The sequence below is a fragment of the Lathyrus oleraceus genome, chromosome 3 (genome assembly GCF_024323335.1).
Source record: "Lathyrus oleraceus cultivar Zhongwan6 chromosome 3, CAAS_Psat_ZW6_1.0, whole genome shotgun sequence".
Lineage (NCBI taxonomy): Eukaryota > Viridiplantae > Streptophyta > Magnoliopsida > Fabales > Fabaceae > Lathyrus > Lathyrus oleraceus.
In genome coordinates, this window is record NC_066581.1 from 311,855,031 (window position 1) to 312,143,388 (window position 288,358).

The 288,358-nt window shown below is 38.8% G+C and overlaps 1 protein-coding gene across 1 annotated transcript; it reads right to left on the bottom strand.

The window, feature by feature from the left end:
- Positions 1-7,494: 7,494 nt before the first annotated feature.
- LOC127131031 (uncharacterized) lies at positions 7,495-141,189 on the bottom strand. Its single transcript, XM_051059975.1, has 5 exons — positions 141,150-141,189; positions 139,136-139,453; positions 138,041-139,021; positions 137,750-137,980; positions 7,495-7,682 (listed from the first exon to the last, which is right to left on the bottom strand). Exons 1-5 carry the CDS (start codon positions 141,187-141,189, stop codon positions 7,495-7,497), a joined length of 1,758 nt encoding a protein of 585 aa, XP_050915932.1.
- Between the last annotated feature and the right edge of the window lie 147,169 nt (positions 141,190-288,358).

Below are 288,358 nucleotides of genomic sequence, written 5' to 3' on the forward strand. Positions count from 1 at the left end.
TAACCAATAATGGTCTATGATTGTAAACTTTATATTATTTATTTGAAGATGAGTACCCTAGGAATATTCTTTCATCAGACTTAACATCAAATTTAGCAAGACTGTTGTCGCAACTGGTGCGAAAAAAAACAACCGGCGAGGAAAAAGAAAACAGAAGAGTCGCCACCGTTCATTATTTATCCCAAAGGAGGGAAAGGAAACGATCGAAGAAAACCTGAAGAAAAGGAAAAGACAAGGTCTCGCAACCAAATCTAGGGTTCGGGAGTCGATTATGCGAAGGGAAGGTATTAGCACCCCTACGCATTCGTAGTACTCTACGGGATCCACTCTTGTTGTTCTAGTCTAAAGGGTGTAGGTATATCTAAAGTACTATTTACTAAAAGAAAGGGTTAAAAGAAAATGACTCGCAAGGATGTCGCATCCACTGCCTACGTATCTCATCTGAGCATGAGAATTAGAGTCTGCGTAGCTCGGCTACCTATGGGTTAAAGAGAAGTGTGCTCGATAAGACATCGCGTCTTATGCCTACGTATCTCATCTGGAATGAGAAACAGAGCAAAACGTAGTTCAGCTTACTACGGTAAGAAGGGTCTCGATTGCAACTAGGGCAAGAGAAAGGGAAGGTCTCGATCGCAACGAGGGCGAGAGACGAGAATCGCAACAAGGGCGAAAGCAAACAAGGACTAGTTGTTAGTTGTCAGTCAAAACTCGGCAAGACATCGCATCTCGTGCCTACGTATCTCATCTGAACATGAGAATCAGAGTTTTCGTAGTTCGACTAACTAAGGGTTAAGGATTGCCATTTGAACATGGACTTACAAAAGAGGACACCAACTGTGTCAAAGGAAAGTGGGCAATGTGTTCAACGTCCTAGCAGTAGGTGTCGCAGCTCGCTGAATCGAGTCTTAGACAGTTACCTCTCTGCAATAGAACGGACTATCATGCCACAAGATCGGAGACGCACGGAAGGTCTAAAAGTGAGGAAGCTCTGCCCTAGAGTTGTCATGCAATATGGACCTATGTGTTAGGATTTACAAAGGGAACATCTACCTAATGTTAGCATGCGAAGGATAAGGGAATTCTACCTATGTTATCATACAATAGGGTTCTACCTATTGGGTGCTACCTAAACGGAACAAGAGTCGACGGATGGAGCAAGGAGATGAGCCACAGATAAGGGTAGATGGCGATGCCTGAGGCAATCGACTTACAGGAGGTAGATGGCGATGTCTGAAGCAATCGACTTACGAGAGAAATGGCGATGCGTGAAGCAATCGACTTACAAGAGGATGAATGAATACGTGCTGGTTCTGTTAAGTTTTGAAAATGATTACTCGACGTTGGATCGAGTTTTTGATCTTGTTTTGAAATGGTTATCGAATGTTCATTTTAATTCTTGCATTAACAGATGAATAAAGAATGAAAGAATAAATATTATACACTTCATGGGAGAGGGGTACATTTCTTATGAATGGGGATGGTTCATGGCCATTAAACAATAAGAATATACGCCTCATACATCATACAAGTAGGCAACAATTATCAATCACATCAGATAGGTAAACAGGTATGATCAAATCAAAGAATTAAAGAATGAAATAATGGAGCATTAACAATGCATGGGAGTATGAACATGTTAAACAATTAAGCAATAGTAAGCATGGATGAAAGAAACAAATGCAATAGATAACAGATGAATCAGACAGATGAAAATATGTACCAAAGGGGTTCACTGAATAATTAAATCAGAAAATGAGGTAAGGACCAAATAAAATCAAGATGAAAGGCCTCTAATACATGGCATATGAGATGAACAAGGGAGGATCAAAAGATCTCTTCAATTGCCATAAGCAATCCCTAAGTCAAACATCGATTATAAATAAGTCAACTGAAAATTCAAGTAAACCTAAAAAATATGAAATAAGTAGCAAATTAATCAAGAAAATTATGAAAAAATAAACTAAATAAGATGGGGTCAGGACATCATCATCCCCCAAAACGATTTTAAAATAATGAAAATTGGTACATAAATTAATTAAAATAAAACAGAAGTCAAATAAAAAGTCAACCAACCAAACTAGGTCAAAAATAAATCCACCATAAATTGAAAATGGGAAATAAAATTCCAAGAAAAGGTCAGGTTGACCATGGGACATTGGTCAACCTTCATCTCAAAAATCAAAAGCTAAAAATAATTTTAAGACATAAAAATAAAATCAAGAAAAAAAGTGTGTTAAAATGGACCATTTGGAATAAATAATTAAAATAAAATATTAGTATTAAATAAATACGAAAATAAAAATTAAATAAAATTAAATAAGACATTAAGAAATGTGAAAAATATTTTTGGGTATTTTTATGAATGAAGAAAATATTTTAAAATAATTAAAATCTAAACTGAAAAATAAATGTGAATTGAAAAAGAAAATGAAAGGAGAAAGTATTTGTGCTGATGGGCCTTGAAACATGGAGGTGTGAAAAGCAAACTAGCGCTGGCCCAGTCCAAATCATTAAATCCAGGTGTGACACAACCAAATAACATTTTAATTAAATAATTCACGTGACATGGTATCAATAGGGCAACTCCACTTAAAACACTAAAAGACAAAAAAAACAATGGATGGCCAGGATTAGAAGATGCATGATGGATCTAACGGTTCGTAATCATCTTCTTCCACAAAACTTGGAACCCTAATGCCATGCATGCAGCCACGAAAATGTGCAGTGGTTTTTTTTTCAATTTTCCACTCAAGAATGCAATCGCTATAGTGCACCAAATGCCACGAAATAAAAACCAAAGTTCAAGTATGAAATGTGTAGATTATCATGGTGATTTGTTTTAGTAAAAATAATGGCTTAATCATGGAGAAAAGTTGACCACAAGAGGTCAACATGGACACTGGCTAATGGAAAAAATTCAGCATGTATAAATTAATAACAAGAACACAAGCATGTGATGAAACAAACATGAGCATGGTAAGCAAGCATAGATATATCAAAACATGGCCATGGAAGAGATGATTACCTAGTGGAAAATAGAAGTGGAATGGAATCTGATATGTGATGAAGCTTTGTCTCCTTGCCACGAAATTCCAATGCTTCTTTTAGGTTTTAGGGTTTGCCTCTTTTAAATATGATGAATCCAATCTTTGAATGGGCTTTGACACAATTGTTATCCATAAGAATAAAAGTGTGAAGTGAGGTGTAGAAAGCATGGCATGTGGAATGTATTATTTTGGGCCAAACTTAAGTGAATGGATGTCCAATGCATGGCCAAATGAGGTAAAAACGTGACTGGTTTGTGTAGCATGGTTTGGCAAGCAAGAAAACATTCCAAGGTGGTGACTTTATGGCCATGTAACTTGATGCTCAAGTCACCAATTGGAGAAATAATGCAAACAGTAACAAGATATCATGGAGCTTAGCATCTTTCATGTTGAGCACAAGTTGAGATGATGAATGGAAGAAGGTGAAAAATGGGCCTCAAGTTCAGGTTTCATCATGCAAAACTGGTTGGGCCAGTTTGGCCTAAATGCTGCCTAGAAAATCAAGTCATGATGCCAACTTTAAGTGAATGCATCTCTCAAACCATGGATCCAAATGAGATGATTTCAAAAGGATGTGAAAGAGGGCATGGCAAGGTACAATTGTTGTGAAGAAAGTATTTTCAAATGATGCCTTGAAGTGCAAGAAAACTGGCCACGAAGTCTTGACAAACTTTGAAGATTTTGAGACTTAGAAATTTTTCTAAGTGTCCTAAAAATATGTCTCACTTTGACCAAGCATAACTTTCTCAATTTTACTCCAAATGGAGCAAACTTTATATCTCTAGAAAGCTTGGAACAAGAGGAACAACTTTAATGTTGGAGAAATTTTCAAATGGAGCTTTTATCTTGATGGAAAATGGGCTTAAAGTAAGTGCAACAATCATGAAAACTTGCCATAAATGGAAAGTCAACCATTTCCAAATTAAGCAACTTTTTCAATTCCTGATTAAATGATGAATCCATGATCCAACCTTGATCAAATTTCACATGTAGGACCCTCTAGGCATGAATTTTGAGATTCCACTCTCAAAATGTCAGGGGTTGACTTTTCTGCCCCCACAATTGACTTTTCCCAAATTGTCTGATTCCCGATTCCATTGATCAATTAAAGCACCTCTGGCTCAAATAAAGAGCTGATTTTTTGTATGTAGACCCTTGTGGACATATGGAGGGCCATGGAAAAGAGTTTCACCCAAGGAATCAGAAATAAACTGATTCTATACCAAACCCTAATTTTAGGGCAAAAATGATCAGGAACTGATTGCACCGCTTGCCAATGGATCTTTCTGAGATAATTGTGAGTCTTCCTAAGCCAAGATGCCTCTATAATCATGACATGGATAAGCCCATCTAATTCCAACCAAACATTTCCTGTTGCAGGTAGCCAAGAAACCCTAATCTCCTGATTAAATCCAGATGAACACTCTGATAGCTCTGAATCCTTCATTGATGAACTGAGGATCATAATAAGATACCTGGACCCCCTTGAGACCCTTGAGACTTGTATATTTAGAAAATGAAGTCCAATTCTCAATCTTGCTTTGTGTGGGCTCCTTCTGTTAAGGAGTGATCAATCAAAATCTGATTTCCATGTCACTAATGCAGTATCCAATGAGTATGACCTAGTATGATGTCAATGAAATGTAAAACAAAATACCATGTTTCCAAGAAAAAATGAAGGGTAGATTTTGGGGTGTTACAACTGTCCTTTCCTTTATTTAAAATGAAACATTTGCAACCGAAAATGAGAAAGTAGGAAATGTTTCGTTTCCTACCTGTAAGTAGCCCATAGGGTGTGTTCTCTAGGATTTATCGAATGACTACCCTATTGATGACATGGCATGCAGTATTAATCGCATCCTCCCAAAAGTACTTATGCAAGCTAATTTCACTTATCATGGTCTGAGCCAATTCTTCTAAAACTCAATTTTTACACTCAACAACACTATTTTGTTACAGAGTTCTCGTCCATGAAAAGTTATGAGCAATCCCATTTTCGTTACAAAAGTTTTGAAATTTATGGCTTACAAACTCACCATCCTAATCATTATGGAGTCTGATAATTTTCAAACTAAATTGATTTTGGACAAGCTTAGAAAAAATAACAAAAACCTGAAAAGTTTCATCCTTATGAGTTAAAAACAACTTCCAAGTGAACCTAGAGTAGTCATCCATGATTACAAACTCATAATAATTACATCCTAAACTTCTTGTCCTCGAAGAGCCAAACAAGTCTATATGGAGAAGCTCGAGAGGTTCTGATGTTGAAACAACCTTTTTTTAATTAAACGACACTCTCCTTTGCTTTCTCATTTTGGCAAGCATCACATGGTTTTTCTTTTGAAAATTTAATTTTTAGAAGACCAATCACTAGATTCTTTGATATTATTTTATTGATTAAGTTAAAATTCACATGGCTTAAATGCATATGTCATAACCAAGAATCTTCACTCTTGGTGACTAAGCATTTAGATCCATGCATTAACACATCATCCAAATCAAGCATATATATGTTATCAATCTTAGAACCCTTAAACACAATGTCTCTACTTGCCTTATGCTCAATTAAGCGACTTAAGGTATCAAAAACCATGGAGTACCTTTTGTCGCATAATGGACTAATGCTAAGTAGATTGTGTTTAAGACTTTTAACTAAAAGCATACATTGTATGGTGATTGTGAAGGGATTTACCACAACACCTTCTCCTAAATTTTTACCTCTTGTGTTGTCCCCATACGTGACGTGATCGCTTTCTTTTTCATCGAACTTGATGAACATCAGGGCGTCTCCTGTCATGTGTTTTGAGCATCCGCTATCTAGGAACCATAACCTTTGCGCAGAGATAAGACTTTCCCGTAGACAATCAAATAGGCAACTTAGGTACCCAACTTGTGGGTACTTTGAGGTTATTTAAGAAACACTTAGGTATCCATGTCATTTTAGAACTAGGAACTTGGACATTCCTATTACGATAAAGAGGCCTAATGTGACCCTTATCACCACAATAATGACATACAACTTTAGATGAATTATTTTTTCTATTTCTTCTAGTAACATGGGGGTTCTTCTTAATTTTTTTACCTCTATCACTTAGGAAGTGAAATTAGTAGTAGATAGTGAAATAAAATGTGTTAATTTTCCTTTGAGATTTTCAATTTTAGATTTTAAAATTGGACAAGTAACGCATTCTACTTTTTCTACCTTTTTCAAATAAAGTGTTAGAAACATTAAAACGGTCACCAACTAGAGATGTATGCGCCTCTTTTAAGGAATCCAAAGTGCTATTAAGATCATTAATCTCCTTTTTTCAAGTTTTAAAATTATTTTCTTTTGGAGATAAATTTTCTTAAAATCATTTAAATAATTCATATACATATCATCAAACGCTTTCGACAATTCTCTTTATGAAGGATCATTTTCAGGATCAGAAGTATATACTTGTGAGTATTCACTTTTCTTTCGTTCCATTAAACATAAGTTAGCACATTCATCATCCGATTTTGAGCATGAATTTGAAGATAAGCTCTCATCCTCTTCTTCCCATGCGATATAGGTTCTTTAATGTCTTTCAACACTTTTGAAATTTTTCTTGATCATTTTTTATTTGACACGTATTTCACATTTTTCAAAATCATGAATATTGCATGAGATCAAACTAGATTTAATTAGTCTATTCATAATACTAATACCAATGTGTGCTAATCTAGAATGCCATAAAGAAATAGATTCAAGCATATAAGCAGAATTAGAAATTTCATTAATAATATTATCGGTAGTACAAAGTTTGATCATTCCTTCAGCGAAATATCCTTTTCCTAAAAATGCACCATTACGGGTCAATATTAGTTTGCCCGATTCATATACAAACTTAATACTCGGTTTTCCCAACAAGTCCCCACTAACAAGGTTCCTATTCATGTCGGGGATATAGAGTACATTGAAAAGAGTGACTTTCTTTCCAAAAGTGAAATTTAGTTCGACAAATCCCTTTCCAACGACTCTAGATCGTACTTCATTTCCCATCTGCATTTGTTGTCTATCATTTACTTCGGAATAGGTTTTAAATGCTGTTTTTTCATAAGAAACATGCACAGTAGCACATGTATCATACCACCATCCTTGCACTTTTCCTTTGATTTACATAATCTCGCTTACCGTAGCAATTATGTCATCATTTGCATGAACAACATTAACTTCGTTTTTGAACTTGTTATGCCTGCAATCTCGAGCAAAGTGGCCTGGTTTGCCACACACATAGCAGCCTCCTTTTAGTACTTTTGGTCCGCTAGAGTTCTTGAACTTGTTATGTTCCTTCTTAGGGCCAAGATAGTTCTTCATGTCATCATGTTTCCTCTTTCCTTTTGCAATTACACCATTGGCTTTAGAGTATCTAGCGGACTCTGACTTTTCTCTATCATTCGTCTCCTCCTCGATTCAAAGGTGTTTTTAAAGTTTCTCCAACGAGAAATCCTCAGAACTATGCAATAATTTCTTCATGTATCCTTTCCACGAAGGTGGCAATTTTGCAATGATTGCACCAACTTGGAAAGCTGCTAGAATGTCTATTTTTACAACTTTTATTTTATTCACGAGAACTTGTAACTCTTGTACTTGTCCAATAATAGGCTTGGAGTCTAAAATTTTAAAGTCAAAGTATTTAAAGATTAAAAACTTTTTCGTGCATTCCTCTTCAACCTTGAATTAGAATTTGAGTGCTTTTCAAATCTCTATTGCATATTGAGTATCTGCGTACAGATCCTAGAGACGATTAGATAATGTGTTTAGAATATGTCCACAACATAACAATTCATCTTCTTTTCGTTTCTTTCCTTCCTACTTGACTTCATCAGTGTCATCCTCGGTTGGTTCTGGAATTAGTGTTAAGTCAGGATCTAAGACATAGTGAATATTCAAGGCAGTCAATAGAACTGTCATCTTGTTTTGCCAACGCGTGAAGTTTGTTCCATTGAAACGATCCAACTTGACAAGGTCCTACTTCATCACTTTGATGCTTGAAACTGAAGCATCAGTGACCATGATTTGAGATACTATAAGACTGTTAGATAATGCTTCTAAATTGAATAGATCCAGGATGGAATCGTGTAGGGAACAATTTCCTTATAGTATTTCAAGCACTCTTAAATGTCTTAGAATTTCTATGCAGGAATACTCAGCCTATACTCGAGTTTGCACAAGACGGATGAAAAATCAAATGTAGTGAAGAGAATTTGGAATTTTTCTGAAGAAGATATGTGTTTTTTGACGTAATTTCTGAATTCAGAATAACTTATTTATAGGTCACATTTGTGTTGTTTCACAAGGTTGTGATCCTTGATGAAACAACATCTGTTCAGCAACACTTTTTACCAATAGTTGTGTTTTTTCGCCTATAACAATATTTTCTAATAATTGCATGTGCTCAAGTGCCGCCTACAAGCCGTCACTAACGCCTCTACACCCATGCCCTCAGACCCGGTCCCAGAGCCAGAGTCAATGTCTCCGGTGGCGACACCAACGATTGGGTGTATGGAAGAGACAAATGGCATAATACTTGAGACCACCACACTTGTTCATATGACACTTTATCCTTTTTTTTTTCCTTTTGTTGAGTTAATGAACATAACTCTTTATAATGACTTTTAATAGAAGTGTCACTTCCTATGCGAAACTATTTCTCAAGTATTTATTGATATTTACTCACTTTCACTTCTTTTTTTAATTATTTTGGAACACACTTTATGGATAAAAAATGTATGACCAATTTTTTAGTAATGCTTTTATTAATGTTGTCTTAGTTATCTGTTCTATTGTTGTCGTGATTATATTTTTGTTTGATAATTATGTTTGTTGTGTACTTTGATTGTAGTAGAATAAGATGATAATGTCTGTTGTTTACTTTGGATGTAGTAGAATAAGAGGTGTGGGTTACATTAAATAGTACATATCTTTGGATGTAGTAGAATAAGATCATTAGCCAAAGTAATTTACTACCATTGTCTAAAGTTGTAAGACAAGAGACTTATATTTACTCACTATTTTATCCTACTGACTCACCTCTAATTTACGCCTAAAAACAACCTACAGTTGTCGCGGACTCACTCTTTTCTCCTACTGTCTCACTCCTTCACTATACACATTCTTCTTTGTCTACTGTCAACCAACAAACACATACATATAACATTGTTTATCTTCATTAATTTAAAGAAGATGAATATTACAAGCAGACCTCGAGATCTCTTTAAAGTAGGTTAAAGCTCTAGGTCAGGTTTGCTCGTAGCAGCAACTGATAGATTTACTAAGGATTAAAGGTTGAGGAACTGTAAACCAAATTGATTCTACAAAAACTACAACAGAGAATATGATTCATAATCTAAATAAAACCTTTTGTAAACAACATTCTTTAAGAATTTCTATAAAATTCTAAATATGAATAGAGTAAAAAATAAATATTAATGAGGTTTATCCTATCATTTAAACCAAACAAATATTGGGTAAAAGGAATATGTCACTATCAATAGGAGAAAATCTCAATAACCAAAATCATACAAAAATGGGCATCATGAAACACAAACTCACTATCTGCAACATCTTTGGAAATTCCAATCCGTTCCAACTTTCAATCAATGAAAAATATGATTTAAGATCCATTCGAGTGGAAATAACTACTTTAAAAAGTGGGGGTTTTAAAATGTCACTTATTTATTCAATTTATGAAGGTTTATAAAAATCTATTTAAAATAACCGCCGCAATCAAATGTATTTTTTTTGTAGTGACGAGGTGGGGGAGAACGACACTTCAACAACCAGGACAATGATATACTAGCGGCGAGGAGAGTAAGGAATGTACGAAAGAGAAAATAGAGATAGGAGAGTAAAGGTTGGTGAAGAGATATAGCGCAGAGAGAAACACGAGAGAGAAACAAGAAAAATTTACTCCAAAATAATAATAAGGGCACGAAATGGTAAAAAAAAGTAGTATTTTACTTCTAATTGTGGGGATTTAAAACTTCCCTAAAATAAGGACGTATTTATCCCGCTATGTGTATAATATTACTTTTTAATTCAATTTATAAGGATTATTATACACCTCCTCAAAATAGCTGCCTCAATCTAGTGTATTTTTTTTAGTGTTAGGTTTTAATTGACAGGTTAGAGAAGAGACGTTTTGTGAAAGATTGAGAGGTTGAGTGATCGGAACCCAAGGAGAAGGGACATTTTGTAAAAGAGGAACTTGTGAAATTGTAATATAGAAGATAGAATTTCCACGAAAATGCAAGGGTGGTTAATAAAAAAAATATCGCGTGAACTGAGAGAATGGAATAAGGTTGTGCGATGAGAGAATGAAGTTGAATGATGTGCGACGAAAGAATGGAGTTGTATGATGTGTGATGAGAGAATGGAGTTGTGTGATGTGCGATGAGAGAATGGAGTTGTTCGATGAAGATTTTGGGTTTAAGATAGAAAGGGGTGTTTTGATGGAAGAGAATAAAAAACTTATGGTTTGTTAAGTGTTTAGATTAGTTCATTTACACAATATTAACTTAAGAAAATTTACACTCGTTATTCACTTAACTAATTACTAGAATTAATACTTTGGATTATAAAATTAAATAATATTTTAGTCCATCAAAATTTACACCCGTTTTATATTTAACAGGAGTAATAGATATTTGATTATAATAATATTTTGAATTAACATCCATTTTAAAAATAATAGAGTGTCTTTGTCACGTGCTAATACTTAAAATGACACTTTAGTTACAAAATTGCCATCGTATTTCTTATTTACACTCAATTTTAGTATAATAGGTGTAAATTTTTAAAGTTATATTCTTCTTTTTGCACTAGTGGGGATGAATTGTTAAACTCTAACTTTGTCTCAAATAAGTTGAGTATCTTTGTCTTGTCCTTATTCTTATATTGGAATAAATTTTCTTTAAATAAAAATGGTCTCTTTCCCCAAATTCATAATTTGGGTCAAACCCAAATAATAAAGTAAAATAATTTCAAAAAACTCAATTGAACTATTACTTGTTATAGTTCATACTTGTTTCCTATCAAAACTAGATCGATCACAAGTGTTGCATGAACATTAACACATATACCGAGTCCATACAAATAACATGTAGAACGAGAAAACCTTTTGCCTATAATGCTAGCTGTGATTGAACAATACTTTTAAAAGACACAAACTTTGAATCCTACTACTGTTAGATTTTTGTGAGCACTTGAATGAGTGACTAACACCTTAGCACAAAATTTCTATTTATATAACCACTTATGGGCACCATTGTAAGACCCCAATTTTGACCCTAATATCCCTCATGTAATTTCATCATAAGCATTAGCATTGGGATCATACCTTGGCATCCTCCTTACCCCTCTTTCATTGGGTTTGTCTTGGGAGAGATCACCAAGCACTTTGTGACAGTATCATACTTGTATATTATCATTTTACTAACCAAAATACCAAAAATATGTCTTTGCATTTGCCTAACTCTTTTGTAGGTAGGACATGATCTCCATTGGTCTATCAAGTCCATATATAGGGTTTGAGACCCTCATGACAAAGAGCACAACCATGAATTGATCCAAGAATGGTTATGAGCATCATATATGAGTTTCATTGATTCCTATATGTTATATTGATCAAGTTTTCTTCAAGAGTTTGAGGGTGATTTGCCTTGGAAACCCTAGTTTGACTGGGTATCCTGAGTAACTTCTCCAACAAGCTATCTCACCAATTGATCAAATTTCTCAAGGGGCACTTCAAAATTCATCATCTTATGCATATATGATCTACCATGAGCCAAGAAAATCAAAAGAATTGAAGGTTAGCAAATTGGTTGAAGGTGGTTGGCCAGATGAATTCATCTGATCAAAACTAGGTCTCCCTAGACCATATCTCCTACAATTTTCACCATATGAAAATGATTCCATGTTGAGACCTAGAGCTAGTTTTGCTTGGAAAATCATTTTCTATGTTGAAACATTATAGGTCATTTTGTCTAAACCTTAATTTGAAAGTCAACTTCCCAAGACCATAACTTTCTCAATTTTTATGAGATGAAAGATTCCCAAGTTGCACAATCAAATTCAAGGTGTATACTTCAACTTTGATGTTTGTAGTGAGAGTTAATTCAACTATTTTGAGCATGTGATATGAGGTTAAATTATAGGTCACTTTTGGTCTATACCATTGAACGAGTGATTTTTCCAAACTTCAAAAATACATAACTCTATCATTTCAAATCCAAATGACATGATATTGTGACCATTTTAAAGGTTTTTGAAATATCTACAACTTTGATAAAGACACTTGTCTTATTTTAAGCTCACACAAAAAGTTAATCAAGGTGGAATATTGAGATATATGACTTGACACTTAGAAAAAATTTCAACATGTTGAAATTTCCAAACTTCCACCTCAAAATTCTTCATGTTCCAAGCTCCAAATGAAAAAGTGTTGAACATAAAAGTTGTTTCTCTTGATCTAACCTTTCCAAAAAGTCCAATTTCATCCATTTTGGACAAGAGTTGCTAGGGCTGCGCATGGCTGGAACATTGCATCATCATTTGGAAAAGATCAAACTTCAAGCTTCCATATACATTTGCCTTGCATTCCAAGTTGATTTCAGACTTACTCTCGCTCAATTATGGATTAAATGGAATAATCTCATGGGCATGTACACGCCCATACACAAATGCATCATTCATTGCCAATTTTGGAAACTTATTTGGAAGGTGCAAATATCATGTGATTCAGCTATAAATAGAGCTCCCTATGCTCAGAATTAAAAAACCCTTCGCGCCATATTTGATCCCAAACACCAAACCCTTCCATTTGAGAGGATAATCCTGAGAATTTCCTTTGGAAATTGAGTTTGAATCTCATTGTTTTGAGATTTGTGACATCTCCCCAGCAGAGTCGCCACTTTTCTGTAGCGGTGTATTCGTCGCTATATGATCTATCGATTAAATCATAAGCTAAGATATACATTGAAATTTCGAGTCGCCACCGCACTTTTATTTATCCAAAGGACTGGCTAAAAAGCGAACAAAAGCCTAAGAAGTTTTACACGTAGAAAACTAATAAAAAGATCAGAGATTCTGGGTAAGGGGTAAATTACGCAACGGGAAGGTGTTAGGCACCCACTACGTCCTAGGTACTCCTAGGGAGCCCTTTTCACACTTGTTATGCTAAATTGTTATTTGTTATGACAAAAAGATTGTGCAAACATGATTGGGATGGTGAGAAAAGAATATACATTTTATTATTGGGTTATTGGGTTTGAACGGATAAACCCGCTGCCTACGTACCTTCCATCAAAGGTAAGGATCAAAACGCCGTAGTTCGGCTAAAAGATTTCCAAAAGTTGGTGGATTCAGTTTTAAACACAAGCACTGAGGCTTTTCTTTATCAATGGGAGAACACTCGACCAAAAACAACATCCACCATGCGAGGATAGCTTCGACGTACTTGAGGGGTTAGCCCTGTTTTCAGTACGGAAGTCTTACTGTCGACTCACTAAGGATAGGCAAGATTTACATCAACCACAAAGATAATTGAAGCCTATGGCTAATGTGAAAAGATTAACAATGGACAAAGCCAAAACAAGTGAATGAGTGAAGTTAATTGATTGTGATTATGAAAGTGAGAGTCAAAGTATGATTAAGATTGATTCAAAAGAAGTTAATTGATTGTGATTATGAAAGAAGTATTATGAAAGTGAATGAGTGAAGTTAATTGATTGTGATTATGAAAGTGAGAGTTAATTGATTGTGATTAAGATTTTTTTTTTTGTAATCCCCAGTTTGACTGGTCTGCTGATTCTCATGATACAGCTGAATGAGCTTCCTTTGTGCTCAAGAAGGCGGGTAATCTCGTCAGGAATCCCCTTCAACATCATCCTCCTCTGCCTCAGATACAAGGAATTCAAGATTGGGAGATGGCGTTGGATCATTATGTTCAATGGGTTTAGAAATCCCTGCATAATGATTCTGGATAATGAAAAGCTTTTGAATTTAAACAAGCAAATCATTTATGCAGATGAAAAATGTTTGCTTTTGTTTTTCATGGTTTTTTGTGATCACTGATTTCATGCAAAAAGCAAAAAGTGAAAACAAATGGAAAAACAAATGTTTGACAATGCATTAATTGAATGAAAACATCATTGTATTAAATGCTGCCAACAATGTCATCACTTCTCCTCTTGGCATGGGAGAAGGGTTTTGAACAAAGTGAACAAATCACGCTGACTTATGAATGACCGTAGGAACATCCACAGCGACCCAATTGTGGCAGACACCACCAGGAATGACGAAATTGTTCAGGTCTTCTGCATCATCTTCAATGATAGCAGCAGCCTCTTCTTCAGGCTGATCGTCATGGATGAATCCTCCACTTGCGAACAAACCTTGCTCATTAAGTGCCCCAGAACGGTAGCCAATGCCAACCCGGGATTGGTTAACCAGGAATAAATCCATCAACAGGAATAAATCCATCAAAAGCACTTAGGCTGGCAAAATCCTCCTCGAATTCACAACTCTCTTGCTCAGGATGATCCATCAATCTGGCAGAGTTGGCTCTGGTATAGTACCGGCGAAGTGCGTCTTCAAAATAAATGAAGATCGCAGGGTCAGACCACAGGACGGGAGACCGGAACAAAACACCTGTTTATGCAAATGATGCATGAAGTGTTTGTGCATATGCTTGTTTTTTATTTCAAAGAAACTCGAGGGTTTTACTTGCAAACTTTGAAATATTTAAGCATTGTGATCATATATGAGAATATCTCATCAGATATATCAGGTGAAAAAAAATTTCCCGGTTTTTCCATGTTTGAAAATTTTTGCAAATAAACTCCTTTGAGTTCCTTGAAAATTTTCTTTTTTTTTTGATGATATGGATGTAGATGAATGCGTGAATGCATGAATGCAACAAACACACTCAAGGATCAAGCAAGACACACCAGACAAAGGTCGTGGGAAAGCTCATTGTATCCCTAATATCAATCATCCATTTTGGCGGATTTAGGTTTTCACCTTATCGACACCCAAGTTCCATTGATATTAACGGTACGTGAACCGGTTCAAACATCCCTAATATCAACCAGCCGCTTTGATGGATTTTAGGTTTTACACCTTATCCGGGATCCATTGATATTAACAATGTTTGAACGACTCAACCACGAATCACGGGTTTGCTGAGAGTCACGAGCATGGAGTCTCGGTTAAGAACCACCCAAAAGGAGTGTACTAGGGTTTAAACCTGCCAGACATGTTCTACCAGAGGTTCCCATAATCATCGTTCCATCTTTCGAATATTATCGGAGGAACGAATACTCGTATTCCAAGAATATTCTCAAGAGAAACTCTTACGAGTGTAGTATCGCGTAACAATCGCATCAGAACTGACATCTGAACGACCTCCGCACTACGGTCCTAAAAATAGGCCAAGATGGGTTTGGTAAACTAAGGTCCTTGGCTTCTGCGGAACATGATTGAAAGAATAATGCCTAACCACAAATAACTTGTGTGACATTATTAATTCAACATGACCTCCACCAAGTGAATGGACTCGCAAGTCAACTGGCTAAGGAATACTCCACACCAGTCAACAAGACTATGCCATTCTCCTATCCTAGAGTGCACTCGAGTTCGGGTATAGAACTCATCTCACAGATCACCAAAGCAAACAGCAATATGTATATCAAGCAATTCACACATTACAATCAATACAGTGATCCCAAATTGTACAAAAATATGTCATATAACAAATAATAATATCATACAACAATGGTGAAAAGTAGGCAATACCACCAAGGATTCTGGTGAGATTTCCCCAGCAGAGTCGCCACTTTTCTGTGACATCTCCCCAGCAGAGTCGCCACTTTTCTGTGACATCTCCCCAGCAGAGTCGCCACTTTTCTGTGACACCTCCCCAGCAGAGTCGCCACTTTTCTGTGACACCTCCCCAGCAGAGTCGCCACTTTTCTGTGACATCTCCCCAGCAGAGTCGCCACTTTTCTGTAGCGGTGTATTCGTCGCTATATGATCTATCGATTAAATCATAAGCTAAGAGATACATTGAAATTTCGAGTCGCCACCGCACTTTTATTTATCCAAAGGACTGGCTAAAAAGCGAACAAAAGCCTAAGAAGTTTTACACGTAGAAAACTAATAAAAAGATCAGAGATTCTGGGTAAGGGGTAAATTACGCAACGGGAAGGTGTTAGGCACCCACTACGTCCTAGGTACTCCTAGGGAGCCCTTTTCACACTTGTTATGCTAAATTGTTATTTGTTATGACAAAAAGATTGTGCAAACATGATTGGGATGGTGAGAAAAGAATATACATTTTATTATTGGGTTATTGGGTTTGAACGGATAAACCCGCTGCCTACGTACCTTCCATCAAAGGTAAGGATCAAAACGCCGTAGTTCGGCTAAAAGATTTCCAAAAGTTGGTGGATTCAGTTTTAAACACAAGCACTGAGGCTTTTCTTTATCAATGGGAGAACACTCGACCAAAAACAACATCCACCATGCGAGGATAGCTTCGACGTACTTGAGGGGTTAGCCCTGTTTTCAGTACGGAAGTCTTACTGTCGACTCACTAAGGATAGGCAAGATTTACATCAACCACAAAGATAATTGAAGCCTATGGCTAATGTGAAAAGATTAACAATGGACAAAGCCAAAACAAGTGAATGAGTGAAGTTAATTGATTGTGATTATGAAAGTGAGAGTCAAAGTATGATTAAGATTGATTCAAAAGAAGTATTATGAAATGGGATTTGAAAAAAAGTCAAGGACTTGGGTCCAGGTTTTTAGTTTGAAAACATGAAGATGTTTGCACAATATCTATGTTAAGTTTGAAATCAAAGTGTGAAAAGGATTAGGACATAATGAATGATGAATGGATGAAGATGGATCGTAAAACTTCTTAGAAGGTTCACTTCTTGAAATCATATGGGAGATGATTCAAGTGTGTCCTTTGGAATAGGCAATGGATAATAATAAACAAACAAAGCAAAGAAAGGCGGATATCGGATGCCAATCAATGGTCTTATACCAATCTCCTAAAACAAAACGGGATATCAGAGGCCACTCTATGGACTTACACTAATCTCCACAGGCAAAGAAATAAAAGCGGATACCGGATACCAATAGATGGATTTACACCAGTCTCCTAAAACAGAACAGGATATCAGAAGCCACTCAATGGACTTACACCAATCTCCTCAAAAGAAAAACAAAGATGAGAAATGGAAGTTAACTGCCAATCTGTCTGGACTTAGGTTAACTTCACAGTATGGTCCTAGGAAATCCAATGCCACATTGCAGGGACTTACAATGGATCCTCACGTACAAGAACAAAAGCAACACATGGTCATAGGAATGCAAATGCCAACTTGCAGGGACTTACAGTTGCAACCTCGCATAAACGGAGAAAGTAAAACATGGATGTCAGATGCCAATCTGTCTGGACTTACTCTAACATACACAGTATGATCCTAGGAAAACAAATGCCAACTTGCAGGGACTTACAGTTGTAACCTCACATACAAACAGATAAACCAACTTATGATCACAGGAAAAGCAGATGCCAACTTACAGGGACTTATAACTGCAACCTCTCATACAAATCAAACAGATCAAATTATGATCACAGGACAACAGATGCCAACTTACAGGGACTTATAACTGTATCCTCACATACAAACAGATAAAACAGAAGATATGAGTGACCAATGAGGTCTTACACTCTATCCTTCCATATCATAGGAGCAAATGCCAAAGCAATGGACTTTCAATTGTCCTCAATGGGCAAACAACAATGATAAAAGTCACACAGACAAATGGTATGATCATGCACTAATGGCAATTGATGATGATGATAAATGCATAACATACAGGCAAACAAGTGCACATGAAGCAATCAATCAATCAATGAATATCAGACAGCACACTCTATAGCCAAAACAATGGGGGCTCACACAAGAGGGTTTGACTTTGAAAGTCCACTGTAATTGGTAAAGGTCGCTCTTAACCTTGCCATTGAGAGGCTAAGGTGAAGCAGATGAAAAGGAGATGAGGGGTGTGCCTCATTGCTTCTATCTCAGATCAGAGAGAGCATCAAAGAAAGTGTGGGAGCTCAGAAAGACGGAGCTCTCTGCACATTATTGACTCGATTAGATCTTGGGATCTCAATGCTTCAACCATGTAATGGGAGCAAAGAGAGGACACACTGAATAGTGGGGGATAGATTGCTTATCCCTACCTTCCACCAATTGCCTTACTTGAAGGACTTTTCCTGCTTGGGACAAATATAAACAAACACAGGCATTGCCTCTTAAGGAGGACTTCAGACAGTTTGCCCGGTCAAATAACAGACCGGGTCTCCAGACTACATGAAGAAGAAAGGTTTATACCTCAAAGCAAATGCTAAATAGCAAAGCTAGCAAGTTCAAAGAACTTAAGCAACTAAAGTACCTGAAAAAGTCAAACCAATTAGTAAACAGCTCAACAGTCAAAATCAAAAGGAAATGAACCAATAGTCAACCACAGAGGGACCAATTGTGCAAGGCACAAAGACTCAAGCATATGAGTCACCTACAAAACAGAGGTTAGCACATTAAACAATCAAACTAAAACACATTTGAATGATCCTCAAGGCATTGGTGCTTAACCTGAAACAGATGAACTCAACATAAGCTTAGAAGACCACTAGGACTAGCCTAGGGTCAAAGATGAAAGAAAAAAGTCAAGGCAGCAAGGAAAAGTCAACCCAAACCAATTCTAAACATTCAAGAAGCATTCTCAATTGGATTCATAATTATATCATGCATCAATGTCATTTCATATGCAAAAGGATGCAAAGCATGGCAAGAAGGAGCACAAATAGGTCAACAGCAAGACCTCTTTCAAAAGTCAACCCAAACAATCTCAAAAATCATGAAATAAATCACACTCAATCCTAACATCTAGCATGGCAAGCATGTCAAATTTCATTGCATTTGGATGAGAGGAAGGCAGTCAAGTAAAATCATGAAGTCAAACCAAATTCAAGTAAGCATGATGAAAGTCAACAAGCATGGGTCAACTTCAAAAAATCATATCAATTTGAAAACAGAAGAGAAATGAATGAGATTAACACCAATGCAAAGCTTGAGATGTCTAGTTATCACATATGGAATTTCATGGTCATACAATAAGATTTGAGAATTTCACAAAAGATTTGGCAACATGTATCACATAAAGTCAACAAATGACTAAGCATGGAAGAAAATTCACAATCAAATGGAAAACAGCATGATTAATTCCAAGAAAATTCATACACAAACTAGACATGTGATAGATGATTCATGCAAAATTTGGGGTCATTTGGATGTAGGGAAGCATGTGAACAAAAATTGGGAAAATGCATGTTCATGTTGTGACACCAAATGCAACACATAACTTCAAAAAATTGTAACTCACAAACCACAAATGATAAATGCACAAACTTTATATGGAAATGAAGGTCAATGTGTCTAGTTTCACCACAAAAAATTTCAGGCTCATTGGATGCAACATGAGTATTTCACAAAAGGAATGGCACGATGTATCATTTATGCATACATGTCAAGAAAATAATTATCAATTAAAATCCAGCCAATGGAAAATTAATTAAAAATCACAATCAAATACTAGACACATTCATGAGTATGAGGAAAAAATTTCATAATTTTTGGATGAAATGTGAAAGAGAAATTAATTGTGGAAGTTGGATGAATAAATGAAGCAACATGAGCAAACAACATGGTGAGCAAGTCAACTAATGGTCAACGCAGTGGCATTAGTGTAATTCTGGGCTCACTAAACCAAACTGTGCGTTTTGGCCCTGCAAAACGAAATGTTTTGATTGGCTCTCAGCCAATAAAACAGTAACCAGCCAATCCATTTCAGAGTTCTGGGTTTCTAAAAAAAAACCCTAGGGTTCAAGCATACAGCAGGGCATGGCAACTATCGATCATGAACAACAAACAACAAAACAGCATCAATGATCAATCATGGCAAGGTAACATCATCATTAAGCAATATCAACCAACAACAAAACAAGCATATTCATGGGAAGTTCTGGAAATGATAGGGTTTACACAGCAGTATGCATCTTCATCCTCTCTAAGCAAAATTCGACCAACAACAGAACAAGCACATTCATGAGAAAATTCTGGAAATGCTAGGGTTTCAACATCAGTCATCATCATCAAGCAATTAATTACAATAAAAATCCAGCAACAGCACATAAACAGCATGGCTTTCGAACTCATGATTCAATCATCAGTATTAACAAAAAAATTCGAAAGAAAAAAGTGCATCAACAGCATGGCAATGGCATAATGAACATCATGCAGCAAAAATAAACAACACACACATGTATGAAGCTGGGATTTCTGGAGAAAAATAACAGGGTTCATCATGGCAGGGTTTAGCAGCAAGGCAATGGTTCAAACTCATGATTCAACAACAATCGACATTCTAATCCTCATGGCAATGAGACAATAATAATCATGCAACAACAGACAAACAAATAACCCAAACACAATCCATGTAAATGTGCTGGAAAAACAAATAGGGTCCACCATAACAGAAGCATATGTTCATCACCTTCATGCAATCAAGAAATTCGAAATGCCCAGAAATGCAAACTAAACACACTAATAGCTTCAACAAACATCAGGCAGCATAAATCTAACAATGGTTCTCATTGAATCAATAACATATGAGCAAATCGATTGGAAACAACTTCAAGCATGAAAAATGAAAACCATGTTTCTCTCAGCATAACCAACCATTTCAAACCATTTAAAGTTCATGACAATCAGCACAACACAAACTAGCTAAAGCATATCATGGCATAGAGAATGAAGAGATCGAGATTTTTACTTGGTTATGAAGAAAATATGAAACAGGGTCGTGTTGAGTGATTCAGGTGTAAACAGATGATGCTTGTGCTTTGTAGTGATGGATGATGAAGCTTTTCTAGCTCAGCAAGGCATGAAGGTGTCCAAACCACAAGCTGCCATTGTTGTATGCTTGAAGATGCAGAACGAAAGGGAAGGTTCAGCTGGGATTTTTTTGCTCGAATAAGCCTACAAATGCTATCTAGATGATGGAACCATGAAGAAAGTTCGAAGGTTTTTGAGAGTTCTATGCAGGAATTCTGTTTTTGCCAAAATGCCAAATGAGAGAGTCAGAGGTTTTTCTGGTCGTGGCTGCTAAAAACTAGGGTTGGAAGTGACAGAAATATTGCTTATATGTGACTGTTTAATGTCCCTTAATCAAGTCTTAAGCTCAGTTAGCTTAAATGAAGTAAAATGTAAATTTGCTAATCTTGTACCAAAGATAATATGGAGGTGGTATGGTACACGAATGGGCCTGGAAAGGCTGCAGAAGGACAACATGTTTGCTGTTTTTTGGTTGCACATGAAAGGCTGTACCTTGCTTTGTTTACATGAAGCCATTTTGCAAAGTTTCCAATTTTGTACCTTATGCCAAAAATAGTGATATGATAATGGTATGTGCATGATTTTAGGCTTTGAGCAAGTTTCAAATATGATTTAAAACATTTCCCAATTGGCCAAAGTGAGAAAAAGTCCATAATTCAAAAAGTCAAACTTGAGTCAAACTTGATTTTAAAAGAAATAGGTCCAAAAATGCCATTTTGAATGGTAAGGTTTTGATGAGTGAAATTTATATTTTGGAAAGAGGATGAAAAATGTGGTTTGTAGGAAAAAACCCCACCAAATTTGGCCTTATGGTTTGAGAGATATGGCTCTTTGAAGTTCACAAATTTCTGAAAATGAATTGATCATATCTTGACAACCACACATGGGATTTGAGAGTTCTTGGACTTTTTGAAAATGGGAGAACAAGATCTTCAACTTTCATGTTTGGCAAAAATTCATTTGAAGCTTGTATCATGATGTAAGTTGAGGATCAAGAAGTTTCCATTTTTGGCAGTTGAAATTACAGGTCCACTTTCTATTTCTGGAAAATTTCTGTTTGACTTGATTTTCTTCCATGATGAGGTTGAACATGATAGATGAGGCTTATATAAGCATGAATGAACTCCTTCAAATCAATTCTATCCATCAAATCATTGATTAAATCCACAGTTGACCAAGTTTGACTTTTCTAGACTTTTCTAGGGTTTTGGATGACTGAAGCACTTCTGATGAATTCCAAACCCTAATTCCTTGAGAACTTGACTTCACATGATGTCCCAAGTTGTATGAACTCTTGATTATTGATCATGGTGCCCAAATTCTGCAAGAATGGCCACCATCCACTGCTTTGACTGACTGTTGACTGTCTTTGACCTAATTGCTTCATCTGCAATCAACAAGGTTAAACTGACAATATTTTTGTACTTTTTGGTTAGTGGACATATGAAAAGCAAAGATATACAAATGCAAGACATGCTTGGTGATCAAGAAACAACCCACAAGGCAAACCACCCACTAGGAGGACAGCTAGGGTATGCAATGATCCTTGAGGTTATGATATGATATGACATGGGCCATGAGGGATCTTAGGGCCAAAATTGGGGTCTTACAGATGCCCCTATTTAAGGTCATTCTAGCCGGAGAAGTGAAGTTTAGAAATCTTCATCTCGACGCGGTAGAATGGGCTTAAATAACAGTAATGAGACAAATTTTGGTCCCTAAGAGACCTCATGATGCAAATGTATGCATGTAAAAGACACAAATTCTGTGGGGAGTATGATTCACACAGAAGAAAAGACGATCCATCGGAGTAATGCACTCACCAGGAACAGAGACTCTGACAAGACTCTATGGGGATAATAAAAGAAAAAGAAATGTGTGAACAATACACGACTCCAAACTGGGGAAGATAAAACTGACATAACGCGAACAAGACACGACTCTGATTAGGAGAACAGAAAACAGACAGGAGAACTCACTGGGGAGTGAAGGACTCACACTGGGAAAGAATTCCAAAGGAAAATAAATCCATTGGAGAGACACAAGCTGACTCCTGGAGGAGAAGCAAAAAGAAAACTTCACTGAGGAAGCAACAAACAAATGAGATGTTACCGGGCATAAGGGTAACAACACAGGAAAATCTGACTCCACAGGGGGACCGAGGTCATAATAGGGAGCAGAAAGGAGGGAACACCAAGGATACCGGGTTGTAGGCATGTAACAGGTGACCGACCAAAGACGTGAATTGGTGTGTGTTCCAAAACACTCATCATCCTGAAGGGAGCGAAAGCAAACTTGTTTATAGGATGGATATTCAATTCCACAAGGAATATGAATCTTACTCTGAGGGGAAAGCAACAAAGGATTGACCCAAGAGTGAATGAGACATATTATTCATTACCGGCAGACCGTGAATAATATACTCGAAAGGAAAATTATCCTGAACCGGTTACTGGGTTGTTTATAGGATAAAATCCGAAGACGTGAATTGGTCTGTGTTCCAAGACACTCATCATCCAAAACGCAAACTGGTTAAAGGATGGGCAAAAAAACGTGAATTGGTGTGTGTTCCAAAACACTCATCATCCGAAAGAAAGCTAGAACAGCAGACTTGTTTAAAGGATGGCTGAAAAAACATGAATTGGTGTGTGTTCCAAAACACTCATCATCCGAAAGAAAGCTAGAACAGCAGACTTGTTTAAAGGATGGCTGAAAAACGTGAATTGGTGTGTGTTCCAAAACACTCATCATCCGAAAGAAAGCTAGAACAGCAGACTTGTTTAAAGGATGGCTGAAAAAACGTGAATTGGTGTGTGTTCCAAAACACTCATCATCCGAAAGAAAGCTAGAACAGCAGACTTGTTTAAAGGATGGCTGAAAAAACGTGAATTGGTGTGTGTTCCAAAACACTCATCATCCGAAAGAAAGCTAGAACAGCAGACTTGTTTAAAGGATGGCTGAAAAAACGTGAATTGGTGTGTGTTCCAAAACACTCATCATCCGAAAGAAAGCTAGAACAGCAGACTTGTTTAAAGGATGGACAAAAAAGCGTGAATTGGTGTGTGTTCCAAGACACTCATCATCCGAAAGAAAGCTAGAACAGCAGACTTGTTTAAAGGATGGACAAAAAAGCGTGAATTGGTGTGTGTTCCAAGACACTCATCATCCGAAAGAAAGCTAGAACAGCAGACTTGTTTATAGGATGGACATTCGATTCCACAAGGAATGTGAATCTTACTCGACTGGGGAAGATCAACAAAGGACTCCAACCAAAGAGCGCATGAGACATATTATTCATAGCCGTCAAAACGTGAATAATATACTCGAAAGGAAAATTATCCTGAACCGGGTTGTAGGTTGTTTATAGGATAAGATCCGAAATCGTGAATTGGTTTGTGTTCCAAAACACTCATCATCCGAAACACGAATTGGTTAAAGGATGGCTATTCGATTCTACAAAGAATACGAATCTTGCTCAGTTGGGGAAAATCAACAAAGGATTCCAACTAAAGAGCGCATGAGACATATTATTCATAGCCGTCAAAACGTGAATAATAAACTCGCATGGAAGATTATCCTTAACCGGGTTGTAGGTTGTTTATAGGATAAGATCCGAAAAGAAAGGCATCGGGATACCAGGAGAGGTATATAATGATGACCAATCAAAAGGAGCAACAGACATTACCGACAAAAGGGTAAATGAAAGGCGAGCTGCTGAGGATAATTTGCAAGCATCCGGCAATTATCGACAGAAGACTAGCTGGGGATGCACTGGTAAACAACCAATGATCCGGGGAACAAATCACTAGCGTACGGTGAAAAGACCCACTGGGGATAAAATTGCTAGCATACGGCAATTATCCACAAAAGACTTGCTGAGGATATAAGTGCTGATCTGAGCAACTTATACAAGCAAAGGAAAATCATCATCAAATATTGAATGAAGATAACCACAAAAATTAGGGTTTACATCTACCGAATACGGGGTAGAAGACCAACAACTCCGCATGGGGATAGAACAAATCACAAATCCGCACGGGAAACCCAAAATAGGGTTTATAACAAACCACCAACTGCTGAAGAGCAGGAAAATAGGATTTACAACTACCGGGTAGTAGGTAGAAAACCAAAAACTCTGGCTGGAGAATAAAAGGTGTATAACCACAAATTCTGTCAAGAAAGCCAGGAAAAGTAGGACTTATAACTACCGGTATGAGGGTAGAGGCCCAAAAACATTCCGCTGGGGAACAACCCACTGGGAAGCACAAGACGTTTGACAAATAGCCAATTCGGGAATGATCCGAAAAGACCGACTGAATCAAGACACGTCCTAATGAGGATGTAACTCAAAATAGGAAAATCCATCCCAATATATGTGTTGGGAGGAAACGGAAGAAACCGTCATCCACGAGGATATATCTCAGTGGGGAACTGCAGAAGGAAAAACAACATTTTCTGCTTATGGGGTTGACTCTATATGGAGAGATTTATAACACCCGACATCTACTTGGGGAGATCTGTAAAGAGATCTATATCACCATAGCAGGAGACACGACAAACAAAAGATATATGGCGAGAAATGCGACATGAATATCTGAATGTTTATGAATATGCATGAATATGCGTGAGTTATGTTTGATGAATGCTGACAAAACAGAAAATTCTAACACAACCAGGTTCGGGAACAAAACGTCCGGCATTATACTTCCAGGGGAAAAACCAGCTGGAGAGCCAATCTGCGGAGATCTGCATGCTGTAAAGCAAAGATCTGCAGGTACTGCTGAAGAAGCAGAGAATCAGAGATATCAGGAAACAACCCAATCAGGGCACAGAAAGTCGCAACGGGCGAAACGGCCACCAAGACGAATCTGTAGGGGAACAAGAGAAAACCCAAGATATCTGCAGGGGATCCCAGTGTCAACTGAGAAACAAAAAGTGCATAAGCACGAACTGCTGTAGAAGCAAATCCACATAACTCCGCTGGGGGAACAGCCCACTGAGGGAGATTGATATCATCCAAATGGAATCCAACTGCATAAGCAATTCTACTGGGGAAAACCGTCGGCTACTCTCTTGGGACCAAACCACTGAGGGAGGACAGATCGAACAAGTAGATTCTGCAACGAACCAATCCACTTGGGGAGGATATACATAGCAAACTGATCACAACAAGTAGATTCTGCAATACAAGCCACTCTACTGGGGATCACAAACCGTCAGGAAATTAATCCGTTCACCGGAGGCTGAAGCCATCTGACCATACTAGGGATTGAAGGAGCAATCAACAGGCAAAACTGCCACAACAAACATTCTGCAGACTAAGCTGAGGAAAAGATGGTTGCGATACTGGGATGTCAACCCAAATCAAACAACGAGTAGGAAAATAAATCCTGCTCTGCTGAAGAGAACAACTCTGACGGAGAGATAGCAACAATTCCGCAGACGACTTCGCCGGGGAAAGGGTATAGTACCGGGTATCAAACCACTGACTTACCGAGTCTTCAAAAAAACGATCGTGCTGAGGAAACAGACAAATCCTGCTGGCACACTGCATGGGGAAAAGCGGTAACAACTCCACTTGCAACCCTGGTGGGGATATCAATAACAGCTCTACTCGCGACTCCGAGGGGAGTATCAATCAATGGCTATACTCATGACTGCTGAGGAGACAAATAAAGTCTGGGGATCTGACCCACTGGAGAAAGTAACGGGGCACCAAGATAACAAACCATCAACCGCCGAAACTTCTACAAGAAACACCCATGCTAGGGGAAAACTGCTGCTGGAGAAAACGGAGTCTTCAACAACAAATCACTTGCGACTGTACTGGGGAACAGCCCCAACAACCACTCTGTCTGAGGAACAACCCCAACAAAGATCTGAAGAAAGAAGATACCACCAAACCAGGAATATGAACGAATGTCTTACCTGTTGGGAATCATGCCACCCTCGGGAGAGCACTGAGATATTCTTGAGTATCCTTTCAATCTTGTGAATGTTCACTTTGTTTAAAACAAAAATTTTGAAAAAATTGATTTGTTTAAAACAATGACATTTTATCAATTTAAAACATGCAAAACATTTGTTGAATTGAAACAAATAAGAGTGCAAATAAATTGGATAAAAAGCTCAAATTGATTTGATAGAATGGTAGTCCGCAAATGGCAAGACTCCATAGATCTTGTACAAATTTGAAATCAGTGATATATATTGGAAGAGGGCTACATTGAACATAATGATCCTTTCTCTACCAATTTGAATCTCGATGTATCCGAAGCTTCGGTTGACGACGAATCGAGAATCTTCTGACGAAATGACGACTGATGAACAGAAAGTCTTGTCAGGGTGCAGTTACTTGCCAAATCCCTAATTTTTGCCTAGATTGCCCCAGAGTGAGGTACTCAATCTAGCGGGATGCAAATATATTCTTTTTTCCAAGTCTCTAATTTTTGCCTGGATTACCCTTGCGGGTTCTCCACCGAGACGCTCATTTTTGCCTAAGCCGCCCTTTCGGGTTTTCAACTTAGCGAGCTAATTTGTTTTTTTTTTTTTTTTTTTTTTTCATTTGCATATACTTTTTTTTTAGGCAAAGTATCTCTTGACTGCATCTGAATTCACAGGACGAGTGAAATCCTCCCCATCCATTGTTGTAAGCATCAAAGCACCGCCTGAAAAGGCTCTCTTAACAACATATGGACCCTCGTAGTTTGGAGTCCACTTGCCCCTGGAATCGGGCGCGAAAGACAAAACTTTCTTGAGCACAAGGTCACCTTCTCGGAACACACGAGGTTTGACCTTCTTGTCGAATGCTTTCTTCATTCTCTGTTGATATAACTGACCATGGCACATGGCAGTTAACCGCTTTTCTTCAATCAAATTCAGTTGGTCGTAACGACTCTGAATCCATTCAGCATCAGTCAACTAGGGACTTGAGGGTATAATTTTTCTTTTTCTTTTGAAAAAATCTTGAAAAAATTTTTGCTGATTTTTGATTTTTCATCTTTTTCACCCTCTTTTTCTCTTTTTTCTTTGATTGATTTTTTTTTTTTTTTTTTTTTTTTTTTTTTTTTTTTTTGTAATCCCCAGTTTGACTGGTCTGCTGATTCTCATGATACAGCTGAATGAGCTTCCTTTGTGCTCAAGAAGGCGGGTAATCTCGTCAGGAATCCCCTTCAACATCATCCTCCTCTGCCTCAGATACAAGGAATTCAAGATTGGGAGATGGCGTTGGATCATTATGTTCAATGGGTTTAGAAATCCCTGCATAATGATTCTGGATAATGAAAAGCTTTTGAATTTAAACAAGCAAATCATTTATGCAGATGAAAAATGTTTGCTTTTGTTTTTCATGGTTTTTTGTGATCACTGATTTCATGCAAAAAGCAAAAAGTGAAAACAAATGGAAAAACAAATGTTTGACAATGCATTAATTGAATGAAAACATCATTGTATTAAATGCTGCCAACAATGTCATCACTTCTCCTCTTGGCATGGGAGAAGGGTTTTGAACAAAGTGAACAAATCACGCTGACTTATGAATGACCGTAGGAACATCCACAGCGACCCAATTGTGGCAGACACCACCAGGAATGACGAAATTGTTCAGGTCTTCTGCATCATCTTCAATGATAGCAGCAGCCTCTTCTTCAGGCTGATCGTCATGGATGAATCCTCCACTTGCGAACAAACCTTGCTCATTAAGTGCCCCAGAACGGTAGCCAATGCCAACCCGGGATTGGTTAACCAGGAATAAATCCATCAACAGGAATAAATCCATCAAAAGCACTTAGGCTGGCAAAATCCTCCTCGAATTCACAACTCTCTTGCTCAGGATGATCCATCAATCTGGCAGAGTTGGCTCTGGTATAGTACCGGCGAAGTGCGTCTTCAAAATAAATGAAGATCGCAGGGTCAGACCACAGGACGGGAGACCGGAACAAAACACCTGTTTATGCAAATGATGCATGAAGTGTTTGTGCATATGCTTGTTTTTTATTTCAAAGAAACTCGAGGGTTTTACTTGCAAACTTTGAAATATTTAAGCATTGTGATCATATATGAGAATATCTCATCAGATATATCAGGTGAAAAAAAATTTCCCGGTTTTTCCATGTTTGAAAATTTTTGCAAATAAACTCCTTTGAGTTCCTTGAAAATTTTCTTTTTTTTTTGATGATATGGATGTAGATGAATGCGTGAATGCATGAATGCAACAAACACACTCAAGGATCAAGCAAGACACACCAGACAAAGGTCGTGGGAAAGCTCATTGTATCCCTAATATCAATCATCCATTTTGGCGGATTTAGGTTTTCACCTTATCGACACCCAAGTTCCATTGATATTAACGGTACGTGAACCGGTTCAAACATCCCTAATATCAACCAGCCGCTTTGATGGATTTTAGGTTTTACACCTTATCCGGGATCCATTGATATTAACAATGTTTGAACGACTCAACCACGAATCACGGGTTTGCTGAGAGTCACGAGCATGGAGTCTCGGTTAAGAACCACCCAAAAGGAGTGTACTAGGGTTTAAACCTGCCAGACATGTTCTACCAGAGGTTCCCATAATCATCGTTCCATCTTTCGAATATTATCGGAGGAACGAATACTCGTATTCCAAGAATATTCTCAAGAGAAACTCTTACGAGTGTAGTATCGCGTAACAATCGCATCAGAACTGACATCTGAACGACCTCCGCACTACGGTCCTAAAAATAGGCCAAGATGGGTTTGGTAAACTAAGGTCCTTGGCTTCTGCGGAACATGATTGAAAGAATAATGCCTAACCACAAATAACTTGTGTGACATTATTAATTCAACATGACCTCCACCAAGTGAATGGACTCGCAAGTCAACTGGCTAAGGAATACTCCACACCAGTCAACAAGACTATGCCATTCTCCTATCCTAGAGTGCACTCGAGTTCGGGTATAGAACTCATCTCACAGATCACCAAAGCAAACAGCAATATGTATATCAAGCAATTCACACATTACAATCAATACAGTGATCCCAAATTGTACAAAAATATGTCATATAACAAATAATAATATCATACAACAATGGTGAAAAGTAGGCAATACCACCAAGGATTCTGGTGAGATTTCCCCAGCAGAGTCGCCACTTTTCTGTGACATCTCCCCAGCAGAGTCGCCACTTTTCTGTGACATCTCCCCAGCAGAGTCGCCACTTTTCTGTGACACCTCCCCAGCAGAGTCGCCACTTTTCTGTGACACCTCCCCAGCAGAGTCGCCACTTTTCTGTGACATCTCCCCAGCAGAGTCGCCACTTTTCTGTAGCGGTGTATTCGTCGCTATATGATCTATCGATTAAATCATAAGCTAAGAGATACATTGAAATTTCGAGTCGCCACCGCACTTTTATTTATCCAAAGGACTGGCTAAAAAGCGAACAAAAGCCTAAGAAGTTTTACACGTAGAAAACTAATAAAAAGATCAGAGATTCTGGGTAAGGGGTAAATTACGCAACGGGAAGGTGTTAGGCACCCACTACGTCCTAGGTACTCCTAGGGAGCCCTTTTCACACTTGTTATGCTAAATTGTTATTTGTTATGACAAAAAGATTGTGCAAACATGATTGGGATGGTGAGAAAAGAATATACATTTTATTATTGGGTTATTGGGTTTGAACGGATAAACCCGCTGCCTACGTACCTTCCATCAAAGGTAAGGATCAAAACGCCGTAGTTCGGCTAAAAGATTTCCAAAAGTTGGTGGATTCAGTTTTAAACACAAGCACTGAGGCTTTTCTTTATCAATGGGAGAACACTCGACCAAAAACAACATCCACCATGCGAGGATAGCTTCGACGTACTTGAGGGGTTAGCCCTGTTTTCAGTACGGAAGTCTTACTGTCGACTCACTAAGGATAGGCAAGATTTACATCAACCACAAAGATAATTGAAGCCTATGGCTAATGTGAAAAGATTAACAATGGACAAAGCCAAAACAAGTGAATGAGTGAAGTTAATTGATTGTGATTATGAAAGTGAGAGTCAAAGTATGATTAAGATTGATTCAAAAGAAGTATTATGAAATGGGATTTGAAAAAAAGTCAAGGACTTGGGTCCAGGTTTTTAGTTTGAAAACATGAAGATGTTTGCACAATATCTATGTTAAGTTTGAAATCAAAGTGTGAAAAGGATTAGGACATAATGAATGATGAATGGATGAAGATGGATCGTAAAACTTCTTAGAAGGTTCACTTCTTGAAATCATATGGGAGATGATTCAAGTGTGTCCTTTGGAATAGGCAATGGATAATAATAAACAAACAAAGCAAAGAAAGGCGGATATCGGATGCCAATCAATGGTCTTATACCAATCTCCTAAAACAAAACGGGATATCAGAGGCCACTCTATGGACTTACACTAATCTCCACAGGCAAAGAAATAAAAGCGGATACCGGATACCAATAGATGGATTTACACCAGTCTCCTAAAACAGAACAGGATATCAGAAGCCACTCAATGGACTTACACCAATCTCCTCAAAAGAAAAACAAAGATGAGAAATGGAAGTTAACTGCCAATCTGTCTGGACTTAGGTTAACTTCACAGTATGGTCCTAGGAAATCCAATGCCACATTGCAGGGACTTACAATGGATCCTCACGTACAAGAACAAAAGCAACACATGGTCATAGGAATGCAAATGCCAACTTGCAGGGACTTACAGTTGCAACCTCGCATAAACGGAGAAAGTAAAACATGGATGTCAGATGCCAATCTGTCTGGACTTACTCTAACATACACAGTATGATCCTAGGAAAACAAATGCCAACTTGCAGGGACTTACAGTTGTAACCTCACATACAAACAGATAAACCAACTTATGATCACAGGAAAAGCAGATGCCAACTTACAGGGACTTATAACTGCAACCTCTCATACAAATCAAACAGATCAAATTATGATCACAGGACAACAGATGCCAACTTACAGGGACTTATAACTGTATCCTCACATACAAACAGATAAAACAGAAGATATGAGTGACCAATGAGGTCTTACACTCTATCCTTCCATATCATAGGAGCAAATGCCAAAGCAATGGACTTTCAATTGTCCTCAATGGGCAAACAACAATGATAAAAGTCACACAGACAAATGGTATGATCATGCACTAATGGCAATTGATGATGATGATAAATGCATAACATACAGGCAAACAAGTGCACATGAAGCAATCAATCAATCAATGAATATCAGACAGCACACTCTATAGCCAAAACAATGGGGGCTCACACAAGAGGGTTTGACTTTGAAAGTCCACTGTAATTGGTAAAGGTCGCTCTTAACCTTGCCATTGAGAGGCTAAGGTGAAGCAGATGAAAAGGAGATGAGGGGTGTGCCTCATTGCTTCTATCTCAGATCAGAGAGAGCATCAAAGAAAGTGTGGGAGCTCAGAAAGACGGAGCTCTCTGCACATTATTGACTCGATTAGATCTTGGGATCTCAATGCTTCAACCATGTAATGGGAGCAAAGAGAGGACACACTGAATAGTGGGGGATAGATTGCTTATCCCTACCTTCCACCAATTGCCTTACTTGAAGGACTTTTCCTGCTTGGGACAAATATAAACAAACACAGGCATTGCCTCTTAAGGAGGACTTCAGACAGTTTGCCCGGTCAAATAACAGACCGGGTCTCCAGACTACATGAAGAAGAAAGGTTTATACCTCAAAGCAAATGCTAAATAGCAAAGCTAGCAAGTTCAAAGAACTTAAGCAACTAAAGTACCTGAAAAAGTCAAACCAATTAGTAAACAGCTCAACAGTCAAAATCAAAAGGAAATGAACCAATAGTCAACCACAGAGGGACCAATTGTGCAAGGCACAAAGACTCAAGCATATGAGTCACCTACAAAACAGAGGTTAGCACATTAAACAATCAAACTAAAACACATTTGAATGATCCTCAAGGCATTGGTGCTTAACCTGAAACAGATGAACTCAACATAAGCTTAGAAGACCACTAGGACTAGCCTAGGGTCAAAGATGAAAGAAAAAAGTCAAGGCAGCAAGGAAAAGTCAACCCAAACCAAGTCTAAACATTCAAGAAGCATTCTCAATTGGATTCATAATTATATCATGCATCAATGTCATTTCATATGCAAAAGGATGCAAAGCATGGCAAGAAGGAGCACAAATAGGTCAACAGCAAGACCTCTTTCAAAAGTCAACCCAAACAATCTCAAAAATCATGAAATAAATCACACTCAATCCTAACATCTAGCATGGCAAGCATGTCAAATTTCATTGCATTTGGATGAGAGGAAGGCAGTCAAGTAAAATCATGAAGTCAAACCAAATTCAAGTAAGCATGATGAAAGTCAACAAGCATGGGTCAACTTCAAAAAATCATATCAATTTGAAAACAGAAGAGAAATGAATGAGATTAACACCAATGCAAAGCTTGAGATGTCTAGTTATCACATATGGAATTTCATGGTCATACAATAAGATTTGAGAATTTCACAAAAGATTTGGCAACATGTATCACATAAAGTCAACAAATGACTAAGCATGGAAGAAAATTCACAATCAAATGGAAAACAGCATGATTAATTCCAAGAAAATTCATACACAAACTAGACATGTGATAGATGATTCATGCAAAATTTGGGGTCATTTGGATGTAGGGAAGCATGTGAACAAAAATTGGGAAAATGCATGTTCATGTTGTGACACCAAATGCAACACATAACTTCAAAAAATTGTAACTCACAAACCACAAATGATAAATGCACAAACTTTATATGGAAATGAAGGTCAATGTGTCTAGTTTCACCACAAAAAATTTCAGGCTCATTGGATGCAACATGAGTATTTCACAAAAGGAATGGCACGATGTATCATTTATGCATACATGTCAAGAAAATAATTATCAATTAAAATCCAGCCAATGGAAAATTAATTAAAAATCACAATCAAATACTAGACACATTCATGAGTATGAGGAAAAAATTTCATAATTTTTGGATGAAATGTGAAAGAGAAATTAATTGTGGAAGTTGGATGAATAAATGAAGCAACATGAGCAAACAACATGGTGAGCAAGTCAACTAATGGTCAACGCAGTGGCATTAGTGTAATTCTGGGCTCACTAAACCAAACTGTGCGTTTTGGCCCTGCAAAACGAAATGTTTTGATTGGCTCTCAGCCAATAAAACAGTAACCAGCCAATCCATTTCAGAGTTCTGGGTTTCTAAAAAAAAACCCTAGGGTTCAAGCATACAGCAGGGCATGGCAACTATCGATCATGAACAACAAACAACAAAACAGCATCAATGATCAATCATGGCAAGGTAACATCATCATTAAGCAATATCAACCAACAACAAAACAAGCATATTCATGGGAAGTTCTGGAAATGATAGGGTTTACACAGCAGTATGCATCTTCATCCTCTCTAAGCAAAATTCGACCAACAACAGAACAAGCACATTCATGAGAAAATTCTGGAAATGCTAGGGTTTCAACATCAGTCATCATCATCAAGCAATTAATTACAATAAAAATCCAGCAACAGCACATAAACAGCATGGCTTTCGAACTCATGATTCAATCATCAGTATTAACAAAAAAATTCGAAAGAAAAAAGTGCATCAACAGCATGGCAATGGCATAATGAACATCATGCAGCAAAAATAAACAACACACACATGTATGAAGCTGGGATTTCTGGAGAAAAATAACAGGGTTCATCATGGCAGGGTTTAGCAGCAAGGCAATGGTTCAAACTCATGATTCAACAACAATCGACATTCTAATCCTCATGGCAATGAGACAATAATAATCATGCAACAACAGACAAACAAATAACCCAAACACAATCCATGTAAATGTGCTGGAAAAACAAATAGGGTCCACCATAACAGAAGCATATGTTCATCACCTTCATGCAATCAAGAAATTCGAAATGCCCAGAAATGCAAACTAAACACACTAATAGCTTCAACAAACATCAGGCAACATAAATCTAACAATGGTTCTCATTGAATCAATAACATATGAGCAAATCGATTGGAAACAACTTCAAGCATGAAAAATGAAAACCATGTTTCTCTCAGCATAACCAACCATTTCAAACCATTTAAAGTTCATGACAATCAGCACAACACAAACTAGCTAAAGCATATCATGGCATAGAGAATGAAGAGATCGAGATTTTTACTTGGTTATGAAGAAAATATGAAACAGGGTCGTGTTGAGTGATTCAGGTGTAAACAGATGATGCTTGTGCTTTGTAGTGATGGATGATGAAGCTTTTCTAGCTCAGCAAGGCATGAAGGTGTCCAAACCACAAGCTGCCATTGTTGTATGCTTGAAGATGCAGAACGAAAGGGAAGGTTCAGCTGGGATTTTTTTGCTCGAATAAGCCTACAAATGCTATCTAGATGATGGAACCATGAAGAAAGTTCGAAGGTTTTTGAGAGTTCTATGCAGGAATTCTGTTTTTGCCAAAATGCCAAATGAGAGAGTCAGAGGTTTTTCTGGTCGTGGCTGCTAAAAACTAGGGTTGGAAGTGACAGAAATATTGCTTATATGTGACTGTTTAATGTCCCTTAATCAAGTCTTAAGCTCAGTTAGCTTAAATGAAGTAAAATGTAAATTTGCTAATCTTGTACCAAAGATAATATGGAGGTGGTATGGTACACGAATGGGCCTGGAAAGGCTGCAGAAGGACAACATGTTTGCTGTTTTTTGGTTGCACATGAAAGGCTGTACCTTGCTTTGTTTACATGAAGCCATTTTGCAAAGTTTCCAATTTTGTACCTTATGCCAAAAATAGTGATATGATAATGGTATGTGCATGATTTTAGGCTTTGAGCAAGTTTCAAATATGATTTAAAACATTTCCCAATTGGCCAAAGTGAGAAAAAGTCCATAATTCAAAAAGTCAAACTTGAGTCAAACTTGATTTTAAAAGAAATAGGTCCAAAAATGCCATTTTGAATGGTAAGGTTTTGATGAGTGAAATTTATATTTTTGGAAAGAGGATGAAAAATGTGGTTTGTAGGAAAAAACCCCACCAAATTTGGCCTTATGGTTTGAGAGATATGGCTCTTTGAAGTTCACAAATTTCTGAAAATGAATTGATCATATCTTGACAACCACACATGGGATTTGAGAGTTCTTGGACTTTTTGAAAATGGGAGAACAAGATCTTCAACTTTCATGTTTGGCAAAAATTCATTTGAAGCTTGTATCATGATGTAAGTTGAGGATCAAGAAGTTTCCATTTTTGGCAGTTGAAATTACAGGTCCACTTTCTATTTCTGGAAAATTTCTGTTTGACTTGATTTTCTTCCATGATGAGGTTGAACATGATAGATGAGGCTTATATAAGCATGAATGAACTCCTTCAAATCAATTCTATCCATCAAATCATTGATTAAATCCACAGTTGACCAAGTTTGACTTTTCTAGACTTTTCTAGGGTTTTGGATGACTGAAGCACTTCTGATGAATTCCAAACCCTAATTCCTTGAGAACTTGACTTCACATGATGTCCCAAGTTGTATGAACTCTTGATTATTGATCATGGTGCCCAAATTCTGCAAGAATGGCCACCATCCACTGCTTTGACTGACTGTTGACTGTCTTTGACCTAATTGCTTCATCTGCAATCAACAAGGTTAAACTGACAATATTTTTGTACTTTTTGGTTAGTGGACATATGAAAAGCAAAGATATACAAATGCAAGACATGCTTGGTGATCAAGAAACAACCCACAAGGCAAACCACCCACTAGGAGGACAGCTAGGGTATGCAATGATCCTTGAGGTTATGATATGATATGACATGGGCCATGAGGGATCTTAGGGCCAAAATTGGGGTCTTACAAGATTCAAAACTCTAGGGATCCAAGACCTTTTGTGCATTTTAAGCTACTTCTGCAAGCATCCTAAGCAAGATCAAGAACGAGCCAAAGCAAGAACAAGTGAATCCAGACCTACATTGAAGGTATTTTCCAGAAAATTTCATCTCCTCGATTTTCTCCCAATTTCACTCAATTCTCTTGGATCCTTGGTTGTCTGAAGTCCTACCAATGTAGGCAAGAAGATTGAGTTGCTTAGAGGTCAAATCGAAGCAACTCAGTTGACACACCTCAAAATTCAACTCCTCATATCTTTCTATATATGTGGAGTTAGATAAAATTGAGGTCAGATTCGTGCTCTACGCTATTTTTTCTTTCAGATCATGTCCTTCTTTTTCATTTATGATGTGGTGATGAATGGACCAGTCCGCCCAAGGTCGCCTGAGAAGACGACCGGCGCTTTGCTCCGGCAATGACATGGCACGGTCCAGAGCCATAAAATGGATTCAAAATGTTTTAATCATGAGCGTACATATTGATTACCAAGCGTGTGGATGTTTGACTCAGGTGCATCATGAAACGATGCGCTCAACCACTTGATCTGCCACCTCAATTAATGAGGAAGATCAAGTGATCCACATTTTTTTTGTTTTTTTATTTTAATTTTTATTCCTTTGATTTTCATTAATTCATATTTATTTTAATATTGATCAAAAAATTATGAGAGTTTCACCAAAAAATTTCCTCATCCATATTCTGAATTAAAAAAAAATTGGATTATTATTAATATTTTTCATGATTTAATTGATTTTGCATTTATTTTTAATTATTTAAAAATACTTTTAAGTCTTTGAAAATTCTGAAATTTTTTCTCCAAGGTCCTTTGAATTTGTTTGTCATATGATAAATCTCATGGCCATTTATTTGGTGTTTTGATGAGGTTTTAGGAATTTGACAAACCATATTTAATTTAAATGCATTATTTTAGTATTTTTAATTTGAATAAATGCCAAATAATTTTGTTGACCAATTGTGATAACTTGTTTGTGTTTGACTCTTGTTGTTGGGCCTTGGTCAAGATTGATTTTGACTTTGTCAAGTTAATATCATTGGATTTAGGGGATTGATGGAATCTACATTCCATCTCCCAAAATGAATGGATGATATTAATTTGGTAAAAGTCCTCCTTTGATCAATTTGAGTTTTGATCAATTCCCTTCCCCCTTCATCTCATTCCCCTTCTTTATGCATTCATCTCATTTGGCCTATGATATCTCAAAGTCCTAAAGCTAGTTGATTGAAAAATTAACATGAGTATGGATGAGATTAGACCACCTTTTTTGCATATTCTTTTTGTGTGTGGTATGTTTCATGAGCATAATCCATTAGGCTATGTCTCTAACATGCATTAACACCAAAATTCTATTGTCCGGCCTCAAATAGTTGTGACTTCTACATAAGTCCAATTACGATTGCTTAACATAACGCTAAATTTGTGACATAAAAGGCATAACATTCTAGTTAGTGAGATTGTAAGTCTCCCCTCTTTCATGGTATTCTGTGGAAACTTGGCTTTTTTTCCTTCCTTTGGAAGTTGTCTTGGCTCAAGGATCCATGCTTGTGATAAGTGGGTTGAGTGTTCTCCAAAGAATGTCTTAAAATGAAAAGCAAAAGCAAAACAATACTAACTTCTAACCCATTAACAACTAACTTTTAATTTCAAGCCATTTACTTTAATGTCATTTAACTCTGGCCTTTATTCATTTGCCATTGTTCATATCGTTCTAATTGTTTATGTTAATGCAATTTTCACTTTGTCCACTTGGACCATATTGTGTGATCTTTCTTGTTTGTATATACTTTGTTTGTTTGTGTGGTCTTTGACCATTAATATACATAATAACAACAAAAAACCCTAAAAAAACTTTTGTGTGGACTGTTGGCTTGATCTTGGACAAATGAACTTAGAATTTAGGTAACATTCCTATGCTAGAGGACTTGGTCAATGCCAACTTATTGAGAAACCAAGTGCTTGCAGTTTGAAACTTCATCTGATACATCATTCAAGATCCCTCTGAGTTCATCTGCAACATGATCATTGTGAAGCTGTTATTTTGAACCTATGACTTGTGGAATCCATCTGTTACATGGGCTAATCTGAAGAGGATCATGGAATGGATAAAGCTTGGATGTGGATATCTTTATTTGATGCCTTTTCTCTTTAAGATAATATAATTGTGCATTTGTGTGTTACTTGATTCTAAAAAGTCCAAGGGAATTCTGGGTTTCTATTGACATTCTTGTCTATTGGATTGCTGCCCATTTGGTCAGATCTTTTCAACTCTTAACTTTTAATTTTGTGCATAGGATTAGTCCCTTCATCTTCTCCCCATTTCTTTAATTTCAAAATTTCTCCCTCCTTTTTCAAAATCTTCTTTGATTGAACTTATTTTGTTCTAAACTTTGGCCTTATGCCATTGCATTTTCAAACTTCTTTTCTTAAATTAAATTTGTAAATAAACTTAACTATACTTGACTTAAACTTTCAAAAAATCCAAAAAGAACTAACTAATTCAAACCATTTTTAGGCCTTTGTGCCTTTCAAACTTAATTTTTGTTAAAAGCAATGAATCCACTTTGAAATTTGTATCACAAACTACGAGGTTTTGATCCCTTATTTTTATGTTGGTACGTAGGCATAAGTCCGAAGGGCTTGTCAAACACAAAAATATAATTAACGAATTCTTTTCTCACCCCCCCCCCCCCATTCTATTTGTATGTAAGCATGATTTTGTACCAAATACATATGCACATAAAAAGGGCTCACTAGGAGTACCTAGGACACTTTGGGTGCTAACACCTTCCCTCTGTGTAACCAACCCCCTTACCTGTAATCTCAGACATTTTATTAGTTTTGATTTGAAAACTTCTTACTATCGAGTTTTGTTCGTACTTTTTCCATTTTCCATTGGAAACAATAAAAGCGCGATGGCGACTCTTGTTATTTGATGTCTAGCTTATCCATAGCTTGATGATCATGAATTTACCGCTACAGAAATTAAGTGGCGACTCTGTTGGGGAGTAGTCTCCAATGGGTTTAGCCTACTTTTTGTGTGTATATATTTGTATATATGTGATGTTTGTATATATGTATGTGTGATATAATCTGCTTGTTGTTCATGGTGATCTCTGAATGGTGAGATAAGTTTTAACCCGAACTTGAGTGCAATTAAGATAGGAGGATGGTATAGTCATGTTCGACTTGTGTGGAGTAGTTCTTAACAATTTGGCTTGAGATCCATATGCTCAGTGGAGACTCTTTTGGATTTGGAAATGTCACACAAGTATTTGGGGTTAGGCATTACTATCTCTAATTTGGGTCTGAGAAGTTGAGGACTGTAGAACATTTACCCCATCTTGGCCTATTTAGGACGTAGTGCGGAAACTGTTCAAGTGTAGACTTGATAACAGTTGTTACGCGATACTACACTCAGGCGAGTTTCTCTTGAGAATATTATGGGTCGATGAGTCAGTCATCTTAACCTGTAATATCCGATAGATGGAACTAAGACTCTGGGAACTTTTTAGAACATGATCTACAGGTTTTATCCTTAGTTCACTCCTTTGGGATGGTTCTTACCCAAACTCCATGCTCGTGACTTACAACAAACCCTTGATTCTTGGTTGATCCAATCAAGTCTTGTAAATATCAATGGAACTTCGGTGTTGATAAGGTATAAACCATAATCCATCAAAATGGATGATTGATCTTGACAATGACTTGATTCATCCCTTGACCTTTATTTTCCTTGTGTGTGATCCCTTATTTGTGATTGTTGCATTCATGCGCATCATAACATTCATCACACGAAAATTTCAAGGAACTAAGGTATCATTTGCAAATATTTTCAGACCATGGATTATGGACGAAGGAACACTAAGAAGTACAGTTTCAGATGTCCCAACTTGAAAGAGTTAAGGAAGCTAGCATCTTTTTTATTAGATCCCTTGGACTTCCAACAACGTCATAGGAAGCTTTTGTCTATCTTGTTTGCTGATGTGGTTGAACGACTCTTGAGTGTATTGGTGCAGTTCTATGATCCTCTCTACCGTTGTTTCACTTTCCCAAATTTTCAGCTTGTGCCTACCTTGGAGGAGTATTCTCATCTTTTGGGGATACCTGTTTCTAGTATAGTACCTTTTAATGGATTGGAGGAGATTCCCCGATCTAGTATTATGCTGAAGCTCTTCACTTGAAGAAGTCTGAGATAGAGGCTCATTGGGTGAAGAAAGGAGGATTGTTTGGGTTTCCATTTAATTTCCTCATCAAGGAAGCTCCTTCTTTTGCTCAAGCTGGTAGTGTGGATGCTTTTGAAGCTATCTTTATGTTGCTCATTTTATGGATTAGTTTTGTTCCCTAACATCGACGGTTTTGTTGATGTTAATGCCATTAGACTTTTCTTGATTGAGAATCATGTGCCTACTTTGTTGGGTGATATGTATTTCTCTTTGCATCTAAGGAATTCTAAGGGTGGTGGAACTATTGTCTGTTGTATTCCTCTTCTGTACACGTGGTTTATTTCGCACTTGCCTCAGACGCCTGCTTCTGTCGAGAACAAACAATGTCTAAGGTGGTCTCATAGACTTATGTCTCTCACTAACGATGATATAGTTATGTATGATCCATCTTTAAGCAGTTTAGAGATTATTGATAGTTGTGGTGAATTCTCTAATGTGCCTCTCATTGGTACACAAGGAGGAATTAACTACAACCCTGCTTTGGCTCGTCGTCAACTTGGGTTCCCCTTGAGAGACAAACCTAATAGCACTTTGTTAAAAGGTCTTTTCTATCAATAGGGTAAAGATCCCCAACATTTGAAGCAGAAGATTGTGCATGCTTGGCATAATGTGCATAGGAAAGGAAGATCCGATCTTGGTCCATGCAATTGTGTAGCTTTAGAAGCTTACACTCTTTGGGTGAAGAAAAGAGCTTTGGAGTTGAAGATGCCTTATCCTTGTGAAAAACCTATGTCTATGGTTGTGGTTGAGACATTAACTCTCCCTAACCAAGATGTAGAGGAGTTGGAAGACGCGCTCGCCAAGATGAAGCAAGAGAAGGATATGTGGGAAGAGCGTTTCCATGCTTTGAGCAAGAAGCATGAAGAGTTGCAGTTGGAGTCTAAGGACAAAGATGCACTTATTGAGCTACTTGAAGACCGAGTGACGAAGAGACAAAGAGAGCCAGAGGTTTCATCTTCTACCATGCCTCAGCCTTTCGTTGCTTGGAAGAAGATTGTTGATCATCTTGTTCTTAAGAAGACTCAAATGAAGGCTTCTTTTGAGACCGAGATCCGTCACATTCGAAGGAAGTACGCGTCTTCAGTCAGATCTTCTGACGTTGTTAGGGATCCTTAGGATGACTAGTCTCCTTTTCTCTTGTATTTTTCATTTGGTTTCTGAAATTGTACTCAGTGTAATCCTTCCAATTATATAAATGAAAAGAGATTTTTGGTCATATAAAAATTATTGCAATTATTGATATGTATATATATATATATATATATATATATATATATATATATATATATATATATATATATATATATGTTTGCAAATGATATAGTAAGTTCCTTGAAAGTAAAATAAATAAACAAGCATTGCATTTCATGCATCATTTGCATAAGCAGGTTTCTCTTTCGCCAGATATCTCATTGGTGTTTCTTCTTTGCTTTAGCCAAACTGACTCACCGGTACAACACCCGCGCCAATCATCTTAGAATTATGGAGCATCTAGAGAAAGAGAACAGAGAGCTGAAGGATGAGATCGCCAGCCTGATTGCCATGATGGAGTCAGTTCTTGCTGCTCAGAGTCAATCTTCTCCAACGCCCGCAACTCCTCCTGCGAGGACAGTTATTTCAGAAGTGGCTACATCTACCATGCCTGCTGCTACCGCCCATTTTGCACCCACTATGCCTGCCGGATTCCCGTGGGGAATTCCGTCCAACTTCATGCCTGAAGGCCTCACGCCTACATTTTCTTCCATGCCGACTGTAATACCCCAAAATTTACCCTTCTTTTTTTCCTGGAAGCATGGGATTATGTCTTACATTTCATTAGCATCATACTAGGTCATACTCATTGCATACTGCATTAGTGATTTGGGAATCAGTTTTTGATTGACCACTCCTTAACCAGAGGGAGCCCACACAAAGCAAGACTGGGAATTGAACTTTATTCTCCAAATATACAAGTCTCAAGGTGGTCCAGGTATCTTATGGTGGTCTACAGTTCATCAATGGAGGATTCAGAGCTCCCAGAGTGTGCATCTGGATTTAATCAGAAATTAGGGTTTCATGGCTACCTGCAACAGGCAATGTTTGGTTGGAAGAAAAAGGGGATCTTTCATGTCATGATTAGAGAGGCATCTTGGCCTAAGAAGGTTCACAATTATCTCAGAAAGATCCATTGGCAATCAGTGCAATCAGTTCCTGATCATTTTGCCCTAAAACTAGGGTTTGGTATAAAATCGGTTTATTTCTGATTCCTTGGGTGAAACTCTTTTTCATGGCCCTCCATATGTCCACAGGGGTCTACATACAAAAAATCAGCTCTTTATTTGAGCCAGAGGTGCTTCAATTGATCAATGGAATCGGGAATCAGACAGTTTGAGAAAAGTCAACTGTGGGGCCAAAAAAGTCAACTCCTGACATTTTGAAAGTGGAGTCTCAAAATTCATGCCTAAGGGAGCCTACATGTGAAATTTGATCAATTTTGGATCATGGATTCATCATTTAATCAGGAGTTGGAAAAGTTACTAAATTTAGAAATAGTTGACTTTCCATTTAGGGCAAGTTTTATGATTGTTACACCCACTTTAAGCCCATTTTCCATCAAGATTCAAGCTCCAGTTGAACATTTCTCCAACATGAAAGTTGTTCCTCTTGTTCCAAGCTTTCTAGAGATATAAAGTTTGTTCCATTTGGATTAAAATTGACAATGTTATGCTTGGTCAAAATGAGACATTATTTTAGGACACTTAGAAACTTTTCTAAGTCCAAAATCTGCAAAATTTGTCAAGACTTCTTGGCCAGATTTCTTGCATTTCAAGGAATCTTTTGAAAATACTTTCTTCATGACAATTGTACCTTGCCATGTCCTATTTCACATCCTTTTGGAATCATCCCATTTGGATCATTGGTTTGAGAGATGCACTCATCTAAAGTTGGCATCATGAACTGAATTTCTAGGCAGCATTTAGGCCAAACTGGCCCAACCTGTTGGCATGATGAAACCTGCACTTTATGGCCATTTTTCACCTCTTTCCACTCATCATTTCAACTTGTGTTCAAAATGAAAGATGTTAAGCTCCATGCACTCTTCCTACTGTTTGCATTGCCTTGTCATTTGATCATGTATTCATCAAGATACATAGTCCTAAAGTCACCCTCTTGAACTTATTTTCAAGCCATGCCCTGCTGCAGCCAGACCATAAAATCGACCGGCCACATGCTTTTCCTCATTTGGTCATGTACTTTTGTTGTCCACCCACTTAAGTTTTGCCACAATTAGAGCTTGCTTTCACCACCTCACCTTTTGTATCATATTGCACATAAACAAAACAAACATTGGCAAGCCCATTAGACACTTCAAATCCAACATATTTAAGGCACATAAACCCTAATATGAAGAGGGTGGATGCAAAACTTCAGAGCAAGGCAAGCAAAGGCAAGTTGGAAAGTTCAAGATCCATTTCTCTCCTCTTCTATTGCACAAGCATCAAAGCATCTTCCTTCTTCCTTCCATTCCTCCACTATCAAGAGGCAGTGGACCTTGCATCCACTAGGTAAACCTTTACTCACTCTCTTCCATGGCCATATTCATGCTTTCTCATCATGTTATCCATGCTCACCATGCTTACTTCATGTTATTTTTCCATTATGCCATGCTTGTTTCATGTTGATTTTCCATGTTAATACTATGCCATGATTGTCTATGAACCCCTCAACATGAGGCATTGCCATTAAGCTTGAAGTTGTGATGTTGTTTTCTGTCCATATCCGTGTTCATATGCTTGTCTTGTTGCTCACTTTTCTTCATGCTAAGGCCATTATTTTCACTGAAACAAAACACCATGATGTTCTACTCATTGCATACTTAAACTTTGCTTTTTACTTCGTGCCATTCCATGAACCATAGCGTGAGCATTGTTGTGTGGAAGATGGAAGAGATTTACTGTTTTTCACGCGTTTCCCAGCTGCATGACGCTAGGGTTTTACATTTCATGTAGGAGACGATACGTGTCGTCTTCGTAGCCGTCAAATCGCATGCGCTGCTTGTAATCTCGTCCGCCCATTCGCTTTTGGCATTTAGTGACTTAATGAGCTTTCACCGATCGATGCACATGTCACATGAATTTTAAATATTAAAATGTTCACTTAAATAATGTCACGCCTGGACTATTATCTTTTGGGTTGGGCTTCAGTGCTAGCGCTATCTACACCCCCTGCATTCATGGCCCATTACCAAGTCCTTCCATTTTTTATTTTCATTCTTTTATTCTTATTTTATTTTTCTGTTTTGTTTTTTAATTAATAAAAATATTTTCTTTATTCATAAAAATACCAAAAAAATACTTTTCACATTTCTTAATGTTTTATTTAATTTTTATTTTCATATTTATTTAATGTTAATATTTTATTTTAATTATTTATTTCAAATGGACCATTTTAACACACTTATTTTTATTAATTTTGTTTTCATGACTTAAAATTATTTTTAGAGTCTGATTTTTGGGATGAGGATTGACCAATGTCTCATGGTCAACCTGACCTATTCTTGGAATTTTATTTCTCATTTTCAATTTATTTTGGATTTATTTTTGACCTATTTTGTTTGGTTGACTTTTTATTTGACTTCTGTTGTATTTTTTATTAATTTATACACTAATTCACATTATTTTTAAAATATTTTTGGGGGATGATAATGTCCTGACCCCACCTTAGTTAGTTTAATTTTTCATAATTTTCTTGATTAATTTGCTATTTATTCCATATTTTTTAAGTTGACTTGACTTTTCAGTTGACTTTTCTATGATTGATGTTTGACTTAGGGATTACTTATGGCAATTGAAGAGATCTTTTGATCCTCCCTTATTCATCTCATATGCCATGTATTAGAGGCCTTTCATCTTGATTTTATTTGACCCTTGCATCATTTCCCGATTAAATTATTTAGTGATCCTTTGTGTGCATAGTTTCACCTGTCTGATTCATCTGATATTTTTCATACTTGTTTCTTTCATCCATGCTTCTATTGTTTGATTGCTTAACATGTCTATACTTCTCATGCATTGTCTAATGTTTCATTATTTCATTCTTTAATTCTTTGATTTGATCATATACTTGATTGCTTATCTAATTGTTTGATAACTGTGGCCTACTTGTATGATGTATGAGGCATATATTCTTATTTGTTTGATTGCCATGAACAATCCCCATTCATAACAAATGTACCCCTCTCCCATAAAGTGTATAATGTTTATTCTTTCATTCTTTATTCATCTGTTAATATAAAAATTAAAACGAACATCCGATAACCATTTCAAAACAAGATCAAAACTTCGATCCAATGTCGAGTAATCATTTTTAAAACTTAACAGAACCAACACGTATTCATCCATCCTTTTGTAAGTCGATTGCTTCATGCATCGCCATCTACCTGTAAGTCGATTGCTTCATGCATCGCCATCTACCCTTATCCTGTGACTCCTCTCTTTGCTCCATCTGTGGACTTTTGTTCCGTTTAGGTAACACCCCTTAGGTAGAACCCTTTGTATGATAACATAGGTAGAATTCCCTTATCCTTTGCATGCTAACATTAGGTAGATTTTCCCATTTGTAAATCCTAACACATAGGTCCACATTGCATGACAACTCTAGGGCAGAGCTTCCCCATTTCTTAGACCTTTCGTGCGTCTCCGATCTTGTGGCATGTCAGTCCGTTCTATTGCAAGGAGGTAACTGCCTAAGACTCGATTCAGCGAGCTGTGACACCCATTGCTAGGACGTGAACACATTGCCCACTCTCCTTTGACACAACTGGTGTCCTCCTTTGTAAGTCCATGTTCAGATGACAATCCTTAACCCCTAGTTAGTCGAACTACGACAACTCTGATTCTCATTCCAAATGAGATACATACGCACAAGATGTGATGTCTTTCCGAGTTTCGACTGACAACTAACAACTAATCCTTGTTTTCTTTCGCCCTTGTTGCAATTCTTTTCTCTCGCCCTCGTTGCGATCGAGACTTTCCCTTTCTCTTGCCCTAGTTGCAATCGAGACCCTTGTTCCCGTAGTTAGCTGAATTACGTTTTGCTCTGATTCTCATTCCAGATGAGATACGTAGGGATAAGACGCGATGTCTTAGCGGGCACACTTCTCCTTAACCCATAGGTAGCCGAGCTACGAAGACTCTGATTCTCATATTCAAATGGGATACGTATGTAGTGGATGCAACATCCGTGCGAGTCATTTTCTTTTGACCCTCTTTTAGTAAATAGTACCTTAGATAAACACACACCCTTTAGACGAGAACAACAAGAGTGGATCTCGTAGAATACTACGGATGCGTAGGGGTGCTAATACCTTCCCTTCGCATAATCGACTCCCGAACCCAAGATTTGGTTGCGAGACCTTGTCTTTTTCTTTCCTTTTTCTTCAGGTTTTCTTCGAGCGTTTCCTTCCCCTCCTTTGGGATAAATAACGCACGGTGGCGACTCTTCTGTCATTTCTTTTCTCGCCGGTTGTTTTTTTTCGCATCATTTTTTAGGTTGCGACAGCTGGCGACTCTGCTGGGGACCCGGTTTCCCTATGCGAGTCCCTCCTAGCTTTTGTAGTTTTTTGTTTGTTGGGTGTTTATTCTTTTGTACAGTTATTTACTTTCAACATTTATCTGCTTTATCTTATTGCATTTGTGTACATATCATTGCTTGTATCTGTTGGCTCTGTGGGGGGTTGATTGTTTGTTGGGGTGGGATGTTTTATGAGAGATAAGCCCACTACCCAGGCTTGAGCGTACACACAGGTTTTAGAATGGATAGTCATGAGGCTTGCATAGCATGTTGCTACGTTAAGTCGATCATGAAGACCCACACCTAGACGAGGTTTCTTTTGGATATATTTTGTCCTGTGGGTGTTCCATAACGACAAATGTTCCTCTAGAAATCGTCGACTCTGGTGACCATTTCCCGAGGACTCAGTCGAGGCCTCTCCTCCGAGACGTGATTATGTTAGCTCTGGTGGGTGCATTCTCGCTGCTCAATCCGAGGACCCCGAGGCTGGAAACTTGCTTTAGGATGTCCTGTTGAGGGGAGTCAATGGAGGTCTTTTATCCCGTAATAATGCCAAACCTTCAGTGGTAAACGTATTATTCTCGACTGAAGGGCTGAAGCTGATGAATTTCTGTTCCTAGAACCTACCAGTGAGGCGCGGGCTAAATTCAGGAAACCTTAACCTTCAACCAATCCGGTTTTCTAGAGCAGAGCTTTGATCTCGTATTATATTCCTCAGTGGGTTTCTCTTCCGACAGTGCAACCGGACAGTTGGTCAAGCAGATACAGCAATCCTGATTTCCATGTCACTGCATTGCATCACATCATTTTTCATTTATATCATTTAACACATGTTTATCTATGACTAGGGGTTTATATCTTCTTCTTGATTCTGGTCGGGGTTCTCTGGTTCTCCTAAGATGGATATTGGAAAAAAGAGACACGTCGCCTATAAGTTTCCCGTGGTTTGTTTGGATCCCATTCAATAGCTGATGAAGTTAATGGATCACGATTCTCTAGAAAGATTCCGGAAGGATTACGGTTTGATTCTAAGTTTCGTCACGGTTCTCTCCAAAGATCAACATGATGATCTCTTTACATTGTTGCAGTTCTATGACCCTCCATTGAGATGTTTCACATTCCCAGATTATATTTTGGTCCCTACTTTGGAGGAGGTTGCCAGTTTTCTGAGAGTTCCTATCAAGCCGCAGTTCTGAGTTTCCGCCCGATCTCAGCATGGTTGCTTCAGCCACGTATTTGGGGAAATCAGTCTTGAAGTCTAATATGTGTCAGAAGGGAGGAGTCAGTGGTTTTCATTTGAGTTTCTTAGTGGGAGAAGCCAAGAAGAAGCTTGAAGTTGGTGATTGGAGGGGTTTCAATGTTGTGTTGGCTCTTTGCGTATACGGGATTGTCCTGTTCCCTAATGTTGCAAAATTTGTGGACATAGACACAATACGCCTCTTCGTGTTGGGAAATCCAGTGCCGACCTTGTTGGGAGATTTCTTTCATTCAGTGCATCACAGGAATGAGAATAGAAAAGGAGGATTGGTGAATTGTTGTGCGCCCTTGTTTTATAAGTGGTTCAGTTCCCACCTACCCAAGTCAGGAGCGTTCGTTGATCTCAAGGACTCGTTGAGTTGGTCGAAGAGACTAATGGGGATAAGAGCTAAAGATATTGCTTGGTGGTCAGATCAGAACTTGCTTCGGGCGGATATTATTCACAGTTGTGGGAACTTCCCGAATGTACTATTGGTAGGAAGAAGAGGAGGTATCAACTATAATCCTTCTCTAGCAGTCAGACAGTTTGGATATGGCTGTTTTTCCATTCGTCATCTGATCTGACTGTGTCCCGTAAGGCAGCTGAGGCCTGGCTCAAGGTGATCAAGAGAGGAAGGACTGTGCTTGGAAAAGGAGATTGCAGGACCTATCCTCAGTATGAAGATTGGCTTCAGGGAAGAGTTGAAGAGTTTGGTCTGCCGTTTCCTATTGAAGAACCCTTGTATCCACCAAATCCTGAGCAGTCAACAACGGTGAGCCGAGAGGAGTATGATAAATTGAAGAATGCCATGGAGGAACTTCAAACTGAAAACTTGGAGTTGAGTGTGAAATTGCAAGACTGTATGCACTTGTACCATGAGGCAGAATATCAGAAGGGGGAAGCTGTTAGATTGCAAGAGGAAGCAGAGAAGAAATTAGTTATGGAGGTGGATTTCTTCAGGAAGACAGACAAAGCCTTAGGGTCATCTAGTTCTGAGTTGAGGCGAGTCAAGCAGCAGTTAACAGATGCCCATGGTAAGTTAGTTGGGTGGCAAGAGCAATGGAATGCATTTTCAGCTTCTCGGAAGGCAAAAGAGGAGGAGATGGTGGCTCAATTGACTGGTCAGATGGAGAAGTTGAAGACTCAGCTGAAGGAGAAGAACAATGAGCTTCTGTGCGCCCGTTCAACCAATGGTTACATCACGAATCAACTCGACAACACTCAAGAACAGGTTGAAGAACTCAAAGTGCTGGCGGGTTTGAAGAAGTCTAAACTTGAAGAGGTATTCGGAGAGGATGATGAGAATTACTACATAGAGCACATCAACAAATTGGATGAGGTTATTCATAAGAGGAATTTGCTTATCCGACGTTTGACAGAATCTCCAGATCATCCTGACACGGTGGCACTACTGGATGAAGTGAGGAGCAGTCCTTATGGGTTGTACACAAGAGGCTGATTCCTGATTCTTTTTCCTCTTTCTGCTTGTTGTGTTGTAGGGATGACCCACAGGCTTGTTGTGGGAATCCTCTTTTGATGTACTGTTGGCCAAGGCCCTTCCCTTTGAACTCATTTATATGATGGTTTTCCTTTATTGCATCTCGGTCTCAGAAGCTTATCCACGACTCGATCTTCTTGCACTATTTACCTGATGTGAGACTGGAATCAAGGGGGCAGAATACCCTTTGGAATTGATAAACATGTCATTGCATTTGCACATTCATTAGCATGTCTTGCATAATAGGTACCGCAATGGTGTTCTAATTTTGTTTGAACTTTCACCAGCAGGATAGCTGAATCAGGCATTCACCGGTACGGTACCCGCAGAAATCAACAGAGAGCAATGGAAGGCCTACAAGAAGAGCTCGCCGAGATGAGGATCCGCATGAACCAATTCAAGGATGTGGTTCAAGGAGTGGCTCAAGGACAGCAAGAGCTCATACAGATGATGCAGAGGAATCCTGCCACTACTCAACCAGAGACGATAATTGATCCTCCGGTTGGAGAAGTTAACAGACCCAGTGGACCGGGTCCTATCCCGATCCCACGTGCCAACCCTGATCAACAACCCATTCATGATGATCAGGAGGATCAGTTCACCTTGATGCTGGAGGACTTTGGCATGGGCCATGGCATGGACCCCATGTTTAGAAGATTGGAGGAGAGGCTGAAGGTTGTGGAAGGACAGAATACTCTTGGGGTTGATGTTGCTGATTTGGGGCTGGTCCCAGGCGTGAGAGTTCCGCCAAAATTCAGAGTTCCGATATTTGACAAATACAATGGCAATTCTTGCCCAAAGACTCATGTGCAAGCCTACTTCCGCAAGATGGTTGCATACTCCGACAACGAGAAGCTGCTCATGTACTTTTTCCAGGATAGTCTAGCTGGGGCATCCTTGGAATGGTATATGAGGCTGGACAGAGCCCACATCCGTTGCTGGAGAGACTTGGCTGAGGCCTTTGTAAAGCAATATCAGTACAACGCAGACATGGCGCCTGACAGAACCCAACTTCAGAATCTGTCTCTCAAGAGCAATGAGTGCTTCAGAGAATATGCTCAACGCTGGAGAGAGACAGCTTCTCGTGTTCAACCTCCTATGTTGGAGAAGGAGATGGCCAACATGTTCATGAACACTCTGCCCGGACCTTACTTGGAGCGTCTGGTGGGTTGCAACGCCTCCAATTTCGCTGATGTAGTCTCTACCGGTGAGAGGGTGGAGAACTATTTGAAGACATGCAAGATCCAGAGTGGGGTTGGATCATCATCAGGGGTGAAGAAGCCGTTCATTGAAGGGCGGAAACGGAGAGAGGGGGATGCAAATGTTGTGTCTTCTTATCAGAGCAGAGGTAACCGAAGGAGCAGTTTTCAGAATTACCATCAACAACCTTATGTTGCAGCTGTGACCATTCCGGCTGCAGCACCGGTGCAATAACAATAACCTCAGCGTCAACAAAATCAATACCAACAACAACAGGGTAACAGACTTGCTTATCAACAAAGACAGAGGATGTTGGACAGGCGCTTCGACACTCTTCCGATGTCGTACGCCCAATTGCTTCCCAACCTTCAACAATTGCAACTTGTGCAGTTATGCACTTTGGCTCCTCCTATTGGCAGGCTTCTAGTGGGTTATGACGCCAATGCTAGGTGTGAGTTCCACTTTGGGGCACCTGGCCACACTATTGAGAACTGCAAAGCTTTTAAGCACGTAGTTCAGGACCTTATTGATTCGAAGGCCATTAACTTTGCGCCGGCTCCCAATGTTGTCAACAATCCTATGCCGCAGCATGGTTGAGCAAATGCTAACATGGTTGAAGGAGAAGTCAAATTAGTTAAGGATGTGTTGAAACTGAAGACTCCGCTGTTAGAAATTAAAGAATACTTGCTAAAGGAAGATGTTTTCCCCGGTTGCGGGAGCGGTTGTTTGGGTTGTGTTGCACAGAGCGGGAGTTGTGTGAGATTGCAGTAGGGTATCCAGACCTTGCTTGACAATGGTGTCCTTCAAGCTGAAGACCTATCTGCCCAAAGGTCTGTTGAAGGGGTTGTTGAGAATGCAGATGTTGATCCTCTCTTTCCTGAAGATGCTGAAGAATTTACAGATGTTGTTCCTACTGATTTTGTAATTCCCAATGACGTAATTAATTTTTCTGATGTTGTTGCTGATATTCCAAACATTGTGCTTGATTCTGATGTACTTGTAGGACTTGATTCCGATGTTTCGGATGTTTGTACTTCAGTAAATAAGAGTTCTGAGTATGACTGTGACGTTGCCACTATCACAATTTTCTACCCAACTGCTCAGATCAGTGTGCCAGAAGTGCAACCGGTACCACCAGTGCGACCGCATCAATCCACTATGACCATCACGACCCCTGGTCCTTTACCTTTCACCAGCGAAAGGGTCATTCCTTGGCATTACGGGGGGAGTGTGTACACGCACGATCATAGAGTGGAGTAGCCACTGAAAGTAGAAGAGGTGCAAGATCAAAAGTCTGAACCTGGAGTTGAGGTAAAAGATCCCGTAGTGGACAATGTTGGTGGAATCGGGCGATTCACCAGAAGTGGTAGACTGTTCTCACCACCGGCTACCCAACCTGATAGTGTTGACGCCGCGGCGAAAGCCAAGGGCAAGCAAGCTGTGAATGAGGGTACCTCTGCACCCCAGGCTGGCTCAGAGCCTACTTTCACGAAGGATGTGGACGAGCTCTTGAGAATTATAAAGAAAAGCGACTACAAGGTAGTCGATCAGTTAATTCAGACGCCGTCCAAGATATCCATTTTACCACTCCTGCTGTGTTCGGAGGCACACGGGGAGGCACTGCTGAAAGTCCTAAATGCTGCATATGTGCCTCAAGAGATCTCAGTAAACCAATTAGAAGGGGTCGTTGCAAATGTTCATGCAAGCAACGGGTTGGGTTTTACTGATTCTAACTTGACACCAGCTGGACGCAATCATAACAAGGCTTTGCACATTTCGATGGAATGCAAAGACACTGTGTTATCACATGTTCTGGTGGATACAGGTTCCTCTCTCAATGTGCTACCCAAGAGAGCCTTGTCAAGGTTAGAAGTGGAAGGTTTGATCTTGAAGCCTTCCGATCTTGTAGTGAGAGCCTTCGATGGTTCTAAGAGGTCGGTGTTCGGGGAGGTAGAATTGCCAATTCTGATTGGGTCGCAAACCTTCAACACCGTCTTCTATGTGATGGATATCAGTCCCTCGTACAGCTGCCTGCTAGGGAATCCTTGGATCCACAAAGCTGGGGCAGTCTCCTCAACTTTGCATCAAAAGATAAAGTTCCCGGTCAACGGACGAATTATCATTGTCTGTGGCGAGGAGGACATTCTGGTCAGTAACCTGTCTACATTCAAGTACGTAGAGGTAGAAGGTGAAATTCATGAGACCCTGTGCCAAGCCTTCGAGGCAGTTCAGGTCAAGGACGCAACTCCGGTGGAAGAGGTTAAAGTGGGTGCCTCTATCTCGGCCTTCAAGCAGGCACAAGCCGTGGTGAATTCAGGTGTTGCCCCCGGTTGGAGACGTCTGTTGGAGTTACCAATGAAAGAAGACAAGTTCGGGATTGGGTATCAGCCAGCTCTGACTTCTACAACTTCAACGCCTCAGACTCGTCAGGGGCCGATTACTTTCTCCAGTGCTGGCATCATTCAGTATGGCCAGATATCTGCAATCAACGAAGAAGATAGGGATAGTGATTGCGACATTGACAACTGGGTGCGTCCAAGGATCCCGGGTGAAGTCATCGATAATTAGTCTTCTGAAGAGATTGTCCAAGTCACTCTTCTTGAAGAGTAATTTTTCTTGTTTGTTCATGCATGTCCAAGTCTCACGTTCTGCCCAGGGCGTAATGACTCATTGTAGGGCTCATCTATGTGACTACTTGCATTTTTTTTATCATAAATAAAGGACGTCTTTTTGCATTCAAATATTTTGTTCACTGTCTTTTTATTTTTGCAGTTTTCAAAATTCAAAAACCAAAAAAATATATTTGGCAATGTTTTGTTAGTTTGCACTTTTTGTTCACACTCATATGCACATACCATCACTCATGCAGATGCACGTCACCGGATCCTATTGAAAACAGTTCTGCTATGACTTGCTTCGACTTTGAAAATCCGATCTTTCAAGCTGAAGAGGAAGGTGATGAAGACTGTGAACTCCCTGAAGAACTTTCCAGATTGTTAAAACAGGAGGAAAGGGTCATTCAACCGCATCAAGAGTCTGTTGAAGTGATTAATCTCGGCAACGAGGACGCCAAGAGAGAAATCAAGATAAGGGTTGCTTTGGAAGATGATGTGAAGAAGGGGTTGATTGAACTGCTGCGAGAGTATGTTGACGTCTTCGATTGGTCTTATCAGGACATGCCAGGGCTGGACACAGACATTGTGGTACACCGTCTTCCCCTCAAAGAGGATTGTCCTCCGGTCAAGCAAAAGCTCAGAAGAACGAGACCAGAGATGGCTGTCAAGATAAAGGAAGAGGTGCAAAAATAGTTGGATGCAGGGTTTCTAGCAGTTACCAATTATCCGCCATGGGTTGCAAATATCGTTCCCGTACCTAAGAAGGATGGAAAGGTACGGATGTGTGTTGACTATCGGGATCTGAACAGAGCTAGTCCTAAAGATGATTTCCCATTATCTCACATCGACGTTTTGGTGGATAACACAGCTCAGTTCTCGGTATTCTCCTTCATGGATGGATTTTCTGGCTATAATCAAATTAAGATGGCACCAGAAGACATGGAGAAGACAACTTTCATAACCCCATGGGGAACCTTCTGCTACAAGGTGATGTCGTTTGGTCTGAAAAACGCTGGGGCAACATATCAACGAGCTATGATAACTCTTTTCCATGATATGATTCATCATGAAATCGAGGTTTATGTTGACGATATGATTGCCAAATCTCAGACGGAAGACGAGCATTTGGTGAATCTGCAGAAACTGTTTGAGCATTTGAGGAAATTCAAGCTGAGGCTTAATCCGAACAAGTGCACTTTCAGGGTGAGATCTAGAAAGCTGCTGGGTTTTATTGTTAGCAAAAATGGGATTGAGGTGGATCCTGACAAAGTGAAAGCGATACAAGAAATGCCTGAGCCAAGAACAGAAAAACAAGTTTGTGGTTTCTTAGGGAGGTTGAACTACATTGCAAGATGCATCTCTCACCTAACAGCCACGTGTGAGCCAATTTTCAAGTTGTTAAGGAAAGATCAGGCTATCAGGTGGAATGATGATTGCCAAAGGGCTTTCGAGAAGATAAAAGAGTATTTACAGAATCCTCCTATCCTCATGCCTCCAGTCCCAAATAGACCGCTAATTATGTACTTGACAGTACTTGACAATTCCATGGGTTGTGTTCTCGGTCAACATGACGAGACAGGTAGGAAGGAGCATGCCATCTACTACCTGAGTAAAAAATTCACAGATTGCGAGTCAAGATACTCAATGCTTGAAAAGACATGTTGTGCCCTTGCATGGGCTGCTAAGCGATTGAGACAATACATGCTGACTCACACAACCTTACTGATCTCCAAGATGGATCCAGTCAAGTATATATTCGAGAAGCCAGCTCTCACCGGAAGGGTTGCTCATTGGCAAATGGTACTGACAGAGTACGACATCCAGTATACATCCCAGAAAGCCATCAAGGGGAGTATTCTGTCAGACTATCTTGCTCAACAACCGATTGAAGACTATGAGCCAATGAAGTTTGATTTTCCAGATGAAGATATCATGTTCCTCAGGATGAAAGACTGTGAAGAGCCAGTTGTTGAGGAGGGACCTGATCCATATGAGAAGTGGACTTTAACGTTTGATGGGGCCGTCAATGCCAAAGGAAGTGGAATTGGTGCTATCATTACTACTCCGAAAGGCGCCCACATGCCTTTCACCGCTCGTCTGACTTTTGAGTGCACCAATAATGAAGCTGAGTACGAGGCCTGCATCTTGGGTATTGAGCAAGCCATTGACTTGAGAATCAAGACTTTGGACATTTTCGGAGATTCAGCTCTGGTGATCAATCAAGTGAATGGTGATTGGAATACTCTCCAGCCTACTCTGGTCCCCTACAGAGATTATACGAGAAGACTGTTGACTTTCTTCACAACAGTAAAGTTGTATCATATACCTCGTGACGAAAACTAGATGGCAGATGCTCTTGCTACTCTATCCTCCATGATCAAGGTGATTCGGTGGAACCAGGTTCCCAGGATCGATGTTATGCGCCTTGACAGGGCCGCGTATGTGTTTGCTGCTGAAGTGGTAGTTGATGACAAGCCCTGGTATCAAGACATCAAGTGCTTTTTGAAGAATCAAGAGTACCCCGCAGGGGCATCCAACAATGATAGAAAGACTTTGAGAAGATTGGCAGGCAGTTTCTTCTTGAACAAAGACGATGTGCTGTATAAGAGGAACTTCGACATGGTTTTGCTCAGATGCGTGGATAGACACGAAGCAGACATGTTAATGCAAGAAGTTCACGAAGGCTCCTTCGGTACTCATGACGGCGGACATGCAATGGCCAAGAAATTGTTGAGAGCGGGTTATTACTGGATGACCATGGAATCTGATTGTTTCAAATATGCTCGGAAGTGTCATAAATGCCAGATTTATGCTGATAAGGTGCATGTGCCGCCAAATCCTTTGAATGTGATGTCTTCGCCGTGGCCGTTTGCTATGTGGGGCATTGATATGATTGGAAAGATTGAACCGACTGCTTCCAATAGGCATCGCTTCATCCTTGTTGCCATCGACTATTTCACCAAGTGGGTCGAAGCAGCGTCATTTGCGAAGGTCACCAGACATGTGGTTAACCGATTCATTAAGAAAGAAACCATTTGTCGTTATGGGATTCCCGAAAGAATCATTACTGCTAATGGTTCTAATCTCAATAACAAAATGATAAAGGAGTTGTGCAAGAACTTCAACATTCAGCATCACAATTCTTCCCTTTATCGTCCTAAGATGAACGGTGTTGTTGAGGCAGCAAATAAGAACATAAAGAAGATTGTGCAGAAGATGGTCGTTACATACAGAGATTGGCATGAGATGCTACCCTTCGCCTTGCATGGGTATCGTACTTCAGTACGTACGTCGACCGGGGCAACCCCTTACTCCCTTGTGTATTGTATGGAAGCAGTCCTACCTGTTGAAGTGGAGATTCCTTCTCTAAGAGTCCTATTGGATGTCAAGTTAGACGAAGTTGATTGGATTCGGACGAGGTTCAATGAGTTGAGTCTTATCGAAGAGAAGCGAATGGAAGCCATTTGTCATGGGCAGTTGTATCAGAGTCGGATGAAGAGAGCCTTTGATCAGAAAGTGCGTCCTCGATGCTTCCAAGTCGGAGATTTGGTGTTGAAAAGGATCCTTCCTTCTCAGATAGATCACAGGGGCAAGTGGACTCCTAACTATGAGGGGCCATATATTATCGCCAAGATTTTTGATGGTGGGGCCTTAATGCTCGCAACTATGGATGGTGAAAACTTCACTTCCCCTGTGAACTCATACGCAGTTAAAAAATACTTCGCATAAAATAAGACCCGCTGGACAATAAAAAAAATAGTCCAGGCAAAAATGGGCATCCCGGCGAACCAAGAAAATGAAAAAGGTTCGGGAAAAAGTTAGGGATTAAAAATGAAAAGATTGTACACCCGGTAAGTTGAAAACCTAAAAAGGCAACTTAGGCAAAAATGGGTATCCCGGTGGATTGAAAACCCGAAAGGTTGATCCAAGCAAAAGTTAGGGATTAAGCGAATGATTGTGTTCTGAATAGTTCTGAATCTCATCTCATGTCGATAACTGGAAACTTTCGAAGGATAGGAAACAGTCCAATCACCCTTTTTCAGAAAGCTGATCATCCGGAGGATCTTGAAGACGAGCGAGTCATAGCAGAATTGGAACCCGATAGAAATCCATTTCACATTGCCATTAGATTAATTTCTGTCTTTTATCTTTTATGCAATTGCCTCTTTCCAGGGATTGCTTCCTGATGTAAATGCCTATTCAGAGGTCATTCAATCAATAAAATCATGTTATTCAGTACATCACTGTGTTCATTTTCATTTTTACTGTTTTGTTTGCAAAAATGACGTTCGAATTTTTGATAAACATTGCATCATGAAACATAAGAGCTTTACAGGTACGTGCTCAATAAACATTTAAAATTGCTGTAAATTTTAAGTGCCTTGGATCGTCTATTCAGAACAGGTACACTCGGGACATTTCCTTAATGTTCCTAGCAGATGATCGCGGATGTTTCTCTTCAACAGTTGGTATCTGGTATCTTATCCCTGCAGAGCTGGTCCAAGCGTTGGATTCTTCAATCCCCAACAGTTTCTCACTACTGCACTTCCCAAGCTTTTGTTTCAGACTATACACTCCCCAGTAGAGTTGACAGTGCCAGACTGCATATCCCCAGCGGAGTTGACAGTGCCAAACTGTATCTTCCCAACAGAAGCGGCTACTCCTCAGAGTTCGATGCCAGATCGATGATCTCGACGCTAGATTTATGGTCTCTTCCCGTGAAGCAGAATCTCGGTACCGTATCGGAGCTTGCTTCCCCTGCTGAGTCGTCTCTCTCGCAGATTATGGTTGCCAGAACCACCGTCGCTTTCCTCAGCAACAAGCTTTCAGTGCCATTCTCTCCCCAGTCAGAGTTTCGGAATTTTGTTATTGCCAAAACACCGCGTGGCCGGTTATTTCCCCACAGAGTTCATTGTGATGTGTATCTTAAACGGCATTGCCAAGGTCCAGAAGATTGTGATCATTTCCCCAGCAGAATTCCTTGCCTCGGCTTGGCATTCTCCCCGGCATTTCACATCCCTGCATGTAGAATCATATTGCATTGCATCCTCCCAAATCGCGTAGCATTTCCATTTTCATGGAGCATTACGCTATTGAAAAATTCAAACACACGCATAAGACATTCTCGGTATCCCAAGTGATAATCCATAATTTCGAAGGTTGTTCATGACTTTTCTTTCATTATTCACAGCAGGGGTCGTTGACCCACGTGCCGCCTCAAGTATCATTTTCCCTATTTCTGCCGATGCTGACAGGCATGAAAGTTTTTCGGTATTCAGACCGAAGTGGCATTCAGGCCAATTTTCCGATGTTCAGACCGAAGAAGTTTCCGACGTTCAGGTCGATGCAACTTGTGGTATTCAGGCCAATTTCCGGTATTCAAACCGAAGTGGCATTCAGGCCAGTTTTCCGATGTTCAGATCGAAGAAGTTTCCGATGTTCAGGTCGACGCAACTTGTGGCATTAAGGCCAGTTTTCGGTATTCAAACCGAAGTGGCATTCAGGCCATTTTTCCGATGTTCAGATCGAAGAAGTTTCCGATGTTCAGGTCGACGCAACTTGTGGCATTCAGGCCAGTTTTCCGATGTTCAGATTGAAGAAGTTTCTGACGTTCAGGTCGATGCAACTCGTGGCATTCAGGGCAGTTTCCAGTATTCAGACCGAAGTGGCATTTAGGCCAGTTTCTCGGTTTTAAGACCGATGTTTGATAATCTCGTATCTTCCAATGCTCAGATCAAAGTCATTTCCAGTATTCAGACTGATGAACGACATTTAGGCCATGGTCATTTTTGTGTTACCATTTATTTTGGTATTCAAGCTAACATTCCTTTTTCAGTGTTTAGACCGATTCTCACTGTACCAGATGGATTCTTTTTCAAGACCACCTCTTTGCCGATTCTGACAGGCATTGTTACTTCATTTCACTTCAGTGTAAATTTTCGAGCTTTTTATTGTATTCAATCCCTTGACACCTCGAAAGTGCGAAAGCCGTTGCTATCTTCCTTTCAGGTCTCCAGTTGATTGAGTAGGGGCAGCTGTAATACCCCAAAATTTACCCTTCTTTTTTTCATGGAAGCATGGGATTATGTCTTACATTTCATTAGCATCATACTAGGTCCTACTCATTGCATACTGCATTAGTGATTTGGGAATCAGTTTTTGATTGACCACTCCTTAACCAGAGGGAGCCCACACAAAGCAAGACTGAGAATTGAACTTCATTCTCCAAATATACAAGTCTCAAGGTGGTCCAGGTATCTTATGGTGGTCTATAGTTCATCAATGGAGGATTCAGAGCTCCCAGAGTGTTCATCTGGATTTAATCAGAAATTAGGGTTTCATGGCTACCTGGACCAGGCAATGTTTGGTTGGAAGAAAAGGGGGCTCATTCATGTCATGATTAGAGAGGCATCTTGGCCTAAGAAGGTTCACAATTATCTCAGAAAGATCCATTGGCAATCAGTGCAATCAGTTCCTGATCATTTTGCCCTAAAACTAGGGTTTGGTATAAAATCGGTTTATTTCTGATTCCTTGGGTGAAACTCTTTTTCATGGCCCTCCATATGTCCATAAGGGTCTACATACAAAAAATCAGCTCTTTATTTGAGCCATAGGTGCTTCAATTGATCAATGGAATCGGGAATCAGACAGTTTGAGAAAAGTCAACTGTGGGGCCAGAAAAGTCAACTCCTGACATTTTGAAAGTGGAGCCTCAAAATTCATGCCTAAGGGAGCCTACATGTGAAATTTGATCAAGTTTGAATCATGGATTCATCATTTAATCAGGAGTTGGAAAAGTTACTAAATTTAGAAATAGTTGACTTTCCATTTAGGGCAAGTTTTATGATTGTTACACCCACTTTAAGCCCATTTTCCTTCAAGATTCAAGCTCCATTTGAACATTTCTCCAACATGAAAGTTGTTCCTCTTGTTCCAAGATTTCTAGAGATATAAAGTTTGTTCCATTTGGATTAAAATTGACAAAGTTATGCTTGGTCAAAATGAGACATTATTTTAGGACACTTAGAAACTTTTCTAAGTCCAAAATCTACAAAATTTGTCAAGACTTCTTGGCCAGATTTCTTGCATTTCAAGGCATCTTTTGAAAATACTTTCTTCATGACAATTGTACCTTGCCATGTCCTCTTTCACATCCTTTTGGAATCATCCCATTTGGATCATTGGTTTGAGAGATGCACTCATCTAAAGTTGGCATCATGAACTGAATTTCTAGGCAGCATTTAGGCCAAACTGGCCCAACCTGTTGGCATGATGAAACCTGCACTTTATGGCCATTTTTCACCTCTTTCCACTCATCATTTCTAGGCAGCATTTAGGCCAAACTGGCCCAACCTGTTTGCATTGCCTTGTCATTTGGTCATGTATTCATCAAGATACATAGTCCTAAAGTCACCCTCTTGAACTTATTTTCAAGCCATGCCCTGCTGCAGCCAAACCATAAAATCGACCAGCCACATGCTTTTCCTCATTTGGTCATGTACTTTTGTTGTCCACCCACTTAAGTTTTTCCATAATTAGAGCTTGCTTTCACCACCTCACCTTTTGTATCATATTGCACATAAACAAAACAAACATTGGCAAGCCCTTTAGACACTTCAAATCCAACATATTTAAGGCACATAAACCCTAATCTGAAGAGGGTGGATGCAAAACTTCAGAGCAAGGCAAGCAAAGACAAGTTGGCAAGTTCAAGATCCATTTCTCTCCTCTTCTATTGCACAAACATCAAAGCATCTTCCTTCTTCCTTCCATTCCTCCACTATCAAGAGGCAGTGGACCTTGCATCCACTAGGTAAACCTTTACTCACTCTCTTCCATGGCCATATTCATGCTTTCTCATCATGTTATCCATGTTCACCATGCTTACTTCATGTTATTTTTCCATTATGCCATGCTTGTTTCATGTTGATTTTCCATGTTAATACTATGCCATGATTGTCTATGAACCCCTCAACATGAGGCATTGCCATTAAGCTTGAAGTTGTGATGTTGTTTTCTGTCCATATCCGTGTTCATATGCTTGTCTTTTTATTTTCATATTTATTTAATTTTAATATTTTATTTCAATTATTTATTTCAAATGGACCATTTTAACACACTTATTTTTATTAATTTTGTTTTCATGACTTAAAATTATTTTTAGAGTCTGAGTTTTGGGATGAGGATTGACCAATGTCTCATGATCAACCTGACCTTTTCTTGGAATTTTATTTCTCATTTTCAATTTATTTTGGATTTATTTTTGACCTAGTTTGTTTGGTTGACTTTTTGATTTGACTTCTGTTGTATTTTAATTAATTTATACACTAATTCACATTATTTTTAAAATCTTTTTGGGGGATAATGATGTCCTGACCCCACCTTAGTTTGTTTAATTTTTCATGATTTTCTTGATTAATTTTCTATTTATTCCATATTTTTTTAAGTTGACTTGACTTTTCAGTTGACTTTTCTATGATTGATGTTTGACTTAGGGATTGCTTATGGAAATTGAAGAGATTTTTTGATCCTCCCTTGTTCATCTCATATGCCATGTATTAGAGGCCTTTCATCTTGATTTTATTTGATCCTTGCATCATTTCCCGATTAAATTATTCATTGATCCTTTGTGTGCATAGTTTCACCTGTCTGATTCATCTGATATTTTTCATACTTGTTTCTTTCATCCATGCTTCTATTGTTTGATTGCTTAACATGTCTATACTTCTCATGCATTGCCTAATGTTTCATTATTTCATTCTTTAATTCTTTGATTTGATCATATACTTGATTGCTTATCTGATTGTTTGATAACTGTGGCCTACTTGTATGATGTATGAGGCATATATTCTTATTTGCTTGATTGCCATGAACAATCCCCATTCATAACAAATGTACCCCTCTCCCATAAAGTGTATAATGTTTATTCTTTCATTCTTTATTCATCTGTTAATACAAAAATTAAAACGAACATCCGATAACCATTTCAAAACAAGATCAAAACCTCGATCCAACGTCGAGTAATCATTTTCAAAACTTAACAGAATCAACACGTATTCATCCATCTTTTTGTAAGTCGATTGCTTCATGCATCGCCATCTACCTGTAAGTCGATTGCTTCGTGCATCACCATCTACCCTTATCCCGTGACTCCTCTCTTTGCTCCATCTGTCGACTTTTGTTCCGTTTAGGTAACACCCCTTAGGTAGAACCCTTTGTATGATAACATAGGTAGAATTCCCTTATCCTTTGCATGCTAACATTAGGTAGATTTTCCCATTTGTAAATCCTAACACATAGGTCCACATTGCATGACAACTCTAGGGCAGAGCTTCCCCGCTTTTTAGACCTTCCGTGCATTTCCGATCTTGTGGGATGTCAGTCCGTTCTATTGCAAGGAGGTAACTGCCTAAGACTCGATTCAGCGAGCTGCGACACCCATTGCTAGGACGTGAACACATTGCCCACTCTCCTTTGACATAACTGGTGTCCTCCTTTGTAAGTCCATGTTCAGATGGCAATCCTTAACCCCTAGTTAGTCGAACTACGACAACTCTGATTCTCATTCCAGATGAGATACGTAGGCATGAGATGCGATGTCTTGTCGAGTTTCGACTGACAACTAATAACTAATCCTTGTTTGCTTTCGCCCTTTTTGCGATTCTTTTCTCTCGCCCTCGTTGCGATCGAGACTTTCCCTTTCTCTTGCCCTAGTTGCAATCGAGACCCTTGTTCCCGTAGTTAGCTGAACTACGTTTTGCTCTGATTCTCATTCCAGATGAGATACGTAGGCATAAGACCCGATGTCTTAGCGAGCGCACTTCTCCTTAACCCATAGGTAGCCGAGCTACGAAGACTCTGATTCTCGTATTTAGATGAGATACGTATGCAGTGGATGCGACATCCGTTCGAGTCATTTTCTTTTGACCCTCTTTTAGTAAATAGTACCTTAGATAAACACACACCCTTTAGACGAGAACAACAAGAGTGGATCCCGTAGAGTACTACGGATGCGTAGGGGTGCTAATACCTTCCCTTCGCATAATCGACTCCCAAACCCAAGATTTGGTTGCGAGACCTTGTCTTTTCCTTTCCTTTTTCTTCAGGTTTTCTTCGAGCGTTTTCTTCCCCTCCTTTGGGATAAATAACGCACGGTGGCGACTCTTCTATCATTTCTTTTCTCGCCGGTTGTTTTTTTTCGCATCATTTTTTAGGTTGCGACACTGACATCTAGCCCGGTCATGTCCGTGCCACCTCCTATTGTGCACACCTTACCTCGAGTAGAGGAAACCATTTATCACTCCGAGTCGTCTGAGGATCCGGATGTCTACGAGAAAATGGATGAAATGAAGGATCAGTTTCTTGAGCTGTGCAAGGAATTGAAGACGCTGAGAGGTAAGGATTTGTTTGGAAAGAGTGTTGTTGAGTTGTGTTTAGTGCCCAACGTCAAGATCCGGTGAAGTTCAAAGTGCCTGACTTTGAAAAGTATAAAGGGAATACTTATCCGCTAAGTCATCTAGTGATGTGTGCTCGCAAGATGTCTACTTAGACCGATAATGATCAATTGTTGATCCATTATTTCCAAGGCAGTTTGACCGGTGATGCGCTACGTTGGTATATGGGGTTGGATAGTGCAAGCATTCGCACTTTCAATAATCTGGGAGAGGCTTTTGTAAAGCAGTATAAGTACAACATGGACATGGCACCTGATAGAGACCAGATGAGGTCTATGTCTCAGAAAGATAAGGAGACATTCAAAGAGTATGCGCAGAGATGAAGGGAACTTGCTGCCCAGATCACTCCTCCTTTGGAGGAAAAAGAGATGACAAAGATCTTTCTGAAAACTCTGAGTTTATTTTATTATGAACGAATGATTGCTAGTGCCCCCAGTGACTTTACCGAAATGGTAAACATGGGGATGAGGCTTGAGGAAGGAGTTCGAGAGGGACGTTTATCGAAAGATGAGGCATCGACAAGCAAGAGATATGGCAACAGTTTCAGCAAGAAGAAGGACAACGAAGTGAATGCAATTTCAAGTGGGAAGCAGGGGAGGCCTCAGATTAGAAGGAATCAATCATCCTGTCAACATCACCATCAAGTATCTTCCATTATCCCGGTATTTTCTAATCAACAATCAACACCAGTTCAACAACCACAACGTCAACAACAACAACCGCAACAACGATCAAACACCTACAATAACAACAATACCAACAACAATCATCATCGACAAAACTTTGAGAGGAAGAAGGTCTCTTTTGACCTGATTCCTATGTCTTACGCAGAACTCTGCCCATCCTTGGTTCTCAAGAACCTGATTCAACCGAGAAACCCGCCACAAATTCCAGAACCACTTCCATGGTGGTATAAACCTGAGCTCCGTTGTGCTTTTCATCAAGGAGCACCCGGACATGATATTGAGAACTGTTATCCGCTCAAGTATAAGGTTCAGAAGCTGATGAAGAGTGGAATGGTGTCCTTCGAGGACCGTGCGCCGAATGTGAAAGCAAATCCTTTGCCCGCTCATGGGAACTCTTCTGTGAATATGGTGGATGGTTGTCCTGGAAAGTTCAAAGTTTTTGATGTGTGGTTTATCCGAAGATCCTTGGTGCAGATGCATAAGGATGTTTGTTTGGTAAGTGATTGTGAGCACGATCGTGATGGTTGTGCTGTTTGTAGTGTTAACTCGAGGGGTTGTGAAGTTGTGAAAAGGGACATCCAGCGACTGATGGATGAAGGCATGATTCAAATTGTTCAATCCCGTTATGTAGATGACGATGTAAATGTCATAGTGCCCATTTTTAAGCAGTCAGAGAGATTGGTAATCCAATACGACATCAGCAACAGTAACAGTGTCAACAATAGATCAGTATCGCCGTTGGTAATACGTTTAGCGGGCCCAGTCCCATATTCATCTGATAAAGTTGTATCGTATCAGTATAATGTTACAATGATAGAGGGTGGTCAAGAGGTTCTGTTGCCGACGACTATCTCTGTGGTGAGCATTGCTGATGTTACCAAGGTGACCCGCATTGGTCGTGTGTTTGGGTCGGTGTTCCCAAAGGATAAGGAAGAATCAATTGTGAGTAAGAAGGTGGAAGTTGTAGTGGGAAATTCATGATCATCAAGCTATTGACAAGCTAGAGATCAAATAACAAGAGTCGCCACCGCGCTTTTATTGTTTCCAAGGGAAAAGGGAAAAAGTACGAACAAAACCCAAAAAGTAAGAAGTTTTCAAATAAAAACTAATAAAAGTCAGAGATCACAGGTAAGGGGGTTGGTTACACAGATGGAAGGTGTTAGCACCCAAAGTGTCCTAGGTACTCCTAAGGAGCCCTTTTTGTGTGCATATGTATTTTGTACAAAGTGATGTTTACAAACAAATAGAATGGGGGGATGAGAAAGAATTCATTAATTGTATTTTTGTGTTTGACAAGACCTTCAGTCTTGTGCCTACATACCAACATAAAAATGAGGGATCAAAACCTCGTAGTTCGTGATACAAATTTCAAAATGGATGCATTGATTTTAACAAAATTTTAAGTTTGAAAGGCACAAAGGCCTAAAATGGTTTGAATGAGTTAGTTCTTTTTGGCTTTTTGAAAGTTTAAGTCAAGTATAGTTAAGTTTATTTATAAGTTTGATTTAGAAAAGAAGTTTGAAAATGCAATGGCATAAGGCTAAAGTTTCTATCTTTTTGCAAAAAGTGGTCAAAGTTTAGAACAAAGCCAGTTCACACAAAGAAGATTTTGAAAAATGGAGGGAGAGATTTTGAAATTAAAGAAATGGGGAGAAGATGAAGAGACTATCCTATGCACAAAATTTAAAAGTTTAGAGTTGAAAAGATCTGACCAAGTGGGTAGCAATCCAATAGACAAGAATGTCAATAGAAACCCAGAATTGCCTTGGACTTTTAGAATCAAGCAATACACAAATGCACAATTATATTATCTTGAAAAGAAAGGCATCAAATAAATATGGCCTCATCCAAGCTTATCCGTTCCATGATCTTCTTCAAAATAGCCAATGCAACAGATGAATTCCACAAGTCACAAGTTCAAAATAATAGCTTCATAATGATCATGTTGCAGATGAACTCAGAGAGGTCTTCAAAGATGTATCAGATGAATTTCAAATTGCAAGCACTTGGTTCTTCAATTAGTTGCCATTGGCCAAGCCCATTAGCATAAGAAGGTTGCCTAGATTCTAAGTCCATTTGTCCAAGATCAAGCCAACAGTCCACTCAAAAGTTTTTTAGGGTTTTTGTTATTATTATGTACATTAATGGTCAAAGACCACACAAACAAGCAAAGTATACACAAACAAAATATATCACACAATATGGTCCAAATGGACAAAGTGAAAATTGCATTAACATAAACAATTAGAATGATATGAACAATGGCAAATGAAATAGAGTGCTAAAAGTAAATTGCATTAAAGTAAAGGCTTGAAATTAAAATTTAGTAGTTAATAGGTTAAGAGTTAGTATTGTTTTGCTTTTGCTTTTCATTTCAAGACATTCTTTGGAGAACACTCAACCCACTCATCACAAGCATGGATCATTGAACCAAAACATCTTCCAAAGGAAGGAAATAAGGCCAAGTTTCCACACAATACCATGAAAGAGGGGAGACTTACAATCTCACTAACTAGAATATTTATGCCTTTTATGTCACAAATTTAGCGTTATGTTAAGCAATCGTAATTGGACTTATGTAGAAGTCATAACTATTTGAGGTCGGGCAATAGAATTTTGGTGTTAATGCATGTTAGAGACATAGTATAATGGATTATGCTCATGAAACATACCACACACAAAAAGAATATGCAAAAGGTGTGGCCTAATCTCATCCATACTCATGTCAATTTTTCAATCAACTAGCATTAGGACTTTGAGATATCATACGCCAAATGGAATGAAGGAATGAAGAAGAGGAATGAGATAAAGTGGGAGGGGGATGAATGAAATCACAAATTGGTCAAAGGAGGACTTTTACCAAATTAATATCATTCATTCATTTTGGGAGATGAAATGTACATTTCATCAATCCCCTAAATCCAATGATATTAATTTGACAAAGTCAAATCAACCTTGACCAAGGCCCAACAACAAGAGTCAAACATAAACAAAGTCATCACAATTGGTCAACAAATTTATTTGGCATTTATTCAATTAAAAAAATATTAAAATAGTGCATTTAAATTAAATATGGTTTGTCCGATTCCTAAAATCTCATCAAAACATCAAAGAAATGGCCATGAGATTTATCATAGGTCAAACAAGGTCAAAGGACTTTGGAGAAAAAAATTCATAATTTTTGGACATTTAAAAATATTTTTAAACAATTAAAAATAAATGAAAAATCAATTAATTCATGAAAAATATTAATAATGATCCAAAAAATAATTTTAATTCAGAATATGAAAGAGAAAAATATTTGAATTTTTTTTATGAAAGTCCCATATTTTTTGGATCAATATTGAATTTAATATGAATTATTGAAAATAAAGCAAATAAAATGAAAATTCAGAAAATCAAAAATACGTGGACCATCTGATCTCCCTCATTAATTGAGGTGGCAGATCAGATGGTCCCTAGCGCGCGTTCCATGTGGTCATTAGTCAACTGCGTTGCACATGTGGTAATCAAAACCAACGCCTAAGATTAAAACAAAATGAATGGATCATGTGGTTTAGAGACTTGCCAACACATCGCCGGAGCCAGAGCTCCGATCTTCTTCTCCGGTGGATCTCACCAGACTGGTCCACCATCAACCATCACCAAAATTAAAAACAAGGACATGATCGTAAAGTAAAAATGGCACTGAGCTCGAATCTGGCCTCAATTCACTCTAACTCCAAGTATATTAAGAGATACATGGAGTTGAAATTTAAGGTACATGAACTGAGTTGCTTCGATTTGGCCTCAAAGCAACTCAATCTTCTTGCCTACATTGGTAGGACTTTAGACAACCAAAGAATCAATAGAACTGAGCAAGAATTTGAGAGAATCGAAGAGTTCAAAATTTCTGGAAAATACCTTCAATGGAGGTCTGGATTCAACTGGTCTTGATCTTGCTTGTGCTTGGTCTCACTCCACTTGCTTGCAGAAGAAGGATTAGATGCTTCAAAGGTTGTGGATTCCTGGAGATTTGAATTTCAAAACAGTGGAAATTTAACCTCAAATTCAAAAGAATTTCTCAGGCTTATCCTTTGCAAAGTGAGAATTTAAGATGGGGGATCAAAGCTGGCGCAAATTTGTGTCCATTTCTGAGCAATTTAAGGTCTATTTATAGCCAAAACAGTTGATAATTGCACCCTTCAAATCACTTTCCAATTTTGGCAAATGGTGATGCAAGGGTGCATGGGCGCGCACATGCCCATGAAATCTTTGCTTGAGGTCCACAAATGAATGTTGGATAGTCTGAATTGAGCTTGGATTGCAAGGCAAGTGTGCATTGATGTTTGAAGTTTGATCATTGCCAATTGATGTCACCCTGTTCATGCCATGTGTAGCCTATGCACTCCTTGTCCAAAATGAATGAATTTGAGCTCTTTGGAAAGGTGAGATCAAGAGGAACAACTTTCATGTTCAACATTTTTATTATTTGGAGATTGGAACTTGGAGAAATTTGAGGTGGAAGTTTTTTAAATTTTTGACATATCAAATTTTTTCTAAGTGTCAAGCCATATGTTTCAATATTCCATCTTGCTTAACTTTTTATATGAGCTCAAAATGAGAAAAGTGCCTTCATCAAAGTTGTAGATATCTCAAATACCTTCAAAATGGACACCAATTGCATGTCATTTGGATTTGAAATGATAGAGTTATGCATTTTTGAAGTTTGGAAAAATCACTTGACCAATGGTATAGGTCAAAAGTGACCTATAATGTAACCTCATATCACATGCTCAGAAAAGTTGAATTAGCTCCCACTCCAAACATAAAAGTTAAATTAGACACATTGAATTTCATTTTTCAACTTGGAAATATTTCATCTCATAAAAATTGAGCAAGTTATGGCCTTGGGAAGCTGACTTTCAAATTAGGGTTTAGACAAAATGACTTATGATGTTTCAACATAGAAAATGATTTTCCAAGCAAAACTAGCTCTAGGTCTCTACATAAAAGTTGTTTGGAATGTCATTTAGAGTAAGTTTTATCTTGGAATCATTTTCATATAGTGAAAAGTGTAGGAGATAGGGTCTAGGGAGACCCAGTTTTGATCAGATGAATCCATCTGGCCAACCACCATCAACCAACTTGCTAACTTCCAATTCTCTTGACTTTATTGGCTCATGGTAGTTCATATATGCATATGATGATGAATTTTGAAGTGTCACTTGATAAATTTGATCAATTGGTGAGATAGCTTGTTGGAGAAGTTACTCAAGGTACCCAGTCAAACTAGGGTTTCCAAGGCAAATCACCCTCAAACTCTTGAAGAAAACTTGATCAATATAACATGTAGAGATCATTGGGAATCATATATGATGTTCATGACCATTCTTGAATCAATTATTGGTTGTGCTCTTTGTTCATGAGGGTCTTAAACCCTAGATGTGAACTTGATGAATCAATGAGATCACGCCCTTCCTATAAAAGAGTTAGACAAATGCAAAGACATATTCTTGGTATTTTGGTTAGTAAAATGATAAAATACGAGTATGATATAATCACAAAGTGCTTGGTGATCTCTCCCAAAACAAACCCAATGAAAATGGGTAAGGAGAATGCCAAGATATGATCCCAATGCTAATGCTTATGATGGAATTGCATGAGGGATCTTAGGGTCAAAATTGGGGTCTTACAGAAGTGCCTGTTGAAGATCCAGTTGGTGTTTCAAAGTGTAAGTTTGGTGAATCCAGCAATTTGAACGCTAACGATGATGATGAGGTACTTTGGTTGATCAAGAGAAGTGAGTTTAATGTGGTGGAGCAGCTGCTCCAAACCCCCTCAAAAATGTCAGTGTTGTCTCTGCTCATGAATTCTGAAGTGCACAGAGAAGCACTGCAAAGAGTTCTAGAATAAGCTTTTGTAGAACATTATACTATAATGGACCAATTCGATCATATTGTGGCTAACATCACTTCTTGCAATAATCTTAGCTTCTGTGATGAAGAACTCCCTGAGGAGGGAAGAAATCATAAGAAGAAGATTGTGGAAGAAGGCAATGTTGATCAGTGGGGGTGCATGGTAGAGGTCTCCAACAACAAAGGCAGAACCAGTTTGGGGTTCCAGAAAAGTTCATCAACTGCAAGGTTTGAAGATATGCAACTTAGCTTCCGTAGCGGAGGGTTCATTCATGGTAATGAACAACACTTAGCTTCTGTGCTAGAAGATGATGAAGAGGAAGACTGCACCAATTTTGTGATGCATGGAAAGGCTTGCGACAATTGGACTGCTGTTGATATTCCTATTATTTTGCATCGATCTAAGTAATTGCTTTTATATGTTTTTAAAATCCTTCTCTTATGCCTAAGGGAGAAGTGAACATTGTTTGGGCATTTTCAAATTGATCATTAATAAAATTAATTCTATTCATCCATATCTATGATGTTTATTTTTACTTTTTGCTTTATTATGAAAATGGTAATCACAAAAAACATAAATAAACAATATAATTGTCCATCTGCATAATATTTGGGTCACAAATTCACTTCTCTAAAATCAAAATATCAAATCATTGTGCAGGTTGGTTCCTAACCCCATTGAATACAATGATCCTTCTCCTTCTCAAAATTTTAAATTCCATGTGTTTGAAGCCGAGGAGGAAAGTGATGAAGAAGTGAGTGATGAATTATCTCGTCTTCTTGAGCAAGATGAAAAGAGCATTTAGCCGTTCGAAGATGATAACACTGAAATTTACCGTATTTTCGACTCCAATTTCACATGCATTCTAGTTGTTTTATTGTTATTTTGTTGTGTTATTGCTATGTTTTCCTTTGTTTTCAAGGTTTTACTTTAATCGGAGCCCCGATCGTGAAAAGGAGTGAAAAAGAGCTAAAAACCCTAAAATTCAGCATTTTGTACTTGTGGCCTACCCCATGGCTGGCGCCATAGACCCTGCCATGACGTGTCCAAGCTCAACTTCTCTCAACTTCCACGTTCCCCACTACTTCCACTAAGGCTCCTCAGATTGGCCTTGTGGTGGGCGCCATGGCCTTGTGGCGGGCGCGATGGCCTTGTGGCGGGCGCCACAAGAGGAAAAGTTTTCCCTCCCATTTTCAAGTTGAAGGGCATCCTTTTCATTTCCATCTTTTTACTTGCTTATAAATAGAAACTCGAAATCACTTTTACAATCATCCAAACTTAGAGCAGAGGCAAACTCAGAGCAAATTTGTTTCACTTAGGCATATATTCAGTATTATAAAGTGGTAATCGCTTCACATTGGAGTGTTACCACAATTGTGTAATCGAGTCTGTGATAGAGTCTGTAATCGAGTTTGGAGCACTTTGGAAGGAAGTTAATCCTGCCGCCATTTTCATTTCCGCTTTGCAATTTATTCAACCCTCCGATTGGAGCAGGTTTTTATTACTTGTCTTTATCTTATTTATTTTCTCGCACTCGTTTTACTTTATTTATTTTCCCGCACTCGCTTTACTTTATTTATTTTCCCGCACTCGCTTTACTTTATTTATTTTCCCGCACTCGCTTTACTTTATTTATTTTCCCGCACTCGCTTTAAATTATTTATTTCCTCGCACTCGCTTTAAATTATTTATTTTCTCGCACTCGCACTACTTTTATTTAAATTAATGCACTTTTACTTTACCATGTTGTCGCAACCTGAAAAATACAGTGCGCGAAGAAACAACCGGCGAAAGAAAATGACAGAAGAGTCGCCACCGTGCGTTATTTATCCCAAAGGAGGGAAAGGAAACGCTCGAAGTAAACCTGAAAAGAGGAAAGGAAAAGACAAGGTCTCGCAACCAAATCTTGGGTTCGGGAGTCGGTTATGCGAAGGGAAGGTATTAGCACCCCTACGCATCCGTAGTACTCTACGAGATCCACTTTTGTAGTTCTTGTCTAAAGGGTGTGAGTTTATCTTGTGCTGTTTACCAAAAAAAGGGGTTAAATGAAAATGACTCGCGCGGATGTCGCATCCACTGCATACGTATCTCATCTGAATAGGAGAATCAGAGTCTTCGTAGCTCGGCTGACCTATGGGTTGGGGGGATGTGTGCTCGCTAAGACATCGCGTCTTATGCCTACGTATCTCATCTGGAATGAGAATCAGAGCAAGCCGTAGTTCGGCTAACTACGGGGTTATGGATTGGGTTTTGGACGAACGACGTCACTACGCAATCTAACGGATGCTCGACCTTTGGAGACTTACTCGCCTGTAGTAGAAGGAGTTAATGTGTTGCTTTGGGTTTTAGGGTTTGGGATGCTTGTAAGACCCCAATTTTGGCCCTAAGATCCCTCATGGCCCATATCATATCATATCATGGCCTCAAGGATCATTGCATGCCCTAGCTTCCCTCCTAGTGGGTGGGATACCTTGTGAGTGTGGTTCTTGATCACCAAGCATGTTTTGAATTTGTATATCTTTGCTTTTCATATGTTTACTAACCAAAAAGTACAAAAATATTGTCATCTAACCTTGTTACTTGCAGTTGAAGCAATCATCAGCCAATTAGGTCAAAGTCAGTCAAAAGTCAGTCATTGCAGTGGATGGTGACCATTCTTGCAGAATTTGGGCACCATGATCAATAATCAAGAGTTCATATGACTTGGGACATCATTTGAAGTCAAGGTCTCAAGGAATTAGGGTTTGGAATTCATTAGAAGTGGTTCAATCATGCAAAACCCTAGAAAAGTCAACAGGAAGTCAAACTTGGTCAACTGTGGATTTAATCAGTGATTTGATGGATGGAATTGATTTGAAGGAGTTCATTCATGCCTATACAAGCCTCATATATCATGTCAAATACCATCATGGAAGAATTTGGAGCAAAATCAGAAATTTCCCAAAATAGAAAGTTGACCTGTAATTCAATTTGCCAAAAATGGAAACTTCTTGATCTTAATCTTGCATCATGATACAAGCTTCAAATGAATTTTTGCCCAACATGAAAGTTGAAGATCTTGTTCTCCCATTTTCAAAAAGTCCAAGAACACCCAAATCCCATGTATGGTTGGCAAGATATGATCGATTCATTTTCACAAAATCATGAACTTCAAAGGGCCATATCTCATGAACCACAAGGCCAATTTTAGTGGGGTTTTTTTCCTACAAGCTCCATTTGTTCCCCTCTTTCCAAAAATGCATTCATCCTTTACCAAAACCTCACCATGCAAAATGCCATTTTTGGACTTGACTTTATTAATTTCAAGTGGTGCAAAAGGTTGACTTTTTGATTTAGCATTTTTTAACACTTGTGACCAATTGGGAATTGTTTGGAATGGTATTTGCAACTTGTCCAAGGCCCAAATTCGTGCAGACCTTACACCCTCCATGAACCATGTTGGAAAATTAGCAAAAGTTGCAATTCACTTCATTTAAGTTAACCTTGCTTAGCATTTGTTTAACCAACCTTAAACAGTGATATATAACTTCATTTTCTGTGATTCTAAACCCTAGCTGCAGCCATCTAACAACGGTTTTCTCTCATTCTCTCAAATCACCATTTTCACCAAATTGCAATTTCTGACCAAAAGCTTCAAACCACTCGAGCAACTCTTGATTGTGTCATCACTTGGCCAACATTTGAGAGCCTTTTGCAGCATCAAATACCAACTGTAGTAGCAGCTCGTGTTCTGTTTCTCCAAGACTCCTCCAATGGCAAATCGAGATTTGGAGGATTCCGAGCATCATTGAGCTAAGTTTCTGCAAGTATACATCATTATCAACCATCAACTTCATCTGTATCGAGCTACATCACCAAAATAACAACTGCTCCACTCCTTTCTTCAAAATCAAGTACCATTAGTTGCTTAAGTTCTTTGAACTTGCTTTGCTTTGCTATTTAGCAATTTGCTTTGAGGTAATCCCTCTTTCTTCATGTAGTCTGGAGACCCGGCCTGTTATTTGGCCGGGCAAACTGTCTGAAGTCCTCCTTAAGAGGCAATGCTTGTGTGTGTTTAATTTTGTCCCAAGCAGGAAAAGTCCTTCAAATAAGGCAATTGGTAGATCAAAGGGATAAGCAACCTATCCCCTACTATTCAGTGAGTCTTCTCCTTGCTCCCATTACATGGTTGTAGCATTGAGATCAAAACCCAAGATCTATAGAGTCAATAATGTGGAAAGAGCTCCATCTTTCTGAGCTCCCACACTTTCTGAAATGCTCTCCCTGATCAGGGATAAGAGCAATGAGGCACACCCCTCATCTCCTTTCATCTGCTTCACCTTAGCCTCTCAATGGCAAGGTTAAGAGCAACCTTTGACCCTATTCCAGTTGGCTTCAATGCCTAACCCTTTGTGTGAGCCTCATTGTATGGTTATAGTGTGTGCTGTTTGATTCTCATTGATTGATTTGATTATCTCATATGCACATATTTGCTTGTATGCTGTATGCATTTATCATCATTAATTGCTCATCAATGCATAATCATCTCATTTGTCTTTGTGACATTATCATTGTTGTTTACCCATTGAGGACAATTGTAAGACCATTCATTGGCCATTGCTCCTATGATATGGAAGTGAGTATAAGACCATCACCTTGGCCACTCATTTTATCTTTGCCTGATGCATTTGATTGTGTGTGAGGAAGCAATTGTAAGTCCCTGTAAGTTGGCATTTGCTTTCCCATGATCATTTGTTACTTTGTTTGATTGTATGTGAGGATACAATTATAAGTCCCTGTAAGTTGGCATTTGTATTCCTAAGACCATACTGTGGAGGTTAGAGTAAGCCCAGATAAATTGGCATCTGACATTCATGTTCTGCTTCTGTTTGTTTATGTGAGGTTGCAATTGTAAGTCCCTGTAAGTTGGCATTTGCTTTCCTGTGATCATAAGTTGGTTTGTTGTTTATATGTGAGGTTGCAATTGTAAGTCCCTGTAAGTTGGCATTTGCTTTCCTATGATCATGTGTTGCTTCTGTTCTTGTATGTGAGGATCCATTGTAAGTCCCTGTAATGTGGCATTGGTTTTCCTATGAGCATATGTGGAGTTAACCTAAGTCCAGATAGATTGGCAGTTGACTTCCATATTTCATCTTTGTTTTCTTTTGAGGAGATTAGTGTAAGACCATTGAGTGGCCTCTGATATCCCGTTCTGTTTTAGGAGATTGGTATAAGCCCAGTGATTGGCATCCGATATCCGCTTTTGTTGACTTTCTTGTTTGTTTGTTATTATCCATTGCTATTCCAAAGGACACACTTGAATCATCCCCTATATGATTTCAAGAGGTGAACCTTCTAAGAAGTTTTACGATCCATCTCCATCCATTCATCCTCATTATGTCCTAAACCTTTTCACACTTTGATTCCAAACTTGACATAGTTATTGTGCAAACTTCTTCATGTTTTCTAACTAAAAACCTGGACTCAAGTCCTTGACTCTTTTTTCAAAATCCATTTCATAACACTTCTTTCGAATCAATCTTAATCATACTTTGACTCTCATTTTTCATAATCACAATCAATTAACTTCACTCATTCACTTGTTTTGGCTTTGTCCATTGTTAATCTTTTCATGCATTAGCCATAGGTTTCAATTATCTTTGTGGTTGATGTAAATATTGCCTATCCTTAGTGAGTCGACTATAAGACTTCCGTACTGAAAACAGGGTTAACCCCTCTAGTGCGTCGAAGCTATCCTCACATGGTGGATGTTGGTCTTGGTCGAGTTTTCTCCCATTGATAATGAAAAGCCTCAGTGCTTGTGTTTAAAATTGAATCCACCAACTTTTGGAAATCTTTTAGCCGAACTACGGCGTTTTGATCCTTACCTTTGATGGAAGGTACGTAGGCAGCGGGTTCATCCGTTCAAACCCAATAAAAAATTGTATATTCTTTTCTCATCATCCCAATCATGTTTGCACAATGTTTATGTCATAACAAATAACAATTTTATACAACAAGTGTGAAAAGGGCTCCCTAGGAGTACCTAGGACGTAGTGGGTGCCTAACACCTTCCCATTGCGTAATTTACCCCTTACCCAGACTCTCTGATCTTTTTATTAGTTTTCTACGTGTAAAACTTCTTAGGCTTTTGTTCGCTTTTTAGCCAGTCCTTTGGATAAATAAAAGTGCGGTGGCGACTCGAAAATCATTGTATCTCTTGCTTATGATTTAATCAATAAATCATATAGCGACGAATACACCGCTACAGAAAAGTGGCGACTTCACTGGGGATACTCTCACCAGAATCCTTGGTGGTATTGCCTACTTTTCACCTTTGTTGTGCTATATTATTATTTGTTATATGACATATTTTTGTACAATTTGGGATCACTGTATTGATTGTAATGTGTGAATTGCTTGATATACAATTGCTTGTTTGCTTTGGTGATCTGTGAGATGAGTTCTATACCCGAACTCGAGTGCACTCTAGGATAGGAGAATGGCATAGTCTTGTCGACTGGTGTGGAGTATTCCTTAGCCAGTTGACTTGCGAGCCCATTCACTTGGTGGAGGTCATGTTGAACTAATAATGTCACACAAGTTATTTGTGGTTAGGCATTATTCTTTCAATCATGTTCCGCAGAAGCCAAGGACCATAGTTTACCAAACCCATCTTGGCCTATTTTTTAGGACCGTAGTACGGAGATCGTTCAGATGTCAGTTCTGATACGATTGTTACGCGATACTACACTCATAAGAGTTTCTCTTGAGAATATTCTTGGAATACGAGTATTCGTTCCTCCGATAATATTCGAAAGATGGAACGATGATTATGGGAACCTCTGGTAGAACATGTCTGGCAGGTTTAAACCCTAGTACACTCCCTTTGGGTGGTTCTTAACCGAGACTCCATGCTCGTGACTCTCAACAAACCCGTGATTCGTGGTTGAGTCGTTCAAACATTGTTAATATCAATGGATCCCGGATCAGGGGTAAAACCTAAAATCCACCAAAGCGGCTGGTTGATATTAAGGATGTTAGAACCGGTTCATGTACCGTTAATATCAATGGAACTTGGGTGTCGATAAGGTGAAAACCTAAATCCACCAAAATGGATGATTGATATTAGGGATATAATGAGCTTTCCCACGACCTTTGTTTGGCGTGCCTTGCTTGATCCTTGAGTGTGTTTGTTGCATTCATGCATCCATACATTCATCTGCATCCATGTCATCAGAAAAAAGAAAATTTTCAAGGAACTCAAAGGAGTTTATTTGCAAAAATTTTCAAAACATGAAAAAACCGGGAAAATTTTTTCACCTGATATATCTGATGAGATATTCTCATGTATGATCAAAATGCTTAAATATTTCAAAGTTTGCAAATAAAACCCTCGAGTTCCTTTGAAATAAAAAACAAGCATGTGCACAAACACTTCATGCATCATTTGCATAAGCAGGTGCTTTGTTCCGGTCTCCCGTCCTGTGGTCTGACCTTGCGATCTTCATTTATTTTGAAGACGCACTTTGCCGGTGTTATACCAGAGCCATCTCTGCCAGATTGATGGATCATCCCGAGCAAGGGAATTGTGAATTCAGAGAGGATTTTGCCAGCCTTAGTGCTATTGATGGATTTATTCCTGTTGATGGATTTATTCCTGGTTAACCAATCCCGGGCTGGCATTGGCTACTGTTCTGGGGCATGTAATGAGCAAGGTCTGTTCACAAGTGGAGGATTCATCCATGATGATCAACCTGAAGAAGAGGCCGCTGCTATTCTTGAAGAGGACGCAGAAGACCTGAACAATTTCATCATTCCTGGTGGTGTCTGCCACAATTGGGTCGCTGTAGATGTTCCTACGGTCATTCATAAGTCAGCGTGATTTGTTCACTTTGTTTAAAACCCTTCTCCCATGCCAAAAGGAGAAGTGATGACATTGTTGGCAGCATTTAATACAATGATGTTTTCATTCAATTAATGCATCGTCAAACATTTGTTTTTCCATTTGTTTTCACTTTTTGCTTTTTGCATGAAATCAGTGATCACAAAAAAACCCTGAAAAACAAAAACAACATTTTTTCATCTGCATAAATGATTTGCTTGTTTAAATATCAAAAGCTTTTCATTATCCAGAATCATTATGCAGGGACTTCTAAACCCATTGAACATAATGATCCAACGCCATCTCCCAATCTTGAATTCCTTGTATCTGAGGCAGAGGAAGATGATGTTGAAAGGGATTCCTGATGAGATTACCCACCTTCTTGAGCACGAAAAAGAAGCTCATTCAGCTGTATCATGAAAATCAGCAAAACAGTCAAACTGGGGCATTGCATAATGCAATCAATCAATCAAAAATCAAAAATCAGGAAAAAAAAATTCAAAATTTTTCCAAAGGAAAAAAGAAAAAATTATACCCTCAAGTCCCTAGTTGACTGATGCTGAATGGATTCAGAGTCGTTATGACCAGTTGAATTTGATCGAAGAGAAGCGTTTAACTGCCATGTGTCATGGTCAGTTGTATCAGCAGAGAATAAAGAAAGCATTTGATAAGAAGGTCAAGCCTCGTGTGTTCCGAGAAGGTGACCTCGTGCTCAAGAAAGTCTTGTCTTTTGCGCCCGATTCCAGGGGCAAGTGGACTCCAAACTACGAGGGTCCATATGTTGTTAAGAGAGCCTTTTCAGGCGGAGCTTTGTTGCTCACAACAATGGATGGGGAGGATTTCACTCGTCCTGTGAATTCAGATGCAGTTAAGAGATACTTTGCTTAGAAAAAAAAGTATATGCAAATGAAAAAACAGAATAGCTCGCTAAGTTGAAAACCCGAAAGGGCGGCTTAGGCAAAAATGAGCGTCTCGGTGGAGAACCCGCAAGGGTAATCCAGGCAAAAATTAGAGACTTGGAAAAAAAAGAGAATATTTGCATCCCGCTAGATTGAGTACCTCACCCTGGGGCAATCTAGGCAAAAATTAGGGATTTGGCAAGTAACTGCATCCTGACAAGACTTTCTGGTTCATCAGTCGTCATTTCGTCAGAAGATTCTCGATTCGTCGTCAGCCGAAGCTTCGGATACATCGAGATTCAAATTGGTAGAGAAAGGATCATTATGTTCAATGTAGCCCTCTTCCAATATATATCACTGATTTCAAATTTGTACAGATCTATGGAGTCTTGCCATTTGCAGGCTACCATTCCATCAAATCAATTTGAGCTTTTTATCCAATTTTTTGCACTCTTATTTGTTTCAATTCAACAAATGTTTTGCATGTTTTAAATTGATAAAATGTCATTGTTTTAAACAAATCGAGTTTTTCAAAATTTTTGTTTTAAACAAAGTGAACGTTCACAAGATTGAAAGGATACTCAAGAATATCTCAGTGCTCTCCCGAGGGTGGCATGATTTCCAACAGGTAAGACATTTATTCATATTCCTGGTTTGGTGGTATCTTCTTTCTTCAGATCTTTGTTGGGGTTGTTCCTCAAACAGAGTTGTTGGTGGGGTTGTTCCCCAGTATAGTCGCAAGCAGAGTGTTGTTGAAGACCTCGCTTTCTCCAGCAGCAGTTTTCCCAGCATGGGTATTTTCTTGTGAAGTTTCGACGGTTGATGGTTTGTCATCTTGGTGCCCCGTCATTTTCTCCAGTGGGTCGACAGCCCCAGACTTTATTTGTCTCCTCAGCAGTCATGAGTAGAGCTGTTATTGATATCCCCATCGGATTCGCGAGCAGAGTTGTTGTCACTCTTCCCAGTGCAGTAGCCAGCGGAATCGTCTGTTTCCTCAGCACGATCGTTTTCCTTTGAAGACTCGGTAAGTCAGCGGTTTGATACCCGATACTTTACCCTTTTCCCCGGCGAAGTCGTCCGCGGATTTGTTGCTATCTCTCCGTCAGAGTTTTTCTCCTCAGCAGAGCAGGATTTATTTTCCTACTCGATGTTTGTTTGGGTTGACGCCCCAGTATTACATCCATCTTTTCCTCAGCTTAGTCTGTAGAGTGTTTGTTGTGGCAGTTTTTGCCTGCTGAATACTCCTTCAATCCCCAGTACGGTCGGATGATGGCTCTAGCATCCCGAGAACGGATTGATTTCCTGACTGTTTGTGATCCCCAGTAGAGTGGCTTATATTGCAGAATCTACTTGTTGTGATCAGTTTGCTATGTATATTCTTCCCGAGTAGAGTGGTTTATCGCAGAATATACTTGTCTGATCTGTCCTCCCTCAGTGGTCTTGTTCCCCAAGAGAGTAGCCGACAGTTTTCCCCAATAGAGTTGCTTATGCAGTTAGATTCTATTTGGATGATACCATTCTCCCTCAGTGGGTTATTCCCCAGTGGAATTATGTGGAGTTGCTCCTACAGCAGTTTGTGCTTGTGCAATGCACCTTTTGTTTCTCAATTGACACTGAGATCCCCTGCAGATATCTTGGGTTTTCTCTTGTTCTCCAACAGATTCGTCTTTGTGGCTACCTTTTGCCTGTTGTGACTTTCTGTGCCCTGATTGGGTTATCTACTGATCCATCACTCAGAGATTTGGTTTCCCGATATCTTTGACCCTCTGCTTCTTCAGCAGTGCCTGCAGATCTTGGCTTTTCAGCATGTAGATCTCCGCAGATTGGCTCTCCAGCTGGTTTTTCCTCTGGAAGTATAATACCGGGTGTTTGATTCCTGAACCTGTTTGTGTCAGAACTGTCTGTTTTGTCAGCATTCATCAAACATAAATCACGCATGATTCATGCATATTCATAAACATTCAGATATTCATGTTGCATTTCTCGCCATATATCTTTTGTTTGTCGTGTCTCCTGCTATGGTGATATAGATCTCTTTACAGGTCTCCCCAAGCAGATGTCGGGTGTTATAAAATCTCTCCATATAGAGTCAGCCCATAAGCAGAAAATGTTTGTCTTTCTTTCTGCAGTTCCCCACTGAGATATATCCTCGTGGATGACGGTTTCTTCCGTTTCCTCCCAACACATATATTGGGATGGATGCTCCTATTTGAGTTATATCCTCATTAGGACGTGTATTGATTCAGTCTGCCTTTTCGGATTATTCCCGAATTGGCTATTTGTCAAATGTCTTGTGCTTCCCAGTGGGTTGTTCCCCAGTGGAGTAGTTTTGGGCCTCTACCTACGAACCGGTAGCTATAAGTCCTATTCTTCCTGGTTGTCTTGACAGAATTTGTGGTTATACACCTTTTATTCTCCAGCCAGAGTTTTGGTTTTCTACCCTCATACTGGTAGTCGTAAATCCTATTTTCCTGCTCTCCAGCAGTTTGTGGTTTGTTAAACCCTATTTTGGTTTTCCGTGCGGATTTGTGACTTGTTCTATCCCCACGTGGTGTTTTTGGTCTTCTACCCCGTATTCGGTAGATGTAAACCCTAATTTTGTGGTTATCTTCATCTAGTCTTTGATGTTGATTTTCCTTTGCTTGGATAAGTTGCTCAGATAAGCACTTATATCCCTAGCAAGTCTTTTGTGGATAATTGCCGTATGCTAGCAATTTTATCCCCAGCGGGTCCTTTCACCTTTTGTCAGTGATTGTGTTCCCCGGATCATTGATTTCCATCAATGCATCCTCAGCAGATCTCCTTTCATTTACCCTCTTGTTGGTAATGTCTGTTGCTCCCTTTGAATGGTCATCATTATATACCTAGTTTGGTATCCCGATGCCTTTCTTTTCGGTTGATTTATCCTTTATTAACCCAGTAACCGGTTGTGGATAATCTTCCATGCGAGTATATTATTCACGGTCTGCCGGTAATGAATAATATGTCTCATGCGCTCTTTAGTTGGAATCCTTTGTTGATTTTCCCCAGCTGAGCAAGATTCGTATTCTTTGTAGAATCGAATATCCATCCTCTAACCAGTTTGTGTTTTGGATGATGAGTGTTTTGGAAGTGAAATCCAATTCACGTTTTCGGTAGATCACCTATTATATACCCAGTAACCGGTATCTCTGGTGTTTCTTACCCTGCGAGTATATTATTCACGGTCTGCCGGTAATGAATAATATGTCTCATGCGCTCTTTAGTTGGAATCCTTTGTTGATTTTCCCCAGCTGAGCAAGATTCGTATTCTTTGTAGAATCGAATATCCATCCTCTAACCAGTTTGTGTTTTGGATGATGAGTGTTTTGGAAGTGAAATCCAATTCACGTTTTCGGTAGATCACCTATTATATACCCAGTAACCGGTATCCCTGGTGTTTCTTACCATGCGAGTGTATTATTCACGGTCTGCCGGTAATGAATAATATGTCTCATGCGCTCTTTGGTCGGAATCCTTTGTTGATCTTCCCCAGTCGAGTAAGGTTTGTATTCCTTATGGAATCGAACATCCATCCTATAAACAAGTCTGCTGTTCTAGCTCTCTTCAGGATGATGAGTGTTTTGGAAGTGAAAACCAATTCACGTTTCGGTCGGTCACCTATTATATACCCAGTAACCGGTATCCCTGGTGTTCCTTCCTTTCTGCTCCCTATTATGACTTTGGTCCCCTGTGGAGTCAGATTTTTCCTGAGTTATGTACCTTTTCCAGGTCTTTCTCAGATGTTTGGTTGATTGATATCTCTCACCCTTATACCGGTCTTAGATATTCATTCTTCCTGAGTTTGTTACCCTTATGCCGGTAACACCTCATTTTCTTGTGCTTCCCTAGTGGAACTTCTTTTTGCTGCTCCCCAGGAGTCAGCTTGTGTCTCTCCAATGGATTTATTTTCCTTTGGAATTCTTTTCCCCAGTGTGAGTCCTTCACTCCCCAGTGAGGTTTCCAGTCTGTTTTCTGTTTTTTCTAATCAGAGTCGTGTCTTGTTCACGTTGTGTCAGTTATGTCTATCCCCAACTAGAGTCTTGTTAGAGTCTCTGTTCCTGGTGAGTGTACTACTCCGATGGATCGTCTTTTCTTCTGTGTGAATCATATTCCCCACAGAATTTGTGTCTTTTGCATACATACATTTGCATCATGAGGTCTCTTAGGGACCAAAATTTGTCTCATTACTGTTATTTAAGCCCATTCTACCGCGTCGAGATGAAGATTTCTAAACTTCACTTCTCCGGCTAGAATGACCTTAAATAGGGGCATCTGTAAGACCCCAATTTTGGCCCTAAGATCCCTCATGGCCCATATCATATCATATCATGGCCTCAAGGATCATTGCATGCCCTAGCTTCCCTCCTAGTGGGTGGGATACCTTGTGAGTGTGGTTCTTGATCACCAAGCATGTTTTGAATTTGTATATCTTTGCTTTTCATATGTTTACTAACCAAAAAGTACAAAAATATTGTCATCTAACCTTGTTACTTGCAGTTGAAGCAATCATCAGCCAATTAGGTCAAAGTCAGTCAAAAGTCAGTCATTGCAGTGGATGGTGACCATTCTTGCAGAATTTGGGCACCATGATCAATAATCAAGAGTTCATATGACTTGGGACATCATTTGAAGTCAAGGTCTCAAGGAATTAGGGTTTGGAATTCATTAGAAGTGGTTCAATCATGCAAAACCCTAGAAAAGTCAACAGGAAGTCAAACTTGGTCAACTGTGGATTTAATCAGTGATTTGATGGATGGAATTGATTTGAAGGAGTTCATTCATGCCTATACAAGCCTCATATATCATGTCAAATACCATCATGGAAGAATTTGGAGCAAAATCAGAAATTTCCCAAAATAGAAAGTTGACCTGTAATTCAATTTGCCAAAAATGGAAACTTCTTGATCTTAATCTTGCATCATGATACAAGCTTCAAATGAATTTTTGCCCAACATGAAAGTTGAAGATCTTGTTCTCCCATTTTCAAAAAGTCCAAGAACACCCAAATCCCATGTATGGTTGGCAAGATATGATCGATTCATTTTCACAAAATCATGAACTTCAAAGGGCCATATCTCATGAACCACAAGGCCAATTTTAGTGGGGTTTTTTTCCTACAAGCTCCATTTGTTCCCCTCTTTCCAAAAATGCATTCATCCTTTACCAAAACCTCACCATGCAAAATGCCATTTTTGGACTTGACTTTATTAATTTCAAGTGGTGCAAAAGGTTGACTTTTTGATTTAGCATTTTTTAACACTTGTGACCAATTGGGAATTGTTTGGAATGGTATTTGCAACTTGTCCAAGGCCCAAATTCGTGCAGACCTTACACCCTCCATGAACCATGTTGGAAAATTAGCAAAAGTTGCAATTCACTTCATTTAAGTTAACCTTGCTTAGCATTTGTTTAACCAACCTTAAACAGTGATATATAACTTCATTTTCTGTGATTCTAAACCCTAGCTGCAGCCATCTAACAACGGTTTTCTCTCATTCTCTCAAATCACCATTTTCACCAAATTGCAATTTCTGACCAAAAGCTTCAAACCACTCGAGCAACTCTTGATTGTGTCATCACTTGGCCAACATTTGAGAGCCTTTTGCAGCATCAAATACCAACTGTAGTAGCAGCTCGTGTTCTGTTTCTCCAAGACTCCTCCAATGGCAAATCGAGATTTGGAGGATTCCGAGCATCATTGAGCTAAGTTTCTGCAAGTATACATCATTATCAACCATCAACTTCATCTGTATCGAGCTACATCACCAAAATAACAACTGCTCCACTCCTTTCTTCAAAATCAAGTACCATTAGTTGCTTAAGTTCTTTGAACTTGCTTTGCTTTGCTATTTAGCAATTTGCTTTGAGGTAATCCCTCTTTCTTCATGTAGTCTGGAGACCCGGCCTGTTATTTGGCCGGGCAAACTGTCTGAAGTCCTCCTTAAGAGGCAATGCTTGTGTGTGTTTAATTTTGTCCCAAGCAGGAAAAGTCCTTCAAATAAGGCAATTGGTAGATCAAAGGGATAAGCAACCTATCCCCTACTATTCAGTGAGTCTTCTCCTTGCTCCCATTACATGGTTGTAGCATTGAGATCAAAACCCAAGATCTATAGAGTCAATAATGTGGAAAGAGCTCCATCTTTCTGAGCTCCCACACTTTCTGAAATGCTCTCCCTGATCAGGGATAAGAGCAATGAGGCACACCCCTCATCTCCTTTCATCTGCTTCACCTTAGCCTCTCAATGGCAAGGTTAAGAGCAACCTTTGACCCTATTCCAGTTGGCTTCAATGCCTAACCCTTTGTGTGAGCCTCATTGTATGGTTATAGTGTGTGCTGTTTGATTCTCATTGATTGATTTGATTATCTCATATGCACATATTTGCTTGTATGCTGTATGCATTTATCATCATTAATTGCTCATCAATGCATAATCATCTCATTTGTCTTTGTGACATTATCATTGTTGTTTACCCATTGAGGACAATTGTAAGACCATTCATTGGCCATTGCTCCTATGATATGGAAGTGAGTATAAGACCATCACCTTGGCCACTCATTTTATCTTTGCCTGATGCATTTGATTGTGTGTGAGGAAGCAATTGTAAGTCCCTGTAAGTTGGCATTTGCTTTCCCATGATCATTTGTTACTTTGTTTGATTGTATGTGAGGATACAATTATAAGTCCCTGTAAGTTGGCATTTGTATTCCTAGGACCATACTGTGGAGGTTAGAGTAAGCCCAGATAAATTGGCATCTGACATTCATGTTCTGCTTCTGTTTGTTTATGTGAGGTTGCAATTGTAAGTCCCTGTAAGTTGGCATTTGCTTTCCTGTGATCATAAGTTGGTTTGTTGTTTATATGTGAGGTTGCAATTGTAAGTCCCTGTAAGTTGGCATTTGCTTTCCTATGATCATGTGTTGCTTCTGTTCTTGTATGTGAGGATCCATTGTAAGTCCCTGTAATGTGGCATTGGTTTTCCTATGAGCATATGTGGAGTTAACCTAAGTCCAGATAGATTGGCAGTTGACTTCCATATTTCATCTTTGTTTTCTTTTGAGGAGATTAGTGTAAGACCATTGAGTGGCCTCTGATATCCCGTTCTGTTTTAGGAGATTGGTATAAGCCCAGTGATTGGCATCCGATATCCGCTTTTGTTGACTTTCTTGTTTGTTTGTTATTATCCATTGCTATTCCAAAGGACACACTTGAATCATCCCCTATATGATTTCAAGAGGTGAACCTTCTAAGAAGTTTTACGATCCATCTCCATCCATTCATCCTCATTATGTCCTAAACCTTTTCACACTTTGATTCCAAACTTGACATAGTTATTGTGCAAACTTCTTCATGTTTTCTAACTAAAAACCTGGACTCAAGTCCTTGACTCTTTTTTCAAAATCCATTTCATAACACTTCTTTCGAATCAATCTTAATCATACTTTGACTCTCATTTTTCATAATCACAATCAATTAACTTCACTCATTCACTTGTTTTGGCTTTGTCCATTGTTAATCTTTTCATGCATTAGCCATAGGTTTCAATTATCTTTGTGGTTGATGTAAATCTTGCCTATCCTTAGTGAGTCGACTATAAGACTTCCGTACTGAAAACAGGGTTAACCCCTATAGTGCGTCGAAGCTATCCTCACATGGTGGATGTTGGTCTTGGTCGAGTTTTCTCCCATTGATAATGAAAAGCCTCAGTGCTTGTGTTTAAAATTGAATCCACCAACTTTTGGAAATCTTTTAGCCGAACTACGGCGTTTTGATCCTTACCTTTGATGGAAGGTACGTAGGCAGCGGGTTCATCCGTTCAAACCCAATAAAAAATTGTATATTCTTTTCTCATCATCCTAATCATGTTTGCACAATGTTTATGTCATAACAAATAACAATTTTATACAACAAGTGTGAAAAGGGCTCCCTAGGAGTACCTAGGACGTAGTGGGTGCCTAACACCTTCCCATTGCGTAATTTACCCCTTACCCAGACTCTCTGATCTTTTTATTAGTTTTCTACGTGTAAAACTTCTTAGGCTTTTGTTCGCTTTTTAGCCAGTCCTTTGGATAAATAAAAGTGCGGTGGCGACTCGAAAATCATTGTATCTCTTGCTTATGATTTAATCAATAAATCATATAGCGACGAATACACCGCTACAATGCTCAAGGGCAAAAAGGCAGTCCTTGACGAAGGAACCGCGCTACCTGCAGGGATACGAACACATACAAAACAAACATGTATAAAGTAAATGTGCCAACAAGGGGGCTCAAAAGTAAATAAACAAAAGAAAACAAATGCCTCCTATCGAGGTCTTCCAGCTAAGAAAGCGATAAAATGCGGAAAAGGGGTAAAAGTACCACACAGATGAAGATATGAAGTAACAGCAATTAAAGGAGTAAGAAACCCAGGGATCTCCCAAGCTAATGCCATCAAAGAAAGGTGAGTCAGTACAGGTAATCGGAATGAACCTCCAGGGGGTATCCCACAAATAAAGTGGGAAAACCACGCAAACCATCTCTGCAAGAGTCTGTGAGCCCTCACAAAAACTCAACAAAAGGGTTAGTGAAACACGATAAGCATTTTTTTCATGGATAACAGTATGGTTTCAGAAACCTCAAACCCTGTGGCATACATTTCAGAAATCATGTGATTAAACATTCAAGGCATATTTTTCACTCATTCATGCATAATTAAACCCGTGGGCAAAAACATAATGAAATTCATCCATCATACCTCATACATTCAGATGATCCAATTTAAGAGCATAAAATTATGGGAATGAGGCAAACCTGATGGGAGAGACCGGTTGAAATCAAATGGCATGGCAGGGTTTGCAAGGCAATGTTAGGGTTTGCGTGAGATGAAAGTGTGTGAGTCAGATTGAATTTTTCAGAGCTGCCTGGGGGTTGCTCTGAGTTCTCTGTCAGGTTTCTCTCCAGGTTTTGTCAAGGGTTTTGTTTCAAGGAAACCTCAGAGTATTTTGCTTCTCTTCCTTTTTCTGTCTGATCTCCCTCTTTTATATCCTGATTTTCATGGCTTTGTGGGCTCAAATGAGAGAGGTCCAAGTCCAAGTTTTTCTATTATATTTTATTTATTTTTTTATTATTATTTTTATTTATTTATGTTTTTTTTGTAAAAATATTTTATTTTTTTTTTTTTTTTTTTTTTTTTTTTTTTTTTTTTTTTATTTTTATTTTAATTTTTAATTTTTTTTAATTTTTTTTAAAAAAAAATTCTTGGATCTAATTCTGATTGACATGATGAAATGCAATATGAAATGCTAAATGAATGCATGAATGAGGAGGGCAAATTTTGGGGTGTTACAGCTGCCCCTATTCAATCATCAGCTAACCCGAGTAGGATGAAAGCGAACAGCTTATCAGACAAACGGGGTGAGCTGTGATTGAATACCAAAGACAGACCGAAAATTTGCGCTCCGAGAACACCACAAAAACGCGGAAATACACCGCGCTGTTTATTTTTCTTCCGATCCTCTGGCTGGATCTGAATCAGTCTTCTGGCTTAATCTGGAGTTTCGATCCTCTGGCTGAACCTATACTCAATTTAGTCCTCTGGTTGGATATTAATTTTGATCCTCGGGCTGGATACGATTTTGATCTTCTGGCTAGATCTTCTTCGATCTTCTGGCTAGATCTCCTTCGTTTCGATTCTCTGGCTGAATCTATTTCCTTTGATTCTCTGGCTGAATCTACTTCGATCTTCTGGCTAGATCTGAATTGTTTCGATTCTCTGGCTGAATCTATTTCCGGTCTTCGGGCTAGACCTGACTTCGATCTTCTGGCTAGATCTTCTTCGATCTTCTGGCTAGATCTCCTTTGTTTCGATTCTCTGGCTGAATCTATTTTCTTTGATTCTCTGGCTGAATCTACTTCGATCTTCTGGCTAGATCTGAATTGTTTCGATTCTCTGGCTGAATCTATTTCCGGTCTTCGGGCTAGACCTGACTTCGATCTTCTGGCTAGATCTGGATTGTTTTGATGATAAATTCCCATCATTAGGATCCCGCATCTGAGGCATGCGCTGGTTGACCCTCTTTTGAAATCTACACCCAACCTTTATATTAGATATGCAGCTTCGAGAATATTCCACTTTTGGGCTTCGTACATATTCTTCGGGCTAGAACATGTTGTAACGACTCCTCAATTAGACTTGGGCTTGCTGGGGAAATAAAGCTTGTAGGCGACTTCACTGGAGAATCTTCAAATTAAGCCTTAGGCTGGCTTACTGGAACACGATTCTCAGGCTGAATCTTCGAAATGACCCTCAGGCTGAATCTTCGAAATGACCCTCAGGCTGGATCACTGGAACACGATTCTCAAGCTGAATCTTCAAAATGACCCTCAGGCTGGATCATTGGAACACGATTCTCAGGCTGAATCTTCAAAACGACCCTCAGGCTGGATCACTCACGCTTGATCCTCTGGCTGGATCTCATGACCTTGGTTGTAAAGTAATTCTTCAGTCTGCTTGGAAGAACCTGTTTATCAGCTTATGTGCATGCTTGATATGATATGCATGCAAATGCAAATGTTATGCATGGTGTAAAAAGAAATCTGCTTGGGGAAGCAAACTCCGGTAGGGAACAGATCGTTGTATCAATCCTTGAACGCTCTGTGGGGAATGATCCGTCTGCCGGGACCAATGAGCCACCAAAAATAAATTGGCTGCTTGAAAAGTTGACCTTGCGGGGGGAGTATCAACTATGGAAACTTTGTTCGGCGAGGCTCTGTGAGGAGAGTCTGTGGGGAAAACACTTCCTGGGGAAATGTCGTAGGAAACGACCTTTGCTGGGGATATGAACTTGCTAATCGCCCTCAAGCTGGGGATTAACAAATCTGTTAAAAATAATCTGCTGGGGAATGAGATGAACACTGGGAACACCACCCTCTCATCTGTTGGTTATGCGACCACTCCGTTGTTGCTAGGAAGATACAGTCTGACACTGTCAACTCCGCTAGGGATATATAGTCTGGATACTGTCAACTCTGCTGGGGAACATGCTCTGCTGAGGAGAGACTTTGTCAACCGCTTGGGGATGAGGATTCGTGACTTGGCATCCAGTTCCTGTGACCTGCAACCAAAAAATACACGTATGCCTCGGGGGAATTACTCGGTTTGAATTCACCGTCCGGGATTAAGCACATTCAAAGCAATTTTAAATGTTTTCCTGTGCAAATCATCTGCAAAAGCCACCATTATGTTCATATGCAATATGTTTTATCAAAAATTCGGACATTTTTGCAAACAAACTGATAAATGAAAAATAAAGAGGCTCTTTAACTGAATTATTCGACTCTTACTGGGGAGAAAATTTGTGCCAGGAATAGGCGGGGGTATCAGGAAGCTGATCCCTGAAAAGAGGTGATCGCTATAAAAAGAGAACTATCCTAATGGCAATGGGGATACGGGGTCCCACCGAGTTTCGACTCTGTTATGGCTCGTATGTCCTCAAGACGCTCTGCTCATCTTGCTTTCTGAAGTGGATGATTAGTCGATCTTTAACCTTCGAAGATTGCCGGATTGAATGAAACGGTGATATAACACTGATGAACTCAGATCACAGTCATTCGCTTATTCCCTAACTTTTGCCTGGATCGCCCCCTTTTCGGGTTTTCAATCCACCGGGATACCCATTTTTGCCTGAGCCGCCCTTTTGGGTTTTCGACTCACCGGGTGTACTCTTTTTTATATCCCTAATTTTTGCCCGAACCTCTTTATTCTTTTTTTTTTTGGTTCGTCGGGATGCCCTTTTTTTGCCTGGACTATTCTTTTTATCGTCCAGCGGGTCTATTTTATGCGAAGTATTTTTTTTTAACTGCGTCTGAGTTAATAGGGGACGGGAATCTTTCGCCATCCATGGTTGTTAGCATCAAAGCTCCTCCATAGAAAATCCTTTTAACCACGTACGGACCCTCATAGTTCGGTGTCCATTTGCCCCTATGATCTGTGTTGGGAGGAAAAAATCTTTTGAGTACCAATTCACAGACTTGATACCCTCGAGGGCGCACTTTCTGACCAAATGCTTTCTTCATTCGTCTCTGACCGAGATACGTCAATTCTGGGTACGTAGTTCCAGCATAACACCTTAATCATCGAAGACAAGGTAAACAAAGCATCAGCAAATTGGTTTTCTTCAAAAGAAAGTCAACAATCTTCTCGTGTAGTCTCTGTAAGGAGCCAGATGAGGCTGAGGTGTATACCATTTCCCGTTGGTTTGATTGATGACCAAAGTTGAATCCCCGTATACATCCAGGGTTTTAATCTGTATATTGACGGCTTCCTCAAGTCTTAGGATACAAGCTTCGTATTTGGCTTCATTGTTGGTGCAGGGAAAAGTTATTCTGGCACCAAATGGCATATGAACCCCCTTCCGGTGTGATCAACACTACACCAACTCCGCGACCATTGACGTGGACCGCCCCATCAAACATCATAACCCATTTGGATTCAGGGTCAGGCCCCTCCTCCGGGAGTGGTTCCTCTCAATCTTTCGATTTGAGAAACATGATGTCCTCATCAGGAAAGTCAAACCTCATAGGTTGGTAATTATCAATCGGTTGCTCTGCAAGATAGTCTGACAAGACACTTCCCTTGATGGCTTTTTGTGAAGTGTATTGGATGTCATACTCTGTCAGTATCATTTGTCACCTAGTAACCTTTCCGGTAAGTGCTGGCTTTTCAAAAATATACTTGACTGGATCCATTTTTGATATCAATAGAGTCGTGTGAGTCAACATATACTGTCTTAGTCGGCGAGCATCCCATGCCAAAGCGCGGCAAGTTTTCTCGAGCAATGAGTATCTTTGTTCACAGTCGGTAAACTTTTGCTAAGGTAGTATATTGCATGCTCTTTTCGACCTGACTCGTCATGCTGACCGAGCACACAACCCATTGACCTTTCTAACACAGTCAAGTACATGATTAACGGTCTTTCCTCTCGGCCTGTAGACTTGCCCCGATCTTGATCTCTTTCTTGTCGTCTGCGGTACCGATGTTGACGGTCTCAATCACCTCCTGATAAGGTGTAATAGCTCGGTCCTCCTGTTTCAACAATCTGGCTAACCCTTCAGGCAATTCACAATCTTCCTCAACCCCTTCTTCGGCTTAATAGATAGGATTGTCGAAGTCATACTTGGCCATAGCAGTGTCGTTAGTAGTGAGATCCGGGTGGTCAGCTCTGCATGAAGGAGGATCATGTTTTACCTTAGAATGAGATATTTTTTTTGGAAAGAAAGAAAAAACGAAAAAAGAAACATTGCCACTTTTTTTTGTAAAAGTAGAAAAAAAACTTAAAGAGAGAGAACACAAAATTGTTTGCAAAAGCCGTCCTTTATTGATGATAAAAATAATTGCGAAATGTAACTAAATGGATGGCCCTACAAATGAGCCGTTACAGCTTGGGCAAAGTGTAAGACTTTATTATGCATGTAATAAAGGAAAACAATAAAAATCACTCTTTCAGTAGAGTAACCCGGACGGTTTTTTCAGACGACCAATTGTCGAGCTTTTCTCCCGGGACACACGGGCGAATCCAGCTATCTAAGTCACAGTTGCTGTCAGCCTTGTCTTCATCTGCAGCATTGACGATGTGGGGAGAAACCAAACCCCCGCTGGAGAGAGTACCGGTTTCATTCTTCTGAGATCCCGGAGCATACCCCAATCCAAACTTGTCTTCTTTGATGACTGGCTCCACAAATTTGCCCCAGCCTTGGGCATCACCAGCTTTAACCACTTCGACAACTTGCTTGTATGAAGAAATAGAAGTCCCAACCTTCTCAAACTCAGGTGAAAAGACAGCTTCGGGCGCGACCTCATTGATGTTTATGGCTTCGAAGCCCTGACACAGCATCTCGTGCATCTCGCCGTCCATCTCTACATACTTAAATGTAGACAGGTGGCTAACAAAAATATCCTCTTCACCACAGACAGTGACGACCTGACCTTCTAGTTCATATTTGAGCTTCTGGTGGAGGGTAGAAGTAACAGCACCGGCAACATGAATCCAAGGCCGACCTAGCAGACAGCTGTAGGCAGGCTGGATATCCATCACATAAAAGGTGCTCTTGAAGACCTGCGGTCCAATCTTAACTGGCAACTCAACTTCGCCAAAGACAACTCTCTTATGTAAGAACAAAAATTGTTCTACAACAGATTCCTTGATTTTGATGATAACAAAGGATGAAACCAAAAATGGCACCCTAACGAAAAGTTTCTAAGTGTGCAGGGTTCTAAAGAAAGAAGGAAGAAATTTGATGATGTCATCAGATACAGAACCAGATCAGATACAAATTATCAGAAGATAAGAAGCATCTGAAGTAGAAACACGTTTGAGAAAGTCTAACTCTGAGCAAAACAGCAAAGTATCAGAAGCATCTGAACAAGAAGTAAGCTCTAGAAGTTCTGACTCTGATCAACGTTATCTCTAAACTCCAGAACTTATCAGCGCTATCTGAAGAATCCATCAGAATCCAAAAGAGATCAACATCAGAAGCAAGACTCCAAGATTTTCAGATACACGAAGACTCTGATCATAAAATTGCTAATTATGAAAGAGTAACGTTAAAGTCAAGTAAAGATTTGCAAATGGATTTCCTAAAACAGAAAGAGACGTTAATCTCCAATTTCAATAAAGAAGATACTATATGTGGTAAGTAGTCATTTCAAGGAGAGAAAGTTATCCTGCAGAAGCTATTTAAGTGATGGCGTAAATTCATTTTAATATCCACCAGTTTCAACCACTACTTCTCTTCTATATAAAGGACTGCAAATCAACATTCAGGATAGAACATATACAAGGAAAAATTATACTGAAACATCAACGCTCAAGAAAACACTCTTGCTCTCTAAATCTTCACGAAGCTGTTGCTTATAACGTGAATCACTTTGTTCTTACTATTGTAATATTTGCTTTCTTAGAAGCACTTTAGATTACATAAATCTTTTATCTATTGTTTGTTTATTTCCTCAAGTGACTCTGTGTAGTCTGTATACTTGAGAGGACTAAGAGATCCTTCTCTTAGACGTTGTTTGTAATCAATCTTTCAAGATTAATGGATTAAGTCCTTGTTGAAGGCGAAATCACCTTGGCCGGGTGGACTGGAGTAGCTTTGTGTTATAAGCGAACCAGTATAAAATCCTTGTGTGATTTTCTTTTTGAAAAAGCGCTTATTTTCCAAACAATTCAAACCCCCCCTTTCTTGTTTTTCTCACCTTCAATTGGTATCAGAGCTCCGGCTCTGTTATTGATTTTCTAATCAAACACTTAACAGTGTAGAGAGATCCAGTACGAGAAAAACTATGGCCCACTCAAATGAAAAAGATAGTTACAATGCTAAGCCTCCTGTTTTTGATGGAGAGAAGTTTGACTACTGGAAAGATAGAATTGAAAGTTTCTTTCTGGGATATGATGCTGAACTCTGGGACATTGTCACAGATGGATACAAACCTCCTGTCACAGAGGATGGAGCTGAAGTTCCCAGAAGTAAGATGTCAGATGATCAGAAACGAGTTTTCAAGAATCATCACAAGGCCAGAACCATACTCCTAAATGCTATATCTTACAACGAGTATGAAAAGATCACCAACAGAGAAACAGCCAAAGACATACTTGACTCTCTGAGGATGACTCATGAAGGAAACTCTCAAGTCAAAGAGACAAAGGCTCTGGCGCTTATCCAGAAATATGAAGCCTTCAAAATGGAGGATGATGAAGCCATAGAGGCAATGTTCTCTAGATTCCAAACTCTGATTGCAGGTCTCAAGGTTCTAGACAAAGGATACACAACTGCAGACCATGTCAAAAAGATAGTCAGAAGTCTGCCAAAGAAATGGAGACCTATGGTTACTGCTCTGAAGCTGTCAAAGGATCTGAACAATATTAGCCTTGAAGAACTTGTCAGTTCTCTCAGAAGCCATGAGATAGAACTAGAGGAAGATGAGCCTCAGAAAAGGAACAAGTCTGTAGCATTGAAGTCCAGACCTGAAAGACGCAAACCTGACAGAACTAAAGCTCTCCAGGCAGAAACTGAAGATACTGATGACTCTGAACTAGAAGATTCTGATGATGAAGAAGAATTATCCCTACTAACCAGAAGAGTTAAGCAACTCTGGAAAAAGAGGAACAACAACTTCAGAAGACCAAGACCCAGAGGGGATCGATCAGAATCAACTTCAAAAGGTAAATCTAACAAAGATATTACCTGTTATGAATGTAAAGAAACAGGTCATTACAGGAATGAATGCCCCAAGCTAAAGAAAGACAACTCTAGAAAAGAAAGCTTCAAGAAAAATACCTTCAGGACAAAGAAAGGACTGATGGCTACCTGGGATGATAGTGAATCTGGATCATCAGAATCTGACTCTGATGAACAGGCCAATGTGGCACTTATGGCTACCACATCCAGGAGTAGCTCAGATGAAGAATCTGAAGAGGTATTTTCTGAACTTTCTCGATCTGATCTAGAATCTTGTTTGTCAGAAACTCTTAGCTCATATCAGAAATTAAAACAAAAGTTTAAAAACATTAAAGGCTGTCTTAAAGCAAAATTTGAAGAATGTAGTGAACTTGAGATGACAATTCTAGCACGAGAAGATACAATCAGATCTTTAACACTAGAAAGAGATGGAGCAAAAATAAAAAGCTTAGAATTAGAAGAAGCGTTGTCTCAAGCACCACAAACTTCAAATAAAATAATTTATAAATACGAAGAAGCCTTTCAAGAATTTCTGAAAAATGGGATAGATAGGAGTATTATGGCATCCATGATTTATGGAGTAAGTCAGAACAATAAAAAGGGAATTGGGTATGATCCTAAGGAAGATAAAACTTCTACCAGTGACCAACTTAAATCTCCCTTTTCATATCATTACACACACACACAAGAACAAAAATTTAAAAATGCTAGAAAACCCAAAGTTATAAGAAACTCTGGGAAAACTAATCTGAAAGGACCCAAGAGATTCTGGGTACCAAAAGATAAGATTGTGTATGTTGCAGATATCCTATGCAGCAAAGTTCAGACACCAGTCATGGTACCTGGACTCTGGATGCTCGCGACACATGACGGGAAGAAAGTCTATGTTCCAAAGTCTGGAACTTAAAGACGCTGGATTTGTAGGCTTCGGAGGAGATCAGAAAGGAAGGATCAGAGGCTCCGAAACTATTGGTAATGGTACTCTTCCCTCTATATCTGATGTTCTTTATGTAGAAGAATTAATGCATAACTTATTATCCATAAGTCAATTAAGTGATAACGGTTATGATGTAATCTTTAATCAAAAAACATGTAAAGCCATTAATCAAAACGATGGCTCTGTCCTTTTCACAGGCAAGAGGAAAAACAACATTTATAAAATTAATCTTTCTGATTTAAAAGAACAAAATGTTAAATGTCTGATGTCGGTTCACGAAGAGCAATGGGTATGGCATAGACGCTTGGGCCACATTAGCATGAGGAAACTTTCTCAGCTAACTAAACTCGAGTTAGTCAGAGGCCTACCTAAACTGAAGTTTTCTTCAGATGCTCTGTGTGAAGCATGTCAGAAAGGAAAATTTTCAAAAACATCCTTTAAAAAGAAAAATGTTGTTTCTACCTCTAAGCCTCTGGAACTTCTTCACATTGACTTATTTGGTCCTGTGAAAACAGCATCAGTTAATGGAAAGAAGTATGGACTAGTCATTGTTGATGATTATAGTCGCTGGACATGGGTAAAATTCCTAAAGCACAAGAGTGAGTCTCACTCTGTATTCACTAGTTTCTGCTCCAAAGTGCAAAAAGAATTTGATGCTAAAATTGTTAGAGTCAGAAGTGATCATGGTGGAGAATTTGAAAACAAAGATTTTGAAGAATTATTTGACTCTAATGGAATATCCCATGATTTCTCCTGCCCTAGAACTCCACAACAAAATGGAGTTGTAGAGAGGAAGAATAGGACACTCCAAGAGATGGCCAGAACCATGATCAATGAAACTAATGTGGCAAAGCATTTTTGGGCAGAAGCTGTAAATACAGCGTGTTACATTCAGAATAGAATCTCTATAAGATCCATTCTGGAAAAGACTCCCTATGAACTGTGTAAAGGAAGAAAACCAAACATTTCATATTTTCATCCTTTTGGATGTTCTTGCTTTATTTTAAACACTAAAGAACATCTGAACAAGTTTGATTCCAAAGCACAGAAAGGTATTATGTTAGGATACTCAGAACGCTCTAAAGGCTACAGAGTATACAACACAGAAACCAAAATTGTGGAAGAATCAATTCATGTCAGATTTGATGATAAGCTTGACCCTGAAAAGTCAAAGCTAGTTGAAGATTTTGCAGATTTAGAAATCACCCTTGCAGGTTCTGATAAAGCTCCAGAAGCAACTGTCACTCAGAACTCTGAAGAAATTAAAACCCCAGAAATCCCAAAGAAAGTTAAAAGTCGTATCAACGTATCTGAAGATTTGATTCTGGGAAACAAGGACGAACCTGTCAGAACCAGATCTACCTTCAGAACCTCTGAAGATACTCCTCTGGGACTAGTGTCTCTGATTGAGCCTATGTCCTGTGATGAAGCACTTCAAGATAACGACTGGGTTTCAGCCATGCAAGAAGAATTAGATCAATTCACAAAGAATGATGTCTGGGATCTTGTTCCAAAGCCCAGAGGCACTCACGTTATTGGAACCAGATGGGTATTCAGAAACAAGCTGAATGAGAAAGGAGAAGTCATCAGAAACAAAGCTCGACTGGTAGCTCAAGGTTATAGTCAACAAGAAGAAGTTACATATGTTCATCAAAGCAAATATATTAAAGATGTTCTGAAGAAATTTGATATGGCTGACTGCAACTCTGCAAAAACTCCAATGCATCCAACATGCATTCTTGAAAAAGAAGAAGTAAGCGCAAAGGTTATTCAGAAGCTCTATCGAGGTATGATAGGCTCTCTTCTCTATCTGACTGCTACTCGTCCTGATATTCTCTTTAGTGTCTGTCTCTGTGCCAGATTCCAATCAGATCCTAGAGAATCTCATTTAACAGCAGTTAAGAGAATTCTTAAGTATCTGAAAGGAACTCCTAACCTGGGCCTGATGTATAAGAAAACATCAGAGTATAGACTTTCTGGTTACTGTGATGCAGATTATGCAGGAGATAGACTAGAACGAAAAAGCACATCTGGAAATTGCCAGCTTCTGGGAAATAATCTAATCTCCTGGGCTAGCAAAAGACAGTCAACTATCGCTCTATCAACTGCAGAAGCAGAATATATCTCAGCATCACTGTGCACAACTCAGATGCTCTGGATGAAGCATCAGTTAGAAGATCTACAAATTTTTGAGAGTAACATTCCTATCTTCTGTGATAATACTGCTGCCATTTGTCTAAGTAAGAATCCCATTCTACATTCCAGAGCTAAACACATTGAAATAAAACATCATTTTATCAGAGACTATGTTCAGAAAGGGATAGTAACATTAAAGTTCATTGATACAGATCATCAATGGGCAGATATCTTTACTAAGCCTCTAGCTGAAGATAGATTTCTTTTTATCTTAGAAAATCTGAACATTCAAAACTGTCCAGAATGAAGTGTGGCTCTGAAAATGTAAAATGAGACTCTGATGTAAACAAATGTATTTCTGCCTCTGACTATGATACTTCTACTAGTTAAGAAGATATCTGAGTTAGAAATCTCCAGGAACCAATCCTTTGGTATTCCTGAAGATCAGATACATCAACACGTGGAGCACCTAGCGTCCAACCTTAGAACTTCTAGACAGCTGTCCAGAAGAAGATCAAAGGTGAAACGTTTGAGATCTCCTCGAGCAGTGTGCATACTGTTGGGATTAGACATTCATTAAGTAATCTTAATCATTTCTCCCCCAAGCGTGCTTACTTGAGCTCTGTGCTAACGCAATTTTGTGTGTCGTTTTGCATGTGTTTTAACTTAGGGTATTTAAACACTTTTCTCACTTTTCACACACTTATCACTCTCACTCACTCTAAAACCCTAAACCTCTCTGAAGCATTCTCTGAAAACTCCTCATCTTCATCTTCTTATTCACCATGGACGCTCAACAATAAGAAGTTTTTAACTTTTCTCAACAAATGGAATCAAGCTCAACTGCTCAAACTTCAAGCATTCCAACTCCAACTGTTACAGGAGTCTCCATCACCCCAGTTTACAAAGAACCCCATGTTCTTGACCGTGCACCCCACATTAACCTAGCAACTCCCTTTGAGGGCCTGGATGTGTTATGTGAAACATTGGTGGATTTCGACAACTTAAGGAGAAATGGCGTTGATCTTACTGAAGAACTTCGTCAACAAGGTTGGGGAAACTACTTCCAAAGGCTCTATGGCCCTGTTTACCCACTTCTCATCAAGGAGTTCTGGAGATTTGCAGATGCTGATGATCATTTCATCGTCTCCTATGTTTTGGGGGTAAAAATAGTAATTACTGAAGAGTCAATTGCTTCCTTGTTGAACATGGAGAAAGATGGAGGAAAAAGGATTTACAACATCAACCCAAGATCAAGGCGCGTTGCTGAAGTAATCAATCCAACCATCTTCAAACCCAACACTGAAGGAAATCCTTCAAAGAACAAAGAGCTGCATCAGAACCTCAGAGTGTGGCTCAAGATCATTCTGGGAACTATTCACCACCGCCCAGCCTCTAACTCCTCTGATTACATCAATGCAGATCAGAAGTGCATTCTGTATTGCATTCAGAAGGGTGTGAAGATCTGCCTTCCTGCACTTCTCTTCAGATATCTCAGAGATTCTGTAAGGGAAACCAGAAACAACATGAAGCCCAGATCCTACATCCCTCTGGGAAGGCTCATATCTGATGTCTTCATTGAGAATGGGTTGGTAGATCATCTGGAGAAAGCCAAGCTGATGCAAGATCTGGCAATAGATACTGGGAAGCCTCTGAACGCCAGAAATCTCAAGAGTATGGGAATAATAAAGAAGATTCAAGTCAGACCTACGCTGGACACATCCTGGGATTCCTTGAAAGATCAGAGGAAGTTGCCTCATGGTCTTGCTAGGTTCTACAAGAATGAACCCAGAGATGCGGTTGCTATCTATCTTAATCGTCTGCTGGATGAAGGTGTTGACATCTCTGACTTCAGCCTCGACGATTGTCTAGATTCAGAAGAAGACTTCGTCAGATACAAGAGAGGTCTCTCTGAGAAGAAGATAACATCACAGGCAAAGAAGGCAAGACTTGGAGAATCCTCTGGAAGCAGATCTCCAGCTCCTCTGCAAATTTCTACTGGTACGTCTGTTCCTCCTCTTTCCTCTGAACCTCTGATGGTTTCCTCTACTCCTTCCTCTAATCCTCTCCCAACACCACCTATTTATACAACCTCTGAAATCCCACCTTCAACCACCAGAACCTCACAACCTTCACCAATTTTAAATATCGCCCGTACATTCATACCTCCTTCTGAACCTGAACAAATGAACCAAAGCACTTCCTCTTCATCATCTTCAGAACCAGAATCACCACCATACCTTTCTATCTCCTCTGACCAAGAATACTCTGACCCTGACTCTCCAACCTTAGCCCAAATTCATGCTCAAAACCTTGCTTCACAACAACAAACACAAACACAATCTGAAGCAACTTCACCTCCACCAGAACAAACAACCAACATTAATTCTGAAGACCAACCCTCTGAAACTCAACCCTCTGACCTCCACACCTCTGATATCCCACCTTCAAACATCTCCGCTGAATCTGAACCATTAGACTTAAACCCTCTTTACGCTTCACCCCAAAGATCTGAACCTCAACCTGAATCAGAAACTGAACCAGAACCTCTAACTCTAAATCTCAGCCCTCCAACATCTCCACCTCATACCTCTGAACCTGACCTTTCTATACCTACCCTTGAGGAAGCCATCATGTTGGTCACAGGGGCTTCAGTACAAAAGGTCAAGTCTCTGACCACTAACTCTGAAGTCAATGATGATCCTGACTCTGTAAGGACGCACTGGAACAGAGTCATTGGCTGGATGACCTCTGAGGCTTTTAGACTGAAGAACATCTCTGAACAAGTCAGAAATGGCTACATCAGAGATGCTGAGGAAAGACTCCAGGAAAGACTTGCACGCAAAGCTGAAGCCAGAAGGCTAGAGGAAGAGAGATTAGCAAGAGAAGCTGAAGAAGAGGCTAGAAGGCTGGAAGAAGAAAGAGCAAGGGAAGCTGAAATCCTAAGGTTAAAGGAAGCTGAAGCTAAGGCTCTGGCGGATGCAGAAGCACAAGCTGCTGCTGAAGCTGAAGCACAGGCTGCTGCTGAAGCACAGCAGGCTCTGACTCTGGGGGAGTCCTCTTCTGTTATCCCTATGGTTCTTCAGACTCTGAAAGAACTTAAGCAAGATCAGAATGAACTCCGTGCCAGAATGGATAAGCAAGATACTGTCAACGACAACATTCAGAACATGCTGGCTATGTTGCTTCAGAGAATGCCTCCGCCTCCGAACCCTTAGACACTTAGGATTTTATTTTCTTGCTTGCCCGTTGTTTTGTTTTGCTTTCTCTGAATCTGATGTTTTCCTGTTCTTGTTGCCTTTGTGCTTTCATCTGAATACAATGTTTTTCTCTTCAATTATTTATTTTTGCTATGTCTTTTTGATTCTGACAAAAAGGGGGAGAAGTCATTAATAGCTCTGATGAAAATATTGTCTAAATACCTTAAGCATTCTGCAACATATTTTTCTTAAAAATAAATTTATCTAACCTGGACTTAAGAAATTGTAGAAGGTATCAAGAAACCTCTTTACTTAGAAGCTCTGGTAAGAACTTCTGAACTCCCTAGCACTATCTCAGGGGGAGCTCTTATCTATCTGATCTGATATTATTCATGTTTCATCTGCTAATTAAGTTTGTTTTGTCATCATCAAAAAGGGGGAGATTGTAAGAACAAAAATTGTTCTACAACAGATTCCTTGATTTTGATGATAACAAAGGATGAAACCAAAAATGGCATCCTAACGAAAAGTTTCTAAGTGTGCAGGGTTCTAAAGAAAGAAGGAAGAAATCTGATGATGTCATCAGATACAGAACCAAATCAGATACAAATTATCAGAAGATAAGAAGCATCTGAAGTAGAAACACGTTTGAGAAAGTCTAACTCTGAGCAAAACAGCAAAGTATCAGAAGCATCTGAACAAGAAGTAAGCTCTAGAAGTTCTGACTCTGATCAACGCTATCTCTAAACTCCAGAACTTATCAGCGCTATCTGAAGAATCCATCAGAATCCAAAAGAGATCAACATCAGAAGCAAGACTCCAAGATTTTCAGATACACGAAGACTCTGATCATAAAATTGCTAATTATGAAAGAGTAACGTTAAAGTCAAGTAAAGATTTGCAAATGGATTTCCTAAAACAGAAAGAGACGTTAATCTCCAATTTCAATAAAGAAGATACTATATGTGGTAAGTAGTCATTTCAAGGAGAGAAAGTTATCCTGCAGAAGCTATTTAAGTGATGGCGTAAATTCATTTTAATATCCACCAGTTTCAACCACTACTTCTCTTCTATATAAAGGACTGCAAATCAACATTCAGGATAGAACATATACAAGGAAAAATTATACTGAAACATCAACGCTCAAGAAAACACTCTTGCTCTCTAAATCTTCACGAAGCTGTTGCTTATAACGTGAATCACTTTGTTCTTACTATTGTAATATTTGCTTTCTTAGAAGCACTTTAGATTACATAAATCTTTTATCTATTGTTTGTTTATTTCCTCAAGTGACTCTATGTAGTCTGTATACTTGAGAGGACTAAGAGATCCTTCTCTTAGACGTTGTTTGTAATCAATCTTTCAAGATTAGTGGATTAAGTCCTTGTTGAAGGCGAAATCACCTTGGCCGGGTGGACTGGAGTAGCTTTGTGTTATAAGCGAACCAGTATAAAATCCTTGTGTGATTTTCTTTTTGAAAAAGCGCTTATTTTCCAAACAATTCAAACCCCCCCTTTCTTGTTTTTCTCACCTTCATCTTAGAGCCATCAAAAGCCCTCACAACTAAGTTACTTGGCCTCAGGATGGTGTCATCGCAATCCAACTTCATTAAGGCTTTCTTTGGAAGAACATTCAGAGAAGAGCCTGTATCAACCAAAACATGGGAAAGCATCACCCCTTTGCACTCCATTGTGATATGCAAGGCTTTGTTGTGATTCCTGCCCTCAGATGTCAGGTCATTATCGGTGAAACCTAGCCCCCGGCTAACGTTTACATTGGAAACTACCGACTCCAGCTGGTTAACAGTTATCTCCGGTGGAACATATGCCATATTCAGTACTTTCAACAAGGCTGCTCTGTGCGCCTCAGAGCACATCAATAGTGAGAGAATGGAGATCTTTGAGGGTGTCTGATTTAGTTGGTCGACTACCTTGTAGTCACTTTTCTTGATAATCCTCATAAACTCATCCACTTCTTTCTCGAATGCGGTCTTAGGAGGATCTTCCTCAGTAGTAACCTTTTCGGCGGCCATCTGTTTCCCTTTAGCCTTGGCAGCTGTCTCAGCTTCAGTATTCGCGCGTAATGTTGATGGTGCAAATAGGCGTCCACTGCGAGTGAAGCCACCAACCCCTCCAACATTGTCTACAGCGGAGCTACCAATGTCAATGTCTTCTTCGTTAACTTTCTGCCCCTAACAGTAGATATCAGCCCCATAGTGCCACGGGATAGCACTGTCTTTCTCATACGGAACGGGTCCTGGTATTGTGATGGTGATCGGACTAACCAAAGTCGGTTGAGGGTTGTCAGAGTAAATTGTAACTGGTGCTGAACTTTCGATGTTCACCGCTGCTGGTTCTGTACTTTTTGGGAAATATATTGTTGTCGGAGCGAGTCTCTCGGGAACATATATTTCTTCAGGAGTGAAATAAAATGTCACCGTCGATACATCATTCTTCACTGGACGGGCCTGATCGAACTGAAGACAACCTTCATCTATCAGTTGCTGAATACCCCTTCTCAAACTGTCACATCCGTTTTCGGCAGCTTGACAATTTTTGCATTCTTCCCCACAGCCCGGGAAAATCTGTCCTTTCAGAAGTCGGTCTTTAACCACCGATAGCGAAGTCTTCACCTTAGTCACATCAGAAACCAAATTCAAAGTTTCCCCACTATCAACAGCATTAATCCTCTGCCCGTCGTGAGCCGGCATCGGGTTCTGGATAACATTAGGCACCGGAGCAAAATTGATAGCCTGGGCATCTCTCAAATCATGTACCTTTAACTGGAGAGCCTTGCAATTATCTGTAGTATGGCCAGGTGCGTTGGAGTGAAAAGCACATCTGGCGTTGACATCATAACCTCTAGGCAAATTATTGGGATCGATTGGTGGGGCCAGAGTTCTCAACGTAACCAGATTCATGTCAATCAGCTTGGGAAGTAATACTGAATAAGGCATTGGGATTGGCTCGATGACCCGGTCCGTCTGCCTTGGACGTTGTTGATAGTGTCTCTGCTGACCCGGATTACCTCCTTGTTGTTGATTGTTGTACCTGGGTTGTTGTTGCGGATGATATTGCGGTTGAGGAACGGGTGTTGGAATAGTGTCTGCGGCCACTTGATCTTGATAATAATTAGGGCGTCCTCTACCCCTGCCTCTGCCGGCATACACAACGTTTGCCTCGCCTTCTTTTCTTCACTGACCGTTACCAGCAAACGGTCTCTTGGGACCTGATGAGTTGGAAGCACTATTGTCTTGAATTCGGCCCATCTTCAACAGACTCTCGATTCTTTCTCCAGCAATTACTATCTCTGCAAAGCTGATTGACGGGCAAGCAGTCAATCTCTCAATATAATTGCCTTGAAGAGTGTTCATGAACATGTCCGCCATCTCCCTTTCAGACATAGGGGGTTGGACGGACGCAGCAATCTGTCTCCAACGCTGAGCATACTCTCTAAAGGTTTCCTTGGCAGTCTGAGACATACCTTGCAACAAGGTCCGATTTGGAGCCATGTCCAAGTTGTATTGATATTGCTTGACAAAAGCCTCTGCCAAGTCTTTCCAGCTCTTGATGGTAGTACGAGACAAATGAGAATACCATTCACGAGAAGCTCCAGTTAGGTTGTCTTCAAAATAGTACATCCACAACTTTTCATCTTCCGTGTGAGCTCCCAACCTTCCCAGATAAGATTGGAGATGAGTGCGTGGGCAAGAAGCCCCGTTGTATTTCTCAAAAGTAGGGGGTTTGAACTTGTGAGGAATCCTTACTCCCTGAACCAGACCAAGATTTGTGACATCAAAGCCTAAGGAATTTTGAGACTCCAAATATTTGAGCTTCTCAGCAAGCTCATCCATACGACGAGTGGTCTCGAGGGCCTCGTCGTGCAAAGAAAATTGATCATACTGATAATCTTCAGTAACGGGGCGCCCGTTAATCCGAATTCCTTGATTCACATTGTACCTTCCGCCAATACCATTTCCAACATTCCCTGTGTTGCCAACATTACCCGGGTTTCCATCAGCATTTGCGTTACCCGCGTTACCAGTGTTCACAGGGTTATCAGCGTTCCCAGGGTTACCAGGGTTTCCCTCAGCATTTGGTATCTCCACCTCCGGATCGGGTCTCGGTTGCTCAACCAATTCCCTCAGCTTTTCCTGGCCTTCTGCCATACCAGTCATCAATGTCATGAACTGATCCATCCTTTCACGCATATCAGCCAGCTCTTTCTGTACTTGGTCCATCGCTAGCTGTGGACGATTTTCCTTTGTCGGGTACCTGTGGACTCGCTTGGGACCAATAACTGCCTGATACAGGGAACAAACATTAGACACTGCGGTGACACCTGCAAAACAGACAAGGGTTAATATGCATGGTATACGATGCACTGCTTGTTCAGTTTTAAGGCACCCACATTTTGAAAGGGAATACCCTGCAAATGAATAAGCATGAGATGTTGGATGCAAATATGCAGATGATGTTATGCAATGCAAAGGCATGTCAATCAGAATTGATGGACCCGCTTGAACATCTGGAGAGAAATTCACCGAGGAATATAATACAAGACCAAAACTCTGCTCCAGAAAACTGGGTTGGTTGGAGGTTAAGGTTTTCTGAATTTAGCCCGCCCCTCACTGGTAGGTTCTAAGAACAGAAGTTCGTCAGCTTCAGCCCTTCAGTCATGAATAATACGTTTACCACTGAAGGTTTGGTATTATTACGGGACAAAAGACCTCCATTGACTCCCCTCAACAGGACATCCTAATAGCAAGTTCCCAGTCTCGGGATCCTCGGATTGAGCAGCGAGAATGCGCCCACCAGATCTAACATAATCACGTCTCGGAGGAGAGGCCTCGACTGAGTTCTCGGGAAATGGTCACCAGAGTCGACGATTTCTAGAGGAACATCCTACCGTTACGGAACACCCGTAAGACATAATATATCCAAAAGAAACCTCGTCTGGGTGTGGTTCTTCACGAACGACTTAACGTAGCAACACGCCACGCAAGCCTCATGATTATCCACTCTAAAACCTGTGTGTCCACTCAAGCCTGGGTAATGGGCTTATCTCTCATAGAACACCCCATCCCAACAAACAAATAAACAGATCCAACAGATACAACAGATGCATGCAAGCAGGTAAGCAAATAAATGTACAAAAACATGAACACCCAATAAACAAGAAATCACACAAGCTAGGAGGGACTCGCTTAGGGAAGATGGACCAACAAGAGGTCAACTTCTTTCAATCCCCAGCAAAGTCGCCAGTTGTCGCAACCTGAAAAATACAGTGCGCGAAGAAACAACCGGCGAAAGAAAATGACAGAAGAGTCGCCACCGTGCGTTATTTATCCCAAAGGAGGGAAAGGAAACGCTCGAAGTAAACCTGAAAAGAGGAAAGGAAAAGACAAGGTCTCGCAACCAAATCTTGGGTTCGGGAGTCGGTTATGCGAAGGGAAGGTATTAGCACCCCTACGCATCCGTAGTACTCTACGGGATCCACTTTTGTAGTTCTTGTCTAAAGGGTGTGAGTTTATCTTGTGTTGTTTACCAAAAAAAGGGGTTAAATGAAAATGACTCGCGCGGATGTCGCATCCACTGCATACGTATCTCATCTGAATAGGAGAATCAGAGTCTTCGTAGCTCGGCTGACCTATGGGTTGGGGGGATGTGTGCTCGCTAAGACATCGCGTCTTATGCCTACGTATCTCATCTGGAATGAGAATCAGAGCAAGCCGTAGTTCGGCTAACTACGGGGTTATGGATTGGGTTTTGGACGAACGACGTCACTACGCAATCTACCGGATGCTCGACCTTTGGAGAGTCACTCGCCTGTAGTAGAAGGAGTTAACGTGTTGCTTTGGGTTTTAGGGTTTGGGATGCTCAAGGGCAAAAAGGCAGTCCTTGACGAAGGAACCGCGCTACCTGCAGGGATACGAACACATACAAAACAAACATGTATATAGTAAATGTGCCAACAAGGGGGCTCAGAAGTAAATAAACAAAAGAAAACAAATGCCTCCTATCGAGGTCTTCCAGCTAAGAAAGCGATAAAATGCGGAAAAGGGGTAAAAGTACCACATGGATGAAGATCCGAAGTAACAGCAATTAAAGGAGTAAGAAACCCAGGGATCTCCCAAGCTAATGCCATCAAAGAAAGGTGAGTCAGTACAGGTAATCGGAATGAACCTCCAGGGGGTATCCCACAAATAAAGTGGGAAAACCACGCAAACCATCTCTGCAAGAGTCTGTGAGCCCTCACAAAAACTCAACAAAAGGGTTAGTGAAACACGATAAGCATTTTTTTTATGGATAACAGTATAGTTTCAGAAACCTCAAACCCTGTGGCATACATTTCAGAAATCATGTGATTAAACATTTAAGGCATAGGTTTCACCCATTCATGCATAATTAAACCCGTGGGCAAAAACATAATGAAATTCATCCATCATACCTCATACATTCAGATGATCCAAATTAAGAGCATAAAATTATGGGAATGAGGCAAACCTGATGGGAGAGACCGGTTGAAATCAAATGGCACGACTGGGTTTGCAAGGCAATGTTAGGGTTTGCGTGAGATGAAAGTGTGTGAGTCAGATTGAATTTTTCAGAGCTGCCTGGGGGTTGCTCTGAGTTCTCTGTCAGGTTTCTCTCCAGGTTTTGTCAAGGGTTTTGTTTCAAGGAAACCTCAGAGTATTTTGCTTCTCTTCCTTTTTCTGTCTGATCTCCCTCTTTTATAACCTGATTTTCATGGCTTTGTGGGCTCAAATGAGAGAGGTCCAAGTCCAAGTTTTTCTATTATATTTTATTTATTTATTTATTATTATTTTTATTTATTTATTTATTTTTTGTAAAAAATTATTATTATTTTTTTTTTTTAAAATTTTTTTAAAAAAAATTTCTTGGATCTAATTCTGATTGACATGATGAAATGCAATATGAAATGCTAAATGAATGCATGAATGAGGAGGGCAAATTTTGGGGTGTTACACATGTCTAACTAAATCTATAAGGTTAGAATGTAAGTATCGTAATTGAACCGATAATCCGTACAATTGTTCGTAGAAATACTTAAGAGTTATTTTAACTTTCAACTTAAGTTTTCCCGCACTTCAATTCCGTTGGGTAAGATCGAAAGTCGTCCAACGTCTATCTAAACTTAATTGTTTTTAACTATTTAAAAAACAGTGAAAGCGCTTTGTTTAGTTCATTAGGAGCTTTTAACTTAAGAAGAAAGAGATTTTAAAACTATTTTCGGACGCGTTTATAAGTTTAGAGTCTGGTTCGTGAGAACCTCTTTTGGTTAAGAAATCCAGGTTATAATACTTTTCAACTTAGTCAAGGTACTATATTTCTTAAAAATGGGTTTACTACTCTAACGCAATGCGCGCCTTTTTATAAGTGACAATAAGGGGGTTTTATTAGGGAGTACAACTCGGTTATGAATACGCGAAAGCGACAGTTCCTGTTAAATTAGTTCTTTTCAAAGTAGGAAACACTGCCCATAAGTAGCTCTATTAGCAAGTACTTGGATTATTAATTGATTACGTGAATTACATTCGACCCTGTCTTTATTAATTAATCTTTATTCAGCACTTTACTTTTCATTGCACACTCCAAAAATACTTATTTTGATTTCCTTTGATAAACACCATAACAATAGATAACGATAGATTGACACTTGGTCTCTGTGGATTCGACAATCTTTTATATTACTCTGACGCGTTCGTATACTTGCGAAACACCGCATCAGAAGAGCAGGTCGAGTTAGTTAATTTGGGTTCCGAGGATGATGTGAAGGAAGTCAAGATTGGGTATCGACCGTGTCCAGATGTCAAGAAGAGGTTGATTGATCTTCTTCGAGAGTATTCAGATGTGTTTGCTTGGTCCTATCAAGACATGCCTGGTTTGGATTCTGAGATTGTGGAGCATAGATTGCCATTGAAGCCAGAATGTTCGCCAATCAAGCAGAAGTTGAGAAGAACGCATCATGATATGGCTGTAAAGATCAAAAAGGAAGTGCAGAAGCAGATTGATGTCGGTTTCCTTGTAACCGTTGAGTATTCGCAATGGGTGGCCAATATTGTGCCTATGCCCAAGAAAGATGGAAAAGTGCGCATGTGTGTTGATTATAGAGATTTGAATAAAGGCAGTCCAAAAGATGATTTCCCTCTTCCACACATTGATGTGTTGGTAGACAATACTGCTAAATTCAAAGTCTTTTCGTTTATGGATAAATTTTCCGAATATAATCAGATTAAGATGGCACCCGAAGATATGGAGAAGACCATATTCATTACACTTTGGGGAACATTCTGTTATAGAGTGATGCCTTTCGGTCTAAAGAATGCTGGTGCAACTTACCAAAGAGCAATGACTACTCTTTTTCATGATATGATGCATAAAGATATTGAAGTTTATGTCGATGACATGATTGCTAAATCAATTGATGAAGAGGAACATGTTGAGCATTTCTTGAAACTTTTCCAGCATTTGAGAAAGTATAAACTCCGCTTGAATCCCAATAAGTGTACTTTTGGTGTTCGTTCTAGTAAGTTGTTGGGCTTTATTGTCAGTTGAAAGGGTATTGAAGTTGATCCTGCCAAGGTCAAAGCAATACAAGAGATGCCTACGCCCAAAACTGAGAAGAAAGTTAGAGGTTTTCTCGGCCGTTTGAATTATATTTCCAGATTGATTTCCCACATGATTTCCACATGTGCGCCTATATTCAAGCTTCTTCAGAAAGATCAGTCTTGTGATTGGACCGAAGACTGCCAAAAAGCTTTTGACAGTATCAAGGAATATTTGCTTGAACCTCCGATTTTGTCTCCACCTGTTGAAGGAAGATCGTTGATCGTGTATTTGATTGTGCTTGAAGATAGTATGGGTTGTGTTCTTGGTCAGCAAGATGAGACTGGGAAGAAAGAATTTGCGATCTACTACCTCAGTAAGAAGTTCATCGACTGTGAGACTCGATATTCTATGCTTGAGAAGACTTATTGCGCATTGGCTTGGGCTGCTAAGCGTCTGCGTCAGTATATGTTGAATCATACAACTTGGTTGATATCCAAAATGGATCCGATCAAGTATATATTTGAGAAGCCTGCTTTAACTGGGAGGATTTCCCGTTGGCAAATGTTGTTATCAGAGTATGATATCGAATATTGATCTCAGAAAGCGATCAAAGGTAGTATCTTGGTTGATCATTTGGCTCACCAACCAATTGAAGATTACCAGCCAGTACAGTATGACTTTCCTGATGAAGAGATTTTTTACTTGAAAATGAAAGATTGTGATGAACCATTGCTTGAAGAAGGGCCATAACCTGGTACCCGTTGGGGCATGGTATTTGATGGAGCTATTAATAAATATGGAAATGGCATTGGGGCAGTGATCATTACTCCTCAAGGCACGCATCTACCATTTACAGCCAGATTGACTTTCAAGTGTACAAACAACATGGCAGAATATGAAGCTTGCATTATGGGGCTTGAAGAGGCCATGAATCTCAGAATCAAGTATTTGTATGTCTTTGGAGATTCAGCTTTGGTTGTGAATCAGATCAAAGGTGAATGGGAAACAAATCAATCCGGTTTAATACCTTATAGTGATTATGCGAGGAGGATTTCAAATTTCTTTACAAAGGTTGAGTTTCATCATATCCCTCGAGATGAAAACCGGATGGCAAATGCTCTTTCAACGTTGGCATCAATGATTGTGGTAAAGTATTGGAATGAAGTTCCTAATTTATCTGTGATGCGTCTTGATAGGCCAGCTCATGTGTTTGTTGTTGAAGAGATCAAAGACAAGAAGTCGTGGTATTACAACATCAAGTGTTTCCTCCAAAGTCAGATTTACCCGCTTGGGGCATCTTTGAAAGATAAGAAGACTTTGAAAAGATTAGCCGGTAATTTCTACTTGAATGGTGATATACTGTACAAGAGAAACTTCAACATGGTTTTGCTCATATGCGTGGATAGACACGAAGTAGACTTGTTGATGACTGAAGTGTATGAAGGTTCCTTTGGTACTCATTCTAATGGACATGCAATGGAGAAGAAGATGTTGCGAGCGGGTTACTATTAGCTGACAATGGAATCTGACTGTTGCAAATTTGTGAAGAAATGCCACAAGTGTCAAATATATACTGATAAGATTCATGTTCCTCCGACACTCTTGAATGTTATCTCTTCCCCATGGCCTTTCTCCATGTGGGGAATTGATATGATTGGGATGATTGAGCCCAAAGCTTCGAATGGACATCGTTTCATTTTGGTGGCAATTGACTACTTCACAAAATAGGTTGAAGCGGCATCGTATGCAAATGTAACCAAGCAAGTTGTTGTAAGGTTTATCAAGAATCAGATCATATGTCGTTATGGTATGCCAAATAAGATCATTACTGATAATGGATCGAACTTGAATAACAATATGGTGGAAGCTCTTTGCAAAGACTTCAAGATTGCACATCATAATTCTTCTCCCTACAGACCTAAGATGAAATAGGTTGTTGAAGCTGCAAACAAGAACATTAAGAAGATTATTCATAAGATGTTTGTCACATACAAGGATTGGCATGAGATGCTCCCGTTTGCTTTGCATGGGTATCGTACATCCGTCCGCACTTCAACAGCGGTAACCCCTTTCTCTCTTGTGTATGGTATGGAAGCAGTGCTCCCCGTAGAGGTTAAGATTCCTTTGCATGGTTAAGATTCCTTCATTATGGTATGGAAGCCAAGTTGACGGAAGCTGAATGGTGTCAGACCAGATTTGATCAGCTGAATTTGATTGAAGATAAGAGATTGACTGCCGTGTGTCATGATCAGTTTTATCAATAAAGGATGAAGAAAGCTTTTGATAAGAAGGTCAAACCTCGTATGTTTAGAGAAGGTGACCTTATGCTCAAGAAGATTTTGTCGTTCAAACCAGATTCTAGGGGAAAATGGACTCCTAATTATGAAGGCCCATATGTTGTTAAGAGAACCTTTCCAGGCGGTGCTTTGATTCTTACAACTATGGATGGTGAAGAGTTCACTCGTCCTGTGAACGCAGATGCAGTCAAGAAATACTTCGCCTAAAAAGAAAAGAACAGCTCGCTAAGTTGAAAACCCGAAAGGGCGGCTTAGGCAAAAAAGAGCGTCTTGGTGGATTGAAAACCCGAAAGGGCGATCCGGGCAAAAATTAGAGACATAAAAACAGAAAAATTTCCCGATAAGTTGAGTACCCCACCTTGGGGAAACTTATGCAAAAATTAGGGATTATGGCAAGTAACTGCAGTCTGCGGATCGTCCGGTTTTGGAGAGAGTTTGCTGAGCAAAAGGGTTGACGTCAATTCATTATCCCAGCAGCGGTCAAAAGCACAGAGAATATCAAGAGTTGGTAGAAGGACTAAGGATCATTTGTATTCAATATAGCCCTCTTCCATGTAAATTACCATTTTCAACTTTGTAAAAATTCATGGAGTCTTGTCATTTACAGACTACCATCCCATTAAATAAAGTTGAGCTTTTATCCCATTGTTTCTACTCTTATTTACTTCAGCCAATAGTTTAAATTTTATTATGATCATTTTGGAAAATTAAATTTTTTTAATCAAAATCATTTTTTCTCAAAAACATATAAAAGCAAGAATTTTTCAAAGCAATTAAAAAAGAAGTATCAACAGCACTTCAAGAGAAATGAGTCCTCAAGTGCGAAACATTAGAGGTTCTCCTAGCAGTCAATCCCTTGGGTATCCCTAGTTGTTTGTGTAGTTCCGGTCCCTCTGTGGAGTGTTAGTTCCCTAGCAGAGTTCCGATTCTTTTTTCCAGCTAAGTTGGTTGATTCAGTACCTTGCGGCGTGTTATTTCCCGACAGTGTTTCTATATTTCCCCAACAAGGTTGATCTTCAGCAGAGTAAGATCTTTTCCCCAGTAGATTGCAGTGGTTTCCCCACCAGTCGCCATCCAACTCGCTCCCAGTCAGAGTTTCCTCCTAGTTTCTGAGCAGCTATTTTGTGTTTATCTTCTGCATGGTTGTCTCCCATTTAATACGGTGTTGACCTAAAATTCCCTGCAGACTCGACAACTTCTCCTCTCCTCAGCAGATCTCCTCCCTCGGCTAGATATGAGCCTTTGGTTTGTGATTTCTCTGTTCTCCAGCAGTTGTCTCCCTCTTTTTGTGGATTGACCGGGGATTGTAATGATGATTCAAATTCTTTGCGACACCTTTGTATCCTTTGTGATCGTTTTGTCAGCATAATCATCATATACATATACATTCATATAATTTCATAATTGCATATTTGCATCTTCATATTTGATTAGAGATTATCATTCTCTGTATGGCGGTACTTTATCCCCATACAAATTTCGGTGTCTGTCCTCCCTCAATTATAGAGTGTCAGCCCCGTAGGCAGAAAGACTTTAACCTTTCTCCTCCTCCCCACTGAGTTTATTTTCTCGTGGATGATTATTGCTTCAGTTTCATTTCCAATTGTTTATCTGGATGGAATCACTCCCCTTGAGTTATATCCTCATTGGGTTGAGTCTTGATTGATTGTTTCTGTCTAGCTTTTACCTAGATAGATGCTTCGAGTCTCCTAAGAGTTTATTACCCAGTAACTGGTAATATTCTTCTTAGTTTGTTACATCTTGCCCAATACCCAGCAAAAGTACCCTTGTTTTCTCCTCAGTGGAGTCCCTGGTGGATCTATTCCCCAGAAAGTATATCCTTGTTATGTTCATCCTAACCGATGACGGATATCTTTCTCTCCCCTACCTGAGTTTATCCTTGATATGATCATCCTAACCGATGACGGATATTCTCACCTTTGGTATTCTACCCAGTAAAAAGGTAGTTGTAATCCCTATTCTTGTTCCCCAGAGAGTTCATCCTTGATATGTTCATCCTAACTGATGACGGGTTTCCATATCTTTGCGGTCTTCTACCTAGTAACCGGTAGGTTTAAACCCTGATTTTGTCCCCTTTGTAGAGTTAATCCTTAATATGTTCATCCTAACCGATGACAGATTTTCTCTTTAATGGTATTCTATCCAGTAACCGATAGATGTAATTCCTATTTTCTCCCCTCTCAGAGTCTATCCTTGATATGTTCACTTTAACTGGTGACAGATTTTCTCTTTGATGGTCTTCTATCCAGCATTCGATAGATGTAATTCCTACTTTTTGTTCATTTGGTTTATCCTTGATATGTTCATCCTAACCGATGACGGGTATCCTCCTTGACATTTCCCAGGAAAGTCTATCATTGATATGTTCATCTTAACCGATGACGGATTTTCTTCCCCGTTGAGTTTATCCTTGATATGTTCATCATAACCGATGACGGATACTCTCACCTTTGGTCTTCTAACCAGTAACTGGTAGTTGTAAATCCTATTTTCTGCATTTTTCCCCAGCAAGGCTATTCTTACCCAGTAACAATTAATGAATATTCCCTTCTGTCGGTGCCCAGCGAGTTATCCTTGATATGTTCATCCTAACCAATGATGGATGTTCTCTCTGTCAGATCTTTATTATCTCCTCACCCAGTAACAGGTAGTAGATAATAGATTTCTTCTCCTCCTTTGTTCAAGTTTATTGCTTCCCCAGTTGAATTGAGTGTGCGTTTTTCCTTAGTGAAATCGCTTTTCCTGCATGATTCAAGTATTTCAGTTTTATCCTGACTTGCTCGTATCCCCTGCGGATGTTGTTGTTTCCCTGGCTGAGTCTTTCCATGTTTGTATGGAATTCCTCGAGTCCCCCAGTAGTTTTAAGTCGTAGTCTGGCCTACGCATAACTCCTTTTTCCCCCTAGAGTCTCTGTCTCCCCAGTGAGTTTTCCTTACGGAATATGTTATACTCATGTGAACTTTCGGTCTCTCTGATTTCTTTTCCTTTGTGGCAATATTTCCCCACAGAGAATTAACGTTTGCATTCATACCATTTATATCATGAGGTCTCTTAGGGACCAACATTTGTTTCTATATGTTGTTATTTAAGCCCATTCTACTAAGTCGACATGAAGATTTTAACCTTCGCCTCCTCAATCAGAATGTCCTTAAATAGGGGCAGCTGTAAGACCCCAATTTTGACCCTAAGATCCCTCATGCAATTTCATCATAAGCATTAGCATTGGGATCATACCTTGGCATCATCCTTACCCCTCTTTCATTGGGTTTGTTTTGGGAGAGATCACCAAGCACTTTGTGACAGTATCATACTTGTATATTATCATTTTACTAACCAAAATACCAAAAATATGTCTTTGCATTTGCCTAACTCTTTTGTAGGTAGGGCATGATCTCCATTGGTCTATCAAGTCCATATCTAGGGTATGAGACCCTCATGACAAAGAGCACAACCATGAATTGATCCGAGAATGGTTATGAGCATCATATATGAGTTCCATTGATTCCTATATGTTATATTGATCAAGTTTTCTTCAAGAGTTTGTGGGTGATTTTCCTTGGAAACCCTAGTTTGACTGGGTATCCTGAGTAACTTCTCCAATAAGCTATCTCACCAATTGATCAAATTTCTCAAGGGGAACTTCAAAATTCATCATCTTATGCATATATGATCTATCATGAGCCAAGAAAGTCAAAAGAATTGAAGGTTAGCAAGTTGGTTGATGGTGGTTGGCGAGATGAATTCATCTGATCAAAACTGGGTCTCCCTAGACAATATCTCCTACAATTTTCACCATATGAAAATGATTCCATGTTGAGACCTAGAGCTATTTTTTCTTGGAAAATCATTTTCTATGTTGAAACATTATAGGTCATTTTGTCTAAACCCTAATTTGAAAGTCAACTTCCCAAGGTCATAACTTGCTCAATTTTTATGAGATGAAAGATTTCCAAGTTGCACAATCAAATTCAAGGTGTCTACTTAAACTTTGATGTTTGTAGTGAGAGCTAATTTAACTTTTTTGAGCATGTGATATGAGGTTACATTATAGGTCACTTTTGGCCTATACCATTGAACGAGTGATTTTCCAAACTATGCATAACTCTATCATTTCAAATCCAAATGACATGATATTGGTGACCATTTTGAAGGTATTTGAAATAGATACAACTTTGATGAAGAAACTTGTCTCATTTGAAGCTCACACAAAAAGTTAAGCAAGGTGGAATATTGAGATATATGGTTTGACACTTAGAAAAATGTTCAACATGTTGAAATTTCCAAACTTCCACCTCAAAGTTCTTCATGTTCCAAGCTCCAAATGAAAAAGTGTTGAACATAAAAGTTGTTCCTCTTGATCTAACCTTTCCAAAAAGTCCAATTTCATCCATTTTGGACAAGATTTGCTAGGGATGCGCATGGCTGGAACATTGCATCATCATTTAGAAAAGATCAAACTTCACGCTTCCATATACATTTTCCTTGCATTCCAAGTTGATTTCAGACTTACTCACACTCAATTATGGATCAAATGGAATGATATCATAGGCATGTACATGCCCATGCACACATGCATCACTCATTGCCAATTTTGGAAACTTATTTGGAAGGTGCAAATATCATGTGATTCAGCTATAAATAGAGCTTCCTATGCTCAGAATTCAAAACCCCTTCGCGCCAACTTTGATCCCAAACACCAAACCCTTCCATTTGAGAGGATAATCCTGAGAATTTCCTTTGGAAATTGAGTTTGAATCTCACTGTTTTGAGATTTAAAACTCTAGGGATCCAAGACCTTTTGTGCATTCTAAGCTACTTGTGCAAGCATCCTGAGCAAGATCAAGCACGAGCCAAAGCAAGAACAAGTGAATCCAAACCTGCATTGAAGGTATTTTCAATAAAATTTCATCTCTTCGATTCTCTCCCAATTCCACTCAATTCTCTTGGATCCTTGGTTGTCTGAAGTCCTACCAATGTAGGCAAGAAGATTGAGTTGCTTAGAGGTCAAATCGAAGCAACTCAGTTGACACACCTCAAAATCCAACTCCTCATATCTTTCTATATATGTGGAGTTAGTTAAATTTGAGGTCAGATTCGTGCTCTACGCCATTTTTTCTTTCAGATCATGTCCTCCTTTTTCATTTATGATGTGGTGATGAATGGACCAATCCGGCCAAGGTCGCCTGAGAAGACGACCGGCGCTTTGCTCTGGCAATGATGTGGCACGATCCAGAGCCATTAGATGGATTCAAAATGTTTTAATAATGAGCGTACATATTGATTACCAAGCATGTGGATGTTTGACTCAGGCGCATCATGGAACGCTGCGCTCAACCACTTGATCTGCCACCTCAATTAATGAGGCAGATCAAGTGGTCCACGTTTTTTTGATTTTTTGATTTTAATTTTTATTCATTTGATTTTCATTAATTCATATTAATTTTAATATTGATCCAAAAAATATGAGAGTTTCACCAAAAAATTTCAAAAAATTTCCTCTTTCATATTCTAAATTAAAATTATTTTTTGGATCATTATTAATATTTTCATGATTTAATTGATTTTTCATTTATTTTTAAATATTTAAAAATCTCATGGCCATTTATTTAGTGTTTTGATGAGTGTAGCACCTCAAATTTGCACCTGCCTCTTGTACATACACTTTCATATTAGGTCATTAACATAACATAGTCCACTGCATAGCATTGCATTGTCCTTTGCCCAAGTGCAAGTCCTCTGACAAAATTAGGTCAAACTGGTCAGGAGATCAGTCAATCAAGCAAGCAAGTGCATTTCTCAAGGAGGCAAGGCCCTAGGGTTGGTCCCAACATGTTCACATGACCTAGGGGTCCTTTTGAAGTGTTTTGGTCAAGGATTGGGTGCTCAGAAGTCATCAGTCATTGTTCAATCCACCAGAAACCCTAGACAGTCAACTATGGTCAACTGTGGTCAACTGTGCCTGATTTTATGGATTTGAAGGTGTGAGATGGTTTGAAAGGCTTCATTCATGTCCAAACAAGTCTCATTTGACATTTCAAAGATCAAGATTGGAGAAAGTAAAGTCAGACAAAAAGTTTCCTAAAATGGTAGGTGACCTGTAATTGGAAACTGCCAAAAATAGAAAGTTTTTCTCCTCAAATTTACATCATCATACAAGCTTCAAATGAAATTTTGTCCAACATGAAAGTTGAAGATCTTGCTCTCACCTTTCCAAAAAGTCCAAGAACACTCATTTCTCATTTATGGTTGGCAAGTTATGATCAAATCATTTTCAGAAATTTTTGAACTTCAAAGTGGCATATCTTCCAAACCATTTGGCCAAATTGAGTGAGGTTTTTTGCTACAAGTCACATTTGATATGCTCTATCCAATTTCTTCATCACATTTCACCAAAAATCATCCACTCAAAATGGCCTTTTTCAAGTGCATTGAATTTAAAAAGGGAGAGGTGAAAAATTGACTTTCAAATTAAGCCTTGCCTACACATTCTACCAATTGCAAATGATCAAAAACCAAATTTGGGATATGTTTAGGCCCACTTTCGCACTGTAGCATGCCATGCACATGCAACTTGAGTGTTTTTACCAATTAACCAAAACACCTTCATTTAAGCTAATTTCATTTACCATCTTATTAACCAAGCTTAGGCATTGTTAATCAGAGTATATATGACTTGTTTCAGATTGAAAAACCCTAGCCACTGTTGACAAAACTCAGATTCAAACCTTTTCTCTCAAAAAACTCTCAACTCTTCACTTGGATTTTTTTCTGAAAATTGCCAAAGAATTCGTGCTCTTGTGCATTGGTCCATCATCTACAAACCTTTTTAAAGCTTTTGCAAGGATAGATTCATAACTGTAGAGCTGGAACCGCACTGTTGCATTTAAATACCTACCATGGCAGTCGAGCTTTGGAGCTAGAATCAAGGCAACTGAGCTTGCAATACTTGTCCATTCATCATCTGGAGCGTCAAGGCACTGCTGTTTCAACTCATCACGGCCAAAGAACTCCAGAATCAACACTGTTCTTCCAATCAGGTGAATTTTCGAACCTTGCCATTGTCAAAATCATGATATGCTTGTTAAAGATCTTTCCATGCTGGTTGCAATGAACTTTGAATCGTGAAAAACCATTGAGATTTGAGAGAGAAATGTTGAATTGAAATTTGGTGGTCAAATGTTGTTTTGCTCTTTTCTTACATGTTAGCTCGAGTTAGTGAAAATTAAGGTTGGATTAGTAATGAGCGTTGTGAGATGATTTGAATAATGTATTCGCTTCCAAAATCTGGGAAAAATGTTCATCACGACGATGAACATGTTGGCTGTTGTTTAAACCCTAAATTTGTGAACCCAGAACTTTGTTTGATCTCCAAAACCCGCGCCCTGCATGCGTTTCATGTTTACTGGGCCATGCACCAATTAGAGCAAGACACGCCCTTAAGTGAAACGCGGCGTTTCACTTAAAGGGCCGGTTAATTACAAAAACGCCACTGACCGTGTTACATTTAATTTATTTCATTTCTTTTTTTTATTATTATTTCACTTGGCATGGCAAACTTAGAAAATTCATAAGTCACTCATTTTTAATCCAAATTGGATGGGATTTTTTGTGAAATACTCCTCATGATCTCTAGTTTATTATGATAATTTTTCCAGATTTTTTGCACGTGTGGATTTTTAAATGTGCTAGGGTTTGTTCATGTGTGTCCATTTTGTGTATGCTTTGCCAATTTGCTTGTGAAATGATGATACATAATCCAATGCCTCTCAAATATTTTGTGCTTAAACTAGACATGTTCATGGTGATTTTGGTATAGAGTTTGCAATTTTATCATTGCTGGTTGTGGAGATATGATTTTTTGAATAGGGGTGTGACAATTTGTGTCACACCATTCATGTCCAACTTCATGATTTTAATTGCCATGCTTATTGAACTCAAAATGGTCTGGATTTTTGCATGAAGACACTTGTGTATGTTGATAATGCTTGTGAATTGTTCTGGAATTTTTGAATTCATTTCCTATTTGTTTGATAATTTCTCCCCTGTTTGACCAAATTGTTGACCTCTTGTGACACATGATGTTATTTGATTTGTGAAATTCTAATGTTTAATTGGATGGACTTGAAATTTGATATGTGAATTGTAGACATCTTAAAGTTTGTCATGGTTTTAGTCCCATTCATTTATCATATGTTGTTTCTGTTTTATGATTAATTGAAGTTGGTGCATGTTTTGATGCTTTGTATGAGTTTGCTTAAGCTTGCCTTGACTTTCTGATTTTCATTGACCTACTTCCCTTGATCCAAATGAGATGAAATTTGATATGCCTATCATGTTATCGATGATGATTGATCATGAATTATTTGAAGATTTTTTGAAATGTTTGTGATTGGATTTGAGTTGAATCATTCTGTTGACTTCTATGAGCTCTTATATGACATGCTTTGTGTTATTTTGATCATGAAATGATAATGATGAATGATATGAATGTGAAACCACTTGGGCTTGTTTCTTGATTGATTTATCTTGACTTTGGACACTTTTCACTTGCTGTTTTAAATTTTTTATCTCCTTTTGACCCTAGGCTTGTCCTAGTGGTCTTGTTGCTCATGTTTAAGTTTGGTTTTTCAGGTTAAAAAGCAAATGCTTCAAAGGGATTAATGCAAGTTGATTGAGTTTGATTGTTTATCATGACTAACTTTGACTTTGTTTTGTAGGTTTTAAAACTTGGTCTTATGCCTCATGGCTTGCACTTGTGTGCATTGTGATTGTTGTTTGACTGTATAGACTAACTGTTGACTTTTGCTGTTTAATGTTGGTTTGTCTGAGTACTGATTGTATTTGATTGATTTCAGGTACATTAGTTGCTTTAGTTATATTGAGAACTTTCTTTGCTTTGCTTAAAAGCATTTGCATTGAGGTATAATATTCTAACTCCATGTAGTCTGGAAGACCTGGCCTGTTACTTGGCCAGGCACCTGTCTGAAGTCCTCCTTAAGAGGCAATGTTTGTGTTTGTTTACATTTATCCTTGTACATACTCAAAGACCTCCTAAGTGAAGAGGCATTGGCAGATATAAGGGATGTGCAATCCATCCCCTGCTATTCTGTGTGTCATCTGCTTTGCTCACACCACTGTGTTGATGCATTACAGATATTAACCCAAGATCATTGTACATTGAGTCAGTGTCATATGTGTAGAAGGGTTCCCACTTTCTGAACCCACACATTCTTGTCTTAAGCTCTCCCAGGCCAGGGATAAGAGCTGTGAAGTCTCATCTTCACTCACCCTTCATCAGCTTCACCCTAACTCTCAATGTTAGGGTTAAGAGCTAACATTATCCTGTTACAGTGGTTTGTTTGTTGAGGTTGATATGACCCCTCGACTAAAACCTAACCTTGATTGAGCCCATTTGATTGCATATAGTGTGTGCTATTTGTGCTTATGTGTTTGCTTTAGCTTGCTTCCTGTGCAAGATTGGTTTGCTTTAGCCTGTGCAAGATAGGTTTGGTTTGGCTTGCTTCCTGTGCAAGTCATGTTTAGGATAGGCTTGCTTCCTGTGCAAGTTAGCTAGAAACCTTAACTTAGGGATGAATTTGCATGATAACATCTAGGCTCGAGTCGTAGTCTCCCTAGTTGTGTCTCCCTCTGTTATCTGGTTAGGCTAGTCCTGTGTCCCTTCGTAGGGGAACTACGTCGCCCTGATCCTCATACCAGATGAGGTACGTAGGCAGGAGATGAGCTGATCTCTCCGGGCGCCCTTTTCTTTTTCAACCCCTTTGTGTGTGTTTGGAGTCTGACGTAAGTCCAGCGATTGGCAGTTGGTTTCCTGTGTCTTGTTTGCTTGTTGGAGTCTGACGTAAGTCCAGCGATTGGCAGTCGGTTTCCTGTGTTGTTTTGTTTGTGTGTGCGTTAGCCGAGCTACGAATGCTCTGATTCTCCTTCGTCCAAGGAGATACGTATGCATAGGATGCGATATCCTAGCGAGCATGTGTCGTTTCCCCAGTCCGAACTACTTCGACTCTGATGTCTATGCTTGATAGACTAAGTAGGCCCAGGATGCGACATCCTGCCGAGTCAGCCTTGTTTGTTTTCTTGTGTCTCTTTCAGCCAGTGTGTGTGTGTTTGAGCAGTGTTTTAGCAACCATTTTCCTTCCTATTGTGCGTGGATCCCGTCGAGTACGACGGATGCGTAGGGGTGCTAATACCTTCCCTTCGCATAACCGACTCCCGATCCCATTCTCTTTGGTCGCGAGACCATGTTCTTTCCAGGTTTACTCTGAGCGTTTCCTTTCCCTCTTTTAGGATAAATAACGCATGGTGGCGGCTCTGTTGTTCTTGTTTCCCGCCGGTTTTTCGCGTAATGCGACAATGAGGTTTTAGGAATTTGACAAACCATATTTAATTTAAATGCATTATTTTAGTATATTTAATTTGAATAAATGCCAAATAATTTTGTTGACTAATTGTGATGACTTGTTTGTGTTTGAATCTTGTTGTTGGGCCTTGGCAAGGTTGATTTTGACTTTGTCAAGTTAATATCATTGGATTTAGGGGATTAATGGAATGTACATTCCATCTCCCAAAATGAATTGATGATATTAATTTGGTAAAACTCCTCCTTTGATCAATTTGAGTTTTGATCCATTCCCTTCCCTCTTCATCTCATTCCCCTTCTTTATGCATTCATCTCATTTGGCCTATGATATCTCAAAGTCCTAAAGCTAGTTGATTGAAAAATTAACATGAGTATGGATGAGATTAGGCCACCTTTTTTGCATATTCTTTTTGTGTGTGGTATGTTTCCTGAGCATAGTCCATTATGCTATGTCTCTAACATGCATTAACACCAAAATTCTATTGCCCGAGCTCAAATAGTTGTGACTTCTACATAAGTCCAATTACGATTGCTTAACATAGCGCTAAATTTGTGACATAAAAGGCATAGCATTCTAGTTAGTGAGATTGTAAGTCTCCCGTCTTTCATGGTATTGTGTGGAAACTTGGCCTTTTTTCCTTCCTTTGGAAGATGTATTGGCTCAAGGATCCATGCTTGTGATAAGTGGGTTGAGTGTTCTCCAAAGAATGTCTTAAAATGAAAAGCAAAAGCAAAACAATACTAACTTCTAACCCATTAACAACTAACTTTTAATTTCAAGCCATTTATTTTAATGTCATTTAACTCTAGCCTTTATTCATTTTCCATTGTTCATATCGTTCTAATTGTTTATGTTAATGCAATTTTCATTTGTCCACTTGGACCATATTGTGTGATATTTCTTGTTTGTATATACTTTTCTTGTTTGTGTGGTCTTTGACCATTAATGTAAATCATAACAACAAAAAACCCTAAAAAAACTTTTGTGTGGACTGTTGGCTTGATCTTGGACAAATGGACTTAGAATTTAGGCAACATTCCTATGCTAGAGGACTTGGCCAATGGCAACTTATTGAGAAACCAAGTGCTTGCAATTTAAAACTTCATCTTATACATCATTCAAGATCCCTCTGAGCTCATCTGCAACATGATCATTGTGAAGTTGTTATTTTAAACCTGTGACTTGTGGAATCCATTTGTTACATGGGCTAATCTGAAGAGGATCATGGAATGGCTAAATCTTGGATGTGGATATATTTATTTGATGCCTTTGCTCTTCAAGATAATATAATTGTGCATTTGTGTGTTGCTTGATTCTAAAAAGTCCAAGGGAATTCTGGGTTTCCATTGACATTCTTGTCTATTGGATTGCTACCCATTTGGTCAGATCTTTTCAACTCTTAACTTTTAATTTTGTGCATAGGATTAGTCCCTTCATCTTCTCCCCATTTCTATAATTTCAAAATCTCTCCCTCCTTTTTCAAAATCTTCTTTGATTGAACTTATTTTGTTCTAAACTTTGACCACTTTGCAAAAAGATAGAAACTTTGGCCTTATGCCATTGCATTTTCAAACTTCTTTTCTTAAATCAAATTTGTAAATAAGCTTAACTATACTTGACTTAAACTTTCAAAAAATCCAAAAAGAACTAACTCATTCAAACCATTTTTAGGCCTTTGTGCCTTTCAAACTTAACTTTTGTTAAAAGCAATGAATCCACTTTGAAATTTGTATCACGAACTACGAGATTTTAATCCCTCATTTTTATGTTGGTACGTAGGCGCAAGTCCGAAGGGCTTGTCAAACACAAAAATATAATTAATGAATTGTTTTCTCACCCCCCCCCCTCCCCCATTCTATTTGTTTGTAAACATCATTTTGTACTAAATACATATGCACACAAAAAGGGCTCCCTAGGAGTACCTAGGACACTTTGGGTTCTAACACCTTCCCTCTATGTAACTAACCCACTGACCTGTAATCTCTGAAATTTTATTAGTTTTGATTTGAAAACTTCTTACTATTGGGTTTTGTTCGTACTTTTTCCCTTTTCCCTTGGAAACAATAAAAGGCGACTCTTGTTATTTGATGTCTAGCTTATCCATAGCTTGATGATCATGAATTTACCGCTACAACCATAACTTACATTGTGTCATGGATCTTACATTTGTGATGGTACATCATAAGAGTGCACCACCGAATCATAAATGAATCATATTCATTTATGTAATCTCTCATATATCTCTGCTTATGTGTGTGACCCTGTAGACTCTAGTAGTGTTGTCAATGATATAAAATCACATATTTAAACAAAAAGAAATATCTAGAAATATATTACTACTAAACAAGTTACAAGAATGTCATATGATAGGATTTAACATTTATTTGATAATGATAATGTGTATAATTACCCTTTTGAATTTAAATTTATATTAAACAGCTAACATAATATGTATCACCCTTGTATAGTCAAATATTATATTCTTTGATATTCGAGTATACTTAGTAACAATAAATAAATGCAATATGTCATATAGACTTATTTAAGCATGATTGAGAATTTTATAGTCATAATTGACCAAGGCCCTCGTAGATGTTATTTTTGCATATATAGGACGGGAAAATATCATCTAGGTAATTCATGTCTCTCTACATTATTCATGGAATGCTCAATTAACATATTTTATAATATCCTTTGAAATTTTGCCTCATAAAGATCAGATGTCGTATATGATGTCAGAACACCAGGATGTCGAAGTCAATGTCTAGACATCGTAACGACACAAACAACAATAACCAACTTAAAGTAAATTGCAGTAAGTAAATAACACAAGGTATTGTTAACCCAGTTCGGTGCAATGTCACCTACATCTGGGGGCATCCAAGCCAAGAAGGAAATCCACTATAATAGTATTAGTTTGAAGTCATATGCAAACAACCTCCGGTTTACAGACTTCGCACCTAATTGATACACGTGATATTTCTATCTAAGACTCTTCTAGATATGATACCCCTCACACTTCCTCTCAATCATTCAACCCGTGATAATAAAGAAAACAAATAAAAAGGATACACACTCCAATAAACAGAATCCACTCGTGCTTAAAAGCTTATGAGTGATTCACAAATACAACTCAACTATCATTCCAGGTCTATCATCAAGGTGATACAAGAGTGGTTCACAAGCAACAACGAACAGACTAAAACCTAATTCGCATTATCACACAAAATAACAGAGCTTCTTAGGTTTAGAGTCTTCCTTTTTAAATAGCCTGAGAGTCGTATGGGCTTGATGAACAAATCGGGCTAATCAAATAGCATATCCAAAACGATCTTCAGCGTAAATCAAGGAACATAATATAATGTTTCCTTAAATGTTTTGACATTCATTATTAGGAAACAAAGCAAAGCTTGAACCAACCTTTGTTGCTTTTAGAAACATACGCTTCTTGGACCACAGTATAATCATATCTTCAGCAAATCTTCAGAGATATCACGCTTGAAACAAATCTTCCAAGAATACGAAACAAGGCACGCTACGATGTCGTACCAACCTATCAAGACATCTTGCCCAACATCCTGCTAGAACACTTATTTTAATAAAATGCAGCCAATTACAATACAACCAACCTAACAATCTCCCTATTTGGCAAATTTTGACTAAAACAACCTTTGTATAACTCATCTTGCATAAACCAAAAAATTGCATAAACAACCAAGAACATAAGGGATACACTAACATACTCATCTTGAAAGAAGGTAACATTTCAGCATCACCTCAATAGAACGTCTTCAAAAAAAATAATGCATAGTGAAAAAGAAAATTTCACCAAGACACGTCAAAGGCATACGTAGCATAAAAAGATAAGACTCGGCCTCATAGAGCACACTATCAGAGAGAAATAAACTCTCACAAACTGAACCTTCTGTAGAGAAAAGTAAATTCTCACAGACAGGATGTCAAGACATCGGATATAACCCCTAATGCAACCATACATCAAGCACACGAACTAGCACTATATTATCATGACATCATTAAGCTAGATAAGAGAAAACATGCTCCCCCTAAATATTAGATCAGAACCAAATATTACTCCCCCTCTAGTAGTACTCCCCCTTAAAGAAAAAACGACAAATAATGAAATCTACCAAAACTACACCCTGTTTTTAGCCATAATCTTGACAAAACAACCATGCATTTATCAGGACCAACAAAAAAAGTAGTAGCAGAGCATACATAGTTATAAGTTACATACCATATGCGCTCAAGGTGCACAATTATCCAAAGCATATCCCACAAAAGACAAAAAGAACACATTAAATTTCAGAATTGCCATTTGTTTCCTCATCTTTGTCACCATCAACAACATTTCTGAAATTCTGGTATCAGATATAAGATGTCGAAAGTAATGTTACGACACTGATATCTGCTAACACACAATGGATAAGATAAACAAAATGGTAAAGCAAATAACACAAGCAATTGTTAACCCAGTTCGGTGCAACTCACCTACGTCTGGGGGCTACCAAGCCAGGAAGGAAATTCACTAAAATAGAATTAGTTCAAAGACTCTCCGTATACTTCAACAAGTTACAGTCTTTCTCACCTAATCTCTACCCGTGCAACTTCTACCTAAGCACTCTTAGATATGAGAACCCACTCACTTCCCTTACAATCACACACCAGTGATTTTAAACAACACTCCCTTGTGAAAAGAAAATACTTTTCAATTACACACTCTTGATTTTACTTCACAGTTTCAATCAAGAAGACACACTCTTGATCTTGCTTCACAGCTTTGATCAAGAAGACACACACTCTTGCTTAACAGCTTTAGAGTGACAAATTACAACCACAAATCAGTCCAATTCAATCATCAATGGATGACTTGAATGACCTACAAGTCTTACGACTAAACAGACACAAACCCTAGCTCTCTCTCTATATTTCGCTTAGTCTTGGTTGTGTGTTCAAACAGGTTTTCTAAGTCCCTTTTTATAGAAGCTCTCAGCTGGGCTTGGACATCTTGAAAACCCTAAATCTATTTTCCAATCAAATCTTTTTATAACAGCTATATAGATCTCCTTGAAAAATAAGTAAATCTGGTTGTAATCCATGATTGAATGCGCCAGCTAGCCATATCTTCAATCATCCAAAGATTGTCATTAATTGTGCAATCACAAAACACCAGACATTCATACTGAATGTTCTGTGTACAGGATGTCATGACGTCGGGTCTGACATCCTGGAAAAATCCTGCATAATCCAATAATTCCTTTTATAACTTCCAGCAGGTACAGCCATATCAGATGCCATGACATTGTGTATGTCATCTGAAACAATCCTGCATGAACATGTCTTTCATTTAAGCTCCAGCAGGTACATCCATATCAGAAGCCTTGTCATTGTATGTGGCATTCTGAAACAATCCTGCATGCACATGATCTTGAACTCCAGCAGGTACATAGGATATCTTATGTTAAGACATCACACATGACATCTTGTGAACACTCTTTGTTTTACCAAAATTGCTGCCAACACTTAGAATCAACAAACTCCCCCTTTGGTAAATTTTGGCTAAAACATATATTTATCCTTTTTGTTCACAAGGCAAACTATCAGCAGTTAAACAACATAACAAAAGTTTAATCAGCAGCAGAAGCAAAACAATTACTAGTTATGGCTACTAGTAATACACACACGCACAAGGGTACTTCTCCTCCCCCTAAATCTGTGCAACAAACAACAGAATTACTAGTTATGGATGCAACTAGTAAGACACACAAATGCACAATGCACAAGGTTACTTCTTCTCCCCCTAAATCTGTGCATTCATCAAATAACAGCTGTTGTAACTCCAGCACCTGTACCAGCCAGAATGTCATCCTGACATCTGCTTCAACATCAACACATGTGCACCATATCAGACACTGTAACTCCAACACCTGTACCAGCCAGAATGTCATCCTAACATCTTCTTCAACATCAACACCTGTGCACCATATCAGACATCCTGTTTGACATCTGTAAACAGAACAACATTCTGTTGTAGCACCTGTGCACTTCTTTCAATAATAGTTATCCTTCTGTCCAGCCACATCCAACTTCCATAATAGCTTCCATATCAAGCACTTCTCCCCCTTTTTAGTCAAAATTGACCAAAGGTGACCTTATAACTTCAATCTTTCAAACATCAGCATCCGAATAGCTTCCTTGCCACAACACAGTTTTCCCAGGCAGAAATATCCTCTGGGATAACCACACACTCCTTTGCTTGCTATAGGTTCTCATGAACACAGATCCCCAACTTCCCCCTTAAACATTCAAATTGATTGGCATCCAAGGCTTTAGTGAAAATGTCAGCTAATTGCTTTTCAGTAGTAACATGCTCCAGAGTTATGATCTTCTCTTCTACTAGTTCTCTGATAAAGTGATGATGAATGTCAATGTGCTTTGTCCTGCTATGTTGAATAGGATTTTTGGAAATATTTATGGCACTCAGGTTATCACAGTATAATGTCATGACTTATTGTGTGACATTGTATTCAGACAACATATGCTTCATCCATACCAGTTGAGAATAACTACTCCCAGCTGCTATGTATTCAGCTTCAGCAGTGGATAGAGATACACAGTTTTGTTTCTTGCTAAACCATGAAATCAGATTGTTTCCCAAAAAGAAGCATCCCCCAGATGTGCTTTTCCTATCATCAGCACTTCCAGCCCAGTCAGCATCACAGAACCCAGTCAACATGGATCCAGATCCATGAGTATACAACATCCCATAGTCACTGGTGCCATTGACATATTTCAGTATTCTTTTCACTTGGTTTATGTGACTGACTTTTGGTTCAGCTTGATACCTAGCACAAACACCTACAGCAAATGCAATGTCAGGTCTGCTTGCTGTGAGATATAGGAGACTTCCTATCATGCTTCTGTATAGACTCTGATCTACACTGACACCATTTTCGTCTTTGGAGATTTTCACATGAGTATGAGCAGGTGTCCTTTTATGGCTTGCATTTTCCATTCCAAACTTCTTCACAATGTTCTTGGCATACTTACTTTGAGATAGAAAGATAGAGTCTTCCATCTGTTTGACTTGTAGTCCAAGAAAGTAGGTCAGTTCTCCAACAAGGCTCATCTCAAACTCAGATTGCATTTGTCTAACAAAATGTTCAACCATCTGTTCTGACATCCCACCAAAAACAATGTCATCTACATATATTTGTGCCACCATGAGCTTTCCTCCTTCATTCTTCACAAACAGAGTTTTGTCAATACCTCCCTTTTTGTATCCATTGTCAGTGAGGAACACTGTGAGTCTCTCATACCAAGCCCTGGGAGCTTGCTTCAACCCATAGAGGGCTTTCTTTAATCTGTACACATGTTGTGGAAGATTTGGATCTGTGAATCCTTTAGGTTGTTCAACATATACTTCTTCATTTAGGTAGCCATTCAGGAAGGCACTTTTCACATCCATTTGAAACAGCTTGAATTTCAGAATACATGTCACTCCAAGTAATAGTCTAATGGACTCAAGGCGAGCTACATGAGCAAATGTTTCATCAAAGTCCACTCCTTCAACTTGAGTATATCCTTGAGCTACTAATCTAGCTTTGTTTTTAGTAACAACCCCTTGTTCATCAGATTTATTCTTATAAATCCACTTTGTTCCTATGACATTTACCCCTTCAGGTCTAGGAACCAGTTCCCATACTTCATTCCTCTTGAATTGGCCTAGCTCCTCTTGCATTGCATTGATCCATAACTCATCAGTCAAGGCTTCCTTGATATTTCTGGGTTTAATTTTTGACACAAAGCATCCATGTGAGATTACTTCCCTTGATCTAGTAGTGACTCCTTTATCTGGATCTCCTATGATAAGATCTTTGGGATGATCCTTCTGAATTCTGATAGAGGGTCCCTTGTTTATTTTGTCATCTTCAGGTTCAGCTTGAGGAGGTTCTTCTTCCTTATTTATGTCTGAGTGGTCAACTGGAGACTCATTCAGAGATGTCTCAACATCGTCTGTGACATCCGTCTGTTGGTCATCAACCACAACATTAATGGATTCCATCAATACATTAGTTCTGGAATTAAAGACCCTGTAGGCTCTACTGTTTGTTGAATAGCCCAGAAATATTCCTTCATCACTTTTGGGATCCATCTTCCTTCTTTGCTCACTATCAGCCAGGATATAGCATTTGCTACCAAATACATGGAAGTATTTGACTGTGGGTTTTCTTCCTTTCCAGACTTCATAAAGGGTTGTGGGAGTTCCTTTCTTCAATGTCACTCTGTTGTGAACATAGCAGGTTGTGTTCATGGCTTCAGCCCAAAAATGATAGGGCAATTTCTTAGCATGAATCATAGCTCTGGCTGATTCTTGAAGAGTCCTATTTTTTCTTTCCACCACACCATTTTCTGGGGAGTGATGGGGGATGAGAACTCATGATGAATTCCTTCTGAAGAGCAGAATTCAGCAAATTTGCTGTTCTCAAACTCCTTCCCATGATCACTTCTAATTTTGACAACAGGACTTTATTTTTCCCTTTGAAGTTTCAAACAAAGCTCCTTAAAGACTTCAAATACATAAGATTTTTCTCTTATGAAATTGATCCAGGTGTATCTGGAGAAGTCATCTACCACTACATATGCATATTTCTTCCCACCAAGGCTTTCTACTTGCATGGGACCCATCAAGTCCATATGAAGTAGCTCCAGGACTTTGGTAGTTGTGTCATGTCTAAGCCTCTGGTGTGACATCCTTATTTGTTTTCCAATCTGACATTCTCCACAGATTTTTCCCTCATCAATCTTTAAGTTGGGAATTCCTCTAACTGCATCAACAGATATGATCCTTTTCATACCTTTAAGGTGCAGATGGCCCAATCTTTGATGCCATATCTTCACCTCTTCTTCTTTGGCTAAGGTACACATTGAGGAGTATCCAGTTTCTTGAGAGCTCCATATGTAGCAGTTGTCTTTGGACCTAACTCCCTTCATGATTACTTTGTTTTCTTTGTTAGTAATCAGACATTCAGTTTTGGTGAAGTTTACATTCAGACCTTGATCACACAGTTGACTGATGCTTATAAGATTAGCAGTTAATCCCTTAACAAGTAGGACATCATCAAGGTCAGGAACTCCAGGGCAATCCAGCCTACCCATTCCCTTGATTTCCCCCTTTGCACCATCACCAAAGGTAACATAACTCATGGCATGAGGATGAAGTTCACTTAGCAGGTTTTTTTCCCAGTCATATGTCTAGAGCAACCACTGTCAAAGTACCAATCTTCTTTGGCAGAAACTCTGAGGGAAGTGTGAGCTATGAGACTTGTGACCTTTGTCTTAGGAGTCCATTGCCTTTTGTTGACAGTCTTGTGATGCTTGGACCCTGATTGGTATTGAGACTGAACAGGGCCAGGATAGCCATATAGCTTATAGCAAAAGGGCTTCAGGTGGCCAAATTTTCCACAGTATTGGCATTTCCATCTTTGATGCTTCCCTTTTTGCTGTTGTGACATCTGATGTAACATCTCAGGTTTGCTTTTAACATGGCAGCAATTAGGTTTGGATTTTGGTTTGCAACCAGTGTAACTGTACTCAGCCTTGAATCCAATCCCAGATTTGTTTCCTGTTATTTGGCCAGTCTGGAGAACCTTATCTAAGATGGCAGATCCATTGTTAAGCATTCTTACATACTTAGTCATCTCTTCTAGTTTGGAATTCAAGAATAGAACTTCCACCTTTAATTTTGAGATGGTTGTCGCAACCTGAAAAATACAGTGCGCGAAGAAACAACCGGCGAAAGAAAATGACAGAAGAGTCGCCACCGTGCGTTATTTATCCCAAAGGAGGGAAAGGAAATGCTCGAAGTAAACTTGAAAAGAGGAAAGGAAAAGACAAGGTCTCGCAACCAAATCTTGGGTTCAGGAGTCGGTTATGCGAAGGGAAGGTATTAGCACCCCTACGCATCCGTAGTACTCTACGGGGTCCACTTTTGTAGTTCTTGTCTAAAGGGTGTGAGTTTATCTTGTGTTGTTTACCAAAAAAAGGGGTTAAATGAAAATGACTCACGCGGATGTCGCATCCACTGCATACGTATCTCATCTGAATAGGAGAATCAGAGTCTTTGTAGCTCGGCTGACCTATGGGTTGGAGGGATGTGTGCTCGCTAAGACATCGCGTCTTATGCCTACATATCTCATCTGGAATGAGAATCAGAGCAAGCCGTAGTTCGGCTAACTACGGGGTTATGGATTGGGTTTTGGACGAACGACGTCACTACGCAATCTACCGGATGCTCGACCTTTGGAGACTTACTCGCCTGTAGTAGAAGGAGTTAACGTGTTGCTTTGGGTTTTAGGGTTTGGGGGTTACTCATGCAAAAGGGCAAAAAGGCAGTCCTCGACGAAGGAACCGCGCTACCTGTGGGGATACGAACACATACAAAACAAACATGTATAAAGTAAATGTGCCAACAAGGGGGCTCAGAAGTAAATAAACAAAAGAAAACAAATGCCTCCTATCGAGCTCTTCCAGCTAAGAAAGCGATAAAATGCGGAAAAGGGGTAAAAGTACCACACGGATGAAGATCCGAAGTAACAGCAATTAAAGGAGTAAGAAACCCAGGGATCTTCCAAGCTAATGCCATCAAAGAAAGGTGAGTCAGTACAGGTAATCGGAATGAACCTCCAGGGGGTATCCCACAAATAAAGTGGGAAAACCACGCAAACCATCTCTGCAAGAGTCTGTGAGCCCTCACAAAAACTCAACAAAAGGGTTAGTGAAACACGATAAGCATTTTTTTCATGGATAACAATATGGTTTCAGAAACCTCAAACCCTGTGGCATACAATTCAGAAATCATGTGATTAAACATTCAAGGCATAGGTTTCACCCATTCATGCATAATTAAACCCGTGGGCAAAAACATAATGAAATTCATCCATCATACCTCATACATTCAGATGATCCAAATTAAGAGCATAAAATTATGGGAATGAGGCAAACCTGATGGGAGAGACCGGTTGAAATCAAATGGCACGGCTGGGTTTGCAAGGCAATGTTAGGGTTTGCGTGAGATGAAAGTGTGTGAGTCAGATTGAATTTTTCAGAGCTGCCTGGGGGTTGCTCTGAGTTCTCTATCAGGTTTCTCTCCAGGTTTTGTCAAGGGTTTTGTTTCAAGGAAACCTCAGAGTATTTTGCTTCTCTTCCTTTTTCTGTCTGATCTCCCTCTTTTATAACCTGATTTTCATGGCTTTGTGGGCTCAAATGAGAGAGGTCCAAGTCCAAGTTTTTTCTATTATATTTTATTTATTTATTTATTTATTTTTGTAAAATTTTTTTTTTTAAGTTTCTTGGATCTAATTCTGATGGACATGATGAAATGCAATATGAAATGCTAAATGAATGCGTGAATGAGGAGGGCAAATTTTAGGGTGTTACAATGGTTTCCACAAGCTCTTCCTTTTCATTTTCCAACTGAGTTATCACTTTCTTCTGGCTTTCAACTTGTCCGCACACTCCTGCCTTTCTGTGGCACAACTCTTTAAGGGTTCTTTCATCATCAATTGACTCTTCCTCAGACCCCCATCTTCCTGTCAATGCAGTCACATGGTTTGTGGCTTCTTCTGTTTCACTTCCATCAGACCAAGAGGCCACAAGACTCCTCTTTTGTTTCTTGAGGTAGGTTCCACATTCAGTTTTAATATGACCATACCCATTACACTCATAGCACTGAACTTCTTTGGGCTTTTCTTCAGACTTTGGTTTCTTACCAAAGCTGTTGGATTTACTGATGTCAGATGTGATGTTCTTGACATTTCCCTTTGCTCTCACATCTACCCTTTTTATCAGTCTGTTGAACTGTCTTCCCAGCATTGCTATCTCATTTGCCAGGTCTTCATCAATATCTTGACCACCTTCCTCATCTTCCTCTTCAGTGTTTGACATAAATGATATGCTCTTGGCTTTCTTTTCAGCTCCATCACATATTCCCATCTCAAATGTTTGGAGGGATCCAATTAGCTCATCAACTCTCATATTTGAGATGTCTTGAGATTCTTCTATGGCTGTTACTTTCATAGAAAATCTCTTGGGGAGTGATCTGAGTATTTTTCTTACTAACTTTTCATCTGACATCTTCTCACCCAAGGCTCCAGAGGCATTGGCAATTTCAAGGATACTCATGTAGAATTCATGAATATTTTCATCTTCTTTCATCCTTAAGTTTTCAAACTTGGAGGTGAGCAGCTGGAGTCTAGACATCTTTACCCTATAGGTGTCTTCATGAGTGATCTTGAGAATGTCCCAAGCTTCTTTGGCCACTTCACAGTTGTTTACCAGCCTGAAAATATTTTTGTCTACCCCGTTGAATATTGCATTCAAGGCTTTAGAGTTTCCAAGAGCAAGATCATCCTCCTCCTTGGACCATTGTTCTTCAGGCTTTTTAGTGGTGGCTTCTCCTTCTTTAGTAATGACAGGATGTACCCAACCTGTTAACACAGCTTTCCAAGCCTTGTTATCAAGGAATTTCAAAAACGCTACCATCCTAGGTTTCCAAAGTCATAGTTAGAACCATCCAAAATTGGTGGCCTATGAACAGATCCTCCATCTCTCTCCATTGAACCAGAAAGTATTGCCCCTAGATCTCACCCAGAACCAGAGCAGGATGCCTGCTCTGATACCAATTGAAATTCTGGTATCAGATATAAGATGTTGAAAGTAATGTTACGACACTGATGTCTGCTAACACACAATGGATAAGATAAACAAAATGGTAAAGCAAATAACACAAGCAATTGTTAACCCAGTTCGGTGCAACTCACCTACGTCTGGGGGCTACCAAGCCAGGAAGGAAATTCACTAAAATAGAATTAGTTCAAAGACTCTCCGTACACTTCAACAAGTTACAGTCTTTCTCACCTAATCTCTACCCGTGCAACTTCTACCTAAGCACTCTTAGATATGAGAACCCACTCACTTCCCTTACAATCACACACCAGTGATTTTAAACAACACTCCCTTGTGAAAAGAAAATACTTTTCAATTACACACTCTTGATTTTACTTCACAGTTTCAATCAAGAAGACACACTCTTGATCTTGCTTCACAGCTTTGATCAAGAAGACACACACTCTTGCTTAACAGCTTTAGAGTGACAAATTACAACCACAAATCAGTCCAATTCAATCATCAATGGATGACTTGAATGACCTACAAGTCTTACGACTAAACAGACACAAACCCTAGCTCTCTCTCTATATTTCGCTCAGTCTTGGTTGTGTGTTCAAACAGGTTTTCTAAGTCCCTTTTTATAGAAGCTCTCAGCTGGGCTTGGACATCTTGAAAACCCTAAATCTATTTTCTAATCAAATCTTTTTATAACAGCTATATAGATCTCCTTGGAAAATAAGTAAATCTGGTTGTAATCCATGATTGAATGCGCTAGCTAGCCATATCTTCAATCATCCAAAGATTGTCATTAATTGTGCAATCACAAAACACCAGACATTCATACTGAATGTTCTGTGTACAGGATGTCATGACGTCGGGTCTGACATCCTGGAAAAATCCTGCATAATCCAATAATTCCTTTTATAACTTCCAGCAGGTACAGCCATATCAGATGCCATGACATTGTGTATGTCATCTGAAACAATCCTGCATGAACATGTCTTTCATTTAAGCTCCAGCAGGTACATCCATATCAGAAGCCTTGTCATTGTATGTGGCGTTCTGAAACAATCCTGCATGCACATGATCTTGAACTCCAGCAGGTACATAGGATATCTTATGTTAAGACATCACACATGACATCTTGTGAACACTCTTTGTTTTACCAAAATTGCTGCCAACACTTAGAATCAACAATTTCCTTCATCCTCATTTCCTCTTCCTCATCACCTTCAAATTTTCCATCAGAATCCTCCTTAGACAAGGCTTTGATCAAGCTCTCAAGTCTAATTTTATTCTCAGTACATGACTCGATAGTCTCATCTAAAGCTTTACAGGTATCCTTTAGCTCAATAATGATTCCTTCCATTGAAGTTGAGCTGGTAACATCCTTACCATATGTCGCAATAATGTCTGGGACGTGAGTTCCTACAAACTACCTATAGTGCAAATATAGACGAGATTCCCTCTTACTTGCAACAGCAGAGTTGACCAAAATATCAGCGTGATGAATGAGAATTACACCACAAATCAGAGAGGGGAAAGCAATAGGCATCTTCATAGAAAACAAATTGGCATGCTTCATAGTTTGCTCAAAGACATAGGACCCAAAATCAAACTTAGTTTTAGTTCTAACAATGTAGATAAATTTTCCCAAACCTGTAGCAATGGTAGAGGTATGACTGGTGGGAACCCAATTGGCATCCCCAATCCTGTGGAGTATAACATATTTCACACTCAACCTACTAGCTGACAGTTTACCCTTCCTTGGCCATTGTTTAACTTGTTTTACAATGATCTCCCTGCAAACAACAATATCAGTCACTTCCACCTTAGCTTGCTCTTCCTCACTCCTACCCATAAACCTGTTGATAATTTCTGGAGAAAACTCCACACATTCACCTCTGACATAAACCTTCATGTATTCCTTGCTCATCTTACTATCACAATCCTTAGATGTGTTCATAATGAATTCCTTCACCAGCATCTCATAACAGTTGCCAAAACCAACAAAAATCATCAAACCAGCCTCCTCAATAAGATCCACCACTTCCTTGTATTCAAGAACATCCTTACCTATATTTCTTTCTAAAGCTAGTCTTCTTTGGTACACATATTTCCATTTTTCAACATTTTCCACAGGATGAAACAAAATGTTTTCAGTGGGAACTTCAGGCATATTTACAGGAATCTTTTTCCCATCAACTCCCTTCTTAGGTGAAGGCATTATGCCTTGAACATTTTGTTCGACATCATACTCAGAATCACTTAAGGGTACGTCCTTCCTTTTCACGGACCTTTTCTTGGTAGCAGGAGTCACAACTTTGCTCCATTCTTTTACATATCTAAAACCAGCACTTTTCTTGGATGCCTTAGAAGGCTTGCTTGTAGACACAACAACCTTCCTTTTCCTATTCTTTAATCTCTTAGCAATACCAAGAGCCACATTCTTTCCTATAGCTCATCATCGGAATCTAGATCATCTATATTAACAATATCAGTAGACTGATACTTCTTCATACCAACACTTTCCTCTTTGTATTGTTTATCAAAAAAAAACTTTCTCACCTTCAACAGACATACTTTCATCATCAAAATCATCTTTCTCACCACCAATAGATTCATCTTCAGACACATCCTCTTGAGGTTTTTCAGAAGACTCAATAGGAACAGACTCATTGTCAGACTCATCATGAGAGTTTTCTTTAGTGGTTTCAACAGGATGATTAGATTGACCCAAGGATGTTGTGACATCCGTCATAACACCAAATTCAGGGTCATCAACTAGAGTATTAGAGGGTGTCACGTGAATACTTTTATCAACAATGTCATTAGCAGCAATATTCAAACTAGATTGACCTAGGGTCTTTTCAGCTCTCGGGTTATCTAGACTTATAATTTCATAGGCAAATTTTCAAATGTTCCAACACTACCCACAAAATTCTCAATGACAGATGTAAGACCCCAATTTTGACCCTAAGATCCCTCATGCCATCTCATGATTTGCATTAGCATTGGGATCACAACTTGGTATCCTCCTCACTCATCATTCATTGGCTTAGTATTGGGGGAGATCACCAATCATATTTGATTGTATCATACTTTATTTTCTCTTGTTTACTAACCAAAATACCAAAATTATGTCTATATGTAGTTTTATTTCTTTTGTAGGTAGTGTGTGCATCCACTTGTGCCTTATCAAGCTCACAACTAGCGTTTGAGACTCTTAGTGCAAGTAATCAAGTAGCGGAAAATTCACTTTGATTCTAGGCATCATATATGGATCCCCACGTTCTTTATTTGTCATTTTGATCAAGAATTCATCAAAAGTTTGAAGCTTGTTTGTCATGGAAGCCCTAATTCATTTGAGTATCTTGTGTGCCTTCCTCAACAAGTTTCTTCAACATTTGATCAAATATATCAAGGGATACTTCATTTTTCATAATCATAATCATATATGATTCTCCATGAGCCTCTAAGATCAAAGTAACTTCAAGTGTGCAAGTTGGTTCAAGGAGGTTGACCAGAAAAGTCAACTAATCAAATCTAGGGTTCCCTAGACCCTATCTCCTACAATTTTTATCATATGAAAATTATTCCAAGATACAATATTCTATTTATGACATTCCAAACAACTTTCATGTCGTCATCAAGATCTAATTTTGCTTGGAAAGTCATTTTTTATGGTGAAAGATTATAGGTCATTTTGTATGTGCCCTAGATAGAAGGTCAACTTCCAAGAACCATAACTTGCTCCATTTTTATGATATAAAGGTCATCCAAGTTTCATGATCAATTTAGAGATTTATTGTACAACTTTTCTTCTTTGAGAAAGTTCAAATTCAACTTACAAGGGCATGTGCCATGAGGAAACATTATAGGTCATTTTGGGCCATCATCATTGAACAAGCAATTTTCCTCAACTTCTAAAATCCATAACTCCATCATGCAAGCTCCAAATAGTGTCAAATTTGTGACCAAATTGAATATACTTGAAATATATACAACTTTGAAGAAGGAATGAAAGTCATTTGAATCTCATAGAAAAAGTTATTCAAGGTGGAAAAAGGGGTCATTTAACTTTTAACTTCGAAAATTTTCAAGTATGTTTGATTCCTCCAACTTCCACACCAAAATTCATCATGATCCAAGCTTCAAATGGAAAACGTTCCAACATCAAAGTTGTTCCCCTTCATTCTAGCTTTCCAAAGAGTCCAAGATCATTACATTTGGATCAAAATTGAGGGACTTGCGCATGGTTATTTTGCATGGCCCTATTTGGAAACTTTTGAACTCAAATTTCAAACAACAGTGCATGGCTTCATGAAGTGATCTCAACATCAATTGTGCACGAATTTGGACCTGTTCCAATCATCATTTGGGCCTAAATGCATGCATATGCACACAAGTTACTATTTTGACCCATTTTTCAAATGGTGTGGAAATAAATTCACAAGCCTATAAATACATGTCCATTGCCTCAGAATTGGAGGACCTTGCCCAAGCTTTGATATGCAAATCCCCATTACCTCCATTGAAAGAATACCTTGAAGGTTTCATTTGAAATTGAGTTTTAGTTCACCTTCTGTTTTTGAGCTAAAACTCCAAGGATTCAAAGCCATTGTGTTTATAATCATCTCCTGCAAGCAAGAGGAAGCATGGGCAGTTGAATTTTCATCAAGATCTAGCTCAGAATTCATCACCTTAAGGTGAAATTTCTCAAACTTCAAGAATTCATCACCTAATTTGTGGTTGTCTGAAGTTCTACCAATGTAGATAACAAGATTAAGTTGCTTTGAGGTTGAATCGAAGCAACTCAGTTTGCATACCTCATTTTTCAATTATACATATCTTTCTATATGATGAGAATTGGAGGAAATGGAGGTCAGATTCGAGATCCTAACATTTTTCTCTTCAAAATAGTATATGGATCATGTATTTTTGTGAATATTTTTGGTCACCAGTCCGGTGAGGGTCACCGGAGAAGATGACCGGAGCTAGGGCTCCGGTGGTGTGCTGGTGCAATCCAGGTCATCTGATCTGGTCCCCATGTTCTAATTTTGGCCTTCCATTATGATTACCCAGCGTACACGTGTGTTGACTTGGGACCATGGTGGATGTGATGCGCTTGGGCATCAAATATGTAACCCCAATTAATGAGAGAGATCTGATGGGCCTCCTTTTTCTGATTATTTGATTTTTCATTTTAATTTTTAAATTAGCATTTTCTTATTTAATTCACTATAAATTCAATTTTAATCCAAAAAATATGGGACTTTCACCAAAAAAATTAAAATAATTCTCTCTTCCATGTTATGAATTAAAATTATTTTTTGGATTGGATTTGATATTTTTAGTGAGTTTAATGGTTTTTGACTTGTTTTTAATTGATTTTAAATACTTATGGATTTTAAAAAATTCCCAAAAAATTTGTCTAAGGTCCTTTGACCTTGTTTGACCTATGATAAATTCATTGGCCATTTCTTTGGTGATTTGAAGGGATTTGAGGTTTTTCATCTTTTAAAATGCATTTTTATTCATTTAAAAAATTTTAATTAAATTGTTTAATTGCATAAAATTATGTTGAGCTATTTGGTTGACTTTGTATTGACTCATCTTCTGTTTGACCTTGATCTTGGTTGATTTTAACTCCAATTTGATCTATACTATTGGATTTAGGGGTTGATGAAGTGTAAACCTCATCCCTCAAGGTGAATGGATAGTACTTATCAGATGAAGTTCCTCCCTTGATCAATTTGGGTTTCTATTTCATTTCATCTCTTCTAATCTTCATCTCCTTCTTCCCCAATCCATCATTGACCAATGGTTTCTCAACAAATCAAAATGCTAGTTGATTCATCAATGACCTTGCGTCAGATGAATCAACACGAACTTGATTGAGATAGGTCCATCCCATTTTACTTTTGTGTGTGGTATGCTTTAGGAGCTTGGTCATTATACCTTGTCTCCAGCATGCATTAACACCAATATTTCTATTGCCCGACCTCAGATAGTTGTGATTTCTACATAAGTCCAATTACGATTGCTTAACATAGAGCTAAATTTGTCCCAAAGGCATAACATTTTTGTAAGTGAGATTGTATGTCTCCCATTCCTCATGGTATTGTATGAAGACTTAACCTTTTTTCCATTTGTGAGAGTTAGTTGCATACTTGTTGATTTATCAAAGTTGGATCCCTTCTCATGGATGATGTTATGGTTCATGTATTCATGCTTGTGAGTGGATGGTTGAGTGTTCTTCAAAGAATGACTTAAAACAATTACCTTCTTCCACTAACGATCACTAACATTTCTTTGTATTAACTTTATTTTTAATGTCATTTACTTTAATGCAATTTAAACTCTTGTACTTTATCATTCATTGCCATTTACATTCATGTAAGATGTTTATGTTTCAGTCATTTTCACCTTGCTCACTTGAGTCATTGTATTTGTGCTTATAATATACTTTGTGCTTGTGATTTTTTTTATGGTCTTAGGACCTTAAAATACCTAATAAGTGTTAGAGTAAGCCCTAGAGACCAATACTTTTGGTACTTGAATCGAATTATTTATTAATATTAAAAGGCTTTTTTTTTATTATGTTTGTTTAATAAAGTCCATAGAATAGCTAGTCCGTTTAATGTATCAAGTGTGACTTAACCCCATTAAACATAGGGATACTATTCTTAAAGTATCTGTAGTCGAGCTTTGTTGTAAAGTGGGATAACATTAAAGCATTAAGCTATTTTATATATAGATTGATGATCACATCTCATGGATCATGGATAAAGAGTTATAAAGTCTTAAACATAGGTATGAATATTAAGAGTAATATTTATACTGGATTGACCCGCTATGAGAATACTATATAGAATGCTATGCAAAGTGTCATAAGTTATTCTCATGGTGATAGTGGTGTATACCACTCTTCGACCTATGGAACCTAGATGTATAGTCGTGTGCTTTATTGCTGATCAAACATTGTCCGTAACTGGATGACCATAAAGATAGTTGATGGGTACTCCACGAAGCATGTTGAGGGACATGAGTGACCTAGATAGAATTTTCCCATCATGCGTAACAGGATAAATTTCTAAGGGGCCAATATTGAACTGGACAAGGATGACACGGTTTATGCCTTGTGTTCAATATAGACATAAGGGAAAAAGGATAATTGTACATATAAGTATTATCACAAAAGGATTTGTCATATCACATGACATTTTCGTGTCTTGGGTAGTAGTGATATGTTTCTAGATACCGCTCACTGTTTATTATGTTAAATACGTGATTTAATATAATTACCAATGTCGCGAGAACCTACAGGGTCACAAAAAAAAACAGATTGATGAGAGATAGAGTAAATAAGGAACACCGTAAGGTACAATGCACTTAAGTGAATTGTAGAAAATCGTAAGGTACGATGCACTTAAGTAGATTACGAAATATGGTAAGATATCACGTGCTTAAGTGATTTTGGTATATCATAAGATATGGGCCACATACACTTAAGTGGGATTTTTAGCTTATAGCCCATACAAGTGGTTCTATAAATAGAACCCTTTTGCAGAAGCATTTGTCTATATGAAATTTCGTTTCTCTCTCTCTCTCTCTCACTCTCACTCAAAGCCTTCATTCGTAGCAGCTAGCACTGAGATTGAAGGAATCCATTCGTGTGGACTGAGTAGAGGTGTTGTCACCATTCAACGTTCGTGATCACTCCTTAGATCTGCATCAAAGGTTTCAATCACCATAAGAGGTAACGATTCTATCACTGATCATGTTTATTCGTAAGGATCACTAAAGGAGAAATTTTTAATTTCCGCTGCGTTTTGGATCACTAATCTCCTTCAGTGGTATCAGAGCCACTTACGAAACCATGCATCTGATAACTTTTATTTTCTATATTTTTCTTTATTAATATGATTAAAAGACAGAATGAATCAAAGAATAAACGAGTAATTAAATTTGGCATCCAATGTGTACGATTTAGATGATTGATGTTGACTATGCTTCGGAATCCGACATTAGTATGGTCAAACAGCGATACATCGATCGTTCATAGGTTACACAATTGAGATCGATCAAGTTATATATATGATATAAGTAATTCTGATGCAAAATACGGTATATATGATATATTGTTTCTGTTTCGTTCATTCAAACACTTAATGGTTGTTTTCCTTTTAGCGATCAATGGTCATTTGCTTCTTGATCCGACATTAGTATGGTGAAGCAATGACGTGTTGATAAATCATACTGAATTAACAATCGAGGTGTGTTTGACGGTATGAAATTGTTTCATTAGGGTTCATGACGGTACAAGGGTTAGGCTGTCAAAGAGTTATGCGATTAGGGTTGTGACTACGCAAGAGTTGTGCTTTAAAGTATCAAGTGTTGATGCGAAAAATGACGTCGATTTCAAATAGGAACCCCTGACTAACTCTGCGTAGTGTGATCGGTCGCCGAAATTTAATTTGGTTTATTTAATTAACAAAATTTAAATTAATAATAATAATGTGTTTGTTATTATTGTCTTGTGGTGATCGGTTATGGCCTTAGTTTTCCTTTATTTTATTTTGGGTTTTTAAAATACGACCTGCGTGTCGTGCCTCTCTTTTAATCTCTTAATGTAACTTCTTTTCTCATCTGACTCCCTCGTATGTAAAACGATTTTCTTTTATGTAATGTAATGTTATGAAGAAAGAGAAGAATACAATATCAAAGGAGGATAATCTTGAAGATCTTGCTTGGAGAAGCTTAGATCGTTATTAGGTTAGCTTAGGTTCTCTCATTGACTTGGGGGAACAATTGCGCTAGGGGCCATAACTGTTTCATTTTGTATGTATATTGATGCATGTGAGAGACGATTTATATGATAAATAAGCCGATAAGATCAGAATAATTACAAATTCCCTCAAATTAAATATTAAGTTTATGCTTTCCAAGTTTTAGCACTCATCAAGACTAGTATCAAATAATGTAGGTTTCGCCCACGCGAGGTGCATATTCTATATTAGTAAGGTGCGATGGGATGATTGTAATATCCAATTGCTAAAACAATGGGTCAAACTTAACTAAACAAATTATAATAAGATTATATATGTTTATAAGCAAGAGTTGGAAATGATCCATGTGATGGATTGGAATAAGGAGTTATTCACCCAACTAAAATATTTGAGAGTTGTATTAGATACAATTGGAAGGAGTTCCTACCTAAATAACCTAGTTCTCTGTAATCCGCCTACGTGGACTTAAAACAAAGTGAAATGTGGATCTCGACCCACTAGAAAATCTTCCAACGGGATTTTTCGAATCAAATGGTGAGGGTCATTTGTTTTGAGTAAAATAGAGGGCGCATATTTAATTAAAGGCCTAATTAAATATGTTATTGATGCTTATATTTTCATTATTTTCATGTAGATTACCATGACAACAAACACCTCTAAAAACATTTTGCGATCAATCCTTGATAAGGAAAAATTGTCTGGGACAAATTTTCTGGATTGGCACCGAAATCTGAGGATTATCCTCAAACATGATAGAAAGTTGTATGTCTTGGAGAAACCTGTTCCTGAAGAGGAACCTCCTAGTTCTGAACCTAAGGTAGAAAGAGGTGCTTATAAGAAGCATGTCGATGATGCCAATGAAACTGCTTGCCTCATGCTAGCTACCATGAACCCAGAGTTGCAAAAGCAACATGAGAACATGACAGCGTTCGATATGATCGAACACCTGAAGATGCTCTATCAAGAGCAGGAAAGGCATGAAAGGTTTGAAGTTTCAAAAGCCCTTTTCAAGGCAAGTTAGCTAGGGGAGCCCCTGTAGGTCCCCATGTGCTCAAGATGATTGGGTATGTGGAGAACCTTGAGAGGTTGGGTTTTCCCCTCAGAAAGGAACTTGCGACTGATTTGATCTTGCAATTGTTGCCAGATAGATTCGGTTAATTTGTCCTTAATTTCAATATGAATAATATGGACAAATCTCTTCCTGAACATCTAGCCATGTTAAGAACTGCTGAGCAGAATCTGAAGTCAAAAGGGAAGTCTATTCTGATTATCGGAAATGGAAAGAGACAGAACAAAAGACCCACCAAGCAGGGTGATAAAGGGAAAGTCGAGGAAGTTGCCAAACCCAAACCCACTGCTCCTGCTTTGAAGTATAGTGGAGGCATAGAAAAGGAAGGCATCTGCTTCCATTGCGGTAAGACCGGACACTGGAAGAGAAACTGCCCAAAGTACCTAGAAGATAAGAAGAATGGAGTAGAGACTTCAACTTCAGGTATTTTTGTTATTGAAATTAATTTATCTACTTCTGCATCTTGGGTATTAGATACTGGATGCGGTTCTCACTTTTGTACCAATGTGTCGGGGCTAAAAAGGAGTAGAGATTTGGCAAAAGGTGAAGTTGACCTACGAGTTGGCAATGGAGCAAAGGTTGCTGCTTTATCCGTCGGAACTTATGTATTGACTTTACCTAGTGGTTTAATAATTCAGTTAGAGAACTGCTATTATGTACCTGCAATTAGCAGGAATATTATTTCCGTTTCTTGTTTGGACAAGTTTGGTTTTTCATTTATAATAAAGAACAATTGTTGCTCCATTTATTTGAATGATATATTCTATGCTACTGCACAAATGAACAATGGAGTATATGTCCTTGATCTTGAACTGCCTATTTATAACATTAATACTAAAAGGATGAAACCTAATGAGTTAAATCCAACATACCTTTGGCATTGTCGATTAGGCCACATAAATGAGAAACACATTTCCACACTCCATAAAGATGGACTCTTGGACTCTTGGACTCTTTTGATTATGAATCATATGAGATATGCAGATCTTGTTTAATTGGAAAGATGACAAAGTCTCCATTCACAAGAAAAGGTGAAAGAGCTAATGATCTTTTGGCCCTCATACATACTGATGTATGTGGACCGTTGAACATACCAGCCAGAGGAGGTTTTCAGTATTTCATCACATTTACTGATGATTTTAGTAGATATGGTTATGTGTATTTAATGAAACACAAATCAAAGTCCTTTGAAAAGTTCAAGGAATTTAAGAATGAGGTACAAAACCAAATAGGTAAGAATATTAAAACTCTTCGATCAGATCAAGGTAGTGAGTATTTAAGCCTAGAGTTTGATGACCATCTGAAAGAGAGTGGGATTCTATCCCAACTTACTCCTCCTTGAACACCCCAATGGAATGGTGTATCTGAGAGAAGAAATCGAACTCTGTCAGACATGGTCTGATCCATGATGAGTCACCCCGAGCTTCCAAACTTCTTTTGGGGACATGCATTATTCACATCAGCTTACACACTTAACTGTGTTCCATCCAAAAAGGTTGAGAAGACACCATATGAGATATGGAGTGGTAAGAAACCACATATGTCTTACATGAAGATTTAGGGTTGCGAAATTTATGTGAAATGACAAATTTCAACTAAGCTTGAGCCCAAATCTGACAAATTCTTATTTGTGGGGTATCCTAAAGAAACAAGAGGGTATTACTTCTACAATCCTTCTGAGGGAAAAGTGTTTGTCGCTCAAACTGGAGTTTTCCTAGAAAAAGATTTTATTTCCAAAGGAATCAGTGGGAGGAAAGTAGAGCTTGAAGAAATTCAAGAATCACAAAGCATTGATACACCTATGGAGGAATTAGAGCAGGAAACACAAGTAGTTGTGGAAGAGCAACCTGCTCAAGTAGAACAAGACCAACGTAGGTCAAGCAGGATACGTTACCTACCCGAAAGATATGGATATCTCATAAATGATCAAGGTGATGTATTACTCATGGATCAAGATGAGCCTGTGACCTATCAGGAGGCCATAACTGGTCCCGAGTCTGAGAAGTGGCTAGAAGCCATGAAATCTGAAATGGATTCCATGTACGCAAACCAGGTTTGGACCTTGGTAGAGTCTCCTGTAGGAGTTAACCCTATAGGATGCAAGTGGGTCTTCAAAAAGAAGACTGACATGGATGGTAAGGTACATACCTATAAGGCAAGACTAGTTGCAAAAGGATATAAACAAATTCATGGGGTTGACTATGATGAAACCTTTTCACCAGTTGCAATGCTTAAATTTATTCAGATTTTACTTGTTATCGCTGCATATCATGATTATGAAATATGGTAGATGGATGTCAAAATTTCTTTCCTTAATGGGAATCTTCTTGAGGATGTGTACATGACACAACCTGAAGTATTTGACATACCAGAAGAAGCCCGAAAGATATGTAAGTTACAAAGATCAATCTAAGGATTGAAGCAAGCTTCCAGAAGTTGGAATCTTTGTTTTGATGAAACAGTAAAACAATATGGATTCATCAAGAATGAAGATGAGCCTTGTGTCTACAATAAGGTTAGTGGGAGCATGATCGTCTTCTTGGTATTATATGTAGATGACATATTACTCATTAGAAACGATGTCTCTACCCTGCAAGAAGTAAAGTCTTGGTTGGGGAAATGCTTTTCTATGAAGGACCTAGGTGAAGCAGCCTATATATTAGAAATTAGGATCTATAGAGATAGATCACACAAACTGCTTGGCCTAAGTCAGAGTACATACATAGACAAAGTGCTGAGACAATTTAATATGCATGATTCCAAGAAAGGATTCATACATATGCAACATGGTCTATGTCTATCAAAAACACAATCCCCTTCAACTAAGGAAGAAAGGGATCGTATGAATAATATTCCATATGCATTTGTAATAGGATCTATCATGTATGCCATGTTATGTACTCGACCAGATGTCTCGTATGCTTTAAGTGCAACGAGTAGGTACCAATTTGATCCTGGTGATGCTCATTGGGTAGCTGTCAAGAATATCCTTAAGTATTTGAGAAGGACTAAGGACTTGTTCTTGATATATGGAGGTCAGGAAGAGCTTGATGTAATTGGATACACCGATGCTAGCTTCCAGATAGATAAGGATGACTTTAGATCGCAATATGGTTATGTGTTTTGCTTAAATGGCGGCGCTGTAAGCTGGAAAAGTTTAAAGCAAGATACAATGGCTGATTCTACAACCGAGGTCGGGTATATTGCTGCCTCAAGTGCAGAAAAGGAAGTTGTTTGGATCAAAAAGTTCATTAGTGAACTTGGCATAGTTCCTAGCATTGTGGATCCCAATGATCTCTATTGTGATAACAATGGTGCTATCGCACAAGCTAAGGAGCCTAGATCTCACCAATGATCCAAACAAATACTTAGGCGTTATCACCTTATTCGAGAGATAATAGATAGAGGATATGTGAAAATATGCAGAGTACCTACACTTGACAATATTGTTGACCCACTGACAAAGCCTCTTGCACAGCAGAAGCATGATGTCCATACTAGATCTATGGGCATTAGGGGTATGCTTGATTGGCTCTAGTGCTAGTGGGAGATTGTTGGTGTAAGCCCTAGAGGCCAATACTTTTGGTACTTGTATCGAATTATTTATTAATAATAAAAGGCTTTTTTTATTATGTTTGTTTAATAAAGTCCCTATAATAGCTAGTCCGTCTAATGTATCAAGTGTGACTTAATCATGAGATCCCATTAAACATAAGGATAATATTCTTAAAGTATTTGTAGTCGAGCTTTGTTGTAAAATGGGATAACATTAAAGCATTAAGACTATTATGTATATAGACTGATGATCACATCTCATGGATCATGGGGAAGGAGTTATCAAGTCTTAAACATAGGTATGAATATTAAAAGTAATATTTATACTGGATTGACCCGCTATAAGAATACTATATAGAATGTTATGCAAAGTGTCATAAGTTATTCTCATGGTGATAGTGTTGTATACCATCCTTCGAACTGAAACCACTATGGACCTTAGATGTAGAGTCAAGTGCCTTATTATTGATCAAACATTGTCCGTAACTAGATGACCATAAAGATAGTTGATGGGTACTCCATGAAGCATGTTGAGGGACATGAGTGACCTAGATGGAATTTTCCCATCCTTCTTAATAGGATAAATGTCTAAGGGCCCAATAATGAAATGGACAAGGATGACAAGGTCTATGCCTTGTGTTCAATATAGACATAAGGGCAAAAGGGTAATTATACACATAAGTATCATCATAAAAGGATTTATCATATCAAATGACATTTTCGTCTCTTGGGTAGTAGTGATGTGTTGCTAGATGCCTCTCACTGTTTATTATGTTAAATACGTGATTTAATATAATTACCAATGTCGCGAGAACCTACAGGGTCACACAAAAAAAAACAGATTGATGAGAGATAGAGTAAATAAGGAACACCGTAAGGTACAGTGCACTTAAGTGAATTGTAGAAAATCGTAAGGTACAATGCACTTAAGTAGATTATGAAATATGGTAAGATATCACGTGCTTAAGTGATTTTGGTATATCATAAGATATGGGCCACATACACTTAAGTGGGATTTTTAGCTTATAGCCCATATAAGTGGTTCTATAAATAGAACCCTTGTGCAGAAGCATTTGTCAATATGAAATTTCATTTCTCTCTCTCTCTCTCTCTCTCTCTCTCTCTCTCTCTCTCTCTCTCTCTCTCTTCTCTCTCTCTGTCTCTCTCTCTCTCTCTCTCTCTCTCTCTCTCTCTCTCTCTCTCTCTCTCTCTCTCTCTCTCTCTCTCTCTCTCTCTCTCTCTCTCTCTCTCTCTCACTCAAAGACTGTAGCAGCTAGCACTGAGATTGAAGGAATCCGTTCATGTGGACTGAGTAGAGGCGTTGTCACCATTCAACGTTGATGATCACTCCTTAGATCCGCATCAAAGGTTTCAATCGCCACAAGAGGTAACGATTCTATCACTGATCATGCCCATTCGTAAGGATCACTAAAGGAGAAATTTTTAATTTCCGTTGCGTTTTGGATCGCTAATCTCCTTCAATAAGAACAAAAACCCTAAAAAATGTATTGGTGGACTGTTGGACCTCTATTTGGGACCTTGATCTAAATCTTTGGACTTAGAGTAGGCAACATCCCTGAACTTTAAAGGACTTGGCCAATGCCATTATTTGAGACTGAGTTATCTTGCCCATTGCCATTCATTTGATACAAACCTTGAGAATTCCATTGGTTTATCTGCTACTTTGTCTATGTGCTTAAGTTGTTATCTTGATCTTATTGTTTACATCTGATGATTGTTTCTATGAGTTTTCTACAAGGAATATTTCATCTGATACATTCGAAGACAATGAAGACTGCTTGCTTTTGGAATGCTTGCTTGGATGTTGGCTATCTTTATTTGATGCCATTTGGTCTTCCTAATTGCTTGGATGATTATGCTTGTTGCTTGCTTATTAGTCCAAAGGAAATGAGTTTCTATCTGACACTCTTGTCTTGTGGCTGCATCCCATTGGTTAGATCTTTTCAACTCTAAACTTTTAAACTTTGTCTAGGATAGTCCCTTCATCTCCTCATTTCCTTCTTAAATTTCAAAATCTCTTCCTCATTTCAAAACCTTCTTTGTTTGTGTTTTCAACTTAGACTTGTCTTAATGAGTAGAAACTTTGGCCTTATGCCACTGATTTTCAAATATTTTCTTAAATATAACTTATAAATAAACTTAACCATATTAACCTTAATTTCAAAAGACAAAAAGAATTAAGAATCTCATATAATCCTAGATTTAAGTTACCTTTGGTTGAGATATATTCCTCCCATTCCATGATATTGATCATAAGTCTTTTCATTTATTAGGGGTTTAGTGGCATACTTGTCGATTGAATCCAAGTTGGAGCCCTCTCTCTTAAATGTTGTAAATCATTCATTATCGGTGGATGTTTGGTTGAGTATTCTCCCATTGATAACAAAAGATCTTTAAGCTTTTGTTAAAACCAGTCCACCAATTTCTTTGAAATTTTTACCATGAACTACGAGGTTTTGATCCCTCATTTTTATGTTGGTACGTAGGCATAAGACTGAAGGTCTTGTCAAACACAATCATCATGGTCATGCTCGCACTCACTAACCAGGCAAATGTCCTTATGCATCGTTACCAAGGACCTTCTGATAAAGCAGACGTCATAGACTTTGAATTCTCCAGGACAACCATCTACCATATTGATAGAGGAATTATCATGAGCGGGCAACGGATTGGCTTTTACATTTGGTGCACGGTCCTCAAAGGACACCATCCCACTCTTCACAAGCTTTTGTACCTCATACTTCAATGGGTAACAGTTCTCGATATCATGGTCGGGAGCTCCTTGATGAAAGGCACATCAGAGTTCGGGTTTATACCACCACGGAAGTGATTCTAGAATTTGAGGAGGATTTCTTGGCTGGAGTAGGTTCTTGAGAACCAGAGACGGGTAGAGTTCGGCGTACGACATAGGAATATGGACATTCTTCCTCTCAAAATTTTATTGTTGTTGATTATTGTTGTTGTTGTTGTTGTTGTTGGTTCTTTGTTGCGGCTATTATTGACGTTGTTGTTGAACTAGAATTGATTGATTGTTAGAAAATACCAGGATAACTGATGAAACTTGATGTTGATGCTGATGCGGTTGCAGATTTCTTTTGACATGAGGCCTCTCCTTCCTCCCTACAGATACTGTGTTGGTTTCCCCTTCCTCCCTACAGACACTGCGTTGGTTTCCCCTTCCTTCTTTCTGGAAAAACCACTTTCATACTTCTAACTAGATGACACCTTTTCTTTAGACAAACGTCCTTCTCGGACTCCTTCCTCTAACCTCATCCCCATGTTTACCATTTCGGTAAAGTCACTGAGGGCGCTAGCAATCATTCGTTCGTAATAAAACAACTCATGGTCTTCAGGAAAATCATCGTCATCTCCTTCTCTTCCAACGGAGGATTAATTTGAGTAGTAAGCTCTCTCCACCTTTGGGCGTACTCTTTGAACGTCTCTTTGTCCTTCTGAGACATAGACCTCAGTTGGTCTCTATCAGGTACCATGTTCATATTATACTTATATTTCTTCACAAAAGCTTCACCCAAATCATTGAATGTGAGAATACTCGCACTGTTTATTCCCATGTACCATCTCAAAGCGACACCAGTCAAGTTGTCTTGGAAGTAGTGAATCAATAATTGATCATTATCAGTTTGAGTTGACATTTTTCTGGCATACATGACAAGGTTGATAAGCGGACAATTTAGATATTATAAATATAACTATATTGTCACAAAATGTATAGATATTATGAATATAATTATATTATCCTAAAACTAGTGAAGATTATATCTCTCTATTGATGACTAGTTTATAAAAATCAAAGGAAAATAAAAATAGATAATGATAAGGACTAGTTTTTGGTAGTCTCTGGTCACCTGTATTTTGAGAGAATGGTTTCTTATATTATTGAGACATGCATCATATAGGATGTATAGAGGTGTCATTGTGTTAAGCCTTTGTGGCAAGTTGACGCTTTCGGCCTTTGTGGTAGTAGCCTTTATGGCAAGATTGACGCTTTCGGCCTTTGCGGCAGTAGCCTTTGTGGCAAGATTGACGCCTTTGGCCTTTGTGGCAAGTTTGACGCTTTTCGGCCTTTGTGTCAGGAGCCTGTGTGACAGTTTCCCATTGGAATGAGCTTTATTTACCCGAATCATTTTTGTGTGTCATGTAGTAACCAGAGTCATATTGCATTTCATAGATATAAAAAAAATCTTTTGGATGAAAGGACTAAAAATATAATTTGAATTGGTGAAGTTTTGTTATTATTTTGTGATATTTGCTTATGGTAAGTATGAATCAATATGGATAAGGAAATTGACCCTTTACAATTATGATTTTAGGTACCGGAGGAAAAAGGAATTATTGAGTATGTTTCTTGAAGCGTGGACGGGGGCAAACAGGGTTTTCCAAAATATTAGTACTTTATATAATAAATAAAATGTGACGGTACACTATTTATATTTCAATAAGTCTTGGCACTTTTAAACTCGTTTAGAATTGCGGACATGGATCTTTCCGCTAGGAATATTCGAACGATTTCTTAATTTTAATTAAGTTCACTTTCTCTAGTTATTTTATAAATATTCAAAGAAAATATATATATATCTGTAAAATTTTAAATAATCTAAATATTACTAATATCTCGGATAAAATTTCGGGATGTTACAATTGGTATCAGAGCAATAATCCTCTGACAAATATTTTTGGGGGACAATTTTGTATGACGCTTGTCTTTGAGTGATGTGTTAATGTTTTGATTTCTTATTATTGAACTTACTATTATTTCATCCTTAATATATCATTGATAATTGAAAGTTACTTGTGTTTATAAGATGTATTTTTTTATGTGTGAAATGAGTATATGTTCTTGAGTTGCTATTTTATTGTTGTAAATATATAACGAATATTAGTTTGTTATTATCTATTTGTTGAAAATATTTAAAGAATTTACAATTTTATTTTATTGATGGTCGATATCCTCGTATTTTTTATTGTTGAAGAGAAGAAAGGAAAAAATATTTCTACTATAACTTAGAAATTTAAGATTTTTTTTTTTAAAATAACCAGGATTTTCAAAAAAAATACGAAAATAACCATCTTTTCAAAAAAAATACCAAAATAACCAACTTTGGGAGAGGATGCGCCGGGGGAGTTGGCGCACCCCCCAAAAAATAAGAGGAGGCACCAGATGCATTGGTGTACATGCATTGGGCCTCATGAAGAGGTGTCAATGCTTGTGGCGCCTGCATGGCCCTCCTAAAGGAGGCGCCCATGCATCTGGCGCCTACGTGGCCCTCCTAAAGGAGGCGCCAAGGGCAATGGCGCCTATGTGGCCTTTGTTTGATGGGTGTATGCGCCACCACATCTGGCGCATACACCCCCTCCTAGTGTTTTTTTTTTGTTTTTTTCTATTTTAATTTTTTTTAGTTATATTTATTTTTTTTAATATTTTTTGTTTTTAATATTTAATATTTATTATTTAATACATAATAAATAAAAATGAAAATAAAATAACTTCATTAAATATATAATAATTGATTACATTGGAAAGACCAAAAACCTAATGACCCGCCCGATTATAACGTCCCTCAGTTCCACATCCCGGTGCGTTAGGTTGTCTCTGAGGTCTCCCATGATTTTCTTGAGGTGTTTGTGGTCTTTGGATGCTAACTTGATCGAGTGATGGCTGGTTGGAAGGTCCGGCAGAAGTTCCGGCGGTATTTGACAGATGTGTCATCATTTGCTCCCAATATCCGGAGGGGCTCTGGCCAATGGCGCTTCCGTAATGGAGTTCGGTGCCCATTTCATCGTAGTTAGGGCGTTGGGGTTGGGTGAATTGGGGACGGTATAGTTGCCCAAATTGAGCCATTGAGTCATTTTGAAAACGAAGCAATGGTTCTTGGGGCGTACTATAGTTAAACAGTGGTTGGGTGTTAATTGGTGGGGGGCTACGATGACGTGACCCATATGAATCATCTGGGCTATAGACGGTTGTGGTTACGGGGTTTGGTTCTTGGTTTTGTGTTTGGGTGGGTGGTATGAATGGATTGCGACGTTGGATGGTTCGTTGTTGGGTGGTTGGCATGAACGGGTTGCGATGTTGGGTGTGTGGTTGTTGTGTGTATGTGGTTGGTTGATGTTGTGTGGTTGGTTGATATTGTGTGGTTGGTTGTTGAGTTTGGATGGGTTCACATTGGTGTTGGGTGGTGAATTGATGTGGGGCATACGATGACGAAGCAAGTTGGCGCGGATCCATCAAATACCGCGGCTCAGATAGAAATTGCTGAGTTGTTACAGACCTAAACCATGTCATATATTGTTGAGTCGGTCTTGCACCTTGGATGACTGGTTCGTTCAAGATGTGTTGTCGTCGATTCCTCCATTGACGACATATGTCTTTTGCAAAGTCTCTCAAGTCAGAATAATCTCACTGTGCATCGACCCTCTTTTGATGCCAATTCCCCAAACACGTGGGAGATTCTGGAATATGTTGTAGCATTCCGAACTGCAGTTTGACCCGGTCACTTTGGTGCATTTCAACTGTAGTGAATCGGATAATCGGTGTCTTCGATGTCCAAACTGCAGCATCGTCATGGTTCACATCATGATTCAGACCCAGATATGGCCTCCAAACAAACTGGAAAAAAATACCAAATCATTAGATGGAAAATAATTTGAGAAGTATTTTTAAATTAAAATATAGTTTGGTAGGAGTATTACATCATCATGTCCAATGTGGTCCAATAGATTTCGATAGACTACAATAGCGTGTTTCAGACACCTATTGTAGTTCATTCCCCTTACTGACCACCTAAGATAATAAGAAGAAGTGAAAAAATTATTAACTGTTAATTATAATAATAAATATAATTAACTAAATGGTGAATGGTAAAGTTCTAGACTTACTTGGTTGCAAAGGGGAACACGAATGGGCGCTCATTTATCGGGGCGAGCGACGGCATCCTAGACCACCCCCAAGCTTGAAGCAAATAAGCACATGAAAAAAAAGTACAGGTATTCTTTTTTGCAGTTCTACACATTGCACTATATAGATGGGCCAACACAGCTGAACCCCAACTATAACTGTTTACCTTATTGATGTTGCATAATAAAGGTAAATACATTATATTCACAGAATTACCTGTACTTTCTGGAAACAAAAAGTTACCAAATAAAATCATTATATAACACCGAGCTTTTATTATTTTCTCATACTCGGTTGAATCTTCGGACAGTACTATACTGGCATAATATTGTTTAAGGTATTTTAAATTTATACATTGCCCTCTTGCTTGACCGGATGTGTCTCCCTCCGTTTCGTCGTCTAACAAAGGGGCACCCAGTAATTCATTGCATATATTGTTGTATTGGTTAACTTGCCCATTCACTGCCTTTCCATCTATACGAAGACCCAACAACATGTACACGTCCTCAAGTGCGACAGTACACTCACCAATCGGAAGGTGAAATGTGTGGGTCTCGGGTCTCCACCTCTCCAACAAAGCCAGAATGAACTTGTAGTCCACCGAGTACGAAACAATGTTTAGTAGATTTCCAAATCCACATCCTCTAATATATGGTTCTATTAAAGGATCTTGGGGTACATATTCATGTACACGGCATCTAAACCGCTTCGGATCCTAATAACAAAAAAATAAGAAAATACAATTAGAAGAAGAAATACATACTCAAGAAATATGTATTAGATGTAATCCAGAAATAGAAACTAAAAAGAGAGAGATTACAAAGGTATAACACAAAGAAGATATGTATTAGAGGTAATCCATAAATAGTAACTAAAAGAGAGAGAGAGATAACATACAAATGCCGAGATATTCTCGATTGTGCCTCTGTGTTCATCGCCCATAGTTAATAAAGACATGATTCGATTTTGCAAAGCTTGAGTTTGTTAGATGAAAGAAATATGGTAGAAGAAAAGAGTGTGATGAAGATGATTTGATATTGTTGATATGAGAGACTATTTATAGATGAATGAGTGAGTAGGTTTAGAAACCAAAAAGAGTGTAATTGGTTGCATGCAAAGGCAAGAGGAGACAAGTGAATGACAAAATTCAGCATGGAAGATCATGTGAGGAATCTACTAGGCGCATGTGAAGAAATCACATGCAAGGGAAGAGGAGCCCTTGAGTTTGGCACCTACATGTGATTTCTCACATGCAAGGAAGAGGCGCCCTTCCTCTTGGCGCCTAAGTGTAGGGCAATTGGAAGGGGCACCCTTCCTAGTGGCACCTTTGTTTTGTTTTGTGAAGGGGCGCCCAAGCCTTTGGCGCCTCAGTTACTTTATGGCGCCTAGGGAATGGGTGCCTAGGTTTGGAATCTTAGGGCACAGAACTCAGAGATTCTTTGATTCCCTGGTTATTGAGTATTCTTTTCACTCTTTTCTCTGTGTGTTGGATTCCTTCAACTGCATGTATTCTTTTCACTCTTTTCTCTGCGTGCTGGATTCCTTCAACTGCATGCATGGTCAAGTCTGTACAGACAATTATCAAGTTATCAATGCATTGTCCAACTATTTATGTTGTGTAGTTGAACAACTTAGCAATGTATTCAGTTTCAATTCCATTCAACACAATGTCTTCCAAACAACATTATATGATCAGTGCACATGTTGAAGGTGAAATATTTGATCATCAGTTGTTCGGTTTTTGTTTTCGAGACATAGAGGTGACTCGGTTTACAATAAATCGGCAATCAAATTTTTCACACCTAAAACAAAGAATAGAAAAGAAATTGCAGTGCAATAATGTGGGTCAGATCATCTATAAAAATCCAGTTTGTTTTGCAGAAAACCAGGTAAAATTTTATCAGAAGAAGATTCGAGATGATGATGATGTTCAACATATGTTTGGCAGTCACGAACAATCCGGTTACAACGATATGGAGTTGTATATATTACCACATCAACAAAAGGAGTCTCAGTACATTGATCAGTCACAAGTGTTTTGTGAGACTGATGACGAACAAGCTGAGGTGAATGTTCTAGACGATGAAGAAGAGGAACCTGAGATCATCGTTGATTTGATGGTGAACGCTGAAGAGGAAGAGGAGCCAATACCAGCAAGTCATGTATATTGCCCACCCCAACACATGACAAGGTTAAATTTGGGTTCAAATGAACCTTCAGCAGATGTATGGTACAATCCTTACGTGCAAATGCAAGGATCTCTGAAACAAGGAGACATATTTCGCGCAAAAGAGGAATGTGTAAAAGCCATTAAAAAATTCCACATGCAACTATCAGCAGATTTCAGAGTTGACAGAACTGACGCATCGAGGTATAAAGTTTATTGTCCGAATGAGCACTGCCTTTTTAAGTTGTCAGCTTCGTACTGGAAGAGGAGGGAGTCTTGGGAGATTGGATCAATGGGTCCATATCACACATGCATGCTGACAAACCCAATGCAGGATCATCGCAAATTAAGCTCTCAACTAATATGCGATGAAATATTGTCTGTCATTGGCGATAATCCGTTTTTAAAGGTGAGTACAATAATCTCGCATATTAAGGCAGAGTACAAGTACACACCATCATATAGGAAGGCATGGATAGCTAGAACAAAAGTTATTGAAAAAGTGTTTGGCAATTGGGAGGAATCTTACAAACAACTTCCAAAATACATGTTGGCTCTAAAACACTATGCTCCCGGTACAATTTTCAAGATGGAAACATTGCCCGCATATACACCAGATGGTAAGTGTGCTGTTGGAAATAGAATATTTCACCGTCTATTTTGGGCGTATCAACCGTGTATCATAGGTTTTTCTTTCTGTAAACCAATTATACAAATTGATGGTACATGGTTGTATGGAAAATACAAAGGAATGTTACTGATGGCAGTGGCACAAGTGTAACACCCCAAAATTTGCCCTCCTCATTCATGCATTCATTTAGCATTTCATATTGCATTTCATCATGTCAATCAGAATTAGATCCAAAAAAAAAACAAAAAAAACAAAAAACAAAAAAAACAAAAAAAAAATGGAAAAAAAAATATATAATTTTTTACAAAAAAAAAATAATAATAAATTTTTTTTTAATTAATTATTTAATTAATAAACAATTAAATAAATAAAATATAATAAAAAATTTTGGACTTGGACCTTTCTCAAAAGCCCACTAAGCTACCAATATTAGCCTATAAATACTAGAGTTTCATTGAAACAAAAGCCACACAAAAAATGGGGATTTTGAAGAGAAGCAAAATACTCTGAGGTTTCCTTGGAACAAAACCCTGAGGAAAAAGATAGTGAGAGAAGACCTAACGGAGTTCAGAGCAGCCTCCAAACCCCGAAGGGAACTCAACTACACAGAATCACCTCTGCCTCACATAAACCCTGAAGATTGTTTTGTAAACCTCACGGGTGCAACTCAATTTCAATCAAGCTCTCCAATCAGGGATAACTTGCGTGGTTTCCCACTTTATTTGTGGGATAACCCCTGGAGGTTCATTCTGATTACCTGTACTGACTCACTTTTCTTTGATGGTACCAGCTTGAGAGATCTCTGGGTTTCTTGTCCCCTTGGTTGCTGTTACTTCGGATCTTTATCCGTGTGGTACTTTTTACCTTTTCCCGCATTTTACTGCTTTCCTAGCTGGAAGACCTCGATAGGAGGCAATGTTTTGTGTTTACCTCAAGATACATGTTTTGTGTTTTGTGTTCGTATCCCTGCAGGTAGCGCGGTTCCTTCATCAAGGACTGCCTTTTTGCCCTCGAGCATCCCAAACCCTAAAACCCAAAGCAACACGTTAACTCCTTCTACTACAGGCGAGTAAGTCTCCAAAGGTCGAGCATCCGGTAGATTGCGTAGTGACGTCGTTCGTCCAAAACCCAATCCATAACCCCGTAGTTAGCCGAACTACGTTTTGCTCTGATTCTCAGGCCAGATGAGATACGTAGGCATAAGACGCGATGTCTTAGCGAGCACACATCCCCCCAACCCATAGGTCAGCCGAGCTACGAAGACTCTGATTCTCATATTCAGATGAGATGCGTATGCAGTGGATGCGACATCCGCGCGAGTCATTTTCATTTAACCCTTTTTTTTTTGGTAAACAGCACAAGATAAACCCACACCCTTTAGACAAGAACTACAAAAGTGGATCCCGTAGAGTACTACGGATGCGTAGGGGTGCTAATACCTTCCCTTCGCATAACCGACTCCCGAACCCAAGATTTGGTTGCGAGACCCCGTCTTGTCCTTTCCTTTTTCAGGTTTACTTCGAGCGTTTCCTTTCCCTCCTTTGGGATGAATAACGCACGGTGGCGACTCTCCTGTCTTTTTCTTTCGCCGGTTGTTTTTTTTTCGCACTGTATTTTTCAGGTTGCGACAGCTGGCGACTCTGCTGGGGAAAACGGTTTCCCTAAGCGAGTCCCTCCTAGCTTTTGTAGTTTGTTTATTGGGTGTTCATGCTTTTGTACGGTTATTTATTTACCTGTTTTACCTTATTGCGTTGTGTACATATCCTTGCTTTATCTGTTGGCTGGCTATGGCTGCTTGGTGATCTTTGTGAGATGAGTTCTATACCTGAACTCGAGTGCACTTAGGATAGGAGAATGGCATAGTCCTGTCGACTTGTGTGGAGTTATTCCTTAGCGAGTTGACTTGCAAGCCCATTCACTTGGTGGAGGTCATGTTGAGATCAATAATGTCACATAAGTAAGTTGTGGTTAGACATTACTTGTTCCAATATAGACCTTAGAAGCCGAGGACCTTAGTTTACCAAACCCATCTTGGCCTATTCGTAGGACGTAGTGCGAAAGTCGTTCAAGTGTAAGATTTGATACGATTGTTACGCGATACTACACTCATAAGAGTCTCTCTTGAGAATATTGTTGGAATACGAGTAGTCGTTCCTCTGATAATATCCGAAAGATGGGATTATGACTATGGGAACCTTTTGTAGAACATGTTTGGCAGGTTTAAACCTTAGTACACTCCTTTTGGGTGGTTCTTAACCTAAACTCCATGCTCGTGACTTGCAACAAACCCTTGATTCATGGTTAATCCGATCAGGTATCCTTAATATCAATGAAACTCGGGTGTTGATAAGATGTAAACCATAATCCACCAAAATGGGTGGTTGATATTAAGGATAACATGATCCATCCCATGACCTTTGTTTGGTGTGCTCTTAATTTCTCTCCAGACAGTGCAACCTGACAGATGTTCAAGCGGATCCATCAATTCTGATTGACATGCCTTTGCATTGCATAACATCATCTGCATACTTGCATCCAACATCTCATGCTTATTCATTTGCAGGGTATTCCCTTTCAAAACGGGGGTGCCTTAAAACTGAACAAGCAGTGCATCGCATACCATGCATATTAAGCCTTGTCTGTTTTGCAGGTGTCACCGCAGTGTCTAATGTTTGTTCCCTGTATCAGGCAGTTATTGGTCCCAAGCGAGTTCACAGATACCCGACAAAGGAAAACCGTCCACGACTAGCGATGGACCAAGTACAGAAAGAGCTGGCTGATATACGTGAAAGGATGGATCAGTTCATGACATTGATGACTGGTATGGCAGCAGGCCAAGAAAAGCTGAGGGAATTGGTTGAGCAACCGAGGCCCAATCCAGATTTGGAGATACCAAATGCTGAGGGAAACCCTGGTAACCCTGTGAACACTGGTAACGCGGGTAACGCAAATGCTGATGGAAACCCGGGTAATGTTGGCAACACAGGGAATGTTGGAAATGGTATTGGCGGAAGGTACAATGTGAATCAAGGAATTCGGATTAACGGGTACCCCGTTACTGAAGATTATCAGTGTGATCAATTTTCTTTGCACGACGAGGCCCTCGAGACCACTCGCCGTATGGATGAGCTTGCTGAGAAGCTCAAATCTTTGGAGTCTCAAAATTCCTTAGGCTTTGATGTCACAAATCTTGGTCTGGTTCAGGGAGTAAGGATTCCTCACAAGTTCAAACCCCCTACTTTTGAGAAATACAACGGGGCTTCTTGCCCACGCACTCATCTCCAATCTTATCTGGGAAGGTTGGGAGCTCACACGGAAGATGAAAAGCTGTGGATGTACTATTTTGAAGACAGTCTAACTGGAGCTTCTCGTGAATGGTATTCTCATTTGTCTCGTACTACCATCAAGAGCTGGAAAGACTTGGCAGAGGCTTTTATCAAGCAATATCAATACAACTTGGACATGGCTCCAAATCGGACCTTGTTACAAGGTATGTCTCAGACTGCCAAGGAAACCTTTAGAGAGTATGCTCAGCGTTGGAGACAGATTGTTGCGTCCGTCCAACCCCCTATGTCTGAAAGGGAGATGGCGGACATGTTCATGAACACTCTTCAAGGCAATTATATTGAGAGATTGGCTGCTTGCCCGTCAATCAGCTTTGCAGAGATAGTAATTGCTGGAGAAAGAATCGAGAGTCTGTTGAAGATGGGCCGAATTCAAGACAATAGTGGTCCCAAGAGACCGTTTGCTGGTAACGGTCAGCGAAGAAAAGAAGGCGAGACAAGCGTTGTGTATGCCGGCAAAGGCAGGGGTAGAGGACGCCCTAATTATTACCAAGATCAAGTGGCCGCAATCACCATTCCAACACCTGTTCCTCAACCGCAATATCATCCGCAACAACAACCCAGGTACAACAATCAACAACAAGGAGGTAATCCGGGTCAGCAGAGACATTATCAACAACGTCCAAGGCAGACGGACCGGGTCATCGAGCCAATCCCAATGCCTTATTCAGTATTACTTCCCAGGCTGATTGACATGAATCTGGTTACGTTGAGAACTCTGGCCCCACCAATCGATCCCAATAATTTGCCTAGAGGTTATGATGTCAACGTCAGATGTGCTTTTCACTCCAACGCACCTGGCCATACTACAGATAATTGCAAGGCTCTCCAGTTAAAGGTACAAGATTTGAGAGATGCCCAGGCTATCAATTTTGCTCTGGTGCCTAATGTTATCCAGAACCCGATGCCGGCTCACGGCGGGCAGGGGATTAATGTTGTCGAAGTGGTTGAAGCTGGTAATGCCCAAGGCTGGGGCAAATTTGTGGAGCCAGTCATCAAAGAAGACAAGGTTGACAGCAACTGTGACTTAGATAGGTGGATTCGCCCGTGTGTCTCGGGAGAAAAGCTCGACAATTGGTCGTCTGAAAAAACCGTCCGGGTTACTCTACTAAAAGAGTGATTTTTATTGTTTTCCTTTATTACATGCATAATAAAGTCTTACACTTTGCCCAAGGTGTAACGGCTCATTTGTAGGGCCATCCATTTAGTTACGTTTCGCAATTATTTTTATCATCAATAAAGGACGGCTTTTGCAAACAATTTTGTGTTCTCTTTCTTTCAGTTTTTTTTACTTTTTACAAAAAAAATGGCAATGTTTCTTTTTTCGTTTTTTCTTTCTTTCCAAAAAAAAAATCTCTCATTCTAAGGTAAAGCATGATCCTCCATCATGCAGAGCCGACCACCCGGATCTCACTGCTAACGACACTGCTATGGCCAAGTATGACTTCGACAATCCTATCTATCAAGCCGAAGAGGGGGCTGAGGAAGATTGTGAATTGCCTGAAGGGTTAGCCAGATTGTTGAAACAGGAGGACCGAGCTATTACACCTTATCAGGAGGTGGTTGAGACCATCAACGTTGGTACCGAAGAGGACAAGAAAGAGATCAAGATCGGGGCCAGTCTATAGGCCGAGAGGAAAGACCATTGATCATGTACTTGACTGTGTTAGAAAGGTCAATGGGTTGTGTGCTCGGTCAGCATGACGAGTCAGGTCGAAAAGAGCATGCAATATACTACCTTAGCAAAAGTTTACCGACTGTGAACAAAGATACTCATTGCTCGAGAAAACTTGTCGCGCTTTGGCATGGGCTGCTCGCCGACTAAGATAGTATATGTTGACTCACACGACTCTATTGATATCAAAAATGGATTCAGTCAAGTATATTTTTGAAAAGCCAGCACTTACCGGAAAAGTTACTAGGTGACAAATGATACTGACAGAGTATGACATCCAATACACTTCACAAAAAGCCATCTAGGGAAGTGTCTTGTAAGACTATCTTGCAGAGCAACCGATTGATGATTACCAACCTATGAGGTTTGACTTTCCTGATGAGGACATCATGTTTCTCAAATCGAAAGATTGAGAGGAACCACTCCCGGAGGAGGGGCCTGACCCTGAATCCAAATGGGTTATGATGTTTGATGGGGCGGTTCACGTCAATGGTCGCGGAGTTGGTATAGTGTTGATCACACCGGAAGGGGGTTCATATGCCATTTGGTGCCAGAATAACTGTTCCCTGCACCAACAATGAAGCCGAATACGAAGCTTGTATCCTAAGACTTGAGGAAGCCGTCAAAATACAGATTAAATCCCTGGATGTATACGGGGACTCAGCTTTGGTCATCAATCAAACCAACAGGGAAATGGTGCTATGCTGGAACTACGTACCCAGAATTGACGTATCTCGGTCAGAGACGAATGAAGAAAGCATTTGGTCAGAAAGTGCGCTCTCGGGAGTATCGAGTCGGTGAATTGGTACTCAAAATATTTCTTCCTCCCAACACAGATCACAGGGGCAAATGGACACCGAACTATGAGGGTCCGTACGTGGTTAAAAGGATTTTCTATGGCGGAGCTTTGACGCTAACAACCATGGAGGGCGAAGGATTCCCGTCCCCTATTAACTCAGACGCAGTTAAAAAAAAAATACTTCGCATAAAATAGACCCGCTGGACAGTAAAAAGAATAGTCCAGGCAAAAAAAGGGGCATCCCGACGAACCAAAAAAAAAAGAATAAAGAGGTTCGGGCAAAAATTAGGGATATATAAAAAAAAAAGTACACCCGGTGAGTCGAAAACCCAAAAGGGCGGCTCAGGCAAAAATGGGTATCCCGGTGGATTGAAAACCCGAAAAGGGGGCGATCCAGGCAAAAGTTAGGGAATAAGCGAATGACTATGATCTGAGTTCATCAGTGTTATATCACCGTTTCATTCAATCCAACAATCTTCGAAGGTTAAGATCGACTAATCATCCACTTCAGAAAGCAAGATGAGCAGAGCGTCTTGAGGACATACGAACCATAGCAGAGTCGAGTGGGACCCCGTTTCCCCATTGCCATTAGGATAGTTTTTTTTATAGCGATCACCTCTTTTCAGGGATCAGCTTCCTGATACCCTCGCCTATTCCTGGCACAAATTTTCTCCCCATTAAGAGTCGAATAATTCAGTTAAAGAGTCTCTTTATTTTTCATTTATCAGTTTGTTTGCAAAAATGTCCGAATTTTTGATAAAACATATTGCATATGAACATAATGGTGGCTTTTGCAGATGATTTGCACAGGAAAACATTTAAAATTGCTTTGAATGTGCTTAATCCCGAACGGTGAATTCAAACCGAGTAATTCCCCCGAGGCATACGTGCATTTTTGGTTGCAGGTCACAAGAACCGGATGCCAAGTCATGAATCCTCATCCCCAAGCGGTTGACAAAGTCTCTCCTCAGCAGAGCATGTTCCCCAATAGAGTTGACAGTATCCAGACTGTCTATCCCCAGTAGAGTTGACAGTATCTAGACTATATATCCCCAGTGGAGTTGACAGTGTCAGACTGTATCTTCCTAGCAACAGCGGAGTGGTTGCATACCCAACGGACGAGAGGGTGGCGTTCCCAGTGTTCATCTCATTCCCCAGCAGATTATTTTTAACAGATTTGTTAATCCCCAGCTTGAGGACGATTAGCAAGTTCATATCCCCAGCAAAGGCCGTTTCCTACGACATTTCCCCAAGAAGTGTTTTCCCCATAGACTCTCCTCACAGAGCCTTGCCGAACCAAGTTTCCATAGTTGATACTCCCCCCGCAAGGTCGACTTTTCAAGCAGCCAATTTATTTTTGGTGGCTCATTGGTCCCGGCAGACGGATCATTCCCCATAGAGCATTCAAGGATTGATACAGCGATCTGTTCCCTACCGGAGTTTGCTTCCCCTAGCAGATTTTTTTTTCTTTTACACCATGCATAGCATTTGCATTTGCATGCATATCATATCAAGCATACACATAAGCTGATAAACAGGTTCTTCCAAGCAGACTGAAGAATTACTTTACAACCAAGGTCATGAGATCCAGCCAGAGGATCAAGCGTGAGTGATCCAGCCTGAGGGTCGTTTTGAAGATTCAGCCTGAGAATCGTTTTCCAGTGATCCAGCCTGAAGATTCAGCCTGAGAATCGTGTTCCAGTGATCCAGCCTGAGGGTCCATTTCGAAGATTCAGCCTGAGAATCGTGTTCTAGTAATCCAGCCTGAGGGTCATTTCAAAGATTCAGCCTGAGAATCGTGTTCCAGTGATCCAGCCTGAGGGTCATTTCGAAGATTCATCCTGAGAATCGTTTTCCCAAGAGTCAGCCTGAGGCTCAATTTGAAGATTCCCCAGTGAAGTCGCCTACAAGCTTTATTTCCCCAGCAAGTCTAATTGAGGAGTCGTTACAACATGTTCTAGCCCGAAGAATATGTACGAAGCCCAAAAGTGGAATATGCTCGAAGCCGCATATCTAATATGAAGGTTGGGTGTAGATTTCAAAAGAGGGTTAACCAGCGCATGCCTCAGATGCGGGATCCTAATGATGGGAATTTATCATCAAAACAATCCAGATCTAGCCAAAAGATCGAAGTCAGGTCTAGCCCGAAGACCGGAAATAGATTCAGCCAGAGAATCGAAACAATTCAGATCTAGCCAGAAGATCGAAGTAGATTCAGCCAGAGAATCAAAGGAAATAGATTCAACTAGAGGATCGAAACGAAGGAGATCTAGCCAGAAGATCGAAGAAGATCTAGCCAGAAGATCAAAATCGTATCCAGCCCGAGGATCAAAATTAATATCCAACCAGAGGATTAAATTGAGTATAGGTTCAGCCAGAGGATCGAAACTCCAGATTAAGCCAGAGGATCGGAAGAAAGATAAACAGCGCGGTGTATTTCCGCGTTTTTGTGGTATTCTCGGAGCACAAATTTTCGGTTTGTCTTTGGTATTCAATCACAGCTCACCCCGTTTGTCTGATAAGTTGTTCGCTTTTATCCTACTCGGGTTAGCTGATGTTTGAATAGGGGCAGCTGTAACACCCCAAAATTTGCCCTCCTCATTCATGCATTCATTTAGCATTTCATATTGCATTTCATCATGTCAATCAGAATTAGATCCAAAAAAAAAAAAAACGAAAAAATATATATATATATATATATATATATATATATATATATAATTTTTTACAAAAAAAAAATAATAATAAATTTTTTTTTAATTAATTAATTAAATAAATAATTAAATAAATAAAATATAATAAAAATTTTTGGACTTGGACCTTTCTCAAAAGCCCACTAAGCTACCAATATTAGTCTATAAATACTAGAGTTTCATTGAAACAAAAGCCACACAAAAAAAGGGGGATTTTGAAGAGAAGCAAAATACTCTAAGGTTTCCTTGGAACAAAACCCTGAGGAAAAAGATAGTGAGAGAAGACCTAACGGAGTTCAGAGCAGCCTCCAAACCCCGAAGGGAACTCAACTACACAGAATCACCTCTGCCTCTCATAAACCCTGAAGATTGTTTTGTAAATCTCACGGGTGCAACTCAATTTCAATCAAGCTCTCCAATCAGGGATAACTTGCGTGGTTTCCCACTTTATTTGTGGGATAACCCCTGGAGGTTCATTCCGATTACCTGTACTGACTCACTTTTCTTTGATGGTACCAGCTTGAGAGATCTCTGGGTTTCTTGTCCCCTTGGTTGCTGTTACTTCGGATCTTTATCCGTGTGGTACTTTTTACCTTTTCCCGCATTTTACTGCTTTCCTAGCTAGAAGACCTCGATAGGAGGCAATGTTTTGTGTTTACCTCAAGATACATGTTTTGTGTTTTGTGTTCGTATCCCTGCAGGTAGCGTGGTTCCTTCATCAAGGACTGCCTTTTTGCCCTCGAGCATCCCAAACCCTAAAACCCAAAGCAACACGTTAACTCCTTCTACTACAGGCGAGTAAGTCTCCAAAGGTCGAGCATCCGGTAGATTGCGTAGTGACGTCGTTCGTCCAAAACCCAATCCATAACCCCGTAGTTAGCCGAACTACGTTTTGCTCTGATTCTCAGGCCAGATGAGATACGTAGGCATAAGACGCGATGTCTTAGCGAGCACACATCCCCCCAACCCATAGGTCAGCCGAGCTACGAAGACTCTGATTCTCATATTCAGATGAGATACGTATGCAGTGGATGCGACATCCGCGCGAGTCATTTTCATTTAACCCTTATTTTTTTGTAAACAGCACAAGATAAACCCACACCCTTTAGACAAGAACTACAAAAAGTGGATCCCGTAGAGTACTACGGATGCGTAGGGGTGCTAATACCTTCCCTTCGCATAACCGACTCCCGAACCCAAGATTTGGTTGCGAGACCCCGTCTTGTCCTTTCCTTTTTCAGGTTTACTTCGAGCGTTTCTTTTCCCTCCTTTGGGATGAATAACGCACGGTGGCGACTCTCCTGTCTTTTTCTTTCGCCGGTTGTTTTTTTTTCGCACTGTATTTTTCAGGTTGCGACAACAAGATGGGAACAACAATATTTTTCCGATCGCCTTTGCCCTAGTTGAAGGGGAGACTGCTGAGGGATGGAGTTTTTTCCTAAGAAATCTCCGATTGCACATTGCACCTTAGCCTAACTTGTGTTTGATCTCTGATAGAAACCCCTCAATCATCAGTGCATATAATAACATTGACAATGGCTGGCAAAATCCTCATTCGACGCATGTGTTTTGTATTAGACATATTGCTCAGAATTTCATGCGGGAAATCAAAGATAAGATGTTGCGTAAGAAGGTTGTCAATGCAGGTTACGCATTAACAGAACCTTCTTTCAAACACTACCGCGAGGAAATAAGATTGTCGAATGAAGATGCGGTTCGGTGGATCGATAGTATTCCGTTGGAGAAGTGGACTAGGGCATACGATAGCGGACAACGTTGGGGCCACATGACAACAAATCTTGTGGAATCAATGAACTCTGTCTTCAAAGGAATTCGTAACCTACCAATAACCGCTTTGGTGCAAGCTACATATTTCAGGCTAGGGGCGTTGTTTGAAACCAGACACTCAAAATGGAGTTCCGTGTTACAATCTGGACAGTTGTTCAGTGATGCTTCAATGAAATTCATCAGACACGAAGCTGCCAAAGCAAACACACACGTGGTTACGGTATTTAACCGAACAAAAGGTTGGTTTAGTGTTGCCGAGTCCATGGATCACAATGAGGGCATGCCAATGGGACAGTACAGAGTCGAATTAGATAGAGGTTGGTGCGACTGCGGAAGGTTCCAAGCCTTTCGTACCCCTTGCTCCCATGTCATAGCAGCGTGCTCAAAGGTTCGAAGGGATCCATCCTACTTGCTATCTGAAGTTTACAAAGTCGCCAGCCTTTCAAATGTTTATAAAATTAGTTTCTCAGTAGTGGCAAAAGAGGATTATTGGCCAGAATATCAAGGGGACATCGTCTGGCACAACGAAGTTATGCGAAGGAAGAAAAAGGGTCGCCCTAACAGCACCCGGACTCAAACCGAAATGGATACGGCGAACAAAATGGTTAGACTATGTAGTTCATTCCGTCAACCAGGTCACAATCGTAATAACTGTCCTAGTGTTGGAACGAGCACAACCAGATAAATTCAGATGTACCTCTGTTGCTATATATGGAAAGTTAAATTTATTTCAAAGTACCTCTGTTGCAATATATGGAAAATTAATTTTACTTCATAGTAGACGTTTGTGACGAAAAGACAGTTGTTCATAAAAAATAACACAAACAATTAAAACAACAAGAATACAAAAACTATGCGATTACAACCATCAAAACAATTTTGAACATGTACTGCATCATCCTACGAGCGTCTTGGTCGGTCTTAATATCCACTCATTCACGCACTTCTCCGTTTTGGTTGAATGTGGACACAAGCCATTGTATTCTTCTAATCCGTTCACCCTCTCCAACTTCTCCCTCTAACCAACTATACAACGTCCAATTAAGACGTTCAAATGTATCTGTGTTCCAAAGTCGAACCTGTATCGGAGCCGCAACAGCAGAAAATATTACATCAGCATTTCGTTTCTGAATGTATGCAGACATTGTTGAAACAAAGAAAATTAAAATTGATGGTTGAACTAGACTAGGAGATGAATTTGAGTGAAAATAATTGTATGCAAGGTGATGGTATTTATAGAGACGGAAGATGAATTGGACAAAACACGTAGGTGTCGCAGCCTAAAAAATATAGAGGTGCGAAAAGACAACCGACGAAGAAAGAAATGACAGAAGAGTCGCCACCGTGCGTTATTTATCCCAAAGGAGGGAAAGGAAACGCTCGAAGTAAACCTGGAGAAAGGAAAGGAAAAGACAAGGTCTCGCAACCAAATCTTGGGTTCGGGAGTCGATTATGCGAAGGGAAGGTATTAGCACCCCTACGCATCCGTAGTAATCTACGGGATCCACTCTTGTTGTTCTTGTCTAAAGGGTGTGTGTTTATCTAATGTACTATTTACTAAAAGAAAAGGGTCAAAAGAAATTGACTCGCACGGATGTCGCATCCACTGCATACATATCTCATATGGAATGAGAATCAGAGTCTTCGTAGCTCGGCTACCTATGGGTTAAAGAGAAGTGTGCTCGCTAAGACATCGCGTCTTATGCCTACGTATCTCATCTGGAATGAGAATCAGAGCAAAATGTAGTTCAGCTAACTACGGGAACAAAGGGTCTCGATTGCAACTAGGGCAAGAGAAAGGGAAGGTTTCGATCACAACGAGGGTGAGAGAAAAGAATCGCAACAAGGGCGAAAGCAAACAAATATTAGTTGTTAGTTGTCACTCAAAAAACTCGGCAAGACATCGCATCTTATGCCTACGTATCTCATCTGAACATGAGAATCAGAGTTGTCGTAGTTCGGCTACCTAGGGATTGCCGTCTGAATATGGACTTACAAAGGAGGACACCAGTTGTGTCAAAGGAGAGTGGGCAATGTGTTCACGTCCTAGCAGTAGGTGTCGCAGCTCGCTGAATCGAGTCTTAGGCAGTTACCTCTTTGCAATAGAACAGACTACATGCCACAGGATTGGAGACGCACTGAAGGTCTAAAAGAATGGGGAAGCTCTGCCCTAGAGTTGTCATGCAATATGTACTTAAGTGTTAGGATTTACAAATAGGAATATCTACCTAATCTTAGCATGCAAAGAATGAGGGAATTCTACCTATGTTATCATACAAAAGAATATGGGAATTCTACCTATGTTATCATACAAAAGAATATGAGAATTATACCTATGTTATCATACAAAGGGTTCTACCTAATGGGTGTTACCTAAACGGAACAAGAATCGACGAATGGAGCAAGGAGAGGAACCAAGGGTAAAGGGTAGATGGCGATGCATGAAGCAATCGACTTACAGGTGGTAGATGACGATGCATGAAGCAATCGACTTACAAGAGAAATGGAGATGCATTAAGCAATCAACTTACAAAAGAATGGATGAATACGTGCTGGTTATGTTAAGTTTGGAAAATGATTACTCGACGTTGGATCGAGGTTTTGATCTTATTATGAAATGGTTATCGGATGTTGGTTTTAGTTCTTGTATTAACAGGTGAGTAAAGAATGAAAGAAATAAACATTATAGAATTCAAGGGAGAGGGGTACATTTGTTATGAATAGGGATGTTCATGGTAATCAAGCAATAATAATATATGCCTCATACACCATACAAGTAGGCCACAATTAATATAACAATAAGATATATAAACAAGTATATGATCAAATCAAATAATCCAAGAATGAAATGAATGAGCATTAGACAATGTATGAGAAGTATAAACATGTTAAACAATCAAACAATAGAAGCATCGATGAAAGAAACAAGTATAAAAATTATCAGATGAATCAAACAAGTGAAACTATGCACACAAAGAATCAATGAATAATTTAATCGGGAAATGATGCAAAGATCAAATAAAATTGAGATGAAAGGCCTCTAATATGTGGCATATGAGATGAACAAGGGAGGATCAAAAGATCTCTTCAATTGCCTTAAGCAATCCCTAAGTCAAACATCAATCATAGAAAAGTCAACTGAAAAGTCAAGTCAACTTAAAAATTATCAAATAAATAGTAAATTAATCCAATAAATTATGAAAAAATAAATTAAATGAGGTGGGGTCAGGACATCATCATCCCCCAAAAATATTTCAAAAATAATGAAAATTGGTGTATAAATTAATTGAAATAAAACAGAAGTCAAATGAAAAGTCAACCAGGTAAATTAGGTCAAAAATAAATCCAAAATAAATTGAAAATGAGAAATAAAATCCCAAGAAAAGGTCAGGTTGACCATGAGACATTGGTCAACCCTCATCCCAAAAATCAGAATTTAAAAATAATTTTAAGTCATGAAAATAAGATAAATGAAAAAAAAATGTGTTAAAATGAACCATTTGAAATAAATAACTGGAATAAAATATTAACATTAAATAAAATATGAAAATAAAAATTAAATAAATTAAATAAAACATTAAGAAAATTAAAAAATATTTTTTGATATTTTTATGAATAAAGAAAATATTTTTATTAATTAAAATGAGTTTAAAAAAAGAATGGAAATAAAATGTGAATTGGAATAATGGGCCAGAATATGTGAGGGGCGGATAGCATATGGGGCGCAAAAGGCCCGGTCCAAGTAAATATCCCAGGCATGACAGCAATTAAAATGTAACATTGGAATAAAACATGTAAACCGTGCATCAACTGGGCATGTATATCATTAAACACAAGAAGACAAAACTAACGCGGACGGCTGGGATCATGAAGCGACCGCGCGATCCAGCGGTAGGTGCAGCGACACGTAGCATTCTTCATGGGATAACAAACTCAGCCATGCATGCACGTAAAAAACCAGCGATTTTTCCATTTTTCCACACAACAAATCTCTCAACTCAGTGCACCAAATGAGATGATGTAAAAATCAAAGTTCAAGTATGGAACATGTAGAACACAATGGTGCTTTGTTTTGTTAAAAATAATGGCTCTAGCATGTAGAAAAGTGAACAACAAGGTAGGATCATGCAAGGATTCAACAAAAAAATAATGTTACAAAATTCCAACTTAAAGCAATGCCTCATGGTGAGGGTTTCATGGACAAGCATGGTATATTATTAACATGGAAAATAAGCATGGCATGACATGGTATAAATGGAAAATAACATGAAATATGGATGGTAATCATGAAAAACAATAATGAGAAAGCAAGATATTCATGGCCATGGAAGGTTGGGATAAGGAGGTTACCTAGTGGAAAACAGTCCACTGCTTCTTGGTAGTGGAGAAGATGGAAAAGGAAAATGCTCTTGGTGCTTGTGCTTGAGAAATGGAAAATGAAGAATGGATCTTGAACTTGCCAAGTTGCTTTGCTCTTTGAAAATAGCAGCCTCCAACCTTAATTCGAAAATGGTATTAGCCTCTCTTCAGATTAGGGTTTATGCCCTTTAAATATGGTGGGTTAAAGTGCTCTTAATGGGCTTAAGTGTATGGTTTTGGTTCATGAGCAAAATGCTACAAAGGGTGAGGTGTGAAATGAAACTCTAAATGTGGCAAAGCTTAAGTGAGTGAACCAAAATCAAATTTCCAAATGAGGAAAAAACATGTGTTGGTTGGTTTGTGCAACATGGCATGGTTTTTGGAAATAAGTTCAAGAGGGTGACTTTATGACCTTGTAACTTGATGAGAACATGTCCAAATGGCAAGGCAATGCAAACAGTAGAAAGAGGGAATTAAGCTTAACATCTTTCATGTTGAACACAAATTGAAATGATGAGTGGAAAGAGGTGAAAAATGGCCATAAAGTTTAGGTCCCATAGCTGCAAAATGGTTGGGCCAGTTTAGCCTAAATGCTGTCAAAAAATTCAGCCTATGATACCAACTTTAGATGAGTGTATCTTCCAAACCAATGATCCAAATGGGGTGGTTCCAAAAAGGTGTGAAAGAGGACATATCAAGGTACAACTGTCATGAAGAAAGTGTTTTCAAAAGATGCCTTTAAGTGCAAGAAATCTGGCCCATAAGTCTTGACAAATTTTGCAAATTTTGGACTTAGAAAATTTTCTAAGTGTCCTAAAATAATGTCTTACTTTGACCAAACATAACTTTCTCAATTTTAATCCAAATGAAACAAACTTTATATCTCTAGAAAGCTTGAAACAAGAGGAACAACATTCATGTTGGAGAAATTCTCAAATGGAGCTTTCATCTTGATGGAATATAGGCTTAAAGTGGGTGCAAAAACCATAAAAAAAACTTGCCTTAAATGGAAAGTCAACTATTTCCAAATTTGGTAACTTTTCCAACTCCTGATTAAATGATGAATCCATGATCCAACCTTGATCAAATTCCACATGTAGGCTCCCTTAGGCATGAATTTTGAGATTCCACTTTCAAAGTGTCAGGAGTTGACTTTTCTGGCCCCCACAGTTGACTTTTCCCAATCTGTCTGATTTCCGATTCCATTGATCAATTAAAGCACCTATGGCTCAAATAAAGAGCTGATTTTTTGCATGTAGATCCTTGTGGACATGTGGAGGGCCATGGAAATGAGTTTCACTCAAGGAATTAGAAATAAACCGATTTTATACCAAAACCTAGTTTTAGGACAAAAATGACTTGGAACTGATTGCACTGATTGCCAATGGATCTTTCTGTGATAATTGTGAATCTTCCTAGGCCAAGATGCCTCTTTAATCATGACATGAATGAGCCCCTTCACTTCCAACCAAACATTGCTTGTTGCAGATAGCCACGAAACCCTGATTTCTGATTAAATCCATATGCACACTCTGAGAGCTTTGAATCTTCCACTGATGAACTAGGGACCATCATAAGACATATGGAACACCTTGAGACTTGTATATTTGGAGAATGAAGTTATATTCTCAGTCTTGCGTTGTGTGGGCTCCTTCTGGTAAGGAGTGATCAATCAAACCCTGATTTCCCAAGTCACTGATGCAGTACGCAATGAGTATGACCTATTATGATGCTAATGAGGTGAAACAATAATCCCGTGCTTTCCATGAAAAATGAAGGGTAAATTTTGGGGTATTACAGTAGGCGCCAGTTGAATTGGCACCCACATGACACACACATAGGCGCCACAAAAAATGGCGCCTTGAACACACATACACACAGGCGCCATTGCCCTTGGCGCCTCCTTTAGGAGGGCCATGTAGGCGCCAGATGCATGGGCGCCTCCTTTAGGAGGGCCATGCAGGCGCCACAAGCATTGGCGCCTCTTCATGAGGCCCAATGCATGTGCACCAATGCATCTGGCGTCTCCTCTTATTTTTTTGGGGGTGCGTCAACTCCCCCTGCGCATCCTCTCCCAAATTGGTTATTTTGGTATTTTTTTTGAAAAGATAGTTATTTTCGTATTTTTTTTTTAAAAACCTGGTTATTTTAAAAAAAAATCGAAATTTAAACTCATTTTTTTGTAATGGTATTTGGTATATATGTTATTACTAGAGAGAGAGGGAGAAAATCTATTTTTATAAGCATATTATTAATTATAAAATTATTTGATTAATTTTAGTGTTGAATCATTATATGAATAAGCATAATTTTTTTTTGTGCAAACATGTTACTATGAATTAAATATTGACTTTTGTTTATGTAAGTGTTGTCTTGTATTATTTTGTTTAGATAATATAACAAATACAATATTATTTTTATTAAGTGATTAATAGATTCTAGGGAAGGAAAACAGGTAAATGAAGATAATGGAAATAAAAGAACCATTAACTATTAAAGGTGTGTAAGGTAATAATTTAATTTAATGGGAATAATAACTATTAATAATTATTTATATTGAGTGAAAATAAATATTATTGATAATTATTGAAAGTGTAAATAAGAAAATAATTTACATTTATGATGATAATACTATTGAACTAGTGAATGGCTCATTAATTGAATAATTAAAAACAAAATTGTAACCCCTTTCCCTTTAAACACAGGTAGTAACGATCTCACTTTCTAATTTATTAATTTCTTATTTAACTTTTTTTAAATGGTAATTAATTTCTCTCTTATTATAGGAATCATTTGAGTTTTTATTATTTTTATTTAATTCCACACATGATAAAATATAGAAGAAGAATAATAACTTAGAAATAAAGACTATGTCATAATTACCTATTATCTTCCTTTATTTTCAATAATTTCAAGAGTTGAATAAAAACAATCACACACACACAAAAAAAATCCCTTAATTCTCTTGTTTAGAAAATTATATTTTATGGAGATAGTGATTTATCCAAGTCTAAGTAAGAGTTTTATTAGAAAAAAAGATTTATGGTTATAAAGGAAAATTAAGTTTAATAATTATTTTTAGAAAGTTTTAATAGTTATACAAGTATGATTGGTGTATAAAGAGCTAAGAAATTATTGAGGGGAAAAAAACTTTGTTACGAATTTGTAGCAAGTAATAAACAATTTTAAATCTTTTAGTATTTATTTTATTTAGATTTTTTCATTGATAAAAAAAAGATTGGTTGAATATGAAGATTATTTGTTAGAAACTATATATGAAATCAATTTTAAATAATTTAGAATATTTGAGGATTTTTATGAATATGATTATAGAAAAAAAAATCATTGAAAAGTTATAAAATTTGAAATTTTAAATATTTATGGTATGTTATGATTTGAAAATATTTAATTTTTTTTGAAAACAATTATTAATTTATTTATTTAGTGTAAGAACAATTATTAACGTTTAAAATGCAAAAAAAAAATATATGTATATTTAAGTGAGTTAGAGTTAGTTTATCAAAATATAATATTTTGAAATTTTATTTTGAAATTGTAGTATAGTTGCAATTATTTTCTATTATTGAAGGTGTTTGATATAATTTTAAAAGATAGCTAGTTTTGTCATAATCAATTTTTAAAGTTAAAATTTAATGAAAATTATGAGTTTTTGTTATAAAAATAAAAACATTTATTTTTGAAAGTAGAAGTTCTATAAATTTTTGAATTAGTTTTTAAAAATCATTTTTTCATGTGGTGTTCAAATTTATAGTTATTTAATATGCAATTAAATTGTTAGAAATATAATGAATTAAGATTAATATTTCTACTTTATCAGTTAATTGATAACGTTAGAGTTAGAAGTTTTGAAATGTTGTAAATATGCATGAAGGAATAAGATTGCTAAAAAGAATTTTTGAAAATTGTTTAGACTTTAAAATAATTTACTTAAGATATAAACAAGGAATAAATATTTATTTATTTTATTGAAAAGTTAAAATGATTGAGTCTGATTCTTTTAAAGTGTTATAAGGTTAAGAAAAATAGATATATTCTAGTGATTATTAAATATAAATAAAATAAAAAATTGTAGATATTTTAGTTATTAAACAAGTGATTATTGTTTTAAAATTGTATTACGAAAAGTTTCTTATATAATTGTTGTGATAGAATTGTGAAACTACTTTTGAGACAAAGAAAAGAAAAATTGTTTATTTATAAATAAGTTGCTCGTAGTGATTCTAATTGAATTTTCTTTTACTGGTTTTTTATAGTTTTAATTGATACGTTTTTATAAATATTTTTAAATAATATTTTTGAATTTTTAGTTTCAAGGACGAAACTACTTTGAGGGGGTAAGAATGTAACACCCCAAAATTTTAAGATATTTAAATTATAAATATTTGTCTCAATAACTTTTATGAATTATTATTTATTAGATGAGTTATTTTTTGCGTAAGAAATTTAAATAAATCTTTAAACCATCAAGTTTATTAAATTAGTATAAATTGTGTTTACTTATTCATGAGATGGAAAATATGATTTCTATTATCATTGACTTTTATTTAAATTCAAAGCTATCCACGGTATGTATTTTATTATTTTATTCAGAGTGGTGGTGATACAATATTTTTCCTAACATAATACATTATTTAATGAGTTATTATATTATGATAAATTGATTTAATTAGATTAAAAATATGTATCTTTTTCTCAAAATGATTTATTTGTACTTGGAGTTAGAATTATTAGAATTATTTTACAAATGGTTAATTTAGTAAATTGAAACACCCTTTATTTTATTTAAATAAAAGTACATAATTTAGTTTAATTAATTACTGAGAATCACATATTCTAATCACGTAGAATAGTTAATTTAGTGAGAATGACTTATCTCTACTTTTATTGAATAAGTAAATTCCCGTGTTTTATACATTTATTTAAATTAGTCAATCTAGTGTGACTATAATAAATAATTTATTAGTTTAAGGAAAAATAAACAATCTAAAATTTAAAAATATATGTGTTATCGTTAGTAACATTTCATAAATTAAATTTGAATTAATATATTCAATAGGTCTAAAATAAAAGAATATGTGTCTTATTATTTTCTAATTTAAATTTTAAGAAATTAAGTGGTGCATATGCTATTATATGAATTATGATAATTATGAGTGGAGGAAACAAAAGGATATATAACATGTGTATAGAAAAATAATGTGAAATATCATTTGAGTGAGAATGATCAATTCTAGATAAGTGTGTCATGATTACTGGGAATTGAATAATTAGAATAAAGTAATATTAAATTAATTTAATAAAATGATAATATACACATTCCACTATCCTAAAACTTATAATTAATTGATTAGTTTTTTCTAGTGCTTCTTTTATTAGGAGCCACTCATATTCCTCTTATTTCTTAACTTCCACTCCTATAAATACTCACAAACGCATCTCATCTTACATGTGAAAAGAAAAAATACAGAAACAAAATCATGACTCTCTTTTTACTACCACTTATCTTGGACAGCACTAAGCACTTGATCGTTCAAAGTTAGAAAGCGCACAAGGTAAGGGCTTTTTCCCCATACACTCATGCTACATAAGACAATGTTGTAAAATAATAGTGAAACATTTATCTAATAAAAAAAATCAAAATAAACAAAAAGAGGTATTATTATCTAACTATATATATTCATTTGATTCATGTATTAGTTGTATGTTGTTGATTTTGTTTTAAATTTAATTGATTATGTTTTCAATATATTTTTATCTTGCATTTGATTAGCTATGTAACTTGTTTATGAGATATCATATGTTAATGGTTATATGTATATTTTCATATATTGGTAAACAATTAAAATTTAGTATGCATATAAAATTTTCCAATATGGTAATGTAAGAGCAATTCATTTTTCTCATGATCTAGTTAGATTTCTTCATTTGTTTTTAATAAAAATGGAACTCATTCCAAGACATCATATCTTAATCCATGATAATATTAACCTTCTCAAAATGAAATAGACCGAGAGAAAGAAATTTTACAGTTTCTACTAAAACAAATCAATAAAAAAAATTCGTATTATATGTCCTGTGATGATAGTTTTATTAATTATTTATCTATAAGAATGAAGTATATTATTTAAGTGCGAAGTTTCATTTCGATCTTGGTGGTATTGGTTTGGATTTCTGCATTTATTTATTCTTTATTTTGTCCACCACATATTTTGAAAAAAAATGATAGGTAGTATATTATTAAATTGATACCTATATAATAATGTTATCACAAAATTTATAGATATTATAAATATAACTATACTATCACAAAATGTATAGATATTATGAATATAATTATATTGTCCTTAAACTTGCGAAGATTATATCACTCTATTGATGACTAGTGTATAAAAAGCAAAGGAAAATAAAAATAGATAATGATAAGGACTAGATTTTGGTAGTCTCTGGTCACCTGTATTTTTGGAGAATGGTTTCTTATATTATTGAGACATGCATTATATAGGATGTATAGAGGTGTCATTGTGTTAAGCTTTTGTGGCAAGTTGACGCTTTTGGCCTTTGTGGCAGTAGCCTTTGTGGCAAGATTGACGCTTTCGGCCTTTGTGGCAGTAGCCTTTGTGACAAGATTGACGCTTTCGGCCTTTGTGGCAGTAGCCTTTGTGGCAAGATTGACGCCTTCGGTCTTTGTGGCATGTTTGACGCTTTTCGACCTTTGTGGCAGGAGCCTGTGTGACAGTTTTCCATTGGTATGAGCTTTATTTACCCGGATCATTTGTACGTGTCATGTAGTCACCAGAGTCATATTGCATTTCATATGATATAAAAAAAATCTTTTAGATGAAAGAACTAGTAATTATATTTTGAATTGGTGAAGTTTTGTTATTATTTTGTGATATTTGTTTATGGTGAGTATGCATCAATATGGATAAGAAAATTGACATTTTACAATTATGATTTTAGGTACCAAAGGAAAAAGGAATTATTAAATACGTTTCTTGAAGCATGCACGGGGCAGACAGGGTTTTCCAAAATATTAGTACTTTATGTAATAAATAAAATGTGACAGTACACTATTTATATTTTGCACTTTTAAACTCGTTTAGAATTAGAATTGCGGACATGGATCTTTCCGCTAGGAATATTTGAATGACTTCTTAATTTTAATTAAGTTCACTTTCTCTAGTTATTTTATAAATATTCAAAGAAAATATATATATCCGTAAAATTTTAAATAATCTAAATATTACTAATATCTCGAATAAAATTTTGGGATGTTACAATGTCAATCATGATTATTCATGTGCCAATTAATCCTTCATTCAATCTCATTTCCACTAATCATTGATTCAATGGTGTTTGATTCATCAGTCATTTCCATTAAAGTCCACTTTATTCCCATTCATTTCATTTCTAATATCATGATGTATTGTCCATTAGTATTTGGTTCATCCAAGTCTTGCCATTTATTAGATCATTCAAGTTGTTAGGGTATTGGGTTTGAGTGTGTGTATCTTGGGATTTCCATACAATTCAATTCATTTCAATACTATTCATAAACTAAATATCAATATCATTATACAATCACATTCAAATTCCATAAAAAGCAATGAATATCACTCTCTAACAGGACCCAATTTTGTTTCCAATTTCCAATCAGTTTTTTCACATTCACCTGAAGTCTTGATTTTCCCAATCTCAATCATTCTTCAACCTCAGTCGAGCTCTTTCAATCATCATCATTCTCCTTCATCACTGAACATTCATCAACACCTCAACACTCTTGTCCCTCACTTTCAATCCTCACATCTATATCACCTCACGCATCAAAATTCCATAATTCAACAGAGGCAGAAGAACGAAAAAGAAAAAGAAAAGGAGATTCAGAGCAAAGATTTCATACTTGAGCATCTTTAATCTTCATTCGTCATCTCTGTTGCAAGCACTACGGTAGGTTCAATTTTCCCTATGCTTTGCCTTCATATTTGTTACCACTGTATAGGTTTTGAGATAAAGAATCAAAGCCCTGAGACTATAGGCTTTGATTCCTCCGTTTAAGGATTTAATTTAGGATTTAGTTGGTTAGGGTTCTTGATTAAAATCGGTTCGGTTGGAGGTTTAGAGTTAGAATTTTAGGAAATGGAAAGAGCTTGATGAGATGAACAAGACAATGGCTTCAATTTTTGTTTTTGGTGGCCACCGCCGTTGGAGGCGATTTCTGGCGCGGTGGCCCACGGTGGATTATCACCTAAACCTGTTTGAGCTTAATAGCGAAGCTGGCGTGTTTAATTTCATTTTCAATTTTAAATTCAGTCCATTAATTCCCCCACGTGTATTTTTCTTGCTGAGTCATTGCATCACATGTTTAATTCATCCTTGCTTGGTTCTGATTGGGCCTATCATCAATGACCATCAACCAATTTCATGACCATCACCCCTGAGTTCCTGACCAAAACCAAATTCCAGTGGGCCTTGCCCAAGGCCCATGCGCCTGAATTGATTCTTGCACTCTGTTTCCATAATCCATACCCTTTGGCCCAAGCTTGTTTGTTTTATTGTTTTATTTGCAACTTTCTTGCTTTTTTCTTCATGATTTTTAATGCTTGTTTTAATACTTTGATTTTAATTGTGTATTTGCATAATTGTTTTGTTTGCTATGTTTAGAACTTGATGTTAATTGTTATTTAGAATTAATAGGTTTTAATTCCATTGAAAATACCTTGAAAAAATAATTTATTAATCATATTAATTCTTGATATCTTGATCCATTAATATCTTGACTTTTTAATCCAATTAACATGCCATGTTTAGGATTTAATTTGATTTGTTTACATTTTCATGTTAATTCCATATACCATGTTTATTTCCGTTTAATTGAATTTTTTATATTTTGATTGTGGTTATTGAATCCAAATTGAAAATGACATTTCAATTTGATATGATGTGTTAGCATGTATATTATTTTCACCATGATCATTATATCATATCTTGTTATCATTTCACCATTATATCATATTGCATCTTATCCATTTGTTTAGCATTTTAAATCCATTTTAATTCCATTTTGTTAATGCATACTAACCCCATTTGTTGTTTTTGTGTCCACATGTGACTTTGAGGTTCAAGTGTTATTCAACCTATCATATGCCTTTAATTTATTTAATTGATTTGTATTGTATGGAGTACCATGCCACCTGTATATTTTAGGCATGGTACATAGTTTGTAATCTTGTGTAACTCGTTTCCATTTTCCCTTTATGTTGTAATAGTCTCGTCCCCCCATTGTGGGTCATATGTCCCCTCACCCCATGAATATGTAATAGCTTAGGTTTATTCCCTTTAGTAGTTCATCGTGTATGCTAATTAAAAAGATAAAAACAAACTATAAATATAAAGCATTTCAAAAGAACACAAAAGGTACTTGATCCAATGCCAAGTTGTTTTCCAAATCAAACTCACACCATAGTAACGTGAGTGCTTGATTCAATGTTGAGTATCTCCCATCCATTCCATTATCCATTATCCATTTTATTCTCCGCTCTTTTCTTAACCTCATTCTATCTCTCTCCTCCATTCTTCACACATATTTTTCATAATAAACCCAAACACTTGATCCAACATCAAGTGCCTTTTTCAAAACAATTCCATAACAAACTGGAATGTAAAAATGGGGAGTACGTGTTTGTACACAACATTCAAGTACTTGGATTGTCGGTCGTACCTAGCTTGAGGACTCAACACCTGACTCCCCCCTTAAAACATCTAATGATTCAAACAAGTTAGCTCTAGGTGATATGAAGGATAAAAATAGTAGTTAGGATACCATTATTCTCTCGACTCCCAAGTATTATGATTGTTGGTCGTACTTCGTCAAGGATCAGATACTTGTCTCCCTCTAAGTTCCAATTATTAGACTTGCAAAACTTTTTTCATAATTCAAATCTCTTTTGGATGAAAAAGAGTGGTTAGGATAGTATTATCCTCTCAACTACCGAGTTTTTAGACAGTTGATTGTATCTAGCCAAGGGTCTGATGCTTGTCTCCGTACATAAAATCAACCCTAACAAATCAAATTATCTTTTTCCTTAGTTCACTCTTCAAGCCTTTCAAAAAGGACGTGTTACTTCTGTTCTACCGTGAATGACGCTTAAGCCTCCATGTGTGAGCAAGTAATGTTTAATTGCTATAGTGTGATCCAAGCGTATCCACTTTATCATAAACAAACAAAGACTTCCCGCTCCCATGACAGAGTATACAAGCAAATGAACAGTAGCACATGAACGTCAATAATGTTCATTAAAAACAACCAAACACATACTCAGTTTGTGAGCAGAACTACGGAGGTACAAGGGCCCAAATCCTTGGCGAGCATACTAATTTAAAAATGATTTATTTTGACATCTTATTCTTATTCATCCCATTCACTGATAGCAAGCAACATACATATAAACAACATCCATATGCATTAATACAAGCAAGTGGTTCCCATGGATTACCATGGATGTGATGGGTGCTAATACCTTCCCCTTGCATAACCGGCTTCCGAATTCGCTCTTGGTTGCGAGACCATTCTCATTTGGGGTTTTATCGCTATTTTCCCTTTCCTTTGGAATAAATAAAATTCGATGGTGACTTTGTATTTTTTACGGCGCGACAAACATCATAACTCTTCTCCTTATAGACCTAGATAAATGGGGTTGTTGAAGTTGCAAATAAGAATATTAAGAAGATTATCCAGAAGCTGGTTATGACATATAAGGATTGGCATGAGATGTTCCATTTTGCTAAAGTTCTTAATATTCTTAATATGTCACAACAAACAAAAGAGGGCATCTCATGCCAATCCTTATCTGTCACAACCATTTTCTAGATAATCTTCTTAATATTCTTATTCATAGCTTCAACAACCCCATTCATCTTAGGTCTATAAGGAGAAGAGTTATGATGTTCAATCTTGAAGTCTTCATAAAGCTCTTTCGTCATAAATCCAAATTATGGTTCCTCATTTGCTCATGCAATTTTTCATCACTAAAGCTCAGGTTATTACACACATTAATGTTGGCCACAATGCCATCGAATTGACCAATTGTTACATCATGATCCATATAAGCTTGCTCCAAGACCTTCTGTGAATCCTCCCTGTGAGATTTCATTTTCATCAACAAAGATATGACAGATATTTCGGACGGGGTATGCAATAATTGATCAACCACACTATATTCGCTTCTCTTAATCAACTTTAGCACTTCATTCTGATCAGATTGTTGGTTTATATCGCTAGATTGGCTAGACTGCATAACATGAGTTTCCACCTAAGCTTGCTTACCCACCGAAGTATCTCCAATTCTTTTAGGGGGCACATAAGCAAAAACTCGACCACTTCGGGTTACACCGCTTACATCAGCAATATTCACAACAGAAGAAAGGGAAGGAATATGGACTTCCTTTCAATCTTCCAACATGGTAGAGTTGTACTTATAATGAACAACTTTGTCAGATTCGTAGGGTGTAGGACCTGCCAGATGAATAACTAAAGGAGAAACGACGGACTTTTGACTATAATAGGCAATCACAACTGGTTAGGGAATATTGAAATGAGGAACTATGACATTCACACCATGCTCATCTTCATCCCTATCTATGGTAATCTAAGTAAGATTTTTACCTAGCATCTCTTGTAAATATCTCTTTACCACAGCACACCCTCGAGGGTTTCTTGAACAAATACGGCAAGAAACATGATTGTGCCCGTAATGACTCAGCTCGCACAAAGTTGCATGCATCTCGACCAAGGATCTTCTAATCAGGTTGACATCAAAGACATGGTACTTTCCAAGACATCCCTCAACCATATTCACAGTTCCACCACCTTGTTAGGAAGCAGATTGGCTTTCACATTAGACCCAGAGTCTTCAAAAGACAAAATACCGCTTTGCACTAGTCTTTTCACATCAACTTTAAAAGCAAGACAACTTTCAATGTCATGACCGGGTGCACCCTGATGGAATGCACAATGATGATCAGATTTATACCACCATGGAAGTTCCTTTGTAATAGCTGGTGGAGTCCTAGTCTATACCAAATTCTTTCGTATCAAACTAGGATATAGTTTCGCATAGGACATACTTGAACAACTGGAGTAGAATTAATAACTGGGGTAACTGACACCACATGTTGATGATGTTGATTGCTTCTCGGAGATCTCCTATGCTTTTCTTACGAAATAGCATTATTATTATGTTCCCTCTTTTTGGACAAACCATTCCCATATCTCTTGGAACTTCCAAATGAACCACTCTTTTTCACCAATCGTCCCTCACGAACGCCCTCTTCTAGTCACATCCCCATGTTTACCATCTCGCTAAAATCACTGGGAGTACTTGCAACCATTCCATCATAGTAAAACAGACTCAACGTCTTCAAAAAAGCTTTGTCATCTCTTTCTCTTCTAATGGAGGATTGGCTTGTGTGGCAATCTTGCGCCATCTTTGCGTATACTCTTTGAAAGTTTCCTTATCCTTTTGGGACATAGCACAGAGATGATATCGGTTCGGCACCATGTCAACATTATACTTGTATTGGCGAACAAAAGCTTCTCCTAGATCATTGAAATTATGAATTTGAGTGCTATCAAGTCCCATGTACCACTTCAAAGCAGCACCAGTCAAACTATCTTGAAAGTAATTAATCAACAGTTGATGGTTATTAGTTTGAGTTGACATCAACTGAGAATACATCACCAAGTGACTCAAAGGACAAGAGTTTCCCTTATATTTCTCGAAATCTGGCACTTTGAACTTATGAGGGATCTTTACATTAGTGTAAGACCCCAATTTTGACCCTAAGATCCCTCATGGCATCATAACATTGCATTTGCATTGCCTTAAGGATCTTTAGCATCTTGGTTCCCTTTGCCTTTGGGTGGGACTCCTTGTGATTGGTTTGAGATCACCAAGCATGCTTGAATTATACATCATTGTTTCTCTTACTTTTGTTTACTAACCAAAAGCACAAAAATGTGTCACTAACATCTTTTGTTTGAAGCTTGAGTATCATCCAAGACACTTTGTGGGTTCTATTTAGATGATCAGTCAACACAAGGGAATGGCTTGAGATACTTCCAACAGGTTCAAATGGGGTCTATTCGTCAGTCAAAACATTAATCTTGAAGGAGCAAAAGTTTGTTCATGAGCTGTCATGCTCGCTAGGCGAGCAAAATGGGTCGCCTAGCGAGTCCCAAGAAAAGCCACCAGAATCACCTACGCTTAGAGGAATTTCTTGAACTGTCATGCTCGCTAGACGAAGCCCACGTGTTAAAATAAAAAAATAAAATAAATAAATAAATAAAATATAACAGAAATTTTTTGGACTTGGGCCTCTCTCATTTGAGCCCACAGGTCCACAAAAATCAGGTTATAAATTCAGAGTTTTAGTGAAACAAAAGCCATTCTATTCCTATTACCCTGGAAGGGAAAAAGATAGTGAGAGAAGAGCTAACAGAGTTCAGAGCAACCTCCAGAGACTGAAGGGAACTCATCGGCAAAGAACCAATTTCCTCTCATATAAACCCTCAGATTGCTTTGCAAACCCAACCGGGCAATTCAATTTCATTCGATCTCTCCAGTCAGGTTTGCCTTATTCCCATTACTTTATGCTTTTAATTTAAATACTCTGAATGTATGAGGTATTATGGGTGAATTTGATACCCTTTTGATGCATGTGTTTGACAAGAGGTTTAGGCCTCCTACCATTGGTTGCTTTTTGTGAATTTTAATGGCATGATTCATGTGGTTACATTTTGATTTGGGGGCAACTCTTGATTACCCTATCTTGTTTCTCTAACCTGTTTGTTGAGTTTTGTTTTGTGAGGGCTCATATGACTCTTGCAGAGATGGCTTGCCTGGTGTTCCACTTTATTTGTGGGATACCACCTGGAGGTTTATTCCGATTACCTGTACTGACTCACTTTCTTTGATGGTGCTAGCTTGAGAGATCTCTGGGTTTCTTATCTCTTTAATTGCTGTTACTTCGGATCTTTATCCGTACGGTAGATCTCTCGATCCCTTTACTTTTCCCGCATGTTACCGATTTCTTAGGTTTCGTATAGCCTCTAGTGGCATATCATTTAAGGTAGTGCGGTTCCTTCATCTAGGACTGCCTTTTTGCATGAGCATCTTTAAACACCCCAAACTCATTGATTTTTCTTCTCCTAAGAACACGTTATCTCCTTCTACTACAGGCGAGTAAGTCTCCAAAGGTCGAGCATCCGGTAGATTGCGTAGTAACATCGTTCAACCCTTACCCCGTAGTTGGTCGAACTACGTTTTGCTCTGATTTTCATCCCAGATGAGATACGTAGGCATAAGACGCGATGTCTTAGCGAGCACATTCCTCTTTAACCCATAGGTAGCCGAGCTACGAAGACTCTGATTCTCAGATTCAGATGAGATACGTATGCAGTGGATGCGACGTCCGTGCGAGTCATTTTCTTTTGACCCTTCTTTTAGTAAGTAGTACATTAGATAAACATACACGCTTTTCTCATCCCTTCAATCATGTTTGCACAAATAAATTTTCAAAAAAAACAACAACCTTTGCAACAAATGTGAAAAGGGCTCCCTAGGAGTACCTATGATGCTTTGGGTGCCTAATACCTTCCCATTGCATAACCAACCCCCTTACCCAGATCTCTGACATTTTTACTAGTTTTTGATTCGATAAAACTTTTAGGTTTTTGTTCGCTCTCTAACCATTCCTTTGGATAAATAGAAGTGCGGTGGCGACTCGAATTGTATGATTTACCTTGGATTTAGTCAATATCTCTAATGGTAACAAATACCCCGCTATAGAAAAGTGGCGACTCTGTTGGGGACGTGTATTTGCCTAGTGGGTTTTGCCGACTTTTCATGCTTGTTGTATTGTATTTGTTTTGTGACATATTTTTGTGCAATTTGGGATTACTGTATTGTATGTAATGATTGAATTGCTTGATATTAATTCCTTGTATGCTTGGTGATCTTTGTGAGATGAGTTCTATACCCGGACTCGAGTGCACTTAGGATAGGAGAATGACGTAGTCTTATTGACTTGTGTGGAGTTATTCCTTAGCAAGTTGACTTGCAAGTCAATTCACTTGGTGGAGGTTATGTTGGGATCAATAATGTCACACAAGTAGTTATGGTTAGACATTACTTTTTCCAATATAGACCTTAGAAGCCAAGGACCTTAGTTTACCAAACCCATCTTGGCCTATTCGTAGGATGTAGTGCGAAAGTCGTTCAAGTGTAAGATTTGATACGATTGTTACGCGATACTACACTCATAAGAGTCTCTCTTGAGAATATTTTTGGAATACGAGTAGTCGTTTCTCCGATAATATCCAAAAGATGGGATGATGACTATGGGAACCTTTTGTAGAACATGTTTGGCAGGTTTAAACCTTAGTAAACTCCCTTTGGGTGGTTCTTAACCTAAACTCCATGCTCGTGACTTACAACAAACCCTTGATTCATGGTTGATCCGTTCATGAATCCTTAATATCAATGGAACTTGGGTGTTGATAAGGTGTAAACCATAATCCACCAAAATGGATGATTGATATTAAGGATCACATGATCCATCCCATGACCTTTGTTTGGTGTGCTTTGCTTGATCCTTGAGTGTGATTGTTGCATTCATGCACCCATTTGCATCCATATCATCAATAATAAGAAAATGTTCAAGGAACTTAAGAGGTCCATTTGCAAAATTTTCAGCCATGGAAAGACAAAGAAGGAATACAAAGAAGTACAGTTTCAGACAACCAGACTTGAAAGAGTTAAGGAATTTGACATCTTATGTATTAGATCCCTTGGGTTTCAAGGCTCGTTTCGGGAAGCTTCTTCCTCTTCTGACCACTCAGGTGGATGAAGGATTGATGAGTGTATTGGTGCAGTTTTACGATCCTTTGTACCGTTGCTTCACGTTTCCGGATTTTCAGCTTTTGCCTACACTTGAGGAGTATGCTTATCTTATGGGTATACCTGTTCTAGACCAGTTGTCGTTCAGTGGCTTGGAGAGTATTCCTACTTCTCAAGAGATAGCTGACATGTTACACATAGATGAATCTCTGGTTGGTGCTCATATGACTACCAAAGGTGGAATTCAAGGTCTCCCTTCTGAGTTCCTCATTGCTCAAGCTACTATATATGGGAAGGCCATGAGTGAGGATGCCTTTGAAGCCATATTTGTACTTCTCATCTATGGATTGGTATTTTTCCCTAACATCGACAAGTTTGTGGATGTGAACGCTATTAGGATCTTCTCTACTCTTAATCCCGTTCCGACTCTGTTGGGCGATACCTACTTCTCTTTGCATATGAGGAATGCAAAGGGTGGTGGCGCCATTGTGTGTTGTTTGCCTCTGTTGTATAAGTGGTTTATTTCTCACTTACCTCAGACGGTCGCTTTCAAGGAGAACAAGGAATGTCTACGGTGGTCCACGAGACTTATGTCTCTCACTAATGATGATATCTCTTGGTATAACCGTGTGTATGATAGTGTGCAGATTATTGACACTTGTGGCGAATTCTCCAATGTACCTCTTCTTGGTACATGTGGTGGGATTAACTACAATCCTGTTTTGGCACGTCAGCAGCTTGGGTTCCCCTTAAAGGATAAACCCAATAACATTCTGTTAGAGGGTGTATTCTTTCAGGATGGTAAAGATCCCCAAGGCTTGAAAGCTAGGATGGTCCGCGCTTGGCGCAAGATTCATAGGAAAGGAAGGAAAGAGTTGGGTCCTAAGAATTGCATCGCTTTGGAGCCTTACACTGTTTGGGTTAGGAAAAGGGCGTCTGAGTATCTCATGCCTTACGAGTATCCGAGACCTACACCTATGATTATGGCTGGGCCTTCAACCCTCCCTAATCAAGGAGTAGAGGAGTTGAGAGACAAAGACCGTTCACATGCCTGGATCCGTGAACGTGAAGAGTTGCTTCAGCAGATTAAGGAGAAGGATGCGTTGATTGAGTTTCTTGAGCATCAGGTTATTGATGACCCTGATGATGTATGGACTTCTCTACTTCCTCAGTCTTCTAAGTTCTGGAAGAGGAAGTATGATCGACTCGCCAAAGAGAAGGCCGATATGGAGGCAGCCTACGAGAGGAAGGTGAAGAGGCTTCACGCATCTTATCTTCATGTGTCCCGAGCTTTAGATGATTGTTTCTAGGGATTCATAAGACGATTATTTTCCTTTTCTCTTGTATATGATTGATGATGCTGCACTTCTTTTCCCTGATATTATTTGATGAGATATTTCCATATGTGATAAAATGCTTAATATTTTCCGAATTTGCAAATAAAACTCTAAAGTTCCTTTGAAATAAAAAAAAAAACAAATCATATGCACAAGCATTACATGCATCATATGCATAAGCAGGTTTTGTTTCCGGTCCCTTGCCCTGTGGTCTAACTCTGTGTCCTTCATTTATTTTGAAGACAAGCTGACTCACCGGTACTACACTAGAGCCAACATTTCAAGACTGATGGATCACCTAGAGCAAGAGAACCGCGAGCTGAAAGAGGAAGTGGCCAGATTGACTTCCCTAATGGAGTCATTCATGGCTGCCCAGAGCCAGTCTTCTCCGACACCTTCAACTCCTCCCCAGAGGACAGTTATCTCCGAGATTGTCTCCTCTACTGTGCCCGATGCCAGTGCACACTTTGTTCCAACAACCATGCCAACCGGGTTCCCGTGGGGGATGCCTCCCAATTTCATGCCTGAGGGTCCTGATCATACCTTTGCTTCTCTGTCGGCATCTAGCCCGGTCCTTGTTGTTCCTCCTCCTGTCGTGCATACTTTGCCCAGGGTAGACGACACCATCTATCATTCTGAGCCGTCTGAGGGTCCAGATGTTTATGAGAAGATGGATGCTATGAACGATCAATTTCTCGAGCTTCGCAAGGAATTGAAAACTCTCAGAGGGAAGGATCTTTTCGGCAAGTCTGCTGCCGAACTCTGCTTGGTTCCAAATGTGAAGATCCCTGTGAAATTCAAGGTCCCTGATTTTGAAAAATACAAAGGAAATACTTGTCCTCTCAGCCACCTGGTCATGTATGCCAGGAAGATGTCGACTCAAACTGATAATGACCAACTACTCATCCACTACTTTCAGGACAGTCTGTCTGGTGCCGCTTTACGTTGGTACATGGGTTGAGACTGCGCGAACATCCGATCCTTCAATGATCTCGGCGAAGCCTTCGTCAAGCAGTACAAGTACAACATGGATATGGCTCCCGATAGAGATCAATTGAGAGCCATGTCCCAGAAGGATAAAGAAACATTTAAGGAGTACGCCCAGAGGTGGCGAGAGGTGGCAGCACAGATCGTGCCTCCGCTAGAAGAGAAAGAGATGACTAAGATCTTTTTGAAGACTTTAAGTTCTTTTTATTATGAGCGGATGATTGCTAGCGCTCCTTCTGACTTCACCGAGATGGTGAATATGGGGACGCGTCTAGAAGAAGGGGTCCGTGAAGGACGGTTAACCAGAGAAGAAGGCTCTTCTGCCAAACGTTATGGGGCGTTTGCAAAGAAGAAAGATGGAGAGGAACATGATGTGATCTCCCATGAGAAACCAAGAAGACCCTCTGTGAGGATGAAGACTGTGCGTCCCGCCAGTAACCAGCACCAGGTGGCTCATATAGCACCTGTTTTTAGAGACAATCAACAGTATCAGCAACATAGTAACAATTAACAACCACATCCACAATATCAGCAACAACAGCACCGACCGCAGCAGCAGGCCTACCAGCCTCGAAATAGTAATCAAACCAGCACGAGTTACGAGAGGAAAAGGGCCACCTTTGATCCTATTCCTATGACGTACGCAGAGTTATATCCCTCTGTGAGGACGTAGACCCTAATGTGAAGAAGAACCCATTTCCCGAACATGGGAAATCTGTCAACATGGTCCAGGGTTGCCCTGGAAAATACAAGGTCAAATATGTCAGTCATATTCAACAGTCTCTGGTCCAGATGCATCGTTTGTTGTGTGACTACAGTCATTATGAGCATGACCATGATAGATGCTGAGTCTGCTCTGTTAACCGATTGGGTTGTTGCCAGGTGAGCAAGGATGTTCAGGAAATGCTGAACGAAGGAGTCATTGAGATCCTTCAAAATAGGAATGTTGATAAAAATGAGCCTGAGATCAATGTGATCTGCCCAGTGTTCCGGATACCCGAGCATGTTATCATTAAGTACAATGGTAGCAAGCAGAAGGCTTCTCCCACTCTGATCATTAAGCCTGCTGGTCCTGTGCCTTACTCCTCTGAAAAGGCAGTTCCCTATTGCTACAACGCCGTAGCAGTAGAGAATGGGAAAAAGGTGTCCTTGCCCTCTTCTTCTGTTGTGAATATCGCCGATGTTAGCGGTTTGACCCGTAGTGGCCGTGTATTTTCAGCACCGCCGAAGCCTCAAATTAATCTTGATTTTGTTGAACGCCCGATCGGGAATGCTGTGAATTCTCCGAATTTGGCACTTGCTGTTAAGCCCTCCTCCGTACTGAAAACTCCTACTTTTGTTGGCCCGAGTGGCAATATGAAAGAAGACTGTGATGAGATGCTGAGACTCATCAAAAGAAGCGAGTACAATGTTGTAGACCAACTTCTACAAACGCCATCCAAAATATCTGTGTTATCCTTACTCTTAAATTCAGAACCACACCGAGAGGCTCTGCAGAAGGTGTTGGATGTGGCATATGTAGATCACGATGTCACTTTGGAGCAATTCGATAGCATTGTTGCAAACATTACTACTTGTAACAACCTGAGCTTTTGTGACTCTGATCTCCCTGAGGAGGGAAGAGACCACAACTTGGCATTACATATATCTATGGGTTGTAGAGACGACGCCATGTCCAATGTACTGGTGGACACCGGGTCATCATTGAACGTATTGCCAAAGTCCACTCTCTCAGAGCTATCATATCAAGGGCCTCCCATGAGGCAGAGTGGGGTAGTTGTGAAGGCTTTCGATGGGTCTCGTAAGACTGTGATTGGGGAAGTTGATCTACCAATCAAGATTGGACCAAGTGATTTTCAGATTACCTTCCAGGTTATGGACATTCACCCATCGTATAGTTGTCTCTTAGGCAGACCATGGATTCACGAGGCAGGCGCCGTGACATCCATCCTACACCAGAAATTGAATTTCGTGAAAAACAAGAAGCTGGTGGTGGTAGGGGGAGAAAGGGCTCTCCTGGTTAGCCATTTGTCTTCCTTCTCTTATATAGATGCTGAGGTTGAAGTTGGAACTCCTTTCCAAGCTTTATCTATTGCTGAGCATATTGAGAAAAGAGCTCCTTCATTTGCTTCCTACAAAGATGCAAAGCTGGCCATTGAGTGTGGTGCAACCACTGGTTTAGGAAAAATGATTGAGTTAGAAGACAACGAGTCCCGGGCTGGCATAGGTTTTTCTTCTGGTACTTTCAACAAGCAAGGGCTATTCAAGAGTGGAGGTTTTATCCATACCGGTCAGGACGAGGAGGCTGCTGCTGTCTTAGAAGAAGATGCAGAGGATTCTGGCAATTTCATCATCCCTGGAGGGGTCTGGAACAATTGGATCGCTATGGATATTCCAACAGTTGTCCATAAGTCAACGTAATGATCACTTTGTTTAAAAACCCTTCTCCCATGCCAAAAGGAGGAGTGATGACATTGATGGCGCATAAATACAATGATATTTTCATTCAATAAATTCATGTTAAATGTTTGTTTTTCCATTTATTTTCCCTTTTCGCTTTTGCATGAAATTGGTGATCACATAAAACCTCAAAATGGAATAAAATCAATCTTTTCATCTGCATAATGATTTGCCTTGTTTGAATTCTAAAGCTTTTCATATCCAAAAATCATTATGCAGGTTGATTTCTAAACCCATTGAACATAATGACCCAACATCATCTCCCAATTTTGAATTCCCTATATTTGAGGCAGAGGAAGATGATGTTGAAGAGATTCCTGATGAGATCACCCGACTACATGAGCATGAAGAGAAGATCATTCAGCCGCATCTTGAGAATCTGGAAACAGTCAACTTGGGGTCTGAAGATTGTGTGCGAGAGGTAAAAATTGGGGCACTTCTGGAAGAATCTATTAAGAAGGGGTTGATTAAGTTGCTACGAGAATATGTTGACGTCTTTGCCTGGTCATATGAAGACATGCCTGGTCTAGATACTGATATTGTGCAACATTTCCTACCTCTAAAGCCTGAGTGCATGTCTGTAAAGCAGAAGCTCAGAAGAACTCATCCTGATATGGCAGTGAAGATCAAAGAGGAAGTTCAGAAGCAAATTGATGCGGGGTTCCTGGTGACTTCTATATATCCTCAATGGGTGGCCAATATTGTGCCCGTGCCTAAGAAAGATGGAAAAGTACGGATGTGTGTGGACTATAGAGACTTGAATAAAGCTAGTCCGAAAGATGATTTCCCTCTACCACATATTGATATGTTGGTAGACAATACAGCTAAATTCAAAGTCTTCTCGTTTATGGATGGATTTTCCGGATATAATCAGATTAAAATGGCACCCGAGGATATGGAGAAGACAACATTCATCACACCTTGGGGAACATTCTGTTATCGAGTGATGCCCTTCGGTTTGAAGAACGCCGGAGCCACGTATCAACGAGCTATGACCACCTTGTTTCATGATATGATGCACAAGGAGATTGAGGTATATGTTGACGATATGATTGCTAAGTCAAGAACGGAAGTTGAACATGTAGAGCATTTGTTGAAGCTTTTCCAGCGTCTGAGGAAATATAAGCTTCGCCTGAATCCCAACAAGTGTACATTTGGAGTCCGTTCTGGCAAGTTATTGGGCTTCATTGTTAGTGAAAGAGGTATTGAGGTTGATCCTACAAAGGTCAAAGAAATACAAGAGATGCATGCGCCCAAAACTGAGAAGCAAGTCCGAGGTTTTCTTGGCCGTTTGAATTATATCTCCAAATTCATATCCCACATGACTGCCACATGTGCGCCTATATTCAAGCTCCTCTGGAAAGATCAGTCCCATGATTGGACCGAGGATTGCCAGAAAGCTTTCGACAGTATTAAAGAATATCTGTCTGAGCCTCCGATTCTGTCTCCGCCTGTAGAGGGAAGACCTTTGATCATGTATCTGACTGTTCTTGAAGACTCGATGGGTTGTGTCCTTGGTCAGCAAGACGAATCAGGGAAGAAGGAGTATGCTATTTACTACCTGAGTAAGAAGTTCACTGATTGTGAGTCTCGATACTCAATGCTTGAAAAGACATGCTGTGCTTTGGCTTGGGCTGCTAAGCGCTTACGCCAGTATATGATAAATCATGCGACTTAGTTGATATCCAGAATGGATCCAATCAAGTACATCTTCGAGAAGCCTGCTTTAACAGGGAGAATTGCCCGTTGGCAGATGTTGTTATCTGAGTATGATATTGAGTATCGAGCTCAGAAGGCTATTAAAGGTAGTATCTTGGCTGACCATTTGGCACATCAGCCTATTGAAGATTATCAGTCAGTTCAGTATGACTTCCCGGATGAGGAAATTCTGTATTTGAAAGTGAAAGATTGCGATGAGCCTACACTTGATGAAGGGCCAGAGCCTGGTTCCAGATGGAGTATGGTGTTTGATGGCGCTGTAAATCAGTATGGAAATGGTATTGGGGCCGTGATTATTACTCCTCAGGGCACGCATATTCCTTTTACAGCAAGGCTAACTTTCAAATGCACGGATAATATGGCTGAGTATGAGGCCTGTATTATGGGATTGGAGGAATGTATTGATCTAAGGATCAAGCATCTTGATGTATATGGTGATTCGGCCCTCGTTGTTAATCAGATTAAGGGTGAATGGGAAACGAATCAGCCTGGCCTCATTCCATACTGAGATTATGCGAGGAGGATTTCAACGTTCTTTACTGAGGTTGACTTCCATCATATTTCTCGAGATGAGAACCGGATGGCAGATGCTCTTGCTACGCTTGCTTCAATGATTGTGGTTAAATTGTGGAATGAAGTCCCCAATATCACCGTGATGCGCTTGGACAGACCAACTCATGTATTTGCAGTAGAAGACGTAAAAGATGATAAGCCGTGGTATTATGATATCAACTGTTTCCTTTAGAGCCAGATTTACCCGCCTGGGGCATCTGTAAAAGATAGGAAGATTTTGAGGAGATTGTCAGGCAGTTTCTACCTCAATGGCGAAGTGCTTTACAAAAGAAATTTTGACATGGTTCTGCTCAGATGCGTGGATAAACACGAAGCAAACCTGTTGATGATTGAGGTCCATGAGGGTTCATTTGGTACTCATTCCAATGGACATGCCATGGCTAGAAAGATGTTGAGAGTAGACTACTATTGGCTGACAATGGAGTCTGACTGCTGCAAATTTATGAAGAAATGCCACAAGTGTCAAATTTATGCTGATAAGATTCATATTCCCCCGACACTTTTGAATGTGATTTCATCACCATGGCCTTTCTCCATATGGGGAATTGACATGATTGGCATGATAGAGCCGAAAGCGTCCAATGGACACAGATTTATTCTCGTAGCAATTGATTACTTCACTAAGTGGGTTGAAGCGGCATTGTATGCAAATGTGACCAGGCAGGTGGTCGTGAAGTTTATCAAGAATTAACTCATATGCCGATATGGTATGCCAGATAAGATCATTACTGATAATGGATCTAACTTGAACAACAAAATGATAAAAGAGTTGTGTAGCGAGTTCAAGATTGCACATCATAATTCTTCTCCTTACAGGCCCAAGATGAATGGGGCTGTTGAAGTTGCTAATAAGAACATTAAGAAAATTATCCAGAAGATGGTTGTTACGTACAGAGATTGGCATGAGATGTTGCCATTCGCTTTTCATGGCTATCATACATCTGTCCGCACTTCAACAGGGGAAACCCCTTTCTCTCTTGTTTATGGCATGGAGGTTGTACTCCCAGTAGAGGTGGAGATCCCGTCAATGAGGGTCTTGACGGAAGCCAAGTTAACTGATGCTGAATGGGTTCAGAGTCGTTATGACCAACTGAACTTGATTGAAGAGAAGAGATTGACTGCCATGTGCCATGGTCAGTTATATCAGCAGAGAATGAAGAAAGCTTTTGATAAGAAGGTCAAGCCTCGTGTGTTCCGAGAAGGTGACCTTGTGCTCAAGAAAGTATTATCTTTCGCGCCCGATTCCAGGGGCAAGTGGACTCCAAACTATGACAGTCCATATGTTGTTAAGAGAGCCTTTTCAGGCGGTGCTTTGATACTTACAACTATGGATGGGGAGGATTTCACTCGTCCTGTGAATTCAGATGCAGTCAAGAAATACTTCGCCTAAAAAATAAAAACTGAATAGCTCGTTAAGTTGAAAACCCGAAAGGGCGGCTTAGGAAAAAATGAGCGTCTCGGTGGATTGAAAACCCGAAAGGGCGATCCAGGCAAAAGTTAGAGACATGAAAAATGAATATAGGTATCCCGCTAGATTGAGTACCTCATCCTGGGGAAATCTAGGCAAAATTAGGGATTTGGCAAGTAACTGCATCCTGACAAGACTTTGTTCTACAACTGTCGTCCGTCAGAGATCCTTGCTCATTATCAGCCAAAGCTTCAAATACATCGGATTCAGAATTGGTGGAGAAATGGTCATTATGTTCAATGTAGCCCTTTTCCAATATATATCACCAATTTCAAATTTGTAAAGATCTATGGAGTCTTGCCATTCGCAGACTACCATTCTATCAAATAAATTTGAGCCTTTTATCCAATTATTGGCACTCTTATCTGTTTCTATTCAACAAATGTTTTGCATGTTTTGATTAAGAAAATATCATTGTTTTAAACGATCAAATTTTTTGTAATTTATTTTTAAATAAAGTGAACATTCACAATGACGAAAGGATACTTAGGAGATCCTCAGTGCTCTCCCAAGGGTGGTACGATCCCCAACAGGGTAAGAGTTTTGTCCATATTCCTGGCATGACTGTATCTCCTCCCTCCGGAACCCCTTGTGGTTTATCCTACCAAGTGGATTGCTTGTTGAGAGTCACCTCTCTTCCCTTCAGCAGAGTAGCAATCTTTCTTCCTCAGCAGCTTGGATCTCTTTGGGCAAGAGCGGTATTTGGTGGTTAATCCCAATAAATCCTTTATCTCCTCGGATAGATTCCCCAATAGAGTTGTTGGTGTGGTGGACCTTGTCTGTGATAACTCTCGTCCCCAGCTGGAATGATTGATGATTCATCCCTTGCAGAGTTCTTTGCTTCCTGGTATCTCTGATCCCCAGCAGATTGGATACTCCCCGGTGAACTTGGCTTTCTCTCTTGAGATGTAGTACCGGGTGGTTGATTCCTAGACCTGGTTGTGTTAGATATGTATGTCTGTCAGCATACATCATACATAAACCACACATATTCATGCATAATTATAACATTCAGATATTCATGTTGCATTCTTTGCCATATATCGTTGTTTGCTGTCTCCTGCTATTTGGTGATATACTTCCTCGAGCAGATGTGTGTGTCTGATCTCTCCATATAGAGTCAGCTCCATAAGCAGAAAGCGTCTATCCTTTCTTCCATATTCCCCACCGGGTTATATCCTCGTGGATGTTGATTGTTTTTGTTCCTTCCCAACACATATACTGGGATGGTTTTCCTCATTGAGTTATATCCTCACCGGGACAAGTCTTGATTTGGTGTGCCTATCTAGTTTGATCCTAGATCGGTCTCTTGAGACTCTTTTCCTGTTTCCCCGTGGTAAATGAATAATTGCTCAATAATTAGTAATTATTATCCCCAACAGAGTCTGTGATTCTCTACCCTCATACCGGTAGTTGTAAACCCTATTTCTTCCCTTTTTGCAAAGTAACTTTTTTTGCTCATCTTTAATTGGTGACAGTTATCTTCATCCAATATTCGGTGATGATATCCCCTCATCTGCCTGGATAATTGCCCTATTTACGCAATTTATCCCCAGCGGGTCATCTCTCGTCTACCTTGTTGTTGTTGGTAACGATTGTTTCTCCCCTGAATTGGTCATCATTATATACCTAGTTTCGGTATCCCGATGCCTTTTCTTTTCGGTCGATTTATCCTTTATTAACCCAATAACCGGTTGTGGATAATCGCCCATGCGAGTATATTATCTACGTTCTGACGGTAATAGATAGTATATCTCATGCACTCTCGGGTCTGAAGCCTTTTGTTCTTCCCCAGTTGAGTAAGATTTGTATCCCCTTTGTGGAGTCGAATATCCATCCTGTAATCAAGTTTGCTTTTAGCCCTCTTTTGGATGATGAGTGTTTTGGGAATATTCCCCAATTCACGCCTTGGTTGGTCACCTATTATATGCCCAGTAACCGGTATCCCTGGTGTTCCTTCCTCTCGGCTCCCTATTATGACTTTTTGTCCCCTGTGGAGTCAGAATCCCTGAGTTGAAGTATACCTTTTAGGTTTTCCTCAGATGTTTTGAAGTTTTGATATCTCTCACCTGTAACACCTCAAAATTTGCCCTCCTCTCTTGGGACCAAGCATTAACATATTTGCATTGCATTTTAGGTCATTAGGCATTTCATATTGCATATCATGTGGTTACATTGTGCCAGCCATCTTCCCAAGTCTTGATCAGAAGATGAGGAAGTCAGAGGGTGCAAGCCTAGGGTTTACTGACTGATCATGGCCATCTGAGGATTGGGCCGTGAATTAGGGTTTCAGGATTCTCAAGGATATTGGTATTCATCTTGTTTGAACTGATACATCATCATCATCATGGTTGGATGTCATCAGAAGATTGAAGAAGATTCCTTGAGATTAGGGTTTTGACCACTGGTCGACCCTAATCAGCTGTATTGGGCCAATCAGGGCTGGATCAGGAGATGAGGTTTCTGATGGTTCTGAGGATCATTTTGTGATTATATTGTGCTTATTGAGACTAGGGTATCACCCTTGAGCCATTTCAGTTGAAGATTGGGGTTCAAATTGATCTATGCATTGCCAGATTCATCTGTCAGATGAAAAGTCAACTGTGGTCAACTGTACATGATCTGGTGAATTTGGAGGTGGAAATGAGTTAGACACACTTCATTCATGTTGGAACAAGTGTTAAATGACATCTCAAAGCTTAAAATTGAAGAAAATCAGGTCAGGACAAAAACTGCCAAAAATAGCAAGTGACTTGTAACTGAAGTTTCCAAAAATGGAAAGTTTTTGACCTTAAAAACAGATGTCCAAGGAAGCTTCAAATGAAAAATTGTTCAACATGACAGATGTATATCTTGTTCTCACCTTTCCAAAAAGTCCAAGAACTTGAAAATCCAATGTACGGTTTGCAAAATATGGCTCAGTGAATTTCAGAAAAGACCCGTAATCAGGAGGCCATAACTACCACATACTTTGTCCAAATTGCAAGTTCTTTATATGCACAAACTCCATTTGACATGTACTTTGAGGGTGCATCAGTGGATTTTCCCAAAAATGGCCAAGGCAAAAAGTCACTTTTCAACTGGACAACTGAATTGGACCAGGGGCAAAATCGTCCAAATGTCAAAATAATTGGAATTTTTGAATGGGACTTTTTCCAACACCTCAGGAATGGAATTTTAAGTGTGTTTGAATATTCATTTTGTGGTTAATGCACATGGTTTGAGTTTTGGGTTGAAAAATGAAATGCTAAAAATGGATCAATTACCACACACATGTGATTTTGAGAAATACTCCACCAATGGACATGAAACAAGTTTCTACACATTACATATGGCATTTGGGGATTGCTTGAGCTGTCAAAACAGCTGGCACTAGCTGTCATAGTGCATTTACCATTTTACCCTCCATTTGCAAAATTACATTATCACTTAACATGCTAAATTGGTTAATTACATGATTAGTGATGGATTAGTGCAACATATATATTCTAAATCACTTGCTAATCATAACAGAAAATCACATTCTCCAAAGTTGGATCTCAAAACTCTCCAAATTCTCTCAAAACCCTCAAGAACTCAACATCTTAAAATCAAGAATTCTTCACCATTTCTCAACCTTTTTTCGAAATTGCTTTTGATTTGAACTCACCTAAACCTCTACTCCATCTGTTTTCATGCTTCATCATCCAAAGATCACAAAATCGTGACTGTTCAAAACCTCATCATCCATGGCAAATCTGAATTGTGGACAATAGGAGTGGAAGTAATTGAAACGGAGCATAGCATTCACCTTCTATATACTTCTTGTGCATCTGTTTTGAAGAGTTGGAGCTTAAAGCCGCGATCTACACACTGCCATTGCCGGTATGTCGAAAATTCGAATCTCCTGTTTTGTTCGATTGATAGGTGCTTTGTGTAGTGCATTTCTTGTAGAATCCAATGGTGCTTGTGGTTTATAGAATGGTTGATCGTAGGTTACGAAATCTAGATTTAAAGTTATGAATGCAAACCCTAAGTGCTTCGATTTGGTTGATTTAGGAACAATTAGGATGTAATAGTGTGATATTTGGATTGTGTGTGGAAAGACCTTTCCAACGACTATAGCCATGTCCATTTCTGTAAACATTTCGTGTTCTTCATTTTTTTGTGATTTCTGGAAAAAGTGTGGGAAGAAGACGATGAAACAAGGCTGTAGATCCAAAATTCTGTTTAAACATTTGAAAATTGCGTTTCTCGCTCCCGCCAATAGATATTTACAAAACTGCCATTATCACTTTAATTTAATTTGATTAATTATTAAAAAATTCATGTGACCTTAAAAAATTCATAAAAAATAGTAAAAAAATTCCTAAAAATATGGAGATTTTTTCCTTGACTTTGTTGACTTGTGTAGGATTTTTTTGACCTATTGGTCAAAGTTGTGCTTGGCAAATATTTTATTTGGCATAGGCTTTTCTAATGTATGTCACATTTTGATACATTTTGGCAATTTGATCATGAAATACTCATATCATAAAATAAATGGCTGAAAATTTTTGTGGTGGTTCTTGACTCATTGAGGATTATTTATATATAAATTTCATGAATTTTTGATACCTGGTCAGAGAGCAGCAAATTCTGGAACTTAGGTGTGACAATTTGTGTCACACCTCTTGATGTCAACTTGTTGAATTTAATTGGATAACCTATGCATGTTAGAATTGAATGAAATTTGGCATGGTGAATTGTTGATATGTTAGGATGTTGTATGAATTTTTGTAGAATTTTTCATTGCATTTTCAATTTAATCTTGATTTTTCATTTCTGGTGATTGAAATTGCAAGCTCATGTGATACATGTTGGTAGATTGATTGGGAAATCCTCATATTGTATTGTATGGCCATGAAATTTGATATGCATGAACTAGACACATTGTGTGACCTCCCTGTTTTGGTCTCATCCATTTCTTTGTTGTTTTCAATGAGATATGAATTTTTGAATTGGATGTATGCATTGATGGTGTGAATTGAAGCATGAAATTGTGTCTGTTTTTGTTGATTTTCATTGACGTGGTTCCATTTGCCCAATTAAGCCCAAATTTGACATGGTAGACCTTGATTGACCCCTGTTTAGGTGTATTTAATTTGAGAATTTTTGGATTTATTTTGATAGGGATTTGAATGCAATACTTCTGTTTGTATGCTTGGTGGTTCATTTGACCTCATATGGATTGTTTTGTGTATGAATTGAACATGATGGATGATATAAACATGAGACCAATGATGTTTGATCTTGTTTGATGTTAATTTGAGATTGGTTGGTGAATGCCTTGCTGTTTTAAATTTTTCTTGCTTTTGGACCCTAGGCTTGGCCTAGTGGTCTAGTTGCTAATATTTGCTTGGTTTTTCAGGATTAAAAAGCAATGCACATGGAGAATGATTCAAATCAATTTTAATTGATGCTGTTGATGTTTGTACACTAACATAATATTGTTTTGTAGGTTTTTGAAGCTTGGGTTTAAGCTTTGAGCTTGCCTTGTGTTGTGCATAGTTTGTTTAAACTGATTGATTGTACACTTGCTGTTTATGTTTGTCTGTCTGAGTATTGACTGTGTTTGATTGTTTCCAGGTACTTTAGTTGCTCAGTTCCTTGTGAACTTTTGCTTTGCGTTGCTTAAGCAACTTGCATTTGAGGTATAACCTTCTTACTTCAGGTAGTCTGGAGACCCGGCTGTTACCGAGCCGGGCAAATTGTCTGAAGTCCTCCTTAAGAGGCAATGCTTGTGTATGTTTATTTTTAAGCCAAGCAGGAAAAGCCCTTCAAAGAAGGCAATTGGTGGAAGGTAGGGACAAGCAATCTGTCCCCCACTATTCTGTGAGTCTTCTCCTTGCTCCCATTACATGGTTGTAGCATTGAGATCAAAAGCCCAAGATCTGTTGTGTCAGAGTCATCGAGTATAAAAGGGTTCCCCTATTCTGGACCCATGCTCATTTGTCAGCTCTCCCTGGTTAGGGATAAGAGCTGTGAGGTCTGATCCTCACTTCATCCTTTCATCTGCTTCACCTTAGCCTCGTAATGGCAAGGTTAAGAGCAAAACCAGCCTGTACAGACGACTCGCTTCGGCGGTCAAACCCCATTGATTGAGCCCCTTGTGTGGTTATAGCGCGTGCTCTGTGAATATCTGATTGACATGCTTGTTTGAGATGCCTGTTCTCATTTGATGTATGATATGATTGTATGCTTGTGTGCTAGCTTCTTTCCTGGTTAGGTTAGTTTGCTTATGCAAGTAGGATAGAAAACCGAACTTAGGGTTAACGATGCATGACAACATTAGGCTCGAGTCTCAGCTCCCTAGTTGTGTATTTTTTCCCCGGTTTCTGGTTAGCAATTTAGTCCCTTTCAGGGGAACTACATCGCCCTGATCCTCGTGCCAGACGAGGTATGTAGGCAGGTGGTCGTGCGAGACCACTCCGGGCAACCTTTTTCTTTTTTGCGTGTGTTTAATTGTTATCTAACTGTGTGTTTGGGTTCGGATGCCGACGTAAGCCCAGTGATTGGCTGTCGGGCTCCATGTTTGCCCTTTTGAGTGCGTTTTGGTTCGGATGCCGACGTAATTCCATCCAGTGGTTGTCGGGCTCCATGTTTGCCACCCTTTCTTGTTTGTATGTTTTGTGTTGTTTGGCGTGCGTAAGCCGAACTACAGTGGCTCTGATTCTTGTTCCAGACAAGATATGTAGGCATAAGGTGCGATACCTTATCGAGCTCGTTCCTCTTAACCCCACCTGCGTTCCCCGTGTGTGTGTGTGATGTTTAGCAACCTTTTCTTTATTTTAGAACGTGGATCCCTAGGAGTACCTAGGACGTGAGGGGTGCTAATACCTTCCCCTCGCGTAATCGACTCCCGAACCTTTTCTCTCTGGTCGCGAGACCATGTCTTTCCAGGTTTCTCTGAGCGTTTCCTTTCCCTATCTTGGGATAAATAACGCGCAGTGGCGGCTCTGTGTTGTATTTTATTCGAGCTTCGCCGGTTGATTTTTCGCAGGATGCGACAGCTGGGGACTCTGCGATGTAGACCTATGCTGGTCCATCGTCCCTAAGCGAGTCCTTCCTAGCGTTCTAGGATTAGTTTAGGTTGCTTGTTTGTGTTGTTTATTGCATTTATTATTCTAACCTGTATATATGTGCATTAAATGTCCGCATGCATCATTACTGTCATGTTGCCATCTTCCTCTGCAGGTGGTTCCTCTGTTTGGGGTGGGTGTTCTGAGTGGGGCTAAAACCCAGGCCCGAGTGTACACCTAGGATTAGTGTGGTCTCATGTCGCTCATGTGTCGGTTGGGCATATTGTTGCGACGTGGCATACCACAAGTCGGACGAGGTTCATCTGAGAAGTGCTCCTCCAGTGGGGTTTTCCACTTTGGTTGGGTTATCTCTTTTGGGCTGTTGACTCTGATGACCGATCATTTCCCGGATCTTTGGTTTAGACGGTCTTAAGGGAGCTACAATGGCACACCCGAAAGGGCAAACCCATTGAGTATCTCCGCCCGATTGTCGAGACTATTATCCGCCTTAGGATGACCTGTTTAGAATTTACCTGTGAGGGGAGGGTTGATTATTTCAGATGCATAATCAGATGGTGACATTTTGATCTGTGGTTCAGAGACATCTTCATAAGTCGGATTTATGGCCGTTTATTGCCGTGACGCCGGAGTGCTGTCCGTGATTTATCAGTGGGGATCCGTTTATTTCAGGATTCCCCGGGCCGAGTTATTTATCAGTGGGGATCCGTTTATTTCGGATTCCCTGGGCCGTTTCAGATGATTGTGGTATCTGCTCAGAGTTGGTTCAGTGATGATGATGATGTATCTGTCTTCCGTTTATTTCGGAACCAGTGGGTCAGAATTGTGATTGTTTATTCCTCAGATGGTTATGATCAGTTCAGAAACCCAGATTCAGCGCAGATGATCAGATGGCTGGGAGGATGGCAACGCATTGCACTCATACATCTGCATCATCACATCTTGCATTTATCTGCATCAAACCTGAGTCTAGCCATATGGGGAATATTATGGATTGAGAATCTGGTTGAGAGACATTCGGATGTCAGAATGTTATTGATGAAATATTATTTGTCTCGATGAAACCAAAATCAAGAGACAAAGTGTTCCTCATATGGATGGACGTTGCATTCATGCATATTAACCTGTTTGCTGTTTTGCAGGTGTCGGGTTCTAACGTGCTTGTCTGTTTCAGGAACCATTGCTCGTGCTCGTAGAACTGTACCCTTGCACTCAACTCGACCTCACAGATATTTCACCAGAAGAAATACACCCAGACTCATGGAACTCCCAAACGCTGACATCCTCGAGCTGAAAGACAAGATGAGTGAACTGATCAACATCATGCAAGGCTTTGCAATTGGTCAGAAGGCTCTGGCAGATAAGGTTGAAAAGCTCGAGCGGGCTTCAGCAGCAAACAGCGGTGTTAACCTGGATGGTGTCTCCAACCAGGGGCAGGGGTCTCGTGATGGTGGAAAAAGAGAAACTGTGGGTATGGTGAACAACCCTGCTGGAGGTTTTGGTGCTGGTGGTCAACCTGGGCCCGGTCAGGGGCAAAATCTGAAAGACGGCCTGTTATCTCCATTCTTCGGTTTTGATGAGGACCGAGAGGAAGACCGAGAAGCCGATCAATTCTCAATGCACAACGATCCATTTGGGCAGTACAATACCCAGCCACAAAGCAAAGAGATCCAGTTGCTGGCAGAGAAGGTAAAGGCTCTGGAAAGCCATGCTACTCCGGGATTTGTCAACATGTCCAACATGGGGCTAGTTGAGGGGATCGTGATCCCACAGAAGTTCAAGGCGCCGACATTTGACAAATACAATGGGAGTTCCTGTCCTGAAACTCACCTCCAAGCTTTTGTACGCAAGATCTCTGCGTACACGACAGATCAGAAGCTATGGATGTACTTCTTCCAGGACAGTCTGTCCGGAGGATCTCTGGAGTGGTACACTAAGCTGAAGGCTGCTGACATCAAGAGTTGGCAGGATCTGGGAGATGCATTCTTTAAACAGTATCAGTTCAATGCTGATATGGCCCCGAGTCGTACCCAGCTGCAGGGTATGTCTCAGAAGAGTAATGAGGGGTTTAAAGAATATGCTCAAAGGTGGAGGGAGGTGGCGGCCAGAGTTCAACCTCCGTTGGTGGACAGAGAGATGTCTGATCTCTTCATGGGGACTTTGCAAGGGGTCTTTGCCGAGAGAATGGTGGGTTGTCCCGTCACCAACTTTGCTGATATTGTGGTGGCAGGGGAAAGAATTGAAAGTTGGCTGAAAATGGGGAAGATCCAGGGTGGTAGCGCTTCGTCATCGGGATCAAAGAAACCATTCGGGAACGGTCAGCGCAAGAATGAGGGTGACTCGAGTGCTGTGTATGAGCAAAGAGGATATAGTGGGGGTCGTTATTATCAGCATGCTGCTGTGGTAAACATCCCTGCTGGTAATCAGTCAGCCAGACAGCAACGTCAGCCACCGCAATCGAGAGCCGGGTACCAGGTGAAAGGGAAAGGAGTTGATCGTCACTTCGACAAGCCGCCCGTGTCATATGCCGTGCTGTTCAAAAAGTTGAGGGATTTGGGGTTGGTCCAGCCGAGGGCGATGGTTCCGATAAGAACAGATCAGTGGCCTCCCGATTACGATGAGAATGCCAAGTGTGAATTTCATTCTGGTACGCAGGGGCATAACATTGAGGGCTGTAGAGCATTCAAGAATGTCGTCCAAGATCTGGTGGACTCCAAAGCTATCAATTTTGCGCCATCACCGAATGTTAATGCTAATCCCATGCCGGTACATGGTCAAGCGACGGTGAGTGCAATTGCTGAAGATTCAGATTACACCCGGGCAGTGGGTGGAAAGACCAACAGTGACTGTAAGCTGGATGGTTGGGTAAAACCGTGTGCACCAGGGCAGCAAATCCTGAACTGGAGGGTTTGAAAGATCAACATTGTTACTCATCTGGAAGAGTATTATTTCTTGTTTTCAGTTTATATGCATGAAAGCCATACGTGTTGCCCGACACGTAATGGTTCATTGTAAGGGCCACCTCATGTTTAAATTTGCATTTCTGCATCATTAATAAATGGATGTTTTTCAGTCAAAAAACGGTGTTCCCTGTTTTTCAATTATTTTTGCAGTTTAAAAACAAATAAAAATGGCAATGTTTATTTTCATTTTTTATCTTTTTGTTTTGTCTCGTTCCGACTTCAAAAACAAGTTTCCGGATCTCGTTGATAACAATTTGGTTACCCCTCATATGACTTCGACAAACCGATCTATCTTGCTGAAGAAGAAGACGAAGAAGACTGTGATCTGCCGGAATTAACCAGATTGCTAAAACAAGAGGAGAAGGTGATTCAGCCGCCCGAGGAGCGGGTTGAGATTGTTATTCCATGCACCGCCGAGGTCAGGAAGGAGATGAAAATTCGGGCCGTTTCAGAGGCAAGTCGATAGCAGAATGGTAGCCCTGTCGAAAGAGCAGGTTGATATCTTCACCTGGTTGCATCAAGGTACACCAGGGTGGAATACCCATGTTGTGGGGCACAAGCTACCATGGAGAGAAGACTGTCCTCTAGAGAAGCAGAACGCCAGTGCCTGTATCAGAGAGCCACGGTGACTTTGTTTCATGATATGATTCGTCATGAAATCAAATGCTATGACATGATAGCAAAGTCCCAAACAGAAGAGGGGCATCTGGCAGGTCTGGCCAAGCTATTTGACAGGTTGAGACAATTCAAACTGAGGTTGAATTCAAGTGAGTACACTTTCAGAGTGCGGGCCGGTAAGCTGTTGGGGTTCATTGTAAGGGAGGAATCGAGGTTGATCCTGCTAAAAAAAAAAAAAAAAAAAAAAAAAAACGCCTGAACCGAGGAAAAACAGAAAAAGAGGTTCGTGGTTTCTTAGAAAGATTGAACTACCTGTCATGGTTCACATCTCATCTAAACAGCCGCGTGCGAATCTATATTCAGGATGTTGAAAAAAAAAGAGATCAAACGGTCAGGTGAAATAATGATTGCCAAGGGGCATCGAAAAGATAAAAGAAAAGTTGCAGGAGCCTCCGATTCTGTTGCCTCCCTATGGAAAAAAATTGTTAATCTGTACTTGACGGCCCTCGAGGGGTCTACGAGGTGTATTGGATCAGCATGACGAGTCTTGTCGAAAAGAGCATGCAATTTACCTTAGCAAAAAGTTTGTCGACTGTGAAACAGTACATCACTGTTCGAGAAAACTTGATGTACTTTGGCATAGGCTGCTCGCCGACTGAGACAGTATATGCTGATTCATACCACTTTGTGGATTTCGAGATGGATCTGATCAAGTAGATGTTTGAAAGAGCCAGCAGTAACCGGACGGGTTGCAAGAGTGCAAAAGAATGTTGACTGATTTGTGACACTCTCAGAAAGCAATAAAGGGGTGTATTGTCTGATTACATCGCTCCGCAACCCATTGAGGATTATCAACCGATGAGGTTTGAGTTCCCTGATGAGGACATCTCGAGGTGCTCCAATCGAAGGATTGAGAGCGACTGATCCCGGAGGAGGGGCCTGACCCCAAATCCGAACGGATTCTGATGTCTGATGGGGAGGTTAAGGAGAATAAGATTTTGTTGCCCGGATAACGTTGAATACACCGACGACGGTGTGATTGAGTAGGAAACTGGTATCCTGGGTATTGATCTTCGGTGCGTCTACTGGGGCAACTCCTTTCTCGTTGGTATATGGGATGGAGGCTGTATTACCTGTTGAGGTTCAGATTCCCTCTTTGAGAGTCCTGATGGACGTGAAGTTGCAAGAGGCTGAATGGGTAAGGACCCGGTATGAAGAGTTGAGCCTGATTGAAGAAAAGAGGCTAGCAGCCATCTGTCATGGGCAGTTGTGCCAGCAAAGGATGAAGCGTGCTTTTGACAAGAAGGTACGACCTCGGGTATATCACGTGGGTGATATGGTGCTGAAAAGGATCCTTCCTCCTCGAGACGATCGTGGGGCAAATGGACGCCGAATTATGAAGGTCCATTCGTGGTCAAGAAGGTCTTCTCTGGCGGAGCCTTATTGTTGACGACCATGGATGGCGAGGATTTTCCATCCCCTATGAATGCGGACGCAGTTAAAAAATACTTCGTGTAAAAGAGACCCGCTGGACGAAAAGAATAAAATAGTCCAGGCAAAAATGGGCATCCCGGCGAACCAAAAACAGAAAGAAAGGTTCGGGCAAAAATTAGGGATAAAATGAAAAATGTACACCCGGCAAGTCGAAAACCTGAAGAGGCGACTTGGGCAAAAAAGGGTATCCCGGTGGACTGAAAACCCGAAAGGGCGGTCCAGGCAAAAGAGGGATTGAAACGAACAACTGCGTCGGGCATGATCGTTTGCGCTTTGGTTAAAGCATCTTGGATAATACCCGGTAGGGATCGGTTGGAATCGTCTTGTTCAGAAGGCAGAAAACATGGAGAGTCTGAGGACATATGGGGTGTAACCGAGTTGGAACTTGATGAGATCACGAGTTTCACATTGCCATTAGGATAGATTTTTCCTTTTGTGCGCAATTACCTCTTTTCAGGAATTGCTTCCTTTTGTATTGCTCATTTGAGCCACGCTTTTCCAATCAATAAAATGCATATTCAGTCAAATAATTTTTGTTTTTGTTTTTCATTACCGCTTTGATTGCAAAAACATCCAGAAATTTTTGATAAAGAATCTTGCATTTTAAGACATACAGGTTTCCTTCCAATACATGTCTATAAGATTGAGAGCTTGAAATCTTATTTGGAAGGTTGAGTGACCCAAGTGTTGAAATCTTGACACGCCCGGGGCACGGTTTTATCTGACGATCTGTTTTGCAGGAACTGTTAGATATTTTCACTCACTTGCAGGTTGTGATGTGGAAGCATTGTAATAAATCCCCAGAGAGTCCGATCAGGGACAGAGATATCTGAAGAAACGACGGAGTGACGTTGAGGCGTACGACGATCCTTGATGTTAATCAAGAAGACTCTTCAAAGTCGGAAGACTTGAAAGTTTGTAATTCCCCGCAGAGTTCGATCAGGGACGAGTGCACGGAGAAGGGCGACGAAGAGACGACGAAGGACGTCCGACGACCCTTGAAATTAATCAAGAAGACTCTTCAAAGTCGGAAGATTGAAAATTCTGTATAACTCCCAGGAGTACGTTTCTCGTCGAGCGCGGGGCGGTTTGGAATACAAGATGATGGAGCAGAAAAGGTCCAGACGAGTCTGGGAATTCTCAAAAGTGGAAAACTGATACGAGATTGGAAGGTGGATACCGTGGTTCGACGAGTCGACGGGTGTTGTGCCAACTTTTCTCGTTTTCCAGCTAAGTCCCTAAGCAGAGTCATAGGACTAGCTCCCCAGCCGAGTCAGTATGGTTATCCCTGGCGGGTTTACATCGGTGTTTCCTCAGCGGCCAGGCCAGAAGGTTGTTACTCCCCGAGTGGAGCGGGTCTTTTTCAAAGAAATATATCTCCAGCAGTTCCCCGAGTGGAGCGGGTCTTTTTCAAAGAAATATATCTCCAGCAGTTCCCCGAGTGGAGCGGGTCTTTTTCAAAGAAATATATCTCCAGCAGTTCCCCGAGTGGAGCGGGTTTTTTCAATGACATATCTCTCCAACAGTGTTCATTCTACCAGTGGATTGAACGAGTTTCCGTAGCAGACGAATATCTGCATCCCCAGCCGAGGGTATCCTACATGTGGATTGATTAGGTCCTCCCCAGCGGAGTAGTTGTCGTTCCCCTAGCAGGGTCTGGATGGTATTCCCCCAGCAGGTTGAAGATTGCTCATTTCCCCAGCGGGAGTATCTGTGAGGGTTCCCAAAGCAGAGTTGGGATCTATATCCCCAGCAAGTCAAAGACTGTGGTATTCCCACAGAGTGCAGTGAAGGATCTGTATCCCCAGCATGTCCTCGAGAGGGTGGGGTGCAAAGGAGGTATTCCCCAGCATGTCCTCGAGAGGGTTGGGTGCAAAGGATCTGTATCCCCAGCAAGGGTTGTCTATTTCCTAGCAGCAGTGCTATCCCCGGCAGGGTGGAAATCGGAGCAGTGGCGAGTTCCTCAGCAGAGAGTCTCGTTTTCCCCAGAAAATTCCCTTGAGGGGGATATTTTTATGCATTCATCATGTAGAATAAGCATTGCATATTGCATAGAAAAATAAATAATCGCGTAGCATTTCCATAATTATGGAGCATTACGCAGAAGAAATCAAGCATGCATCATTGCAAACGTCAGCTAGTCTCAAGCCGTGGTTACTGTTTGAGAGGTGTTTTGCCAGAAAATGAAAGTGTTACTCCGAGTAGTATAGCCTCATGATTGGATCACAGGTATTGTCCCAGTGGTACGACACTGGAGAAGACTCCTTCCGTCGGACGGAGATGGAAAAGGGATGTATTCAACGCAACCCAAACTGTGGTTACCGCTTGAAGATTTGGGGTTCACCAAAGGAGAAGATGTTACTCTGAGGAGATTAGCATCACAACGTCAGATCAGCAATGTTCCCCAGTAGTGCGATATTGGAGGAAATGTTCCCGTCGGACAGAGATGGGGATACAGTCGGAAGACGTTACGCGATCAGCGCGATTCAAGCCGTGATTACCGCTTGAGGTTTGGTTTTGTCTGACAGCGAAGACGATGCTCCGAGGAGTTCAGCATTGGGAATTTGGAACCACCGTTTCTTCCCAGACATCAGTAAGTGTTTGGTCGATCATTGTTTGATGTCTGTCCGCATCATTGTTTGATGTCTGTCCGCATCATTGTTTGATGTCTGTCCGCATCATTGTTTGATGTCTGTCTGCATCATTGTTTGATGTCTGTCCGCATCATTGTTTGATGTCTGTCCGCATCATTGTTTGATGTCTGTCCGCATCATTGTTTGATGTCTGTCCGCATCATTGTTTGATGTCTGTCCGCATCATTGTTTGATGTCTGTCCGCATCATTGTTTGATGTCTGTCCGCATCATTGTTTGATGTCTGTCCGCATCATTGTTTGATGTCTGTCCGCATCATTGTTTGATGTCTGTCCGCATCATTGTTTGATGTCTGTCCGCATCATTGTTTGATGTCATGTCAACATCATTGTTCGGTGCCTGTAAACATCGAGTTTCCTCCCGGTCATTGGTTAATGTCTGGTCGAGCTTTTTTTGGTGTCAATAAACATCATCGTCCGATGTTCAGTAAACGTCGAGTTTCTTCCCAGTCATCAGTCAGTGTCTGGTTGAAGGTGTACCCTCTGACGTGTTGCCCTTAGAGTGGTGATTAGTGAAGTTTCCGACTATCAGGTTGAAGCACTTATGGTATTCAGGCCAGTTTTTCGGAGTTCAGACCGAAGTGGTTTTCGGACCAGGTAGAAGAAGAGAAAATTTTCGGGGTTCAAGAAAAGCAAAAAGAAGGAGAGAATAACAAATCCTGAGTGGATGTGTGGTGTTCAGACCATGGTTATCCCTGTGTTACCATTTATTTTGGTATCCAGGTCGACAGTTTTTGAGGTTTCTTCGCCGATGCTGACAGGCGTTGTTAATTATTATCCCATCAGAGTGCAAATTGTTCGTCTGTTCTTGGTATTCAATCACTCTTCATCCTGATCATCCGAAAGCCGAGGCTATTTCGTATCGACAGGTTCACAGTGGATTGAATAGGGGCAGCTGTAACACCTCAAAATTTGCCCTCCTCTCTTGGGACCAAGCATTAACATATTTGCATTGCATTTTAGGTCATTAGGCATTTCATATTGCATATCATGTGGTTACATTGTGCCAGCCATCTTCCCAAGTCTTGATCAGAAGATGAGGAAGTCAGAGGGTGCAAGCCTAGGGTTTACTGACTGATCATGGCCATCTGAGGATTGGGCCGTGAATTAGGGTTTCAGGATTCTCAAGGATATTGGTATTCATCTTGTTTGAACTGATACATCATCATCATCATGGTTGGATGTCATCAGAAGATTGAAGAAGATTCCTTGAGATTAGGGTTTTGACCACTGGTCGACCCTAATCAGCTGTATTGGGCCAATCAGGGCTGGATCAGGAGATGAGGTTTCTGATGGTTCTGAGGATCATTTTGTGATTATATTGTGCTTATTGAGACTAGGGTATCACCCTTGAGCCATTTCAGTTGAAGATTGGGGTTCAAATTGATCTATGCATTGCCAGATTCATCTGTCAGATGAAAAGTCAACTGTGGTCAACTGTACATGATCTGGTGAATTTGGAGGTGGAAATGAGTTAGACACACTTCATTCATGTTGGAACAAGTGTTAAATGACATCTCAAAGCTTAAAATTGAAGAAAATCAGGTCAGGACAAAAACTGCCAAAAATAGCAAGTGACTTGTAACTGAAGTTTCCAAAAATGGAAAGTTTTTGACCTTAAAAACAGATGTCCAAGGAAGCTTCAAATGAAAAATTGTTCAACATGACAGATGTAGATCTTGTTCTCAACTTTCCAAAAAGTCCAAGAACTTGAAAATCCAATGTACGGTTTGCAAAATATGGCTCAGTGAATTTCAGAAAAGACCCGTAATCAGGAGGCCATAACTACCACATACTTTGTCCAAATTGCAAGTTCTTTATATGCACAAACTCCATTTGACATGTACTTTGAGGGTGCATCAGTGGATTTTCCCAAAAATGGCCAAGGCAAAAAGTCACTTTTCAACTAGACAGCTGAATTGGACCAGGGGCAAAATCGTCCAAATGTCAAAATAATTGGAATTTTTGAATGGGACTTTTTCCAACACCTCAGGAATGGCATTTTAAGTGTGTTTGAATATTCATTTTGTGGTTAATGCACATGGTTTGAGTTTTGGGTTGAAAAATGAAATGCTAAAAATGGATCAATTACCACACACATGTGATTTTGAGAAATACTCCACCAATGGACATGAAACAAGTTTCTACACATTACATATGGCATTTGGGGATTGCTTGAGCTGTCAAAACAGCTGGCACTAGCTGTCATAGTGCATTTACCATTTTACCCTCCATTTGCAAAATTACATTATCACTTAACATGCTAAATTGGTTAATTACATGATTAGTGATGGATTAGTGCAACATATATATTCTAAATCACTTGCTAATCATAACAGAAAATCACATTCTCCAAAGTTGGATCTCAAAACTCTCCAAATTCTCTCAAAACCCTCAAGAACTCAACATCTTAAAATCAAGAATTCTTCACCATTTCTCAACCTTTTTTCGAAATTGCTTTTGATTTGAACTCACCTAAACCTCTACTCCATCTGTTTTCATGCTTCATCATCCAAAGATCACAAAATCGTGACTGTTCAAAACCTCATCATCCATGGCAAATCTGAATTGTGGACAATAGGAGTGGAAGTAATTGAAACGGAGCATAGCATTCACCTTCTATATACTTCTTGTGCATCTGTTTTGAAGAGTTGGAGCTTAAAGCCGCGATCTACACACTGCCATTGCCGGTATGTCGAAAATTCGAATCTCCTGTTTTGTTCGATTGATAGGTGCTTTGTGTAGTGCATTTCTTGTAGAATCCAATGGTGCTTGTGGTTTATAGAATGGTTGATCGTAGGTTACGAAATCTAGATTTAAAGTTATGAATGCAAACCCTAAGTGCTTCGATTTGGTTGATTTAGGAACAATTAGGATGTAATAGTGTGATATTTGGATTGTGTGTGGAAAGACCTTTCCAACGACTATAGCCATGTCCATTTCTGTAAACATTTCGTGTTCTTCATTTTTTTGTGATTTCTGGAAAAAGTGTGGGAAGAAGACGATGAAACAAGGCTGTAGATCCAAAATTCTGTTTAAACATTTGAAAATTGCGTTTCCCGCTCCCGCCAATAGATATTTACAAAACTGCCATTATCACTTTAATTTAATTTGATTAATTATTAAAAAATTCATGTGACCTTAAAAAATTCATAAAAAATAGTAAAAAAATTCCTAAAAATATGGAGATTTTTTCCTTGACTTTGTTGACTTGTGTAGGATTTTTTTGACCTATTGGTCAAAGTTGTGCTTGGCAAATATTTTATTTGGCATAGGCTTTTCTAATGTATGTCACATTTTGATACATTTTGGCAATTTGATCATGAAATACTCATATCATAAAATAAATGGCTGAAAATTTTTGTGGTGGTTCTTGACTCATTGAGGATTATTTATATATAAATTTCATGAATTTTTGATACCTGGTCAGAGAGCAGCAAATTCTGGAACTTAGGTGTGACAATTTGTGTCACACCTCTTGATGTCAACTTGTTGAATTTAATTGGATAACCTATGCATGTTAGAATTGAATGAAATTTGGCATGGTGAATTGTTGATATGTTAGGATGTTGTATGAATTTTTGTAGAATTTTTCATTGCATTTTCAATTTAATCTTGATTTTTCATTTCTGGTGATTGAAATTGCAAGCTCATGTGATACATGTTGGTAGATTGATTGGGAAATCCTCATATTGTATTGTATGGCCATGAAATTTGATATGCATGAACTAGACACATTGTGTGACCTCCCTGTTTTGGTCTCATCCATTTCTTTGTTGTTTTCAATGAGATATGAATTTTTGAATTGGATGTATGCATTGATGGTGTGAATTGGAGCATGAAATTGTGTCTGTTTTTGTTGATTTTCATTGACGTGGTTCCATTTGCCCAATTAAGCCCAAATTTGACATGGTAGACCTTGATTGACCCCTGTTTAGGTGTATTTAATTTGAGAATTTTTGGATTTATTTTGATAGGGATTTGAATGCAATACTTCTGTTTGTATGCTTGGTGGTTCATTTGACCTCATATGGATTGTTTTGTGTATGAATTGAACATGATGGATGATATAAACATGAGACCAATGATGTTTGATCTTGTTTGATGTTAATTTGAGATTGGTTGGTGAATGCCTTGCTGTTTTAAATTTTTCTTGCTTTTGGACCCTAGGCTTGGCCTAGTGGTCTAGTTGCTAATATTTGCTTGGTTTTTCAGGATTAAAAAGCAATGCACATGGAGAATGATTCAAATCAATTTTAATTGATGCTGTTGATGTTTGTATACTAACATAACATTGTTTTGTAGGTTTTTGAAGCTTGGGTTTAAGCTTTGAGCTTGCCTTGTGTTGTGCATAGTTTGTTTAAACTGATTGATTGTACACTTGCTGTTTATGTTTGTCTGTCTGAGTATTGACTGTGTTTGATTGTTTCCAGGTACTTTAGTTGCTCAGTTCCTTGTGAACTTTTGCTTTGCGTTGCTTAAGCAACTTGCATTTGAGGTATAACCTTCTTACTTCAGGTAGTCTGGAGACCCGGCTGTTACCGAGCCGGGCAAATTGTCTGAAGTCCTCCTTAAGAGGCAATGCTTGTGTATGTTTATTTTTAAGCCAAGCAGGAAAAGCCCTTCAAAGAAGGCAATTGGTGGAAGGTAGGGACAAGCAATCTGTCCCCCACTATTCTGTGAGTCTTCTCCTTGCTCCCATTACATGGTTGTAGCATTGAGATCAAAAGCCCAAGATCTGTTGTGTCAGAGTCATCGAGTATAAAAGGGTTCCCCTATTCTGGACCCATGCTCATTTGTCAGCTCTCCCTGGTTAGGGATAAGAGCTGTGAGGTCTGATCCTCACTTCATCCTTTCATCTGCTTCACCTTAGCCTCGTAATGGCAAGGTTAAGAGCAAAACCAGCCTGTACAGACGACTCGCTTCGGCGGTCAAACCCCATTGATTGAGCCCCTTGTGTGGTTATAGCGCGTGCTCTGTGAATATCTGATTGACATGCTTGTTTGAGATGCCTGTTCTCATTTGATGTATGATATGATTGTATGCTTGTGTGCTAGCTTCTTTCCTGGTTAGGTTAGTTTGCTTATGCAAGTAGGATAGAAAACCGAACTTAGGGTTAACGATGCATGACAACATTAGGCTCGAGTCTCAGCTCCCTAGTTGTGTATTTTTTCCCCGGTTTCTGGTTAGCAATTTAGTCCCTTTCAGGGGAACTACATCGCCCTGATCCTCGTGCCAGACGAGGTATGTAGGCAGGTGGTCGTGCGAGACCACTCCGGGCAACCTTTTTCTTTTTTGCGTGTGTTTAATTGTTATCTGACTGTGTGTTTGGGTTCGGATGCCGACGTAAGCCCAGTGATTGGCTGTCGGGCTCCATGTTTGCCCTTTTGAGTGCGTTTTGGTTCGGATGCCGACGTAATTCCATCCAGTGGTTGTCGGGCTCCATGTTTGCCACCCTTTCTTGTTTGTATGTTTTGTGTTGTTTGGCGTGCGTAAGCCGAACTACAGTGGCTCTGATTCTTGTTCCAGACAAGATATGTAGGCATAAGGTGCGATACCTTATCGAGCTCGTTCCTCTTAACCCCACCTGCGTTCCCCGTGTGTGTGTGTGATGTTTAGCAACCTTTTCTTTATTTTAGAACGTGGATCCCTAGGAGTACCTAGGACGTGAGGGGTGCTAATACCTTCCCCTCGCGTAATCGACTCCCGAACCTTTTCTCTCTGGTCGCGAGACCATGTCTTTCCAGGTTTCTCTGAGCGTTTCCTTTCCCTATCTTGGGATAAATAACGCGCAGTGGCGGCTCTGTGTTGTATTTTATTCGAGCTTCGCCGGTTGATTTTTCGCAGGATGCGACATCACCCTTATACCGGTCTTGGATATTCATCTCTTCCTGAGCATGTTGTATCTCTCACCCTCATACCTGGCGTTCAAATCACATGTCTCCTTGAGCTTATTACCCAGTAACCGGTAATACCTCGTCCCGCTGCTTCCCCAAGAGTGTCCTTGTGGACATCCCCAGCGAAGTCCCTTAGTGGATTGTTTTCATCCGGATTTTATCCGAAGTATCCGATGTGGATAGTTTTTTGCTGTATTGGCATATTCCCCAATACATGCATCTTCGAGTCAGCTCGAGTCTTTCCATTGGATCTTTTCCCTTTGGAATTCTGTTCCCCACGCTTCGAGTCGTGACCTGCTCGCGCATTTTTATCCCTTTTCTATCCCCAGGGGAGTCCCCAGGGTCTTGGTCCCATGGAGTGAATTGCTCATATGGATTATCAGTGGCTTCTGATTTCTTTGCTTTTGTGGATACATATCTCCACAGAGTGCTACCATTTTTCATACCTACATTTGCATCATGAGGTCTCTTAGGGACCAAAATTCGTCTCTTTGTTATTATTTAAGCCCATTCTACCCCGTCGAGACGAAGATTTTAACCTTCACTTCTCCGGCTAGAATGACCTTAAATAGGGGCATCTGTAAGACCCCAATTTTGACCCTAAGATCCCTAATGGCATCATAACATTGCATTTGCATTGCCTCAAGGATCTTTAGCATCTTGGTTCCCTTTGCCTTTGGGTGGGACTCCTTGTGATTGGTTTGAGATCACCAAGCATGCTTGAATTATACATCATTGTTTCTCTTACTTTTGTTTACTAACCAAAAGCACAAAAATGTGTCACTAACATCTTTTGTTTGAAGCTTGAGTATCATCCAAGACACTTTGTGGGTTCTATTTATATGATCAGTCAACACAAGGGTGTCGCAACCTGAAAAATACAGTGCGCGAAAAAACAACCGGCGAAAGAAAAAGACAAAAGAGTCGCCACCGTGCGTTATTCATCCCAAAGGAGGGAAAGGAAACGCTCGAAGTAAACCTGAAAAAAGGAAAGGACAAGACGGGGTCTCGCAACCAAATCTTGGGTTCGGGAGTCGGTTATGCGAAGGGAAGGTATTAGCACCCCTACGCATTCGTAGTACTCTACGGGATCCACTTTTGTAGTTTTCGTCTAAAGGGTGTGGGTTTATCTTGTGCTGTTTGCCAAAAAAAAAGGGTTAAATGAAAATGACTCGCGCGGATGTCGCATCCACTGCATACGTATCTCATCTGAATATGAGAATCAGAGTCTTCGTAGCTCGGCTGACCTATGGGTTGGGGGATGTGTGCTCGCTAAGACATCGCGTCTTATGCCTACGTATCTCACCTGGCCTGAGAATCAGAGCAAAACGTAGTTCGGCTAACTACGGGGTTATGGATTGGGTTTTGGACGAACGACGTTACTACGCAATCTACCGGATGCTCGACCTTTGGAGACTTACTCGCCTGTAGTAGAAGGAGTTAGCGTGTTGCTTTGGGTTTTAGGGTTTGGGATGCTCGAGGGCAAAAAGGCAGCCCTTGATGAAGGAACCGTGCTACCTGCAGGGATACGAACACAAAACACAAAACATGTATCTTGAGATAAACACAAAAACATTGCCTCCTATCGAGGTCTTCCAGCTAGGAAAGCAGTAAAATGCGGGAAAAATGTAAAAGTACCACGCGGATAAAGATCCGAAGTAACAGCAATTAGAGGAATGGGAAACCCTGAGATCCTTCCAAGCTAATGCCATCAAAGAAAAGTGAGTCAGTACAGGTAATCGGAATGAACCTCCAGGGGTTATCCCACAAATAAAGTGGGAAACCACGCAAGTTATCCCTGCAAAAGTCATGTGAGCCCTCACAAAAATTCAACAAAAGGGTTAGTGAAACACCATAAGCATTTTTTCATGATCAACAGTATGGTTTCAAAAAAACTCAAACCCTGTGGCATACATTTCAGAAATTAAACGGTTAAACATTCAAGGCATTGTTTATACATTCATATACATATTAAACCCATGGGCAAAGGTAATGGGAATAATGGCAAACCTGATTGGAGAACTTGATTGAAATTGAGTTGCACCCGTGAGGTTTACAAAACAATCTTCAGGGTTTATGTGAGGCAGAGGTGATTCTGTGTAGTTGAGTTCCCTTCGAGGTTTGGAGGCTGCTCTGAACTCCGTTAGGTCTTCTCTCACTATCTTTTTCCTCAGGATTTTGTTCCAAGGAAACCTCAGAGTATTTTGCTTCTCTTCAAAATCCCCCTTTGTTCTGTGTTCTCTCAAGTGAAGCCTTGGTATTTATAGACTGAATTTCATGGTTTTGTGGGCTCAAATGAGAGAGACCCAAGTCCAAATTTTTTTATTATATTTTATTTATTTAATTAATTACTTAATTAATAAAAAATTTTATTATTACTTTTTTTTAAATTTTTGTAAAAAATTATATTTATTATTATTTATTTTTTTTCGTTTTTTTTTTTTTTTTTTGGATCTAATTCTGATTGACATGATGAAATGCAATATGAAATGCTAAATGAATGCATGAATGAGGAGGGCAAATTTTGGGGTGTTACAGCTGCCCCTATTCAAACATCAGCTAACCCGAGTAGGATGAAAGCGAACAGCTTATCAGACAAACGGGGTGAGCTGTGATTGAATACCAAAGACAGACCGAAAATTTGTGCTCCGAGTTTACCACAAAAACGTGGAAATACACCGCGTTGTTTATCTTCCTTCCGATCCTCTGGCTTAATCTGGAGTTTCGATCCTCTGGCTGAACCTATACTCAATTTAGTCCTCTGGTTGGATATTAATTTTGATCCTCGGGCTGGATACGATTTTGATCTTCTGGCTAAATCTTCTTCGTTTCGATTCTCTGGCTGAATCTATTTCCTTTGATTCTCTGGCTGAATCCATTTTCGGTCTTCGGGCTAGACTTGACTTTGATCTTCTGGCTAGATCTGGAGTGTCGATCCTCTGGCTGAATCTGAACTTAATTTGATTCTCTGGCTGAATCTACTTCGATCTTCTGGCTAAATCTGAATTGTTTCGATTCTCTGGCTGAATCTATTTCCGGTCTTCGGGCTAGACCTGACTTCGATCTTCTGGCTAGATCTGGATTGTTTTGATGATAAATTCCCATCATTAGGATCCCGCATTTGAGGCATGCGCTGGTTGACCCTCTTTTGAAATCTACGCCCAACCTTCATATTAGATATGCAGCTTCGAGAATATTCCACTTTTGGGCTTCGTACATATTCTTCGGGCTAGAACATGTTGTAACGACTCCTCAATTAGACTTGCTGGGGAAATAAAGCTTGTAGGCGACTTCACTGGGGAATCTTCAAATTGAGCCTCAGGCTGACTCTTGGGAAAACGATTCTCAGGCTGAATCTTCAAAAATGACCCTCATGCTGGATCACGGGAAAACGATTCTCAGGCTGAATCTTCAAAAAGTGACCCTCATGCTGGATCACGGGAAAACGATTCTCAGGCTGAATCTTCAAAAAGTGACCCTCATGCTGGACCACGGGAAAACGATTCTCAGGCTGAATCTTCAAAATGACCCTCAGGCTGGATCACTCATGCTTGATCCTCTGGCTGGATCTCATGACCTTGGTTGTAAAGTAATTCTTCAGTCTGCTTGGAAGAACCTGTTTATCAGCTTATGTGTATGCTTGATATGATATGCATGCAAATGCAAATGTTATGCATGGTGTAAAAAAAAATCTGCTTGGGGAAGCAAACTCCGGTAGGGAACAGATCGTTGTATCAATCCTTGAATGCTCTGTGGGGAATGATCCGTCTGCCGGGACCAATGAGCCACCAAAAATAAATTGGCTGCTTGAAAAGTTGACCTTGCGGGGGGAGTATCAACTATGGAAACTTTGTTCGGCGAGGCTCTGTGAGGAGAGTCTGTGGGGAAAACACTTCCTGGGGAAATGTCGTAGGAAACGACCTTTGCTGGGGATATGAACTTGCTAATCGCCCTCAAGCTGGGGATTAACAAATCTGTTAAAAATAATCTGCTGGGGATGAGATGAACACTGGGAACACCACCCTCTTGTCCGTTGGTTATGCAACCACTCCGCTGTTGCTAGGAAGATACAGTCTGACACTGTCAACTCCGCTGGGGATATATAGTCTGGATACTGTCAACTCTACTGGGGATAGACAGTCTGGATACTGTCAACTCTATTGGGGAACATGCTCTGCTGAGGAGAGACTTTGTCAACCGCTTGGGGATGAGGATTCATGACTTGGCATCCGGTTCCTATGACCTGCAACCAAAAATACACGTATGCCTCGGGGGAATTACTCGGTTTGAATTCACCGTTCGGGATTAAGCACATTCAAAGCAATTTTAAATGTTTTCCTGTGCAAATCATCTGCAAAAGCCACCATTATGTTCATATGCAATATGTTTTATCAAAAATTCGGACATTTTTGCAAACAAACTGATAAATGAAAAATAAAGAGGCTCTTTAACTGAATCATTCGACTCTTACTGGGGAGAAAATTTGTGCCAGGAATAGGCGAGGGTATCAGGAAGCTGATCCCTGAAAAGAGGTGATCGCTATAAAAAGAGAACTATCCTAATGACAACGGGGATACGGGGTCCCACTGAGTTTCGACTCTGCTATGGCTCGTATGTCCTCAAGACGCTCTGCTCATCTTGCTTTCTGAAGTGGATGATTAGTCGATCTTTAACCTTCGAAGATTGCCGGATTGAATGAAACGGTGATATAACACTGATGAACTCAAATCACAGTCATTCGCTTATTCCCTAACTTTTGCCTGGATCACCCCCTTTTTCGGGTTTTCAATCCACCGGGATACCCATTTTTGCCTGAGCCGCCCTTTTGGGTTTTCGAATCACCGGGTGTACTCTTTTTTTATATCCCTAATTTTTGCCCGAACCTCTTTATTCTCTTTTTTTGGTTCGTCGGGATGCCCCTTTTTTGCCTGGACTATTCTTTTTATCGTCCAGCGGGTCTATTTTATGCGAAGTATTTTTTAACTGCGTCTGAGTTGACAGGGGACGGGAATCCTTCGCCATCCATGGTTGTTAGCATCAAAGCTCCGCCATAGAAAATCCTTTTAACCACGTACGGACCCTCATAGTTCGGTGTCCATTTGCCCCTGTGATCTGTGTTGGGAGGAAGAATTCTTTTGAGTACCAATTCACCGACTCGATACTCCCGAGGGCGCACTTTCTGACCAAATGCTTTCTTCATTCGTCTCTGACCGAGATACGTCAATTCTGGGTACGTAGTTCCAGCATAGCACCATTTCCCGTTGGTTTGATTGATGACCAAAGCTGAATCCCCGTATACATCCAGGGTTTTAATCTGTATATTGACGGCTTCCTCAAGTCTTAGGATACAAGTTTCGTATTCGGCTTCATTGTTGGTGCAGGGAAAAGTTATTCTGGCACCAAATGGCATATGAACCCCCTTCCGGTGTGATCAACACTATACCAACTCCGCGACCATTGACGTGGACCGCCCCATCAAACATCATAACCCATTTGGATTCAGGGTCAGGCCCCTCCTCCGGGAGTGGTTCCTCTCAATCTTTCGATTTGAGAAACATGATGTCCTCATCAGGAAAGTCAAACCTCATAGGTTGGTAATCATCAATCGGTTGCTCTGCAAGATAGTCTGACAAGACACTTCCCTTGATGGCTTTTTGTGAAGTGTATTGGATGTCATACTCTGTCAGTATCATTTGTCACCTAGTAACCTTTCCGGTAAGTGATGGCTTTTCAAAAATATACTTGACCGGATCCATTTTTGATATCAATAGAGTCGTGTGAGTCAACATATACTGTCTTAGTCGGCGAGCAGCCCATGCCAAAGCGCGGCAAGTTTTCTCGAGCAATGAGTATCTTTATTCACAGTCGGTAAACTTTTGCTAAGGTAGTATATTGCATGCTCTTTTCGACCTGACTCGTCATGCTGACCGAGCACACAACCCATCGACCTTTCTAACACAGTCAAGTACATGATCAACGGTCTTTTCTCTCTGCTTGTAGACTTGCCCCGATCTTGATCTTTTTCTTGTCGTCCTCGATACCAACGTTGATGGTCTCAACCACCTCCTAATAAGGTGTAATAGCTCGGTCCTCCTGTTTCAACAATCTGGCTAACCCTTCAGGCAATTCACAATCTTCCTCAGCCCCTTCTTCGGCTTGATAGATAGGATTGTCGAAGTCATACTTGGCCATAGCAGTGTCGTTAGCAGTGAGATCCGGGTGGTCGGCTTTGCATGATGGAGGATCATGCTTTACCTTAGAATGAGAGATTTTTTTTTTGGAAAGAGAGAAAAAACGACAAAAGAAACATTGCCATTTTTTTTGTAAAAGTAAAAAAAAAACTGAAAGAAAGAGAACACAAAATTGTTTGCAAAAGCCGTCCTTTATTGATGATAAAAATAATTGCGAAACGTAACTAAATGGATGGCCCTACAAATGAGCCGTTACACCTTGGGCAAAGTGTAAGACTTTATTATGCATGTAATAAAGGAAAACAATAAAAATCACTCTTTCAGTAGAATAACCCGAACAGTTTTTTCAGACGACCAATTGTCGAGCTTTTCTCCTGAGACACACGGGCGAATCCAGCTATCTAAGCCACAGTCGCTGTCAGCCTTGTCTTCATCTGCAGCATTGACGACGTGGGGAGAAACCAAACCCCCGCTGGAGAGAGTACTGGTTTCATTCTTCTGAGATCCCGGAGCATACCCCAATCCAAACTTGTCTTCTTCGATGACTGGCTCCACAAATTTGCCCCAGCCTTGGGCATTACCAGCTTTAACCACTTCGACAACATTAATCCCCTGCCCGCCGTGAGCCGGCATCGGGTTCTGGATAACATTAGGCACCGGAGCAAAATTGATAGCCTGGGCATCTCTCAAATCTTGTACCTTTAACTGGAGAGCCTTGCAATTATCTGTAGTATGTCCATGTGCGTTGGAGTGAAAAGCACATCTGGCGTTGACATCATAACCTCTAGGCAAATTATTGGGATCGATTGGTGAGGCCAGAGTTCTCAATGTAACCAGATTCATGTCAATCAGCTTGGGAAGTAATACTGAATAAGGCATTGGGATTGGCTCGATGACCCGGTCCGTCTGCCTTGGACGTTGTTGATAGTGTCTCTGCTGACCCGGATTACCTCCTTGATTGTTGTACCTGGGTTGTTGTTGCGGATGATATTGCGGTTGAGGAACAGGTGTTGGAATAGTGACGGCGGCCACTTGATCTTGGTAATAATTAGGGCGTCCTCTACCCCTGCCTCTGTCGGCATACACAATGCTTGTCTCGCCTTCTTTTCTTCGCTGACCGTTACCAGCAAACGATCTCTTGGGACCTGATGAGTTGGAAGCACTATTGTCTTGAATTCGGCCCATCTTCAACAGACTCTCGATTCTTTCTCCAGCAATTACTATCTCTGCAAAGCTGATTGACGAGAAAGCAGCCAATCTCTCAATATAATTGCCTTGAAGAGTGTTCATGAACATGTCCGCCATCTCCCTTTCAGACATAGGGGGTTGGACGGACGCAACAATCTGTCTCCAACGCTGAGCATACTCTCTAAAGGTTTCCTTGGCAGTCTGAGACATACCTTGCAACAAGGTCCGATTTGGAGCCATGTCCAAGTTGTATTGATATTGCTTGATAAAAGCCTCTGCCAAGTCTTTCCAGCTCTTGATGGTAGTACGAGACAAATGAGAATACCATTCACGAGAAGCTCCAGTTAGACTGTCTTCAAAATAGTACATCCACAGCTTTTCATCTTCCGTGTGAGCTCCCAACCTTCCCAGATAAGATTGGAGATGAGTGCGTGGGCAAGAAGCCCCGTTGTATTTCTCAAAAGTAGGGGGTTTGAACTTGTGAGGAATCCTTACTCCCTGAACCAGACCAAGATTTGTGACATCAAAGCCTAAGGAATTTTGAGACTCCAAAGATTTGAGCTTCTCAGCCAGCTCATCCATACGGCGAGTGGTCTCGAGGGCCTCGTCGTGCAAAGAAAATTGATCACACTGATAATCTTCAGTAACGGGGTGCCCGTTAATCCGAATTCCTTGATTCACATTGTACCTTCCGCCAATATCATTTCCAACATTCCCTGTGTTGCCAACATTACCCGGGTTTCCATCAGCAATTGCGTTACCCGCGTTACCAGTGTTCACAGGGTTATCAGTGTTCCCAGGGTTACCAGGGTTTCCCTCAGCATTTGGTATCTCCAAATCTGGATTGGGCCTCGGTTGCTCAACCAATTCCCTCAGCTTTTCTTGGCCTGCTGCCATACCAGTCATCAATGTCATGAACTGATCCATCCTTTCACGCATATCAGCCAGCTCTTTCTGTACTTGGTCCATCGCTAGTTGTGGACGATTTTCCTTTGTCGGGTACCTGTGAACTTGCTTGGGACCAATAACTGCCTGATACAGGGAACAAACATTAGACACTGCGGTGACACCTGCAAAACAGACAAGGGTTAATATGCATGGTATGCGATGCACTGCTTGTTCAGTTTTAAGGCACCCCCGTTTTGAAAGGGAATACCCTGCAAATGAATAAGCATGAGATGTTGGATGCAAATATGCAGATGATGTTATGCAATGCAAAGGCATGTCAATCAGAATTGATGTATCTGCTTGAACATCTGTCGGGCTGCACTGTCTGGAGAGAAATTAAGAGCACACCAAACAAAGGTCATGGGATGGATCATGTTATCCTTAATATCAACCACCCATTTTGGTGGATTATGGTTTACACCTTATCAACACCCGAGTTTCATTGATATTAAGGATACCTGATCGGATTAACCATGAATCAAGGGTTTGTTGCAAGTCACGAGCATGGAGTTTAGGTTAAGAACCACCCAAAAGGAGTGTACTAAGGTTTAAACCTGCCAAACATGTTCTACAAAAGGTTCCCATAGTCATAATCCCATCTTTCGGATATTATCAGAGGAACGACTACTCGTATTCCAACAGTATTCTCAAGAGAGACTCTTATGAGTGTAGTATCGCGTAACAATCGTATCAAATCTCACACTTGAACGACTTTCGCACTACGTCCTACGAATAGGCCAAGATGGGTTTGGTAAACTAAGGTCCTCGGCTTCTTAGGTCTATATTGGAACAAGTAATGTCTAACCACAACTTACTTATGTGACATTATTGATCTCAACATGACCTCCACCAAGTGAATGGGCTTGCAAGTCAACTCGCTAAGGAATAACTCCACACAAGTCGACAGGACTATGCCATTCTCCTATCCTAAGTGCACTCGAGTTCGGGTATAGAACTCATCTCACAAAGATCACCAAGAAGCCATAGCCAGCCAACAGATAAAGCAATGATATGTACACAATGCAATAAGGTAAAGCAGGTAAATAAATAACCGTACAAAAGCATGAACACCCAATAAACAAACTACAAAAGCTAGGAGGGACTCGCTTAGGGAAGATGGACCAGCAAGAGGTCAACTTCATATATCCCCAGTAGAGTCGCCAGCTGTCGCAACTTGAAAAATACAGTGCGCGAAAAAACAACCGGCGAAAGAAAAAGACAGAAGAGTCGCCACCGTGCGTTATTCATCCCAAAGGAGGGAAAGGAAACGCTCGAAGTAAACCTGAAAAAAGGAAAGGACAAGACGGGGTCTCGCAACCAAATCTTGGGTTCGGGAGTCGGTTATGCGAAGGGAAGGTATTAGCACCCCTACGCATCCGTAGTACTCTACGGGATCCACTTTTGTAGTTTTCGTCTAAAGGGTGTGGGTTTATCTTGTGCTGTTTGCCAAAAAAAAAGGGTTAAATGAAAATGACTCGCGCGGATGTCGCATCCACTGCATACGTATCTCATCTGAATATGAGAATCAGAGTCTTCGTAGCTCGGCTGACCTATGGGTTGGGGGATGTGTGCTCGCTAAGACATCGCGTCTTATGCCTACGTATCTCATCTGGCCTGAGAATCAGAGCAAAACGTAGTTCGGCTAACTACGGGGTTATGGATTGGGTTTTGGACGAACGACGTTACTACGCAATCTACCGGATGCTCGACCTTTGGAGACTTACTCGCCTGTAGTAGAAGGACTTAGCGTGTTGCTTTGGGTTTTAGGGTTTGGGATGCTCGAGGGCAAAAAGGCAGTCCTTGATGAAGGAACCGCGCTACCTGCAGGGATACGAACACAAAACACAAAACATGTATCTTGAGATAAACACAAAAACATTGCCTCCTATCGAGGTCTTCCAGCTAGGAAAGCAGTAAAATGCGGGAAAAATGTAAAAGTACCACGCGGATAAAGATCCGAAGTAACAGCAATTAGAGGAATGGGAAACCCTGAGATCCTTCCAAGCTAATGCCATCAAAGAAAAGTGAGTCAGTACAGGTAATCGGAATGAACCTCCAGGGGTTATCCCACAAATAAAGTGGGAAACTACGCAAGTTATCCCTGCAAAAGTCATGTGAGCCCTCACAAAAATTCAACAAAAGGGTTAGTGAAACACCATAAGCATTTTTTCATGATCAACAGTATGGTTTCAAAAAAACTCAAACCCTGTGGCATACATTTCAGGAATTAAACGGTTAAACATTCAAGGCATTGTTTATACATTCATATACATATTAAACCCATGGGCAAAGGTAATGGGAATAATGGCAAACCTGATTGGAGAACTTGATTGAAATTGAGTTGCACCCGTGAGGTTTACAAAACAATCTTCTGGGTTTATGTGAGGCAGAGGTGATTCTGTGTAGTTGAGTTCCCTTCGGGGTTTGGAGGCTGCTCTGAACTCCGTTAGGTCTTCTCTCACTATCTTTTTCCTCAGGGTTTTGTTCCAAGGAAACCTCAGAGTATTTTGCTTCTCTTCAAAATCCCCCTTTGTTCTGTGTTCTCTCAAGTGAAGCCTTGGTATTTATAGACTGAATTTCATGGTTTTGTGGGCTCAAATGAGAGAGACCCAAGTCCAAAAATTTTTATTATATTTTATTTATTTAATTATTTAATTAATTAATTAATTAATAAAAAATTTTATTATTATTATTTTTTAAATTTTTGTAAAAATTTATATATATATATTTTTTTTTTCGTTTTTTTTTTTGTTGATCTAATTCTGATTGACATGATGAAATGCAATATGAAATGCTAAATGAATGCATGAATGAGGAGGGCAAATTTTGGGGTGTTACAAAGGGAATGGCTTGAGATACTTCCAACAGGTTCAAATGGGGTCTATTCGTCAGTCAAAACGTTAATCTTGAAGGAGCAAAAGTTTGTTCATGAGCTGTCATGCTCGCTAGGCGAGCAGAATGGGTCGCCTAGCGAGTCCCAAGAAAAGCCACCAGAATCACCTACGCTCAGAGGAATTTCTTGAACTGTCATGCTCGCTAGGTGAAGCCCACGTGTTTAAATAAATAAATAAAAAAAAGAACGAAAAACGAAAAATAAAATAAAATAAATAAATAAATAAATAAAATATAGCAGAAAATTTTTGGACTTGGGCCTCTCTCATTTGAGCCCACAGGTCCACAAAAATCAGGTTATAAATTCAGAGTTTCAGTGAAACAAAAGCCATTCTATTCCTATTACCCTGGCAGGGAAAAAGATAGTGAGAGAAGAGCTAACAGAGTTCAGAGCAACCTCTAGAGACTGAAGGGAACTCATCGGCAAAGAACCAATTTCCTCTCATATAAACCCTCAGATTGCTTTGCAAACCCAACCGGGTAATTCAATTTCATTCGATCTCTCCAGTCAGGTTTGCCTTATTCCCATTACTTTATGCTTTTAATTTGAATGCTCTGAATGTATGAGGTATTATGGGTGAATTTTATACCCTTTTGATGCATGTGTTTGATAAGAGGTTTAGGCCTCCTACCCTTGGTTGCTTTTTGTGAGCTTTTTGTGAATTTTAATGGCATGATTCATGTGGTTACATTTTGATTTGGGGGCAACTCTTGATAACCCTATATTGTTTCTCTAACCTGTTTGTTGAGTTTTGTTTTGTGAGGGCTCATATGACTCTTGCAGAGATGGCTTGCCTGGTGTTCCACTTCATTTGTGGGATACTACCTGGAGGTTTATTCCGATTACCTGTACTGACTCACTTTCTTTGATGGTGCTAGCTTGAGAGATCTCTGGGTTTCTTATCTCTTTAATTGCTGTTACTTCGGATCTTTATCCGTACGGTAGATCTCTCGATCCCTTTACTTTTCCCGCATGTTACCGATTTCTTAGGTTTCGTATAGCCTCTCGTGGCATGTCATTTAAGGTAGCGCGGTTCCTTCATCTAGGACTGCCTTTTTGCATGAGCATCCCTAAACACCCCAAACTCATTGATTTTTCTTCTCCTAAGAACACGTTATCTCCTTCTACTACAGGCGAGTAAGTCTCCAAAGGTCGAGCATCCGGTAGATTGCGTAGTAACGTCGTTCAACCCTTACCCCGTAGTTGGTCGAACTACGTTTTGCTCTGATTTTCATCCCTGATGAGATACGTAGGCATAAGACGCGATGTCTTAGCGAGCACACTCCTCTTTAACCCATAGGTAGCCGAGCTACGAAGACTCTGATTCTCAGGTTCATATGAGATACGTATGCAGTGGATGCGACGTCCGTGCGAGTCATTTTCTTTTGACCCTTCTTTTAGTAAGTAGTACATTAGATAAACATACACGCTTTTCTCATCCCTTCAATCATGTTTGCACAAATAAATTTTCAAAAAAAATAACAACCTTTGCAACAAATGTGAAAAGGGCTCCCTAGGAGTACCTAGGATGCTTTGGGTGCCTAATACCTTCCCATTGCATAACCAACCCACTTACCCAGATCTCTGACATTTTTACTAGTTTTTGATTCGATAAAACTTTTAGGTTTTTGTTCGCTTTCTAACCATTCCTTTGGATAAATAGAAGTGCGGTGGCGACTCGACTTATATGATTTACCTTGGATTTAGTCAATATCTCTAATGGTAACGAATACCCCGCTACAATTAGGAACTAAGCAAAGATCATGAGCGCTCTTTCCAAATAATTCTTTTCCCCTTAGAGCTTTAATCTCCTTTTGAATTGCTTGAAACGGATCTTGAAAATTCATCCATCCTTTCGTAGACACCAACTTTCACTTTGATCGGCATGGAAAACAGGTTCTTCTATATAAGGAGTAGCATGGACCACGGGATGTGGTACAGACACAACAGGTTAAGCAACGGGAACTTTAACAGCTGGTTGATATCCTTCTGGCACAAAGTTATGAGGCATACCCTAAGGGAAACCATGAGGCATTTGGTGATGTGGAGCACTTACTGGAGCCACATAAATGGGTGTAGAAGTGATTTCAGAAATCACAGTCCTCTGAAGCGGAGTCTGAGGAGGAGGAGGCTGATTCTGAGTAGCCACCAGAGCTTCCATCATAGTAGAGAGCCTTTCCAAACTATCCCTTAAAGTAGTCACTTCCTTGCAGAGTTCACGATTCTCTTGCTCTAAATGATACATCTTCTTCTATTGATTAGCATGAGTGTTGTACTGGTGAGATAACTTATCTAAATAAAGACCAAGAAAAGGATGAAATAAGACACTTGACAAACTCATACAAAGCAAAACTGAGATGCAACATGATGCTTGATATGCAAATGCAAATGCAGAGTTTTCAAGGAACTTCAACATATAAAGAAAACTGCAAACATCATAAAGGAAATAACATATTTTGAAATACTGAAAATCTCATTTTATTAATAATGGGAAGGATTACAATCTGAAATACAATCTCAACAATCCTAAAACGTAAGAGGAAAGAAGTTAGGTCTATGGAATCATATCCGATGATGACCCAACTCCAAGATGATACTTCTTATGAAGTCTTTTGATCTGTCTTTCATAGTTTCTCTTCATGGCATCCTTCTCCATCACAAGTTGGTCTACAATGCATTTCTAAACAATGGAAGTAGGAAGATGAGTAGATGATGAAATGTTAGAGGAAAATAAATCCTCTTGGTTCCTTGACCTCTTCATAGAACCTTGCTCAAGTAACTCTATCAAGTCATCATTTTCCTTCAACTACTTATGCATTTCTATCTTCTCAAGGTTTGAATCGTGAAACTTGTCTTCACAAGCATCCTTCTCTTGCTTCATCCTATCCAAAACTTCTTGCAACATCTCTATGCCTTTAATATGAATAATGGATGGTTGGCCACTACTAAAGACATAGGCCTCTCATAAACGTAAGGCATCTTGAATTCTTTTGCTCTCCTCTTCACCCAATCAGTGTAAGGCTCTAAAGCTACACAATCCTTCAATCCAAGCTCACTTTTTCCTTTCATATGAATATTTTCCCAAGAATGCACCATCCTAGCCTTCATCCCTTGAGTGTATTTCCCTTCTTGGAAAAATAAAACTTCCAACAAAGTGTTATTAGGTTTGTCCTTGATAGCGAACACAAGTTTACGTCTTGACAAAGCCAAATTATAGTTGATTCCTTCTTGTATACCATGAAGAGGCACATTAGAGAAGTCCAATCACAAGACTGATCTTTCCGAAAAGCTTGAATAGGCGCACATGTAGCAGTCATATGCGATATAAATCAAGCGGCCGAGAAAACCTCTAATTTGCTTCTCAATTTTGGGCACATGCATCTCTTGTATTGCTTTGACCTTGGTAGGATAAACTTCAATACCCTTCTCACTGACAGTAAAGCCCAACAACTTACCAGAACAAACTCCAAATGTACATTTATTGGGATTCAAGTGGAGTTTGTACTTCCTCAAACGCTGGAATAACTTCAATAAATGCTCAACATGTTCTTCTTCATCACTGGATTTAGCAATCATATCATCAACATAGACTTCGATCTCCTTATGCATCATATCATGAAAAAGAGTAGTCATAGCTCTCTCGTATGTTGCACCAACATTCTTTAAACCGAAAGGCATCACTCTATAACAGAATGTTCCCCAAGGTATAATGAATTTGATCTTCTCCATATCTTCGGGTGCCATCTTGATCTGATTATAACCGGAAAATTCGTCCATAAACGAAAAGACTTTGAATTTAGATGTATTGTCTACCAACATATCAATGTGTGGTAGAGGAAATCATCTTTCAAACTAGCTTTGTTTAAATCTCTATAATCGACACACATGCAGACTTTTCCATCCTTCTTCGGAACATGAACAATATTGGCCGCCCACTCCGGATATTCAACAGTAACAAGGAAATCAACATCAATTTGCTTTTGCACTTCTTCTTTGATCTTCACTGCCATATTTGGATGAGTCCTCCTCAACTTCTGCTTGACTGGCGGGCATTCTGGCTTCAACGACAATCTATGCTCCATAATCTCAGAATCCAAATCGGGCATGTCTTGATAGGACCAAGCAAACACATCTGAACACTCTCAAAGAAGATCAATCAACCCTTTCTTAACCTCTGGACACAATTGAGATCCAATCTTGACTTCCTTCACATCATCTTCAGAACCCAAGTTGACTAGCTCAATCTGCTCTTCAAATGGTTGAATGGCTTTTTCCTCGTGTTCAAGTAGACGAGATAATTCATCATATACTTCTTCATCAATCTCTTCCTCAGCCTCAAACACAGGGAAATCAAAATTTGGAGAGGGAGCAGGATCATTGTATTCAATGGGTTAGAAACCAACCTGCATAATGATTTGATATTTTGATTTTAGAGAAATTAATTGTGACCAAATATTATGCAGATGGACAATTTATTATTTATTCAATCATCTTTTATGTGATTACCATTTTCAGAAAAGCAAAAAGTGAAAATAAAACATCATAGATGTGGATGAATAGAATTGCATTTTATTGATGATAAAAATTTGAAAATGATTGCTAAATAATGAAAACAAATTACTTAGAGCGATGGACAATAACAGGAACATCAACAACAACCCAATTATTGCAAGTCTTTCAATGCGTCACAAAATTGGCGCAGTCTTCATCTTCATCGCCCTCGATCACAGCAGTTGAGTGTTGTTCATTACCATGGATGAACTCTCTGTTACAGAAACTCGGTTGCATATCTTTAGCTTTAACATGAGACATCCCTCGTTGAAATCCCAAACCGGCTCTATTCTTGTTATCGCCGACCTCTACCATACGGCCCCACTACTCTGAACTGCCATCTTTAATAATCTTCTGAGCATCTTTGAAAGAGGACATGGGTGCCCCAGTTTTCTTCACTTCAGCAATAGGTAGAGTTTGGAACATAGTTCCAACCTCCTCCTCAGCTTCAACATACAAAAAAGACGACAAATGGCTTACTAACAACACTTTCTCTCCACCCACAATGACAAGCTTGCCATTCTTCACAAATTTCAATTTCTGATGCAGAGTAGACATCACAGCTCCAGCCTCATAGATCCATAGCCTTCCCAACAAATAGCTATAGGCCGGGTGGATATCCATTACTTGAAAAGTAATCTGAAAACCACTCAGACCTATCTTCACTGGAAGGTCCACTTCTCCTATGACAGTCTTACGAGAACCATCAAATGCCTTGACAATCATGCCATTATATCTCATCAGGGCGCCTTGATAGGATAACCTTGACAGAGTTGATTTAGGGATTAAGTTCAAAGAAGAACCAGTATCAACCAACACAGTTGACAATGCATCCTCCTTACAGTTCATTGATATGTGTAGTGCTAGATTGTGATTTCTGCCTTCCTCGGGAAGTTCTTCATCACAAAAGCTCAAGTTATTGCAAGAAGTGATGTTAGCCACAATATGGTCAAATTGATCCACAGTTACATCATGCTCTACATAAGCTTGCTCCAACATTTTTTGCAATGCTTCTCTGTGCACTTCAGAATTCATGAGCAGAGACAACACTGAAATATTTGAAGGAGTTTGGAGCAGCTGCTCCACCATATTAAATTCACTTTTCTTGGTTAATCTTAGTACCTCATCATCATTGTTAGGCTTCAATTTTTTGGACTCGCTAGACTGACACATTGGAACACTAACCGGATTCATCATGGGCACATCAACTTTCTTACTGATAGGCACATCTTCTATCCCCTCTTTTGGAAAGACAGATCCAAAAACACGACCACTACGGGTCACCGTCGTAACATCAGCAATGTTCACAACATAATTGGTCGTAGGCAACAGAACCTCTTGACCATTCTCCAACATGGTAGCATTATACTGACACGGAACAACTCTATCGGATGCATACCGGACGGGCCCGCTAACCGTATTACTAATGACGATACCGATCTATTGACGTTGTTACTGCTTCTGCTGTCAAACTGAATTACTACACGCTCCTGGGTCTTAAACATTGGAACAATAACATTCACATCATCTATATCCCTCGACTGTTGAATCTGGATCACATGCTCATCCATCAACTTCTAGATATCTCTCTTGACGATTGAACACCCACAGGGGTTTACATTGCAAATCGCATAACCGTCATGATCGTGCTCACAATCACTAATTGTACACAAAGTCCTATGCATCTCCACCAAGGACCGACGAATACGTCGCACATCGAACACTCGGAAACTTCCTGGACAACCATTTACCATATTGACAGAGGAATTTGAAGGTGAGAAAAACAAGAAAGGGGGGGTTTGAATTGTTTGAAAAATTAAGCGCTTTTGCAAAATGAAAATCACACAAAGATTTTATACTGGTTCGCTTATAACACAAAGCTACTCCAGTCCACCCGGCCAAGGTGATTTCGCCTTCAACAAGGACTTAATCCACTAATCTTGAAAGATTACAAACAACCCCTAAGAGAGAAGAAAATCTCTTAGTCCTCTCAAGTCTACAGACTACAAAGAGTCACTTGAGGAAATCAATTAAAAATAGATACAAGATGTGTAATCTAGAATGCTTCTAAGAAAGCAAATATTACAAACTTAAGAACAAATTTTTCACTTGATAAGCAAAAGCTTAGTGAAAATCTTTGAAGAACAAAGATGTTTTTCTTGAGCGTGATATAATTTCAGTATAGTTTTGGCTAGTGATTTCTTCGTTTTTACTGAATGAGATTTCTTCTCTATTTATAGGAGTTGAAGTAGAGTTGAAGTAGCGTTGAATCTATTGGATATTGAGATGTAATTACGCCATTCCATTAATAGCTTCTGCAGTAGACTTTTTCACTTAGAAGTGACTACTTACCACAATTAGTATCTTTTCTCTTGGAAGTGGAGATTAACGTCTCTTTCTAATTGAGGAAATCCATTTGCAGAACTTTAACTTGGCTTAAACGTTACTTCATCATGATTAACAATTCTGATTAGAGTCTTTGTGTATCTGGAGAAATTGGCTTCTGATGTTATTTCTTGAATGTTCAGATGGCGCTGATAACTTCAGAGTTTGCAGAAGACATTTGTTCAGAGTCAGAGCTTCTAGACTTTACTTCCTGTTCAGATGCTTCTGATACTTGCAGTTTTGTCCAGAGTTTAGAGCTTCTTGAATGAGATTCCTCTTTAGATGCTTCTGATACTTGAGATTTTGCATCTGATCTTGTTTTGCATCTGATGACATCATCAGATTTATTTCTTCTTTCTTTAGAACCCTGCACACTTAGAAACTTTTCGTTAGGGTACCACTTTTGGTTTCATCCTTTGTTATCATCAAAATCATGGAATCTATTGTAGAACTATTTTTGTTCTTACAATCTCCCCCTTTTTGATGATGACAAAACAAATAAAATTATCAGATGAAACATGAAAAATATTAGATCAGATAAACAAAAGCTCCCCCTGAGTTAGTACTAGGGAGTTCAGAAGTTCTTACCAGAGCTTTCCAAGTAATTAGGTTTCTGAAAACTTTCTGCAAATGCTTAACTTTAAAGTTAGAGTTATTTAATCAGAGCTATTATTTAATCAGAGCTATTTATATCAGAACTATTTCTACAATTGTTGCAGAATGCTTAAGGTTTTAGACATAGTTTTCATCAGAGCTATTTAATAATTTCTCCCCCTTTTTGGCATAATCAAAAAGGCATAAAACATAAAAAAAAAGAGAGAAAAAAAAAACACTTCATTAAACAGCACAAAGGCAAACAGCAGTCAAAAACAACAGATTCAAAGAAATATCAGAGCTAAAAAAGAAAAAGACGGAAGCAAAAACACTAGGCAAACAAAAGAAATCCTAAGTGCCTAAGGGTTTGGAGGAGGAGGAAGTCTCTGTAGTAGCATGGCAAACATATTCTGGAGGTTTTCATTCAGAGCGTCTTGTTTGTCCATCCTTGCCCGGAGCTCACTCTGATCTTGCTTGATCTCTTTCTGATCTTGCTTGATTTCCTTCAGAGTGTTAAGAATCAGAGGGATCGCAGAGGAAGACTCCCCCTGAATCAGAGCCTGCTGAGTTTCAGCTTCAGCAGCAGCTTGGGCTTCTGCATCTGCTTTAGCCTTGGCTTCAGCTTCCTGAATTCTCAGAAGTTCTGCTTCTTTTGCCAGGCGTTCTTCTTCCAACCTCTTAGCTTCTTCTTCAGCTTCCTTAGCTAATCTTTCTTCTTCCAATCTCTTAGCCTCAGCTTCTCTAGCCAGTCTCTCCTGGAGTCTTTCCTCAGAGTCTCTGATGTAGCCATTTCTGACTTGTTCAGAGATACTCTTCAGCCTATAAGACTCAGAGGTCATCCAACTAATAACTCTGTTCCAGTGTGTCCTAACAGATTTAGGATCATCACTGACTTCAGAATTTTTAGCCAGAGACTTGATCTTCTGGACTGAGGATTCTGCAACCTGCATAATGGCCTCCTCAAGGGTAGGTGTGATAATTTTAGGTTCAGGTTCAGGTTCAGGTGAATGAGGTGGAGAGTTTTGAGGGCTGAGATGTAGAGGTTGATGTTCAGTTTCTGGTTCTGGCTGGGGTTCAGATTCTGCTTCTGGTTGAAGTTCAGAATCTGGGTCTGGTTGAAGACTGGGGGATGAGGCATAGAGTGGGTTTACATCTAATGGGTCAGAGTCTGGGCTAGGTACAGCGGGAATTAATGGTGGAGTGATATAAGGTTCAGATGGGCGAATTACAGATGGTTGAGTTTCAGAGGGTGTGGTGGTTGTTTGTGGTGGAAGGGAAGTTTGATTTTCAGAGGTAATGGTGGTTGTTTGTTGTGGAATAGAAGTTCGGAGGGGAGAGGTTACTTCAGTTTGTGTTTGAGTTTGTGGAGCGAAATTTTTAGCATAAATTTCAGCTATTGTTGGGGAGTTTGGGTCAGAGTGTTCTTGATCAGAAGACTCATGATCAGAGGACTCTTGGTTAGAAGAAGGGGAAAGGTAAGGTGGTGACTCATACTCAGAGGATGAGGAAGAACTGTGGTGATATAGTTGATTAGGGTCAGAGGTTGTTGTAAAAGTACGGGCAATTTTTAGAACAGGTGGAGGTTGAGAGGTTCTAATGGTAGAAGGTGGTATTTCTGAGGTTGTAAAAATTGGTTGAGAGGAGAGAGGGTTAGAGGAAGCCATTACAGATTCAGAAGAGACAGGAGGAATGGACTTACCAGAGGAAGAAGAGACTTTCAGAGGAGCTTTGGTTCCAGAGGATTCTCCAGTTCTGGGTTTCTTTGCCTTCCTTGCTTCCTCAGCTATCTTCTTCTCAGAAAGGCCTCTTTTGTATCTGACCAGATCTTCTACAGAATCCAGACAGTCTTCAAGGCGGAAATCAGAAACGTCAATGCCTTCATCCAGACGATCCTGAAGGTAGATGGCAATGGCATCTCTGGGTTCATTCTTGAAGAACCTTTCAAGGCCATGAGGCATCTTCCTCTGATCCTTCAGAGCTTCCCAGGTCACATTCATAGTGGGCTTGACTCTGATGTCTTTGATGATTCCCATACTCCTCAGATTTCTGGCATTCAGAGGCTTTCCAACGTCAATTGCCAGATCATCCATGCATCTGGTCTTTTCCAGAGCATCTACCAGCCCATGCTCAATGAAGATGTCAGAGAGCAATCTTCCCAGAGGAATGTAGGATCTGGGCTTCATATTGTTCCTTGTTTCTCTGACTGAATCCCTCAGATATCTGAAGAGAAGAACAGGGAGGTTGATTGGAATACCCTTCTGAATACAGTAGAGGATGCACTTCTGATCAGCATTTATATAATCTGAAGAGTTGGAGGCTGGACGATGATGGATTGTTCCCAGAATAATCTTCAACCAAACTCGGAGGTTCTGATGAAGCTCCTTGTTCTTAGAGGGGTTTCCTTCAACATTTGCTTTGAAGATTGTAGGGTTAATGACTTCTGTGATGCGCTTGGACCTTGGAGGAATGTTGTAAATCCTTTTACCTCCAGTTCTCTCCATGTTCAGCAAAGAGGCAATAGATGCTTCTGTGATGATGATCTTCACTCCCAGAACAAAAGAAACAATGAACTCATCATCAGCATCTGCACATCTCCAGAACTCTTTCACCAGAAGAGGATAGATTGGACCATACAATCTGTTGAAGTAGTTTTCCCAACCTTGCTTGCGAAGATCTTCAGTTAAATCAACGCCATTTCTTCTCAAATTCTCAAAATCTACCAGCGATTCACATAGAACATCCAAACCTTCAAAGGGAGTTGAAAGGTTTATGTGTTGTTCGCGTTCCAAAATGTGAGGTTCTTTGTAAACTGGGGTTGTGGTAACATCTACAACCATGGGTGTTTGAGTGTTTGAGGTTTGGGGGTTAGAAGCAGCTTCCATTTGTTGGGAGAAGTCAAAAACAGATTGTTCTTGAGGATTCATGATGAAGATTGATGAAGAAGATGAAGAACTGAGAAGGTTGCAGAGAAAACTTCGAGAGAGGGTTTAGGGTTTAAGAGTGAGTGAGAGTGATAAGTGTGTGAAATGTGAGAAAAGTGTTTATATACCTAAGGAGATTAAACACATGCAAAACGACACACATACCAGCGTTAGCACAAAAACCAAAATGGCACGTTTGGGGGAAAAATGATTACAGCTCATTAATGAATGTCTAATCCCAACAGTAAGCACACTGCTCGAGGAGATTTCAAGCGTTCTGACCTTTGATTTCTCTTGACAGCTGTCTAGAAGTTCTAGGGTTAGACGCATGTTCCCCACGTGTTGATGTTTCTGATCTTCAGGAATACAAAAGGATTTCTGAAGATTTCTAACTCAGATATCTTCTTAACTTGGTAGAAGTATCAGAGTCAGAGGCAGAAGTATATTTGTTTTTATCAGAGTCTCATTTTACATGTTCAGAGCCAAATTTTACTCAGGACAATTTTTAATGTTCAGATTTTCTAAGATGAAACGAAATCTATCTTCAGCTAGAGGCTTAGTAAAGATATCTGCCCATTGATGTTCTGTATCAATGAACTTCAGCGTTACTATTCCTTTCTGAACATAGTCTCTAATAAAATGATGTTTAATTTCTATGTGTTTGGCTCTGGAATGTAGAATGGGATTCTTACTTAAACAAATAGCAGCAGTATTATCACAAAGGATAGGAATGTTACTCTCAAAGATTTGTAGATCTTCTAGCTGATGTTTCATCCAGAGCATCTGAGTTGTGCATAGTGACGCTGAGATATATTCTGCTTCTGCAGTTGATAGAGCAATTGTTGACTGTCTTTTGCTAGCCCAGGAGATTAAGTTGTTTCCCAGAAGCTGGCAATTTCCAGATGTGCTTTTACGTTCTATTCTATCTCCTGCATAATCTGCATCACAATAACCAGAAAGCCTATACTCTGATGTTTTCTCATACATCAGGCCCAGGTTAGGGGTTCCTTTCAGATACTTAAGAATTCTCTTAACAGCTGTTAAATGAGATTCTCTAGGATCTGATTGGAATCTGGCACAAAGACAGACGCTAAAGAGAATATCAGGACGAGTAGCAGTCAGATAGAGAAGAGAGCCTATCATACCTCGATAGAGCTTCTGACAAACCTTGTTGCTTACCTCTTCCTTCTCCAGAATGCAAGTTGGATGCATGGGAGTCTTTGCAGAATTGCATTCAGACATATCAAACTTCTTTAGAACGTCTTTAATGTACTTGCTTTGATGAATGTACGTGACTTCTGGAGTTTGATTGATTTGAATTCCCAGAAAGAACTTTAGTTCTTGCATTAGACTCATTTCAAATTCTGCCTGCATTAACTTAGAAAATTCTTGGCAAACAGAAATATTAGCAGAACCAAAAATAATGTCATCAACATAAATTTGGCATATCATGAGATCATTTTTATGATTTTTACAGAAGAGTGTAGAATCAACTTTCCCTCTGATAAAATTTTGTTCCAGAAGAAAATTACTTAAGCGTTCATACCAAGCTCTGGGAGCTTGTTTAAGTCCATATAAGGATTTCTTAAGTTTGAAAACATGTTCTGGAAAATTTGAGTTTTCAAAACCAGGAGGTTGATTAACATACACTTCTTCTGAAATATAACCATTTAGAAATGCACTCTTGACATCCATTTGGTATAATTTTATAGAGTGATTAATAGCAAATGATACAAGAAGACGAATAGACTCTAACCTTGCGACTGGAGCAAAAGTTTCATTATAATCAATACCTTCTTGTTGACTATAACCTTGAGCTACCAGTCGTGCTTTGTTTCTGACAACTTCTCCTTTCTCGTTCAGTTTGTTTCTGAACACCCATCTGGTTCCAATGACATGAGTGCCTCTGGGTTTAGGAACAAGATCCCAGACATCATTCTTGGAGAATTGATCTAACTCTTCTTGCATAGCTGCCACCCAATCATTATCTTGAAGAGCTTCATCACAGGACGTAGGCTCAATCAGAGACACTAGTCCCAGAGGAATATCTTCAGAAGTTCTGAAGGTAGATCTGGTTCTAACAGGTTCATCTTTGTTTCCCAAAATCAAGTCTTCAGATACGTTGCTACGACTCTTGACTTTCCTTGGAATTTCTGGAGATTTAATTTCTTCAGAGTCTGGAGTGACAGGTGCTTCTGGAATTTTCTCAGATTCTACCAGAGTGATCTCTAAATCTGCAAACTTTTCAACTAGCTTTGACTTTTCAGGGTCAAGCTTATCATCAAATCTAACATGAATTGATTCCTCCACAATTTTGGTTTCTGTGTTGTATACTCTGTAGCCTTTAGAGCGTTCTGAGTATCCTAACATAATACCTTTCTGTGCTTTGGAATCAAACTTGTTCAGATGTTCTTTAGTATTTAATATAAAACAAATGCATCCAAAAGGATGAAAATAAGAAATGTTGGGTTTTCTTCCCTTACACAGTTCATAGGGAGTCTTATCCAGAATAGGTCTAATAGAGATTCTATTCTGAATGTAACACGCTGTATTTACAGCTTCTGCCCAAAAGTGCTTTGCTACATTTGTTTCATTGATCATGGTTCTGGCCATTTCTTGGAGTGTCCTATTCTTCCTCTCTACAACTCCATTTTGTTGTGGAGTTCTAGGGCAGGAGAAATCATGGGATATTCCATTAGAATCAAATAATTCTTCAAAATCTTTATTTTCAAATTCTCCACCATGATCACTTCTGACTCTAATAATTTTAGAGTCAAATTCTTTTTGCACTTTAGAACAGAAACTGGTGAATACAGAGTGAGACTCACTCTTGTGCTTTAGGAATTTTACCCATGTCCAGCGGCTGTAATCATCAACGATTACTAGTCCATACTTCTTTCCATTGACTGATGCTGTTTTCACAGGACCAAATAAGTCAATGTGAAGAAGCTCCAGAGGCTTGGAGGTAGAAACAACATTTTTCTTTTTAAAAGATGTTTTTGAAAACTTTCCTTTCTGACAAGCTTCACACAGAGCATCTGAAGAAAACTTCAGTTTAGGTAAGCCTCTGACTAACTCAAGTTTAGTTAGCTGAGAAAGTTTCCTCATGCTAATGTGGCCTAAGCGTCTATGCCATACCCATTGCTCTTCGTGAACTGACATTAAACATTTAACATTTTGATCTTTTAAATCAGAAAGATTTATTTTATAAATGTTGTTTTTCCTCTTGCCTGTGAAAAGGACAGAGCCATCGTTCTGATTAATGGCTTTACACGTTTTTTGATTAAAGATTACATCATAACCGTTATCACTTAATTGACTTATGGATAACAGGTTATGCATTAAACCTTCTACATAAAGAACATCAGATATAGAGGGAAGAGTACCATTACCAATAGTTCCGGAGCCTCTGATCCTTCCTTTCTGATCTCCTCCGAAGCCTACAAAGCCAGCGTCTTTAAGTTCCAGGCTTTGGAACATAGACTTTCTTCCCGTCATATGTCGCGAGCATCCAGAGTCCAGGTACCATGACTGGTGTCTGAACTTTGCTGCATAGGATATCTGCAACATAGATAATCTTATCTTTCGGTACCCAGAATCTCTTGGGTCCTTTCAGATTAGTTTTCCCAGAGTTTCTTACAACTTTGGGTCTTCTAGCATTTTTAAATTTGTGTTCTTGTGTGTGTGTATAGTGGTATGAAAAAGGTGATTTAATTTGGTTACTGGTAGAAGTTTTATCAGAATCAGAATCATACCCAATTCCCCTTTTATTATTCTGACCTACTCCATAAATCATGGATGCCATAATACTCCTATTTATCCCATTCTTCAGAAATTGTTGAAAGGCTTCTTCATACTTATAAATAATTTCATTTGAAGTTTGTGGTGCTTGAGACAACACTTCTTCTAATTTTAAGCTTTTTGTTTTAGCTCCATCTCTTTCTAACGTTAAAGATTTGATTGTATCTTCATGTGCTAGAATTGTTGTCTCAAGTTCACTACATTCTTCAGATTTTGCTTTAAGAAGACCTTTAATGCTTTTAACTTTTTGTTTTAATTTCTGAAGAGAGGTAAGAGTTTCTAATAAACATGATTCTAAGTCAGATCTAGAAAGTTCAGAGAATACCTCTTCAGATTCTTCATCTGAGCTGCTGGATGTGGTAGCCATAAATGCTACGTTGGCTTGTTCATCAGAGTCAGATTCTGATGATCCTGAATCACTATCGTCCCAGGTGGCCATTAATCCTTTCTTTGTTCTGAAGGCATTTTTCTTGAAGCTTTCCTTCTTAGAGTTATCTTTCTTCAGCTTGGGGCATTCATTTCTATAATGACCTGTTTCTTTACATTCAAAACAGGTAATATCTTTATTAGGTTTACCTTTTGAAGTTGACTCTGATCTATCCCCTCTGGGTCTTGATCTTCTGAAGTTGTTGTTGTTCCTTCTTTTCCAGAGTTGCTTAACTCTTCTGGTTAGTAAGGACAGTTCTTCTTCATCATCAGAGTCTTCAGGTTCAGAGTCGTCAGTATCTGCAGTTTCTGCCTGGAGAGCTTTGGTTCTGTCTGACTTCCGTCTTTCAGGTCTGGACTTCAGCGCCACTGACTTGTTCCTTTTCTGAGGCTCATCCTCCTCTAGTTCTATCTCATGGCTTCTGAGAGAACTAACAAGTTCTTCAAGGCTGATACTGTTCAGATCCTTTGATAACTTCAGAGCAGTAACCATAGGTCTCCATTTCTTTGGCAGACTTCTGACAATCTTCTTAACATGATCTGCAGTTGTGTATCCCTTGTCTAGCACTTTAAGACCTGCAATAAGAGTTTGGAATCTGGAAAACATAGCTTCTATAGCTTCGTCATCTTCCATCTTGAAGGCTTCATATTTCTGGATCAACGCCAGAGCCTTCGTCTCCTTGACTTGGGAGTTTCCTTCATGGGTCATCCTTAGAGAGTCAAGTATATCTTTGGCTGTCTCTCTGTTGGTGATCTTCTCATATTCGTTGTATGATATGGCATTTAGAAGTATTGTTCTGGCCTTGTGATGATTTTTGAACTCACGTTTCTGATCTTCTGACATTTTGCTTCTGGGAACTTCAGCTCCATTTAAGGTTGGAGGTTTGTATCCATCTGTGACAATGTCCCAGAGGTCAGCATCATAACCAAGAAAGAAACTTTCGATTCTATCTTTCCAGTAATCAAACTTTTCTCCATCAAAAACAGGAGGCTTGGCATTGTAAGAATCTTTCTCATTTGAGTGGGCCATTTGTTTTTCTCGCACTGGATCTCTCTACACGGTTAAGTGTTTGATTTGAAAATCAATAACAGAGCCGGAGCTCTGATACCAATTGAAGGTGAGAAAAACAAGAAAGGGGGGGTTTGAATTGTTTGAAAAATTAAGCGCTTTTGCAAAATGAAAATCACACAAAGATTTTATACTAGTTCGCTTATAACACAAAGCTACTCCAGTCCACCCGGCCAAGGTGATTTCGCCTTCAACAAGGACTTAATCCACTAATCTTGAAAGATTACAAACAACCCCTAAGAGAGAAGAAAATCTCTTAGTCCTCTCAAGTCTACAGACTACAAAGAGTCACTTGAGGAAATCAATTAAAAATAGATACAAGATGTGTAATCTAGAATGCTTCTAAGAAAGCAAATATTACAAACTTAAGAACAAATTTTTCACTTGATAAGCAAAAGCTTAGTGAAAATCTTTGAAGAACAAAGATGTTTTTCTTGAGCGTGATATAATTTCAGTATAGTTTTGGCTAGTGATTTCTTCGTTTTTACTGAATGAGATTTCTTCTCTATTTATAGGAGTTGAAGTAGAGTTGAAGTAGCGTTGAATCTATTGGATATTGAGATGTAATTACGCCATTCCATTAATAGCTTCTGCAGTAGACTTTTTCACTTAGAAGTGACTACTTACCACAATTAGTATCTTTTCTCTTGGAAGTGGAGATTAACGTCTCTTTCTAATTGAGGAAATCCATTTGCAGAACTTTAACTTGGCTTAAACGTTACTTCATCATGATTAACAATTCTGATTAGAGTCTTTGTGTATCTGGAGAAATTGGCTTCTGATGTTATTTCTTGAATGTTCAGATGGCGCTGATAACTTCAGAGTTTGCAGAAGACATTTGTTCAGAGTCAGAGCTTCTAGACTTTACTTCCTGTTCAGATGCTTCTGATACTTGCAGTTTTGTCCAGAGTTTAGAGCTTCTTGAATGAGATTCCTCTTTAGATGCTTCTGATACTTGAGATTTTGCATCTGATCTTGTTTTGCATCTGATGACATCATCAGATTTATTTCTTCTTTCTTTAGAACCCTGCACACTTAGAAACTTTTCGTTAGGGTACCACTTTTGGTTTCATCCTTTGTTATCATCAAAATCATGGAATCTATTGTAGAACTATTTTTGTTCTTACAGAATTACCATGAGTGGATAACAGATTGGATTTCATATTCGGTGCACGGTCCTCAAAGCACACCATCCCACTCTTCACTAACTTCTAGACCTCGTACTTCAACGGGTAACAGTTTTCAATATCGTGACTGAGAGCTCCTTGATGAAAGGCATAACGGAGTTTGGGCTTATACCACCATGGAAGTGGTTCTGGAATTTGCGATGGATTCCTTGGTTGGAGTAGATTCTTGAGAACCAAAGACGGATACAGTTTGGCATATGACATAGGAATAGGGTCAAAAGAGACCTTCTTCCTCTCAAAATTCTGTTGTTGTTGATTATTGATGTTGTTGTTGCATTGATTGATTGTTTGAAAATACTGGAATACCTGATGAAACTTGGTGATGATGCTGACGCGGTTGCATATTTCTTTTTACATGAGGCCTCGTCTGCCTCCCCACTGATACTGCATTGGTTTCCCCTTCCTTCTTTCTTACGAAACTGCTCCCATACCTCTTGATTGATGACACGTCTTCTTTAGACAGACATCCCTCTCAGACTTCTTCTTTTAATCTCGTCCCCATGTTTACCATTTCGGTAAAATCACTGGGGGCACTAGCAATCATGCGCTCGTAATAAAATGAACTTAGGTTCTTAAGGAAAATCTTGGTCATCTCTTTTTCTTCCAATGGAGGATTGATCTAAGCAGCAAGCTCTCTCCACCTCTGAGCATACTCTTTGAATGTCTCTTTGCCCTTCTGCGACATAGACCTCAACTGGTCTCTATCAGGCTCCATGTCCATGTTGTACTTATACTGCTTCATAAAAGCTTCACCCAAATCATTGAACGTGTGAATACTTGCACTATCCAACCCCATGTACCACCTTAAAGCGGCACCAGTCAGACTTTCTTAGAAGTAATGAATTAATAATTGATCATTATCAGTTTGCGTTGACATTTTCCTGGAATACATGACAATATGGCTAAGTGGACAAGTATTTCCCTTATACTTTCCAAAGTCATGGACTTTGAATTTCATCGGGATCTTGACATTCGACACTAAATAGAGTTCAGTCGCACTCTTAGCAAACAAGTCCTTTCCTCTCAACGTCTTCAATTCCTTTCGCAGCTCAAGGAACTGATCCTTCATCTCATCCATCTTTTCATAAACATTCGGACCCTCAGACGGCTCAGAATGGTAGATGGTATCCTCAACATGAGGTAGAGTGTGAACAACTAGAGGCGGAACAAACATGACCAGGATAGATGCTGGCATGGAAGCAAAAGTAGGCACAAACCCTTCAGGCATGAAATTCGGCGGCATTCCCCCCGGGAATCCGGAAGGCATAGTCGAACCAAATTGAGTAGCAACAACATGAATGGTTAAGGTCGCAACCTCTGAGATGACAATCCTCTGAGGAGGAGGAGTTGGAGAAGACTGATTCTGAGCATCTAGAACATACTCCATCATAGCAGTTAGACGAGCAATCTCATCCTTCAACTTTCGGTTTCTTTCTCCAAATGTTCCATGAGTCTCAGTTGATTGGCACGAGTTTTGTATCGGTGAGTCAGCTTGGCTGAAGCATAGAAGAATAACTGATAAGACGTCTGGCAGAAGAAACCTGTTTATACAAATGATGCATAAAATGCAATGTTTTTAGTTTTTTTTATTTTCAAGGAACATACTATTTTATTTGCAAGTATATAATAATAACAATTTGATTGACCATAAAAATATCTTTTATTCATACAATTTGGAAGGATTACACTGAGTACAATTTCAGAAACCAAAATACAAATACAAGATCAAAGGAGACTAGTCATTCTAAGGATCCCCTAACAACAGTGTCAGATGATCTGGCTGCCGGCGCGTACTTTCTTCGGATGCGTCGAATCTCGGTCTCAAAAGAAGTCTTCATCCGAGCCTTCTCGAGGACAAGTTGATCAATAATCTTCTTCCAAGCACCGAAAGGATGAGGCATACTAAAGGAAGATTGACCCTCTGGCTCTCTCTGTCTCTTCACTGCTCGGTCTTCAAGAAGTTCAATAAGTGCATCTTTGTCCTCAGACTCAAGCTGGAATTCCTCATGCTTTCGGCTCAAAGCATGGAACCGCTCTTCCCACATATCTTTCTGTTTCTTCATCTTGGAGAGTGCATCCACCAACTCCTCTACATCTTAGTTAGGGAGAGTTAATGGCTCATCCACAACCATTGACATAGGTCTCTCACAAGCCTAAGGCATACCAAACTACTCAATGTAGAGTCATACCAAACTATATCATCATTAGTGAGAGACATGAGTCTATGAGACCACCGTAGACATTGTTTGTTCTCCACAAAAGCAGGTGTTTGAGGCAAGTGCGAAATAAACCCCTTGTACAGAAGAGGAACACAACACACGATAGTTCCACCACCTTTATAATTCCTTAGATGCAAAGAGAAGTACATATCACCTAACAGAGTAGGCACAGGATTCCCAATCAAGAAGATTCTAATGGTGTTAACATCAACAAAATCATCAATGTTAGGGAACAAAGCCAAACCATAGATGAGCAACATAAAAATGGCTTCAAAAGCATCCATACTACCGGCTTGAGCAAAAGTAATAGCTTTCCCAATGAGAAACTCAAAAGTCAACCCAAACATTCCTCCTTTCTTCACCGAATGAGCCTTAATCTCAGACTTCTTCAGATGAAGAGCTTCAACTATGATATGAGATCTGAGAATCTCCTCCGATCCACTAAAAGGCACCTTGTCAGAAACAAGTATTTCCAAGAGACGAGCATACTCCTCTAACGTAGGCATAAGCTGATAATCGGTAAAAGTGAAGCAATGGTAGAGAGGATCATAAAACTGAACCAACACACTCAAGAGTCCTTCCACTACATCAGTAGATAACACAAATAAAAGCTTCTGATGATATTGCTTGAAGTCCAAGGGATCTAATAGAAAAGATGATAGTTTCCTTAACTCTTTCAAGTCAGGACATTTGAAACTGTACTTCTTAGTGTTCCTTCGTCCACAGTCCATGGTCTGAAAATATTTGCAAATAAAACCTCAGTTCCTTGAAGTTTATTTTTCCTGTAATGAATGTCATGATGCTCACGAATGCATGAATGCAACAATCACAAATAAGGGATCACACACAAGGAAAATAAAGGTCAAGGGATGAATCAAGTCATTTTCAAGATCAATAATCCATTTCGGTGGATTATGCTTTTCACCTTATCAACACCCAAGTTCCATTGATATTGACAAGACTTGATTGGATCAACCAAGAATCAAAGGGTTTGTTGCGAGTCACGAGCATGCAGTCAGGTTAAGAACCATCCTGAAGGAGTGTACTAAGGATAAAAACATGTAGATCATGTTCTAAAAAGTTCCCAGAGTCTTAATTCCATCTATCGGATATTATAGGTTAGGATGACTTACTCATCAACCCACAATATTCTCAAGAGAAACTCGTCTGAGTGTAGTATCGCGTAATAACTGTTATCAAGTCTACACTTGAACAGTCTCCGCACTACGTCCTAAATAGGCCATGTTGGGTTAAATGTTCTACGGTCCTTAGCTTCTCGAACCCCAAATTAGAGAAAGTAACGCTTAACCATAAATAACTTGTGTGACATCAATAGCTCCAAAAGGGTCTCCACTGAGTAGATGGGTCTCAAGCCAACTTGTTAAGGACTACTCCACACAAGTCGAACATGACTATACCATCCTCCTATCTTAATTGCACTAAAGTTAGGTTAGAACGTATCTCACCACTTAGAGATCACCAAGCATAACAAGCAGATAATATCACACAAACAAATATACAAGCATCAAATATACAAATATATACACATAAAAAAGTAGGCTAAACCCACTAAGGACTACTCTCCAACAGAGTCGCCACTTAATTTCTGTAGCGGTAAATTCATGAACATTAAGCTATGGATAAACTTAACGTCAATAAAACCAGAGTCGCCACCGCGCTTTTATTGTTTCCAAAGGAAAAGGAAAAAGTACGAACAAAACCCACAAATAAGAAGTTTTCAAATCAAAACTAATAAAATGCCATAGATTACAAGTAAGGGGGTTGGTTACACAGAGGGAAGGTGTAAGCACCTAAAGTGTCTTAGGTACTCCTAGGGAGCCCTTTTTTATGTGTGTATGTGTGTTGGTATAAAATGATGTTTGCAATAAATAGAGTGTGAGGATGAGAAAAGAATTCATTAATTATATTTTTATGTTTGACAAGACCTTCGGACTTGTGCCTACGTACCAACATAAAAATGAGGGATCAAAACCTCGTAGTTCGTGGTATCAATTTCAAAATGAGTGGATTGCTTTTAACAAAAACTTAAATTTAAAAGAGGCACAAAAGGCCCAAAAATTTGAATGAGTGTTAGTTCTTTTTGTCTTTTGAAATTTTATGTCAATATGGTTAAGTTCATTTACAAGTTTAATTTAAGAGAAAAAGAGCTTGAAATTGCAATGGCATAAGGCCAAAGTTTCTAATTTGCAAAAGAGTCTAAGTTAGAAATCACAAGCAAAGAAGATTTTGAAAAGGGGGAGAGATTTGAAATTTAAGAAATGGGAGGAGATGAAGAGACTAATCCTAAGCCAAAATTAAAAGTTAAGAGTTGAAAAGATCTGACCAAGGATGCAATGCAATAGGCAAGAATGTCATATAGAAACCCACTTTTCCTTTGGACTTTAGAATCAAGCAATATCAATAAACAAGTAGCAAGATGAAGAGAAAGACATCAAATAAAGATAGCCACATCCAAGCTAGCAACTTCATAGTCTTCTCTTAATCTTCCCATGTATCAGATGACATACTCCTTGAATGGCTCAGAATAAGGCATTAAACATAGGTTCAAAGTAACACTTGCATCAAGACCATGTAGCAGATGAACTCATGTAAATCTCAATACTTGCATCAGATGAAAGCTCAATTCAATAACTTGGTTTCAGAAATGTTGGCATTGGTCAAGTCCTTTTGCATAGGGAATGTTGCCTAATTCTAAGTCCAGAGCTCAGATCAAATCTAACAGTCCACACAAACATTTTTTAGGGGTTTTTGTTATTTATCAAGTATTTTAGGATCCTAAGACTACAAACACAAACAAAATACACAAGAAAATATATACAATTACAATATATGGCTCAAGTGAGCAAAGTGAAAATGACATAAACATAAACAAGTTAAATGATATGTAAAATGGCAAATGAAATGGTAAATGACTTGAATTTAAAGTGCATAAAGTAAATGACTTGAAATTAAAAAGTTAGTCAAATTGTTAGTTGATTAGAGGTTAGTGAAGTTTTGCTTTTTCAATTGATTAAGTCATTCTTTGGAGAACACTCAACCCTCTATTCACAAGCATGAACCCTTGAACCAAGACATCTTCCAAAGGAAAGAAAAAAGGCCAAGTTTCCATACAATACCATGAAAGGGGGGATACTTAATATCCCACTTACTAGAATGTTATGCTTTTGGGTCAAAATTTAGCGCTATGTTAAGCAATCGTAATTGGACTTATGTAGAAGTCACAACTATCTGAGGTCGGGCAATAGAAATTTTGGTGTTAATGCATGTTAGAGATATGGTATAATGAACCATTCTCCTAAAACATACCACACACAAAAAAAAATGATCAAAGGATGGACCTAATCTCATCCATACTTGTATTGGTTCATCTAACATAAGTTATTGATGAACCAATTAGCCTTAGGATATTGAGATGTCATTGGTCAATGGAAGGAATAAGATAGAATGGGATTGAAGATGAAGAGGGAGGGGAGATTAGACAAACACAAATTGGTCATGGGAGGAATTTTATCAAATTAAAATCATTCATTCATTTTGGGAGATGAAATGTATATTTCATCAATCCTCTAAATCTAATGATTTTAATCCAACAAAAGTCAAATCAACCTTGACCAAGGCCCAAACACATAGTCAAACTTCACAAGTCAATAAAAGTGGCTCAACACAATTTCTACACAATTAATCAATTAAAAATCAAATTAAAATGCATTTAAATTAAATTATGTTTGATCAAAAACCTAAAACCTCTTCAAAACACCAAATAAATGACCAAGAGATTTATCATAGGTCAAACAAGGCCAAAGGACCTTGGACAAAAAAAATATTATTTTTGAAAAGTCAGAAGTATGTTTAAACAATTAAAAATATGCACAAAAGTAATTAAATCATGAAAAATATCAAAATTAATCCAAAAAATAATTTTAATTTAGAAAATGAAAAAGGAAAATATTTGAAATTTTTTGGTGAAAGTCCCACATTTTTTGGATTAATAATGAAATTAATATGAATTAATTAAAAATAAGCAATTAAATGAAATAATCCGAAATTCAAAAAAAATGAGAATCATGTGATCTCCCTCATTAATTGAGGTGGCAGATCAGATGGTGAGAAACGCGCGTTCCACATGTGCCTTGGTCAACTGAAACACATGCGTGGTAATCAAAAGTAACGCCCAAGATTAAAACAATTCAAATGGATCTTATGGCTGAGATGCATGACAATACATCACCGGAGCCAGGGTTCCGGTCTTCTTCTCCGGTGGACCTCACCGGACTGGTCCACCATCAACCATCACCAAAATGAAAAAGCAAGACATGGATTTAAATAAAAAAATGCTCAGGAGCTCGAATTTGGCCTCAATTGTCCAATTCCAACTATATAAAAAGATACATGGATTTGAATTTTGAGGATCATGAACTGAGTTGCTTCGATTTGACCTCAAAAGATGAAGTTCAAGCTCGATTTCAAGAGAAACCTTCATAAATTCTATGGTGGTGGGGGTTTGAATCAGTCTAGAAAAGCTTGGGCAAGGTGTTGATGAAGTTCTGATCACAATTCACTTCTATTTATAGGCTATGGGATTGATATTTTCACACTTCCAATTTTGGCAAAATTTGAATTTCTCTCTTGCATGGATGCATGGGCATGCACTAGGCCCATGAGATGATGTAAATTGATCCATAGTTCAATGTTCATCATGCTGAAATCATGTTAGAAGTCCATGCAAATGTGTACGAAAAATGGAAGTTGAAATTATCCAAATGGTCCCTTAACTTACACCCATGCGCAAGTACCTCATACTTTGGCCAAATGAGATAATCTTGGATATTTTGGGAAGGTGAGATCAAGGGGAACAAATTTCATGTTGAACACTTTTTCATTTGAAGCTTGGGTCATGATGAATTTTGAGGTGGAAGTTTGGTAAATCAAACATATTTGAAAATTTTCTAAGTCCCAAGTCAAATGTTCACTTCTTCCACCTTGAATAACTTTTTCTATGGACTTCAAATGAGAAACCTTCCTTCATAAAAATTGTAATGATTTCAAATATATTCAATTTAGTCACAAATTTGACCTTATTTGGATTTGGCATGAAGGATTTATGCATTTTAGAAGTTGAGGAAAATCACTTGTTCAATGACATTGGCCCAAAATGACCTATAATGTTTCCTCTTGAAATTTGAATTTTCAAGTTGAATTTTAACTTACTCCAAACATCAAATTTGAAGTAGACATCTTGAATTTTATCATGAAATTTTAATGTATTTCATCTCATAAAAATTGATCAAGTTATGGTCTTGGGAAGTTGACCTCCCAACTAGGGTTCATACAAAATGACCTATAATCTTTCACCATAAAAAATGACTTTTCAAGACAAACTATCTCTTGATGTAAACATTAAAGTTGTTTGGAATGTCACTTAGAGTAACTTTTATCTTGTAATAATTTTCATATGACAAAAATTGTAGGAGATAGGGTCTAGGGAACCTCAGTTTTAACTAGTTGACTTCCCATGGTCAACCAACATGAACCATCTTGCTAGCTTGATAATATCTTGACTTTTGGGACTCATGGAGGATCATATATGCATAATATGATATAATGTGAAATATCCCTTTAAATATTTGATCAATTGTTGAAGAAACATGTTGAAGAAGTCACACAAGATACCCAGATGAATTAGGGTTTCCAAGGCAAACAAACTCCAAAATTCTTGATAATTTCTTGATCAAAATAACATGTGAAGACCATGGGGATCCATATATGATACTTAGAGCCAATATGAACCATTTCTTGATTCAGCTCCTTGCATTGAAGGTCTAAAACCCTATATATAAGTTTGATAGAGCATAGGTGAGCACACACACTACCTACAAAAGAAACAAACTATATATTGACATATTTTTGGTATTTTGGTTAGTAAATAATAATAAAAAATGAAGTATGATACAATCAAGTGTTCTTGGTGATATCTCCCAATGCAAACCCAATGAATGAGGGGTAAGGAGGATGCCAAGGTATGATCCCAATGCCAATGCATATGATGAGATAACATGAGGGATCTTAGGGTCAAAATCGGGGTCTTACATAAAGTGTCATAAGTTATTCTCATGGTGATAGTGGTGTATACCACCCTTCGACCTGAAACTACTATGGACCCTAGATGTAGAGTCGAGTGCTTTATTGCTGATCAAACCATTAAATAGGGAATTCAAGACTTTGGAGTTTCCAAGAGCCAATTCATTTTTCCTTGGACCAGTCCTCTTCAGACTTTAGTTCAGTAGTTACCTTTCCATCCTTGTCAATCACAACAGGATGTTCTCATCCTCTAATGACATCTTTCCATGTCTTGTTGTCCATAGATTTTAAGAAAACCACCATCCTTGCCTTCTAGTAATCATAGTTGGATCCATCTAAGATGGGGGTATGTTGATAAATCCTCCTTCCTTGTCCATGGTGCCAGGAAGTATCTTCCCTGAATCTCACCTAGAGACAAAGCAGGATGCTTGGTCTGATACCAATTGAAATTCTGGAAAGCAGATCCCGGATGTCGAACATGATGTCACGACCTCAGGGTTTGCAGATAATGACATAATAGACAAAAGCAGGATAAATAAAATAGTAAATAACACACACAATTATTAACCCAGTTCGGTGCAACGTTACCTACATCTGGGGGATACCAAGCCAGGAAGGAAATCCATTATCACATAATCAATTTGAAGACCTGAACAACCTCAGTGTTTACATACTTCTCTCTTAATCTCTACTTATGGATGTTTCTATCTAGAGCAACCTAGATATGAGACCCCTCTCACTTCCCTCAATCACAAGATAACATACAGCAGAAAAGCACAATCCACTCTTGCTTAAAAGCTTCTGAGGATAGTAAATTACAACTCAATACACTTAATCCAATTCAAGTATCAATGTGATACTCGAATGGCTCACATAAAAAACACACGAAACCCTAATGATAACACGATTCTACACTACTTTGATACCTTCCTAGGTTAAGAACTCATTTATAAACAACAATGATATGCATGTGATTCGGTATTTGATATGAAGCAGACCCAAGATCTCTTCACAATCTTCTGAAGAAACGATTCTCATTAAATAAAATGTTTTCTAATATGTCTTGACATTGTTCCTTCGTGTACAAGTCAAGATACGATCTTCTTCAATCATAGGGAAACGCACAATAAATTACAAAGACTAAATCTTTATAGAATCTGTAGGAAGCAAAATTAATGATAATCAATCTCGCAACTAACACAAGCTGGATTATGCATAATATTGAAGAAATATGTCAGGACATCTTGTTTAACATCTTGCAAATACTTATTTTTCCAAAAAGCAGTCAATCACCAAAAGACAAACCTAACAAATAGCTTGACAAAAGGAATACTATACCAACTCAAGGGTTAAAAGTCAATGTTTTGATTAAATGATTAGGTTAGACAAGTTATAAATATCAATGTACAATATTAACAAGTTAAGAAAATGTTAGTGGGTTATTATAACAATGGAAACAAAATGAATCAAATGGAAACATAAGTTAAGATATACACAATGCAAAGCTTCATATATATGTAAAATGATCCAAGCTTGGTTGATATAGAGGCAACCTATCTATGCCCCAAAGTATCATGAATGATCCATTGATCATTCATTAATAAATTTGAAGCATAAAAGGTCCAATCAACCCTAATCAAACCAAAATCATGACTTAATAGACTTTATTAGGTATCAATGTTTAAGACATCATAAGTCACTCAAAAAATGCTCAAATGAAATGAAACATAGCATAATAAAATAGTAGAGACAAAAATAACATAAGTCTATGTTGGAAATATTTTCAGAAAAATAAATATAAGTGGGATAAAAAATAAAGTGAAATGGAAAATAAAAAATGGGATAAAAATAAACAAAATAAAAGAAAATGAATAATAAATAGGACATAATGCATGTGCTAGGGGTTGAACCCCTGACCTTGGGGTCATGGGAGATCAACTCCCTCTTCCACTAGATCAAGCGCCCACTTGTGGTTTAGAAACGCGCTTACTAAATAGAATATTAAAGCAAATGCTAAAAGTGAACCCGCGTGCAAATTGGCCAATCAGGAATAGACAACAGAAATATTTGAAAATTCAAACCTGCGAAGACTTCATCTTCTTCCTCGAGATACCTTAGAATCAAAGCTCCAAAATGTAAGTTTTTCATTGGATTTGATCATGGAAACAACTCTTATACAGATAAATGAATCAACCTCCACACTCATGAGCCATTGATTGGCCATGAGTGTGAGTATTTTCCAGAAACTCAGATGAACACACTTGACCCTAAATTAAAAATTTAATGATGGATAATGTTTAACCAGAACTTAAAACATAGGGTTAATGATCAGTGAGTGATTTTGAGTCGAATGGTAACTTGTTTGAGTGAGTGGGTGAGTGAAACTACCTGATTGAAATCGGTTTCAGGTATGAACTCCGATGAGTTGGTGCAGCTCCGGTGAGGTGTTGGGAAGGTGAGTTAGGGTTTGGAAAAGTTTCAGTGATGTTCGGGGATGGATTCTGGGTGGTTGGTTTGGGTTGAAATGTTTTGAAACTCAGAAATTGATTCTCTATTTTTGAAGATGGAAATCGATTTTGCAGCAAAGGTTTTCTGGATTTTCAAGCATGTTTCTGAAGTGTAACACCTTCCCCTATTTATAGGGAAGGTGATGGAAGTGTTTTGAGGGAAGAATGAGATTGTTTGCTTCAAAAAGGGTGAAGCTCGAAATGAGACAAAATGTGAAACTTGTAGAGGAAGGGTAGTTGTGTTATAACTTGGTTTCCCCCTCCACTCCATCTGTTTTCAATCTAACATAAAAAAGGAGGGACCAAGAGGCTTGAATCAGAGTTGTGGTGGCTTTTGTCTTTTTCCATTTTGGGAAAACTTTCACATTTCACATGGCATAGGGTTTGGAAATTTAAGAGGTTTTTCCATCCAAGTTGACTTCTATTCTTGTCCTGAGGTGTTTTGTAATGTGTTTGGGATCAAATGAGGTCATAATTCATGAGTTTAGTGACTTGGTGCATCGAATGCAAAAACTGCCTAAGTGTGGTCTGATGTGTGCAACATGGTAAATCAGCAACTTTGGACCAAGACCAAATGAAATTGGCTCGTGTATTTTGCATGAAATTGGTGCCAAATGTTGCTTGTCGTGTCCTCAATCTAATGCAAAAAGAACTAGGTCAAAAGGAGTTGTGGTTTGGAAATGGCAATGTGGTAAAGTGTTGGTCTTAGTCATGTTTTAAGGCATGCTAGGCACATTGGACCAACTTGGCTAATGCAAATACTGAGGTCCTTGCTTAATGAATTAGGTCTTGGACCTTGAAGCAAAGTTAAATAGAGGCTCAATTAGGGCATTTGGCTAAAATAATATCTTGAAAAGCTTTCAAGATGAAAAAGTTACGGACTTTGGACCAAATCATAGGCAATTCTTGCCAAAATGTGACCAACTAACATGACCTAAAAATGTGACTTTGTGATTTCTTGATTTCCAAGGCACAACGGTGGATGTTTTAAGCTCGTATGATAATATCATGATGTAAAATGAGGCTTGGAGCATTATGGGATGATTTTAGGTCAAGTTTATGGTAAAATCAAGGCATTGAAAGTCCAAAGTTCATGACCAAACCAAGTACTTGTAACATGAATTGAATGAGTGTTTGAATGGTGAATTATGGTTAAAAATTACTTAAATTTATGTTGAATGGATGGTGGTGTGATAGGATGTGTAGCGGTAAATTCATGATCATCAAGCTATGGATAAGCAAGACATCAAATAACAAGAGTCGCCATCGCGCTTTTATTGTTTCCAAGGGAAAGGGAAAACTAGGAACAAATCTCAAACATAAGAAGTTTTCAAATCAAAACTAATAAAATGCCAGAGATTACAGGTAAGGGGGTTGGTTACACAGAGGTAAGGTGTTAGCATCCAAAGTACCCTTTCTTGTGTGCATATGTATTTTGTACAAAGTGATGTTTACAAACAAATAGAATGGAGGGATGAGAAAAGAATTTATTAATTATATTTTTGTGTTTGACAAGACCTTCAGACTTGTGCCTACGTACCAACATAAGAATGAGGGAACAAAACCTTGTAGTTCGTGATACAAATTTCAAAGTGGGTGCATTGCTTTTTGCAAAAGTTAGGTTTAAAAGGCACAAAGGCCTAAAAATGGTTTGGATGAGTTAATTCTTTTTGGATTTTGAAAATTTTAAGTCAAGCATAGTTAAGTATATTTACAAGTTTGTTTTAAGAAAAGAAGTTTTGAAATGCAATGGCATAAGGCCAAAGTTTCTAATTTGCAAAGGGTCTAAGTTAAAAAAAAAATACAAGTACAAGCAAAGAAGTTTTAAAAGAAGGGAGATATTTTTGAAAATAAAGAGATGGGAAGGAGATGAAGAGACTAATCCTAAGCATAAATTTAAAAGTTAAGAGTTGAAAAGATCTGACCCATGGGTTGCAATCCAATAGGCAAGAAGGCCATATAGAAACCCAAATTCCCTTGGACATTAGAATCAAGCAACAAATAATGCATAACATATTAACTTGAAGAGAAAGGCATCAAATAAAGATAGCCACATCCAAGCTTTAGCCACTCCCTCATCTTCGTCAAATTAGCCTATGTAGCAGATGAATTCCACAAGTCACAGGTTCAAAATAACATCTTCACAATGATTATGTTGCAGATGAATTCAGATAGATCTTCAATGATGTATCAGATGAAGTTTCAAATTGCAAGCACTTAGTTACATGAAAGTTGGCATTGACCAAGTCCTTTTGCATAGGGATATTGTCTAAATTCTAAGTCCAATTGTCCAAGATAAAACCAACAGTCCACACAATAGTTTCTTAGAGTTTTTGTTCTTATTATGTACATTAATGATCAAAGACCACACACGCAAACAAAATATGCACAAACAAGATATATCACATAATATGGTCCAAGTCGACAAAGTGAAAATGGCATTAATATAAACAATAATGGTATGAATAATGGCAAATGAATAAAACTTAAAATTAAGGGGCATTAAAAGTAAATGGCTTGAAATTAAATATTAGTTGTTAATGAATTATAAGTTAGTATTGCTTTTTATTTTATTTTTATTTTTTAAGTTATTCTTTGGAGAACAGTCAACCCACTTATCACAAGCATGGATCCTTGAACCAAGACATCTTCCAAAGGAAGGAAAAAAGACCAAGTTTCCATACAATACCATGAAAGAGGAGAGACTTACAATCTCACTAACTAGAATGCTATTCCTTTTTGTGTCAAAATTTTTGCATATGTTAAACAATCGTAATTGGACTTATGTAGAAGTCACAACTATTTGAGGCCGGGCAATAGAATTTTGGTGTTAATGCATGTTAGAGACATAGTATAATGGACTATGCTCATGAAATATACCACACACAAAAAGAATATGCAAAAGAGATGGTTTAATCTCATCCATACTTGTGTTGATTTTTCAATCAACTAGCCTTAGGACCTTGAGATATCATAGGCCAAATGAAATGGATGCATAAAGAAGGGGAATTAGATGAAGGGGGATGGGAATAGATCAAAACTCAAATTGGACAAAGGAGGACTTTTACCAAATTAAGATCATTCATTCATTTTGGGAGATGGAATATACATTCCATTAATCCCCTAAATCCAATGATCTTAACCTAGCAAAGTCAAATCAACCTTGACTAAGGTCCAACAACACAAGTCAAATTTATACAAACAATTAAATCGGCTCAACACAATTATTTGACATTTATTCAATTTAAAAATACTAAAAATAATGCATTAAATTAAATATGGTTTGTCAAATTCCTAAAATCTCATCAAAACACCAAAGAAATGGCCATGAGATTTATCATAGGTCAAACAAGGTCAAAGGACCTTGGAGAAAAAATTTCAGAATTTTTGGAAATTTAAAAGTATTTTTAACCAATTAAAAATATTCACAGAATCAATTAAATCATGAAAAATATTAATAATGATCCAAAAAATAATTTTAATTCAAAATATGAAAGAAGATTTTATTTAATTTTTTTGGGTGAAACTCTCATATTTTTTGGATCAATATTAAAATTAATATGAATTAACGAAAATAAAACAAATTAAATAAAATTCAAATAATCAGAAAAAAACGCGGACCACTTGATCTCCCTCATTAATTGAGGTGACAGATCAAGTGGATGAAAATCCACGCTCCATGGTACACTTGAGTCAGTGCGTCACACCAATGGTAATCAGAACCAACGTGTGAGATTAAAACATTTCAAATGAGATCAATGGCTCAGAACCTATCCAGCACACCAAAGACGCTGGAACTCTGGCCACCTTCTCAGGCGAGGCTCACCGGACTGGTTCAGTCATCACCATCAAAAAAAAGAAAAAGGAGGACACGATCTGAAATAAAAAATGGCGTAGAGCACGAATTTGACCTCAATTTCAACTAACTCCAAATATATAGAAAGATATGAGGAGTTGAATTTTGAGGTGTGTCAACTGAGTTACTTCGATTTAACCTCAAAGAAACTCAATCTTCTTGCCTACATTGGTAGGATTTCATACAACCAAAGATCCAAGAAAATTGATGAGAATTGAGTGAGAATCGAAGAAAAGAAGATTTCTGAAAATTACCTTCAATGTTGTGCAGAACTGGATCTTGCTTGCTTCAAACTTGACTTGATCACACTCGAGGAGCTTGCAGAAGTGGTTTGGCAATGGAACAAAGCTTTGGATCCTGGAGTTTTTGAATCTCCAAACAATGAGATTCAAACTCAATTTTCAAGTTGAAAATTCTCAGGTTTTCCTTTGAATTGTGAGGGTTTCAATTGGGGGGCAAAGCTGGCGCGCAAGGTGTCTTTGAAATGAGCTCAGAGGCCTTGTATTTATAGCACTTGGGATTGATAATTGCACACTTGAAAATTTGCTAAATTTGGCAATGTGATGCATAAGCTTGCATGGGTGTGTACAGGCCCATGAAGCAATCCATTTTGATCCAATTGCAACTGTACTGAAGTTCAAATGATGCTTGAATGACAAGGCAGTGTGAAATGGAGTTTTGGACATTTGATTTTTCCACTTGATGCAGACCTGTTAAGACCATGCGCAGCCCTCGAAAACCTCATCCAAAATGCATGAAATATGACTCTTTGGAAAGCTTAGATCAAGGGGAACAACTTTGATGTTGGACACTTTTCCATTTGGGACTTGGATCATGGTGAATTTTGAGGTGGAAGTTTAGAAATTTCAACATGTTGAAATTTTTTCTAAGTGTTAAGTCATATATCACATTTTATTCCACCTTGCTTAACTTTTTATGTGAGCTCCAAATGAGAAACGTGTATTCATAAAAGTTGTATCTATTTCAAAGACCTTCAAAATGGTAACCTATTTCATGTCATTTGGATTTAGAATGATATAGTTATGCATTTTTGAAGTTGAGGAAAATCACTTGTTCAATGGTATAGGGCAAAAATGACCTATAATGTATCCTCATATAAAATGCTCATAAAAGTTGATTTAGCTCTCACTCCAAACATAAAAGTTGAATTAGACATCTTGAATTTAATTGTGCAACTTGGAAATATTTCATCTCATAAAAATTGAGCAAGTTATGGTGTTGGGAAGTTGACTTTCAAATTAGGGTTTAGACAAAATGACCTATAATGTTTCAACATGTAAAATGACTTTACATGAAAACTTAGCTCTATAATTAAACATGAAAGTTGTTTGTAATGTCATTTAGAGTAACTTTACTCTTGGAATCATTTTTCGTATGGTGAAAATTGTAGGAGATAGGGTCTAGGGAGACCTAGTTTTGATCAGATGAATTCATTTGGCCAACCACCATCAACCAACTTGCTAACTTCCAATTCTCTTGAATTTATAGGCTCATGGTAGATCATATATGCATAAGATGATGAATTTTGAAATGTCCCTTGAGAAATTTGATCAATTGGTGAGATAGCTTGTTGGAGAAGTTACTTAAGATACCCAGTCAAACTAGGGTTTCCAAGGCAAATCACCTCCAAATTCTTGAAGAATACTTGATCAATATAACATGTAGAGATCATTGGGACTCATATATGATGCTTTGATACATTGTGAATCAATCCTTGGTTGTGCTCTTAGCTATGAGGGTCTTAAACCCTATATATGAACTTGATAGATCAATGATGATCATTCCCTATCTACAAAAGAGTTAGGCAAATGCAAAGACATATTTTTGGTATTTTGGTTAGTAAAATTATGATATATAAGTATGATACAATCACATAGTGCTTGTTGATATCTTCCCAAAGAAAACCCAACGAAAGAGGGGTAATGAGGATGCCAAGGTATGATCCCAATGCCAATGCATATGATGAAATTGCATGAGGGGTCTTAGGGTCAAAATTGGGGTCTTACAGGATGATTAAATGAAGCAAGGTCATTAATTAAAGGATGCCCAAATTAGGGTTTCTTGAATCATAAGTTTCATCAAGAACCATGGTCAGACAAATTAGGGTTTGGTGATGCGAGGGATATATTGAGATGTTTCAAAGGTTTGGGGTATGAACAAACTTTGTATTTTAGGGGTCCTCGATTTTATGGTCAATATTCAAGGTGAACCATGACTTGTACAAGCCAAAGAGGGTCAAGAGCTAGGGTTAGGGTCCTTGGGTGACCAAATGAATCTTGATGTATCTTCAAAGGGGACTCACCATCCAAATTGGGTTGGAGAGTGAGCGAGATGACTTGAATGATCCTCCAAGCTAATTGGATTCTTGAGGATAGAGATTAGGGTTAAGGTGGCTTGGTCATACCTCAATATAATCAGAGGGTCTTGAGTTTCATAAATGAACCCTATGCCTTTGGTTTGTGGGACATTATGGATCATTAAGTACAAATGCATATGAGTTAACATATGTGGGATGAAGGCTCATGAATTAAGGTTAAATAGGGTGATATGGAGGTATGGTAAATTTGAAGGTATGACAGTTGACCCTATTTAATCTTCTCAGACCTAAATGTATGGATAACAATGACTTCCAATGCTTTCAATGTACGTGATGGTTAAATATTAAAAGGAGTAACCGGAAATTTTCCCTGTTGGGGATGAGAGTCTTATGATTTGATGGGGATTATATGTGGGAAAATATTTAGAGGATGGCAAATAATCTTGATATGAGACCAATTGCTGGGGAAATGAATATGGTTATAATGATTATGCATACAATGCGATGTATGCAACATGAGTATCCTTTCAAAAGGGGAAAGTGCAGTGACTAAACTCCCAGAAAAATGGTAGGGAAGAAATTCTACTGGGGAATGAGAATTCTTGTAAAGAAAATGTGATTTCCCCTAGCAAAAGTTGGGGAGGAAAATAATGGTGATTCCTAGAAATGGCCAGAACACCTAACTCTGATGGGGAAAAAAGATTCAGTGATGATTTCTAGTGATGACTAAAATACCTAACTTTATGGGAAGAAAAGAGGTTCAGTGTTGATTCATAGTAACGACTGGAATACCTGACTCTGGAGGAAAATGAAGTCATTCAGCAACGATTCCTAGCAACGACTAGAATAATTGACTAGACTAAGGATAAAAACCAAAGGGCTCAGCGTTGATTCCTAGCAACAACTAGAAATACCTAACTCTGTTTGGAGATAATTTAATAGGGTACAATGACAATTCTTAGCAACAACTAGAATACCTGACTCTGTTGAGGAAACCAGAAGTTCAACGAAAATTCCTAGAAACGGTTGGAATACCTGACATCTGTTGGGGAGATCAAACAGTTCAATGATAATTCTTAGCAACGACTAGAATACCTGACTCTGTCTAAGGATAATTTAAAGTTTAGTGAAGATTCTTAGCACTAACTAGAATACCTGACTTATGATGGGGAAAGAAATTCAATGATGATTCTTAGCAATGGCTATGAATATCTAACTCGTCTGGGGAACAAGTTCAAAGACGACTCTTGCCCTGGGAAAGAAATTCAACGATGATTCCTAGCAAAGGCTAAAAATACCTGACTTTGGTTGGGGATAAATGAAAATTTAGTGATGATTCTCAGTGAAGGATGGGATATCTGACTTTGTTGGGGTGAGAAGTTCAGTGACGATTCTTAGCAACAACTAGAATACCTGACTGTTCTAGGGTAGAACCTGAGAGGAAAAAGTAGTCCAGTGGGGAGGACTCTTGGGAATGAAAATTGACTTTACTGGGGAAATCCCTAACAAAGGCTAGGAAGTTCCAAAATTTGACAGGGATAAAACCCTAACAACAATTGGGACAGTCGAAATTTGATGGATTGATTGAGTAAGATCAAAGTGTGAATCACAGAGGATACTTATGATGCAATGTTATGTATGCGAGATACAAATTCAAGGTTGTTAAGGGTATGCAGTATTCAAGGTTTGCAAGTTATGCCAAGTAATATTGGGCTTTGTGGGGGATAATTTGTTAGGAGTGCCAATGATGATTGGGCTTGGGATTTACTTAGGGAGAAAATACTGACTTCCTGACATTGGAACCTGGATCCTTTGATGTAATGTCTTTTACTAGGGGTCCTCCAGCTGAGGAATTTTTGATTGGGCCAATGAGATTTATGGTGTTGCGGTATTGAGGTATACCAAGCGTGTTGGACTATGGTTAACATTGGATACTTTTGAAAGAGAAGTAATTTCAATATTTTTCCCTTAAATATTTGTTTCGTTTTTTTAGTAAAAAGTTTATTTTTACCTGAAATGTTCTAACGTAATGTCAATTAAAGAAAATTTACTCTTCACAAACAAAGCAGGAAAAGTAAAAGTATTGAGCCTGTATGATGGAATCGGTTTTTATTGATAAAATGATCCCAAGAATGGGAGATTTGTACAAGGAGGCAATTCCTAAAAGAGGTGATTGCAAAAAGAAATTGAAAAACTATAATGGCAATAGAAATAGCTCGGATTTCCACCAAGTTCTCACTCTACTATAGTCCTTATGTCCTTGAAGGTACTTATATCTTGTTTCAGAAGGAAAGTGATTGGATTGACTCGCCGAGGAGTGTAGAGGATTCTTCGCAGAATGCAGCCTCTCGCTTTTATGAATCCCTAATTTTTGCCTAGACCACCCTTTCGGGTTTTCAGTCTACCGGGATACCCATTTTTGCATAAGTCGCCCTTTTCGAGTTTTCAACTTATCAGGTTCTTTTCTCCTTTTTTTTCATGCATAGTATTTTTTGACCGTATCCGCGTTTACGGGGACGAAATATCTTCACCATCCATAGTTGCAAGAATTAAGGATCCTCCAAAGAAAACCTTTCTTACAACATACGAACCTTCGTAGCTTGGTGCCCATTTTGCCCTAGGGTCAGTATGAATCAATAAAATCTTCTTCAAGGCTAAGTGTCCAACCTTGAGGTTGTGAGGAAAAACCTTTTTGTCATGGGCCCTTTTGATGCACTTTTGGTATAGTTGGTCATGGCAGATAATTGCCAGACGTTTCTCATTAATGAGGTTCACCTCAAATCGGGCTTGCACCCACTCGGCTTCATCAAGCTTGGCATCGGTCAAAATCCTTAAGGAAGGAATCTCTATTTCAACGGGAAAGACTACATCCATGCCATACACAAGAGAGAATGAGGGTTGCCCTAGTGGAGGTACGTATGGAGGTACGATATCCATGCAACGCGAGCGAGAGCATTTCGTGCCAATCTTTGTAAGTTTCCACCGTTTTCTGCATGATTTTCTTGATATTCTTGTTGGCTGCCTCAACAGCATCGTTCATCTTGGGCCTATAAGGTGATGAAATGTGATGCTCGATCTTAAAGCTTTGGCAAATCTCTTTCATTATCTGATTATTACGGTTAGATCCATTATCAGTAATGATCTTGTCGGGGACCCCATAAAGGCAAATGATTTCTTTCTTTATGAATTAAGCCACCACTTGTCTTGTGACGTTGGCGTGTAAGACTACTTCCACCTATTTAGTGAAATAGTCTATGGCTACAAAGATGAAACAGTGTCCGTTCAAGGCAGTTGGCTCAATGCGTCCGATAACGTCAATGCCCCACATGGCAAGAGGCCAAGGTGATGTTAGGACATTGAGTGGTATTGGTGGTACATGGATCTTATCAGCATAGATTTGTAACTTGTGGCATGTTTAAACATGGCGGTAGCAGTCAACCTACATGTGTAAGACCCCAATTCTGACCCTAAGATCCCTCATGTTATCTCATCATTTTCATTGGCTTTGGGATCACACCTTGGCATCCTCCTGACCCCTCATTCATTGGGTTTGCATTGGAAGAGATCACCAAGAACATTTGATTTCATCAAAATTTGTTTTTATTTGTTAACTAACCAAAATACCAAAAAATATATCTAGTGTAGCTTTGTTTCTTTTGTAGGTAGTGTGTGCATCAACCTGTGCCCTATCAAGTTCACATCTAGGGTTTTAGACTTTCAATGCAAGGGATCAATCAAGTAAAGGTTAAGATTGATTCTAAACATCATATATGGATCCCCATGTTCTTTATTTGTTAATTTGATCACGAATTCATCAAGAGTTTGAAGTTTGTCTACCTTGGAAGCCCTAATTCATCTGGATATCTTGTGTGACTTCCTCAGTATGTTTCTTCAACAATAGGTCAAATATTTCAAGGGATACTTCATGATATATCATCTTATGCATATATGATCCTCCATGATCCCCAAAGAGAAAGAGAACTTCAAGTTTGCAAGTTGGTTCGAAGAGGTTGATCAGAGAAAGTCAATTGGTCAAATCTAGGGTTCCCTAGACCCTATCTCCTACAAGTTTTGTCATATTAAAATGATTCCAAGATGAAACTTACTCTTTATTACATTCCAAACAACTTTAATTTTGGCATCAATAGCTAAACTTTCTTTGAAAGTCATTTTTTATGGTGAAAGATTATATGTCATTTTGTTTGTGCCCTAGATAGAAGGTCAACTTCCAAGAACCATAACTTGCTCAATTTTTATGATATGAAGACCATCTAAGTTCCATGATAAATTTCAAGATGTATTCCACAACTTTTCTTCTTTGATAAATGTTAAATTCAACTTGCAAAGGCATGTACCAAAAGGAAACATTATAGATCATTTTAGGTCATCATCATTGAACAAGCAATTTTCCTCAACTTCTAAAATCCATAAATCCCTCATGCAAGACTCAAATGGTGTCAAATTTGTGACCAAATTAAATAAGATTAAAAGATATACAACTTTAAAGAAGGAACCTTTTTCATATGAAGCTCATAGCTAAAGTTATTCAAGGTAAAAAAAAGTGGTCATTTCACTTTTAACTTAGAAAATATTCAACTATGTTTGATTTCTCCAACTTTCACCTCAAAATTCATCATGATCCAAGCTCCAAATGAAAATGTTTTCAACAGCAAAGTTGTTCCCCTTCATGTTACCTTTCCAAAGCGTCCAAGATCATGGCATTTGGAGCATTTTTGAAGGACTTGTGCATGGGTGCATTGCATGGCCCTATTTAGAAACATTTATGATCAACTTTCAACCAACAATGTATGGCTTCATGAATTGCTTTCAGCATCACATGTGCACGAATTTGGACTCATTTCCATCATCATTTGGGCCTTGGTGCATACCCATACAACCATGCACACTAAGTTTCTATTTTTGACAATTTTATTGAAGTGTGTAGAAATGAATCTTTGAGCCTATAAATACAACTCATTTGCCTCAAAATTAAGGACCATTGGCCTAAGCTTTGACCTACAAAAACTCCCACGCTCCATTGATAGAACTTCTTTAAGACTTCTCTTGAAATAGAGTTTTGATTCTCATTCTATTTTGGAATTGAAACTCCAAGAATTCAAAACCCTTTTGCATCAAAATCATCTCATACAAGCTAGTAGAAGAAAGCACAAGCAAATTGAGATCAAGATCAAGCTTCATCACTGCAAACAGAAGGTGAATTTTATGAAACTTTTCTTCTTCGATTGTCCCTCAATTCTCCTTCATTTCACTTGATTTTTGGTTGGCTGAAGTCCTACCAATGTAGGCAACAAGATTGAGTTGTTTTGAGGTTAAATTGAAGCAACTCAGTTCATGATCCTCAATTTTCAATCCCATGTATCTTTAAATATAATAAGAATTAGAGAGTTTTGAGGGCAGATTTGGATTCCTAGAAATTTTTCCTTCAAAATAGTATACACATTTTTTATTTTGATGAAAGTTGGTGGTGGACTTGTCCGATGAGGTCACCGGAGAAGATGACTGGAGCTAGGGTTCCGGTGCAACACTGGAACATCCCAGACCATCTGATCCTTGTCTCACGTTATAATCCCGGCCTTTGATTGTGATTACCACGTTTGCAACGCGTTGACTGAAGTGCATGGTGGGTTGCACACGTGTGGTCATGAGATATGCCACCTTAGTTAATGAGGGAGATCAAATGGCCCTTGTTTTTTGTTTTTTATTTTAATTTCTGATTTTCTGTTTAATCCATTTATTTTATTTTATTCATAGAAATTTCGTTTTTAATCCAAAAAATATGGGACTTTCACCAAAAAATCTTTAAATATTTCCATCTTCCATATTTTGAACTAAAATCATTTTTTGGATTAATTTTGATATTTTTTGTGAATTAAATGATTTTTGACTTGTTTTTAAATATTTTAAAATACTTATGACTTTCCAAAAATTCTAAAAAAATTGTCTAAGGTCCTTTGACCTTGTTTGACCTAGGATAAATCCCATTTGGTGATTTGAAGGGATTTGAGGTTTTATCCATTTAAAAATGCATTTTAATTTATTTTAAAATTGATTTTTAATTGTTTAGAAATATTGTTGAGCCATTTGATTGACCTTGTGATGTTTGAATTTCTGTTTGGCCTTGATCATGGTTGATTTAAACTTTTATTTAATCAATACTATTGGATTTAGGGGGTTGATGAAATGTACATTTCATCCCTCAAAATGAATGGATAGTATTGATCAGATGAATTTTCTCATGTGATCAATTTGGGTTTCTATTTCCCCTTTCCTCTTCATCTTCATCCTTATTCTTTCCCAATCCATCATTGACCAATGAAATCTCAAGTATCAATTATTAGTTGATTCATCAATGACCTTGTGTCAGATGAATCAACATGAGCTTGCTTGAGATACGTCCATCCCATTTTATTTTTGTGTGTGGTATGTTTTAGGAGCTTGGTTCTTTGTACCATGTCTCTAACATGCATTAACACCAATATCTTTATTGCCCGACCTCAGATAGTTATGACTTCTATGTAAGTCCAATTACGATTGCTTAACATAGAGCTAAATTTGTCCCATAAGGCATAACATTCTTGTAAGTGAGATTGTAAGTCTCCCATTCTTCATGGCATTGTGTGAAGACTTTACCTTTTTTCCATTTGTGAGAGCTAGTGGCATACTTATTGATTTATCCAAGTTGGAGCCCTTCTCATAGGTGATGTCTTGGTTCATGTCTTCATACTTGTGAATGAATGGTTAGGTGTTCTCCAAGGAATGACTTAAACAATTGAAACTCTTCACTAGCATTTGACTAATATTTCACTAACATTTCACTAGCGTTGCTTTACTTTCAAGTCATTTTTAATGCAATTTAAATTTCAGCGCCTTTATCATTCATTGCCATTTACATTTCATGCAAGATGTTTATGTTTCAGACATTTTTATCTTTGCTCACTTGAGCCATATCATTTGTGCTTGTATATATTGTGTGCTTTTTATTTTGTTTTGTTTGTGGTCTTAGGACCTTAAAATACTTAATAAACAACAAAAACCCTAAAAAATATGTTGGTGGACTGTTGGACCTTTGCCCTTGACTTGATTTGAACTCTTGGACTTAGAAATAGGCGGCATTCCTTATGCTCTAAAGGACTTGGCCAATGCCAATATTTTGAGATTGAGTCATCCTTGACAGTACCTTTCATCTGATGCAAGCCTTGATTTCCACTTGGGTTCATCTGTCACTTTGTCTCTATGCTTAATTATTATACTATTATTATTGTTGATTGTCTGATGATTGTTTCTGAGAGTTTACCAAGGAATCTTTCATCGGATATATTTGAAGACATTGAAGACTGCTAGCTATTGGAGTGCTTGCTTGGATGTTATGGATATCTTTATTTGATGCATGGGTCTTCATATTATTTGCATGGATGTTGCTTATGCTTATTGCTTGTTCAAAAGTCCAAAGGAAATGGGTTTCTATATGACATTCTTGTCTTGTGGATTGCTTCCCATTGGTCAGATCTTTTCAACTCTTAACTTTTAATTTTGTTTAGGGTAGTCGCTTCATCTCTTCCCTTCTTTCTTAAATTTCAAAATCTCTCCCTCCTTTTAAAAACCTTCTTTGTCTGTATTTTCAACTTAGACATGTTTTAATGAGTAGAAACGTTGGCCTTATGCCAATGAATTTTTCAAATTTTTCTTTAATCAAACTTGTGAATAAATTTAATTCTATTGACTTCAATTTCAAAAGACAAAAATAATTAACAACTTCATCTAATTATTTTGGCCTTTGTGCCCTTTTCTTTTAAAATTTTGTTAAAATCAATTCACCAACTTCTTTGAAATTTTTACCACGAACTACAGGGTTTTGATCCCTCATTTTTATGTTGGTACATAGGCATAAGACCGAAGGTCTTGTCAAACACAAAAATATAATAAATGAATTCTTTTCTCATCCCCCAATTCCATTTTTATCAAACATCTTTTCAACAAATACACTTGCACACAAAAAAGGGCTCCCTAGGAATACCTAAGGCACTTTGGGTGCTAATACCTTTCATCTATGTAACCAACCCTCTTACCTGTAATCTCTGGCATTTTATTAGTTTTGATTTGAAAACTTCTTATCTCTGGGTTTTGTTCATACTTTTCCCTTTTCCTTTGGAAACAAATAAAGCGCGGTGGCGACTTTGATTTTTCAATGACGTCGGGTTTATCCATAACTCGATGCTCACGAATGCACCACTATAGAAAGAAAGTGGCGACTCTGTTGGGGAGTAATCCTCAGTGGAATTAGCCTACTTTTTTGTATCCAATATTTTGTTGATATTTAATGTTTGTTTGTATATATTGTTTGTGTGATATAATATGTTTATTGTACTTGGTAATCTCTGAGTGGTGAATAAGTTCTAACCTGAAGTCGAGTGCAATTAAGATAAGAGGATGGTATAGTCATGTTCGACTCGTGTGGAGTAGTCCTTAACAAGTTGGCTTGAAACCCATTTACTCAGTGGAGACCCCCTTGGAATTATTGATGTCACACGAGTAAATCGTGGATAGACATTACTTTTTTCGACCTGGGAGTCCGAGAAGCTGAGGACCGTAGAATATATAACCCAAGTTGGCCTATTTAGGATGTAGTATGGAGACTGTTCAAGTTTAGACTTGATAACAAATGTTACGTGATACTACACTCAGACGATTTTCTCTTTAGATTATTATGGGTTGACGAGTCAGTTATCTAAACTTATAGTATCCGATAGATTGGATCATGACTCTGGGAACTTTTTAGAACATGCTCTACAGGTTCTTATCTGGAGTACACTCCTTTGGGATGGTTCTTAACCCAACTCCATGCTCGTGACTCACAACAAACCCTTTGATTCTCAATTGATCTGATCGATCTCGTCAAAATCAATGGATCTTGGGTGTTAATAAGGTGAAAACCATAATCCACCAAAATGGATGATTGATCTTGATGATGACTTTATTCATCCCGTGACTTTTGCTTGTGTTTGCCTTGTGTGTGATTGTTGCATTCATGCATTCATGTGCACCATAACATTCATCATCGCAATAAAATTTCAAGGAACTAAGATCGTATTTACAAATAATTTTCAGACCATGGATTGTGGATGAAGGAATACCAAAAAGTACAGTTTTAGATGTCCTTACTTGAAAAAGTTAAGGAAGTTGTCATCCTTTATATTAGATCCTTTGGATTTCAAGCAACTTCATAGGAAACGTTTGTCCGTATTATCTACTGATGTGGTTGAAGGACTCATGAGTGTCTTGGTCCAGTTTTATGATCCGCTTTATCGGCGCTTCACTTTTCCAGATTATCATCTCATGCCCGTGTTGGAGGAGTATGCCCATCTCTTGGGTATTCCCGTATCTAGCAAGGTGCCTTTCAGCGGATTAGAGGAGATTCCCAAATCTCAAGTCATAGTCGAAGCTCCTCATTTGAAGAAATCCGAGATTGATGCTAATTTGATGAAGATATGAGGTATTCAAGGGTTGACTTCTGAGTTTCTCATTGGTAGAGCTACTGCTTTTGCTCAAGCCAGTAGCATGGATGCCTTTGAGGCCATCTTTTTCTTGCTCATATATGGCTTAGCTTTGTTCCCTAATATTGACGATTTTGTTGATGTTAACGCCATTAGAATCTTCTTAATTGAGAATCATGTTCCAACTCTCTTGGGTGACATGTATTTATCTTTGCATTTAAGGAATTCTAAGGGTGGTGGAACCATTGTGTGTTGTTTTCCTCTTCTGTACAAGTGGTTTATTTCGCACTTGCCAAAGACACCAATTTATTGGAGAACATGCAATGTCTACGGTGGTCTCAGAGACTTATGTCTCTCACTAATGATGATATTATTTGGTATGATTTTACTTTTGATGGTGTGGAGATTATTGACAGTCGTGGTGAGTTCTCTAATGTGCCTCTTATTGGTACATAAGGAGGAATTAACTACAACCTTGCATTGGCCCGTCGTCAGCTTGGGTTCTCCTTGAAAGATAAACCTAATAACATTTAGTTAGAGGGTCTATTCTATCAAGAGGGTAAAGATACCCAACATTTAAAGAATAGGATGGTGCATTCTTGGCACAATGTGCATAGAAAAGGAAGATCAAAGCTTGGTCCGTGCAATTGTGTAGCTTTTGAAGCTTACACTATTTGGGTGATGAAGAGAGATTTGGAGCTGAAGATGCCTTACGCCTGCGAAATACCTACATCTATGGTTATGGTTGAGCCATCAACTTTCCCTAACCAAGATATAGAGGAGTTGGAAGAAGAACTCTCCAAGATGAAGCAATAAAGAGACTTGTGGGACTAGCGGTTTCATGCCTTGAACTGAAAGCATGTAGAGTTGCAGCTTGAGTCGAGAGATAAAGATGTGCTTATTGAAGTTCTTGAAGAACGTCCAGTAAATAGACAGAGAGAGCCTGAGGATTTATTTTCCTTTGGTATTCCTCAGTCTTCCAGTGCTTGGAAGAAGATTGTTGATCGACTCATCCTCGAGAAAGCTCAAATGCAGATTGCCTTTGAGTCCGAGATCAGACGCATCCGAAGGAAATACACTCCCTTGGCCAGTTCAGCTGATTCAGTTGCTAGGGATCCTTAGGATTATATTTTCCTTTTCTCTTGTATTTGTAGTTTTGGTTTCTGAAATTGTACTCTGTGTAATCCTTCCAAAAATTATTATGAATAAAAAGAGATTTTATGGTCATAATTGTTATTGTTGATTATTATTATTAATTGAAATATTTGCAAATAGGACTTTGTATGTTCCTTTAAAAATAAAATATATTTTTTTGCATATTGCAAGTCCCCAATTTTGACCCTAAGATCCCTCATGCAATCTCATCATATGCATTAGCATTGAGATCACACCTTGGCATCCTCATTACCCTCTTTTTTCCCTTGGGTTTGTTTTGGGAAAGATCACCAAGAACTATGTGATTGTATCATACTTGTATATTATCATTTTTAATAACCAAAATACCAAAAATATGTCTTTGCATTTGCCTAACTCTTTTGTAGGAAGGGCATGATCCCCATTTGATTTATGAAGTTCATATTTAGGGTTTAAGACCCTCATGGCTACAAAGAGCACAACCAAGGATTGATCCACAAAGTCTCTAAGCATCATATATAAGTCCCCATGATCTCTACATGTTATTTTGATCAAGTTTTCTTCAAGATTTTGGAGTTGATTTGCCTTGGAAATCCTAGTTTGTCTAGGTATCTTGAGTAACTTATTCAACAAGATTCCTCACCAATTGATCAAACTTTTCAAGGGAAACTCCAAAATTCATCATATTATGCATATATGATCTACCATGAGCCAAAAAAAGTCAAGAGAATTTTGTGAGAAAATTCTTTACTTTGAATTAATTTTGAATGATAGCAAATTGTGTGATCATCATCCAAATGTTGGTTGTGCATTACATTACATGATACATTTGTGTTTTTATTGTGTTTTTATCCCATTCTATTGTTGCATGACTGTACATAAAGACCTACATTGATACATATCTCAAAATAACTCATAAAATCCATTTTGTGTCAGTATGCATCAACACATAAGCCTATGCATCGATCCATACAGCATGTTGTAAATCACAAAACTTTTTTTGTTCAGTATGCATCGATGCATACGAGTCATGTATCGACACATGAACAGGAAAAATGCTCTATGGATCGATCCATACGAGCCTTGCATCGATCCATGTTTAGTTGAAACACCCTATGTATCAATGCATACGTATCATGCATCGATGCATGTTAGTGGAAATGTCATATGCATCAACACATACGAATTATGCATCGATCCATGCTTAATTCAATTCACCAAAAACTCATTTATCTTACAGTATGCATCGATGCATACCCTCATGTATCAATGCATAAGTCTGTTTTATGTTCTAACAGTTTCTGTTTTTAGCATATATAAGAGATGTTGTGACAGAAGTGCAAGGTACGAATTCTGAGAGGGAAAAACAATTGAACACTAGATCAAAGCAGTGTGTAGCAGCAATTGTTGTTGAGCAGATAGAAACCTGAAAGAGACTTCATCTTCTTCATCTTCTCAATCACTTTTCTTCAAGAACATCAAAACATAATCATTCTTGTTCTTTGGATTAAAGGATCAACGAGATAACGTTCAGTGGTACGATCAAGGATCTAGCTGAGGTTTTTCAGTGGAACGATCGAGGATCTAGCTGAGTTGAAGATTGAAGGGGGTTTCGAGGAAAAACCTACTGGTTTGTCCTTCAAGAACTGGAGTGTTCTTGCGGGTTTGTTAGTCACGTTTGCAGAACAGATTCAGCCGCAGCGTTGCGTTTGGAGATCGGGGGATTTCGCAAGCAGGTCGTGGAATCGGTGAATTGTTTGCAATTTCGTGCAGGAAATTCTTGATCGTGCTCAGATCAAGTGGAGGTTTCATACAATAAGAAGTTCTTGGAATTTAGAATTCTGTCTTTGTATCATAACCTTGTATCAACGAATTCGGCACAATTGATAATCAAAGTTCTCAATTTCATTTGAAATTGAGAGGGAGACGTACCCACACGCGAGGACGACGTGGGGAACTTCCTTACCAAATCTCTGCGTATTGTATTCTTCCCTTACTCCTCTTTACGTTTCCAACTGTTTTGCAAATTCAGTTAGTGTGTTGTGATTGTACCTTTTGCAAGACAGCAGTGGCAAGAAAACCTCTTTAACTAAACTCCACTGTTGTTCATCATTGATTACATACACACCAACTGTTTGACAAAATTGTTAGCTAGGTTTTATTCATTGGAAATAGACTTTAATGATAAGTGCATTCAATTGGCTAAAATTCTGGTGTTAATAGCTTTGTCATTCTTATCCAAATCCAGCATTAAACTCGCGTGTCCGGTTTTCTAGTAGCGGTTCAGAATAGACGGAAGTCGATTCGGGACTGAAATTTTCCGCCAACTTTAAAAACTCTGATAAAACTTTAAATCCGTTTAATTTCAAAGAGGTGATCTATTCACCCCCCCCCCCCCCCTCTCGATCACTAGCCATACCGTCTAACAAGTGGTATCAGAGTGCCGGTTCGCTGGTGCTCTGTGGCTGCCTGTAACAGTATGGATTCTGAACCAAAGGGGGCGTATAATTGAGCACCTATTTTCAACGGTGAAAATTATGGCTACTGGAAAGACTGCATGCGAGTTCATATAAATTCTGTGGATAGGCTAGTATGGGCTGCCATTGAAAATGGTCCTTTTCAAATCACTATGACAAATGCGGCTGGCGCCATAGTTCCTAAACCAGAAGATGATTGGAATGAGAAAGATGAGAAAAAGTGGTCGTGTGATTGGAGAGCTCGAAACATGCTAATTTCAGCACTTGGTGTTGATGAGTATTATCGGGTATCCCATTGCACGACAGCTAAAGAAATGTGGGATGCTTTAGAAGTTGCCCATGAGGGTACTACTGAAGTAAAACAGTCCCGCATTAACACACTCAATCAAGAGTTTGAGCTCTTTCGCATGAAACAAGGAGAATCTATCTCCGACATGCAAAAGAGATTCACTCATCTCACTAATAGGTTGAATGCTCTTGGAAAACCTGTTTCCAATGAAATTGCTACTAATAAAATTCTCAGGTGTCTTAGCAGGGAATGGCAACCTAAAGTAACAGTAATTAAGGAAGCCAACAATCTAACGAGACTTACGATTACAACTCTATTTGGAAAGCTGGAAGAACATCAGCAAGCATTGGAAAGTCTTGAAAAATACGAGAACAAAAGTAAGAAGGAAAAGGAGAAGAAAAGAGACAAAGAGGGAGAGAAGAAGCCAATAGCTCTTGTGGCCTCTAGCTCTAAGTCCTCACGAAAAGAGCAAAGCGACAATGATTCAAGTAGTGACAAAGATTCGGATGATGAGGAAATGAGACTGTTTGTAAGGAGATATAATAGATTCATTCAAAAGAATGGAGTCAAGCATTCCGACAAAAATCTCATGAAGTTTCGAAGACAATCTACAGATTCAAAACAAGAAGAGAACAAGAAGAGTAGAGGAAGAGGATCTTGTTTTAATTGTGGTAAATCTGGACATTATAAAACGGACTGCCCTATGAAGTATAAGGATCAAAGAAAAGCTTCACCAAAAGGGTACAGCAAACAAATAAGAGCGTACATTGCGTGGGAAAGTGATAGTGATTCATCAAGCACACAAAGCTCAAGTGATGGTGATGAAGCCGCAAATCTGTGCCTTATGGCTCACACAAAAAATCTGTCCTACCACAAGAAGAAAAACAATGACAAAAAGGTAAAACAAGCCTATTACAATAATTTCTCTTCTATGTCTTTTTCCGAACTAAAAATAGCTTTTGAAAAACTGCATAACGAAGCTGTAGATGCTTTTAAAAGACTATCTTCCGACAAACAATTTTTTTCATTTTTGGAAGGTAAAGTATACAAAGCTGAAAATGATTTAGAAGCGTTGAAAGCTAGTATTGCAGAAAATTCAAAGGATATTGATAGTGATGGATGTAGTAGAGTTAGGTATTGTGACGCTTGTCATATTTGGCAAAAAGAGGTAAACACTCTTAAGGTCAAATTAGAAAAAGCGTTGCAACCTAAGGTCACTTATGCCGTTGACTCTAGGTTGTTTAAGAAGTCGTTAAATCCACCATATGCAAAATACTCTTTCATTCCAAAGGATTTAATGAACAAGAATAAACAACCACATCATCATGGTTTATGTCATTATTGTTGTCGTGCTGGCCATACCATTGAGAAATGCAAGTTTAGGAGATTTCTTGTTCCTAAAGGTATTTATCAATGGAAGCCAAAAGGCAACCATGTTAGCACTTACCCACTTGGACCCAATGAAAATTGGGTACCAACTTCTCTCTTTTGATATTGTAGGATGAGTGCCTTGCTTCCGCAGATAGAAGGTGGTTTCTTAACAGCGGCTGCTCAAGGCACATGACCGGTGACATATCGCTTTTTATAGACTTCAAGGCAAAGAAGAAGGGATATATTACTTATGGAGACAATAACAAAGGAGCTATACTCGGTAAAGGTAGTGTAGGTAATCCCTCCACCACTACTATTTCTAATGTCCATCTAGTAGAGGGACTTAAACACAATTTGTTAAGCATAAGTCAATTATGTGACATGGGCTATAAAGTTTCTTTTACAAAAACTTGCTGCATAATTGAACATGCTGAACAGAACGTTGTGTTTAAGGGTGTAAGAGTAAACAACATCTATATGCTTGACCTTTTTGATGTATCTTTAACTAGTATTAAATGTCTAGTTACCTTGAATGATGATTCTTGGCTTTGGCATAGACGTTTAGCACATGTTAATTTCGATTTGCTTAATAAGGTTGTATCTAAGGATCTAGTAGTCGGTCTTCCAAAAATAAAATTTTCAAAAGACCACCTATGTGACGCTTGCCAAATGGGAAAGCAAACGAGAGTCTCTTTTAAATCAAAAATTATAATTTCAACTTCACGACCTCTTGAGCTTCTCCATAAGGATCTCTTTGGACCTTCTAGGACAAAGAGCTTAGGTGGAAATTACTATGGTTTTGTAATTGTTGACGACTATTCTAGATTTACTTGGACTATATTCCTTCATAGCAAAGATGAAACTTTTTCTGCTTTTAAGAATTTTGCAAATCTGTCCCAAAACAAAATGAACTCCAAAATAGTTACAATCCGTAGCGATCATGGTGGTGAATTTCAAAATTATCACTTTGATAAGTATTGTGACAAGTATGGTATTGAGCATAACTTTTCAGCTCCTCGAACTCCACAACAAAATGGCATTGTGGAGCGTAAAAATCGTGTTTTAGAGGAGTTGGCAAGAACAATGCTAAATGAGGGTGGATTACCAAAATGCTTTTGGGCTGATGCTGTTAGCACAACTTGTTATGTTTTAAACAGGATCTTAATTCGTCCAATTTTAAATAAAACCCCTTATGAGCTTTTAAAAGGAAGAAAGCCAAACTTGTCACATCTTCACGTGTTCGGTTGTAAATGTTTTGTTTTGAATAATGGTAAGGAAAATATTGGGAAGTTTGATGCAAAAGCAGATGAAGGTATCTTTCTTGGATACTCACTATCAAGTAAAGCATATAGAGTGTATAATAAGCGTTTACTTACCGTTGAAGAATCTGTCCATGTTTCTTTTGATGAGTCTTATCCGAAAAATGTCGGAAAAGGTATTTCTTTTGATGACGCAGGTGTATCTACAGAAGACATACTCAAAGAAGCTGTTAAGGAAACTGATCAATCCAAAACAGCTGCCCATGAGAAGGAGAAAGATACTAGTCATGAAGAAGATGAGGAAGAAAAGACAACTGAAGTGAATGATCTTCCAACAGCTTGGAAGTCCTCAAAAGACCATCCGATAGACAACATCTTGGGAGACATTTCAAAGGGAGTAATGACCCGTTCTAAGATAAGTAATTTTTGTTCTCACTTCGCTTTTGTTTCACAAGTAGAACCTAAAAATGCCAAAGAGGCCTTGATTGATGAATTTTGGCTAATGGCCATGCAAGAAGAGCTTAATCAATTTAAAAGAAATGACGTTTGGGAACTTGTCCCTCGTCCGCGAGATCATCATATCATAGGTACTAAGTGGGTTTTTAGAAATAAGCTTGATGAAAACGGAGTGATTACTAGGAACAAGGCACGTTTAGTAGCACAAGGGTATAACCAAGAGGAGGGCATAGACTATGAGGAAACTTATGCTCCAGTTGCTCGCCTTGAAGCTATACGTCTTTTGCTTGCCTATGCGTGTTCTAATGATTTTAAGCTTTACCAAATGGACGTAAAGAGTGCGTTTCTAAATGGTGTCATAAATGAAGAGGTGTATGTCTCACAACCTCCCGGTTTTGAGAATGCTGAAAATCCAGATTATGTTTACAAATTAAAACGAGCTTTGTATGGTCTTAAACAAGCCCCTCGGGTTTGGTATGAAAGGCTTAGCAAATTTCTAATTGATCATGGATATTCAAGAGGTAAAGTGGATAATACTCTCTTTATTAAACACAAAGGGAAGCACATTCTTTTAGTTCAAGTTTATATAGACGATATAATTTTTGGTTCAACTAACATACACTTGGTCGAAGAATTTTCTAAGGTTATGCAGGGTGAATTTGAGATGAGTCTAATGGGGGAGCTGAATTACTTCCTAGGACTGCAAATAAAGCAACTTGATGAGGGTACAGCAGTATGTCAAACAAAATACTGCAGAGAACTACTTAAGCGCTTTGGAATGAATGACTCAAAATCAATTGACACCCCAATGCCTACCAACGGAAATCTAGATAAGGATGAGCATGGTAAGTGTGTAGATGTCAAAAAGTTCAGAGGTATGATTGGATCTCTCTTGTATCTTTCTGCTTCTAGACCTGACATCATGTTTAGTGTTTGTATGTGCGCACGCTATCAATCAAAACCTAAGGAATCACACCTAAAAGCTGTTAAACGCATATTTAGATATCTTCACGGAACACCTAAATATGGGCTTTGGTATTCCAAAGGAAGTGATTGTAGTTTAGTAGGGTACTCCGATTCTGATTTTGCTGGCTGCAAATCAGATAGGAAAAGCACAAGTGGTACATGTCACCTGTTTTCAAATTCCTTGGTAAGTTGGCATAGCAAAAAGCAGGTTTCTGTGGCTTTGTCAACTGCAGAGGTAGAATACGTTGCAGCCGGTAGTTGTTGCGCTCAGATTTTATGGCTAAAGCAGCAACTACAAGACTTTAACATTCAACTCAAACGTATTCCTATAAAATGTGACAACACCAGTGCCATAAACCTTACAAAAAACCCTGCTTTACACTCACGCACTAAACACATAGAGATTAGACATCACTTTCTTCGCGACCATGTTGAAAAAGAAGACGTTGTATTTGAGCACGTTGACTCCAAAAATCAGCTTGCTGATATATTCACTAAACCTTTGGCAACGGAACCTTTCTTCAACATTCGTCGTGAATTAGGGATCTTAGATCTTTCTCATTTGATGTCTTAAGCATGTTGGTTCTTAATTATATTATGCCTCACCTTGGTTGATAAGATTCGTTTTAGATGTCATTTATCCATCACAAGATTACGCCAACAGAGGTAATATCACTCCTTTCTACAATTCTCTTACTACTAAGTGGTTATGTATGTTAGAACAAATGTTCTTACTCTCGTTGATATAAATTTGGTTGGATATATTGTTTGCCTATATAGTTTGCACATTAAAAATCTGACTTATGAATCTTTCTTGGGCATAACCATCATGACATAGTGCATAATGCATACCCATACTGCATTTCATCTCATATTGCTCAAGTTTTCTTTGAATTGTTGCACAATATATGGCTTAGCTTATGTAATTCTTAAACTCGCTCTATTACTTAAATGCTTTTTACCTTCTGTTTATCTCTACTGTTATTGCCCGTGTTTGTCATTCTTTGTGAGTGATTCTTTACTTTGAAGCTTCCTTCTTTGTGACTGCTAGCTTTTTATCAATCCTTTTGCCATATTCTGTTACAACATGTTGCCTTGATAAACCTGGTTCTTCCTCTTTTTGATGTTGACAAAGGGGGAGAAATGAAGATATGCACAAACTCAGGGGGAGTATCACACATCTTGCCAAGAATTTGCCATCATCAAAAAGGGGGAGTTTGTGAGAAAATTCTTTACTTTGAATTAATTTTGAATGATAGCAAATTGTGTGATCATCATCCAAATGTTGGCTGTGCATTACATTACATGATACATTTGTGTTTTTATTGTGTTTTTATCCCATTCTATTGTTGCATGACTGTACATAAAGACCTACATTGATACATATCTCAAAATAACTCATAAAATCCATTTTGTGTCAGTATGCATCAACACATAAGCCTATGCATCGATCCATACAGCATGTTGTAAATCACAAAACTTTTTTTGTTCAGTATGCATCGATGCATACGAGTCATGTATCGACACATGAACAGGCAAAATGCTCTATGGATCGATCCATACGAGCCTTGCATCGATCCATGTTTAGTTGAAACACCCTATGTATCAATGCATACGTATCATGCATCGATGCATGTTAGTGGAAATTTCATATGCATCAACACATACGAATTATGCATCGATCCATGCTTAATTCAATTCACCAAAAACTCATTTATCTTACAGTATGCATCGATGCATACCCTCATGTATCAATGCATAAGTCTGTTTTATGTTCTAACAGTTTCTGTTTTTAGCATATATAAGAGATGTTGTGACAGAAGTGCAAGGTACGAATTCTGAGAGGGAAAAACAATTGAACACTAGATCAAAGCAGTGTGTAGCAGCAATTGTTGTTGAGCAGATAGAAACCTGAAAGAGACTTCATCTTCTTCATCTTCTCAATCACTTTTCTTCAAGAACATCAAAACATAATCATTCTTGTTCTTTGGATTAAAGGATCAACGAGATAACGTTCAGTGGTACGATCAAGGATCTAGCTGAGGTTTTTCAGTGGAACGATCGAGGATCTAGCTGAGTTGAAGATTGAAGGGGGTTTCGAGGAAAAACCTACTGGTTTGTCCTTCAAGAACTGGAGTGTTCTTGCGGGTTTGTTAGTCACGTTTGCAGAACAGATTCAGCCGCAGCGTTGCGTTTGGAGATCGGGGGATTTCGCAAGCAGGTCGTGGAACCGGTGAATTGTTTGCAATTTCGTGCAGGAAATTCTTGATCGTGCTCAGATCAAGTGGAGGTTTCATACAATAAGAAGTTCTTGGAATTTAGAATTCTGTCTTTGTATCATAACCTTGTATCAACGAATTCGGCACAATTGATAATCAAAGTTCTCAATTTCATTTGAAATTGAGAGGGAGACGTACCCACACGCGAGGACGACGTGGGGAACTTCCTTACCAAATCTCTGCATATTGTATTCTTCCCTTAATCCTCTTTACGTTTCCAACAGTTTTGCAAATTCAGTTAGTGTGTTGTGATTGTACCTTTTGCAAGACAACAGTGGCAAGAAAACCTCTTTAACTAAACTCCACTGTTGTTCATCATTGATTACATACACACCAACTGTTTGAAAAAATTGTTAGCTAGGTTTTATTCATTGGAAATAGACTTTAATGACAAGTGCATTCAATTGGCTAAAATTCTGGTGTTAATAGCTTTGTCATTCTTATCCAAATCCAGCATTAAACTCGCGTGTCCGGTTTTCTAGTAGCGGTTCAGAATAGACGGAAGTCGATTCGGGACTGAAATTTTCTGCCAACTTTAAAAACTCTGATAAAACTTTAAATCCGTTTAATTTCAAAGAGGTGATCTATTCACCCCCCCTCTCGATCACTAGCCACACCGTCTAACAAATTTGAAGTTAGCAAGTTGGTTGATGGTGGTTGGCCAGATGAATTCATCTGATCAAAACTGGGTCTCCCTAGACCCTATCTCCTACAATTTTCACCATATGAAAATGATTCCAAGAGCAAAGTTACTTTAAATGACATTCCAAACAACTTTCATGTTGAAGTCTAGAGCTAGGTTTTTTTGTAAAGTCATTTTATATGTTGAAACATTATAGGTCATTTTGTCTAAACCCTAATTTGAAAGTCAACTTCCCAAGGCCATAACTTGATCAATTTGTATGATATGAAAGACTTCCAAGTTGAAAAATCAAATTCAAGATGTTTACTTAAACTTTGATGTTCAGAGTGAAAGCTAATTCAACTTTTATGAGCATGTGATATGAGGATACATTATAGGTCATTTTTTACCTATACCATTGAACAAGTGATTTTCCTCAACTTCAAAAATGCATACCTCTATCACTCTAAATCCAAATGACATGAAATTGGCGATCATTTTGAAGCTGTTTGAAAGAGCTACAACTTTTATGAAGAAAACTTTTCTCATTTGGAGCTCACATGAAAAGTTTAGTAAGGTGGAACATTAAGGTATATGGCTTGACACTTAGAAAAAATTTCAACATGTTGAAATTTCCAAATTTCCACCTCAAAATTAAACTTGATCCAAGTTCTAAATGGAAAAGTGTTCAACATAAGAGTTGTTCCTCTTGTTCTAAGCTTTCCAAATAGTCTTATTTCATCCATTTTGGACAAGGTTTGCTAGGGCTGCGCATGGTCTTAACAGGTTTGCATTAAGTGGAAAGATCAAATGTTCAAAACATCACATAACATTTCCTTGCCATTCAAGCTTCATTTCAACTTCATTTCAGATGCATTTGGACCAAAAGGGATTGCTTCTTGGGCCTGTACATGCCCATGCAAGCTTGTGCATGACCTAGCCAAATTTGGAAGCAAATTCAAGTGTGCAAATAACATTCCTAATTGCTATAAATACAAGCCCTCTGAGCTCATTTGAAGGATCCTTGCGCGCCAGCTTTGCCCCCTCTCTTCAAACCCTCACAATTCGAAGGAAAACCTGAGAATTTTCAATCTGAAAATTGAGTTTGAATCTCACCGTTTGGAGATTCAAAACTCCAGGATCCAAAGCTTTATTCCATTTCCAAACCACTTCTGCAAGTTCCCTAAGTGTGATCAAGCAAGGATTGAAGCAAGCAAGATCAAGTTCTGCACAGCATTGAAGGTATTTTCCAGAAATTTTCGTCTTTTTGATTCTCACTCATTTCTCTTGGATCTTTGGTTGTCTGAAATCCTACCAATGTAGGCAAGAAGATTGAGTTGCTTTGAGGTTAAATCAAAGCAACTCAGTTGACACACCTCAAAATTCAACTCCTCATATCTTTCTATATATGTGGAGTTAGTTAAAAATGTGGTCAGATTCGTGCTCTACGCCATCTTTTCTTTCAGATCATGTCCTCCTTTTTCATTTATGTGATGGTGATGACTGAACCAGTCCGGCGAGGTTCGCCTGAGAAGGTGACCGTAGGTTTAGCGCCGGTGATGTGTTGGACAGGTTCTGAGCCACATGATCAATTCAAATTATTTTAATCTCATGTGTTGGTTTTGATTACCGTCCCTGTGGCGCATTGGCTTAAGTCCATGGTGGAAAGCGCGTTGATGGCCACTTGATCTGCCACCTCAATTAATGAGGGAGATCAAGTGGTCCACGTTTTTTTGTATTTTCTGATTTTCATTTTATTCCTTTGATTTTCATTAATTCATATTAACTTTAATATTGATCCAAAAAATATGAGAGTTTCACCAAAAAAATTTAAATAAAATCCTCTTTCATATTTTGAATTAAAATTATTTTTTGGATCATTATTAATATTTTTCATGATTTAATTGATTTTGTGAATGTTTTTAATTGTTTAAAAATACTTTTAAGTCTCTAAAAATTTTGAAATTTTTTCTCTAAGGTCATTTGACCTTGTTTGACCTATGATAAATCTCATGGCCATTTCTTTGGTGTTTTGATGAGATTTTAGGAATTTGATAAAACATATTTAATTTAACGCATTATTTTTAGTATTTTTAAATTGAATAAATGCCAAATAATTGTGTTGAGCCAATTTGATTGTTTGTATGAGTTTGACTTGTGTTGTTGGGCCTTGGTCAAGGTTGATTTGACTTTGCTAGGTTAAGATCATTGGATTTAGGGGATTGATGGAATGTACATTCCATCTCCCAAAACAAATAAATGATCTTAATTTGGTAAAATTCCTCTTTTGTCCAATTTGAGTTTTGATCTATTCCCCTCCCTCTTCATCTTATTCCCCTTCTTTATGCATTCATGTCATGGTCCTATGATATCTCAATGTCCTAAGGCTAGTTGATTTAAAATCAACATAAGTATGGATGAGATTAGGCCATCTCTTTTGAATATTCTTTTTGTTTGTGGTATGTTTCATGAGCATAGTCCATTATACTATGTCTCTAACATGCATTAGCACCAAAATTCTATTGCCCGGCCTCAGATAGTTGTGACTTCTACATAAGTCCAATTACGACTGCTTAACATAGTGCTAAATTTTTGACACAAAAGGCATAACATTCTAGTTAGTGAGATTGTAAGTCTCCCCTCTTTCATGGTATTGTGTGGAAATTTGGCCTTTTTTCCTTCCTTTGGAAGTTGTATTGGTTCAAGGATCCATGCTTGTGATAAGTGGGTAGAGTGTTCTCTAAAGAATGACTTCAAAGAAAAAGCAAAAGCAGTACTAACCTCTAACTCATTAACAACTAACATTTACTTTTAAGTTATTTACTTTAATGCACTTTACTTTGAAGCCCTATTCATTTGCCATTATTCATACCATTCTAATTGTTTATGTTAATGTCATTTTCACTTTGTCCATTTGGACCATATTTTGTGATATATTTTGCTTGTGTATATTGTGTTGTTTGGTCTTTGGCCATTAATGTACATAATAAGAACAAAAACCCTAAAAAACATCTTGTATGGACTGTTGGTTTGATCTAAGACAATTGGACTTAGACTTTAGGCAACACTCCATATGCAAAGGACTTGGCCAATGACAACTTTCATGTAACCAAGTGCTTGTAATCTGAAACTTCATCTGATACATCATTAAAGATCCATTTGAGTTCATCTGCAACATGATCATTGTGAAGCTGTTATTTTGAACTTGTGGCTTATGGCATTATGGAATTCATCTGCTACATGGGCAAATTTGAAGAAAGATCATGGAATGGCTAAGCTTGGACGTGGATATCTTTATTTT

Bases quoted from the DNA above. Each gene is read 5' to 3' on its own strand.
- LOC127131031 (XM_051059975.1), bottom strand. From the start codon at position 141,189: ATGGCTTTGAATCCTTGGAGTTTTAGCTCAAAAACAGAAG. The intron at 139,454-141,149 runs GTGAACTAAAAC...TTATAAGTCTAG, and splicing joins TTTTAGCTCAAAAACAGAAG to ATAACCCGAGAGCTGAAAAG. The intron at 139,022-139,135 runs GTGAGAAAGTTT...GATGAGCTATAG, and splicing joins TGAAAGTATGTCTGTTGAAG to GAAAGAATGTGGCTCTTGGT.